Below are 288358 nucleotides of genomic sequence, written 5' to 3' on the forward strand. Positions count from 1 at the left end.
GATTAACGATTAGACAAGCAGGCACATTTCAATTTGTATTACGCATCACAAGCAAAAAAATTGTTACGTCCCATTTCATATAATAGTCCCAGATGTAATGCACTATAAACACTCAACATAGATATCAGGCTTAAAATGATGTACGCCAGACCTGCGTTTTGTCTACAACAGACTCATCAGTGGCGTTCGAATAAAAAAAAATGAGTTTAAAAGGCCAAATGAATCACACCTTTTGTCATGCATTGTAGCTGGGAACAATATATCTCACAACATATATGTTCTTGATTGTAGACCCAAAATAACGAAAAGTTTTGCCAAATACAGATAAGGTAATATGATCCTAGGTTGTACTAGGACGGATCTTGAAAGTTTATTTGAGGTTGAAAGTTAGAATTTACTAATGACAACGATCGTTCCTTTACAAGTTGATCTGATAAAGTATGTTTAATTGATTACATCGCAAGACCTTTTGCCAAGTTTGCCTGTAATATTGTTTACGGCAGAATATAACTTATCTTTGTTCCAGGTGAGCGTAATACATTAACTTGAATCTAATCCGTTTATCGTGATTTAGGTATTAACAGATAATGCACTTCTCTTATTCTCTTGAGTGTCTGGCTAAATCTAAGATGCATTAAGGATGATTTTCAATAACCAAATGTGAAGACAATATAAACATTTCCCTTGCCTCTAGCGTTATATGCAATTTCAACATCGATTGCATGGTTTATACCTCTTTTTTCATTCCTCCTTAAAAGTCTATTTTATTCTCGACAATAACATAATCATCTAGTTTGTTCAATATAGAAGATCATTAATTTACTTGATTACCTCAACAAAGCAGTGTGCGGTAGAAGTGTAGACAAAACAAGACAAAATACATTGCTGAAGTATTGTTATCTGTGATATACAGTTGGTTGATTTTCTTTGTAATTCTCAGGGGGTTCTTTTATATGCACACGTTTGGAGTAACATTTCAGATTTTAATAAGCAAATTACTAATTACAGCAGGAATAATCTGTACTGCATTTTATCACGATTGAAGTAATAAATAAACAGTTTCGCAGAATAAAATATTGAACTAATTAAGAAAAGCATGACAGTATGCAATGATAACACAGTTATCGACGTACTGTATCATATCTTTTGGTATTAAAGTTTATATTGTAAGGAGTTATGTATGAGTGCTATATTCTTTGTATATTTTGTCCCTTTGTAAATAGTTTTGATTGTATACTTTGTTTGGAATATATACCTATGTTAATACAATTTTGACTCTATGGAACCATGAATAAGTGTTATGCTTTGTATAGAATATCCCTGTTAGTACAATCTTGACTCTATGGTACCATGAACAAGTGTCATGCTTTGTATAGAATATCCCTGTTAATACAATCTTAACTCTATGGAACCATGAATAAGTGTCATTCTTGGGCAGAATATCCAAATACAACTTTGATAACTTTGACTATTTTGAAATGATGAAAAGTGTCATGCTATGTACAGAATATCCCCAACTTAAAACTGTTTTTGACTGCATGTAACCATGAATAAGTGTAATATGTATGGAATATCCCCAAGTTAATACAATTATGACTGTTTGGACTTTGGAAGCATGAATAAGTGACATGTGTATGGAATACCCCTGTTAATACAACTTTGACTGTACGGAACCACAAATTAGTGACCTGCATTGTATGGAATATCCCTATGTTAATAAACTTTGACTGTATGGAACCATTAATAAGTGTTCTGCTTTGTATGGAATATCCCTGTTAATTCAACTTTGACTGTATGTAACCATGAATAAGTGTTAATAAACTTTGACTGTATGGAACCATTAATAAGTGTTCTGCTTTGTATGGAATATCCCTGTTAATTCAACTTTGACTGTATGTAACCATGAATAAGTGTCATGCTTTGTGTTGAATATTCCTGTTAATACAAATTTGACTGTAAGCATGAGTGGAATATCCCTATGTTAATACAACTTTGACTGTATGGAACCTTGAATAAGTGTCATGCTTTGAGTGGAATATACCTGTTAATACAACTTTACTGTATGCAGCCATGAATAAGTGTCACACTTTGTGCGGAATATCACTGTTAATACAACTTGACTGTATGAAACCATGAACAAGTGTCATGCTTTGTGTGGAATATCCCTATGTTAATACAACTTTGACTGTATTGAACCATGAATAAGTGTCATGCTTTGAGTGGAATATCCCTACGTTAATACAACTTTGACTGTATTGAACCATGAATAAGTGTCATGCTTTGTGTGGAATATCCCTACGTTAATACAACTTTGACTGTATTGAACCATGAATAAGTGTCATGCTTTGTGTGGAATATCCCTATGTTAATACAACTTTGACTGTATTGAACCATGAATAAGTGTCATGCTTTGTGTGGAATATTCCTGTTAATACAACTTTGACTGTATGGAATATTGAATAAGTTTCATGCTATGTGTGAAATATTCCTGTTAATACAACTTTGACTGTATGTAACCATGAATAAGTGTCATGCTTTGTGTGGAATATCCCTACGTTAATACAACTTTGACTGTACAGAACCATGAATAAGTGTCATGCTTTGTGTGAATATCCTTCTTAATACAACTTTGACTGTATTGAACCATGAATAAGTGTCATGCTTTGTGTGGAATATTCCTGTTAATACAACTTTGACTGTATGGAATATTGAATAAGTTTCATGCTATGTGTGAAATATTCCTGTTAATACAACTTTGACTGTATGTAACCATGAATAAGTGTCATGCTTGGTGTGGAATATTCCTGTTAATACAACTTTGCCTGTATGGAACCATGAACAGGTGGCATGCTTTGTGTAGAATATCTCTATGTTAATACAACATAGACTGTATGTAATCAAGTAGTGTTGGCCTTTGTTTTTTGTTGCGGTTCAGTGTTTCCCTGGGGTTTAGTTTGTAACCAAGATTTGTTTTCCCTTTATGATAATTGATTTATGACTATTGAACAGCAGTCATACTGTTGGCTTTATTTACTACATTACCTTTTTTTTCATATGCCTTTGCAATAATAAAAGGGCAAAACCTTCAGGATATGACCATTGTTTGCATTTATTGTCCCTTTTCACATTTTTTTTACTGAATGAAACTGTGAATTAGTGACATTCTATGCACATATTGTTCCTTTTCATAGATTATTTGCTGTATGATACATTGAATAAATGCAATTCTTTACATGCATTGTCTCTTTTCATTGTTTCCTGTATGAAACCATGAATAAGTGACTTGCTGTGTGTATCAATTATTCCTTTTGTTGATACGGTTTTGACAGTGTGAAATCGTGACTTTAGGCCATGCTTTGTAAAGCAGTGTTGTCCCATTTTTTATAACAGTTTCAACAGTATAGAACAAGGAATAGGTGTCATATATATGTTCTAGTGTCACTGTGCAAGTACAGTTATTAATACAAAGTACAAGTATCAAGGTGTTATACCACCAAATCATAGTTTGTTGAATCCAGTTCAGTACGAAAAAGGTTAAAAAAAATATTCCCTTGACAGTTATAGGAAATAAACCCTGCATTTCATTGCTGAAACAAGAATGTGTCCAAAGTACAAGGATGCCCCACTCGCACTATCATTTTCCATGTTTTATGGACTTTGAAATTGGGTAAATATCTAATTCGGCATTAAAATTAGAAAGATTATACTATAGGGAACATGTGTACTAAGTTTCAAGTTGATTGGACTTCAATTTCATCAAAAACTACCTTGACCAAAAACTTTAACCTGAAGAGGGACAAACGTGGACGGACGGACGGAGCCACAGACCAGAAAACATAATGCCCCTCTACTATCGTAGGTGGGGCATAAAAACCTGTTAGTCATAAACATATATCTTTGGTGTTTTAAAGCATATTCTTTTTTATTTGGTGTTTCATTTTTATGTTTTGGAAACTTGAGGTGAAATGGTTACTAAAGCTTGTAAATAGGGGAAAAAGTGAAATTTTGAATGGTTGACTTTCGGTGATATTCAAGATATGAGAAATTTTGACTGTAGTGCTCGACAGTATAAAACTTGAGTCATGCCAAGAATTTCTTTCATTAAAACTAAGATAAATTCTGTACAATTTTGTTTATTTATTGTGTACAGAATCATTTCTCATAACCATCCAGCACACTTGTGAGAAAGATCATTGACTTATTATATCTAGGCCTTATATCTATTTATATAATATATATTAAAATATGATTCTTAAATACTTCAAGTATAGCCATTTCAAACCATGTGGGAAAAAATATTTTCAAAATTATTTTTTTTGACATCTGTATGTTAGAAATTTTACCATGACCTTATAGACAAGACTGAAATATGATTTCAAGTTATATTTTATTTATTGTTGGTATGCATGGCCTGAAATAAGTCTTAATTTCAGTTTATACAAATAAGTTTTACAAGTAAGAAAAATATTCAAGACAAAATAGTAATGATTCTGGAAGGCCAAATAGAAATGAAGAAAATAAATATCACAAAACAAGTTTCACATATTGTTTAATGAAACATAACAAATATACAAAATACCTTTGAACACCTTCTGTTACTCATAAATAATGCCACAGATACAGTGAACCCATAGATAACTTCAATTTTCTACCTTATACATCATGATATGAACAACTAAATCAAGTAATGTATTCACATTTATAAGAAGATAAGGTAATAGAATTCTAAGCATTTCATAGGTTTCTTGTTAATTACTGGAGTCTTTAGGAAGACTAGAATGCTTGGATATCTAAGTTCACCTTTATATTGATAGCTGCTAACTCTGCTACAAGGTATTTGAACACATAAGGCACTTTGATAAGTTCTATAGAGTTTGTTTGTTTACAGATGGAACACGACCATTTACGTTCCTGTTCAGCCGATACTGCGGCATTAGCTGATGGAGGTCTGTCCATATATGGTGATAAAATACTGCCACATTTTTTGCATACATGAGCCTGTAAAATATATAAATTGTTTATTTAAAAAGTGGTTGAAATAATTGGCTTTTAGACACCTACAAACTAGACTCAGAATTTCTATTTACTAAAGCTAAAGAGATGTTTAAAACACAAGTACTGCTAATTGTTGCAATTTAGCAGTTTTTATCATATTTTTAAACCCCAAATAGTGTGTGTTAACCTCTTTTTATTTTTTAAATAATTCTGCAGAAATACAAACATTTAATGTGAATTATTCATAGTACCTGCAACCATTCAAGTCTCAAAATTTGATAAATCACTTCTGAAACTGAATTTAGTGAAAACATTGATAAAGGTTTTTTCTACACATCATAGCCATATCTGCACAATATTCATAAAATCAGCTGATGTTCTCAAACATGTGAATCTCTATTACAAAATTATCTGTTTGAAGGATTGTAATTTGTTAAATTTCTAGTAGCAATATTTCATAAAATAATATAAAATGGTAATTTTTGAAATCTCAAGAAGAGATTTTATATGAATTTATAGGGTTAAATATACTTACCATGAAATTACATTTATATTATATAGAATATGTTTGCTTTCACAACATGTTCTCATCGCAATTAACTAGGTGATTAAAAATTACATCCATGAGATGTACTCACCTACGTCATAGTTCACCTGTGTAACATACACTAGCTTTAGTTTTAATTTGTCGTTTAATTGAATAATTTCAATTAAGTGAACAAAAAACTGAATTTATTCCAGGGGTGGTGGTGGATTGTGGTAAGTATATTTAACCCTATAAATTCATATAAAATCTCTTCTTGAGATTTCAAAAATTACCATTTTATATGAATTTGGTTAAATATACTTACCATGAAATTACATTTATATTATATAGAATATTTACTGATTAACAAGCAGTATTTCATTTGGTGGAGGATAAATTCTCTCACACACATACAATTTCAACATATAAAAAATTATGTGAAATTTTTTAAAAAGTAACTCCATTAAATTTTGTAAATACGGATATTAGTAAAAACCGAAATTACTGAATTTATTATACAATGAAGCTATGCTGCATAACTATATGTATCAATGGCAAACTTTGCAGATTGTATAAATACAAGTATGCAAAATTAATAGACTTGATGTAGAGTTGTCTCAATGGCACTCACATGTATATATATACCCCATCTTTCTATATCTGATGAATAAATAATCTGCAGGTCAGTATAGAAATAATTATATTAAAGCTCCTTCATTATGAGCTAAATGTGTTGTAATATTTATGCAACAGTAAATAAGCATTTTATTTCTGAATAGGTTGTTCTTGTTGCTTGTACAAATCGACAAGAACTAATCCAACCTTAATTTCATTACTTTCCACTTTGAAACTTAAGTTTATTTGGAAACATTATTACCTTTCTTTAACTTTCCATTGTTTTCTCTATATTAATATAATAACAGATAATATATGATTGCTGTCGTCTTTTGATAACCTGATCAATATCACATCTTTCGAAATAAATTCTTTTCTACTTAATTAAAGAATTATAATCAAGTAAAATATACTTTGTAAATAGGTGTCCTTAACACAATCAAAGTTTATTAAAGACTCAAACCAAAGTTGTTTCATGATTATGCTAAATCTGGATTAATCTTTAAACTTTATTAAAGTTATAGTCCCTGAGAATTTGCTTCTCTGCTAGATATACTACTTTTAATATTTTATAGATTTAGAATAAAATATTTTCATCAAGAGAAGTCTTGTACTATTGTATAATGACAATTCTCTTAACTGACTAAATTTAAAAAATCTGATAAAATTTCTATGAGTGGTAGAACCTTTGAATACAATGTCTACCATTTCAACCATGAACAATATTTTTGTTTTGTATTGGACTACTCAAGTGTAAAAATACAGAAATGGACAAATCAGTGGAAAAGTTTCAGTATACATGTTTCCATTGATATATTGCTTCCACAGAACATTTGGATGTTGAGCTGAATTAAAGCCATGATTGTTGTCCTTATAAGTCCAAAAAGAATGCTAACAGATGATTTTCTCCAGCTATGAAAAATCTGTCTAAAATAAAATGTTTTGATATTTCTAATTAACATTCACAACGGTTAACTTTCTAGAATATCTTGCCATGTACAGTTCCAAATTTAAAGAAACAAAAATTTGACATAATGAACAACTCTTGTATGTTGCTCTTGACAATTGTTTATATTAATTTCAGAAATTATTTCGCTATCAGAAATACTAAAATGCAACTTGTCAAATATAGTTCTATAGTTGTATTTAAAGAAAAACACTTGTTTGGCAATATGGAAAACACTTGTACCAACTTGCAGTATCCTTAAGTGTTCTTAGTTATTTCAGAAATGGTTTCACTATCAAAAATGCTAATTTTATTTCTGTCTTGGTTCACCTCATCTGAATCCTATACATTCTGATATGATTCAATATATATCAACCAAACAGCTTTTGGTAGTATTTTGTGACTTCAACCCATTCATTTGGTTAACTTAGTCACTCAGAAGAATTTTGCATTTGTCCCCAGATTTGGCAAAAACAAAATTAATGTGATTTAAATAATCACATCCAGGGGCGGATGCAGGAATTTTCGAAAGGGGGGGTGCAAAACATATGTCCCGATACAAATGCATTGATCGGCAAAAATAAAGGGGGGGTGCGCACCCCCGGAACCCCCCCCCCTGGATCCGCCACTGCACATCTTTCAAAACAATATTGAATCAAAATTCAAAGTAATTGTTTAAAATAAACACATTTCAATTTTGTGTAGCATATTCTTGCATAAGATACTAACTGTATGCTATATATTTATATTATTCTGGCTGGTAATATGGAAATTGAAAAGTGAATAATTACCATCAATTCCGAGGTTAAAATCACATGCATTCGGAAAAACCTTCCTGCATATAGATAATATACAACTTGACTTTGACCAGACTAGATTTTTGTAACTTTATGCTTATAATGAGCAAAAATAAAAATAAACAGTGACATTTTAATATTTAGGTATAATATTAAGAAAATGTCTCGCATTTGATTTGATATAATCATGGAATTATCATACTATATTTTACTTCCATGTACTATTCTTAGACTATTGAAAGCTATTTGCTAACTATTAATCAGTCTTTTAAATAAATTGCTTTTCCTACATTTTGCTGTAAGATTAACTGCTTCTACACTGGTGCTAAAATTTGAGAACCAATTGAAATGTATATATATTATATGTTTATATTGGTACATCATGTGTTACTCCAAAAAAAAAAACTCTTCTTTTTTTCTGCATCTCGTAAAGACTGACTAAATAAAAGGTTTATATAAAGAGCTGTTTAATAGATAGTTTCAAATCTTGAGAACTACTTCAATTTCCTAGACCATGTCTAGCATTTTAAATAAATCCTGCATCCACAATGCTTTAAATCTTATTTATTTATTTACCAATATTTTACTAATTTTTTTACAAGATCTAAATTAATGATAATCTTGTTTCTATAAATCAGCATATTTGAGTCCTCTATACTTCAGAATTCTGAATCAATATTTAACTCTAGGAAAAACAATGTGTAGCCATTGCATAAACTGTTTGGTTCTACCAATCTCGCATTAAGAATAAAACGGACCCAATGAATGAATCCTTATAGCAGAAACTTGCCCATCTGTTGGCATTGCTTAGAAAACTTAAGATGTAAATTAAGGCATAATTTTCTATCTTTAAAAGAGCATCCAAACTCCTTTTGCTTTCATGATTGGAAGATATATGTATAATTTGACCCATATAGTGAGGGTAAGATAGGCTCTTAAGTCTTACGTTATCACCTCTTTTTTTTTTTTTTTTTTTTTTTTTTTTTGTACTCAAAACAAAACAGAATTAGTACATATTATATTTAATAAATGCATTGGCAATGTACACTCTGAATTATGTAATCAATATATAAGCCATTACCTTGAATGAGTCTTTGTGAAATGCATCATGGCATCCCCTAAATTCTTTATTCAATAGACAATCTAATGTTTACATAAAAACATATTAAGCCTTTGTTTCCTTACTGCCGACAAAAACAAACAATTGGTTATAGCAGTTCATACTTATAATATTCATGTTCTTCTTGTCATAAGTAAACTGACCATGAAATTTAATATAAGTAAAAAGAGTTGTCACAAGCTATCAACTGTATTTAGAACAGTGCTCCATTCTTACTGTCTCCATGTCTGTTAGAGCATTGGAGAATTATTTATCAGTAAAAAAAAATAATTAAATATTTACAGCAATTTGCTGTTCTGGAAAAATATTTCAGGCTTCTAAGAATTACTGTCCTGATTTAAACTGGACATATTTAAAAGAAGTATGTATTGGTATGCTTAAACTACAATCACATTTGTATTGTACTAGATAACAATGTATCATTTTCAGTGTCTTTAATATCTGTCTTGACTATTTCCAGACACTTGTTCAATATATTATCAATATGAGCAAATATGTTAATTGACTAAACTGTTGGTTCATCACAAAAAACAATGTGCAACCAAATATTAGCTATGCTTGTGTTGTTCTAAAATATAATAAAAGTAGACATAATGTTCCCTGGGTGGAAGGATGTCTAGAAAAGTCAGATAGACCTGGACTTAAATTCACTAGTCTGATTCTAATTTATTTTATTTGCAACAATCATCCACGTGCAATTCTATGCTTCATAAATATCAATGTGCAATAAATAAATAGTTATGATTTAATTTTATGTAAGATATCAAATCTGTATTTTATTAGAATGAATGCAACTTACAGATTCTAAATCATGCATGTTGTTCTAGTTCCTATGTTTGCTGTATGAAACATGTCAACATTAATCAAATAGACTTGGGCAAAATCCCTATTCTATTTTAAGTCTATAGTGATCCATTGAGCACGTTTTATTTTCAATAAATATGGTTTATGTTCCCTGAATGGAAGGTTAACCAAATAAACATCATCAGTTGTGGGCAAAATCCCTATTCTGATTGTGATGTATTTATCAACTGTTAAAACAGTATCACTGTTGGTCTACGCTCCCTGTATGGAACGTTTTCCAAATAAAACAATCAGAAATGGGCAGATTCCCTTTTCTGATTGAAATTTATTGAACCAATTGAGGTTCTAGTCACAATAGTGGTATACGCTCCCATACGGACGTTATCCACATTAAAATAATCAGATCTGGTCAAAATACCTATTCTGATTTAATAGTTATGTGTTTACACAGTCTCGTGTACCAGGTGTACACGTAACAGACTGCAAATTGTAAACAATCGAACCAATTGAGGTTCTAGTGACAATAGTGGTATACGCTCCCATACGGACGTTTTCCACATGAAAAACAATCAGATCTGGTCATAATACCTATTCTGATTTTAATATAGTGATGTGTTTACACAGTCTCGTGTACAGACTGCAAATTGTAAACAATCGACTTTATCCAAACTTTACACTCGACCCGTTTCGTAGCATTGCTCTAATGCAGTGAAAAATCCGGTCAGCTGAGCGTGAAAAAAGAAATAAACATCCGTTAAAATATATATCTTTTTAAAAACGTAGCACTCACGTAACATGTCCGATTTTGACAGCTAAATTCTGCCTTTCCTCGGACCCGATTTAATGTTTGAAAATGGCGGCTAAACAAAGGTCATTTTCTATGTCGTCGTATTTCCAGACTTGTAAGCTGTAAAAATGACGAAAACGTGCATATCAGAAACTTGGCAGAAGCGCTGTATTCTGATTCACATTAAATTAATCGTATATCGATATTCCGAAAACAAATAATGTCTTTTATAAAACATAAGGATTTTCAACAGATAAACTGTTAAAAATCCTTGCCGACGAGAAACATGCGTTCTCTTGAACGCAAAAATTAAAACTAAAGCTAGTGTATGTTACACAGGTGAACTATGACGTAGGTGAGTACATCTCATGGATGTAATTTTTAATCACCTAGTTAATTGCGATGAGAACATGTTGTGAAAGCAAACATATTCTATATAATATAAATGTAATTTCATGGTAAGTATATTTAACCAAATTCATATAAAATTGTAAATCATTTAGGTTTTGAAAATGGCTCAACAGTAATAAAAGGTAAGAAATTTGATTGTCTCAGAAAATTGTGTATATTGATAACTGTAAGGAATGTGTTCTGCTGTAAAGTTAATAAATATGACACAACAGTTAAGATAATGAATATTACACTTTTTTCTCAGTCAATTTGTTCAGGTGATATAAGAAGGTTATTTTTAGGTACGTTGTTAAAAATCTCTCCAATAAACTACTTACTAATGATGAATCTGAACAATTGAGAAGTCTGTCCTGTAATAAAAATGCTGAACCATGAGATATCAAAGCATCTCTTTCCATCTCTCCAAATCTTATTCCTCCTCCTCTCTTCCTTCCTTTCACTGGCTGATGAGTCACCTGATCTATTGGACCTGTGGTTCGTACCTATAAAAAGTTAAGGGCATATCCAACAGTTTATTTTTGACGGTGAGAAATTTTTCCCTTGAAGATATTTCATTCTTCAATTGACAGAGAATCAAATTTTCCCCAAAAAAATATTAGTCGTCGATTTCGTTTCTTCAAAAAATACTGCTGAAAATTGAACATTTTTGCAATTTTGGAGTAAAAAACATTTTTTATTTAGAAAAATCAAATATGATTTTTTAATCAACATATACTTTTATAATGGGGCTCAAATTAAAGCAAAATAATTCAAGATGGTCAGAAAAATCTAACTTCACCATTTAAAGCATTAATTCTTACTCAAATAAAGCCAAAACGTTATGATGGACCCAAACAACGGCAAGAAATGAACATTTGAAATGCACATTTTTAATTTATTCAAATATTACAAACGGTGTCGATTTGACCAAAGTAAGATATGTTATTCTTTGAAAAAAATGGAACGTAATAACGTTTTGAAAAATACTTGTCACCGTACTCGTTTTTGAGAAAAATCGAGAAATATGATATTGTTTACTAAATCCCTTCCGTAAGTATCACAAATTGCACCAAAAATGAAGACATTTCGGGAAATAACGTTATATTTCCCCGCTAGTTTTTCAAACGCAGTTGGACGGCAGACAAATGTATTTATACACTGTGACTTTGTTGGATAGTTGTCTCTTTAGCACTCATATCTCATATCGCATCTTCTTATTTATAATGAACTAGTATATGGACGAGATGACAATTCAGTTAGGTTTACAATGAAGTGTTTTTCTTACACTGATTTATATTAAACCGTCTATAATTTAACATATCGAAATTAATAAAGAGCTAGTGAAATTTTGCAACCAAACACTTGTCTAAAAACTCACTGACTCTGTATTATTTATTCATGTTGCAGTTTTGGGCTTTTTATTCTTTATAGGTTTCTAGCTTTAACAAAATTATGTATGTTGACTCTTAGTGTTTTGAATTATATGTGTCGTTTGGTTGCTGTCGTATTAATGTATATACATTTAAAATCTTTTTCAAAACAAAAGGATTGGTTGGACAGGATATAGAAATATTTACATCTCTGGACTTCTCGCGTCCGACAGAATATCTTTGCTATATTTGGTGCGGCCGTTCAGCGGCTTGGATGTATAAATTTACAGTCTCGTTTAGTCGAAATAAAAATGTCGTATATCCTATGCATAGTGTAGTGAGAGTTTCGCGCATCTATACGTTTAAAAACCATCTAAATAAATGGTTCAAGGGATATCCGATTTTTAATAAGATCTCTTAACAACAACAAATGTAAAATAAAAAATGGTAAATTAACGACAGACCTTTATACAAAGCCAACTGATAAACATATATATGTTCACAGCAAATCATGCCATCCAAAAAATGTAAAAAGGGCAATTCCGTATGGTTTAGCATTATGATTGAGAAGAATTTGTGAAAATGAAGATGACTATCAAAAACATAGACAAGAACTAAAATTACAACTGCGAAAAAGAGGCTACAATGGAAAGTTTATTGAAAACCAACTGAAAAGAGCAGACAACTTAAATAGAAAAGAGTTATTACAGAGAAAAAATAAAATTAAAAAAACATCAGAACGCATACCTCTTGTTGTAACCTTTACCGATTTACTACCTGATATTCATGACATTGAGAAAAAAAGAATTAATATTTTACATAACTGTAACTTGATGAAAGAAATATTTCCAGAACCACCACTGGTAGCTTATCAAAGAGATAGAAACTTAGCAGACATAATTGTACATGGAAAACTAAATAAAATCACCAAAAAATGTACCAACTACAGCAGCAACAAAACATGTAAAGAAGAATGTGAAGTTTGCGATATTGAAAGAAATGAAGAAAAAATTATACTCGGAGATAATACATTCAACCTCAAAAAGAACATTCATGGATGTCAACTAGTGAACCTTATTTATGGACTTCACTGTGAAAAATGTAACCACTACGTCTATGTTGGGGAAACAGAAAGATCACTCAACGAAAGAATAAAAGAGCATCTTGCAGATATCAGACATGATAGAGATACAGCTGTAGCAGAACATTTTAACCAAGAAGATCATTGTAAAGAGGACATCACAGTTCAGGTTCTGCAACAAATTTACGATAAATCCGCAAATTACAGGAGATATATTGAGGCACAATGGATGCAAAAACTAAATACAATTAGACCTTTTGGAATTAACGTTAAAAAGGAATGACTTTAATTGATCAAAGCTTATATAATTTAACTTTCATTCATACAAAAGTATTGTGACGTCATGTTATTATGACGTTAAAGTATTATGACGTCATGATGTTTCCAAGGACATTTATCTATAACATCTTTTCAATGATTGAAAACAAAATGTCAGCCATGTAGTTGAGAGGAAAAATAAAGAACTGAAGAAGGCCAATGGCCGAAACGTCTTATAAATTCCACCTAGTTTGGCTGCATACAATGTAACCACTGATGTAGACTACTATATAACTATATATATATATTATTATTGATTATTCAAACAAATAAATTCAAAGAGAAAGATGCGGAAAGAAATTCTAAAATTTTCGTTTAAAAATAAAATATAGATAATATTTTTTCACCAAAACTGGAAACCTGTTTAAGACAATTATTAGTTGAGAACTAATGATTATGCATCACTATATGCAACTATATGCAACCAATAAATTGATTGCTCCCGTGCTCCAGTGGCAAATATATCACGCATATTTACGACGAGCCGAAAGTGGATCTGAATAAATGATTGATACATTATTAAGATAAAGGGTTTGCTAGCGGTAAAACGTATGCCGTACTAGAATAAAGTTGAATAATGATCAACATCTTGAGTTAACCTATCCTATTATGGAACCGCTGGGGTTGGTAATAAGTCAAGACTTACATCAAGACTTACACCGTTTTTTGTTTGTTTGTTAAATTATATTTATTTTCTCGTACATAGGTAAACACTAAAATCGTCAGATATTTTTTACTTGTTTGTCAGTGTATATATTACAATGTTTTCCTATTTCATTTTTTGTACGGTGTCGTTTTTCATTTAACTGAGAGCTTCTGTATATTAGCACCTCAACGCAAAGCTAGATGCTAGATGCAATGATATATGTTAGTTTATGTCGTATTTTATTTTTCTCAAGAGACTAATTTTTTTAATCTTTCTCAAGTCAAATCAAACTTCGAGTTTTCTCTCCTGAATGACAAAATCTCGCATAATTTTGATTAAGAATTAATTACAATTTGTGTTGCATTCTAATGTTGTTCTCTACTGTACTGTATATTGAAGATAATTTTAATAAAACGGAAACTTAAGTGAGTATGGTCTATAATTATAAAGATGAATTCTTTTATAATGGACCAAGAGGACAACATCTTTTAAGATTTTACTTCTATTTCTGTTAATATTCTGTATGAGTTTTCTGCCGATTCTCACCGTTCCCTTTCCTTTGAGGAAAAAAACCGCCCTTGCCAGACGGCCATAGCTAATGGTGATTCCGTTATGACGTCGTTGTAACAACGTTAAATTACGGGAAACAATAGACGACGTTTACGTTTGTTATTACCTCCCCTGAAACCGTTGGATATGCCCTTAAATGTATGTTACTTTATGTACCATAAACCTTGGAAATTTTTTTTGACAAAATGTAAGCATTTACATCTATTGCCTTCAATTAAGGAAAGAAATGAATTAATATATTTTTCGATTCACATACCTTAAAAATATTTTTCAGAGGAATTACTATAAAATGAAGACATTATCTCAGGTCACAGACACATTAAAATATGTTTTTTTAATTACTGTAGGATTTTAGTTAGCCTATTTCATGTTAGTTAAGTTGTCTATAATAAAAACTATGATTATATATGTCTTTTATAGGTTTTGTTTTAAGTTGGATCGCTGTCTCACTGACATCTTTTTCATTCATATACAAAGCTATAGGGCCAACAGTTGACTAATCTGGAATGATAAAGCTTGAACCATAATACAAGCTGCCATAACAACTTTTCAGGATTTACAAAAAACAAACCTGGAATTTATCCGACACCATATGTCTAAGTCTTTGGTAATAGACAATACCAATAAAAATGTCTGCCTCCAGTTCTCTTCCATCTACTCCACTATATAATCTCTCTGTCCCATAGTAATTATAGCCAGCTGCAATCAAAATACATTTTTTTTACAAGATGGATTTATAATTGCTTATAATATAGAAAACAGATTTAAATATTTGGTACAAGTTTTGAAGAAACATAGTGATTACCTGCATTTAACATTTTGCCCATATAATCAATTGGTGGTTGATCTTCTGTGTATTTAAATGGTGTGGCATCATAACAGTGGCCATGTGAGGCAGCAGACTTTCCTGCCATACTCTCTATCATCATACCTATAAAACAGTTGTAAATTACAATGATGTAATGTGCCATATGGCTGATATCAAATGTCTACAGATGACCTTTGTATTTACTTCATCATACAATAGGGAACTCTTTAAAAAGCATCTAAGTGAAGAACACAAGTTTAAACAAAAGTATAAAGTTTGACTCACTTATACAGGTTGCATTCAATTGGCAAATATTCTGAAATTCACTGAAAATATTTCAGTTAAATTACATAATACAATTAAGAACAGGACTGAAAGTACTGTTTTCTACGTAGATAGCAGAAAAAAATGGAAGACAAGTAGCATAATTCAAATTGATTTTTATAATCAGAATAAAAAGTTATGTAAAGTGTACAAATCAATGGTGTTTTAGGAACTCGTAATGGACACAAATCAGCCCAAGGTGACTCACCAATTGTCATTCTAGATGGATAACCATGAGGGTTGAATATGATATCTGGAACCATTCCACTCTCAGTAAAAGGTAGATTTTCTACTGGGTACAACATACTAAAATAAAAAGTTGTATATTTGTACTGCAGGTATATATATTTACTGGGTGCAACACACTGAAACCAATAAATTGTTGATAGTACTGTACTGGTATGTAAAAGATATGTCTCTTCTGATCAATCGATTGAAATATAAAAACTACAAGGTACTGTAGATTCATTTATTTTCCAGGATACCAATTTTCGTTGATATTTGATTTTGTGGTTTTCCACAACCCAGCATATAACCACACAGCAAATTTGTAATTCATTGAACATTAAAGGAGTAGGTCCGGTAAGGACCGATTTTGGCCTCAAATTTCAGGTTCATCTGAGGAAAGATTTTGACCACTTTTTAAACACTTAAGTGTCTATTTTATTTGAATTAATTAGTTTATGTGAAAGATTTTAACAGATTTAGTCATTAAAAACGATCCGATTCAAGCTCAAATATGAAAAATCTACCTAAAATGCCGAAAAATGTCACTTTTCAGATGGTTTTTGGTAAAAATGAAAGTGGCCGCATCCGTGTTCATCCTCAACCTTTATATATGTTATGTATTATCATAAAATACAACTTACATTTCAATATCAAGGATGAACACGAATGCGGCCACTTTCGTTTTACACGAAAACCGTCTAAAATTTAACTAAAATGCTAGAATTATGAGGATTTCAGTAATTTAGCATGACTTAATGGTGCTAGTACCGGATATATGTGCATTGTATTGTCAAAAACAGCCCATATTTATGTAGCAGAAACATTCTACTGTCCAATGAATAACTAAAGGTTTATATTTTAACAATTTTGTAAAACTGCTATATTTTGGGGCCAAAAAGGGGTCTTACTGAACCTACTCCTTTCAGGGTTTCCATGTACCCACGAAATCCACAAAAATTGGTATCCAACAAATAATAAAAAAATACTACATTGTAATTATTTGTCTACTGGGTTAAACTTGCTGAAATAAAAATGAGTATTGTAGTATTGTGTGTCCTAAATATAATTCTACTGTGAAAATATTGCACAAGTATTTATAAATATGTATTGTAGTACTGTATGTAACATAAACTTATTTTTCTAGTTAGAAATGTTGAAATAAGTTTATGGCAGTACTGTATGATAAAAGTATGTCTAATGGATAAAACATGCTAGTAAAAAAGTGGTGATAGGTCTTAGTGTTATAAATTTCTTCACCTGAGATTATCTGTAAAGATATTAATTTTGAATTAAAAACCAAAATCACTTAGTTTGCAGAATAACCAGAAAACAGTACCAATAGTATTCACACTTTTGAGTATTTAGCTGAGCTTCCTCCCAATGACCCTAAATCAGTCTCTGAATAATCTTCTAATGTCATGCCAGTTTAATAATGACCTCAAACATTTAAAGTTGTGATGCAGGAACTTGTTTGAATCTTAGTAATGGTTGGCAAATTTCCATACAAGTGAAAATACCTCTATATACAAAACGTATTAAAATACCTTACTTGACGCTTCCTCTTTTGAAAATTTCAAACATGCCTATAAATTCCTATGTATGATGTAAACCTTACCTATAAATTCCTATGTATGATGTAAACCTTACCTACATATTCCTATGTATGATGTAAACCTTACCTACAAAAATTCCTATGTATGATGTAAACCTTACCTACAAATACCTATGTATGATGTAAACCTTACCTACGAATTCCTATGTATGATGTAAACCTTACCTACAAATACCTATGTATGATGTAAACCTTACCTACATATTCCTATGTATGATGTAAACCTTACCTACAAATTCCTATGTATGATGTAAACCTTACCTACAAATACCTATGTATGATGTAAACCTTACCTACAAATTCCTTTGTTTGATGTAAACCTTACCTACAAATTCCTTTGTTTGATGTAAACCTTACCTACAAATACCTATGTATGATGTAAACCTTACCTACATATTCCTATGTATGATGTAAACCTTACCTACATATTCCTATGTTTGATGTAAACCTTACCTACAAATACCTATGTAAGATGTAAACCTTACCTACAAATACCTATGTATGATGTAAACCTTACCTACAAATACCTATGTATGATGTAAACCTTACCTACAAATTCCTATGAATGATGTAAACCTTACCTACAAATACCTATGTATGATGTAAACCTTACCTACAAATATCTATGTATGATGTAAACCTTACCTACAAATACCTATGTATGATGTAAACCTTACCTACAAATACCTATGTATGATGTAAACCTTACCTACAAATACCTATGTATGATGTAAACCTTACCTACATATTCCTATGTAAGATGTAAACCTTACCTACAAATACCTATGTATGATGTAAACCTTACCTACAAATACCTATGTATGATGTAAACCTTACCTACAAATACCTATGTATGATGTAAACCTTACCTACAAATTCCTATGTAAGATGTAAACCTTACCTACAAATACCTATGTATGATGTACACCTTACCTACATATTCCTATGTTTGATGTACACCTTACCTACATATTCCTATGTATGATGTACACCTTACCTACATATTCCTATGTATGATGTTAACCTTACCTACAAATACCTATGTATGATGTAAAACCTTACCTACAAATACCTATGTATGATGTAAACCTTACCTACAAATTCCTATGTAAGATGTAAACCTATGTAAGATGTAAACCTTACCTACAAATTCCTATGTAAGATGTAAACCTTACCTACAAATACCTATGTATGATGTAAACCTTACCTACAAATACCTATGTATGATGTTAACCTTACCTACAAATATCTATGTATGATGTAAACCTTACCTACATATTCCTATGTAAGATGTAAACCTTACCTACAAATACCTATGTATGATGTAAACCTTACCTACAAATTCCTATGTATGATGGAAACCTTACCTACAAATACCTATGTATGATGTAAACCTTACCTACAAATACCTATGTATGATGTAAACCTTACCTACAAATACCTATGTATGATGTAAACCTTACCTACAAATACCTATGTATGATGTAAACCTTACCTACAAATACCTATGTATGATGTAAACCTTACCTACATATTCCTATGTAAGATGTAAACCTTACCTACAAATACCTATGTATGATGTAAACCTTACCTACAAATACCTATGTATGATGTAAACCTTACCTACAAATTCCTATGTAAGATGTAAACCTTACCTACAAATACCTATGTAAGATGTAAACCTTACCTACAAATACCTATGTATGATGTAAACCTTACCTACAAATACCTATGTAAGATGTAAACCCTACCTACAAATACCTATGTATGATGTAAACCTTACCTACAAATACCTATGTATGATGTAAACCTTACCTACAAATACCTATGTATGATGTAAACCTTACCTACAAATACCTATGTTTGATGTAAACCTTACCTACAAATACCTATGTTTGATGTAAACCTTACCTACATATCCCTATGTTTGATGTAAACCTTACCTACAAATTCCTATGTATGATGTAAACCTTACCTACAAATATCTATGTATGATGTAAACCTTACCTACATATTCCTATGTATGATGTAAACCTTACCTACATATTCCTATGTTTGATGTAAACCTTACCTACAAATTCCTATGTTTGATGTAAACCTTACCTACAAATTCCTATGTATGATGTAAACCTTACCTACAAATTCCTATGTTTGATGTAAACCTTACCTACAAATTCCTATGTATGATGTAAACCTTACCTACATATTCCTATGTTTGATGTAAACCTTACCTACAAATTCCTATGTATGATGTAAACCTTACCTACAAATACCTTTCTGTCCATGTCTACTAGAAAATTTGTCTCCAACAATGGGATTTCTCTATAAAAGAAAGAGTGGCAACATTATCTAAATTGTCAAAAAAGGGTTATAGCACCTATGCCAACTTCAGAAACAAAAAACAGGGTTATATCACCTATGCCAACTTCATAAACAAAATACAGGGTTACAGCAACTATGCCAAATTTATAAACAAAATTCAAAACATGTATAACTTTGAACTACAAAATTGAGAATGAAAATAGGGAATGTGTCATAGAGACAATAACCCCACTAAAGAGCAGAAAACGGCTGGAGGCCACCAATGGGTATTCAACATATTGAGAAAAATCCTCACCCTTCAGCTGGCCCCTAAACAAGAATGTGTACTGGTTCAGTGAAAATGGACGTCACACAGAACAGCAAAACTTTTAAATGAACTAAAATTTTAAAAAAAATACAAGACTAACAAGAGCCAGAGGCTCCTGACTTGGTACAATACATCTTCTATGTGATTTATTCTTTAGTAGAGAGAAGTCTCATTTAAATCTTGCCACATTTCTTAGTTTTATACATCTACAGATTAGCATATGGTCTCCAACATTATACAATTACACATGTACATCATCATGATAAGAATTTAATGATAATTTCTTTTAAAATGTTTTTTATTTCCACCTTACATTATTATAACTTCTACAAAAATGCTCAGTGATGACTACTTTTAAGTACTTACCACAATTCTGAGTACAATACAGACTTTTTCCATGTCCCCTGTTCCTGTGTCATTACCAATTATTTTGATGTGATCAACATAAGCAGGCTCACTTTTACGATACCTTTCTACTCTATATTCTCCAGTCTGCAGATTGTAGAAGCTGGAATCAAAAAATTACATAAACAAACTTAAATTAATTATGTGTTATTTCTTTTCAGAGTAAGTAATACACTAGTCATTTCTCTAATGATTTTTATCTTTCCTTTTCAAACATTTGGAGAAAGTTTTGTTCTTTATATGCGATGTCAACAGACATGGTCTCCTTTTTCTGACATCACAATAGGAAATTCAGAAGAAATCAAGAAAATTAAAGACCATAATTAAATTTTGACCAATTATTTACTGAGAACAGATATTTCACTAGTGATGAGAAATATCTTTCTCACACCGCTTAGGAAATGTAAAAATAGCACAAAAATTAGAGAAATAATGATAAATGTTTTGTTTGTAATAGTCCTTCAAAATATATGTTCCAAAACATATTACTGGTACCTGTAATAAACATCTCCATCCTGTAGATAGGTACCAATAGGAGGTAATCCATCAGGATCCAGTTTTCCTTCTGTTCTTTTGTCACCTGCTTTACTTCCTATGTCAACAACATAAAATTATCATTTTAAGTTTAAAACTTACAATATTATTTGGCAACAAAACAATATCATATCAGAGTTCACAAAATATTGCTTCACATCAGAGAAAACAGTAGTGGATACTTGTCAAATACATCTTATCCCTATTTGTCAGACATGGCTGTTAACAACACACATTCACATACATTTTTGACATTGCAAAAGAAAAATTTCTGAGGCTGCAAAGGAAAAGTAATTGTTGTATGACATCCATATTTCAAGTGTCCCCAAGTCTCGGGTAAAGTGCCACAGATTCTCAAATAGCAATAAGGTCTATTGGATATAAATGGTCATAATGAAATACTGTGCAATGACAATTATGCTACATTTTATAGATCTTTTGATACATAGTTAGCAAGGTAATATCATAAAAAAAACATTACATACTATTTTTAGATATTACAAATTTGATTTATAAAGATGGACCCCATTTATAACTACATAATGGTATAATGTTAAAATAATGATATTCATAATACGTTTCCTACCAAATACTAGCACTGTTCTGTATTTGTCCTGTGCTTTCTTCCTCAGATCAATCAGCTGAAAATAGAGTAAGGTGGTATAGAGTGGTTGATTTCAGATTTTAAATGTTGATGAATAATGGGTTAAATAGTTGAATGCATGCACATTGCAAGGCTAGACAATACATTCTAACAAAGAAGAAAATTTCTCTTTCATCTTAAATAGTTCTCACTACATGTTCTCAAAATGTCAAGACTACAATTTTTATTTACAATGAGAAATAATTATTCTGACTCCTATAAACAACAATGAGAAATTATTATTCTGACTCCTATAAACAATCTCAACAAAATGTAATTATTATTGGTTGATTTGATTTATTCAACTAAAGAAGATGTCATGTGTTTCAATTTCATTTCAGATTAATGTAGAGTCTTCCTTCTTTTGCTAGATATTTGGAATCCTTTGGTCTTATCCCTTTAGTGCCTTTGAAAATTTTGTCTGAAAATCCCTTCTTTTCTTTTCATAATTTTATTACATATAGTTTAAAAAATCCTTGTTATTTTTTCATAGTTTTTGAAAGAAAAAAGGTGTCAATAGAAAAATGTATCTCTTTAATATTCCACATATCTTTTCTTATCTTTACTTTTAGTGGATAAATCCATATTTTAAGAGTTAAATTAAATGCTGTATATAAAATATATGTTTCAAATGATACACCATTTGACAGTGTAAACAGTCTGATACATTACCTCAGACTTATAAATAGATCCATGTGCAAATCCTCTATCAAATGCTGATTTATTCAAAATCATGGCATCTTCCATATCATAACCCTAAAAACAAATGAAAAGCATTGAAAATTTGTTCAATTTCTGATGACACAAATAGTAGTCAGGTCGCAAATGTACGAATGCATTGACAATGATGTAAATAGTTTAAGATACATTTGTAAAACCCTATAAAGCTTACATACTTGTTATTTGACAATAGACTTGAAGTAGCTAGGATTAAGTCTGTTCCAATAAATGGTTAAATAGATAATACATTGTTTGGTGCTTTGTAATAAACATAAAATAACATGGCTTTTTCAAAATGATAATGAATAAAAAATATATCTTGTTTGGAGTTACAATCTGTTTTAAAACAACAATCAATATTACCTACAAAAAATATTTTAAGGATATACTATTAGAACTTTTATGATACCGACACTTTTAAGTATTTTTAAACAGGAAGTTAATTAGCAATTACATGCATTCTGATTATGTAATACATTGTAAAGCATATTCACATGAAGCCTGATACAAATGACAGGGAGCACTTATTTGTAGCTCCCTAGAAAATTGCTACCAAAATTTCATGCACGGCCTATATGTGTTATATACAAAACATAAGTATTCGGTAAACAAGAAGTTTATCCTTGATGAATCTGAAACCAATTTACACCATATAGCATACTGACATGAAGTTTAACAAATTTCAACTGAACAGCTTCCAGTTGTTTAAACTTGTTAGAATTCTTAAAAATTCTTAAAATTCTTAACCACTGAAACCAGACTGTTAAATATGCCAATTTTTGTTAATGCCCAAGTGAAAATCAGATGTTTGTGATCAGAAAGTTAATACACAAACTCAATGTGTATGATATAACTAATACCACAGCATTAGTCAATATATATGCCTATAGCGAACATCAGATGTGTGTATTCAGACAATTAATATACAAACTTACTGTGTATGATATAACTGCTACCACAGCATTAGTTCCCATGGGATAGTTGTCTACATCGTAGTGATCATGCATGCCTGGTCGGACCATTGGTGATTGAGGTGTCTGTATTCTGTATAATTTATTATCAGCTCTGTACTTGTAGGCATGGCATGGTGTTCCCATAGTCTGTTTACCCATCTGTAAGAGGAAAAATAGACAGAACTAGCAATTTCTCTAAATATTTTGAAATACTGTTTATTCAGACAATCTTATTTTGCTAATAAACTAATACAATATTTTTAGTTATAATTAAGAAGCCTGAATGGCTCACCTTGTACCTAAACAAAATAGTGATTTAATCAGAAAATAAATCTGTAAGGCAAAACCATAGCAACATTTACTTAATTTTGGTTCTTAGGAAAATACTCAATAAATGATAAAGAATAAGTTTTGTATAAATTAACAAAATAATTTCAGAAGAGAAAGTTCTTAAAAAACATTGGAACAAATTCTTTTTAAATAAACAGAAAAACATACTTCAAATTTTGAAATACTAAAGATCACAATCATGTAATAAAGCAATATGAGACATGCCAGTTTTCTCACAATAATGTATTTCCCTACAATGGGCATGTACAATGGGCATGTAAAGTATGTTGAGTACTGTACCTGACATTGGTACATGTATCTAGGACTCTGGTTACAGTCTGAGTAAGGTGTTAGACAAGCTAAAGATGATAACATTCTAATTTACCTGACATTGGTACATGTATCTAGGACTCTGGTTACAGTCTGAGTAAGGTGTTAGACAAGAAAAAATGATAACATTCTAATTTACCTGACATTGGTACATGTTCCTAGGACTCTGGTTACAGTCTGAGTAAGGTGTTAGACAAGCCAAAAATGATAACATTCTAATTTACCTGACATTGGTACATGTTCCTAGGACTGGTTACAGTCTGAGTAAGGTGTTAGACAAGCCAAAAATGATAACATTCTAATTTACCTGACATTGGTACATGTTCCTAGGACTCTGGTTACAGTCTGAGTAAGGTGTTAGACAAGCCAAAAATGATAACATTCTAATTTACCTGACATTGGTACATGTTCCTAGGACTCTGGTTACAGTCTGAGTAAGGTGTTAGACAAGCCAAAAATGATAACATTCTAATTTACCTGACATTGGTACATGTTCCTAGGACTCTGGTTACAGTCTGAGTAAGGTGTTAGACAAGCCAAAAATGATAACATTCTAATTTACCTGACATTGGTACATGTTCCTAGGACTCTGGTTACAGTCTGAGTAAGGTGTTAGACAAGCCAAAAATGATAACATTCTAATTTACCTGACATTGGTACATGTTCCTAGGACTCTGGTTACAGTCTGAGTAAGGTGTTAGACAAGCCAAAAATGATAACATTCTAATTTACCTGACATTGGTACATGTTCCTAGGACTCTGGTTACAGTCTGAGTAAGGTGTCAGACAAGCCAAAGATGATAACATTCTAATTTACCTGACATTGGTACATGTTCCTAGGACTCTGGTTACAGTCTGAGTAAGGTGTTAGACAAGCCAAAAATGATAACATTCTAATTTACCTGACATTGGTACATGTTCCTAGGACTCTGGTTACAGTCTGAGTAAGGTGTTAGACAAGCTAAAGATGATAACATTCTAATTTACCTGACATTGGTACATGTTCCTAGGACTCTGGTTACAGTCTGAGTAAGGTGTTAGACAAGCCAAAAATGATAACATTCTAATTTACCTGACATTGGTACATGTTCCTAGGACTCTGGTTACAGTCTGAGTAAGGTGTCAGACAAGCCAAAGATGATAACATTCTAATTTACCTGACATTGGTACATGTTCCTAGGACTCTGGTTACAGTCTGAGTAAGGTGTTAGACAAGCCAAAAATGATAACATTCTAATTTACCTGACATTGGTACATGTTCCTAGGACTCTGGTTACAGTCTGAGTAAGGTGTTAGACAAGCTAAAGATGATAACATTCTAATTTACCTGACATTGGTACATGTTCCTAGGACTCTGGTTACAGTCTGAGTAAGGTGTTAGACAAGCCAAAAATGATAACATTCTAATTTACCTGACATTGGTACATGTTCCTAGGACTCTGGTTACAGTCTGAGTAAGGTGTTAGACAAGCTAAAGATGATAACATTCTAATTTCACTAAATTCTTCATGCGTTGTCACCTGAAAATAGACATTTCCTTGTTAAATTAGATAGCCTTATTCATAAAAAAATTGACAATTATTAATGTAAAATATACATAAACATATAGATATCCATTTAAACTTGTTATCATGGTCAAACCTACCTCAAGAATAGCGTAGCTCTGGTTGCTTCAGAAATTAATTTAAGGAGGCTCGAGGGTACAAAAAAATCAGCAAAAATTTAAACATTTTTTTTTTTCATTAGAAATTTTTCTTATTACACTATCAGTTGTAACTTTATGATATTGTACAAAAATCAACCAAAATATCAATTCTTTTTGGTCCCAGATAACTTTAAAATGTTTATATCGTTGAAAAAGGTCCAAATTATCTCCCTTTGGTGAAATAATGCAATTTTTTGCATTAAAATTGAAATATCTTTTTTAACTTATCGGTGACCTATATTTCTTTTTAAATAAGCTGCACTTAAACTAAACTATTGTAAAATTTAAGCGATTTCTGTAATTTAGTTCTTTTTTTATTTCGATATTACCTTTTTTTTCTCCTATTTGTTCAACAGAAAAAAAGTACATTAACAATAATGCATGCTATTTTTGGAGGCAGATTGTGAGCTCAAATGAACAGTGACCCCATATTTTTATTTTATTTTTCTATTAAGTAAAGGATAAAGTTTGTCTATAGAAAAAAATAGCTAAATCCTATATTTATAAAAAAAAATGATTTATACTCGCAAGCCCCCTTAAATTTTTTCAAAGGATCAAACTTACCCCAGGAATAGCCTCATTCTGATTGATACAGATATCCATATAAACTTGTTCAAATGATCCAATCATCTCTGTTGTATCTAATGCTAGGTTCTTTACTGGTCTCATCATCCTAGCTGGTGTTGTAAACAGATACAGACCTGGATACTGACTAGCAAATTCTGTCTTGGGAATCAGACATATCTCCATCATTGTTGGAACCTGACAAATATATGAACTGATAATAGCCTAGAATTCACAAAAAAGTTGTCACTTATGATTTATCGAAATGATTTTAAAATTAACAAGGGAGATAACTCATATAATTCAATTTACAATTGCTTGTTCTTAAAATTTATCTTTTGTTTTTTATGTGACAATTTTTGTTTATTTACTGAAAGTTTCAATTTTTTTCGTATTCATCATTACTTTTTTCATAAATATTTTCCTTACAAAATATAAGAGAGTGCTTGAAAATATACTGGGTGAATGTATTTTGATCTAAAAAATTGCACAATATAAATTACATTACAGCAAAGTATCAAAACAGTTCAATAAAGTTTTTGTCTATAATCCTATTCTAGATCGTTTATGTATTTTTTGTGATAGTTGCCAAATTGAAGATGAAACACACTTTCTTTTTAATTGTTGTTTTTACTCTGATATCAGACATGAATTATATGCCAAAGCCTGTCTTTTAAATGTTGATTTTGAGTATTTATGCGATATTGAAAAACTTTGTTTTCTTATGTGTACGGAGAATATGGTTCCTCTTTTTGCTAGTCATATGTTTTTATAGACGAAAACATGTAATCTAGAAATTATATATGTTTTTTATTTTTATTTTTTATTTACGAAATACTTTTTAAAGGTAACAAAGCTGTCCTTTTATGTATGTATTAGATGTTTGTATTAATGATAGTGTCTCATAAGTCGTTTTCGGCTGGCATCCTTTTACTTAAATGTTAGGTTCTTATGACTTTATGTGTATATATATATTGATATTGTAATGGATGGTGACACTTTAATAAAATAAATCTTATCTTATCTACAGTAAATTATGAATTTATTTTAACATTCTTATTAATGAGGAACATATTACAGGAGATACATCACAATTAGTAAATAAGATCACTTTAACTTCTGCTTATGACATTCTTCTTCAACAGACACAGAAATAGCACTTATTAATCTTGCACCATTGTTTGTTGTCACAGATTCATAAAAATGTATGCACCTATCAAATTCTAAAATTACAAGCCTTAAATTCTTTAATTGCAAACCTGTTTCAAACCTTTGACTTTCATCACCCTCAATTTCTGTTCTACTTTTTTAGCTATAGATGAATGAAGATATCCCATGTGTCTACCATCCAGTAGAACAGGGAAGCAGTCCTTAAGGTTCCCAGGTGGAGGAGCATCAAATGGTGTCACACCAAGTGATATCAGTAACTTGTATAGATGTGCTGTTGGATACTGTATGTTGACAGCCTGTAAAAATGAATACAAATATTAAGTGATAAATAGGTATGCTTGCCAATGATACAACTTTCCATCCGAGTCACAATCTGTAAAACATGTAAAAGTAAACCATTATATGTCAAAGTACAGTCTTCAACAGGGAGCCTTGTCTCACACCAAACAGCAAGCTATAATCAAAGAGCTGAATAGCTCTGAGGGGAAAGACGGCCCTTGTTTCTATTTAATTTTTTTTTTTTGGAAAGGGGGGGATATCTTTTGATAGTCTTCATATAAAGAATGATAAAAGAGAACAGCTAGAACATGCAGAAAGGTTGACAATATTGAAATCAATTGTTGTTTATGTAATTTCATTTCCTTAGTTTAGGATTCAATTTGGACCAATGGAAAAGATCTGCATCTTCTAAATCTAAACATTTGATTAAAGTTGATAGTTAATTATCTAAAATTCAACTGAATTCTGTCATTTCACAACAACTACAATTTTTTTTGAAATCTTGATTGTTTACCACTGAACTGCAGGCTAGGGCCATTTTCCATTTTTTGTGACAGTACTCTTGGATTTTTATTTTTTTTTCTTAAGAAAGTGTGGACTGAAAAATCTATTCAGTTTTAAATTTCCATTGATAAAGTTCCCAGTTACAACTCTCATCACAGGGAAACAGGTACTAATAAAAAACAATGTGATTGATGTAAACTGTGTGAAGCTTGTTTCCAAATCCTAAATTTGAAATATTTGTAAATTTCATGAATAAATAGGTTGAAACTACAAAGTGCAACATTTTTATTTTTTTTATTTATTTTTTTTACCATTACAATGATTATGTTGGTACACAAAAATTTAGTTTTAATGGAAGACTACTAATCCAATGAAATGTCACATTTTAAGTGTTTAAATACATTAACTTTTATTTTAGTGGATAATTACTCATCAGTTGAGGTGCTCCTGAATTGGAGGAAGATTCTCAAAACAGAATTTTTACAGAAAAAATCAATACAATCGTTTCTCTCCCCTATCTCATGTAACCCCACGATCTTTGTTTACTTTGAAAGTTGCTGACCTACAAATTAAAGTATTGCATGTTGATGTTTGAATCATCTACAGCAAACAATATTATGTTTAGATTTAGCAAATACCAATATGTAATTAGTGCACGATCTCTGGGAATGATTTAAATAACCAGTGAAGGATATCCCTGCTTCTGCATAGTGTGGCATTCCAAGAATGACGTCACTATAAAATACAATGTAGGTTGGATATATTTAGAATATCTCGTCATACTGATTTTTCCGGATTGTAAAAGAAACGTAAATAGTGTAAAGGAGAGCTCAAGACACGATAATTTCGTCAGAAACAGAAGGGAAATGTGTAAAAAAGTGTTTAAAGTCAAACTATTCATTTCTGGGTCTCCTTCTATTCAATCTAAGTAAGATTTGTTGGGGTGTTTTCCACACTATAAAAACAAAATGAATGATGTGAGGGAATGTCACTCTGGTCAACCCCATAGGGGATTGACGGCTGGAAGCTGTCTTTCCCCAAAAAATTACTATTCTCTCAATCTCTATGTGTTAGTTTTATGTTGCTGCAGAAAAGCATGCTAACTAATCATTCTACTTGGAAAATGAAAGCCTCATGTAAAGTTTTAAATTGATACATGTGAATTCAAATAATCAGCTTACAATTTTAGTATAACCTGCAATTCATTGACACTATGACACTTTAATGATATCAGCAATGACAATATTTAGCCAATAATGAGTTTTGCATTAAAAAATTGACTATCTTCTCACAACCATACCGTTATTCTTTATGGAAGGCTTTGAAGACTGCAACTATATAGAAATCCTCAGACCAAATTTAAGGAAGTTCAGAATGAGACTTGTTCTCTGTGTTGCATTATGAAAGTTTCATAAGTCGACAGACAGACACATTAATATACCACACAACACTGACAACTGTTTTGTTGAAAAAACAAAACACAAACAAAATAACAACACATTTACATTCCTTACCTGGCAAAATGCTGTCATATGATTTAAGAGACCACAAGGGGCTCCATCAGGGGTGTGTACAGGACATAAAAAACCTGAAAACAATTTAAAAATCTTGAATATCATCTTTTAATGCAATTTCATATTTGAAGATTGAATTTCTTCTCTAAAACTTATTTCTTTTCATGGTGTTTCAAAAAATGACAGAATAGCTGATAGTTTGATGCAGTTCTTAAATCCTTTTCATTAATATATACCTCCCCTCAATTACTTTATTGTTCATGAGATTTATTATCTAGGAACACTGAACTTCAATTTATAGTTTTATTAGTTGTTTTCAATTAAGTTAAAATCTCAATTCAATATGAGGGATTCTCATTATTGTATCTCTAACATAGTACCGGGTGCCCGATTTTCTTGCTGTGTTGAAGACCCATTGATGGCCTTCAACTGTTTTCTGCTCTTTGGTCGGGTTGTTGTCTCTTTGACACATCCCCCATTTCCCTTCTTAATTTTATACATGTAAAAATTTTTTTTTACCCCAAGCCTCTGGAAGAAATTTTCTGACTGCTGTTGTTCTCATCTCAGCAAAGAAAGCTCCTCTATGAACAGAACGGAAATGTGAAAGATATCTGTAGAAATTCAGTTTGTCTGCCACAACTGCTAACCCAGATGTCTGTCAACATAATACATGTAATGTCTATGTCATTATGGCATATAACTGTGGTGAGAATCATGACTGCTTACCCTGATATTTAACAATTTTAATTATTTGTTTAATCATTGAATCAACCGTATGTAAAAAGGTGAACTGCTTTATTTCTTTTATCTACATTGTGCATTTGGATATTTTATAGGTTGTTAATTATTATTTTCCCTCTCTTTTGTGATAAATTCTTTACAGGAAAAACATTGAGTACCGAAATTATTTTCCTTATTTACTTTTATAAATCATATTTTCTTATCTGTACAACTTTTATTTGTTTCTGTTTCTTTTTTTATTTTACACTGATTGAAACAATGGGGAAAAGTTGAGTCTCCAAATAACAAGCTTGACCCAAGCACATGCTAATGTTTCCAAAAACCAGAATCTCGTCACTAGTTTAATAATGTATGTTAGTAATTTTGTTCATTGAATATTTATGATGGATCTTTGGTGTTTCCATTCCAATAATTCACAATTTGCCTAGATTCAGGAAATATTTGACCGTCTCATGTTGTTTGAAGATAAAATTTTGACCTCGACCACCATATATCTTTTATTGTTTATATGATGTTGCAGGGTTGATATCTAAATGATGTAGCACATCCATAACTTTATATATACCTGCATTAAACCGAGCCCTGACCTTGATATCAGGTTACCAGTTGATAGTAGATATTCTACAGATTTACCAACGTCTGCTGTGTGTCTAAATGCATCTTCCAGTGTTTCTACAAATGTAAATAAACTTTTTGTTTAGGTGGACTCAAGTTTTATTTGAAGGAGATATGTTCTTACAGGAAAATTAGCAAATAAAAGACTATATCTTTTTAAAATAATTTTATATCTACTAAAATTTAACTTCTCCACAAACTATATAAAACAGTTGTATAAATCTTTATGTCTTGATTGACTGTTAAATCTCTAATTTTATGCTGATAGGTTGATGACAATCCTTACATGTAGATATTACCCTACTAGGTACATGTAAATTAAATAACCAGATAAATAATACTTCTGGATATGCAAAGAATTGTATTCTATAAATCGAAATCACTTCATTAATTTAGTGCATTAAAGTGCTTTTCTGGATTCAGATTCATTAATGAACATAAGCAAATGAAATTTCTTATGTATTTACATTTTTTAAATTATTCTAAAAGCTGACCATGAAATACTCCATAAGTACTTACTTCGCAACTTTCTACACCTTATTTGATATGAACAATAAATACTGCCAATATTAACTGTATCTACTAACTGCTGACTAACTTCAACAACTCTAATCTTTTAAATTGAATTGCCTACTGATAACAGTCATGTATATGTACTCACTGCTAGTTAACTTGTAGGTTCCTTCTTTAGTTTTAGCATTCCTTAATATTGTTGCTTTCAATGAAATTAACCATGCCTCTATCTTTTCCTGTTGATAAGTTTTAAACATGTGAATAATTTTCAAACACGTTAAATTTTTGTTTTCAATTTCTATGCACAAAAATCAATAAAAAAAACCAAAAAAGTTATTTTTGATTGTTGATTTTATTTTGATTTACAATGACTTTAATTCTCCTGATCACAAGTTTTATTAATTACAGACACCAAAAGGCGCAATATTGAATAATCACTAAAAAAAATAAGTTGAACAACAATCATTATTATTATTATTATATAAATACTTTTAAAGTGCAAAACATGAGAGAGTCTCTTGAAAAGCAATTCAATATATGACAGCAGTCATCTTATCAAAACATTATAACAATCTACCATGGCCTACCTTAAGAACAGCAAGATAGAGATGGCCACCTAGTAACAATTCCTGATTGGCTGGACTATCTGCACTTTCTGCTGCGCATTCTCCTTTAGAAAAGGCAAATAATTTCCTTATCATGAAACTGAAAAACAACAAAATAGTTTAGAAAGCCTAATATGTAAGGTTGAATTGACTCATGATTGTGTGGTTAAGAGGGAATAGTTTTTGAATGAATGGATATGGTCACATGTACAAAGCTATTTATATCTGAGTTTTAGTCATTGGATATTTACCAGACAACATCAACAGTAAAATTTGAATGATGTAAAGTAAAACTTGGCTTGCTACTATAAGATTTAATATTTGGCTTGCTACATCAAATTTGGCTTGCTATAATAAGATTAAATGTTTGGCTTGCTACGTAAAATTTGGCTTGCTACATCAAAAATTAAATATATTTTGTTACTTATAAGACAAATGACAAAGAATGCCATCTGTCATCAGAACTTACAGTATAATTCATGACAACACATGTTAACTATTATCTTCAGTATATAGTAATATATTTTCTTATACATTCTGCATTTGTTAAAGTCAGTATATAATTGTATGTTACTGGCATAAAAAATAAGAAAATTTTCAGGAAATATTGAATGATTTAAAAAATCCCTGAATGATATAAAAAATCCCAACTAAGCAATAGCTTCTGAAGTAATGTTTTCTACCACACAATGCATATTCTGTAAATTAACATACATAGCAATACTTACATTAAAAGATTGAATTTATCTGTATTATTTTCTAGATGTATACATATGCACTCCCTATAAAGACAAAGGAGAAAGACAATTAAACATCCCATATTCACATACAAAGTATAAACTACATCTGTTGAAAAGTCAAACATGAATGAGTTCATAAGTCTTTGATCAGGATAAAGGAATGGAAACATTGAATCAAGGAATATCCATGATGATCATAACATTAGAAATGAGTTTTGAAAAGTCTCTTCAAGTAACTTAAGAAGACCTTTTTGAAAGTAGCTTAAGCATCATAATGAATTTGAAAACTAATACACTTTTAGGTAGCACAAGTGTACTCCATTGCAGCATTGCTCAATCTAATACAAGAAGAATCTGACCAAATATATAATGTACCTGATTAAAAATTGTCCAACTTCTTCATCACTATACCATTCAGGTAGAGGTAATTTGATTCTGAACTTTGACCCTATATATTGTAGAACTTTAGTCTGAGTAGTAAGATCTTCTGTTAAAGCTTGTCTCAACATAAATACTATACATCTGTGAAAATATGCAAATATATAGAAAGGATATAAACATACAATACATACAGGTCAATATCTTTAGTGGTTTTTACAAAGGCGGTAATGGTAACGTTTTTTCCTGCAGCTCAGTCCATATCGTAAACATGGATATGTATAATAGCTCGTTTCGAAGCTTTGACATTTTCAAATATGTGGTTAAATTTTAGGGCTACGAAGTGAAATTACTTTTCCCGTAAATTAGCATACCCCGATCATCCTTTCGTGGTGCGGCTCCTCCTGGTAAAAAAATCCTTTTTAAACACAATAAGTTCTTTGAAAATTTAATACTTTGAACACATTTAATAGCTCCATAGTTTTTATACATTTATTCTATGTTCCTCTACTTTTCTAATCACTACAAATGGTTGAGCTCAGTCATTTGTAAAAAATAGAAACATGTCCAATATCACTACACAGAGATTTTTTGTTTACACATTGCTTTTGAATTCCTCATTTCGAGGCGCATTAGGCCTAAAAAAAAAAGATATGTGTTTCCGGTAACATCATTTTGAAAAATAGGGTCGGTAGGTCAGAAGTGTGCCATTTGCAATGTTTTTGAAGCACCTGCTGTGCAAATTTCTTGGATTTTAACCTATTTGGAATACCTTTTGACATTAATAAAATGCTTTACTGGCTTTCTATGCAAGTAGAAGCAAGAGAGAAAAAATATTATGTCATCTATCAGAAGCCTGTGTCAAAAACAGGGTCGGTTGATACAATTTTTATTTTTTTTTTTTGAAGATCCAATAAAAAAGTTAGGGTCGGGGCTAAAAAACAGGGTCGGTCGGGTTACCGGAAACATCGATCTTTTTTTTCTCGGCCTTAGGGATATTGACCCATATACAATCACTACATGATATAATCTTTATACATGATGCTTTTATTAGTTGTTATTGGCTTTGAACTAGCTGTCAGTGACTGTTTGTACTCTCAGATCTGTACCTAGTGTCTTTTTTGCTTTGTGGATGTATACATACCCTGGGATGTCAGGTCTGTTTTTTTTGTTAGAAGATTTTCTGCTTAATATTGATCTGACTTGTTTGTTCATATATTGTACTGTTACACCACTGTCCCGGGTTAGGGGGTGGTTGTTGCAAGCAAACTAGTTTAACCCTGCCACATTCTGTCTGTGTCTGTCCTATTTCAGGAGCCTGTAATTCAGTGGTTGTTGTTTGTTGCTGTATGTCATATTTGTTTTTCGTTCATTGTTTTATGCATAAATCAGGTCATTAGTTTACTGGTTTGAATTGTATTATATTTCTTTTTTTCAGTGCCTTTTATAGCTTTCTATGCAATGTAGATTTGCTCACTGGTGAAGGCCATAAGGTGATCTATAGTTGTTAACTTCTATGTCATTTTGGTCCCTAGTGGAAAGTTGTCTCATTAGCAATTGTACCACATCTTTTTATTTTTATACATGTAGCTCTACATCAATTTCAAGATCATCATGCCATTAATCTGTCAGCTGATTATCAACTTACGAATGACATTCATTCAAAATAAAAAATGTAAACAAACTGTAAAATAAATCTTTGCTTATCATATGAAAAAATAAATAAACAAAATGTATGAATTTTTTATGAAAAAATTGCCAATTAAGCACTTACCCTTTATAAAATGAATCATCTTCTTTACCGTTAACTAACTGATCATAAATATACTTGTCTGTAACATTCATTAATCCCTGTAAAATATGTGGTCAGTAACATTAATACAAATTTAAAACATTATTATAACATAATTGGTGAGATAAGATAACTCAGATATAACTAAAAACTGTCAAACATCCATTACATATTTGTCATCTTTATTTTTGTCCATAAGTCAAAAGGAATTCTTTATATCTTCTGTTATTTTTTTTCAGTTTTTCTTTTAAAATAAATGATATACTTCAAATTACCTTTAGTATAAACATGACTGGTACATAGAAAAGTTCCTTTAGATATCCAAAGCCTATAGTCGCTGACCCATTAGACAGGTAGTGAAGCACATTATTCTGAAAGTAGATGATATTAGTGATGTACATTTAATACATTTTTTTGTATACTATATCTATATTTCACTGATACTACATGTATTTGTCCGTTTCTCTTCCTTGTTGTATTAACTAACACTGGAAAATATGAAATCTTGAAAAGACTATCACAATCATACATCAGAAAGTCTGCTGCCATTTCCCATTTAACTCCTTTGGAAAATATCCATAACCATATACTAAGTTAGGGTTAACTAACTTGTTCTGAACAGTTTATGATGTGGTATTATGAGTGTTTTTATGTTTTTGTTAGTGCTTAAGGAATTTTAATTTTCAAATATAATTGTAGAATTAAGTATTTTTGCTTCTTTTCATGTTCAGAAATTGAGATAAAGAGATTAATATATTCCTAGATTTGTATAATTTCAAATACACTAGCTCACAAGGTAACTGTCCTCATTATAAGTTATCTAGATTTATATCATCAGAAAAGCACCCTAGAATACTCCAGTACACACAGAGGGGAAGCCACTGACTTACCATGCCTGTCTGATCTTGTCTGACACATTTGATTTGGACTCCATACTCTGTGTATTGTTTTCCTCTAGATCTCCATGAAGGTCGTATCATACACATAGCCTACAATAAAAAATAGTCAGCTGAATGACACAATTTCAACAATGTTGACTTGTCTGTAGATCTTATTTTATTGAACATTATTGCTACATATTGTTGATCTTTACCTGTCTTAGTTTCTGCAAAAACTTCATAAAATTGCTCATCCAAGGGCAATAACTCATTAAAGGAGCTAGTTGACAATATAGGCAAAAGTTGACTTACTTGTGGATCTTTTTTTTGCTAAACACTTTTGCCATTAAAAACCTGTAAAGTAACAATCAATCTATGCAGTTTTAATTGTTTCATATATCAGCTTTTTAAGTCAAAAGACACCATGGAATTACTTGACCTAAAAATGGAAATGTTCACAATTGCAAAATGACTTACATAATTTCTTCTAGGCATAATCAGCATTCTAATAACCTTCTCCAATCCATTTACTATGAAATAACCTCCCATCTCCTGTAACATATTCATAATAAATTCCATACAAAATAAGAAATATGATGTTTTAATCTATGATTCATTCAATAAATTTTAGAAGGATATGGAAAATTGCTGGTGAAAATAATACTTTCTACTTCCAATTTTCATAGGCCAAATGTCATTGTTATATCTGTGCACAAGGATTAATCTTTACTTCTTAATATGACCATAAATATTGTATTGCCTCATAGGTGCTCAATATTATCATTTTTATCCCTTAGAAAATTTACTATCTTAAAAAATTTCATTAAAACTTTGATTTGACATCTATACTCCATAATTAGCATAAAATGGCTTGATTTGTATCAATCAACTTGAACATAAAAATAGCCTACATGTAGCTACAATTCAGGAATGAAATTTACAGTACCTCTGCCTCCTCTCCATGTTTGACTAGTTCTTTTGGTGATAATCCCTGTAAGTTACATCGTTTTGACTGAAAATAATGAAAATTGTTCATAAAATTTAAATTAAGATTTTCTAATTTTTGTTCCATGTAAACAACAATCAAATCATATATCTGGACTGAAACATGTGGAAACTGTGATATAATCAAAGTGCTTGTAAGCACAGAAGGGTAAAGATTGCATTAATTTATCATTGGAAAGTAAAATTAAATATTGCAGTCATTAAATTGATCCATTACAATTCTGGACAATGGGAGATAACTCCAATTTTTAAAGATGACATTTAACAATGACATCATTTATATTTTTAGGACAGATATTAGATTCCTGCACCTTGCGAAAGTTCTGTAATTTTCTTGACAGGTTTAACATTTTTTTGTGACTTGAATATCTCAGCATATATTTCATTGATAAATTTCTGGAAATGTTCAAGGATAGGATGTATACAATGTTATGATCAATGCACTATATTTTGTGTATCAAAAAGGTAGTGATAATCATTGGCAGATTTAGATATCAAGTGATGCAAGTCAGTTACATAGGGTTTTGATTACATTTCATGCAATATTTACCCAAAAACCTTTCAAATTACATCAATTTAATGAGATTATTTCTGAATAAAAAAATCATTTAAATTTTTAGAATTATCACTTTATGACATAGTTCTATTGAAAAATTGTTTCATTCAATTTAAAATAAAAGCAAGTTTTAAAACACTCACTGAACTTTCTCACCAGCTTTACTTATCTAGATTCATTTTTAAAAGTCTGCAGTATGAAGGTTCTACTACAAGTAACTCATAATCTTAACATCATCAATGATCCATGTAAATGAGGTCAAGGTCAGATTAACCCTGCCAGACAGACATCTACACCTTAGAGTCATACCATGCAGCAAATGTAGTTGAACTATGGGATCTGGGAATCAGACTTAATTAGGAAAGCTACTACTAGGGAGTGTTTATATAAAGTTTTATTAAGACAGTTTACACCTTCTGATGTCTAGTATTTAGCGACTTTTGTCGCAAGCAACAATCAATGATACTTGTGATCAATAAGGAAATACAGGGTGTTTACCAACCTTAACCATAATAGGAATTTCTCCAATAGTTCTTTCGACTGTATCCTGTGGTTTGTTGTTTATTTTCCACACAAATGTTATCTGGAAATTCCCTTTGTATGTCACAAACCTCTGTCGACACTGGAAAGACAAAAAAAAAATATTCTTGATTTTTGTTGTTGGTTTAATTGAGCTGGTGTCAATATTATGTTTTAATGCATATTTTCATTAAAAAATTATCAACAATATTATTGCTTTTTGAGTAACAAATTAGATCTGGTATCCTTTTTCAAATTACTATTCCATTTGTTGCTGTTTGCTTGTTTTACCCTGGCTGATCATGAGTTTCCTATATGCTACTTCATAATCCATAAAAGTGTTTTATATTGAAGTCAACTTTTATCTTTTGTATTTTTATATTTTAACTCTTTCTTAATAAAATGATAACAAAACTATGCCTTACTTCTGCAGGATAAACTTTTAGGTTGACTGATGTCTTGTTACTTTGAGAAACCACTGGCTTGTATACATTAGCATCCTACAATACATAAACAATTCAATTATTTTAAAATGGTAACATCAGTACAGTTCCACCATGGGGCATGTAATTTACTAACCAGAATCCAGTTGTGAAGAAGTTGAGTAAAATGAAGAATTTATGCTAAGTTTTTATTTTGGCTAAATTTCCTATTTAGATGAAATTAGGAAGATACTACCCTGCATTAATTTTATCTTTGAAGAAGATCAAACCAACTGGATCAAACTTAGGAAAATAAAAGTGTTCGACTTAAATATTGCTTGCTTAATTTATGGCCCTAGTAATTACGTTTATTCTCCTTTAAAATAAAACAAACTATACAGTATTTATATTTACGTCAACAGAGTTTTTAGCTCAATTTTGAAACAGTTAAAAGGTCAGTAAACTGAACATTAACAAGTCTCTGGTGTGCTGTTTTTAATTCCATATTACTTTTCTTTTTGAGGATGCTATTTTCATATGTACCCTTTTTATTTTTGATAAAAATTCTGAAGGGGTCAATATCATGATGTCTTTCAAGGTATTTTGCATGGAAAATTTGTCATTTGAAAAAATCTAAATAGTTAAGACCAATTTTAGTAGTTGCAAAAACTGGTGTAAAAAATAAAAATAAATGTGATTATGTGCATACCAATACTGTAAATGATATTCTGTCTCCATCTGGTAAAGCAAACTCCACAGGGTATATCAACTGAAACATAAAAATACATAAAGTCAAATAATTCAAAATGCTCTTTTGTTCTTACATGCTCTACATTCTATGATCACTCTAACCTGGAAAGCATTATATTTGTCAATATCTATACACAGTTCATTAACCTCTTCAAAAAACATTCACATCTTGAAGTTCACTCACTGTGTCAATGTATACCCTGCTTAAAAAAGTGCAACACAATGAACAGCTGTTAAGGAAACCAGCAGACTTTTGGAAGCTAAGACACAAAACCATGCTTTTTTATCATAACAGATGCACATTCAGAACCCAATATCATGTTAAATTTTTAAACAATTGAGTGTCAACATTTATTTCCTAATCTTTCTCATCTTGACATCTTTAATAGTTTTTTTTACCAATTTCTATTTTATTTTGATATTGTATCAAGTTAATTTAAGTATAATTACCTGCACAGCCTTTCCTAATCCCTCCTCTAACATGTAATTAAATGAATCAACATGCGGTCTGGTTAGCTCTTGAAGAGGCTGAAAAACAACAATAATCACTATTTAAGCAAACATTTGTACAGGCAGTGGTATTTAGGGCAAGTTCTGTCTAACAGCTTGTGATAATATTACTGTGTTAACAATTTATAATGATAAGGCCATTGCACATAAACTATGGGTATAAAAACTGGAATGGCCTTAGGATATCAAAGTATGATAATGTTGGATGAATTATCAAGCATGTCAATTGCAAAATTGTTCTTATTCTTGAAGAAGAAGACTTCTTCCAGAAGAATTGGTGTGTTGCTTCATAAAGAAATGAAAAGGTTTAAGGCCTGGCATTCACTAAATATATAAAGTACATGTAATATGCCTTTTGTTTCAGAAAGATAAAAAAAATTTTTTTAATTAGATGGGCATTTTTGTTCTGTTTTTAACATTTTTAAAGATTTTATCTTTCTGAAACACAAAATGCATTTAACTTTTATAGTATATTTACAATGTTAGTCCAAATATATCTGATGTCTTGCAAGGCTATTATAATTTTCCTACTTAGGAAGGCGTCCCAGAAAAAAAATTAAATAACCTTGCAAGAGGTCATAATTATTTGAACTAGTACAATGTATCTGGTGGATAAGGCCTTAAAACTTTTTCAACTACACAGGTTAGTTTTTGAGGTGTAATTACAACCATCTTTTTCCATTTGTAATGACAAACCTGTATATAAACTTTTAAATGGGAAGAAGTCCCCTATTAAAGTAGAAAAACAATAATTTTTTTTTTTTTTTTCTAAATTGGGAAAATTTCCCGAAATTTTCATTTTTACTTATGAACTCAAAATCGTTCAAATATTTTTGTCGCTTTTTTTAATTCCCGCATTTGCGCAGAACACAGAAATCTACTTCCTTCTTCCGGTCTCGTTGTCGTGAGACTTTGAGTAGTCTAGTAAAATATAGGAACTCAAGGAACACAATGCCAATATTTCATTTTTAATAATTCTTTGTCTTTGATATGAATTAACGTTACCTGATGCATTGTGTTTCTTTGTTTACATTGAACATGACGTCATAACTTTAAAAATAACGTCACAAGTAAAATACCTAACAACAGAACCAAAATCGGAAACGTTACAGTATTTCCGTTTCTTTTTTTAACAACTTCGTCCCCATTCACAGGTAATGCCTGCCTCATATTATAGACAATAGACAATATTATAAAAAAAAAATTATGTACTGCCACTGCCGCTGGTGGAAACTAGCTATAAATTTGTCTTATGCTTAAAAAATTGCACAGGTTTATCAGATTTTAGTGAAAATATGTAGGTGTTAACTCAACATTTGTTATCCATTTGTTATTTTGAAACATCAATTGACATAATTGACGTATGAAACGGTTGTTTCTGTGACTAGTGTCAGAACGACAGTAGGGAAAAAAAGGGGGGTCTACAGATCGGATATAAACAAATATATAAGGTTTACCATATGTTGCTTATCATTAGGTCTGCCATAATCTTTATGTGTTAAATTTTTGAAACTTGGTTGTATTCGATCCCCAGTCTCTGTCATTTTGAAAATAAGTTCTTTGATTTTCTTCCCACGTGCATTTGTTGTTGTTGTCTACGTATATATAAGGTTTGAATGTATAGAACATATTTGTGTCTTATTAAACGTTTTGATGACTAAATTAAAAAAATAATAATAGTATTACAAAGTAGGACGTAGTTTGGAATTCCGTATTTTAAAAATATTCGTCAGTTCGTCAGTTACCAAGGAGAATATCATGAACACGCATTATTGATTAATTTATTGTCTTTTACGCCACTCTCGGCACTATTTTTTGTTTTGTGGTGGCCCGAAGAGAATCATAGATACTTGGGCACAGGACATTTTTATTGGCCCTCCCCCTTTTCCTCACAATCCGTCACTTTTTTCAGGAACATATATATATTAACTTAGTTACCCAGCTTTTTTTTGTTTTCTACATTACACGTGTTTATGGCATGTCACCAATTATATAGATCTAGCTTAAAACAAATTATACAAAATACCTTATATTCTTCATAAATTTCGAAAGATATGTGAAAATCTGGGAACAGTATGTCAATCAAAATAAGAATACTAACTCACTGCGAATAAAAAAAAAATATAATTCTAATCAAGAAACCACAGGCACTTGTCTCAAATCCCCACCTATATACCTTAATTTAACACGTGTTATATTAAGGTATATAAAAGGGGGGGGCGGATTCTGAGACAAGTGCCTGCGTCAAGAACCCATAAAAAAAACTTGACTAAAAGAAATATGATATATGTTCCTGTTATTTTTTTATATATCAAAATTGAAGGCCGTCCGGTAATCTATATTTTTGCTTGCTGTGTAACTGTTAATATAAAAATTGAATATAACTTGAGGTACTGAAGCGATTTGAACTGACGGGGAAAAAAATGTTCTTACGGGCACATTAACATTCTTATGCCACAAACCGAAAATTTGCTACATCCAGTGACGGGTTCAGTTTGGAGGGGGGGGGGTCAGGATATTGGAACCACCCTTATTGACGATCAATACTTTTGAATGGGAACATATGGTTGGATCCGTCTTTCACCTGTGCTAACTATTTGGACCCCACATTAAAGATGGCTGGATCCCCCACGGACATAACATGAATGCATTTATATCGAAATTTGCTTTTATATATTACAGCTATCAAAATAAAAAGGAGAGGTCAACAGAGAACCAAGGACACTTCTGTTAATGCCGTAAGCTTGAAAGTGAAGTTTTCTCCATGCATCCAATGATTTGGAAATTAATAAAAGATGGTACATCGAACAGGAAAAAATGCAGCGTAAATATATGTGGTTTATTGAAACTCATTAAATCTTTGCTCAGAATCTTTGCCTTGCTTATTCATTATCATTTCTATAATTTTTATTTAAATCTATTCAGTTAATAGATGTGTTGGAGGAGTCATGTAATTTCATAGCAATATTCTGAATTGAGGATATAGGAATTTTCATTATGGCGAATTTGTTAAAGGTCACTGACATGATAAAGAACGAATTATAAATTCTATAATTCTATTCTTACTGATAAGACAGAACGAAAATTAGACCAAGAACTCGCGGCTGTGACACATTTTAGTGCACGATGACTTTCAGGATTTATATACTATGTTCACTTTTCTGCACTATATGTAAGTATTACCGTGACTTTTATAGTGATTTGTATTATTATATCATGTATGAACCCTAACATTTAGTTTAAAGACTTATCAAATCTCGAAAACATAAATTTATGTTCTTACTTTAATTTATGAATATTGATTATTATTTTCCATGTTTCTTCGTGCTTTTCATTTTTGTAAATGTGTTTTGAAATTTGAGCATGCTGAACATTTCTTGCAATTTGTATATACATGATCCACCTTATATGCATTTCGCTTTCAAAATATTTGATCCTAAAAGTTTTACCATATACATGTACACAAGGTAACAAAATAGACAAATATTAAAAAGAAGGAATTTTAATGTAATTATCAATCTCTAGGAGAAATATTGTATATTATTTAAATTTTCAAATGAGTCAAACTTAATTACATACTAAATAAATTATATATATGCAAATACAGAAAACATAACAAAAACATATCCTTCTATTAGTATGCAGTAACTGCGATTATAAAGGGACCACATATAGACCAGAAGAAACATGGGTGGCCGAAGATAGATGTAATATTTGCACATGTAGATCTGACGGAACAATTTCATGTGAAACAAAACAATGTAGTCCCGGTAAGTCATCACGTAAAAGTCATTTAGTGTAATGAAAAACAAGCAATTCATTTATGGGATCATGGATACGGTGATATTTGAGAATGTACGTTACACAGCCTTCTTGAGATGTACTACATGATAACCATTTATACAATGGTGCGTCCGATTGGACCGTGTGCGGGATGTGTAAATTCGCAGCCTCGTCCGGTCATACTGAATACTTTAATTTCAATGAATGGTGTAGAGAGCAAATCACGCTCTCACCACGCTCTCACCACTCTAAAGAAGCCTCGCAACAACTCTTCTAAGTGGTCTGTAGGTTGCCTATTGTATGGCTAAATTTATGCTCCTGACTTGGGACAGGCACATACAGAATATGGAGGGGTTAAACATGTTGGCTAGGACAGTGGTGTAACAGTACAACACAAGAACAAACTATAAAAATCAGTTGAAAAAGGCTTTCGGTCCTTTTATAGCTGACTATGCGGTATGTGCTTTGCTCATTGTTGAAGGCCACATCCAACTTCTAATGGATTTAGTGTATAGACGCCAATAAAACATGTCAATGCTATATGTGATATGTGCCTACATTCGTTACGAATAGATAAATACATACAGTTATTACAAACATTTGCAGTTTACATGTTATGTACAGTCACAAAGAGAAATTACAAAAAAAAAAACGAAACAAACCAGTTCACATGAGCGGTACAACTTGGTCATGGTTATATGTAGCTGGTCCGCAAAAATTCAAAACATAACATAAGGACCTAAGAGTTACGGTTCCGCAGCTAGGTTATATGAAGTACGTAAAAAGGACTCTGTCATTGTCACAGTGAAATCAACATATATAGGTTTTGAGGTGCATTTCTGTAAACCTATCCAAAAAAAAGGAATGTGAAATTTAATCAAAGTCAGGGCTTGATAAGTACATGTATTGCGCAATTTTAAGGTCTGCAATTTTTCAACCTATGCAAGTCAAAAGTTCCAACATAAGATAAGATATTTTTTTAAACCTGTTCACTGACCCATTATTTGACATCCAAATTATCAACAAGCATTGCATTCATGTATATGTATATGTATAATTCATAATCATATTTATAACATGTTATAAAGATTTTACTGATTATTAGGTCTCAATTGTTTTAAAAGAGGCGCTTTGAGAAGAATCAAAAGTTAGACTTAATTATCAGCGAAACATGCTTATATTAGCATATGTATAATTGGCTATGGAACATGGATTTACTTTCGAGTTTCTTAAATTTATAGTTTTTTTCTCTCTCAGATATACAAGAGAACTAATTCACAGTTTATGAAATATCTTAAAAGATAAAATTGAATCGTTTCAGTAAAGTGTCATGACAATGGTAGAGATTACAATATTGGAGAGAGCTTTCTGTCGTCTGATGGTTGTAATGAGTGCGTCTGCACTGTTAATGGTGCAGCGTGTACAAAGATATCGTGTGGTGGAGCTGGAGTGGTGAACATACGTAATATAATTATAAAATTCATTGTTAAATTACTTTCGATATGCTTTAAACATAATTATGATAATAGGGATAATGTAAAATAATCTCGAAACACTCTAAAAATTATAAGGTTTAAATCCCAGAGAAGTTTATGGTCATTATACATATATTGAATTCGAGGCATATGTAGCTGTTTCGTGGATATCCATTTATTGGGAGCGACCATAGTAAAATGAACATAAAACAGTCCGAATCATTTAACTATTTGTCACTGATGAGTCTTTTGTAGACGAAACGCGCTTCTTGTCTGGTATCTCTGATGAGTTCTTTTTGACTACTGGGATAGAGGCCTTAGTTGTAATTAACGCATTTTGTTTTGTTATGCCTGTATTGAGCTATTTTTTATTTGCTCTTTTGACAAAAGACAAGAACATTCCTGCCGTATTACGTTAAATTTAACTTACTAGAACAGACCCGCGAAATCGCGGGCATATACAGCTTGTGAAATGTTGTAGGATGATTTTTTGTAAAAGATATTATGTATGGAGAATTTCAGAAAAGGTATCAAAAGCCCTCTCCCTTTTTCCAAAGTCCGATATTTGCTTCCTTTCTGTTAAATTTTATTATTTTCGTGTTTCTGGCCTCAGACCACAATTATTCTTCTCCTTTACTACAATCCATTTTTTGGTAAAAGTCAAATTAAATTAAAAATTTCCACCGCTTCAAACATGAAATAAATGTAACTGCTTATATATAGACCATTATTTAATTTAGTCTAATAAAATATGCTTCAATGACAAACCATCAGTGTTTTTTTCTTCTTTTGAGGGCCTTATTAACATGCCAATGGTAGGATATAAATCTTGTATAAATGATTAAGAACGACTAAGGCTAATTTGAGGGGTGGTCGGAGGGGTTCTGATCCCGAAATCCCGAGATGCAGAATTTAAAGAAATTCATATCCCGAAATCCCGAAATCGAAAAATATATTCCCGGATCCCGTAAGGATCAATCCCCAAACCCCGAGCTTAAAAGAACACCCGATCCCGACGTCCCGAAAAAGGTCCTGTCTCCCTCTAATCTCTACCCTACTTTTATTTTTGCCAAATTACTACTTTCACTTTCAACAATAAATGTTTATGCCCCATTTATGGGCATTATGCTTTTTTTTCTGTACATCCGTGCGTTTGTTCGTTCGTTCGTCCCTTCAGGTTAAAGTTTTTGGTCGAGGTAGTTTTTGATGAAGTTATAGTCCATTCAACTCGAAACTTAGTAAATATAGTGCCGATGTGGTATCCGTGTACTATGGACACATTCTTGTTTCCACATGTTTTACTTATTTTAATATATGCAATTGGTATGACCCCTTACATAGTAAACATTTCAAAGAAAACAGTAGATAGAATACAGAGAATCTCTATATATTAAAGTAGTATAATCGTTGTTTATATGTAGATAAACGCGAAAAATAATTGTCCTCTCTAAGGAAGTATAATAGTTGTGGTTCTTGCGATCTAAACACCATGTTATGGAGAACGCTTTGATTGGCTTATTTATTTTTCCTTTTTGTTATCAATCATACGATTGGTTGTACTTGTGCATGTTTCTAACCGGAAGTATCATCTATGACTAAAAGTCAGTCTGATGACGGAATCAATATCCGGACTATTTTGTCGTTTTTCTCCAAAAATAACTCAATCTGAATAATCATAAGAATGGATGACAAATACGACTATGGATGTTACCTATAGAACACAGACGCATGATGATTAATTTATCGTGGAAGGAAGAGAAGCGACACACAAAATGAGGTCTTCTCGTTTAATAGTATATTATCACTGATAAATAAAATGATTTAGATTTAATTAGAAATTGGAAGATGCTGTGTGAATGCCGATGAGTCAAAATGTGTCAAAAGAAAACAATGGTAAAAGTACGGCCTTCAACCTTATTGCCTTTATAAATAATCCACAACTCCGAGTGTTCATTGTCTATGAAAAACTAATTGCTCTTACCTAATTACAGACATTCCACGTTGTTCCTACCATGGTAGAATTTATACAGTAGGTGACTCCTTTATGTCAGTTGACGGATGCAACAGATGTATATGTACAGAGAAACAAGTGGAAATCTGTACAAAAATGTATTGCGCACCTTCAACCCTGGCGCCACTAGAAACAACAAAAGCACCGACGTGTAACTATAATGGAAAAATATATGCATACCTTGCCCAATTTAACAGCAGTGATGGGTGCAATACGTGTACATGTACAGCCAACGAGCAGTTTGCATGTACACAAATGGCGTGTCTACCACCAACTACTCTACGACCTACTACGGCAGTAGAAACAACCCCAGTTTCTACAACAACGCAGACCTCAAGTATCGTAACTCCAGTTTCTACAACGCCCCTGTCTACTTGTACCTATAACGGTCGTATATATAATGCTGGCGACCAATTCAAAGCAGATGATGGCTGTAATAGATGTACATGTGGAGGGAACACGCGAATAATCTGTACTCTGATGGCCTGCCCACCTAAAACTACGAAGATGCAGACTAGTCTAGAATCATCCACACCAGTTAAAACCACTGTGGTTCCAGTAACAAAAAATGCAGTTTCTTCATTACCTACAACATTACCTTCAGTAACTTCACAAACGACAATGAATATAGAAACTACCACCGTACATAAATGTAATTACAATGGACGAGTATATGACTATGGCATGAGCTTTAAAGACGACGATGGGTGCAATATTTGTATTTGTGGTAAAAATGAAATTATTTGCTCATTAATGATATGTCCAAAATCAACCACAAAAATTCCGACCACAGTCCAAGTAAAATCAACGCTTTCACCATCAAATGCTCCTTTGATCCAAGTTACAACCCCCAAAAAGTGCAATTCTAATGGGCGTGATTATGATGTAGGTGTAAGTTTTAAAGCTGATGACGGATGTAATACATGTTCATGTACAGAAATGGGGGTTGTTGTATGCACCTTAATGCTTTGCCCACCTACAACCGTGCAGGCAAATAACATTGAATCAACAGTTGTATCTAATAAGGTCACATGTATTTATAATGGACAGGTTTACAACGTTGGCGAAAGTTTTAAAAATACCGATGGTTGTAATACTTGTCGATGTATCGCTGATGGAGGCATTGCCTGTACAAAAATGCTCTGCATACTAGTATCAACAACTAAACTATCGTCTACTCAACCAACAACGCAAACAATAACAGCAAAAACGCAGTCGACAAGAAAATGCAATTACAACGGGCATATATACAATGTAGGAGATTCTTTTAAGGCAACAGATGGATGTAATACATGTAGATGTACAGGCGAACAAGAAATAGGATGTACAAAAATCTACTGTCCACCAACATCAACACAGCGTGCTATCACAGACGATACAACATCAACAATTGATACCACTAATAACTCTGAACCAATAACGTCAATCAATCATTTGAAAGCAACAATGAATAAATACTAAAATAATTTAAATAAAAACTCGCCACAATTTATTAACGTTTAAGAGTACAAACGCCTACGTTTATATAGGAATGTATCTTATGTTAGCTTACTTGAAGGCCGTACGGTGACCTATAGTTGTTAATGTCTGTGTCATTTTGGTCTCTTGTGGACAGTTGTCTCATTTGCAATCATACCACATCTTCTTTTTTATATTTACTGTTTGTTTGTTTGTTTGTTTAACAGTAACATCCTACCATTGATTAGCTAGGCTGACTTTATGCAATCTAGCCCCACTTTTTAAGCTTTGAAGCATTAAACCTTACAAAAATGCCATATAAAGCAAACTTGAAGACTATAATAATAAGATTGACATCATATTTATTACGTTTGCAGGACGGGTTTTTCTTAAAACTATCGGCATTCCCATGGGAACCAATTGTGCCCATCTTTTTGCCGACTTGTTCCTTTATCATTATGAGGCTGATTTCATACATGAACTTCTTAGGAAAAAAGAAAAGAAGATCGCAATATCCTTTTATTTTACTTTCCGCTATATAGATGATGATCTCTCACTACATAATCCAAAATTTGGTGTCTATGTTGAACGCACCTATTCCATCGAACTAGAGATAAAGGATACACCAGATACAGTTAAGTCTGCCTCATATCTTTACTTATATTTAGAAATTGACAATGATGGCCAACAAAAGAGAGTATTTCAGCTTCCCTATTGTCAACATTCCAGCAGCACCTGCAAACGAATTGTATATCTCCCAATTGATACGATATTCCCGGGCTTGTATTTCCTATCATGACTTCATTTCTTTTTACAAGGAAGCTATTAAACCAAGAGTTCCAAATGGTGAAGTTAAAATCACCCCTTCGTAAATTTAACGGACGCCATCACGAGTTGGTTGACCGTTATTGAATAACCGTTTCACAGATAATATCGAATATGTTTTTAATGTCATAACTACAATCCCGTTCCCTCTTCACGATTGTGACCTACCAAATTAGACTATTTACCGGGTCTGTAATAACATAAGCAATGCGAAGGGTGCCAAATTGGAGCAGGATCTGCTTACCCTTCTGGAGCACCTGATACCCCCCTCCCCTCAACATTTTTTCTTGGTAGGATTCGTGTTGATTAGTCGTTTTCTATGTTGCGTCTTGTGTACTAATATTTGTCTGTTTATCTTTGTTTTTTAGCCACGACGTTGTCAGTTTATTTTCTATCTATGCGTTTGACTGTTCCTCTGGTATCTTTCGTCCCGCTTTTATAGTAGCACAAACAAGTTATGAACGTTTGAGATTCGATAGCATATACATGTATATATATATATATAAGTTACTGCAATAGATAATTCCTATGTTAAAAATTTTGGTTCTAGATTACATCGTTAGCAAACTTACTTTCCTTATAAATGCAAAAAAAAAAACCACTTTTTTAATCCTTATAAAGCTTCAATTACAACTAAGGATATGCCTAAAATGTTCCAACTGATCATATAAATTACGCGAGTGAACAGTTGTCTTCTGTATAAACTTTACTGTTTATGTTTGAGAAACAATTTTTAGAAAGACAAACATACTATAATAGATATAGGAAGATGTGGTGTGAATGCCAATGAGACAACTCTCCATCCAAATAACAATTTATAAAAGTAAACCATTATAGGTCAATGTACGGCCTTCAACACGGAGCCTTGGCTCACACCGAACAAAAAGCTATAAAGGGCCCCAAAATTACTAGTATAAAACCATTCAAACGGGAAAACCAACGGTCTTATCTATATAAAAATATACTATAAACACGTTTAAAAGCATGAAGGATAAGTACAAACAATGTTAACTTTGCCTGACTAAGTGGAAACCATAGGTTATGTACAATTGCATAATCAAATGAAATAAAAATTTAAAATCATATCGCACATATCATTCAAATCATGCCAATACCGAAACAATGTTTACTGGAAGAATTGTACCATCGGCATTCTAATAGGCCACAAACAGCTGGAAATTGGAAGTAGGTCTAGCAGCTGTACAGTACAGGTGGAATTTAAAAAAAAAAAAAACATATGAGAACCAGTCAAATAATTGGAAGATGGATGCAGGTCGAAGAAAAATAATCAGTAACATTGTCAAATATAAACATCGGTAAAACACACTAAAGTCCATAAATATTCCATAAATACTATATAGAAAGAACAAAAAAGATTGTGTATAAGACCAACATAAAAGCGATGGGGAACTCATTGTGCACCAAAAGGACAAACCTATAACACCTGCACTGTTACAATGTTTAAATACAATAATTATTCATATCCGGTGATAAGGAATTGTAAATAAGCGTATTTGTAAATATATCCGGTCTTACCGTTAACATTGCATCACCATATACATTACTCCTGAGTACACGGGAAGTATGTAACAATATGACGGTTTGAAATAAAACATTAAAAAGCACAAAAAACAGCACCGAAAACTAAAGCAAAAACAAAATCCTTAAAACAAAAGAGGCGAAGGCTGTGTAGTTCCATGTGACATTGTTTGTGTTGGAAATGGGAAATTAAATGCACAGATGATTCATATTCCGTAAAACTTTTGAAGATATGACGTCAACTTAAAAATCAAGAAGCACAAGTTTAAAAGGTTCCTTGTAAGCAGCAACTTTCTTACAAAGAATATGATCGGAGACACAGGAATTACCCTCATTAGGAACCATACAAGCCGAATATTTCAAAGTCATTTATTTCAGTTCATACCAGACCAACTTATTCATTTAGAAAATCCTCTTGCCACACACTCAGAAAATCAAATGGTCGTCGCCTTAGGTCTATTGTCACGCTCGTGTGCAAGCCATTATATGCAGAGGTCGATATATTCCATGATCAGAACTTCAAATAGTACGAAATATCAAACATTTGACAACTCTTTTGTTATTTAAGTAATATTGTCCAGTTATTTTTCGCTATTAGAAAATAAGAAAGCTGAGCCATTTTGAAATTAATATTTGTTCAGAATTTACGCTAACGGTGAAGATTCACTACAGAATGAACAATACATTTGATAATTTTGTGTTTCAAGTTTTATAGATCACAAATAAACTGATTGATCATTTAAAAGATAAAATAAATTTGAGAACTTACACACTCAAATCTTTCAGGTTCAAACGATACCAGGTTAAGGATTATCTATATTGGGAGAGTCAACTCCTGCCTAGTATCGCGCTACTAGTATTAAATCAACTTCTTTAAGGTTTATGTACCCTTCTGTAGCCATTTTTGTACGAATTTTTCAAACCTCAATTGTATCAATACTAAAGATATAATAAATAATAGAGATAGGCCATTTAGTACATGTTCCAAGGGGAAACTTGATGTAAAGCATTATATTTTACTGTTTCATTGCATTTGATAGAAAAAGAGGACTTTGTGGCAAATAAATCAAGAATTTTATAGAAAATCCACAGCCTTTAATACAGAGATTTTTGTTATAAAATTTGAAACATAAATTACTCACTTGATTTTCTATGATGTGCTAGTGTTTATTTTTTACAAAAAGTTCTAAGTAACCTGTAAATTCCAAAACACCTCGTGCTGAGTCATTAAAGTCGAGCGCACCCTAAAAGGTGTACTTGATTTTGGCCATATTTATACTTGTCTTATCCAATAACTACATTTATAAACTTGTTTTAAGAAAATCTATGCTAGCACTGCATGCAATAATCCTATATCTATCAGTCATCAAATTGCCAAATATGAGAGTGCAAGGATAAAGGCTGTGGATTTTCTATAAAAATCTTGATTTATTTGCCACAAAGTCCTCTTTTTCTATTAAATGCAATGGAACAGTAAAAAATAATGCTTTGCATCAAGTTTCCCCTTGGAATATGTACAAAATGGCCTATCTCTATTGTTCATTATATCTGTAGTTTTGATACAATTGAAGTTTGAAAAGTTCGTACAAAAATGGCTACAGAAGGGTACATAAACCTTAAATAAATACAGCATCCCTGTTGTTCTTTTTAACAACACCATTGGCAACTAAGAGAACAAAAATACCGAACTCCAAGGAAAATTCATAGACAATTGTTATCCATTCGCTTGATGTGTTTCAACTTTTGATTTTGCCATTTGATTAGGAACTTTCCGTTTTGAATTTTCCTCGGAGTTCAGTATTTTTTTGTGATTTTACTTATTTTTTTCATAACAGAAAGTCCGTTAACAAATGGCAAAATCAAAATCTCACAAACACATCTGCCGAATGTAAAACAGCAATCGTATCCTTGACTTGGTAAAAAGACCCCAAAAAGCATCAATATATCTAACGTTATATTAATACTACATATATCATTAAATACCACGCATTAAATACCACGTGTAGCTTTGATATGTGTACTCAGCGCAAAATATGAAATAGATACGTGATGGGTTGAATACTAGTGTACGAGCTGAGGTGACTGCTTATTACATAATTCAACGACATACACCCTAAATAAAATTATTTTAATTAAAACAGTCTTCTATGTAAGTTTATCTTCCTGTGGAAAACAGTACTCTTTGTACACACTGCCACAACATGTCCACCTGAAACAGATGAAAGATGTTAGCCCAGTGTCAAACAGAAAGTAATCGCCCAGTAGTTGTCGTTGGTTATGTTTGTCAAATTTGTAAAATATTGAACACATAATTGAAAGGTGTTATAGACGACCCATACATATTATATTATTGTTGATGCTACGAATATTTTGTAAATTGCATTTGCCAGAACGAAATCCATCGTAACAAAAGGTGCTAAAAGTTTTTATGGATACTATGGTAAACAATAAGCATTATTTGATAATATGATGTCAATCTTAATTCAAGCAATGTCCGGAAACAAATGCGGCATATTTATGTTTTTCATGACAAGTTTAATTTCCATATTCAAAGTTGACAAAAACTTTTAAAAAGATTATAAACAAAAATGACGTCAGCCATTTTCCCTTAAGGCAACAGCTTCTAAATGTTAGAATGCATGGTCAGTAGTAATAATAGACAGTAACAATAGTTTTTATGAAGTATGAATAAACTCAGGATAATAAATTTTTTCCTATATTGATCCTTTAAATTTTTCGAGCTGCTTAATTTTTTGTTTAATTTTTTTCTTGATTTGCTAGCTTTGGTTGAGTACTTGTTTTGTTTCTTATAACTTAATTGTTTAATAAAATTGAGAATGGAAATGGAGAATGTGTCAAAGAGACAACAACCCGACCATAGAACAAACAACAGCAAAAGTTCACCAACAGGTCTTCAATGCAGCGAGAAATTCCCGCACACGGAGGCGTCCTTCAGCTGGCTCAACTCCAAATTGTACACAAGAAACATAATAATAGACTAACAAAGGCCAGAGGCTCCTGATTTGGGACAGGCGCAAAAATGCGGCGGGGTTAAACATGTTTATGAGATCTTAACCCTCCCCTATATACCTCTAGCCAATGTAGAAAAGTAAACGCATAACAATACGCACATTAAAATTCAGTTCAAGAGAAGTCCGAGTCTAATGTCAGAAGATGTAACCAATGTATACAACGCAACCTTGTTAAAAAGTGTGATTAAATGCTTACGTCATCAACCGGCTTGGTTTTCATTCAATAAACAAAATCTTTCAGTACAAGGAACAGATCCGTCCGCATCACAGGCACATGTGTTACATTTGTCAATGCTTGGAAACGACTCTCCAACTTTATATGCTTTTCCGTGGTATGTGCACTGCCCTCCTGAAATATAATTTTTACACAAATATTTATAGTAATTCATATACTACTATTTAAACGGTAAATATCTTTATAAATATGAATCAAAGGGTAATTGGAGTAAATGTGACCAGAAACCACAAGATAAATTTACCAAAAAGACACACAAAAGGCGACACACCATAGGTTTGATTTGCGATTTATAAATTGTTAAAATGATTATTCAAAAACACCACGCTTTAAATATTCTAATGTTCACAGGAAAACCAACTGAAAGGATCATTTTGATATGAACAGCTCTTTAATTATTCAGTCATTTTCAGTCATTTAGTCAACTTCTAGATTTATTCAGTACGGTAAATGTAGTACTGTTCGTACAATTCGCTTGATGTCGATTGAGAAATGTTCAGTCTCTGTTCAGACTGTTCAAAATTTTCAGCAGTTGTTGTTTACTTGTACACAATATAATACTGAATAGTTTGAACAGCTACTGAACGTACAGAGTTTACTGCAAGCAAATTGTATGCACAGTACTTAATATACCGCAGTGCATATCTGAAAATTTACTGACTAATCAAACGTTATGGATGATTTTAAGACCAAAAATAGCAAGTAATAAAACTAACATGCAACATTAGTAATTAAAGATCTGTTGTTAAAACCCATTCAATTCCCAAAATAACGATAAAAAATAGTTAACGTACTACTAAGGAAAATTATGCCCTGGCATAGGCACTTGAAAAATGTGGTAAGTTTGTATTAAGGTAACAGTAGTTTGTCGATGCTCCAGTATTATATAACAAGAAAGAATACAAATGAAAGTTACAAGAAAAAATCTGAAAGAATCGGACGCAATACAAAGGGCGAAACTGTTTGCGAAGACCGGCTAAGCATTTCATGTTATGCATTCACCACCCGCCATACCTCACTCAGTCAAAGTGTCACAATCGTTAAAATTTAAGATTATACGGGTATTCGTCTATCTAAATATCTAAAACAGAAAAAAAAACCATGTCGTATTGAGACACTATAACATAGTATCGGTCAACCTATTTATGATGGTTACAGTGAAACATATGTTATAACATCAAAAGTCAATTTTCAAGGCCATATTTGAAAATCGAAAAACCTAGTGGAAACGTTGCAGACCCGAGAAAACCGAAATGAATCAGCTATAACCAAATTTGGAAAAGAAATCAGAGATTTGCATGAGGGAAATATATTCCTTAATATGAAAGATTTACAAGATTTGATGCCATTGCTGTCAAATTGTGAATTTTGATTTTAAAAAAAATCATACATATATATGTGAAATGATAATATTTATTTCTCTAATATTCGAATTCTTTTGAAAGAAAATTAAAAACAAAATGACATATAACAACCAGAAGAAAGCTCCGTTTTAGTATTTGTACTAGTTTCCCCTCCCCTTTGTAATGTTTAGACTGAAGCTACGTTCATTGAAGTTCTCCGTAATGTCGTGTACTGCTTTCATTAACAATACATTGTAAATTGTCTCCTTGATTCTTTTTAGTTTAATATATACTACTTGATCTATACGAACCGACTGCACAAGTTTTCTCAGTGCATGTCATTCGGACTATAAGATCTCCAGCATGACATGAACATGAATTGCAACCATCTGAGGCTGTCCAAGTTTCGCCAACATTAAACTGCTTTTCTTCATACCGACAATGGAATCCACGTTGATATACAGATGATCTTTTCCCTAAAAGTAGTAGATCGATAATGAAACAAAATTCACATGGAATGGATAACAATGTTGCATGACATTGAAATGTCACTCAGAAACCAGTGTCAGGAATGTCGATTATTCGATTTGACTAGTGCTAATACAGAAAGCATCCATAATTTAACAAATGTTGAAACTGAACTCTTGCAAAAACGTATTCCAAACCAGGCTTCAAGTTTAGTATGCCAAACTCGCGTTTCGTCTAAACTAATCTCACCAGTAACAATTCAATTCAAACAGTAGAAGGGCGAATTCCCTAACTAAATTGTTGGAAAAATCTTTAAAACCAAAACAGTTCTTAAGTAATTTATGCAAAATATTTAGTAGATAATTAACGCTTTGAAGTCTTGTTCTCTTAAACTATCAATAATTCAGTAACTATCATTAAAATGTCGTTGTAATAGTACTTTAAGAGTTTGTCTTTATTTAGTTTGTAATTTATGTAGACTTTATGTTTGGATTCTACATTTCAAAATATAAGGGGAAACTACATGCAATACATGTGTATAATGTTTATTGATTTGATCAACTATATTTGTTAGAATTGATTTCATCAATACAGTAGTTGATTTATGTTGCAATGATTCTTGAAAATATCTGTCTGATCTTTAGTAGTTTATGATTGTTAATTCCTACCTTGTGTTATATTCGGGGCGACTTGGAGCTTGATGTTTTGTATAGACACATGTACTATCTTAAAGACTGTATGTTGTCAATATGTTTTTGTTTAGAAACGAATGTTTACTCTAACCATGCTAGCCTAATTGTAATTCAAGTACAGTTCATCGGACGGACACAATTTAAAAAGTATTATTTTCATTTACCCAAGTTGATTAAAAGGTGTTGGTCAACGTTGGATAAACATGCCATCTCCGTGCAGGATACGGAACCATCTGAACCGCAAGTACATGTATTACATTTGTCAATGCTTTGAAAGGATTCTCCCATCTTATATGATTGTCCATTGTACGCACAATTTCCAACTAAGATAAGGAAAAAACAAATGAATATGAGGAGATGTATCAATCCAATGTACATGATGAAAGGAACTAGTTAACCCAACGAAAATTAAACGTTAATAATATATATATTATATTGTTTTAATAAAGTGCAGCTTGATATAAGATAATAATACAAATATGAAACATATTTTATGTCAGCCAGCCTTCATAGGCTTATGATGCACTGTACTTCTAAAATTCCCATAGTTATCTGTTATAATTATCAAATATCAATTAAAATGTACAATAAATAAGTAGATAATTTTTTCTCATTAATGTTTGTGTTCTAATATCAGAAATGTTAGTGATAAATTTTGACACTATTTTAACACCGGCACTAAGTAAAAATTTTAATTTATCTATGTCAGACATGTTATCAAAAATACAGTTATATATCTGTTGACAGTCCATAAACATGCGATTTTCTCTGTAACGAATAGGCAGGACAATGTAATAAAAAGTGTTTTTCGTCTTCTACGTTAATCATAATGCAGACTAATTTCAGCCTTCTTTTCCAATGATATGCAAAAAGATATGTTCGTTCTGTGATTCCCTTAACGTTACGTCACAATATGAAATGCAGAGAAACACGAGACAATTTAACGTCATAATTGAATTTCGGCCAATGAAAAACTAGAACCACACGTTGAGTGAATTAAATTAAAAAAAAAACATGTCAGGAAAAGGATAAATTGACTGAGAATTAGAAAAATAAATATATACATTGGGTTTTGCTATTTATTTTCTAGAAAGGGAAATATGATTAGATATGAAAGACAACGCACTGTTGAATGAATTTTGATTTAGTTTTCCTTTTCATTGCAATGTTTATTCTAAAAATGTTTAATTACTAGAAGATCTTCGTGATTTCTATTACTGTGTATTAACATTTAGGTGTCAATCAACTTCTTGATATTTTAAAGCGTAATGTGGTATATCTACAGAGATTGATATTTTCTGGACTGTAAGCGTAATTAGTTATCTATACAAACCGACTGCACAAATTTTCTCAGTACATGTCCTGCGGACTAGAATATTTCCAGCATGACATGTGCATGTATTACACCCATCTTTGGCTGTCCAGCTTTCGCCAACACTAAACTGATTTCCTTCATGATGGCAATGGAATCCAGTTTGATAAACAGATGATCTTTTCCCTAAAGTAGTAAACCGATAAAGGAACATCATCACATGCCATTGATAATATTGTGACATGTTATTGGGCTGTCATCAAGGAAACAATGTGTTTTAGTTTGATATTGTCGACAGGAAAATACGAAAAACGGTTATTTTATTTTATTCGTACCTTATTAAGAAACCGTCTAAAATTTGACAAACATTGAAACTGGACTATTTAAAAATGCATGTAAGATCAGTTTTTGTCTTATAAAGACTCGCAAGTGACAATCTATTTAAAATGTTAGGAATAGTTAACAAGATTGCTGGAAACAATATTGTATGATAATTTCCTTACATAATTTTCGCAAAAATCTTTTTATGCCAACCATGTCTTCGTAAATAAAAGAATTAGAGTTTTGAATCCTTTTTCTCTGAAACTGTCAAAAATTCAGTGTAATTTATGTGTAGTTTTTTTTAGAATAGATTTCATCAGAACTGTTTACTGTACAGACATAACCGGATACTAATTTGTGCATTGAATTGTTTCCTCTCATTTACATGGTATTCTAGTTGTTTTTTTTTAACTATCACGTGTATTGATCGGTAGCATACTATGTATTTTATAATGGACACAACCTATTTTGAAAAAAAGACTTTTTAGTAACCTAGTGCATTCTTTCTGTCATGTCCGCAGACTGAACTTTTGCGTTTTGAATTATGCTGGGGGAAGTTTTATGAACATGTATTTTCAAAAATTTTGGAGATTGCCCCTTTTGTGACCAAGAGTTGCAATAATTCTGTAACAGGTATAACTTGAAACCTTTTTGTACGTTCTTTTTCTCTTATGAAAGTTTCGATTTGTTTTAACGGGGTTCAACCCACCATTTTTTCATAAAATGTCCTGTACCAAGTCAGGAACATGGCATTTGATATTAAATAATTCGTTTGTATGTATATTGGTGTTTGATTTTGGAGCAGTTCAGAGTTTCTGTTGTTCCGTTGTTTTCCTCTTATTGTTGTTATTTTTTCCTCTGTTTTGGTTTATGACCCAGATTTGTTTTCGCTGATCGAATTATAACTATTGAACACCGGAATACTACTGTTGTCTATATTTAGACGCGTATTTATTGGTATTAATATAGATTATTAAAAATGGAATGCGTCGATTTTGGAAAAAAAGAATGTTTATAAACGTTTTAGTAATTGATGCCTATTTTCTGTCTTGGCCATAGATTGAAACTTTGCGCTTTGAACTATAAAAGAGCAAGGCTCATGTGAAGTTTCGTATTTTATAAATAAAATTGAAACAGTCTTTTTTTTTATGTGTTGAAATAATTCAAGATAGCATCTATCAAATCTATCTTTGATTTATTAATCCCAACTGTTAGATTAGAAACGATTTTGTTACTCTCACTAATGGTACATAAGAGAAAACTCTTTGGGCGCATGGAATTTATAATTTATAAAGTATTATTTCATTTACCCAAGTTGATTAAATGTTGTTGGTCAACGTTGAATAAACATGCCATCTCCGTGCAGGATACGGAACCATCTGAACCACAGGTACATGTATTACATTTGTCAATGTTTGGAAAGGACTCTCCCATGTTATATGATTTTCCATTGTACGCACAATTTCCAACTAAGTAAGAATTCAAATATAATGTTAATCTGATGAATGAGAAAAAAGAGATCTATTTAACGGAACGAAATTGAGATAGTTTACTCTCTCTCGTTCTTTTAATGTGTGTGGCTTCTAATTATTAGGCTTGTTAGATTTATAAAAATCAGACAAATATATACCGAAATTCTTTACTCTTATAGTTGATGTGTTACTGCTTATATATTACTATATACTTTGCTACAACGGACGTTCCAAAATTGCTGTACAACAATTAGATTATGTCTGACAAATTGATTGAATTAAAACTTAAATAATATTTTTTTAAATTGTAAAAGTGAGTCTTTAACAGATCAATTTTGTTATATATATGAAAAATACAGCGGCAACAAACTAATTAACTATGATTAGTTTTTAATAAAAGTATTACAATATTGTTGTAACAAGATTAAAGATGCTCCAAAATTAGCATTTAATATAGACAAATATTTATAGTTCGGACAATGCGTTCTCTTTTATCAATTAGCTCCAACAATATCTTAAATAAACTTGTCATAGATACCAGGATTAAAATATTGTTCGCCAGACGCGAGTTTTGTCTACATAAGACTCATCAATGACGCTCGATTAAAAAAAGTCAAAGAGGCCAAATAATTACGAAGTTGAAGAGCATCGAGGTCCAAAAATATCGTAATGTTTTGCTAAACATAACAAAGGTGATCTATTACTAGGCTAGAAAATCCTCAGTATTTTGAAAATAATCAGTGACGCTCGAATATAAAAAGTCAAATAGACAAAATAATTTACACAGTTAAACAGCACTGATGAAAAAAAAAGTGGAAACTACTAGGCTGATGATAGGAAGAGGAAACCTTCACTAGCAGTTGCATCGAATGGTGCACTCTTAACATTTATTTAAGCATTTTTAAAATGTTGGTAAAATTTAAACACTAGAACTACAACGAACATTGATTGATTTTCATTGTCTTCATATAACAAAGAATAGCACATAAATTGAAACGTTATTTACCACGGTCACACATATTTTCTGTACATGCCATTCTAACAACCAGTTTTCCAGAGTGACAAGAGCATGTATTGCATCCATCTGTAGCTGGCCAACTTTCTCCAACATTGAATTGTTTACCGTTATAGATACAATTAAATCCAATCTGGTAAACTGAAGACCTAACATATTCTACAACAATAACAACATTTTAATAAAACAAGTGACAGTATTTCTCAACCCACGTATATATTTTATTTCTCAAAATATTAAATTATGTTAGTTCATGCCAATAGCCTTTGTCTCCATGCTTTCTTGTAAAAGTGCCAGTTGAAAATTAGAATTAGGCTATACTCTTTAGTTTTTGATATCAATCAAGCATTATGTGTTGCTTTTCAAACAAGTTAAAAAAATTCAAAATCTTGATCATTTCTGTTTTTTGTAAGGCTGTTGTACGTCATTTTGCATTGTAGCGCAGTATTAAACAAAAGTTTCTTGTCATTTTGGCAAGCTGTCAGATAGTTACCTGATTAGCATCAATAAAACTTCTTCTTTCATTTTGTATTTTGTATTACATGTCCTGACTGTTTGAATTCTTATGTTATTGATTCAAATACAGTTCATTTACAACTTTAAAAATTATATGAAATATTAACTTGTTTACTCATTACAACGGCTGCCTAACATACAGCAGAAATTGCTGACCCCTCCCGGAGCACTCGAGTCCAACCTGGTTTTTGGTGGTCTAAAATTTTGTATTTGAGGTTTTGTTATTTATTGTTGTTTATCTTTCAAAGTTTTCTTTATTGTCTATTTTATTGGATTGTTTAACTACTTTTGAATCTTCTTTTTATATTAGAATGAATGATTTGCGGAGTAATTATTGGAAAAAATAACAGACCTTATTATGGGAAGAAATGCAACATAAGATACCTACTTGATTGCTGCACAGTTGGGTGAAACACACCACAAAACATTTCAGTACATGACACACCATGGGATGTGCAATGACACGTGTTACAGCCGTCGGTAGAATTAAACGAATCTCCAACATTATAAACTATTCTGTGGTAGTTGCATGTACCTTTAAGTAGAAATATCTTTTGATATAGATAACACCATAGTATATGTATCCGGGAACGACCATTTGGTATTTTCTTGATTGGTGATGGGGCAGGATGTTTTTTGCGAACTGAATATTTTTTTGTGTTGCTACGCACGCCTAATTTGTTTCCACCTTTCAACACAATTAGTTTCTGCATTTTGTGTTGCAGGAATACTCATTTTTATTCCGTTTTAGGCAAGATTACTCAGTTTCAGTTCTTACTTTGGGCATTCAATTTCAAAATCCTCAAGCTGATTTTTACAGTTCGTTCTTATGTTTTACTTTCACATCAATTTAGATGGTAAACAGAAGATTGAGCTCTTGTTATCATGTTTAATGTCGCATCATTCTACATTGGCCTGTCCAAAGTCAGGAGCTTGTAACTTTAATAATAGTCTTTGAATTCTGCTTGGCATATTAGTTTTTCTTTTGTTTATTGTTGCTTTATTATTAATCAAACCGCTGGCTTACTTTAATTTCCTGTGGTTTCTGTTGGATACGTGTTTCATTAATAATCACACATCATCTGATTACTATTTATATAGAAAAGTTTAAATCCGCAAAATACTTTAATTTATATGTAATGAAAAGATATAATTTTATCTTACCAGCTGACGGTTTTATACAAGCCATTTCAGTACATGCCACACCGTGTTCCATACACATACAGGTATTACATCCGTCAGTGGCATCAAAACGTGATCCCAAATGATGTATGATTCCCTGATAGGTGCATGTTGCTGGAGAATATAAGTCGACGATCTATGCGTTTTTTTTAAATTGAATTTGAAATTAATAAGCAAGGTAAAATTAACTAAATAGATTGGTAAAAGTATTACCAGGAACTCTGAGCAGTGATCATAATAGTGTATACTTATTGACTGGTATGAGTGGAATAGTAAGTTCATTGTCCCCGAGGTACAACTATTGTCCTGAGGCGTAGCCGATGGCAATAATTGTATCCGAGGGAACAATAAACTTACTACTCTACGAATATCTAGTCATTAGGTGTTTTATTATATCGAAAAAGACAACAGATAATAAACTGGCGGAGATAAATCAACTATCGTAATATATAAAAAGCAGAAACCCAGTTATATTATTTAACGTTTACTTCATAAATATTCTAAAATGTTAAGACTACATCCTGCTCCGACGTCAACCCTAGATATATAGGTTAAACGAGACGTCGTAACTACCGCGGTGTTTTCAAAATTCTCCAATCCCGTAACTGCATTTAAAATTCCGCCAAATATAATGACGTTTGGGGTCAAATAGTTTCATTGAGATCCAATAGTTGGAAACTATTGATCGGTCCAATAGTTCAACACTTGCAATTTGAAAAATAGTGAAAGTCTTGTGCACTTATTTCATACAGAAAATGATACCTAAGGTATGATAATGGTTACTAGAAAATCTTCATTTATGAGTCTTAATGCCTGATCCGTATTACTTTAACTACAATCATATGTTTGCCATTTATTAAAAATCATCAATCTATCGAATTGCAGTCCTAATTGTAATTGTAACCTAACCTTTATATTTCTTATTTTTGTATTGGATTGTCATTTCATTGAACCACATCCCATATTCCAATGTACTCCCTAATTTAATAATCAAAACTAGTTAACACCTTACGCCATTGTGCACAACGGCTCAGAAATATTGTAAATATAGCAAGTAGCTAATTTCTTAAGCAAGTATCTAATTTCTTAAGCAAGTATCTAATTTGTTAAGCAAGTAGCTAATTTCTGATACAGATTTTTTTTTCAAGGTTTTGATTTCCTTCAAATATTATATATTTTTGGGGTTGCAATAGTAAAAAAATTCTGTTTGTGTATATATATTGAACATAATAGTTATCAAAGGTACCAGGATTATAATTTAGTACGTTAGACGCGCGTTTCGTCTCACAAGACTCATAAGTGACGCTCACATTAAAATATTTATAAAGCCAAACAAGTACAAAGTTGAAGAGCACTGAGGATCCAAAATTCCAAAAAGTTGTGCCAAATACGGCTAAGGTAAACTAAGACTGGGATAAGAAAATCCTTAGTTTTTCGGAAAATTCAAAGTTTTGTCAACAGGAATTTGATAAAAATTGACCACATTATTGATAACCGTGTCAACAAGGAAGTGTTGACTACTGGGCTGGTGATACCCTCGGGAACGAAACGTCCACCAGCAGTGGCATCGACCCAGTAGTATTAATAGTTATCAAAGGTACCAGGATTAAAATTTGGTACACTAGACGCGCGTTTTATCTACAAAAGACTCATCAGTGACGCTCATATCAAAATATTTATAAAGCCAAACAAGTACATAGTTGAAGAGCATTGAGGATCCAAAATTCCAAAAAGTTGTGCCAAATACGGCTAAGATAATCTAAGCCTGGGATAATACTGATTCTACAATTCGCCGTTTCTAATGCATTCTGGGTAATATTTTCAAAAGTGTACACCAAAACGTCGTGATTGGTTAAAATCGTCCTTAACAATGAAAATTCAACAAATGACGTGACGTTTTTTTCATTTTGGGGTACGAACAATGAAATTACCAATAGTCCTTTAGATTCTGAAACTCCAACTCAACATGAATATCATGAAGTAGATGTGCGTCTTTGCTATTGCGGTAAATACTAACTACATACTGGATCATTATACAATATTATGTGCCGATTAATGATTATTGAAAAGTTATGCAATGGAACACACTTAGCTACTCATATGAGTAGGGACACCAACATATCTTGTTTTTGCGGAAGTATTTTACAATTGTTAGCCTGTATTTTAATGTTTGCTATACGGTATGGGTTTTCCTTAATGACGAAGGCATGACACGGACCTGTATTCCTTACATCATCTTCTATTTGTCTTTGGGTGATTGTTGTTTCTTTGGCAATTATACCACACCATCATACTTTTATGCCCCATTTATGGGCATTATGTTTTCTGGTCTGTGCCTCCGTCCGTTCGTCCGTCCGTTCGTCCCGCTTCAGGTTAAAGTTTTTGGTCGAGGTAGTTTTTGATGAAGTTGAAATCCAATCAACTTGAAACTTAGTAAACACAAGTACACACCCGTGATATCGCGGGTCCGTGACTGAATTAAAGTATATAACTATGCCTAAGCCTTATTTTATTAATTGGTATTGCCATCTGATAAAGTCATGTCGATTATAAGATACACAGTTTTCTCTGCTTTCAAATCTTTCTGTTTGAACCCGTCGACCTGGAACTTATCAATTATTGGAAATATTAATTATTTGGAAAACAAAAGGTCCAGGCTATCCAGGAATGGGGTATTTTTTAATCAACAGCATTGTCCTATATTACTTATCTTAGAAAGTCTTGCTGATTGCTGAATAAAGCTACAATAGGGAACAATTTGACAATGATTGAATTTAGTAGTGTCAGCCCTTTGATTATGACCCGTGTATATAACAAAATCCTAAATACACCGTTTGGTGGTGCGCCTGTCAAATGCTGAACGTACAGATAAGGTAATAGCTAACAGGTGAATATACTATCGGTATCGGTATCGGATTAGACCCGGAACTTGTTAATTATTGGCAATATTAATTATGCGGAACACAAAAGGGTCTGGAGTGGTGTAATTTTTAATCTACACCATTGTCCTATATTAGTTATATTTAGAGTTGAATTCTTTGATTTGTCGTTTTTACTCGATGACGGCTAACAAATGGGACCTCGTAATTTTAGTATTGTAGATGTTTCCTATGATATCATCGTTCTAATTTTAATGCCAAATTAGAGATTGTATTCCATTTTCACGGTCCACTGAACATAGAAAATGATAGTGCAGATGGGGCATACGTGTACCTGGGACACATTCTTGTTATAATGAGTCGTTTATTGAAATTTAGTGTGCATTGGAATAAGAGGTTAACATTATTATTACTAACCAGCCACTTGACAATGATGATTTGTACAGTGTACACCAGTATCTGTACAGGAACATAAGTTACACCCGTCACTAGCAGTCCACGTTGCGCCAACATTATAGGTATTTTGGTTTAAATGGCATTCTCGCTTGCCTAATGAAATAGCAAAAGCCTTAACATTTAATGCATAGTCAACCACTGTGATTATTAAGTAAAACAACAACATTGTATGTTATAGGAAATATCTTAGGGAGTGTTTTGAACTTCTATACATTATGCCATAATGAAAATAACACTTTTTTAAATTTCGTACGTCTGTAACGCTTGTGTGAAATTACCTTAATCAGGAACACTCAAACCGAACATTTGAAAACCAACATGATTGATGCATGTCTTGATATACAACAATTTTTGTTACGTTTGCAGGACGTTTATTTATCAACATTAAAACTTCCATCCAATGGAGCCAAATGTGCTTCCCTTTGTGTCAACATATTTTTAAATTCATATGAGGCAGACTTCAGATAGGAGGTTATTAGGGAAAATGAAAAAGAAAAGCTTGTGACTCCAATCATAATTACTCCTGGATAGCGGGTTGCTTACAAGGGAGGTATTAAAATAAGTGGTGGAATTGAAGTCATCCTTTCAAATATTTAAAGAACGTCCTAACACGTTAGTCGCGTGATATTGAAAATCTGTTTCACACATGACGACGTTATGTTCAAGTTGTCGTACAACAATGTCAGCCTCTTTTCCTAAAATATGTCATCACCGAATGAGACTTGACACCGAATATGAACAAGGAATCTTGATCAGAAAATATTTAGCCCATTTATAAATATAAACTAAATGAATAGTTTTGTTTGTTTTGATCACATATCGTTGTCAATATAATTAAATTACATGCGACTGTCATACAGTGTGAGAGGTTTATCTAGCCATAAAACAAGATTTAACCACCATTTTATTTGTAAGAAAATGCATGTACTAAGTCAGGGATGTGACAGTTTTTATCCATTCGTTTGGTATGTTTGAGCTTTTGATTTTGCCATTTGCTTACGGACTGTCTATTTAGAATTTTCCTCAGATTTAGGTATTTTTGTTATTTTACTCTCATTCCAAGTGCATTTTGTACCTGGGTTGGACTTCTTATTTATACTGTATATTTACTGTTATCAGTTGGGCATGGGTTTGCTGTGCAATGGACACCATTCAGGGTACACGAACATGTATTACATCCATCCAATGTAGGCCATGTTGCTCCTATGTCATAGTGATGATGTTGATAGCTACAGTGAGATTTACCTAAGGATAAATTAAAGAAATGCTCTCTCAAGTTTATTTTATCAAGTAACTAGACAATGATAATAATTTGGTAATTGGAAAGACTTGAAAACGGCCCATCTAGGTTCACTCTTAAGTTCAATCGATTAAAAGAAATTGCAACATAAAAAAAAGCTGATTTTCTGCTGCTTAATTTCATCTTTCTCATCATTATCTATTTTCTTGATTCAAGATAAAAAAAAACCCAAAAAAACCAACAGCAACAAAAACAATAAACAAATTACTGAAAACTGAACCAAGACAGAAAAAAATATAAAAATATATAAGGTTTCGTAAACAAATTGTAACACATCTAAATATGACTTACTGAATTAGACTATTTTCCGAGTTTGTAAAAACATGAGCAACACGACGGGTGCCACATGTGGAGTAGGGTCTGCTTACCCTTCCGGAGCGCCCGAGATCACGTCCAGTGGGGTTCGTGTTGCTCAGTCTTTAGTTTTCTATGTTGTTTCTTTTGTACTATTAATTGTCTGTTTGTCTTTTTCATTTTTAGTCATGGCGTTGTCAGTTTATTTTCGATTTTCGATTTATGAGTTTGACTGTTCCTCTGGTATTTTTTGCCCCTCTTTTAAATGATGGAGACGAATTAGTCTTATTATTTGTACTATACTATCCTACTTGCCACGTCTCTATTTTGTGGTTTATTGAGAAATAATCAATATTAATTAAGTTATTTTTTTTACATAACATAGTTGTCCTTGTAAAATTGTGCCGAAATATAATATACAGTAACATACATCTAGACAAAATATGACGGATGCCAGTATTTTTCATTTATTTAGAGAAGTACTGCCTTATGAATTTGGAGGAACTGCACGTCCGTTTTATTATCAGTATTATGATGTGCATTAAAATATTAATGTCTAGCTACTAAAGAGAGAGAGATGTCTTACCGTGAACACAGTACAGAGACACTAAAATTAATACAAATATTTTCAACATATTTCCGAACTCTTTCTACACAGGAACACTAAATGGTATAAGATATGAACTTTCAATGTCTTTATCTGTCACCTGTTGTGACACACGTCTTCATGGTTCATAATTATTTGAAAACAAAGGCTATCTAATTTACAGTTCATCATTTCAATTTTCTGATCATGATTCCTAGTTCATATTCGGTGATAATTCTCATTTTTGACGAATTCATCAATAGAATCAACTCAGTCAAGTTATATATAGAGTTTAAATGATACGGATTTTGGCAATAAGCACTGAACCTTTCCATTACAAAAACTTTTTTTCATTTTACAAAATCCTTTTAGTTTAAGGGAAAAAATGTCACATTTATGCAAGTAAATATCTATAAAAAGCTATGTATCTAACCTTAAACATTTAGTTGAATTTGTTGAATATATATGTTGGGAAGACACAATTTCGCCGTTTTATGATTTTGAGGTGTAAAAACTTCAAAGGATGCTTGAAATGGAAGAAATATGCCGGTAAATTATATTTTTATAACAAATATGATTATTTTTGAAAATGAGACCAAATTTCGGCACTTACTGAAAAGGACCGAAAAACGGACAACGTTATTCAGCCAATTTCCTAAATAAAAAAAAACGATTTCAAAGAAGTATTTAGTTTTAAATAGATGTGTAAAAACGGCAAATATGTGTCCCCCGTTGACAAAACATCAGGAAATTTCAAACACCCTTTAATCCAATTTTTCAGATGATTTTTCTCTAAACAAACGTGTTTCAAGCTAAAAATATTTTGCATTTGAAGTTATCTTCATATAGAAATATCAGTATACTTCAAAAACATAAAGACCTGAACATAAACTGAAGAAAACATGGAAAGATATGGCGAAAATGAGCACCCCACTTTACATCAGGATTAGATTACCTTAGCCGTATTTATTCAAACTTTTAGAAATTGGTCCTCAGTGCTCTTCAACTTCGTGCTTCATTTGGCCTTTTTAACATTTTGTTATTCGAGCGTCACTGATTAGTCCTTTGTAGACGATACGCGCGTCTGGCGCACATATATGATTTCAATTATGGTACCTATGATGAGTTATACTTCTTTACATATTTTTATATTTCCCATTGGTTAGTTCTTCAAACTGATCAGCTGGTGAAAATTATTGATGAATTTTTGTTAACTGTATAAAGAATGTAAATTCAGAGACATAAAAAAATAAAAAAACAAAAATTCTGAACTCTGAGGAAAATTCTAAACGGAAAGTCCCTAATCAAATGGTGAAATTAAATGATAAAACACATCAAACGAATGGACAATAACTGTCATATTCCTTACATAGTACAGGTATTTTCTAAAGGGCAAAATGGTGGATTGAACCTTGTTTTATAGTACTAAACCTTAAAAATGCAACACACATTTTCGGTGTGTATGTTAACCAAATTATGATTGATTCTAACATAATCAGTATATTTTACTGATTTAAGTGCGTGTATGGACTGAAAGAATCGTTTCACTAAAACTCATTTATGGGTTTCAAAATTTATCTTTAACAAATCAGGCCATATGAATTTTGCAGACAGACATACACGAGCGTGCTATAATCAGACAATTTCACGTCAGGAACACGTCATTATGCCCTTACAGCAACAGTACAGACAGACGGGATGTGTTGATTATAGTCCAAGACAATATCAATATGAAGTGACAATGTCTATAACATTTGATTACGCAACGCCATTTGCGAGACGTGTTTACGGCCGCAACTTTTATTGATATTCAAGTCGCTGAATTCAATGGCAGACAGATTCACATCAGGAATGCTTCCCATATTATACGGGTGGGACAGATATAAAATCAAATTCAAAATTAGAAGGTACAAAAGAACCAAAAATATACCCAACAGAATTAATTGACCTTTCTGGCAATCATTTTGGTGTTGGTTGCAGTCAATCATTGCATGCTTTCGACGGGGACATCTATTGACAAGGAAAAAACAGGGTTTCAGTTAATACTTCATAATGTAAACATTTAAACTGACGTATTAAGTTCAATTTTCGAACTGCAAACCTTTTTTATTTAAGAAAAAAAAGTAATGAATGATGATAATATTTTTATACGTTTATTTATAAAAAAAAAAATCCTGCATACTTGAAAATAACACACATGAAAACAAATGAGCATGTATGTCACAACAGTAAACTTAATTTGTAAAAGGGGATGGTAAAATTTTGATTTTTTACCCTTACTGTATATTTACATCTGAAAAAGAACCAACTCCCTCTAAAGTCAACTCCGCATGAGAGAGCTACTGCCTTAATCAAAAGCGAGTTTAAGAAAGGTATATTATAAATCATAGCATGTACTAACTTCAGCAACTCTTTACACAAAATTTAATATGTATGTTATGTAACTGTTAAATGACCAAAACAGATCTTGTTTAAAGCCAAGGCTTGATAAGTTTCTGTTAGGTCAAATTCTCCGAGAAAGGTAAAAAGAGGTATGGCCAATTTCCCCTCAATTCTTTTCATTCGATAAGATAGGTAAATCATGATTTAAATAGCCCGATAGATGCTAATTATAGAGCGCATTTGTTTCTAACCTAAACGATGTAAACGATTACGCGCGTAGTCGTTTAATCCATTTGTTTCTTACAGTTTTTGGTCAACGTTGACATCGTTCACATAAACGATGTACGCGCAAAATAGTCGCGTAGTCGTTGATCGTTTATCGTTGAGACGTGTAAACGATAAATTTGTTTCTGCATCTGTCGTTTAAATAATTACGAGCACGTGTTGTTTTCATAAAGTCCTGGTTATTTATTTCCCGCACTTTTACCTGTTTGTTTACAGTGCGTGAGTGTAATCTATTTCTGTCTGACTACGCGGGGTCGATGAAGTTTATTAAACGATGTATTTGTTTCTAGCAGCTTAACGTTTACTAAACGATAGTCATCGATGACAAAATTTCGGGTTAGAAACAAATGCACTCATAGTACATTAAAATACGTCACATCATCTATTTTCATACCTTGAACAAGTATTCCTACAAAAAACAAGGCCAAGACTATTGATTTTTTTTATCTTGATTTTATCTAATTGTTAACACCCTTTATGCGCATAAGGTACCATACCACGTAACTTGTCAAGAAGTCAAATAATATTGAACAAATTCAAGTGGGATGTTGTTTTTCTCATTCTGAATATATGTATATCTGTATTTGTCCTGGTCTTTTAAGGTTTTATCGTCTATAAGATAAGATAAGATAAGATAATATTTATTTTAACCGGAGAACATCTTACATCAGCTGGCCATAGAACACCTTGTGTTACTAACACATGTTATATGGCCTTTTCTGGCATTTTAACAAATCGGCCTTTCGTTGTGATACAGATGCAACAGTTTCTTGATGTTTTACCTACAATCACGATTTGTAGTGTAATTGATTTGTTCTGTGGTGTTGTCTTATTTTCTGATGACTTAGGTACCGGTGTAGGAACAGTGGTAAAAGCGTCTACACAGTTGGTAAATTGGCAACAAAATTGCTGTTAACTGCATTTGTCACATATACAAATGTAATACCATGTTTAAAAAAAGGTTTCGTAAATTGTTTGCGTTATTTTCAAACTTTTTTACAATTAGTCCAGTCAAACTAAGATTTAGCCCCAAACTAATTGCAACAGAAAATGTTTTAGTTCTAATCTATAGCATTATGCCCTTAATATACACAGAAAAAAGTCCCATAAAATCTAACTTGAGGAAAACTCAAAATCACGTAGTGTAATTGATTTGTTCTGTGGTGTTGTCTTATTTTCTGATGACTTAGGTACCGGTGTAGGGACGGTGGTAAGAAATTCAGTACTAGTATCTACACAGTAATTGGCGACAAAACTGATTGCTGTTGACTGGCATTTGTTACATATTATACCATGTTCAAAAAAAGTTTCGAAAAATTGTTTGTGTTGTTTTGAAACTTGTATACAATGGCCTTATTTTATGTTATGTGTATATTACACACGCAACATTTGGGATTCATTGCTATAGAATCAATTCTCGTGTTATTGTTTATGTACAGACACCAACTTCAGTTTGACGGCAGTTGTTCCTTGCATATATGTTATCAATGTAAACACATGAATAGAAAGTAAGTCAAGAGTATGGACAGTCATAGGAATGCACACAATAAGCGATACAGTATTTTTTTTAATAAAATGATTTATACTATATAGTCAAATGAACCAGAATGACTCTATGAATAAAGCAAACATCCGAAAAAATATGATAGAAACATTAAAATTTAATATAACAACACAAAAAATGCAAAAAGTCTGAGCGAGATTCGAACCCTAGCTTGAAAACAATCTTTCATTTGTAGTTCTATGCTCTACTGATTGAGCCAACGCGATACTTGACCATGATGTTTTTAATAAGAAGCTTTATCGGTACAATTTAGAGATGTTACAATTTTTTCATTAAAAAGTTGTTCTTTATATAATAAGGACACACTAAACAAATTTCATTTTTGAAGGGAAATGTAGCAAAAATTGCCACAGTCACGAAAAACATAACTTTTTTTCAAAATTTTGGTTTGAAATGTCCTTCTTGGGGGATTCCCTGTTTTTTTCACCTAAAAACACCCTAAATTCCGCATCATTGTACTTTCATCCTTTTTGAGGGTTAAATTAAATATTTATCACACATATCATAATATATGTAAATCGAGATATTGACCAAAAAGCTTTTATATTTTTTGTTTTTATAGTAAATTTTATTCTGTTGGCACTTTTTGAAATTGGCCCTTCTGTGAAAAAAAAATCCGGACAAATTGGCCCTACCTCTTTAGTGTTTAGTTTTTTAATTTCAACAGAGAATTAAAGAGAGGTATGAAGTGTATACTTAATAATTAAGTCATGGCTATACTGCTGAAATTTACCCAAAGGAGATTACTTTAAATCAATATAATATCAACAACAATAACTGTCCCTTCGTATATTTAGATATTTCACCAGAAAGATTTGTTTTCAACCGACTAAAAAAAAATAAGCTTGTTCTAAAAGGTTACATATTTTAAAAAAATAAGTAAAATCACAAAAATACCGAACGTCGAGGAAAGTTCATAATCACATGACAAAATCAATAGCTCATACACATCAAACGAATGGATACCAATTGTCATATTCCTATCTTGTTACAGAGCATTTTTCTAATTTTGGGAAGAAATGGTGGATTAAACCTGGTTTTATAGCTAGCTAAACCTTTCACTTGTATGACAGTCGCATTAAATTCAATTATATTAACAACGATGTGTGAACAAAACAAACAGACATAGCAGCTAAAAATGGGGTACAGCAGTCAACACTGTACTAAATCTTTGAATAATGTTTCTACATGTATGAACATTTATTTTGTAATCAGTAAAATAAAAACCATACAAAATGTACTACGATTTGTCGATACCTATAGTTTTGCAATGTGATGTTTATCTATGACTATCAATGACGTCTTTCACTCTATCCATTAGTTGTTGTATTTTTACTGATTGATAGTATAGTTCTTGATACATATATTTCCCCATTAGTTATAGGCTCTCATATCAATACTTAGTGCTTTTTTAGATGTATAATACGTCAGCGTCCACTTTGCGCTTTTTAACAGATGTACTTGTATTTGCATCCATTTTCTTATGTTGTTCTGGTACACAGCTGTCCCAAGTTGGCGGGAGAGTTGACTGCGCACAACCATGTTTAACCCCGCCACTAGTGTAACTCTATATGCCAGTCCGAAGTCAGTAGTCTGTAGTTCCGTGGTTGTCGTTGGTTTATGTCTGTCATATTTTATTTAAAATAAGGCCGTTAGTTTTCTTAATTGAATGGTTTCATATTTTTCATGTCATGTCATGGTCTTTATAGCCGACCATGCGGTAAGGTTTTTTGTCATTGTTGAATGCTGTATGGTTGCCTACAGTGGCGGATCCAGAAATGTTCATAAGTGGGGGCCCACTAACTGACCTAAGAGGGGGCCCGCTCCAGTCACGCTTCAGTGATTCCCTATATAAGCAACCAAATTTTTTCCAAAAAAGGGGGGGCCCGGGCCCCCTGGGCCAACCTCTAAATCCGCCTCTGGCCTATAGTTGCTTACATCATTTTTAACTTTTGTGGATCATACTACATCTCCTTTTGAACGGTATACTACTGTTGCCTTTATCTATTATGATATATATTGTGCATTTTATCTTTTATAATCATGATATCTATATAAATTCTATGGTTGGAGTCAAGATGTGTGATCCATTACATTCATGCACATTTAATATTTGCTGGTCTTTAATTTTTAAATACTTAAAAAAGTGTTATGTAATCTTAATATTCTATGACTCAGAAAACTGTTTTGTTTGAAATACTATATTCCAATATTTGTTTTATTACCATATTAATGTTGACAGCATGCTGTTACCTAAATAAGTTTTAATTTTTTTATTATTATCTTTGCATACCTTTTTACGTCTTCAAATGTCAAGTTAGCATATGAAAGGTATATATTTCACATACATGATATTAAACGAGTTTTTTCATAAACTCCTGCACTTAATGATGTTTATCGGCCATGTTGCTAGAATACGACCTTATCCTCGTTCTGGTAATTATATGAATATTCATGACATCTCATTAAGAATGGAGTATTGCTCGTGAACTCATTACCACTTAATACATACATGTAATAACCTTTCGACACATTACTTAATAATTAAAGCTTCACAATAGGAAATTTTCCTCTTAATTTATATTGGTACAAATTCAATTCAGGCCGTTGGTAGCGAACAATATAAAGAATTTGCAGCTATTAGTTATTTATTGAATTGTAGTGTGATTCCAAATCAGACCTCAATTATGGCAGGCAGTTGGATCGATCCGAATCACATCAATATGTTCCTATCTTGGATGTGCAATCAATTTGCCACTCAACGGCAATTTATCATCACCATACGGATTTAACGATATGCAAAACCCATACCGTAAATTAGTATATAGAAGGCGTCTAATAACAAATCGTGATACAATACAACAGAGAAAACTTGTGACCTAGTAATTTCGAACGTGATTAATTATCAATCTTTATTTTTTAAATTATTCACATTATATTACTAACAGAATTAAAAGGTTCATTAATTGCTGTTATAAAATCCACGTTTGTATACAGAAGATCTTTTTTCCTGAAAGTAATGAAAAATATACGAGTAATGATTAGTATCCCATATTCTAGTAGAGAAGATAACGTTGTTGTATTTTTCTAAATGTAACTCAAGAATATGTTCATTAATACCACACACACATTCTATTCGTAAATACGTTTTGCTATACACTTTTGAACACTTATTGTTCTACATCTTGTCATCATGGGTTGGCATTGTTCAAGATTTTCTGTTTAAGAAATATTTACACTAAATGAGTTGGATGTGGTATTTTGTTTATTGTAACTACTGACACATATTCTCGTGTGTTTTCCTAACAAACTGATAAAATGAATTATATTACTATAGTATTGAACGTTTCGACTTGTAAGCATCAACCTAAAATCAGTCCATTTTAGTATCCAAGTCATCCTCTTGTTCAAAAATAAAAACTGCAATTAATTTTATTCGTAATTTTTTCATTCATTTTAAGAGCCATCAATAATTTATTTTGTTTAAATATACATAAGTCTGTGAGAAAAATCAGGGTGGTGCGATTTTTTTTTTGATGCATATTATGGAATGCTGAATCAATCGAAACAATTTGAAAAATATTGTATATTAATGACGTTAGCTAGATTGGTCTGTTTTTCTTTTTTATTTTCTCAGTGTAATTTGTTTGCCTCCCGACTGTTTTAGTGGCACCAATGAAGAATCGGATGTAGACCTATTGCGCGTCTGGCATTTTACTAGTAAATTTTAAAGCGTGTTTCTATGATGAGTTTGTAAGGAAACTTTTATGATTAAGTTAACTGTTTTGGAATAACTGTGATCACCAATATGTTCATTTAGTCTTTGCTACAATTCCGCCTTTTTGTCCATCAATTTTAACATTATCGATACGACAAGTCAACAGTTTAATTTGTACTTGCTATGAACAAAAAGGGAAGTACCCCAAGTGTGGAAGATATTGCTTATCAATCAGGTGTCGTTTTCATAAAACAATCTTGCGACTAACATTAATTCTAAGTGTATTGAATTGTTCATGAAATACGATCAATCGTAATCGTCAGTTTATTTTTGTTAAACCGACTTCTCGAGTATCGGAATAAATGTGGTTTTATTTTCAGTACTCTGTAATAGACTCTGTGCACAGTTTTTTTTTTTCTGTTTGTCTTTTTTTTCTTTCTCAATTGTATTTAATTTGGTTTTGTCTGTTTTCTAAGATGTATTGATTTTGATTTTCCCTTTAATACCATTTACTTTTCTCTCTCTATTTTCATCTGCTGGTAACCTGGTTTTTGTCCATGTTTCTTTGATTTTGAATTTGAAATTTCCTTTTGGATAAGCACATTTATTTTTTTAACTGTTGAATTTTCTTCAAATTATTCTTTCATCACTGAAATATTTAACTAGCAAGTGCTAAATTTTATTGAAGGCTTACATCTTTATATTAACAAACATTTAAATATGTTTAAACTAATGATTTTAACTCTTACCTTAGATGATTAGATTTGCTAATTAAGGTTTATACAAACATGCCTTCTCCGTACAGCCTACGAAACCATTAGGGCCACACGAACATGTATTACATTTGTCGATGCTGGGGAATGAATCACCGATATTATAATATATTCCATCATATTTACAACCTAAAATAAGAATTTAAAACATAGATAAGACAAATGCGATACATACACATAGTGCATTTTTTGAAAATTGTCCTTGTTAACACTCAAATCTCTGGTACCACTACGAACGCTCATATTTCCTGTAATCAATCGGACGAAATACCAACTAATTCAATTAAATACGAAAAATAGTTCTGCAATCATCACCATGAGCAGTAGCATTATCAGGCCACTTTAAAAGAAAAGTATAGTCACAATCTTGTTTATTAGCTTAATTGTGAATATTCGATGTGAATTCAGCCAAAAAAACACTCCTAAAATTGATATAATTTTTCTTAAGATATAGATACCCTTTTCCTTTAAAGCGTTATTTTGGCAGGATTTGTGTTGCTTAGTCTTTATTTTTCTATGTTGTGTCTTTTGTACAATTATTTGTCTGTTTGTCTTTTTATTTTTTAGCCATGGCGTTGTCAGTTTATTTTGTATCTATGAGTTTGACTGTCCCTCTGATATCTTTTGCCCCTCTGTAACTGCTAAGTAGTGTATTAAAATAAACAATGAAATACAATAACAAGTTAATCAATGAGGTTACCATTTATAGTAAGTGTTGCGTCATAAACCACATATTCTACTGATCACATACGGAATCATCGGGGTCACCACGTGACGGCGTTAAACTAATTAAAACGTCATAATTTATTAGAGGTGCTATAAAGTATGTTGTCAAACGGTTTGTTTTCCGATAAGTAGCAGTTTTACAATGATTCCACATTTTTTACCACTATAAATAGCTGTTGATGAATAAAAGAGAGGCAAACATTACCAGGGGGATATTCAAACTACTAAGTCGGAACTTCGTAAAATTAAACTAAAAAAGTAACACAAAAACTCTTAATCACATCGCGTAGAAGTAGCGGAATATTTACAGTTATTCTTTGGTCGGGTTGTTGTCTCTTTGACATATTCTCCATTTCGATTCTCAGGTTTATATATTATGATGAAACATTAGTTTAAAGAAAACAAACTATAAACAGGTTTCAGGTAATTGATGGAAGGGATTTGTTCTACGTAGGAGGCAAAATCTTTACAGAATTACTTGTTCTTGTTCGAGAGAAATTTATGTGTTACTGAAAAATTATTACACCAGGGTTTTCGATATCACAAACTAGTCAAAACATTTACTAAATTTTATCATCGGTATAAGGACAATCGTAAATATAGCTCAACATGCAGTCTTCTTATACGTTCAGGTATTTCACATCCAATTTTTTATGGAAATATTCTTTATAAAGCACAAAGGTGTCAGTATTCACCTCAAAAACTAACAAAACCTTTGAATAGACTTATTAAGAAGGGATATAGTTACGATACTGTTGTCAGGTCAGTAAAGATTGCATATTTTGGCGTTAATATTGATTCACTTATAGGGTCTTTGCATCGGAACTAAACACATTTATTCAAAAACCAGTTGTTGGCATGACACGGGTTATGTTCTTCTCATATATGTTATGATGGTATGATACTAAACCCCTAACGAGAAGGATTGTGCCTGATGTTCATATGATGAAATCATAATCTTTCAGTCAGTTTAATTGAAGTCTGGAGCTGGCATGTCAGTTAACTGCTAGTAGTCTGTTGTTATTTATGTATTATTGTCATTTTGTTTATTTTCTTTGGTTACATCTTCTGACATCAGACTCGGACTCCCTTGAACTGAATTTTAATGTGCGTATTGTCTAGAGGTATAGGGGGAGGGTTGAGATCTCACAAACATGTTTAACCCCGCCGCATTTTTGCGCCTGTCCCAAGTCAGGAGCCTCTGGCCTTTGTTAGTCTTGTATTCTTTTAATTTTAGTTTCTTGTGTACAATTTGGAAATTAGTATGGCGTTCATTATCACTGAACTAGTATATATTTGTTTAGGGGCCAGTTGAAGGACGCCTCCGGGTGCGGGAATTTCTCGCTACATTGAAGACCTGTTGGTGACCTTCTGCTGTTGGTTTTTTTCTATGGTCGGGTTGTTGTCTCTTTGGCACATTCCCCATTTCCATTCTCAATTTTATTAAATGGAATTATTAAAAAAAATAACGGTATTGTAATCATATCACTAACCACTTTGCTTATCTATTTTATTTTGAATGGTAAAGACGTTGATGTTTTATGACATAAGTCTGTGAATTTATATGCTGACAGTGTACTGATTTTCTCCTAAATGGAGAGATAGGCATATGGTCGTTTAATTGACTTCTCTCATCCGGTTGTAAACCCGTGGGTCTTCTGTTTGCTTTTGCTGAATATATCGATAATGTTTCTATGATATGTACATACATCCGATCTGAATTGATATGACGAAGAACATGCAACCTTAAAGAACAATAAACACAAACGTATTGAGGGATCCGTGTGTTGCTTAGTTAAATGCAACATTTTCATCCATATCCAAAATACTTTCATTCTGCAATAGAAGTTGAATTTTCTAACCGGCATTCAAACCGGTCTTAACACTTTGCACAACGTGGATTAATTTTTCTTGAATATGTGTGATATAATTTTCACTGATCATTTCTCAAATACCAATGTACTGATTATATCCAAAAATAATTTTAATCTTTCTAGTCACATTCAAAATAAACACATATATTTTCTACCAATTGTGACCCAAACAACTCCAAATATGTACGAACACCATTGTTTTGATTTGAGCGATCGACAACTACGGAATCCAAAATATTAACCTATTTTACGAAAGCAGTTTGCGGTGACTTCATTATATAGTTAACGTGTTTCCTGTTTCAGTTATTCTAGATCTCATGATCGCGTGTAAGTATATTCAGTATAAATCAGTTATCTCATGTAAACAATAACTACTATCAAATTTACATTTACAAAAATTGAACCTCGGTTTATTAATTATACATTTTTTTTTATATAAGTGAGAGGTTTGACACATTATTGCATACTTTTCAGCACTCTTTAAATAAGAATGAGATATAAAAATGATCAAGAGAAATAAAAAGATTCGTCTTTTATTTAGCGAAAACTTTCGTGCCCAGTCATTATTACGGATGGTGGTATGTAACTTTCAAATAGGGACTTTCCGTTTTGAATTTTCCTCGGAGCTCAGCATTTTTGTGATTTTATTTTTTTGGGTAAATACAAGTAAATATATCACGAAAAGATATCAATATATTATCTTACCAGACGGATTCAAACAACCAATTTCTGTACATGATATACCGTTTACCTCACAGTAACACGTATTACACCCGTCTTTATCAGGAAAACTCGTTCCAATTTGGTGTATGGTTCCATGGTAATTGCATGTAGCTGTAAAAAATAATTTTACAATTTAAAATTAAATTCCAACTTTTTTCATTTGAATTTGAAATGCATCAACAAGATACCAATCAATAGATGTCTGCACCATGCCAGGAGTATGACAGTATTTGTCCAATCGTTTTGTGTGTTTGAGCTTTTGGTTTTGCTACTTGATTACGGACTTTACAGTCCGTTTCTGTGTGTGTTACATTTTAGTGTTGTGTCGTTGTTCTCCTCTTATATTTAATGCGTTTCCCTCGGTTTTAGTTTGTTACCCCGATTTTGTTTTTTTGTCCATGGATTTATGAGTTTTTAACAGCGGTATACTACTGTTGCCTTTATTTACGTTTTGGGTTTTCCTCGGAGTTCAGTATTTTTGTGATTTTACGTTTTATAATTCATCTGCCTTCAAAAGTTTTAATAAACGTTACTAATAAGAATAAATGCACAAAAGCGTTCCGTATCGACTAAATTTATATCATTTTTAGATCAATTTTCTGCTTGAAGATTCAGCTGTTTTATTTTTATCAACTTGAATGACAGATACACATGATTATTTCACCAAAGAGAAACGATATAGACGATAATCATAAACATGTCATCTTATTACTATAATAGTGTGTAACCCAGATTTCATGTTCTTCTTTGTCGAAATTTATATGAAGAAAGAAATTAGCAATAGAATGGTTAGAAACAATGTAATATTTTACAATTATTTCTCTTTCTAACATCAGCTTATATCTAATTCATTGAAATCAATTTAAAGTTTGTCTGTACAAAAACTGCATATAACTTTGTAACGTGATCGATAGAATGTCGACAGATGTGTCTATCACTGCATATTTTCGTGTTTTGATTCTTTAACAATATCCTTAAAGTACAAGTTTTTATTAACAAAAGTACATTCCTTTAGATCAATGGATTTGTATAAGTCCCATTTCAGACATATTGATCAAATCTTAGAACATTCCTGTAAAGCTTTTAACGCAAGTCCTCATTTATCATTTCCTATTGTTGATATTGAAAAAAGAAAGAACACAAAATTCAAGTAGCTGGAATCTTTTCACCTCTTTATTTTCCTGAGTTATTTTCATCTATTAAACTCTATTGTCTGGGTCTTTTTTCATGGCGTTGTCAGTTTGTCCTTGACTTATAAGTTTGTATCAACCTGCACTGTTCACTGCAGACAAAACCAGTATATTATCTACGACATATATTTTATCTTAACTTTACTTGACAGCTGAATTAAGTTTAACTCCAAATAGTAAACATAGACATTTGTCAAATAACACCTACGTCATTATTGTTGTCAGTCCAGGATATAGTATAATTTGAAATATTAATCTGAGGCCAAAAATTAACAACACATTAAAACATTTCACAAAATTATCCTACATGGCTTTTTTTAACAAGTGATTGTTCATTGTAATTTCTAATCAGAATTTTTATTGACCTTATATGAATATGGCTATTATTGTATGCCACTTTTTGTCATACAGCTATACATTTAACTGTCTTTGTTCTTATACATCTTTTGTTTTCAAATATTTGATTTTAAGAGCGTTCTGTTGGTGGTAAATCAAGAAAGTGCTTCGAAACCTTACATTTAAGAAAAATAATTATTCTTTGCCTTTTTTTTCCTAAAAATTTAAAACAGTTTTATGTTGAATAGAGATCAAAATAGGGATGACTTTTTGTTTTTAACTCATGAGACTGATTGTCAGATGTTTATATCTGTGTTAAACATCGTCATTTTTAAACATGTTTTAAGTTTAAGTATCTTTTTTCTTGAGTAAAATTTTACTTACCGTGCACACAGTTAAGAGACACTAGCATCAAAACAAGTGTTGCTATCATATTTCCAAACTATTTGTGAACTGAACAGGACTCAGTATAGCATATGCGTGTGATGTATTAACCGATTTCCTGTTGCCATCTACGTAATACTAGAAAAAGTAGGGAATTCACCGTTCTAGAGGAAACGCATTATTGATGTGGTATTTTTTTTCGAAAAGACAACTCTCCATATTATAGTATAAATGGCGTGGATTTATAACAAACTGCAGCTCACCTTCAACAACTTGCACCGTAAAATCAACGTTTTACATCCCCTAGACAAAATTACTACAAGAATTAAGCATTTTTATGAGCGAACAACTCTCGCTCACCTGGATACGCGTCATATCGGTACCCCCGCCCCCCCAAAAAAAACCCAACCCAAATGTACTGCTCTATGAGTACCTCGTTCCGTTTGTAGTGTGCAATTTCCTCATTTTTTTCCTTATTTGTGTCTTCTCAATGTGAGATTTGGACATCAGTAAACTAATGTTGTATTTCATTCAAAGTCAATTTCAAATGAGACTTGTGTTATTTGGTGGTATTTCAGTGGTGCACATCCGGTGCAGAACATTTAACAAAACACAGACGTCGTATGATTGTATAAATTTTAATAGAACAAAAATTTTGGCTTAGTAATTTCAAAATTGATTAATCAACAATATTTATTGTTAAATTATCATCATTATTTAATTAATAGAAATACAAGGTTCACGTATTGCTGTAATGAAATCCATTTTGGCAAAGAAAGGATCATCTTTTCCCTGAAAGTAATGAAAAATATACAAGTTATAATTATTATCACATATAACTATAGAGAAGATAAGACTGTTGCATGCTGTCGAAATGTAACTAAAAGATTTATATTCGTTGAATGCGATACAAACGTTACTAAAACGAATTGCTATCAGTTTTTTAATATTTATGGTTGTACATCCTGTATGCGACTGCTGATGGATATTTCGCCACCTCCTTATATCACTTGCAGAGTAGTCTGCACTTCTGTGCTGTCAGGAAATACAACTGTACCTATATTATTGTTACAATTGCTGGTTTGGAATGTTGAATCAATCAAACTACTAAGAGGGACGAAAGATACCAGAGGGACAGTCAAACTCATAAATCGAAAATAAACTGACAACGTCATGGCTGAAAATGAAAAGGACAAACAGACAAACAATAGTACACATGACACAACATAGAAAACTAAAGAATAAACAACACAAACCCCACCAAAAACTAGGGGTGATCTCAGGTGCTCTGGAAGGGTAAGCAGATCCTGCTCCACGTGTTGCTTATGAGATAACAAATCCGGTAAATAGTCTAATTCGGTAGGTCACAATCATGAAAGGGAATGGGATTGTAGTTACGACGTCCGGAACATATCCGATATCATTTGTGAAACGGTTATTCCATAAAGGTCAACCAACTCGTGATGGCGTCCGTAAAATTTACGAAGAGATGATTTCAACTTCACCATTTGGAACTCTTGCTTTAATAGCTTCCTTGTGAGCAACTACCCTCTATCAAGAAAATTATGATAGGAAATGCAAGCACTGGAATATCGTATCAATTGGGAGACATATACACCGTATGCAGGTGCTGCTGGAATGTTGCTACTTAGAAATTGAATGTTCACAATTGGAAAGCTGAAATCATCTCTTTTGCGGTAGGTTTTGTTTTCAATCAACCCTCATTGTCAATTTCTAGATGTAAGTCAATATATGAGGCCGACTTAACTATATTTGTTGTATCCTTTATCTCTAGTTCAATGGAATAGATGCGTTCGACATAGTCACCAAATTTTGAATTATTTAGTGAAAGAAGGTGTTTCTGTCTGTATACGACTTTAGCAAGATTTGCCCTAAATTTTACAATGATCTCCAACATAATTGTGCCTCCTAATTGTTTTGATAGCAGTACCACGGTTGATTCTGTTGTAGACATATCGCGTATTTGGCAAATTACTATTAAAGTATAACCCTCCTTTGGTAATAAAGCCGATACCAAGTTAAAGAATCCTTACAACAATATCATTGAAGGGTTCTTGAGCTATTGCCTATTACAATACACCAAATGTATTATACAACATACCCTTAGTTTGCAGTGGCAGTCAAAATTTACTAGCCCGTCAAATGGTCGACACAAATATCTGTCCAAAATTGTTCCAGTTATTATTGATTTTTTAAAATTTTCTTGAATATTTGTGAAATATTTGTCACAAGAACAATTTACCAATATCATCTAAAAACTTTCATAACCCTTCATATCATATTCAAAATAACAACTAACATTTGTCTACCAGTGGCCCTCAAACAATTCCAAAGATGTACTAAAAACTTTTTTGAACGACCGAAAATTACTGAAACGGTATGTTCAAAATACAGAAACAATTTTCATTTGTGTGCAATGTACAATGACTTAATAATTCATTGCACATTGCACACATCGCAATCTTGAATTGTACAATAGCAGTACATAATCGGTCTTGTTCTTTGCCCAAATTTTGGAGACAGATTTGAAATTTATTGGTTACACTGTTTATTTATATGAAGAAAACTAAGCGATTCATTTCATTATCGAAATTGTTTTGACAAATACCAAATATTTGTGTTTTTAAAATCAATTTTTAAAATAAGCCGTTTAAGGGGAGATTTTTACTGGACATACATGTATAATGAAATTTTATTTTTCTACTTGTAGCAAAAAAACAATTTCAGTGACATCATTTTTTTTTTATTTTCTTATATTATGAAACATATCTTCTCATTTTTTATTTAAAAATTCTATCTCGAAGATTTCTTTTTATGCACAAAAATGTTTTATTTTCATGAATAATCAAAGCAAATTTTGGCAATTTTTAACGACTCATGCCTTGAAAAATAGTGCGGTGACCCATACTTTTTTTTTTTTTTTTTGAAGAAAGCATAGTAAAATCTTTCTGTTGGCAAAGTATGAGAAAATTCTGTCAACTTTTTTCTATACAACTGAACAACCTTATATCGTTATATGGTTAATGCCTTAGCCCGTTTTAGTTATTTCCGATCTCATGATCACTTACGCGAATGCTCAGACAAATGAGTATGAAAAGCTTAACTTCTGTAAACAATAACAACTATCAGATTTTCATTTACTTGAACTGGTCAACAGTTTGTTATTCGAAAATGACACTCTATTGAGAGGTTTTGGGGCGTCTTAACCATGTAAACACATTGTTCATCACTCTTTAAAAAAGAGTGATATATGTATTACGAGAAGGACGATTAGCCTATTAATAAGCGGAACACTTCCGTTCTCAATCATGGTTACAGATAGAGGTTAGTAGCTTTGGGTAAATTTACTTCAATATAACACGTGCGTAAATATATATCAATTAAGCTTACCAGGAGGAGAATTCATACAAGCTTTCTCAGTACATGATACACCGTGTTTCTTACAAAAACAAATATTACATCCGTCAATAGCATCAAAACTCGTTCCCAATTGGTGTACGATTCCATGGTAATTGCATGTAGCTGTAGAAAATAATTTTACGATTTGAATAAATTCAATGAGTTTTCTTAATTTTAACTGAAAATGGACCAACAAGATAACAATCCAATTACATAGTTGTATATAAATGTAACCATATTATGTGAAACCTGGATGGAGTAACTGCAAATATAGAAACCTAACAAAAATTTGATTTACCTACTGTATAATGTAAAACTTGTGCTTGAAATTTTTTTCATGATTCTTTGAAGTGATACTGATACTTTAAAATTTCCTTTTTCTTTTTAAGATCAATTCTATATGACAGTTGTTGTCTATTCGTTTGATGTGTTTGAGCTTTGATTTTGCCATTTCATTCATACTTTCGTTTTTTTAATTTTCCACGGAGTTCAGTATTTTTTTTTCTATTTGTAGATTAAACTGATTCTTTAAATCGAAGTCTGTGTTTTGCATGAATGACATAAAACACATGTTTGTTTCACCAGGTTGAAAAAAACGGTGAATATCAACAGATCATCGAATCAGTTAATCAATGAGCAACTCGGAACTCTTTACCTTTTTTTGTTCAATTTAAATGCAAAAGAAAAATGTAATGGTTAGAAACTGTGCACCTATTTACTGTTATTTATTTTTCTAATATCAGCTTAAATAAACTTTATTCAAAACATTTAAAAAATTGTTTGACCAAATACTATAGTTGTATCTTTATATATTTAGACAATTATGTCTAATAGATATACAATGTTGTAATGGGATCGAATGGATTTCGACAGACGTGTGTGTGTGCTGTATTTCTGATACGTAGTGTAGTCATTTTAGCGATATTTGTTCAACATTGTCATATAGGCGGGAGTTTGGTTAGCTATAAAACCGATTCAACCCACCATATTTTTTACTGAATATGTTCATTACTAAGTCAGGAATATTACAGTTGTTATCAAATTGTTCCTTTCTATGTAAGTTTGGAGCTTGTTTTTTGTTGCACTACAGTGTTCCTGTTGTTCCTTTGTTTTTCTCTTATAGATGTGTTTCCCTCGGTTTAAGTTTTTACTCATATTTGTTTTCTTTCAATCGATTTATGACTTATAAACACCGGTATACTACTGTTGTTTTTATGAATAAATATTTACACAGCATGCATGTATTTAATGGTTTCATTTTTTGAAAATACCGTTTGAGTACAGGTGTATTAGCAAAGGTTAATTTCGTCAGAACAATAGATTGTAAAATTCCCATGTATGGAGAAAGTTTTAAGAAATTTATCATAAAATGTATAACGCAAGTCCTCATATGTGTATTATATACATACTATTTTCATCAATTAACCTTGATCAGAACGTTAGGTAACTTTTCTATGTTGTTTGTCCTTATGTCGTTTTAGATTTCGTTTGGTTCCATGTAGATGACAGTTTGATTTGACATATAAGTTTGGGCGCCCCATAGTATCTCTTTTCCCCTTTTCACTGCAGACAAAACTAGTATATTCTGTACGTTATATATACTTATATTTATTATATCCAACTTCAGAATTTCAACTGCAGATAGTAAATGTATCTATCTATTAGTCAAAAGTCATTAATTTACTTTGTTCAGGATATAGTTTTATTTGAAATAACCTGAGGCCTAGTATCAACAATTCATTACAATATTTCCTCAAATAATCAAACTTGCCATATTTTATTAAATGAGTATTCATTATGATTTTAAATCATTGTCTTTTTGACTTTAGATCGATATGGCTATTATTTGTCATGAACTCGAGTCTTACAGTAAATCTGCACAGTTGACATCCCTAGTTCTTATACATCTTTTCCTTTAAAGCGGGAGGTTTGGCATGCCACAAAAGGTTCAACCCACTATTTCTTCTTAAAATGTCCTGTACCAAAGTCAGAAATATGGCCATTGTTATATTGTAGTTCGTTTCTGTGTGCGTTACATTTTAATGTTGTGTTTCTGTTGTCGTTCTCCTCTTATATTTGATGCGTTTCTCTCAGTTTTAGTTTGTAACCCGGATTTGTTTTTTTTTCTCTGAATCGATTTATGAGTTTCGAACAGCGGTATACTACTGTTGCCTTTATTTAGGCTTTTAAGCAATTCTAATAAAGGTTTCCCCACAAAAACTTTTCTTATGATACAGACTGTCAGGTGTTTATTGTGGAAATTATCGTCTGTGTTTTAACATCTTCATTGATGTTCATTCTGAAACAGAATTTAGTTTTAGTATCTAGTTATTATCAAAGAAATTGTGAACATAAATAACTTACCGTACACACAATTAATGGACACTAACATGAATATAAATATTGCTAACATATTTCCAAAATCTGTGTTAACATACACAGTTTGTGGTATAGAATATAACATTTGATGTTGATGATATATATCAGTCTCCTTATGACATCATCTTTGTCATAATTGAAAACAAAGGGAATTCACCGCTACAGTCTTAAAGTATAATTAACAATTTTTCTTAAAAAAAAAAGATGTTATATAATTTTCTAAATAGATATCTTTCGACATTATAATTCAAATCACGTGCATGTAAACGTACTAATGACATGACAAAGATAAAAACACACACAACAAATTAAGTTATAAAAAGGTCGCCGCATGACAAAATTTTAAATAATACAAACGGAAAAAACAATAAGACTGTCTTAACCAAAACGAACAACAGTGTGCACGCTAAAATGTCTCCTTCTTTACTTACCATTGATATTATGTTGTTAGTTCTAAATATAAAGCTTTATTACAACTATCACATAAACTTAACATGGTCCAGGATGAGGAGATCAAGGTCAGATAAACCAAAAGAGAATTACATGTACACCTTACAAGTATTCAATACACTAAATATAGTTGACCTATTACTTATAGTTGCTAAAAGCATACTTAACCAAGGCAAAAAAAATAAACATTGACCAATGAACCATGAGAAAGTGAGGTCAATGTCAGATGAACCATGCCAGAGAGACATGTACAGGTTATAACAATATATGTATTTAAAATACTTTACGTATTGCTCAAAGTATCTAAGAAACAAACTTAACCATGAAAACTCAACACTGACCAATGAACCACCAAAATAAGGTCAAGGTGGGATGGTACCTGCCAGACAGACATATACAGCTTACAATCTTCCAATGCAACAAATATAGTTGACCTTTTGCTAAGTTTAAGAAAAACAGACCAAAACACAAAAACTTATCACTGAGCAATGAACCGTGAAAATGAGGTCAATGTTAAATAAAACCTCCGAGACTGACAGGTCCATCTTATCAGTAAATGTTTCCATACACCACCACATATAGTATTAGAAAAAAAGACCAAAACTCAAAAAACTTAAGAGAAAATTGATCACTGAACCAGAAAAATAAGGTCACGGTCAGATGACACCAGCCAGTTTGACATGTTAACGGTACAATCATTCCATACACCAAATGCAGTATACCTATTACGTACATACAGTACAAGAAAAACTGACTAAAAACACAAAAACTTACTTATAACCAATGAAAGTTGAAAATGGGGTCAATATATACTAGACCTATTTCTAATTGTTTCTGAGATATAGACTTGACCAGCAACACTTCACATTGTTCACTAATCTATGAAATAAGGTCGAGGTCAAGTGAAAACTGTTTGACAGCCATGAGGACCTTGCAAGGTGCACACATACAAAATAGTTATCTTATTACTCATAATAAGAGAGAAATTAACATTAAAAAAAATCTTTACTTTTTTTCAAGTATAGTCACTGAACCATGAAAATGAGGTCAAGGTCAAAAGAAATGTGACTGTCGGAAATTTCGTAACATAAGGTATCTATATACAAAGTATGAAGCATCCATGTCTCATTTACGTTTACTACACATCTCCTTTTATGTGCATCTGGTGCAGAACATATGGTACCTTTAATGTTATCATTTATAGATGATTTAGTATAAGATTTGGACAATTTCCCTTAAAAAGTTCAGCTTAATTGACAATACCTAATCTGCGAGTATTTTGCCGCCGCCAAATAGTAATCCAATAATCTGTTGAATAAACAAAGCTGCTGGTTCTGAAAAAACTTTTGAAACATTTTGATTTGAAATCGGTAAATGACTACTGCCTCTAATTAGTTGATTTAATCACCTAGCAACTTCAGCGAAACTTTTAAGTTCAGAACCGTGCTTTTGCATTTGGGTAGTCTTACTGTAATTCAAGAATAAAATGTTTTGGTATTCATAAATCTAGTTGCTCTCAAAATCGGAGTTAAATTGCCCTTTTCTCTGAAGACCATAAATGAAGCGTTAGTAAACTTAATCTGGCTAACGTTATCAATAGTTCTATACACCAAACATCAATGACCCAATACTTAAAATATATCATAAAGAGACCAAACCATAGAAACTTCAAGGTAAGTTAACACCTGTAAGTTTGGCATGTACACCTATCAATCATTCCATACACCAAATATAGTAGACCTACTACTTAAAGTATCTGATATATGGACTTGACCATGAAATATTAACCTTTTTCTTAAATACAAGAAATGAGGCAAGTGAAAACTGTCCTACAGGCATGATGAACTTGTAATGTACACACATATAGTTAACTTATTACTCATAATAAAAATAATATGATACATAATAAGTGTTCACTGAACAATGAAAATGAGGTCAAGGATAATGGACATATGGCAGAAGGAAACTTTTTTACACCTGACATTTTTTTTACATAAGGCATCTTTATACATAGTATAAAACATCTAAGTCTTCAAACTTTTGAAATATTAAGGTGGTACCTAACACTACAGGGAGGTAACTCTGTAAAATCAGCAGAATGTTTTAATGACGTTGTGTTGTTAAGGTAATATTGAGCTTCTCAATGATCAAAATAAGTGTTTGTCAAACTGCTATATAACCAGTGTAATTTTTCTGATTAAACGGTTGGTTCAAATTTTTTTAATTCTTTATATTTTTGTCAAAGGGTCAAAGTTAATACTTTGTCAAAATTTTAAGAAAATTAAACAAGCAAAATTAATTTTAGTTAAGGTGTTGGGTACCACCTTAAGCTTTTTATTTATCAGTAAACCGCACCATAGTCGGTCTATCAAATATTCCTCCACCTCTCTTTTCTATTGCAGCTGAGGCAAAAATCAGGTCAACATCTTCTCTTATTACAAAAATGATTCCAATATCCTTGGCAATAATAAAGAAAAGCAAATGTGTAATTTTTCATATATAATTGGAAATATACAAAATCTTTATTCCAATTCCGAAATTTGAGGAAACCAAACATTTCTTACAAAGCACCAGGGAAAGGGAATGACCAGTCAATTTTCATGGGGCTTGGGAGGGAGAGGAGTAGCAAGATTTTGAAAATGCATGTCTAGTCTGATAAGAGCTGAAATGTTTAACTTTGCCAAAGACAAAACAAATAAGCATGTGTAATAACAGACGAAAATGAAGTCAAATCACTAATAAACTGATTGCACCTCCCAGACTATCAAATGGTCCTGCATTGTATAATTGAACTACCAATTTTTTTCCCCATTAGACTGATTGATTGGCTGAAAGTCTGATGGATAACAAATTCATAGCCTGACAGACATAGTAGAAAATTTTTTTCTCCTTCACCTTCATAATAAGGGAACTCGTAAAATACAAAACTCCATTCCAACAGTTTATTTAAAATGATATAAAAAAATAGAATAAATGAATTATAAATTTTCAAAATCATATCACCCATAACATCTGCTAATAAGTGTAATGTACATAATACTTAATGATTAATACTGTGCTGAAATAAAATGGTATCACAGACGTATAATAAAGGCAACAAATTGAAAAAGAGGATAACAAATACTAATAAACAACAACATCTGGTTCAGTAAGATATAACAACTATAAAAGATAAATTTGTATTTGGTCTTTTTGGTCAATAGTTTTATTTATGCATTTGAGATGTTTTGTAAAAATCAGTGCATATCAATATTTTCAAAGGAAAGGGTGTAATCAGGCAACTTTTAAAATATGTATCAAAATATCAAGTAAAATTTGTTCGCAAGACATTCAATTGACAGGTTTTTTTTCCAAATTGAACCAAATGAAGATTATTGAAAGACAATTTTTCATTTCATTTTTCCTGCCCCAAATAAAATAATTTAGACAACAAAATAAAAGAAATTTTCATTAGTTTTAAAATCAGTATTATATGTCACACCTTATAGATTTTTAATGATGTTCTACAAAAAAACAATACCCTGAAGTTTGAAAACACTTCAACTTGTCTGTTCATGGAAGAATATGATTTAAAGTGCTTCATAAGAATCAAAGATTGCCTTTGGTAGCTATTTCTTTTTATCTAATCTGAACTAATCAAGGATTATTTGTAAGAGACCTACCATACATAGTGAAAACAAAATTTCCAGCAGTTTAAGAGGCGAAAATAAAATGGATTCTCGAAATAATTTAATATGATTTAATGCTACAGTGTTTGCCTACCAAATGCATTACTTTTATAAGTATTTCAGAGAAGATGATACTGTGAAAATTTTATAAACAGCTACAAAGGCTATGAGATAGCAAAGGCTTGCATAGCCCTATGGGTCATGTGAGTTAATAATAATCAATGGATGGCATATGAAACAAGAACGTGTCCATAGTACACAGATGCCCCACTTGCACTATCATTTACTATGTTCAGTGGACTGTGAAATTTGTGTCAAAACTCTAATTTGGCATTAAAATTAGATAGATCATATCATAGAAAACATGTGTACTAAGTTTCAACTTCATCAAAAACTATCTTGACAAAAAACTTTAACCTGAAGGGGGCACTAGCATTATCTATGTTCAGTGGACCGTGATATTGGGGTCAAAACTCTAATTTGTCATTAAATTTGAAAGATCATATCATAGGGTACATGTGTAAGTTTCCAGTTGATTGGACTTCAACTTCATCAAAAACTACCTTGACCAAAATCTTTAACCTGAAGTGGGACAGACGGATGGACTGACAAACGTACGGACTAACAAACAGACGAACAAACAGAAGCACAGACCATATAACATAATGCCCCTAATTGGAGCATAAAAAATGAAAAAAGTAAAAATAAGCATTGCACACGTACATGAAAAGTAAAAATCAATTAAACATATAAATAGACAAATGACAGTAAACATGCATTTTCTTTTCAAATGAAGTAGAGTTGCTTTTTAAACAACATTGCACACTTTCAAATCAACCAAAAGCTTTAAATCTATTGTTCTCCTATCACTCAAATCTTGACTCTAAAATTAGTTAATCCCAACCCATCTTTCACACTGCTATTCATATGAGTACAAAATCAAATTTCCTTTTAATAATCAATTTTGTATCTGGTTTTTTCACAAAGCTAACATAAAATGTATCATTGTCAATAAAAGTATCCTAAATGTTAGAACATAAAAAATGTCCAGTTTAAACTAAACAAGCATTGACTGAATTCAAAACATAAGCCGATATATTTCATTTTAAGGAAGCTGCCAGGAGAAGAGCAGTCACAACTTATTTATAAAAATAGGTATTCATTCAAAAACATACACAAACACATTTAGTCTTTCTGAAGCATTTTTAAAACCTGGTCTTTATTAATATTTTGATTTTGGTTTAATATAAAATCTTTAAGTCAGATTATTTATTATCATTGGCTTTTGAAAATTTCTCCTCTTTGTAAAGTTCTCTTCCAGTAGGTCTTGATGATTTTATGTACATGTTGACAAATAACAAAAACAACCTTCAATCATTTAGGTATTCTGTAGAAAAAGTATAACTGGTTGATCATGGATATGTCTAACTAGTGAAACCTTGTAGCTAATTTAACAATTGATGACAGACATTGCAGGTTCGACAAAAATAATTGAGTTACAAAACCTGATTAACATGTATCTAATCCACATATTTACTTTGACCTTTTGACAAAAATATAAAAATTTCAAAAAACTTGAACCACACACTTTATCGGAAAATTTTCATTGGATATATAGCATTTTGACAAACACTATTTTTGATAAATGAGAATCTTAATATTTCCTTATCAATAGAATGTGATTAAAACATCCAGCTAATTTTTACAGTTGTTTCCCTATAGTGTTATGTGCCACCTTAAACTCGACCACTGATGTCTCAAAATTTACACTTCCTATTGTATTTTTCCCCAGTAAATTCTATATTATGACTACTGTCAGACGCAAAAGATGTATAAATTTTTAATCAGCATTATCACAATCTGTCAAATACAGATTTTTTTTCAATTACTTCACTTAAGAAAATAACAGCTCATGTATTATCAGTATATAAAAAATCAATACTGTCTTATTTAAGTGTAGACATTTAAACTTTTGAAATATTATATTTATAATTATTTCATATCAATAGCAATAATTTCAACAAAATTGAAAAGATTATACATCTAGAAATGATAACAAGTTCAATTTTAAAGTTCATATAATTTTTCAAATCTGAATTACCTTTAGTGTGATAATGGTTTTTTTAAACCCTAATATGAAAATTAAATGCATACAGCTGAATGAAGTAATGATGTTTACCCAAACAGGTATTTCATTTTCTTAAAAAAGATTTAACAAATATGATCAGTTTAAGCAAATATTTGTTTATATGCATAACAACTTGTTATTTGAGCACTTATCCAAGATTGTCATTTAACTGCTTTATTGAAGGCTCTCCCTCCAAATCTGTCTTAATTGCTTTAAATTTCTATATCATATCTCTTAAAGTAATGTTGGCAAGAGCACTGCCATCTAAGCTGAATTCATTGCTGCGTACGCGTCTGACGTTCTGCCGACGACGATTGCTTCCGCCTAGTGCCCGCCTCATTGGACGTGGTGGTAAGTTGACCACTCTGTTCACTGCTGGCTGGTCTCTGGGATCGTTGCCCAGGTACAAATCCAAAAGCTGAAGTAGAAAAAGTTATACCAGATTTTTGAAAATATATATGTTGTAATAGATATTTAAATACTTTTATTGTAAAATCCCATGCAGGAAATAACAGAAGTTATTTCAATGCTGCAATTAAGCAAGGTGCTCATGCTATCTTATATATAACTAAACTGTTTGTTCATTCCTGAAATAACATTTTGAAATATAACTGCTTTAATATTCATAGATTATAACTTGGAATTTCAGATATCAGCCCTAGTATCAGATAGCGACTTCTATATGGGACCAAGGGATTTAGCCCAAGGTTAGGATATGAATTGAGGGAAGAAACAACACCAAGCATAAAATGTCTTGATACTAAAATAATTAAAATACAAACAAAAATTGGTAAATTACATAGAAATAAAATAAAACTGACTTCAGTTTAGGACCTTTTGTTATAAAAAAATACCGGTATGTATTTACTGAAACAAAATTAATATTGAAATTAGCAGTACAGCTCGGCTACATTTACTGGTAGTGCAAAAGTTCTACAGTAAATCACATGCATAGTTTTATCAGTAGCAGGAAAATGAAGGCTGGAACCATAAGATAGCTGGTGAAACAAATTTGGATGATTATTGCATATGAATGAATTAGATACCCAAAATGATGTAAGAAAGTGTTCCAGTAAAAACTGAATAATCCTTAACTACATATAAGATTGCATTTGTTTGTCATGATTTGGTATTCTGTAATATATACAAATCACTTTTATGCCAGATAAAATAGCAAGTTAGGCAGAAAACTCTAACTTTGCCAATATAAGTTAACACCTATTTCATTGTTTTTAGAAAAATACTAAATTAACCACAAATATACAAGGAGCAACTTATCTAAGTAATTTCAGAAAAAGTCATCTAAATAAAACTTCTCTTTGTTATTTCACATAAATAATTGTAAGAGAAATGCAAGTAGAAATTTGAAGAACAGTGTGAAATTAGAGAAAAGACTGCTGTTAGTTACAGACATTGTTACAATAGTGCAAGCATGCAGGAATTGAGTATTCTCTCATACCTCATCTTTTTTAGTAGACTGAAATTCCTGAAATCACATTTAATTAATATTCAGAATATTTTATTCAAAGGTGTATTTTTGAATATATAAATACATCTTTATGGTATTTTGATAACTAATTACTTAGCAGTTTAACAATGTTTCTAGAATTTTTTTGCTTAGAGAAATATCTGCCTTTGCTAATGTGTTTTGTAAGTTTATTTGAATTATTAAAAGTTATTTATTTTTGGTTAAAATTGAAGTAATCTAAGTACATTATAAGTAAAATAAGTAAGAATTATATTTATAAACAAAACACTTTGCTAACGCTTGTTATAAAGATATAGACAAATTCAATGAATTAGTCCCTCAAGCAATAGATGTAATTCCTAGTGTTTCGAATATTTCTGACCTTTTTTCTTATGAAATTTTCATTGACATATCACCATGTTTCTGTAAACTTTGTTCAAAACTTTTAAAGACTCAGAAATATTTAAAGCTTGACATACTGTATGGAAGCCTGTTGACATCTATGGTTTTTTTTTGGTTTTTTTTGTTGGGTTGTTGTCTTATATCTCCTTTAAGTCATGTCAATGTGTGGATTAGATGTTCAAGCAATACCCGCCTAGCTGAAACATTGCAAATAAAGTTATTTACCTGTAATCTGTCTGACAATGCTTCACTGTGATGTAGTGGTTCACTCTGAATACCACCCATAGAACCTGGTGTAGATATTTCACTCTCAGCCTGTGACCAGCGTCCATTATCATCTGTAATACAGTGTAGTAGTGAAGGAAGGAAGTCATGTGATGTAAGTATAGGAACACATGTGACATGCAACACTGCACACTGTCAGTCTGACAGGCTAACAAGAAATACAACAAAAATCGAAAATTTTGAATTCATTCTAACTCAACCCTAACCCTTAACTTAGACTTCATTTGTAAAACAGTCTGAATCCAACATTGATTTCATTCAAACATTGTAAAAAAGGTTTTATTTACTTAATTCTTCTTTTAATTATTCCTCCAACTTTTTTTCCAGATAACTGAAATAGCTGAATTCTGATTTAATATATTAAATTAAAAAAGTAACTCTATATTTTCTGCAATAATTAGGTCAACTAATGAGATTTTTCTCAATTAAAACTATATACAATATATCAATTTTACAAAACAGATTAACAATATATAAAACTCATTACTGAAATTTGAAGCAATGCTTTCTTTCTAAGTGTTTTCTGTCTACTGGAGATATAGTTCAAAAACAATTCATGGGCTACATATGAACGGCTTCATTCAGAAATGTAATTCAAACAGGTTTTTTTTAAATATCTATATATATCTTTGTATTCAAAATGCTCTAAGGGATTGGATTCCTGGTGAGGTTTGTATGGGATTTTTTCTTTAAAACTTGCATTTTTTATAAGGCATTTAAAATGATATATGATTTTAAATTAGTATATATTTCTATTTACTGTAAATTCAGAAATTATTGAGAGTTTTTTATTATTGCGAAAATTGCAACAGGGTTGCAAACACAATAATTCTAACTGGCATTTTAAATATATGAATTAAGCAGGATTTTTCCCAAAATCGTAATAATTAAAATCACATTTAAACTGTATATTAACAAAATCGCAATAATAAATGCACACAATAATGTCTGAATTTACAGTATCTATTTTTATAACTATATATTTAATAGATATATTTGCACTTTTCCCCTGTTTACACTCACCTACAGTAACAACAAACAAATGGGCATTCTTTTGAAATAAAACTTTGACTATCAAATTTCATGGATAAACATATGGTGACAATTTTTTTATCTAAGAATGACACATCACTTTTGTTTATTAAAACCTTGTTGTTTAAAAATAATGCCATACAATATATAACATATAAACATATTAAATGCCCTTATCTAGTGGACATCTAGTGAACAAAAGGCATTTACAAAAAAGAAATTTCTAGTAGGTTGATCATGTTAATAGATAATAAAAAGAGAGAAAATTCCAGCAATATGAAAGGTGTACATGTGTTAGTTAAACGGATAGTAGCTACAATTTTCATTAAAATTATTTTTTTAATCTATATGCCGGATTTTGTAAAAAAAATTAATAAGTATGATTAAAACAATAACTGGTTACTTTTCATTTAGCATTTAGAAGCTTTTTAATGTTTAACACCTGAATTTATTTCTTGTCTATAGACAATAATTCAATGTTAAGCCAACCCTTATTCATATAACCTATTATGTTGACCTTAACTCTTCGGTTCCCAATGCGCAATCGCACATAATGGCAGTGTTCCTCGAAGGGAAAATTGTCGAACAGGGGAATGTTATCGTGGAAATGGTACGTCAATTTACAGTTTCTGCGAGAAAGAAACAAAAAAGAGGAGCAGAAAAGTTATTGGAAATCAAAAATAAAAAACGGCGATGAGATTGGTCATTAAAATCACTCAAAACACCTGCAATGCAGGCAAAGTCAAACAGAAGTAGCCGACGGTTTGTGTAATGTTTACATTTCTTAAATATTCCAGATCACATGAAAATAAATTGCAACGCGTTCAATTATTGTGAAAAATTTGTTTATAAATTATGGCATGGTTTGGTCTTACAAATGTAATAACAAGTGTATAAGCTTGCCACTGTTGGAGAATCTTGGGTTGGAATAATATGCCGTTTTTTGTTATATTTTTTATTTACATAATTTGATAAATGGCTTCAAATATGTACGTTTAATATAAAGTAATTATCAAATATGTCAGAAAACAAAAAGCACATGTTCATATTTATCTATAACTTGGTTAGCTCACTCGTTGTGAAGGCAAAGTTCGGGAAGTAAACCTGATGCATAATTAATGAGATGAATAGGCACGCAACACGATATGAATTATCAATTATTAACACTTCTGTAGTTTATGAAAACATTCTAGTGACCTTATTGCTTATTTTTAGTACATATCTTTGATTTTAGCAGCTTTAAAACTTGTTCATAATTTTGTCAAAATCCTATCTACTTTTCCTTTAAATGAGCTTTTCTCTTATAATTTTTTTTAACAAATCGTATTTATCATCATCCGCATTAGTGGGATTGGTGTAGCACAACATTTTTTTTAAAAATGAAGCGGAGCCATAGAAAGAACGGCTTCCATGGGACAAACCTATTTGAGTATTGTTTTGTAATTCCAAATTAGCATTACATGTAGATAAATGCATAACTTTCATCTGTAGGGTCTACATTTGGCAAGTTTAAAGTTCCAATATACTTCTCTTTTAATTAGTTCATCCTTTGTTATTTAAAATAAGAGGATATAAGAAACAAGAATATGTCCATAGTACACAGATGCCCCATTCGCACTATCATTTTCTATGTTCAGTGGACCGTGAAATTGGGAACAAACTCTAATTTGGCATTTAAACTAGAAAGATCATATCATAGGAAACATATGTACTAAGTTTCAAGTTAATTGGACTTCAACTTCATCAAAAACTACCTTGACCAAAAACTTTAACCTGAAGGAGGACAGACAGATGAACAGATACACAAACAGAAAAAAAGAAAACAAATAATGCCCCTCTACTATCATAGTTGGGGCAAAAAAAGATCACCTCATCAAATATATTTATTGTGAGCTATAATTTCTTCATCATTTGAACTCCTGTGGATATTTTATTAACAGGCAATCGTACCACATTTCCTTGTTTTTCTATTACATCTTTTTTGGTAAATTTTAAGATTAATTACTAACTCAACTGATACTGATATTTGACACATATACAAATTCTGAATCAAAACATGCTGTTGCTTAATTAATACACAATTTATCTAAGGCATATTTTGATTTTTTTTCAGGCAGGTGTAGTACAAAAAAAGTTACATTCAACAAAACTGATCAGAACAAAAGAATGGCTAATAGAATTTAATCTATTGTTTTACTCTGTAAATTTTTTATCAAAATAAAATCCTAACTATTCTGTAAGATCTAGATTGGAAAAGACATGTCTAAACGTAATTAAAGACCCTGTTGTTTATCTCAACCGTTTGGAACATTGTTTAAACAATAAGTGGTCAAATTGGTCTCAAATTACTACATTGAGATTAAATGCAGTGTTAAAAATCAAATCAAAGATATTATGTCTGTTCAGTGAAGCATATAAGTATTCTATACATTTAGTAAATCTAGATCAATAAATGTAACTAACAGTGTAAACATATAGCTGTAGTTGTAAAATTTACGAAGACTTGTAGCAATGTTATGTCTGTCCCTCACAGATCTTTTATTCCAATTGAAAACCTACCAGTGTTTGGTTTTTCAGCAGTCAGTATTTAACAAATAATTTACCTCCCTAAGATTAATGTGACTCAATAAGTTAAGTTGAGTTGAGTTAAGTTAAGTGACAGATGTTATTTTACACACAGGCAGTTACAAAGATAACAAAAAACAAAGTCATTCAAATAAAAAAATATGTACTGACAACAGCAAAATACCAACCTGGTCGTCTGGTTTTAGATGGTCTTCTAACAATTTCTGACTGTGCTGAGATATTCCGACGATCACTTGTAGTGTCTGTCATAGCACTATTTCTGGGAGTGATGCGTAATCCCTGTAAACTTCTCTGTGACTGTGATCTTGAATCTGGAGTTGATCGTATAGATGTTAGTTCTATTGAATTTGCTCGACTCTGTATATCATTATCTAAAGGCAATTGAAGTCTTGGCAGTTTTTGAAAGAATTGCTTATTTTGTGAATCATTATAAACTCCCTTTTTAGAATGCGCATTAGCGTCTGAATCTATTCCAGGCACATTTTCAAGATCTGATTCAATTAATGTCGGTAAATCCCTACCAAAAGGTGAACGCATTTCATTGCAACTTCTTATAGAATTACGACTCCTTTGTGGTGTCGATTGTGAACTCCTATTTGAATCAGGTCGATTTTCTTCATTTAACATTGACAAATGACCAAATATTGAAGAATGTTTTAAGTTTTTATGCCCTATGGGCAATTCACTGATAGTTTCAGTCTGCGGAGAATTATCAGTCCCTGATTGGGCTATTATTCCGCCATTTTGAGAATCAGAATTCTGCTGACCTGAATGATAAGATCCTGGCTGGCTACCAAAACTGGACACATGATTTTGTAAAATCTGTCTCTGTGATTGTGTACGGTTCAATAACCGGTTGCCTGGGAGATGATTACTAGATGTTGCCTCTGGTTCATTTTCATTTGTTCTGTAACAAAAATGACCGTGGGGATTTTGTGGTCTTTTTATATTTGTTGTTGTGCCAGTGCAAATAAACAGAAGTGCAGCATTTGTTTATAATACACCAATCTACTACATTTTTTCTTTTGATAGTAATTATATATATATATATATATATATATATATATATATATATATATATATATATATCTCATAATAAGACTTTTTATGAAAACCCAGTATATTAGAATATACATTTCTGTTCAAATTAAGCGTATACAATTTGTTATGTCAATAAATTTTTTTTAAATACAATTGAGACTGTTATAAAAGCATTGTAATTCAACAAAATACATCATAAAAGGTAGTCTGTTGATTTTGTATTATAAAATGTGGAATAATGAATATAATATTTACCTGGGTCCAACAGAACGCCCATCTAATGTAAAATTAGCCCTGATTTGGCTGTTTACATCAGCAGAATTACTACCGTCAGAAAGTCTTTGAGGTTTGACCATTGGTCTACGAGCACCTTTGGAGCTATCTGCTTTGGGTTCATTCTTTCTGTCCTGACGTATGATACCAACTCCTGGCAGTATTAATGATAGATCTTCGTGATTGCTGGCCCCTTCTTCCTCTTTCTTAGTTCTTAGTGATCTGTACAAATTGTTAAACAATGATTTACATTCAAAACTTAATGATTTACAACATGAGTTACAATGAAGTATTGTTGCTACATGAGGCATCAGATATTATGTCCCTACTCATACCGGACATTGCTGTGTATTTATATAATCGGCACAGCCAGACAGACTTCTCATTTCAGCAAGTGTTTTACTGCTAGATCAAAGTAAGTCAAGGTGACCATATTTCTATACTCTGCTTGACCTTGGGATGAATTGCAATTAAAGATTGAGTCGATCCAAAGAATCGAGTGCACAGCTTTTTTTATGTTTACAAGATTGTATTTCACATATTTTTGGTACCCATACAATATTAAAAAAATACTTTTCATGATCTTGTTATCATAACTACAAAGATAAGTGTGTACTTACTTCGTCTTTCTATCTTCAGCCTCGGCTTGAGCAGTGACTGGATCCCAAACCACCTGGCCATCAGCAGGACAAGTAGCATGAGAATGTAATAACCAGTTGTCGATACAATCCTTGTGAAACTGCAAAGTTAACATTGTATAAACTTAAGCAAAACTTTATTTCAGTATTTCAAATCAATTCTCCAGTTGGTCTTTCTTACAGGAAAAAGTTATATTATAGTAGTTTATTATCAAAATTAGATTCAACGTCTGTTAGATTTTCTTCATTTCTCTTTGTATAGAAAACATGCAAAACATTTATAACTGAATCAAAGGCAATCAATAGAACATATCAAATTTCTTTATAAATATATGAAATTTTTAAGAGAGCCATTTATATTTTCAGAGAGATAATGACATTTCTTATATCAAACAAAAATCTAGTCAATCTTTATTGATCTTTATTGATTCTTATGACCCTGATTACAATAATAATCTTAAAATTTAACATCAGGTCAAGTCAAAAGGTAATCAGCAAGTGGTGCAAAAACAAACAAAATATGTATCTCAGAAATGATTTACCTTGTGCTTGCATCTAGGCAACTTTCTTATAAACTGGCCTACTTCATAACCACGAAGACAAATTCTACATTGCATCCCTGGCTGTAGTAAGTTAGAACTATCTCTCACTTTCTCCAAAGGAAAGGAATTTATTACTTCTTCAGGGATATCACTACCTATATTGTTACTGTAAAAAAAAATAACATGTTTATTTTTAAAAAGAAAAACTTATACATGTTTGTACTTTCTTCATTTGCTGAATACTGCTACATATGTTCCTCATGTCTAAATTGATTATGATTATATTGTTGTTTAAATCAAAAAGTTTAACATGTTGTAAAATTTCTTGTAAATAGCTGAAACACAATTCACTACTAAATTACAGGTATTGTTTGTTTTAATATAAAATCTTAATTGTAAGTTTATTAAAATAAAAGATAATGATTTTGTACTTTTCAAGTTGCATCAGTAATTCAAAATCTTCTTCTGTGATATCCCTATTGACTAGCTGGTCTGCTACCGCCTGTGGTAGCATGGCTCCATAGGTTCTCTGTGCTGGTCTCCATCGCTGATTCCTTTTCTGTCAAAAATTAAACAAATCATTATAAACATATTATTTTCAGCACAATGCAATGTCTGTAATAACACAAACCCACTATAAACACAAGGTAGCAGTGATTATACAAACCATTACAACTGTACAGTATATCTGAAACACAATGTAATCTCTGTGATTACACAAACCATTACAAATGTATATCTGTAAACACAATGTAATCTCTGTGATTACACAAAATATAACAAATGTATATCTGTAAACACAAAGTATTCTCAATGATTACACAAGAGTGCACACACTGAAATGTCTCGCCTTCTTTACTAATCATTGATATTATGTTGATAGTCCTAAATATAAAGCTTTATTACAACTGTCACATAAACTTAACATAAACCAAGAAAAACTAAACATTGGCCTTTGAACCATGAAAATGAGGTCAAGTTCAGATGAACCATGCCCGGCAGGCATGTACAGCTAACAATTCTTCCATACAACAAATAGTTGACCTATTACTTATAGTTTAAGAAAAACAGACCAAAACACAAACACTTAACACTGAGCAATGAACCATGAAAATGAAGTCAAGGTCAAATAAAACCTGCACAAATGACATATAGATTGTAAAATGTTTCCATACACTAAATATAGTTAATCTATTGCATATAGTATTAGAAAAAAAGACTGAAACTCAAAAAACTTAACTTTGACCACTGAACCATAAAAATGAGGTCAAGGTCAGATGACACCTGCCAGCTAGACATGTATACCTTACAATCATTCCATACACCAAATATAGTAGACCTATTGCATACAGTATAAGAAAAACAGACCAAAACACAAAAACTAAACTATAACCACTGAACCATGAAAATGAGGTCAAGGTCAGATGACACCTGCCAGTTGTACATGTACACCTATACAGTCCTTCCATACACCGAATATACTAGACCTATTGCTTATAGTATCTTAAATATGGACTTGACCACCAAAACTTAACCTTGTTCACTGATCCATGAAATGAGGTCGAGGTCAAGTGAAAACTGTCTGACAGACATGAGGACCTTACAAGGTACGTACATACGAAATATAGTTATCCTTTTACTTATAATAAGAGAGAATTTAACTTTACAAAAAATCTTAACTTTTTTTTTCAAGTAGTCATTGAACCATGAAAATGAGGTCAAGGACATTGGACATGTGACTGACGGAAACTTCGCAACATGAGGCATCTATATACAAAGTATGAAGCATCCAAGTCTTTTACCCTCTAAAATGTAAGGCTTTTAAGAAGTTAGCTAATGCTGCCGCCGTAGCCGCTGGATCACTATCCCTATGTCTAGCTTTCTGCAACTAAAGTCGCAGGCTCGACAATAAAACCATAACAAAACTTTATACTGTTAACACAATGTCATCTGCAATTTGCATAATTTGTTTTTGTTATTTTGTTGAAATACAAGACAAAACTCTTATTGGAGTAAACAACTAGAATGCCACAATATAAACCACCTACCTCCCTAAGGTTACTGAAACAAAAGGTGTTTAAATTTAGCCAAACATTGAAATCGTTTCTTTTTTCTCATTGCCTGTTGGGTTGTTGTCCCCTTGAGGTACTCTTCTCATATCCTTTAATATTCATGGTATTAAACTGACAGATTATAACTATGGTACATTGTGAAGTACATTAAATTTTCAATTTTAAGGTCCATCTATTCAACTAAACAAGTTTCAAAATGTTTTGTTTTATTCTCACTGGAGAAGCAGTTTAAGATTGGGTCAAGGTCATTGAGATCTTTTTTTCAGTTCCAATAAACTGTTACTTACATGTCTATAATCAAAAGGATGTTGTGTATGTATCTGTGTATTGAAGCAAGTCTGACAAAGATTGTATTCAGTACATATACTACATCTGAAAAAACATAAATGCAAATTTTCATTTGATAATTAAGTAACATTATTTCAAGTGAAAGCCATAATCTACATCCTGATATATTAAAAATGAGTAAATTCATATTAGTCCAGATATGACTGAACATGTGTTTTAAACTGTATGCATAACAACTTTAATATTAGTAAATCTAAGACGCAAATTTTAAGTATTGAAACAATGCCATTCTTAAAATAATTGCATTTGTATAAGCGTCTGTATTTCATTAATTGTTTGATCGACTAAAACACTTTATCAAATACATTTTTAAATATATGTATATATTAATCAACTTAAATTCCATTATTTTTTTTAATAGTGAATCAATGAGATAATTATCTAGATACATCTCAGGGATCTCCATGGATGAAAATTGAACGATGGAGGAACTTTCACCATCACAAACCGTGTCTACGCCGTACAGTGTAGCGTGAACGAAAGTATTTCATCCCTCCATATAAGGAATGGTGAACATGCTAATTCATTGCTTATTTAAATTATATTTATTTGAGTTTTCATTATAGAAGTATCCATATTTTCATTAATTAATTGCTGTTTGTAACCATTCAATTGCCAAGCCTTCTTGCTTCCCTCTTAGTCGAGAATGACCAAAAGCTGTCATGAAGATCCCCATGTAGTTTTCTTGCTAATTTTGGTGATTGTTATGGGGGTTAAAAATCATGTGGAGCTTCTTTTTCACGGACACTGTTAAATTCAGAAGTCATGAACCCCTAGCCTGTATGACTGATTTGCAGCAACAACAAAACGAATCGTAATTGTACGGGTTATGTAAAAGGTTGAAGAAATATGTTAAGTAAACGTTGACAAATGAAAAGGTTTTAATGACTTTATCTAGCAAATGGATGCTATGCAACATGCATCTTTTGAGTCTGATGATAAACCAGAAATGCGGATGTATCAATTTGAATGTAAACTACGAAATGAATTCAGAATTTTGATACGGTATTTCTTCACATTTCATATTTAAGTGTTTACTTTTTAACTTTAAAGTAATTCTATATTTTCGTTACAGCAGTACTCTAGTGATTTGCGATGAAATAATATTAATGTGTTACGTCTTATTTTGTACTTCCTAAAAAAGGTGGATGCTGATTGCGTAAGTCAAAATAAAAGCACAAAGCATGTGTTTGACTTGTTTTACTATTTTCTTTGTAACTGGATTATTAATTTATTTATTTTATCTAAAATTATCATAAGAATATGCTGAAACTTATTTGAATAATTCGATAAATGAATCGTGTATATTCAGATAGTATTCTCCTGTCTGGTTTGTTGATCTACCTGTACAAGCTCGGGTACAAGTGATTAGCGATCTTAATCCGGATATCCCTCAGGCGTAAGAACTGTATTGGATTATAATATATAAAAGCCTAAAGGCTATGCAATTACATGCATTTGATTATAATTGCTATTAAAAATGGCGTCGGGCTATTAAAATTGATAACAGTTTTGAACGATGGCGGAAGACAATTTAACGATGGCACGGGTCATTTGGCATCTTTAATCAGGCCATGGAGATCCCTGCATCTATATTTCTTCCCTAAAAGAATACAACCTACCTGTAACATTTTCCTTCTATTGGTGATGCACGACAACTTTGACAACTAGTACCAAGATGTCTGTCCATGCGACCACCTTGTTGGACTCCCATGGCGTTACGAACTTCTTGCTTCAGTAATTCTAATGGACCAAAATCTTCACGACAAAATGGACACTTAATAATAGAATCTCCAGTGGTCTTCTGATGTTCTGCATATACCTTCATACATTTTATGTGTATACTGTTTCCACATCCAAACCTATGAAAATGTAGAAAATAAAATTTAGAGATAAACACAAGATTACTGCTTTTAAAATAGATATATTATAGTTTATAGAAATTTTCAGAAAAAAAGACATTTAGCTTAAATTTATATTTTAGAATTGTCATCTGCAAAATTAAAGATTGAACTATGATATAAAACCACAATCTGGGAATTGTATCAGAAGGAATTAACTGGGTTTCTCTATTCTGAAGTGTTTCAGAAACAAAATCATAGAAGATCAGATATTTGACACCTGATTAACTCCATTTTGCTTCATAGACCGATTATTAGACAAAAGGCATATTAAGGAAGTGTAATTTACACTATGTAGATTTGCATGCTGGGTGATGCATGTACAAATGCATAGCAGGAGATACCTACTCTGTAGACGGTAAGACCAGTGGTCTCCCTCTTTTTATAGTAAATACTATTGGTTAGTTTCGTTTTCAAATTTGATTTGTATGTTCTTAATGGTTTGAACATCTGTAAAGTATAAAGCTACAGCTACCTTAGCTTTCATTTATGTTTTAAAGAAGATGTTTCTTATTAACCTCAACAAGTTTTCAGGCATAACAATTCCATGAATACCTTCATCATACATGTATATTATATGCTAGGAATTAAAAGGGTTATATATAATAAGATTAGGCACATGTGTATGCTATATATAATATCAGCACATACTTGCAGTATGTTACAGGAATATGTTTATTGAGAAGTTCATCTTGACAGATTGGACAACAATCATCATCAGTGATGTCTTTCTGTCTGATGGTAGGTCGGCTATCAGTGGCTGTGGCGGCAGAGGTTCCTGATGTGGACCAACGTCTTACTGGTGGTTTAGGAGGCTGTTTATTGGCATGTCCATGTAGAACCTCATTTAGTTCTCTGTCTACAAGGCCCAGTTGCCATGATACTGGAAATAAATAACATTAATAAACATAATTGTTTTGCCTGGCATACATGTACAAATGCAGTATCAAACTTAGATTGACATGTTGCTACCAAAAACTTAGGTTCCAATAAATAAAATAAATGACCATACAGGAATTGATCAAAATATCAGTTTCTTATCTTTGATCTTTAATTTTCATCATTCTAAAGTAAAGTAATTCAATGAGATTTAAAAAAAAAAAGTCATACTTGGATTATTCTGAGTCACTCTAAATTTCTTTAAGATAAGCCAGCACAAATGTCTGCATAAATCTCTATCCTTCTGAAATTGAGTACAGGTGCATTTGTGGGGATCTCCCAAGTATGCCTGGAAAAAAAACAATGTACAATTTGTATAGTTAGTTTAAAATTAGTAAAATGTACATATTAATAAATGCAGCAAAATAATGGTTTTAATTTAACATGTGCTTTGTATTGCTTGATTGCAGTCTTCATGCTGAGTGGCAGCCCAGGCAGCCTAGGCTTGTAAAATTGCTCTTGGGCCTGTAAAAATCATATCTACAGGCTAACAGAATCTAACTAAAGAAAAAAAAAAATTAGGCTGCGGGCCTGTGGATTTAACAGTTCATCGTAAAGACTGTTGATTTTCTAATAAAATAGATTATTTTCGAGGACAGTATTTGAATAACCACTGATTTTAAGTGGTGTTATCTGAGTATTGAATTGTAAATTGTGAAAATAATAACATCTCCATGCCATCTCAGACTCAGTTACTATTCAGTTTACGATTAAAAAAATACTCGCACCTTAACTGGTTTTGTTTCTCCCTCTTCCTTTAATAAAAATCCAGTAGGGCCTGTTTCTCTTAAGATGTAGATGGTTGCATTGAGGGCTTGACATTGTCTCCAGAATACCAATTCATTGCAAGTCTTCCTCCATGCCACACTCCTAGACATTCTATATAAATATAAGAATATATATGTTAATGCCACACTCCTAGACATTCTATATAAATATAAGAATATATATGTTAATGCCACACTCCTAGACATTCTATATAATATAAGAATATATGTTAATTTATTCATTCATTGCAAGTCTTCCTCCAGGCCACGCCCCTAGACATTTTATATAAATATAAGAATATATGCTTTTGAACTTGAAATCAGTTTTGTCGTAATAAACATTTTGTATAAGTTTCATTGGATAGAGGGAAACCAATATCGAGACGTAAGTATAGAGGGATAAGGGTAAACTGTTATGCCCTATTGCGATACAACAGAGGCATAAAAACAACTTGAATAGGTGTACATGCATACAAACTTTGGTTTTGTAAACTTTAAGTTATACAAGAGTGCACACGCTGAAATGTCTCGCCTTCTATACTAATCATTGATATTATGTTGATAGTCCTAGGTATAAAGCTAAGCTTTATTACAACTGTCACATAAACTTAACATTAACCAAGATAACTAAAAAAAGACCAATGAACCTTGAAAATGAGGTCAAGGTCAGATGAAACATGCCAGGCAGACATGTACAGCTAACAATGCTTCTATACAACATATATAGTTGACCCATTACTTATAGTTTAAGAAAAATAGACCAAAACACAAAAACTTAACACTGTGCAATGAACCGTGAAAATGAGGTCACGGTCAAATAAAACTTGCACGACTGACATAAAGATCATAAAATATTTCCATACACCAAATATAGTTGACCTATGGCATATAGTATTAGATAAAAAGACCAAAACTCAAAAACTTAACTTTTTTTTTTGACCACTGAACCATGAAAATGAGGTCAGGGTCACATGACATCTGCCCGCTAGACATGTACACCTTACAATCATTCCATACAACAAATATAGTAGACCTATTGCATATAGTATGAGAAAAACAGACCAAAACACAAAAAATTTAACTATAACCACTGAACCATGAAAATGAGGTCAAGGTCAGATGACACCTGCCAGTTGGACATGTACACCTTACAGTCCTTCCATACACCGAATATACTAGCCCTATTGCTTATAGTATCTGAGATATGGACTTGACTACCAAAACTTAACCTTGTTCACTGATCCATGAAATGAGGTCAAGGTCAAGTGAAAACTGTCTGACAGACATGAGGACCTTGCAAGGTACGCACATATCATATATAGTTATCCTATCACTTATAATAAGAGAGAATTCAACATTACAAAAAATTTGAACTTTTTTTTCAAGTGGTCACTGAACCATGAAAATGAGGTCAAGGACATTGGACATGTGACTGACGGAAACTTTGTAACATGAAGCATCTATATACAAAGTATGAAGCATCCAGGTCTTCCACCTTCTAAAATATAAAGCTTTTAAGAAGTGAGCTAACGCTGCCGCCGCCGTAGCCGCCGTAGCCGCCGCCGGATCACTATCCCTATGTCGAGCTTTCTGCAACAAAAGTTGCAGGCTCGACAAAAAACTAATTTGATTGATGCTTGACTTGCCAAATTGAACAATTTTTTCACAACAAGATAGATATTGGACACCATAGAGAAAAGGGGATTTCCTGTCTGACGACAAGTTGAAGTTTTGCAGTTCTGAGGTCAAATGTCGCAGATTCACAAAGGTTAAAGCATTCCCATACAGCGATACCTTTAACTTTAAAGGGGTTCTTTAATAATCTATGGCTTCTACTGACCCCATGAGTTTCTAGTTTAGGCACGGGTCCATTGTCAAGATTGAGGCCCCTCATATATTGTGCACAATAAAAAAGTGATTGTTTTTTTACAGGTAAAAATTTCAAGCGGCAGGGTCAGCCGGGAATAGCGATAAGGTGTATTACACATGCTGATTTATCCATATTAGAACTGATTTTCCCATATCATTTAATACACCTTATCGCTAATCCCGGCTGACCCGGCCGCTTGAACTTTTGACGCATACAACAATCACTTTTCCATTGTGGCGTCAGATATTTTGTTTTATGACGTCAAAATTTTACGGGAACCTGTGTGATATCCAGTAATGGCGGACAAATAGCGATAAGGTGTATAATAATTTGTATATTAAAAAATTATTATAGAAATTTACTACTTTAAAAAAAAATCATGTTAGGGTTAGGTTTTAGGGTTAGGGCTTGTGTTAGGTTTAGGTATGGGTTAGGATAAAGTTTGGGGTTAAGAAAAGTTCAGTATAGCTCTTTATGGGTTAGGACCCTTAAACTAAAGTAAAAGAAGGCCAAAAACTTAATTAAGCTTTTTCCAAGGAATAGTGAAAAAATCCCAGTACTGTAATTTAAACTTACATTCTATTCTATGTACTCGAATAGCTTATGAATCTACGTTTTGTTGGGTTGCTGGACGGGCAAATTCAAACCCTTTTTGTACCGTCATCCCTACGGACATACCAATATGATCGCCATATTGTTTACAGCCTCGAGTTGAAATAACTAAGAGGGAAATCGTACTCGACAGTCAATTGCTTACCGCAATCACTTACAACACTGAACCATTTGTATAACAGCTAAATACCCAAAATAAAAATACTAAAATAAAAATATTTCACAGAGACATAACACCTTATTTTCTAGATTGCACCACATTGTACTTTGTATTGCAACGTATCGCAATGCAGTTTCATTGCATCAATTGTGTCATATTACCAATATTCCAATATGATCTCCAATTATTTTATTCATAGATTTTTCGCCCATATTTAAAAAAATTTTTTTTTTAGCATTCTGGGACTTTTATGTTAATACAGTATGTCCAAGGCTTATTGCTTCTGTTATTTTCACTGAAATTTTCTCTATGATAATTTTCGACATATTTGCCAATTAAGGCTTCAGTGCTACTGATGAATATAATTTTTCATGGCCACTATCAAAAAATCTTATTGAAAAGGGTTCATGGTTTTTTGCATAGCTTTAATCCTGATGTCACAGTAACTTGATGATCAAGGATTTCAACAAATTGTACAATACATTGATATCCCTATATATATATACAGTATAGTATTAGTAACTGAATAAAGTAAATGCATGTTCTACTGATGAATAAAGCTTGAAAACAAAGATTTTAACAAAACTCTGCGGGAAAATGTATTTTTAAAACTCCAAATATTTCTGAGTTTAATGATGAAAATTTATTGAAAATTGGTACAAAAAAAGTTTCAAAGAATTTAAAAAAAAAATATATACCAAAAAATAACTGGGACTATAATTACACTAATAGTCCCAGAAAATAATAAGGGGCAATATTGCCTGCAGAAAGAATTACTTAAATCTATGATATGTTGGAACATCATGGTATTGAATCTGAACAGGCAACTTTAAATTAGGAAGAAAACTCTTATTGATATTGTAATTTTCATTTCATTAGTGTAAATGGCTGGTTTTTGGTTAAAACAGTCGAGAGACTTCCATATTAATGATGCTGTCACAGTGTGTCTGTTGTTAATATATAAAAAGAGATTCCGTTTTCACACAATTGGATAATAGACTAGTATCTTTAAAGATTCACATATTTAGTGGGTCTGGTTCAGAAACTATAAATGGTTTTATGTGATATATGTTTATAAAAAAATGATTTTCATCAATACAAAAGTTTTTTCTCTCTCTTGCTTCAATTTTTACTCACTCGGTCTTTCTCGCTACGCCTACAGTATTGTCGTAACCGTGGATAGTGTGGTCGACGAAGTCCAGATTGCATGCATTCTTAAATTGATGTTTTAATAATAGTTCGGCCACTCTTTGTCGAATATTTATGTGAATTCTTGTATTAGTTATTAGCTATAATAACAACATGATTTACAAGTATCGTGTTATAGTAGACGGAAAATCTCGACTGTAACACTTAACCTAAGCAGGAACATATATATATATTGTTAGATATTCTCAGTGTTCCCAGACTTAAGTAACAACTCGCTTGAGATTGGTTTTCATTCCGTTGTTGTGTATGATATAGATATTAGAAGATGTGTAATGAATCCCAAATGAGACAACTTACTAGATATATAGATTGGCTTCCAAGTGTTTTTTAAACCCGATTGTCATACGTAATAAACGGATTTGGGTTTTTTGTCTACTTTATTTTACTGTGTGACAGTCTAACACTTTTAACGGATTTACTAGTAGTCGAAAGAACATTCCATATTAAATCAAATTAATATAGTTTTTATCATTCTCATCATGTAAATATTTTTCGTCGTTATAGCATACTAAATGTTTTCGGTAATAAAATGTACAGTCATTAAATAACACTGTTGAAAATGGGTAAACGTAACCTACTTATTGTACGTTCTATATTTTTCTATTTAATGAAATTAAATTTTGGTTAAACAATTATTTCATTACACATGTATTTTCTTCCGTTGAAATCATTTATGTCATTTATGATATCCAAAACCATATTAGAATCAACAAAAATAGACACAAAGGCAAAATTAGATTAAAATTTTGGAGAAAAAAAATAGATGGAAATCAGACTAAATCAAGTTAATGCAGAAAATACTACTCTCAGAATACTTACTGTTAATTAACATAGCCTCCGTAAATGTAATGTAAAGAAACTAATAATATTTATTTCTATTGTTTTAAAGACTGTTTTGGAAACCAAACCGGATATGCGTTGTTAGATTTGGTAGTGTCGAATTTCATCGAACTTGTTTAAAATAAAGCGTAGTCTTTCGGGCATATATGTTCTGCTTTGTACAAATTCAAAAGTAGAAAATAGATAATAATTTTATAAGTACGTGTGCATTACTCGTGAATTCATTCCGGCTTATAGTGTTTTAAATAGGTTCGCTGTTACATGTATAATTATGTAGTTACATGTACAGTAATTGCAGTTTAGGGAACCGGAAAAAAGGTTACTATTAATGCTTAAATAAAAAAAAAAGGTTTCATTTATATAGAACTATTTCAATAAAAATTAAAAAAAAAAAAAAAAAAAAAAAAAAAAAAAAAAAAAAAAAAAAAACCAGTAAAATAACAATTGTTGAAATCGTTTTCTTCTTTTTCTCTCTCCTAATAATCTTGAATCATGCCTGACAGGCAGATAGGAACAGACAGATGGTAAATCTGATGGTGTTTTTTTAAAATTAATACAAAGAAATTAATACAAAATAAACCCCAAAAAAACCCGCTTGGTTGCACGTCAACTTGAAATGTTTCAATATCATTCAGATAGTTACGATTTCCGAGAGTTCATCCACTTTGATTGGTTATGTTAATTGTATTGTGCCAGAAATATTGAAAATGATCATACTTCAGTTCCAAAATATTTAACAACTGTATATCTGTATCTGTATTGGTACGTGTAAAATCCCATATATACTTTTTTTACACGGTGGAGAAGAGCGCCGTTGGTATGGGCGGTGTTCCTGTAAAGCGGTATTAAATGCCTATACAGAATCAGCATGCAATACCTTATATGGCAGCTGGTTCCACTTGATGATTGTTTCCACAAAGAATATTGAGTGTTTATATCGTGACTTATTACTGTCTGGCACTTTTGTGTGGTTTATTACGTCTCGTTCAATTATATTGTTTGTTTCACAATAAGCTTTGGTTGTTCTTCTTGGTCTTGCTGGAGTGACAAAAATTTCTGTTCGCAAAGCCGGAACCAGACCCTCAACCACCTTGTATATCAGGATCAGACGGAGGCTGTGTCTTCTTTCCTCTAGCGTCTCCATTTCTAGATATCTAGATATCAAGTATGTATTTCGGATAAAAGGAATTTAAAAAGAAAAAAAAAACAAGTTTACGAAATGATAACTTAAATCTACGAAACATGTCGATGCTTGAGGCAGTCGTTTTGAGATTTAATTTGTCTGTAAATTATACTGTCATCTGCGAAAGGTCTGAATTTGCTACGTTTGATGTATTCTGGAAGGTCATGTATGAAGATAAGGAAAAGTATAGGTCCTCAGTGGCGGATCAAGAAATTTTCATAAGTGGGGGCCCACTGACTGACCTTAGAGGGGGCCCGCTCCAGTCACGCTTTAGTGATTCCCTATATAAGCAACCAAATTTTTTCCCAAAAGGGGGGGGGGGGCGGGCCACCTCCACCCCCCCTAAATCCGCCTCTGGTCCTTATACTGTATCCTGTGGCACACCTGATGTGACTGGTATTTTTGAAGATGACATGTTTTCTAAAAGTACTATTTGAGTTCTGTTTGAAAGAAAGGATTCGACCCAGTTTATGATTTGATCTGATATGATAAAGTATTTCATTTTATATTGTAATCTTTTGTGTCACTGTGGTACCTTGTCAAAAGCTTTGGCGAAATCAATGATTATGAGATCTGTTTGTATGTTCTTGTAATTATTTTGTGATAATTCATGAATCAGTGAGGTAATTTGAGACTCACATCATTGTTTTGCCCTTAATCCAGTTTGTTATTCATACAATGTGTTATTGGTTTCGAGATGTTGCATCATGCTGCTTGCAAAGATATGTTTAAGTAATTTGCAAGTAATGCTTGTTAAGGATAAAGGTCTGTAGTTACCTAGGTTATGTTTATCCCCTGTTTTTGAATACAGGTGGGACATATGCGTGGTTCAGTCCAGTCAGATGGTTACGTGGCTTTGTCTGTTATTAATGATTTGGTGAATATTAATGTGAGGATGTATTTCATGTCTTAATGTTTTGTTTAAGTATTTTGCCTGCGATAGTATCAGGACCAGTAGCTTTATTAGGTTGTTTTTTTTTTAGTTTTTTTTTAAGTTTATAAACACCATCCCGGTATAGATATTGTTATGGTTGTCATTTTGGGATGAATACTAGGACCGGGCTTTATCTGGAATGTCAGTATTTGCTTCAGATGTAAAAGATAACTGAAATTGTTTGTTCAGTATGTTCGCTTTCTCATATGGATTTGCATGCAACGTACCTTCACTTCTAAGAGGAGCTACGCCGATATTTTCATTTTTCTGGCTTTTAATATAAGAATATAGCTTTTTGGTGTAATTTTGAAGCATGGTAAGTCTGGTTCCTTTATTTCGATATCAAAGATAATATTTTTCTATATATATATATATATTGACAGTAAGAGTTTCTCATTTCTTTTTGGGGCTTTGTTTTAATTTCATAGACCTTTAAGCGTCTGTCTCGAGTCAGAAGTCTATAAACCCATGTTTAGGTGATTGATGAATTGTTTTGTTATAAATAAGGTTTCATGCCAGATACATCCACTTCATTTGAACTAAATTTTGTATATAATTGTCTCATTGGCAATCATACCTCATCTCCTTATTTTGATATTTTATGTTTTGAAAATTTAAATGTTGAGCGTTTCACGAATGATTTGGCTCGTTTCATCAGTTATGGTGCGTTATCGTGTTACACTGCTTTTTTTGACAGGTTCTAAATAATATCTCAGATGGTTCCCAGGCAGTAAGATCTAGTGGAACTTATGTTCAAATAATTGGGTATAAGACAATTCGGCCTAAGACAAGTCGGCCAAAGTAAACTCGGACCGTCTATACAGTGAACTCGGATTGCCTATAAAATCAAATCAGAGCCAGACAGACTTCAATGCCAAAGTCTTTTAAAAGTAAAGTTGTGACTATATAATTGAGTGAATTTTTTGAGGTGGGGTGGGGTGGGGTAGAACTGATTGGCATAGATGGGGCACCGCTGAAATCATGCTTCAGTGATTCCCTAAAATAATTAACTATTTTTTTTCCACAAAGAGGGTGGGGGCAGAGCACACTGCCCCTCCCCCTAAATCCGCCTCTGATGAAAAATACAACTCTGACTGTGTATGGAGACAAGGTGGCCTTTAGACAATTTAATATCATAACCTTTTTTGTGTAGACATGCATCTGTCCATAGTTAGAGATCAGAATAATTAAATTAACTTTCTGATTGTTAATCTTATTATGACTTTATGTTATATACAATGAGACTGTGATTACTATAACTATTTGTTATGGTAATCTCAAAATGATATTTTGATCAACAATTTTTTTATTTTTTTATTTTATTCAAAATATAGAATCACCATGGATGTAGAAATTAAATTTTACATGTACATTCATGTACATTAAACCAATTACTTTGGGCTCAATACTTCATTTGCAAATGCAGCAAGGTACAATGTATGTGAAATTATAACATTTAACTATTTAAAGAGAACAAACACTATGTTTATACATGTATATATACTTTGTCTGAGTTGACATTATTTTGTTTTTTGATTTTTGGAAGAAGAATTTATGTAAAGTTATATTCCCCAAATAACAGTAGAAAAACCATAAAAAAAATAAAAATAATTTTCATCTACTAATGAACTAGAAATCGTAAACTTTTTATTTCCCAAGTAACTTTATTTATTTTCTTGCATTTGTGTAACACAATTGTGTTTCATATCATTAATTATCAAGGAGTATTAATTAGGAAATTTATTAAAAAGGAATTAAATAATTCAATAACAATCATGTACACTTTGGACACTTTTAAATAACGATCTGTTCAAATATTATAGACATACCATGTATACCCTGCAGCCAATAAATGACCATGTCTACTGTGAAATAACATGTATCCTTCAGGGTTTGACAATTAACCATAGACTAGAATTATTTAACATCCAGACGAATACGTAACCGGCCATTAGCTATGGGCCAATGTTTATGGACAACTGGACTATATAAGATCCAGCTTTGGACTTGAAGGAGGACGGATTGGTACAAGATATTGGTACCGGAGATTCCGCTAAGGTCCCCCCCCTTTCGAGGGTAGGCTGGAACTTATGCGCTTAATATCCGAAATACTCTAACAGGAACGAACAGTTATACTATACGATCACGTGCCCGTGTGAGATATTGACCATTCGAACAATTTAACTTTAAAGACAGTTTGTGAACATTCGAACATTTGAACTTTAGAATCATTCTTGAATTTGTAATTACGTAATAAAATATATTTATCCTATTAATGACTTCGTCACATAAGTCACGATTTGATGCCGTTTGACCACGATCGACTTGGATTGTCTAAAATAACGCGAAGGAATACAAAAGGTAAGAACTCAGTTACTTTCATTTTTCTTAATGGAAAATCAAGATATTTCTATGTCAGTACAAAAAGAAGAAAAGGCTTTTTCAAGGGATATTACACATATTAAGTAAAGTTTTTAATTTTAAAGGGATTGAGGCTGTACTTTTAAAAGGCTTAAAATCTGATGTTTTTTTTTCACGAAATGTGGTTGGCACGATTTTTGTTATTAGGTATTTTTAGGTACTATATATATATAGGTCAATTTAAAAATTATGAATACACATTTTTTTGTTCATAAGAATGAAAGGTTATTTTTGTTTGTGTTATTTTTTATGCTGTAGGTGTTGTTTACGAGATAGGATAGATTAAACATATGATTCTTCAAAATAAATCGTTTTTGTTTTGTGAAGTTTAGAGAAGCTAGTTTTTCGTTTAAAGTAAATATGTAAAAAGATAAAATGTCTGATACATTAGCATTTTTTTTTTTTTTTTTCGTATTTAATGGTGGTTTTTGGTCATATTATGGGTTGTTTTTTTTGAAGATACACTCAATTATTCTAGAAAACATATGTTTTACGTAAAATTAGTAGAGCACCGGTGTAAATTAAGGTTGATTTAGAACCTTTGGTAGATGAAGTTAAGGGTACATTGAGGATACATTGTTTGCGTATTCTAGCCATTTGATGATTAATGGGTTTATGCAGTTGGGTAGTGTGTATGCACATTTGTTAAGAGAAAACAAATAGTCTATAATTTTAGATTCCAACCCCTTCTTCGGATGATTAACATAAGTGATGTTAAGTTATTAAATGGTGCAAGTTGTTTATGGTGTTAGATTACGCCATATTTACATATTGTTAATAGATTAAGAGAAGTATCTTCATAAAGTAGCACATTAAAGAAAAACATGGATATGTTTGCCCTTAGGGATTTACTAGTATTGTTGTAGTAGACTGATATTTGTAAAGAAAAAATAAGAGACATATGAACTTCAGAACTTAATGACAACATTTTAGTGAAATAGATAATTGATATAAAAGGAAAACTAGCATTCAAGTAAAATTGAAATTCAAAAGTAAACAATGATGAGGATTATAATCATGAAATAAAAATAAGGAAATAATTAATTAAGGAGTTGAAAAAAAAAAGAATCTTAACGATGTGTTTTGTTCATTAATAGGCATAGATTTTTGTTAATTGTTTTAGTTTTTAAGATGTTAGTTAAGTTTTAAAATCAGATTTCAACTTATACCCTAACACTGAGCCGTATTGAAATGTATAAATCGGATAGGCAGTAGGTTTGAAATTTTAAAAAAAATTAATTTTTTTATATTAGATATATAAAAAAGGAAGGAATCATTATGATGAGGAAACTATATACTAATTTTGGAAAAATGTAATAGATTACAGAGAACAACATTTTTTTTTCGCAACAAGTTGTTGTTGTTGTCAAATATGGAATATAGTCAGTAACCAATTGCGCAAGATATAGTTATAATTTTTATCAATGGAATCTTAATTTTATTTTTAAGAGTGATGAGAATAAATATGTGATCATATGTGGTCTGTATTTTATGTTTAGCCTTAAGATTAATTAATGAGGAACTAAATTTAAATAAGTAAAAACTATTACAATTGGTAACAAAGTAACACATATAATTTTAGTAATTTTTTTTATTAGTATCATGTAGGTGTAGGGGTTATATAAAATGATCGAATTGATTTTTGTTTATTGTAAATTTTTAATGATTTATTTTACGTCTAATGTAAATATTATGTAGGATTTGTAAACTTGTAGAAGTTGTTTACGACAGATTCCCCCTTTTATTTAGTTTTTGTTCTAACAGATAATTCGATAAAAAAAAAGAAGATATTGATTTATATGTAGGAATTGTTTTACAAAATATTGCTAGGCTTGGACAATCCTGAGAACTCAAGGCGAGTGAACAAATTATCAATAATCTGATAGATGATAAATAAAAAAAAGAAACAAGGGGAAGTAAACAAGTTTTAGTTTGTCCAATTTGAGATAAATTTATCAGCAGGGTTTAGGTGCGATCTTCATTGGAATAGCCATATTTTTGTACTGTTAATTAATTAAGAATATATCTTGGTTAGCCAAAAAGAATGTTGTGAGTTCTGGTTCTAATGCCACGAACAATTTGGTAAAAACAAATGGTGTCTTCGCAATTGGTTGGAATATATGTTACTGACAACAGAGAGATGTCTTCCTCCGTGCCATTGGTCAAGGACAAAACTTAACCCAATGACGATGTTATTAACAGCCTCTTTAGAAGGACGAACCAACCAGCTAGATGCGTTAACTACTACGTAATGAAGATGATGATGACCGACACTTGTACAAAGATTTGCGTCCTTTCCCGCAGTTGATGAACATTATACTATGATGGTGACGGAAATAAAACATGAACTATGTATACCGAAATATTGAACTTATGATTCGAATGAACTATGTGTAACTATATTCCACTATTGGACTTGATGAATGTAATGAACTTATTATATCCTGATATTGAACTTATAGAACTTTATAAACTTTAGATGTGTGGTGATGGTTACCGGAAACCTTACAATGAACTATTAGGATAATCTACAGGAAGAAAAACTACCGTATTTTATTGAACTTTCGTTCTATTTTGGATGGAAGGCATAATATGTAACACAATTGTGTTTCATATCATTAATTATTATTATTATTACTGGAGTATTAATTAGGAAATTCATTAAAAAGGAATTGATTACAGCATAACCGAACATTCAATGAAATGTACTCTTTGGACACTAAATAACGATCTGTACGAATATTATAAACATATAACCTGCAGCCAATAAATGACCATGTATACTGTGAAATAACATGTATCCTGCGGGTTAATTGTATAGGTTGACAATTAACCACAGACTAGAATTATTCAACACCCAGACTAATACGTAACCGGCCATCAGCTATGGGCCGATGTTTATGGACCACTGATACAACTGCTTAATTAGCCAATCAGAATAACGTATTGTAATGAAACATACATCTAATGTAATTATATATAAATGTATATCTTAAATAATTATATAATGAATAAATAAACATATCTTGTTTTTATTAGGTAGATTTTCTCAAAATTGTCGAAGTTGTATACAAGATTTATTTATTTTTATTTATTTTGTTTTTGTTTTAACCAGATAACTTGATAGTTTTTTTTTATTTTTACAAAGAAAGTGTTTTATCAAATTTAGCTAAGCTTGAATAATCAAGAGAACTAAAGGAGATTTACCAGACGATTGATAATAATAAAAAAAAGAAACAAAGGGGAAGTTGACAATTTTTAGTTTTCTAAATTGAAATAAGTTTTAATTTATCAGTGGGGTTAAGGTGCGATCTTCATTGGAATAGCCGTATTTGTGTACTGTTAATTAATTAAGAATATATCTTGGTTAGCCAAAAAGAATGTTGTGAGTTCTGATTCTAATGCCACGAACAATTTGGTAAAAACAAATGGTGTCTTCGCAATTGGTTGGAATAGATGTTACCAAGGAATTGTATATTTAAATATACAATTCCTTGATGTTACTGACAACAGAGAGATGTCTTCCTCCGTGCCATTGGTCAAGGACAAAACTTAACCGAATGTCGATGATAACAGCCTCTTAAGAAGGACGAACCAAATAGCTAGATGCGTCAAATACTACGTAATGGAGATGATGATGACGACACTTGTACAAAGATGTGCGCCCTTTCCAGCAGTTGATGAACTTTATACTTTGATGGTGACGGAAATAAAACATGAACTATGTATATCGAACTATTTAACTGGTGATTCAAATGAACTATGTGTAAATATATCCAGCTATTGGACTTGGTGAATGTAATGAACTTATTATAAACTTTAGATGTGTGGTGATGGTTACCGGAAACTTTGCAATGAACTATCACAATAACCTACAGGAAGAAAAACTACCGTATTTTATTGAACTTTCGTTTTATTTAGGAGGAAAGGAAAATGTAACACAATTGTGTTTCATATCATTAATTATCAAGGAGTATTAATTAGGAAATTTATTAAAAAGGAATTAAATAATTCAATAACAATCATGTACACTTTGGACACTTTTAAATAACGATCTGTTCAAATATTATAGACATACCATGTATACCCTGCAGCCAATAAATGACCATGTCTACTGTGAAATAACATGTATCCTTCAGGGTTTGACAATTAACCATAGACTAGAATTATTTAACATCCAGACGAATACGTAACCGGCCATTAGCTATGGGCCAATGTTTATGGACAACTGGACTATATAAGATCCAGCTTTGGACTTGAAGGAGGACGGATTGGTACAAGATATTGGTACCGGAGATTCCGCTAAGGTCCCCCCCTTTCGAGGGTAGGCTGGAACTTATGCGCTTAATATCCGAAATACTCTTAACAGGAACGAACAGTTATACTATACGATCACGTGCCCGTGTGAGATATTGACCATTCGAACAATTTAACTTTAAAGACAGTTTGTGAACATTCGAACATTTGAACTTTAGAATCATTCTTGAATTTGTAATTACGTAATAAAATATATTTATCCTATTAATGACTTCGTCACATTTGCACCAAAATTGCTTTCATCCTTTCTTGTTTATCTCAACACTTTGAGTAAGATACTGTATATCAGTCTAGTAAAATATATGAAGGAGCATGTACAATAACAATTTTCTGTGAAAGTTGCACATGTATGAAAAGAGGTGACATCCCATTAGTCCGACAACCATTATTCCGACAGCCCATTACTCCGACAGCCCAATACTCCGACAGCCCACTATTCCGACAACCCATTACTCCGACAGCCCATTACTCCGACAATGCATCTGTCTTGTGTGTATTGGTAATTTGTCTTTAAAATGACAAACTCTGTTCTCTTGAATATTTGGGGTTGTCCGTTTTGATTCCTATTATTCTTTCCATGCGGGATAGTTGTCTCATTATATTGGAGTTGATACATATGCTAATTGCAACTGCTAAGTCCTTACATTCGACCCTCTTTCGTTTTACGTGTCTGGGTAATTATTTGTTTATATTTCGTCGTTTGTGTGTCAACTGTCAGTCTGTGCTGTTCTAGTTCGCCTGATGTTTTTTTTTTTTATGAATACGGTATCATGTTCGGGAATGTGAATCCACGGAATACGGAGATAACTACAAGTCACTTCCAATAGCGATAGATCAGACATAGTCTGAGAGATGACACTCAATATATAATATTTGTAGGGATACTAATTTTATATCCCAAGCTTATTTTAAAATCTAGAAAATTATGCCTTCTTTATAATGGTTGGGGGAGGTACAGGACTTATGATTACAACAAAACTTATTACGAAAAACAAATATGACGGACATGAACATTTCGGCAACTTCTATTTAAATATTCATGAGAAAAAGTGATATCGGGTCAGGGACTTTATATATGACAAAGAAACAAACAGTCAACGCAATTTGACTGCTTTTAAAAATAGAACGAGTGCAGTATAAAAGCCAATAACAACTAGTAAAAAATCTAAGACAATGTGTGAAATTCTTGTCACGCTTGTGTCTTTGTCAAATTATCTAATTGTAAAAACTTAGTACATTATGTGTTTTGTGACATACTTGACACTTATTTTTCATTTAAAGATTGTTTCAAGGAGAAAGATATTAAGATATCATTGATTTTAAGAAAGGTAGTTCATATGTTAATTAAGAATCGGTGCTCACCCATTACATTAGGAATAGAAAATGCCAGATACTAAAAAAATCGCATTGTACAGCTGATAAAGTTGAGGATGAGCGTCATTTTTCAATCGAAGGCTCCCTTCAAAATAATTTGAGGGAGGAACTCTTTCAGCATTTTTCTAGCACTTGTCAGAACTTTAAAAAGTTAAGATAAACATGATTGATCTTCGATGTTAACACAAGAAAACTTAACTTCTATGGGGAAAATGATGATTTTATTGTTAGTTCATTTGAATTATGTAGTACAGATCAGTACAGGTCTTGATACTGACTGTTGTTTCATATCAATGTGTTAGTTCTTTTTTTCCTATTTTGTTTTGGCTCATATTGTGACTGAGGCTTAAGGTGGAATAAAGATAACTAGTATATATTAGTATTGTAATGTCTTAATGTTGACCCAATCATTATACCGCCGCTTCGAAAAAGTGGGGAGTATACTGTGTTACCTCTGTCTGACCGTCCGTCCATCCGCCAGTTCGTCCGTCCGCCCCGTGAATATTTTCGTTGCATCTTTTTCATGAAAAACATTACAAGGATTTCTGAAATTTGGTGTCTGGGTTTATTGTAGTCGGGTTTATCGGGTGATGCATGTTTACCGAACACTTTTTACATGAGAGCTAAGTTGAACATTTTCGTCATATTTTGTTCAGAAACTACAATACAATGATTTCTGAAATTTGGTTTCAAGGGTTTATATAAGTCTGTTATAATACTGTTTGATGCTTTTTTAGATTCACATCTCAACAATTTCCTGTTTACCGAAATATTTGGGCGGGGTATCACCAGTAGCTCGCACCATCACTGGTTGGTCTTGATTTATATGCTCTTTATAGACCCTGTTATTTAGAAAATGAAATATTCTTTTCTGTTCTATTCTATATACAGATTTCGAATTGAATATATAGAAAGTATTCGAACTACCTTAGTCTTATGTAATATATACGGAGTTATTTCTTAAAATATGCTATTACATAAACGTAATAATACAGACAGACAAAAAAATATTTTACCCTGATACCCTGATACTTGACTTGATAAGTGTCGGACTTATGGGTTGTCGGAGTATTGGGCTGTCGGAGCAATGGGTTGTCGGACTGTTGGGTTGTCGGACTTATGGGTTGTCGGACCAATGGGCTGTCGGACTAATGGGCTGTCGGAATAATGGCGTGTAACCTGAAAAGAAACGTAACCTGATGATAGTGTTTCTTTGTTTACATTGACTTTAATTTCACAACTAAAATTCCTAACAACAGGACCAACATCAGAAACATTTCCATATTTTCTTTTCTTTTTAAAACAGATACAATGTACATAATAACTCATACAGACTTAGCCTAGTCCCCTTTCATGGATAACACCTGCCTCAAACATGTATTAAATATATTATTGTAATCAAATCAAAATTGAAAAACATGCCATTGTCTTTTTGAAATGAAAAAAGTGACCTTCTTACATGTATATGTACAATGTATGTGTAACAGTGTATACCGTTTAAAGTATTTTATAACATATTTCACAAGTTTCTATGACATTTGTGACAATCTGTAAAGTTTCTATGACATTTGTGACAATTTGTAAAGTTTCTATGACATTTGTGACAATTTGTAAAGTTTCTATGACATTTGTGACAATTGTTAAATTTCTATAACATTTGTGACAATTTGTGAAGTTTCCATGACATTTGTGACAATTTGTTAAATTTCTATGACATTTGTGATAATTTGTTAAATTTCTATGATATTTGTGACAATTTGTAAAGTTTCTATGACATTTGTGATAATTTCTCAAATTTCTATGACATTTGTGACAATTTGTTAAATTTCTATGACATTTGTGACAATATGTTAAATTTCTCTGAAATTTGTGACAATTTGTAAAGTTTCTATGACATTTGTGACAATTCCTTAAATTTCTTTGACATTTGTGACAATTTGTAAAGTTTCTTTGACATTTGTGACAATTTGTAAAGTTTCAATGACATTCGTGATAAATTGTATAGTTTCTATGACATTTGTGACAATTTGTAAAGTTTCTATGACATTTGTGACAGTTTGTAAAGTCCTTCAGCAAACTTTTTGGCATCCTCTACTCCTTCACAACATTTCTGCCATGATATTGGAATAGATTCAACTCCATAGCAAGCCCCTGCTATAGCACCTGCCATTGTTGCTACAGTATCTGAATCTCCCCCTAATGATATAGCATAGACAATGGTCTTTTCAAATGAATTTCTGTCCTTTAAATCTGAAAAGTCTTTCTGTGAACGGAGGAATGAATACACTGCTGCAGGAACAGATTCAAATGCTGAGATATCAGCTCCTAATTCAGTGTGTACTGTCAGTTGAGTTGGTTGTTCTTCTTGTTTTAAATACGTCTTGATTAATTCTAATTTTTCAACATATGTTTTAAGTTTTTGCTCTGACTTGTCTTCCTTTTGAGGTCCTTCCGATGATTGATTTGTCTCTTTTGGTTCCTCTTCTACCATTTTCATCAGTGTTATAAGAGCATCTACCATTTCATCAGGTGAAAATGAGCTTGAACTGTTTAATGCCATGTCTACAGCATAACTCTGGAGAACAGCACCAAGAATTGCCTGGTTATTACTGTGTGTTATACTTGTAATTTGTGTAACTAGATCCTTTGACTTTTCTGGGTCATTATCTTTGAATGTAAATAATGCTGCTGGAGCTATTCTCATGGCACCACCATTTCCATAAGACCCTGAACCACCAAATTGTTTCTTTGCTGGTCCAAAAACATCCTTATAATCTAATTCTTTCAGTTGTGAAAAAACATTGATAACATTTCCACCATAACCCCTGTCTGGTTCATCGAAGTAATTCTCAGAAAATCTTTCAGCCATGTCACTTGCATCAAATCCCTCATTAATCACTAAAGACTTCGCTACTGATCTTGCCATTGCAGTGTCATCTGTAAACTCGTATATTCTGTGATTATCTTCTTCTTTACTGACCGTTTCCAAATTTTCTATCGCTCCAATCACTTTGTTAGGGTTAATTGTTTTGGCCCACAAACTTTCAAAAATTGCTCCAATACAGTCACCAACAACAGCTCCTACAAGCGTTCCTTGAAATTTTGAGAGGGTGGTAGACATAATTATTCAGAATTTCCAGTATTATAACATTCCGTCTTGTTTTGTTTACCTAACTTCCGGATAAACAATATAGACGGTCCGAGGTGAATTCAAAGAAGGGACGAGTTGTTGTGTTGAGTTAATCCTTATTTCCGGAACTAACTAATTAGTCTGGTTCACGGTACGTCAAATAGTTTTTTGACAAGCCAAACAAGTACCAGTATAAATCTTGGCTATTTTTTGTGGGTGCCTAAGTTTCGTAGATTATTATCATAATGTCAGAGGCCTTAGAAGCACAGTTAGATATTCTACAAAATGAAAATGCTTTCTTGAAGAAATATTTCGCTTTACGACAGAAATGCGAACAAATACAACAGGTAAAACTAAAAGATAATAAAAAAAAATATCAAGAAAATCAAGAAATCAGATTTTTTTTAAGTCGTCTTTTACAGAATTTCCATTATTAGTATAAAATTATACCGACTATCGTGTTTGGTATTTTCTCAAAAAAGTCAATACTTTAGATAAACCAAAAAAATGATGATTGGCTTTGGTAGGCTACACATACATGTACATGTAGATGTATCCCCTCTGGTTTTATAATTTAATGTTGATACCTCGAATGACTGAATAACACTGTTACATGTAACATGAGGCAGGCATTACCTGTTAATGGGGACAAAGTCTTTATGAATTATTTTTTTAATTCAAACATGTTAATAAAAGAATCGGAAATACAATGTACCGTAATGTTTCCGATATTGGTTCTGTTGTTACGGATTTAGTTGTGATGTTATTTAAGTTATGACGTCATATTCAATGTAAACAAAGAAACGCTGTCATTAGGTCACGTTTTTTTCATATCAAACAATTATTAAAAAATGAATTGGTATTGAGTTCCTTCCTTATATTTTAGTAAACTGATATATATATATATATATTATTTATTCAAAGTCTCATGCCAACAAGACCGGAAAAGGAAGTAGATTTCTGCGCAGATGCAGGGATTTAAAAAAGTCTGAAAAAAAAGTTAACGATTTTGAGTTCATTAGCAAATGAAAATCTCGGGAAATTTTCACCGAATTTTTTCAATTTTTTTTTTTTTTTTTTTTCTACTGTAATTGGGGACTTTGTCCCCATAATATCTGAATAACACTTGTTATGACCGAATAACACTTGAAATTTTAGTATTCGCACAAATTAGTGACTTTTTTTAACATTGGTTATTAAATATTAGTATATTTTAAAGATTTTTATAAAGACCCCATTATGGTAGAAAAATCAATGAAATAAAAAAAAAAAAAAAAATCCAGAAATTTTCATTCTCTTGATGAACTCTAAATTGTTAACTTTTATTCAGACTTTTTTAAATTCCCGCATTTGCGCAGAAATTCCTTCTTCCGGTCATGTTGTCATGAGACTTTGATTAAAATATATATTTATCAGTCTAGTAAAATATAAGAAGGAACACAATACCAATTTCATTTTTAATAATTCTTTGATATGAAAAAAATACCTGATGATAGTGTTTCTTTGTTAAATTGAACATGTTGAATATGACGTCAGAACTTAAATAACGTCACAACTGAAATCTAGACTGGTATCCTGCTATATATAATCACCTTGTTCATGTTGTTCTGTGAAATATGTAATATGCACATTTATCTAGACAGGTGAACAAGTCTAAACTAAAATCCCTAATAATAGAACCAAAATCGGAACATTACAGTATTTCCGTTTCTTTTTTAACAGATTTTGAAGTTTAAATATGTTTGAATTAAAAAAAATAATTCATACAGACTTCGTCCCCTTTCACAGGTAATGCCTGCCTCATATTAACTTAAAAATGATATATAATTAACAGGTAAGTTCATAAAGATCGTTATAAATATAGCCAACATGGCGACCAAGGATAACCCATATATACCATGTGACATGGTCGCCATGTTGGATGTACACACTTATTGACACTATATTTAAAACGATCTTAATGAACTTATCTAATTGCTGTAAATCATTTTAAGTTATCAAATACAATTATATTATAATATTATTTAATAATCAATGTTTGAAAGACACCAATATGTGCTAATATTAAAATTTCAAGTGTAATTCGGATAAAAACAGTGTTATTCGGTCATCCATTTATAACATCATACATAACACTTAATTTTCATTTTAACCTATATATGAAGACTGGAAAATTTTCAGGTGCAACAGTAGAAGTAGCAATTGATAAATCTTGAGTTCTGAATGGATATATAACTATCAAATGCATCCAGTTTTAGACATATGGAATTTTATCAGATTACTTTAAATTGTGTATACACTATACACTCAAACTTTATTTTTTGTTGTTTTTGCTATTTTAATATTTTTGTTGGCCATTTTTGTTTCTGTTTTGAATTATATTAGAAAAAAAATTCACTCAAGTTTTTTATGCCCCATTTATGGGCATTATGTTTTCTAGTCTGTGCCTCTGTTTGAAAATTATATATTAAGAAATGATGATTGTCTTGAGATGTGTAGCTGTTTATTTTTTAAAAATTACTGTTAATTAATATTAATTTTAACTATGACTGTATGTCATTTTATATTTTAATATTTTATGATGTACTTAAATGAGTAGTTATAGTTGCCAACTCCATTACTTATTTGAATTTTGAATTGAGATTATTTCTGGAATAAGGAAATGGGAGAGGTTAAAAAAAAATAGGGGGAGGGGTAAGATTATTCTCATTTCAGATTTTAGAAATCAAATAATTTTTCTTCAAATATTTTTTTTGAGGGGAGTAATATTCAACAGCATAGTGTATTGCTCAAACGCAAAAAAAAGTTTTTTTTAAGTTTATTATACTACTCCACATTCATTCTGTGTCAGAAACCTTTGCTGTGTCAACTATTCTTAAATCACAATCCAAATTCAGAGCTGTATGAAGCTTGAATGTTGTGTCCATACTTGCCCCAACTGTTCAGGGTTCAACCTCTGCGGTTGTATAAAGGCAAGCTGCGCCCTGTACATTTGTACATAAATTTGCCCTAATAACAATAATATAGAGACTGTATTTGCATTTATACACATACAATGAATCTACAGACTTCAAAACAGTTTTTATGATTGTTTTAGGTGGCATGGGCAAATATATATATACATTGTATAGGAATAAATGGTTTTTGGAGAATCACTGCGACATACATTGAACATAATTAAAACAAAATATTAAAATACCATGTAGTATATATATGTACATGTATAATACATCATACAAGACTGTCATGTCTGTGAGGAGCAAAACAAATTGTTCATTGATCAGATATTTAGAATATTTAGTTAACACAGCAACTTGCATGACTTGTGTCTGGTATCAAATACAGCCAACCTAGGGTTTGTATATTTTTAATGTTAGTTACATTGTTGCTGTCTGTTAAAACATGGCACTATTATTGACAAATATACCAGTATTAAAATACTGTGTTCATAAAATTGAGAAAGGAAATGGGGAATGTGTCAAAGCGACGACAACCCGACCATAGAGCAGACAACAGCCGAAAGCCACCAATGGGTCTATAATGTAGCGAGAAACTCCCACAACCGTAGGCATCCTTCAGCTGGCCCCTTAAAAAATATGTATACTAGTACAGTGATAATGGACGTCATACTAAACTCTGAATTATACACAAGAAACTAAAATTAAAAATCATACAAGGCTAACAAAGGCCAGAGGCTCCTGACTTGGGACAGGCGCAAAATTGCAGCGGGGTTAAACATGTTTACGAGATCTCAACCCTCCCCTTATACCTCTAGCCAATGTAGAAAAGTAAAGGCATAACAATATGCACAATAAAATTTAGTTCAAGAGAAGTCCGAGTCCGATGTCGGAAGATGTAACAAAAGAAAATAAATAATTTGACAATGATACATAAATAACAGCAGACTACTAGCATTTAACTGACATGCCTGCTCCAGACCTCAATTAAACTGATTGAAAGATTATGTCTTCATCATATGAATATCAAGCACAATCCCTCCTGTTAGAAGTTTAGTATCATACTATCATAAAATATATGAGAAGAACATAACCCGTGTCATGCCAACAACTGTTTTTTTAAATAAATGTGTTTAGTTCCGATGCAAAGACCCTATAAGTGAATCAATATTAAAGCCAAAATATACATGTACATACAAATACTTTCAAGTTAGACTGAAAAGAAATTAAGAAAAATATTTCCTCTTTTCTAGGCAAATGAAAAAGTTGTCAATAGAATCCAGCATGTAAAGAAAATGATAAAGAGGTACAAACGTGAAAGGAGGTAGGTTGGACAAAAAGAAATGATTTATGTTCACAGTTTCACATGTTGCATTTGCCATAGATTTACCCTTGAATTGCTCATTTGGGTACTTTGGCTTCCTCTACCAATAAAAACAGACCACCACAAAAGAGTATAAAAGTGTTGAAAGTGGCATTAAACATCAATTAATCAACCAATCAATGTTTTTCCATTTATGAAATTTGTATATTTAGATTTAGTTGAGATATATATATCTTTATTACCAAAGTCTATATAAACTAAAGGTACACATTTGAATTACATCAACGTCAATATACCCAGTGAAATTAATTTATGCAGCTTTTGAATAAGTAAAAAAAAATATTTATACATAACATACACCTTGTATATAAAATTTTATAGTTTTGTTTTCATTCCTCATGTTTCTTGAAGACTCAAACAAACATGACAACAAGCTTTGCTGCACAATTGTAGAGCTATGAATAACCAGTATAAGTAAAAACATTTAACTAGAAGATGTTTTTTGCATGAAATTTAATATATTAACATGAAATTATATAACAATATTCTATCATTATGAACATAGCTAATTGCTGTAATTCAAACAATCAACAAAAACAGCTTAACCAGCCAATCAAAACACTGACATGTATAATCACATGTAGTAAACAAAATCATGTGTTAAGCAACATTAAAGTAATTTATTTTTGTGCAATTTGAAAGCTATTTTGGCTAGAAGTTCTCAGTGTTTACAAATATACATACACATGTAGAACTGTAGGTCAGAAGTGTTCTCATTTATTGGTGTAGTGAGTTGTATAATGTTGAAGTTTTAATTATTTATATTAGTATGATAAAACATGTATGTAAAAGTAATATATTTTGTAGGTATTTAGCCAACAGATTAGATGATTATGGAGATAATTATAGAGATGTACAAGTACCAGTTATGTGGGAGGTAGGAGAAATGAAGAGACATGTTTGAAATCTGTTTGAATTATTAACCATGAAAGAATACACTGAATACTCCCACAAACTTTTCAGTCAGTATTAAACATTAAAAGGTGTGGCATGATTTCCAATAAGACAACTCTCCACCAATAAGACAACTCTCCACCAGAGGCAAAATGACATAGAAGGTAATCAACTATAAGTCACTGTACAGCCTTCAAAAATCTTTACCACATAGCTAAGTTATAGGCTTCTGACTTTTGACAGCCACATACAGAATTTTGACTGCCACTCCAACCATCCTCCTATCTGGAACAGTGGTGAAACATTTGCACAAAATAAGAACAAAGTATCAAAATCAGTTTAAAAGGTCTTGTGCTCATCAAACATTTCAAATGTCAAAAACAACTAACAAGTACATGAAAAACACAAAGAACAGATCTAATAGAAGTCACAGTCACCTAAAGCTACTTCAAAGGCAATTACAATTAATTAGAAAATCTAAGACTACAATATCGTTTAGAGTACACATCAAACTTGCAATGATTTGAGTGTAAAGACGTCATTAACGAGGCTTGTATAGGGTATATTGGGATACGGGATATTTGCCATTTTAATTTTAGGGATATGGGATATTTGTCCTAAAAGTAAATGGGATATGGGATATTGATGCATTTATAAGGATATTGAATTTTTAACATGGAAAAAAATAAGTGGAATTTAAGTTAAGTACAGAAATATTTATGTCTAACTTAATAAAATTGCCCCAAAAAGTTTAATATTAAAGGTCATTTTAGTGTTTTGTTGATTTTTATTGAGTTTATGGTCGTTTTATTTAAAAGTCATCCAAACCCAAGCGAAAAGTATTGATCTATTTTCGATTTTTATATGCTCATATGTACTGATAATTTTAAAAGTATTTGTTTTGCTTTCCATACTTCGCTCCTTATTGTTAATTTTCCTTTTTTGGATGATGATGTTCCTTTGACACTATCTTACGATGTTTGTATATCACAACTCCTCCGCTACATGCCCGTGTCTGTTGTAACGTTTTGGATTTTAATGAACGAAATCTATGTATTACTGGTAAATTATTGAGTCAGGGATTTCGTTACCACAAATCACTTAAAATCTTTACTAAATTCTAGATTTGGTTTTGAAGTTTGGTTCTACCTGTAGAAAACTTATTTCAAACGGAATAGCACATCCTCATTTTTACGGAGATGTTGTTTAACGTGCCATTGGATGCTGGATGTGTAATGATTGATAATTTAGTCTCAGATGCAATACTTTTTATTAGCTGTAATTGGTTTTGAACTAGCTGTCAGTAACTGCGAGTACTCTCAGATCTGTACTTAGTGTCTTTTTGTTGATGGGATGTACAAGTACTCGGTCACGTCCACTCTCTGTTTTTGTTAGATGTATTTCTATTGTATCCATCTGATGAGTTAAGTCTTTTTCAACTGATTTGTATAGTTCGTTCTTACAATGTATGTTGTACTGTTACACCACTGTCCCAGGTTAAGGGGAGGGTTGGGATCCCGCTAACATGTTTAACCTCGCCACATTCTGTATGTATGTGTCTGTCCAAAGTCAGGAGTCTTTAATTCAGTGGTTGTCGTTTGTTGCTGTATTACATATTTATTTTTTTCGTTTTTTTTATACATAAATTATGCCGTTAGTTTTCTCGTTTGAATTGTTCTACATTTGTCATTTCAGGACTTTTTATAGCTAACTATGCAGTATGAGCTTTGCTCATTGTTGAAGGTCGTACGGTGACCTATAGTTGTTAATTTCTGTGTCACATGGTCTCTTGTGAAGAGTTGTCTCATTGGCAATCATACCACATCTTTTTTTATATTATATACTCATATGCATTGATAATTTTCTTGAAATAATCATAGATTTTTGTTAGATGTATCCATCTGATGAGTTAAGCCTTATTGTTGTCAATGTTTTTATTTATTTTGATGCTTTATATGATTACAGGATATTTTCTAGTGTTTTACCTCTTATTTTTTACGTGGCGAGGATCTTCAGAGGTCTCCACGTTTCACAGATTGCTCTGATGTGCAACGGCTGTTTTGCCATATCAAAAAGTAGATATTTTGCCGTATAAACTATGTTAATAACGAATAATTACTAAATAATCAATGTAAATTAATATATTTTCTTTCTATTACTGGTGTTATGAGGAAGGAAATTAAAAAAAAGTAACAAAAATATTGGGATCTATGTAATTCATAAAGTTCAAGATCACAGAGTCAAATGTTGTGTTATTTCTTTGCAAATCAAGGCTGTGCAAATTTTGCCTGCTGTAAAAATATTGCAACAGCTAGGTGTAATGTAGGTACATTTTATACATTAGCAGAAAGCTTCCTTGTGTTCAATTTTGAGTTATTGAACTTGCATGCTGAATATCCACTTTTTGATATGGACGTGCTCTGACGTCCCACAGTCTCAGCTTGTCTGGCAAAACAGCCGTTGGATGTCAGAACAATCTCGGACAAGAGACAGGGTTGAGTCCTTCTGTTCTTTCCAACATAGGTTAACGTGTAGGATGAAGTTTCTTATCAATGAAAGAAGAATGCTATCAAAATGAAATTTTACAGTCATATGCATCACGGTTTGAACAATTAAAAAAAAAGTCTGAAATTAGACCCCTTAAACTAAATTTATCGTTTAAGATCACATAAAAAGAGATTGTAGTTACGTTCGTTATACAAGGTTCTAAGATGGAACACTTCACCTTTTGGACACATATATTCTTATTTAACACTGAAAGTATGCACTGTAAATTTCCTTTAACACAGTTTGTTTTCCCAGTCAAAATGGTTGACGTTGTGATGATGAGGAAAAAAATGGGCTTGGGAATGAATTTATAATGTTTTTTTGGGATATTTCAAAATAGTTTTAGGGATATGGGATATTTGTAAAAAATATTTATTGGGATATTAGGGGTATATATTATAGGGATACGGGATATTGGGATAAAAACTTATTGGGATATGGGATATTGATACCCCCCCTAAACAAGCCTCATTAACAGTCAGAGAAAAACATGATTGTTTGCCATTCAAAAATATAGGCATGAACAGAGTGTAGGTCTGTAAATGTACATATGTGTGAAATTATAATTAGTTGGGTTTTAATTTAGGGCTATTCCATTAAAATGTATGTAGGAGGGTAGGAAGGGAATTTCTAAATATCCTTACAAACAAGAATTATTTTTAGATAATTTTGCATTTATAATGGTAATACATGCATAACAGAACCAGGACCCACATTAAATAATTAAACTTCCTTTCCCACTTATATTTTAATGGAGTAGACGTTATTGATTATTAACAAAATCAGTCTTGCCCAGAAACCTTTTATACAGCTGCAATTTTTGTGGTCATGTAATGGTATAGCAGTAGTTAGGTGATATTTACCATTATCCTTGTCCAGCATTTCAGTAGACAAAGTGTTATCTGTGTGACAGTTAATTTACATTAAGGAAAGTTTGGAATGCATAGTTATTGTTTCAACATACACTAAATCTTGTTTAAAATCAGTTTCTGTAGTATTTTACAAAAAAATAAAAAATATTGTGAATAACCTGATATTGATAATGTTTCTTTGATAGGAGGACAAATTATTAGGTGCAACAGAGCCATGTTCCTCTTTTGAAGATGTAGAAAAGGAAATCTCCTCCCCAATGAGCAGCACTGATAGAACAGTATCTGAGATCTTGTCTAATATCAATCCTCTACTAAAGGCTCATGGGATAGATCATATAACCCCTGGTTCAAAGGCAAAGAAATCAAAAGCAGACACTAATGCTCCAAAGAAGCCTGCCAATGCATTTTTGTTGTTCTGTACCCAACAGAGGTCGTCAGTTCAGGAAGAATATTACAAGGTATTCTTTATATATGGATAATTGAATACAAAATATTTGATTAACAGAACACTAGAGATTCTAGGCAAACCATTTGGCACCTCTGGGTTTCCCCCCATACTTTTAAAATGCAGATCGGGAGAAACAAAAAAAAAAGAAGTTTTTTAAATTTCATAGTGATGATAAATCGTGTTCAACTTATTTGAATATACATGATCATATATCAATTCCTATTTATATGAAACCGTGTTTGTCCAAAATTAACTGTAAAAAAAATGAACCAGTTGAGTTTTCACTTTGCTATTGTATCCTCTAGTTGGTTCAAGATGTAGTCCAAAGTTTTAATTTGATTGAACTATCAAAGACTGCAGTTTTTAAAGGAATCAGAATTTTAAAACCAAAAGTAATCCTAATTATAGGGGGCTGATTTGCCTTCTTTAAGCTGTGGAACCAAAACCACCAAAACAATTTAGACCAATTTTCAAGCAAATATAGATATAAGAAGATGTGGTATGAGTGCCAATGAGATAACTTTCCATCCAAGTCCCATTGCGAAAGAAGTAAATCATTATTGATCAAAACGGCCTTCAACACAGAGCTTTGGCTCACACCGAAAAGCAAGCTATAAAGGTAACCAAAATAACTAGTGATAAACAATTCAAACAGGAAATCCAACCATCTATATAAAAACTAGAAACACTTATCAACCACATCAACAAACAACAACCACTGAACAACAGGTTCTTGACTAAGGACAGGTGCAAATAAACACAGCATATTTATACATGTTTGGTATCTGATCATAGCTTAAATAAAACTTGGTACGTCCAAGATTAAGTGTTTCTGAAATATTTTTTACTATCTTGACTATACAGTTTGCAGATAAATTGAAGTTTCAAGCAAAAATAAATGCCAACAAGCACATCTTCAATTTGTAAATAGGTTGTTATACATTTAATTGTTTGTACATCAGTGACAAATACCAAGTTTACCTATTATAATTATACACAGCCTACCTCTAAATCATACTCAAGTGATGTGGAAAAAAATATGTTGGTGCAGGATCCTGTCAGATATGATAAGTGGTATTAATTACATTTAAATAAAGTCATCTTTTAAAGTTATTACTATTGCAAATTTTCTTTCACTTGGTATCACCACAAGATTGTGAATTGTGGTATTTTTTTCTAGTATTTTTGTTCTGATGAATAAACATGTATCTGCACAAAATCTGTACATACATCTTATTCTCATATTTAAAATGACAGGTTTATGTGAAACTGTAAATAGAAAAAAATACTTTTGTCTTTAAATATTCCAGGGGAGAATAGGTAGCAAATCTGGCTGCTTGATTCTCTAGCTACCGTTTTAGAACACATATTCAATAGTATGATGAACTGTGAAGTTCTATATGGCATGTATGGACAGCCTGCAATACTTAATTAACTTTCAATTCTGAGTAAAAGGCTGAAGATACAAAAAAAATATGAAGCTTAATTAAGCATCCCTGATTGCAATAAATGATTGATTGATTGTTGATTGCTAAGCATCCAGTGAAATTGCACTAAATTTAAGCTTGTGATAAAGGATGGGTGCAATTGTTTTTTTTTGAAAATCAATGACAATGGATGTTTTAGTGTTAGAATTGAAAAAGTTGGTTACTTCTTTATGTTATGATATGGACTGATAAAAAGTACATTTACTATCTTATAAACAAATAAAAACTTTTATTTGTATCACAGGATAAACATGAAGAAATCTCTAATCATGAAATGACAAAACGATTAGCACAGAAATGGAATGGCTTAACTCCAGAGCAGAAAAAGGTATTTAAATCTAAAATAAAATTTAGAATGGTAAGGCCAATTAAAATTAATTGATAGATTTTCATCCCCGCCCGCCCCTCTAAAATCGTCCCGCCCCGATTTTTTTTATTTTGAAAAATTTACGATTTGCGGATTTGTTCATCTCCGTTTCCAGTAACCGTCAAAAATTTTGTTTCCTTCCAAACTTCCTGTTTCAAATTTCGGTTTTCGTATTACTTCGAGTAATTAAATAAGATTCTGCAGCTCTATGATGACAAAATCGTTTACCGAGAATAGAGGTTGATTTCAAGAAGGGCATGAAATAATCGGGTTACAAGTAATACGCTGTGTCCAAGATGGCAAATTGCGGCATGACACACATTTCTGTGATTTAGAAAACTATTGATTTTTGTATTGATAAAATGACTTTGTGGAAGGAATTTTGGACTGTGAATTATACCGAAAGAGCACGAATCGTGGAACACTTTCGTAGAAATGAATAAATGATATGACGCAAGCACGAACTTGTTAGATTTATTACAGTATAATTGAGTTCAAAAAGTCGGCAAACATACTTTAATCGGAGAGCACGAATTTCATTACAAAATTGCTTGTCTCCACCGGGACTTGAACCCGGGACCTCTGTGTTACAAGGCAGCGCGCTAACCGACTGAGCTAAAGAAGTACTTCCTTAGCTCAACCGCTTACGGCTGACTAAGTGTTTACTAAGTTTTTCTAGGGGAAGCAATCCCGTCACACTACTTAGATTTACCCATGTCTTTTTTGTTGACAGACAGCACACACAGCTTCTGTCCCAATATCCTCAATAGACCCACTAAACATCTTCTCCTTTTTGGTTAAGTTCATGTTTTACATATTAATTATATTTGCATCTATAAGAAGAATCAAAACGGTTTCATTTTATTCTGAACTCGTAATTCTTTAGTTGCATATTTGTTTCATTTTATGGAGACAAAAAAATGGTCGCTTAAAAAGACACTAAATTTGGTGAAGGTAGTCCAACTAAAGAGAGCATTCTTCTTTTATGTTTTTGCTGTTTAGGTTTCTAAAGCAGCAATTACATGTAGAACAGTGGTTGCCAATAAGAGATTTTCATTCATGTTAAGCTTTGAAATATTGTGTACGATTCCTTATATATATGTATATACATAATATAAGCTTATTATTACACTTGCATATTTGAAGAACACGTCACAAGAGGGTTTCATAAGAAATAAAAATTAAAAAATAAAATCCTCCCACCCGCCCCATTTTTTTCAAAAATTTGGATGAAAATCTACTAATTAATTTTAGTTGGCCTAATGGGGAATGTGTCAAGAGACAACAACCCAACCAAAGAGTGGAAAACAGCCAAAGGCCACCAATGGGCCTTCAATACAGTGACAAAATTATAGATATCATTACTCCTAATAAAGGGAGAGACATAATTCAATTACATAACATATTGCAAAAAATGTACTAAAAAACTGCACTAGTAACATTTGAGTGATATCTTACACTGTACAGATCAGACTAATCCACAAATTTTTTTGTTTAAAGTTATAATTGTGTAATTATATTAAGATAAATTGCTTTCTAAACCTTGTGATCATCGTTTTGCTATAATTTAAATGTAAAAAAAATTGTATGGGTTTTATATACGTTATTAAAAGTTATTTACAAGGACATTCAGACAGTTAAGTGATTATAGTGATTTATGTCAAAATATTTTCAGGTGTATTATGACATGTATGAGCATGAGAAAGAACGATATGACAAAGAAGTCAAAGAATACCATGAAAGGGAATCTAAAAGTCAAGGAAACGTAACACAAGAAGTACAAAGTATGATGGGAAAAGAAGCTCAAAGTGCTGTAGATGCTTTAATGATGGATACTTAACAAACTACCAACAGTTTTAATTTATTAGAAAACTTGGACAATTGACATCAGAAAGCAAATATTTCACCATATATTAATAGTTTCTAGTTTTATGTGTTCATATTTGGCTGGCACCAAGTGCATCCATCCACAGTTTATTATTAATGATCTTTAGGCATGATTTCTGCATATTTTGCTGATTGTTTGCTTTGAGCATAATTTTTTGTTTTGTACCTACCAGGTCTATTCTTCCTTTATAGCTTGATTCTGACTTTTCTGCTGATTATGATCTTGTTTATTTTATAAAAGTTTCTGAATGATACATATACATTTCTGAAGAAGTTATTGCTTGCTTGCAGTTGACATACCGTTGAGTTTCGAAGAACTGTAGACTTTGAAAATGCAATTACAATCTTTCTTTTTTTTTGTAAACATTTTTGATGAACACAGAAACTAAATTTTGTAGGTTATTGGTGATGTGATCTATGTTTTGGACAGGATATAGATTACATTTAAATCAGAAACAATTTTACAAGCCACTGAGTTGTTTAAGAATGATCCTCTGTTAGATTTATTTTGTATAGATATGTAATGCAATACTTATTCTCAATTGTCCTTTTTTTTCATGCAAAAATACATTAGTGTCATTTGGCGAATGAATTCAAAATGATATAGCAACAATTGTTATTTTGTACAACATCAATAATACTCGTATATAATCTGTATTTATTTCAAATAGTTGTTAGATTGAAAAGCCTTAGTTTCCTTATTCTAACACTAGAATTAGCTGTCGGGAAATTAGTTATGTAATGTTTGTTTTTCGTATTTTTGTATTGAATAGTTTGGAATATATCAGGAATGTTAGTGTAATAAATAATTAATAATAATATATTTTCTTTTTTTCATTGACATGAATTTAAAGATATTTTGTAAATAACAAAGAGACAACAACTCTAAAACACAAACCAGACAATACATTTGATTTTAGTTCAACAGTAGACATGATTGATTGTTGGTTGATAAACGCCCAGTGGCAAATGTGTGATGCATATTCAGAACGACTAAAACATGAAGAATATCACCAAATAAACAGATTCTGGGGTTGAGCTTGGTACATCTAAGTATTGATAAAATGATACTCAACTTAAGTTTTGTCTCACCTCAGGTAAGTTCAGAGGACATCCTAAGGTGTGTTATTTCCATAGAAAGTATCAACAAGGCTAAAAGTTTGTAATTTGGTCATTTTAATGATACCCTTAATGGAAGGTCAGTTGTATGAGCATTTCCACATCTCATTTGCCATTGAGATAATCTGCCCCTTCCCCTCCAGTCAGAATAAAGATAAGAAAAATTGACTTTGAAATGATCAAAAATTGTGAGTTGGTAAGCTTAAGGGAAAACAGCAACAGAGTAATTGCCCTTAAATGATGGTTATTGTTGGTTTTTTTTTGTCATTTTGCTCATTATCTGGAAAATCTTGATAAAAAACTTCACAAGAAAAAATTATCTCGAGGCATGATCAAAATCTATGATGTACTCCTTTAAAATGACAAATACATATATTAATTTTTGAGTTGTTTATATTAACCAAAACTAATGTAGAAAAAGAAAAATTATAAGCAGGATGACAAAATCTACAAATATATAAAAATAACCATCATTGTCAATGAAACAACTGTCCACCAGGAATTAAAAGACAAGACTGTGTCTGTTTCAAATTCTTTGACAACAAAAGTTTAATATGAAGTTTAAGGTTTTTGTCCAGCCTGCGACTAATGTCACATAAGTTTCATACTTTATTTATAGATGCCTTATACTGTGAAGTTTGCATGTCTTATATCTATTGCCCTTGCCCTAATTTTCATTATTCAGTGAAAACTTGAATAAAAAAAATTTGAAATGTTAATTTCTATCTTATGTGTTACAGGATAAATATATTTGGTATGCTTACCCTGCAAGGTCCTCATGTCTGTCAGACAGTTTTCACTTTACCTCAACCTTATTTCATTGGTCAGTGAACTAAGTAAATTTTCTTATGTTTTGGTCTGTTTTTTTCTAATATTATATGCAATAAATCACCTATATTTCATGTATTGAATTATTTTAGGATGTACATGTCAGTCTGACAGGTTTTACTTTACCTTGACCTCATTTTCAATGTTCATTGCTCAATGGTTAGGTTTTATACGCCCTTCACAATTTTGACGGGACATATTATGGTATACAAATGTTGTCTGTAATGTTGTCGTAAACATGTCGCACTGTAACTTGAGAACGACTTATCCAAATTTCATGAAACTTAATATAGTTGTTTCTTATAACGGTCAAACGATCTGTAACCTTTTTGGTGAAAATGAGATTAAAACTTTTTGAGTAACGGGACTTTGTAACTAAAAAAGGTGTGTTTTTTTTTCACATGTCTGTATGTCAGAAACTATTTATGATCATAACATAAAAATTCTCACACAAGACGATGGTCGTATGATCATGCGCTCAAGGCGCAGCTTTGGTGAATGAAATGATTGTGTAGGTATCATCTGACCTTGTCCTCATCTTCATGTTTTATTTGTTAATTTTAATTTTTTATTCTTAATACATACATACTATAAGCAATGGTTCATCAAAATTTGATGCATTCAATTATTTTAAGGTGTATGTCTGTCTGGCAGGGTCCATCTGACCTTGACCTCATTTTTAGGGTTCATTGTTTAATGTTATTTTGCTTGTTGATTAAGTTTGTTTCTTTGATACTATAAGCAATAGGTAAACTATTTTTGATGCATGAAATGATTTTGAGGTACCACATCTGTCTAGAAGGGTTCATCTGACCTTGTGCACATGGTCAATATAAAGTTTTCATGCTTTAGACTGTTTCTTGTATTGTATAAGTAATAGGTCAACTATATTCGTTGTATGGAACGATTGTACGGTTACTGTGTATTTCTTGCTTAGTTATCAGCTATTGATTTCATTTTCTTGGATCGTGTCTATGACGTCTATGTGATACTTGTAATATAAGTTATCTATGTTCATACCTGTAGATATGGATATTTTACCCCAGTACACCATGAGGCGTAGCCGAAGGGTGTACAGTGTACTGAAGGGTGTTAAAATATCCATATCTACGGATATGAACGTAGATAACGAATTTATCCCTGGTCTTAGTCTGAATTGGGCGAGTTTTATAGAAATTCGGGTACAAAGTGTAACGTGAAAACAACGTTTTTTTCATTATCTAAAAATGTTTTATTGAAATTTGGAAATTTTACATATTTTTTACAGGGTGTAGGGTACTACCATTGGTAGAACCCTACAGGTAGTCAAATATAAGACGTTTTTAATACGGAGACAGAGAAACTGGATTGAGTCAAATTTGGCTCTCAATGTTGTGAGAGTTACGTCATAGATGGTGTGACGTCAACGTGGGTCATTTGCATAGCTAGGTCAGTAGTCCCATTCCTTGAAAATGTGGCAGTCAAGTGATGCATTTAATGAAATGAGTGTAAATGATCGGCATAATAGGACAAAATTGTTAATGAATTAAATATTTAACTACAAACATCATGGATAATCTACAGAATTCAATATTTCACAAGGAGCAATCATGGAACTAAGGAAAACTTGCGTGAAATTCCCCGGGATAATGGTTAGCAACATCCGGGGATATGGGTTAGCAACACCCAGGGGCTATGGGTTTTGTAATGACATGCGTTAACCAATCAAAATCCTAGATATATACTAAGCCGAGGATAAAACTTTATATTTAGGACTATTAACATAAAATCAATGGTTATTAAAGCAGGTGAAACAATTCAGCATGTGGACTCTTGTTGTAGCAATTACAATAAATGAATAATTGTATGATTTGGATATCTACAAATGGTGGAACTACATTGGTAACCAAAACCTTTAGACCATTTCACTGTAATCTATACATAGATATAAAAAGATGTGGTATGAGTGCCAATAAAACAACTCTCTATCCAAGTCACAATTTATAAAAGTAAACCATTATAGGTCTAAGTACTGTCTTCCACATAGAGCCTTGGCTCACACCGAACAGCAAGCTATTAACGGCACCAAAATGACTACCGGTTAGTGTAAAACAATTTAAACAGGAAAAACAACAGTCTAATCTATGTAAAAAACAAGAAATGAGAAACACTTATGAACCACAGCAATAAACAAAAACCACTGAACATCAGGTGCATGATAGGATACACCTACATGGGATTCTAGGGTTTTAAGAAAATGGAAAAGAAAAAAAACACCATGTCATCACTCGGATCTATAGTTTTTATGACATTAATTAAAGACGATTAGTCTATGCTATATATTTCATAGTTTATTTCATAATATAATATATCATTTGGTTAAATAGATAAACCCATCCCAATTTATCTATATAAACAAATGAAAATATATTTTTTTTACATAATCTGTACAGTATATATTACAGAACAAACTTCTTCATAGAGTTACTAAAAAGGATGGAATGACATTTAAAAAGTGATAAAATAATTATATAAAATGGAAACTTGCAAATCCTAACAAATGTGGTTGTTTTCTTCTATATCTTATGTCTATCTTTGCATTTTTACTTTTGTAATGCTTATTTTTTGTATACATGCATATTGTCTTTTCTTCAGATTGACTTGGTTTTAAATATTGTATAACTGATGTAAAACTTTTGAAGCACTGATATCTATCAACATTTAGGAAATTTTCTTATTATCTTAACATGATGTTTAGTTTATTAAGCATTGTTAGTTTCCAATGTATATAACATTGTGTCTTTCAATTGTTTCAATGTCTCTTTCTAGTTGTTTCATTTCAGCTTCCATTCTTTCTTTCCTGTTTTTCTTTGGAGCGGTATCAGTAACAACTGACAGGCCCTGGTACTGGTCATGAATTTCCTCCCAGTTTGTTTTAAGACCTTGTAAAATTGCCTGTCGTTCGTCTCCTGATAGAGATCGCATTGCTCCTCGTCTGAAATGTTCTGCTATATATGCATCATATTCTTCCTGAGCTCTTTTCATCTCATCCTTCCTCTTTTCTAAATATTTTGGTGTTTCACCATAATCCTGCAATCAAATAAAATATGTTGTGTAAATATTTAACAGAACAATTACTTCTAAATTTCTCCAAAGATCTACATAACAAGGAATTTTAAAATATCTAGTACATGTATATAAGTGTCAACAATTTACATCACAAGAGTAAATTAAAAAATTTGTCACAGAACCTACTTGAAGAAGTTTTCTTTAATATTTAATGTCTTTTTTTAGTCAAAGTAACTTAATCATCAGTTTTAAAAGAATCAAAATTTGATTACTTAAAAAAAATGTTTACTGTTATAGATATAAAAAGGTTTAGCACACAATGTGTGAAAAAACAATGAGTTTCAGGTGATAAATGTTACCTTTCTATGAACATAAACTGGTTCCAGTCCTGATGGCTCCAGCAAGTTTTTGTGTCCTCCCCTTGTGTCAACATATACTTTTTGTGGCATTCTAGGTACAGAAGTGATGTTTTGGACAGCATTATTAGTGATGAAATTCTTTGATGTTTTGAGACCCATTAAAGGTTGCTCTTTAGTTGTAGGTACAGGTGGTCTTTTTCTTTCCTCGTCTGGATATTTAAAAGTTCTCCCTGTAAACAAAATGGGAAACACATAAGACAAAGTAATATAAATGGACAGAATTTTTTTGTAGAACAGTTTTTCATACATGTACATTTGAAATACAATAAGAACTTCAACTGAATCTGATTATATAAAGAATCTATACTATTAAACGAGAAGACCTCATTTTTGGTGTCGCTTCTCTTCTTTCCACAATAAATTAATCAACACGCCTCTGTGTCCTATAGGTACAGTGCATAGTCGCATTTGTCATCCATTCATATGATTATTCAGATTGAGTTATTTTAGGAGAAAAACGAGAAAAAGGGCATCCGGGTATTGTCCCGTCATTGTACGAAATTTTAAGTCAGATTAGACTTCCGGTTTGCGTTTTTCTGTATTATTTGAACATACATATACTACGAATAAAGTGTATTTTCAGGATTTTATCTGCTATCATTTTCAAGTTTACTATCCACGGCAGTCACAGAGTTTATTAAATAGAGAGGGTCTGTATACTATATCAATGATCACCATGGATCGATTAGTAAACTTAGAATTGAAAGTAAATACGCGTTATTTATATAGTAATGAATGTTCATAATATACAGATAAGCGATAAAATTTTTCATGTGAACTTTTGATACAAAAAAAAAGAAGATGTGGTATGATTGCCATGTTGAGACAACTCTCCACAAGAGACCAAAATGACACAGAAATTAACAATTATAGGTTACCGTACGGCCTTCAACAAAGAGCAAAGCCCATACCGCATACTCAGCTTCAAAAGGCCCCGAAATGACAATGTAAAACAATGCAAACGAGAAAACTAGCGGCCTTATTTATGTACAAAAAATCGAACGAAAAACAAATATGTAACACATAAACAAACGACAACCACTGAATTACAGGCTCCTTACTTAAATAAATGTTCATAACATACTAAATGTATGTTCATATTGAAATTGATAGAAAACCAAAAATTGGGAACTTTGGAAATAAAGGTGGAGGGTAAAAAAACATTTTCCTGTCCCCAATAACCTATGACTTATGATACTTTTGCTGAAATTCTCCAGTCATTCTGTATTTAACAAAATTCTTCCAACAACACTTTACATACTGATACTTTATTTTAAACTACGCTCTGAATGCCCGCGATTTCGCGGGTGTGTTCTAGTTGAATATTTATACAAAAACTTTATGAAATAGATCAGATCTATAAATATACTGATTAACTCAAAAATTGAAGTTTTTGTGGGTTTTTATTTCTTTAAAAAAAAAATTTGGACATTAAAACAAGACTTATTACCATTTACATTGAAATGGAAATGTTCACATAAATTTCAATAACATTTTATTTATAAATAAAATTCTTCTGAGGTATTTTCCAAGGTTTACAAATTTAACTACTACATGTATCTACTTGGTCCTATTTTAAGAAGTGGTATTTAATATATAGCTGTCATCCCTAATTTGTTTGCAATTGACATCATATTTGTCAAGGTATTGAGTGAGCTTGATTTGAGACCTTGTACATGTAGAAAGTTTGTCTTTCATTATGATGGACATTAAAATGAAACACACCTTCAAAATTTTATAATTTTTTTGGGGAAGTAATTAACATTTATTTATGCTTTCATGTCAGTTTTTTGTCCCATGTTCCACAACTGATATAAAATGTTATAACCAAATGGTTACCCGACTAAAGAAATTATGACTTACTGTCTGGAAGGACAGGTTCTTTTTCATGTTTCTTCATAAAACTTTCTGGTTGTCTAACAGGAACTTTGGCTTGGCCCATTGTCTTGTGATCATCTTTAAGTTTGACATAATCACCCTTTGCATCATCTCTGAACTTTGAAACATGTCTTAAAAAATAATAATACAAGAATTATTAAAATATTTGTATACATCCATAAATTAGAAATGATATTTTTTTCAATTATTATAAAAAGTGAAAGATTTTCCTTTTTTTGTTATTCATGTTATTGCTGCATATATATATATATACATATCTTTCATATTTCTTAATTTTTTCAAAAGACTCATGCATGCAGTTGTTTGGTTTAAAGTCATATGAAACTTCAGATTTGGCTTAGTAAATTTACTATTACTTTTTAAAGTAAACTTTCTTGTAACAGAAAATCATTTGCATTATCAAATAATGACCTATAGTTGTTAATTTCTCTTGCAGAGAGTTGTCTGATTGGCAATTGTACATTTTACCTCATCTTCCTCTTTTAAAATTAATATCCTATCTGTTTATTATTCATGGTTTTGTACACAAATCAGACTTAGTTTTCATGTTTGATTTACATTTGCCATTTTGTGGCCATTTTAGCTGACAAAGTAAGGGTTTTGATCAATGTTGATGGACGAACAGTCATGACCTGTAGTTGTTAATGAAGGCAGAACAGTTTCTGTTTTTTTTTATCCTTAATACTTTGACTGGGACTCTTTTAAGAGTTAGGGGTAAACTAGTCAACAAGGTATTTTTCATTTATCTTGGTTAAAAAATGTCATGAAACAGTCTTGTCTTCTTCTTCTTCTTTAGGTACAGAAAGGTTCAAAGCCATCAACATTTTGAAGATTACTTTCGGGTGAATTGGGATGATGACATTACAATGTATAATATTGTCATTCTTTTTAAATTAAGGATCCTGATGAATTATATGCTATAAGTATTAAAGTATTCAAAAAATATAAGATGTTTGGAATTAATCTTTTACAATGTAGCTTGATTAGTTATCTGTTTTTGTCTTTTTAGAGTTTTAAAGCAATTTGAATGAGAGACAATTATATCCCAGCACTTTCTTCAGACAAGCTTAATAACGGGATACTGTTAAAGCAGGGCGCTGCCAAGTCTCACACAGTTAGCGTGAAACTCACACATGGTTATGTTTTTTTGGCGGCATTTTCCTTTGATCTATTGTTTTTTCTTTTTGATCTTTTCAATTTTGGCCAAATCTCACGCATTTGCTTCATGAAAAGTTGGCTTATGTTCTTGTGGCATCTTTTCTCAAGTCAAGTGTGAATTTCAAATATAAATATAAGATGCAGGGATCTCCATGGATGAAAATTGAACGATGGAGGAACTTTCACCATTACAAACCGTGTCTAAGCTGTACAGTGTAGCGCGATCGGAAGTATTTTATCCCTCCATACAAGGAATGGTGAACATGCTAATTCATTGCTTATTTAAATTATATTTATTTGAATTTTCATTATAGAATTAGAAGTATCAATATTTTCATTTATTGCCGTTTTTAACCATTCAAATGCCAAGTCTTCATGGACCCCCCTTAGTCGAGAATGACCAAAAGCTGTCATGAAGGTCCCTATGTAGATTTCTTGTATTTTTGGTTATTGTTATGGGGGTTAAAAATCATATGATGTGGAGCTTATTTTTCATGGACACTGTCAAATTCAGAACCCATTACCGGTATGACTGATTTGCAGCAACAACAAAACGATTAGTACGGGTTATGTAAAAGGTTAAAGAGATTTGTAAAGCAAACGTTGACAAATGAAAAGGTTTTTAATGACTTTATCTGGCAAATTGATGCTGTGTAATAAACATGCATCTTTCGAGTCTGAATAGAAACCGGAAACGCGGATGTATCAATTTGATTGTAATATACGAAATGAATTCGGAATTACGATACGATATTTCTTTACAGGAAATATTTAAGTTTTTACTTTTAAACTTTTAAAGTAATTCTAAATTATCGTTACAGCAGTACTCGAGTTATTTGCGATGAAATAATATTTACTGTTTTGCGTCTTATTTTGTACTTCTTGAAAAGGGGGGATGCTGATTGCGTAAGTCAAAATAAAGCACGTGTTCGACTTGTTAAACTGTTTTCTTTGTAACTGGATTATTAATTTATTTATTTAATCTAAATTATCATAATCATTTGCTGAAACTTAGTTGATTAATTCGACTAATGGATCGTCTATCCTCAGATAGTATTCTCTTGTCTGGTTTGTTGATCTACCTGTACAAGCTCAGGTACTTGGAAGTGATTAGCGATTTTAATCCGGATATCCCTCAGGCGTTAGAACTGTATTGGATTATAACATAAAAAGCCTAAGGGTTATGCAATTACATGCATTTGATTATAATTGATAAAAAAAAATGGCGTCGGGCTACAAAAAACGATGAAGTTTTGAACGATGCCGGAATACAATTTAACGATGGCGCGAGTCATTTGACGATGGCGCAAGACATTTGAACGATGGCGGGGCGCCATCGTTAAACAGGCCATGGAGAACCCTGAGATGTGGTATGATTGTCAATGAGAAAACTCTCCACCAGAGACTAAATGACATACAAGTTTACAAATATAAGTTACTGTTTAACCATCAACAATGAGCAAAATCAATACTGCACAGTATGCTGTAAAAACTAAAAGGGGTCCAGTTTATGATAAAATATAATTTATAAAGAAACAATTTTTTAAAATGCAAAAGACCAAGCAAAATATCCTATGTTGATAGACATGTGTTTATAAATTTTATACTAACGTTCTTCAGTTCTAATATTTCTTTCTATTTCTAATTTATTTGCAAGACAATCTTAATTATTTGATCATTACCTTGGTGCTTTCTCTCTTTTTATCTCTGCTTCAGGGATCAACCCATAAATTGTTGGTTCATCGTCTCTTGTATACATCTTTATATCTCTGATGTTGTCCTATGCACTGTACAAACAATAAGAAAATTTCAGATAAATAAACTGAGGCCGTTTCCAGGAAGTACGTCATCAAAGGCCGATAACTCCAATTATAATATTATGTCCCCTGAAAATTATTTCCCGCCAATACTTCAAACGTAAACATTGACCAGATTAGACTGTATTTTAACATGAGTAAATCAAAAGAAGCACAAGGTTGTTAATAACAAAATAACAATAATATGTTCATTTATTTATGTAGGAACAAACTTTACCTGTAAACCCGGTTTTTAAAATGACAACACAAAAAAGAAATGCACGAAACAATGTCAATGAAACGAAAATAAATATTTATTATTTTATGACTAACCAAAACATGCGAAAGATTTATTTAAATGAAACCAAGTACAAATCCTTGACAAAAAAATGTTTTCAGCCTGTCAATTTATTATGAAACTTTCAAAAAAGTATGTAGCAATACACATTCTCGATTACAAAATTATTGAACACAAAACCAACAATATGGGTGCAAATGTGTTTTTGGACAACATACACCCAATTCATAGCAATTTGATACCTGTCACTGGCTATATATCACATTCATAATTTATGATTACCTACATTATATGTTTCTGCCTCTAACTTCTGAGATTAACCCTTGCAAGCCATGCTGAAATAATAGGCTGGGGAGGGGGGACCATTTGATAATTTTGAAAAAGGGGTTGGGGTGGAAATGAATATATGGCCTAGCAAGCTTTAATAGGGGATGACTATTTAATAATAAAGACAAAATGGACTAATTTGAAAGTATCCCCGTACCACCTATAACTTGGAGGTTAAATGAAAAGTCAAAAATAAATCTGTTTTATATTTTACATGTAAATATTTATTTTGTTGGCCAATTAAGTGTCTTGAGTTTACCTTTCAGGTTGGTGCTTTTTAAATTTATCTTTTTGATAATCTTGTTTTTTTTAACACATACATGACATGACATATGTCATTATGTAAAAAGGTTAATTAAACATTACATTTTGATATTTTACTTCAAACACATGATACAACCATCAAAGTCTTGACACATAATTCTGTCAATATTAATTAAATTAACCTTTTATTGTCAACGAATTGGAGATGAGCCTAATTTATCTAATGCATTATGAATCATATTGACAAGTGGTAACAGCTATATACATGTATGTAAAAATAATCAAAAACACACAAAAAAACAGACTAATACAAAAAATCAAAGAAGATGTTATTAATAAGTACTCTAGTCACCAAAATGGACTTTGCCCAAGTTATTTAAACACATGCAGATTTATAAAATAAGCAGCGTACCCAACTGATCCAAGTGGTTTAAGAATTATATTTGTATTCTCCTGTTTGGATTCCTATGATAATCCCAAATGAAATAAATTTCCTTTGCAAAAGAAAAATACTTTATATAATCAAAAAGAAACTACAAAATTTTATACATTGTACAAATGTTGTACATGTACATCTAGAGTTTAAAAAAAAATGTATTGCATGTATTGAAAGGATTTAAAACTAGAAATGTTAAAAACAATATGTTTTAAACTGCAAATGTATGTTATTTTTCAGGGAGTATCCTAATTCATGATCTGTTACATCAATCTAGAACAAAAGAGTCTTGTTCTAGAGTAAATGATATTTAATCCCTTGCCTGGCATGTTTGTACATGTCATATTTAACTTGCTTTATTTATGATTAATTAATGTATTTTTATAAAGGACTTACAAATTGAATTACATATCAAATGAGATTTTTACAAAGATGAATAATTGTAATTGAAGGAGTATTAATTAATTGTAGAATACATTTATGTCACTACTTAAACTGAAATGAATTTTTGTTCATTTGATGTCACCAGTCTTCCCAGTGTTAATGGTGTAATTTATGAACTATAGAATTGTACATGACGGCACAATTTTATTGTATGGTATTATTAGACTAAAAGAAAGAAAAAAACATTTGAAGAAAGAAAATGTTTGATTTTCAAAACATTCAGAAATATGTATAATTCTCTATAAAAAAAGGATTTGTGGTATGGTTGTCAATGAGACAAGCTTAGATCCATCATAGTCAAATGAATGAATAAGGTGGATGTAAGCAATTTATTACAGGCAATCCTACAGCCATCCACGATGAGAAAAACCCATACAGTATGATTGGTTATAAAAGGCACAAATGTGTAAAATATGAAACAATTCTGTTGAGAAAATTACTGGCCTAATTTATAACAAAAGATTTTATGAAAAACGAATATGACAGAAATGAACCAACAACAAACAACCACTGAACTACAGGCTCAGGTATCTATACCGTTAATGCCCCTTTAATACCAAATAAAAATATATGTGTGGTAAAAGTTACCGTTCAGATTCTAGACTAAACCCCAACCCTTAAAATATTTTTTTGCATTTAAAAAAATAATTACTGTCATTCTGAGGTAGAGTTGTCCATGTGATGATAAAGTTACTTGTTAAAAGAATAGATGAGAATTAATAGTACTGTCATGTATAGAATGATGGTTGTGTGTTCTTGACATTTTGGTTATTTTTTGTTTAAGTGATATCATTCCAGTGACACGGTATCCATTTAAGAAACTACGGGCTTCAGAATGCTGGTATTGCTCATGTTATTATGCCTTGTTGCCTTTCACATTTGTATTTCTTTTTTCTCTGGTGGCAGACTGTTTGGTATTTAACCATAATTCTTTATCAGCACTACCAATAGTATTGACCAACACATGAATTGTTATGTATGAATTTCTCTTATTTCATGATCATTTATAGTACCCAGTACCTCATCTGAATGTATTCAACTTTTGTACTAAAAGATACAATTAGCAGAAATCCTTCAGACTATCTGGTTTTTTTTTAATTTTGTTTTTTTTTATAATTATAAAACTGAAATTTTCACTGTATGTGTAAAGCAAAATTATATCCGGGTGAAATTTGATCCGAAGGAAAAAATGTCACAGTAGTTATTGTTATTTTTTTTTATCCGGAGGGAAATATTTCCCTGGAATATTTTTTCCTTTGCTGTGAAATTCTATCTGGGTAGTTAACTTATTGAATAGTTATTAGAAAAAACTTATCCTTTAAAAATGCTATGAAATAATAATAGTGTATTTGAAATAAAGCGAAATTTTTAAAAGAAAAATGTATTATAATGGGAAATAATTTCACAAATTATCCTTGAAAAAATTTCCTGAAATATTCAAGTCAATATCATCCTTTTAAAAAGAAAATTTTAATGAAACAGGGAAGAAAACCAGACGTAATTTCAAAGATCGTAATTGTGAAAATAATATCATGATTAAATAAGGTTAGTGAAATACACGTAAAAGTGAGTTGTTTTCAGATCTCAGTACAAATATAAATTTAAAAGTAAGGTAGAAATATAGTTGCATTACTACTGTTAACAGTAATTATAGAAGAATTTGATTATGATGATATTTTTAACTATATAAATAGTTTCGTCTAGGGACAGAGATGTAGTTGTTGATTATATGGAAATCAGATAAATCATAGCATAACATTATATTGGAACAAAAGCATGTTTAACAGCTGGATAGTTTTTACCTGTGAAATGTTATCTGTCTTATTAAATCAAGTTGTAAGTCATCTTTTTATATAAATGAATATATAAAAAATAAGATTTAAGGAAAAATTTCACTATAAAATAGATTCAGAAATATTTTTATTAATATCTTATAAATTGCTCATAATTACCTCCCTTTGATAAATTATGCAAATTTGGTCTACCTTTGTGAAACATTTTATAATTATAGTCCGGTATATATTGATTGTGAGTAACTTACATAGTAGTTAATGGGACCCTATTTCATACGGTTCTGTGAAAGATAGTACGGCAAATATATACCGGTACATACTATCCGCATAACACAGATAGATATTCACTCCTCTGGAAAAAATCAACCTGTGAAATACCATGCCTGGAAAAAAATTACCAGGACAAATTATCCTCAGGATAAAATATCACAGAGGAAGAAATAAACCGTTACATATACATGTATCCTCAAAACAATTATCAGTACAAGTGACCTAAACTTCAACATGTTGAACGCTGCCACTATAAAGTAGAAGTAGAAGTGAACTAATTTGAATACAGTCTAATGTAATGACAATAACTATGTTTTGTATTTACAGCTTCCAAGGCAGTGTTTGATTACTTGAATAAACAGAACAGACCTTACAGTGCCATTGATATTTGTAATAATTTACATAAAGAACATGGTAAAACAGTAAGTTCAATACAGTTTGTGGGTAACTGGGCTTGTAAGACTAATAGCTGGAAGCAATTAATATCATATGATACAGTAGATTACTCTGTATATATATCTGAGTTTGGTTTTTTTTAGTCTCTGCGAAATAAGAAGTAAAGACTGTCAAATTTTATGTTATATTAAATCATGTATATAGATATAGGAAGATGTGGTGTGAGTGCCAATGAGACAACTCTCCATCCAAATAACAATATATAAAAGTAAGCCATTATAAGTCAATGTACGGCCTTCAACACGGAGCCTTGGCTCACACCAAACAAAAAGCTATAAAGGGCCCCAAAATTACTAGTGAAAAACCATTCAAACTGGAAAACCAACGTTCTAATCTATAAAAAAAAACCGAGAAACGAGAAACACGTATAAATTACATTAACAAATGACAACTACTGTACATCAGATTCCTGACTTAGGACAGGTGCAAATATTTGCAGCGGGATTAAACATTTTAATGGTACCAAACCTTCTCCCTTTTTCTGAAACAATAGCATAACATCACAACATAGAAAACCACACAATAAAATATCAATTGGAAGGCTTAACTCAATCAAAAACCGTAAATTAACACACTAGCACAAAGTGGGAGCTGGCTATATTAATGCATTTAATTTATCCCTCTATTTGTCAACTACTCTTTTCAGTCAGATTTTTCTATATAATCTGATCTGTCAGAAATCTAATGTCCTGTTTGCCCATACTTTTGATTTTTTTCTGTGTTTTTGAAGTTTTAATTTTTTCATCATATACATATCAAATACATTTATTCATTACTGAATAATTTAATTTTGGATGTAACACGTCTTCTAATTGGCTGACGTCATTTTGTTTATCAGCTCAGTCATAATTTTGTTATGTGATCGTGACGTCATCAACGTTTTTCATGATTTACTCCAGTTTAAAATGGAATTAAGAATTAAATTATAAGAAATGACTGTAATATTTGTTCTGCCTATTCGGAATAGGCTACATGGGTTATTCAGTGTGCACCACATTTTTATGTTATTTCTTCACAGACTGAAAAAATATTACAGTCATTTCTTAAATATAATGATCGACCCCATATTTGATAATCAGCTCAACTGAGTTGTAACATGTTAGAGATTTTTGTATCTGTCAGACAGCTACTACTTGTTTTTGAGTTGGGGTTTGCTTAGCATGATAATATATGCATTCTTCTCATTGTCTTATATTTTAAAACATTTTACCTAGTAGACAAGCATTTTCACTCCTTTTTCAGGCCATAGTTAAAGCGTGTGAAGTTCTGACAGAAGATGGTAAAATTAAGGAAAAAATCAATGGAAAACAGAAATGTTATTTTGCAGACCAGGTGAGGTTATCAAAGCTTTATTGGTGTGTTGACTTTGTCAAAAACTGTCTGAAAAAAATCAGTTAACATGTATACACAAAGATTGGATAATGAAAGTTTTAACTTATTAGATGATAAAAAAAATATAACCAAATCATGCTGTATCAGCATGAAGCACAAAAACATTTAACAAAAAAACAAAAGACAGAAAGTGCAGATCTAAGAATATTCAGTCACTGATAGAAAAAGGTCAGTGTATGACCTTTGACAATGATCAAAACTATAAAACAGTCCCAACATAATAAATGTGAAACAATTCAAAGGAGAAAACCATGTACAATTAACAAATAACACATGTTTTCACTTTCTGAAAAATCAAGCAGTACACTTCCAACAGACCTAAAGATGTCATTAACAATCAAAGAAAAGTATGACCTTTATATGCAATGCCATAAACAAGATTTCAAAATTGTTTATATGGGTTGCAAAAGTTGTATTGGTTATAGAATTGTAAAACAATCATTCATATTTTTCTGTGCAGATAAGGTTAAGACATTAAAAATATTACCTTTCACTTAAGAGGAGTTAAATAATTTTATGGTTGACATTTTAATATTTTGATTTTGTGATCTTTGTGACATAGTCACAGTTTCCAGATGTGGATGACAATGAGATAAAAGAAATGGATTTTGAAATTGTCAAATTATCTGAACTTGTACAGAGTAAACAAGAAGAAAATAAGAAACTTGAGACAGGTAAGAACAATTGATTTATTCTTAAAGATTTAAAGCTATGAATCAATTTTATCAAAAAAGCACAATTAAAAGAAGTGTTAAAACAATTTTGATGCTCACATGTAACAGAAAACATCAGTAAACTAACATTTCATACATGAAGCAACCCAGTTATAATTTGTTATTTGTAAAATGTAAAATTTTATTTTTAAAAATTCCAATAATCAGATTAATCTGAAATGCAGTACCAATTTGTTGTGAAACAGGGACTTTTAAAATATTCAAAATAAAATATTATAGGGTGGGGATAATGAGCTTGATCACTAATAGTTTTTTCATTTTGTTACCATTTAAAGATAACATGGATAAGTTGCTAGAGTAAGCAATACATTGTACAATCAATACACTTTTGAATATATGATAAAATGTTCATCTACTTGACAGAGCTAAGAAGTTTGAATAGTTCTATATCTACAGAAGATGCAGAGAAAGAAGTGAATTCCCTTAATGAAGATGTAAGATATTTGTACTTAAGTAGATCAATATTAGTTATGTTTTAAGCTTGCAAAGAAAACATTTGAAATATAAAAAAAGATGAAAGTTTGAAAACTGCATGCAGACAAAAGTCGGTCCATAAGGGAAAACAGTGTAGAACACCATATGAGTGGTGTTGGGTGTTGGCTAAGTTTGACATGGGATGGTGGCTTTGATGCAAAGATAAAACAGTTTTCTAGATTTGTTATAGAACCCAACCCTTTATTTCATGAAGTTAATAACCAAATATCAATCTTCCGGAATTAAAAGCAGACATACTCAATTTTCTTTTTCTTCAAACACTTCTCATATTTTTATTGAAATGAATTCATGTTATATTATAAGAGATTTTGTAAGTTTCCCAGTTAAAATTTCTCTTCTTTATTGGCTTTAAAGTTACTTTTGCCTTGAAATGGAATGTGTTGTATGAAAGGTCAGTTTCAAAATATCATAAGAATAAGGCATTTATTAGAAATCAGATAGTCACATCAGAGTTAAGGCCATGTAAGATAAGTTTTGTTTTTCTCAGAAAATGACCTAAAAAGTGGTGAGGGTGGAATGAAATTTATTTTATGTATTTATTATTTTGTTAATATTCACAGTATTTTTTATATGCAATGTTAGTATTTATATCAAAGGACGATACAGTTTCACAGAGGCAGATTTAGGGGGCCCAGGGGACTGGAACCTCCCCTTTTCTGGGAAAAATTTGGTTGATTATATAGTGATTCACTGAAGCATGACCAGAGCCGCCCCCTCTTAAGCAGTCAGTGGGCCCTACTTATGAAAATTCCTGGATCCCCTACTGTTTCAATCCGCTTTTAAAAATAAATGACAAATATAGAAATTGTGTCGTTGTATTTATTGCAGTGTAGAAAGTGTAAAGAAAAGTTATCTAGCCTCAAAGGAGGAGCTGTACAGATATCTCCTGCAGAAAAAGACAGGGTAATACATAATAAGATTATTCAACTCATCAGAATTATTAAAAAACAAATTGGCACCAACCACCATAAAGAGTGCAAATACAGACCGGGTAATACATAAAAAGATTATTCAAATCATCAGAATTATTAAAAAAAACAAATTGGCACCAACCACCATAAAGAGTGCAAATATAGACAGGGTAATACATAATAAGATTATTCAAATCATCAGAATTATTAAAAAACAAATTGGCACCAACCACCATAAAGAGTGCAAATACAGACAGGGTAATACATAATAAGATTATTCAAATCATCAGAATTATTAAAAAACAAATTGGCACCAACCATCATAAAGAGTGCAAATATAGACAGGGTAATACATAATAAGATTATTCAAATCATCAGAATTATTAAAAAACAAATTGGCACCAACCACCATAAAGAGTGCAAACACAGACAGGGTAATACATAATAAGATTATTCAAATCATCAGAATTATTAAAAAACAAATTGGCACCAACCACCATAAAGAGTGCAAATACAGACAGGGTAATACATAAAAAGATTATTCAAATCATCAGAATTATTCAAAAACAAATTGGCACCAACCACCATAAAGAGTGCAAATACAGACAGGGTAATACATAATAAGATTATTCAAATCATCAGAATTATTAAAAAACAAATTGGCACCAACCACCATAAAGAGTGCAAATATAGACAGGGTAATACATAATAAGATTATTCAAATCATCAGAATTATTAAAAAACAAATTGGCACCAACCACCATAAAGAGTGCAAATACAATGAAACCAACAGGATTCATTGCTGAACTTGACACTAAATATTGTCATGTTATAAACTCATAGTATGAAGTTTGGTCGAGTTCATATGACCTTGACCTTATTTTCTTGGTTTGTTGATTCATTGGTCATTTTAAGCTTTCATCATGTATCCTCCAAAATAAACCAATAATAAAGACAACAACACATTACATATATTATACAAAAGTTTAACAAGCAATGCCAATAAAACAGCACCATAGAACTTTTAATTTCTGATGTATATATTGAATGAAAAAAATCTTTTTACATTGTAGATATATAAAATGAGAGAGAAGTTTGTTAAAGAATGGAGGAAGAGGAAAAGAATGGTAAAATAACTTTATTTGTGCCAAAAAATTACAGTAAAATATTGTTCCTATTGTAAATCTTTTTACAGAGTAAATTTTTGTCATTTGATCACATACATTTGCAATCACCCATTAACCTGTACAAAATTTTTCTTTCATGATAATATGCAAACAATCCTTTACCTTAGCACTGATCCACTGACTAGAATGATCCAATTGCGATTATAGAATTTGGAATATTTGAAATTGTTTTTGTTAACCTTGGCATATTCTCTATTGTTCACTGCCTTGTCTTTAAGATGGGGAAACAATTTCTGAGCAATTTATAAACATAAACAAATTAGAGTATGTAGTTTCTTCATCCTAGTCCTGACCCAACCCCTTATAAAATGAATATGACTTTTAATAAATTTAGTGTACTTGAACACTTTAACTTTGTTACTTGGAATTTTGAAAACAATATAACTTTTAATGATTTAGCTTACTTGAACACTTTTACTTTGTAACTTGGAATATGGACAACATTGTTTTCAATCTTGACTTTCTTTAACAGACAAATGATGTATTAGGTGCAATCCTGGAAGGATATCCCAAAACAAAGAAACAGTTATATGTAAGTATTAAAAACCTGAAAGGGGGGGGGGGGGGGGGGGGGCAATAGATACAAACAACAACCTGCAAAAAATTGCAAAGAAAACAACAGATTGACCTATGCATATCCTACCAAAAACTAGGGGTCAACTCATGTGCTTAGGAAGTGTACAACATTTTTACTCCACTAGTGGCACCTCCTTTGATGATTTCATGAACCAATAGGAAATAATAGTGGCTAAGACAAGTGGAATATATTTGTGTTTATGTTCAATAACTGTCAACCAATCATGTGTGTGTCTCTAAAACTTTAGAAGAGATCACTGAAAAATTCATCGGCATGATTCCTTTGATTAATTATTTCCCATGAATTCTGCAACCTTCTACTAAAAATCATGATAGGAATATTGTATCAACTTGGTCATACATATACCACTTGTTGCTACAAAATTGAATTGAAGAGTTGTATTTACTTGTATTTTTACAACTGTTTTATAGTAACTAGTCCTCATGTCATTTTTATGACAGGAAAAGTTCGTCTGTGATAGGGAAAACATCAACTAAAAAAGTCTTAATCTTGATTTTTTTTGTGAATTATGTCAATTCTACATTTGATGTCTGTTTACCAGCCTGTAACCCGAATTCATGACTAAAAAATATGACTTTTTTGAAAGCGATGTTATAGATCTTGCATGCTGCAGTAAAAAATATATATTACAATTGTGACAACCCTTAAAAGTTGAAATTTTATAACTTTTATGTATATATTAGCATATGGTAGAATCCTAAAATTAAGATATATGTTATGCTTAATTTTTAAAACTTTTTTAGGAGGATGTTGGAATAGAAACGGATGAAGATTTACATGTGACAGTGCCAGAAATTTGATATTATTTTAACTTCTTTTATTGTTAAATTATTAAAAAAGATTCCTTGACAGAATTGAGTGCAAAGGAGCGGGTATTACAAGACCTCTATATGGCCCTAAATATTTAGTACCATTATTTCAGAAGGATGCATGAACTTGTGAGAAAATGAAATGTAAAAAATTGAAAAGATTTTTTTTATAAAACATGAACATTTACATCATAAACCTAGGCCAAATAGAGATTTTGATGCAGATTGACAAAATCTGACTTCAAACCACAAATAAGCAAAGAAAAGAGTTTGGAGTAGAGTTTAATTGATTGATTGTTGGGTTTAACAACACTTTAAGCACTCTTGTCTTTTTCATTGCTACCAATTTTATTTGTTTTTAGCTCACGTGGCCCGAAGGGCCAAAGTGAGCTTATGCCAACACTTGGCGTCCGTCGTCGTCTGTCGTCATAAACTATTTCAAGAATCTTCTCCTCTGAAACTACTAGGCCAAATACTTCCAAACTTTAACTGAATGTTCCTTAGGATATCTAGTTTATAAATTGTATCCGAAGTTTTGATCTATCAACAAACATGGTCGCCATTGCTAAAAATAGAACATAGGGGTCAAATGCAGTTTTTGGCTTATATCTCAAAAACGAAAGCATTTAGAGCAAATCTGACAGGGTAAAAATGTTCATTAGGTCAAGATCTATCAGCCCTGAAATTTTCAGATGAATCAAACAACCCAATGTTGGGTTGCTGCCACTTAATTGGTAATTTTAAGGAAATTTTGCAGTTTTTGGTCATTACCTTGAATATTATTATAGATAAAGATAAACTGTAAACAGCAAAAATGATCAGCAAAGTAAGATCTACAAATAAGTTAATATGACCAAAATTGTCAATTGACCCCTTAAGGGGTTATTGTCCTTTAATGACAATTTTTCACAATTTGTTCATCATATTTGCTAACTTTAAAAAATCTTCTCCTCTTAAACTACTCAACCAAATTCAACCAAACTTCAATTGAATGATCAGTAGGGTGTATAAAATAAAGTTTGTGTTTTATTTTCTATTTCATCAAAAAACATGGCCGTCATGGCTAAAAATAGAACACAGGGTAAAATGCAGTTTTTGGCTTATATCTCAAAAACTCCAGCATTTAGAGCAAATAAGACAAGATGTTAAAGTATTTATTAGGTCAAGGTCTACCTGTCCTGAAATTTTCAGCCGAATTTGGTAACTGGTTTTTCAGGTATAATGCCCCTGAATTGATGATTTTAAAGAAATTTTGCAGTGTTTGGTTATTATCTTGAATATTATTATAGATACAGATAAACTGTTAATAGCAATTGTATTGTGAATCATCAGATTGACCTAGACTGTATCTTGATCAAGTGTAGGGCGAACTCATGCCCATTTCTTTCCAGAGGTTCCTAAGAGGCTTTAAAAGGTATTTCCAGGATAGTACATGGCCTTTGTTACTCTGTTTAATTTACAACAAACATTAATTTATTAATTTAGTTAATTAATAAGGCATTGTTTACCAGGTGAGCGATTCAGGCTCTTGAGAGCCTCTTGTTATTTAATCGATGATGTTTCAAACTGCCTGCCTTATTGGACCCTGTCAATGTTTTGATTATTATATATTGTGGTGAAGGCCATTAAATTATAACTTAAAAATTAAGGTTTAAGACTGCTTCAAGGTTACTCCTTTCATAGATTTAAAAACAACTATTGCAAATAAATAGGAAAACAAGCAGGTGTTTTCGTCTCGCCTTGACAGAGTCAAATAGCAAATAGGTATGCTGTTTTCGGCGACAGCAGTTTGTCCTTTACAATGTATTAGTTATTTATTAGGACTAGTTTATGGTGAACCACAAGTGGTAGGTCAATCATATTTGCTATGCAGCTGTATTAGCATTGGCACATCTGATTTCAATGGAAATTATTTTACCCTGTCCCCTCACTCACGGTCTATTGACTTTAAAACTTTTGCTTATTTTAGTTTTACATGTAATAGTTTCTGATTTGGTTAGGTTATGGTGAACAACTAGTGGTAGGTCCATTATATTTAGTATGCAGTTGTATTAGCATTGGCATATCTCATTAACATGGAGAATATTTGGTCCCACCCCCCTTAGTCATAGTCTATCGACTTAGTCTTTTGCTTACTTTACATGTATTAGTTTGTGATAAGATCAGTTTAAGATGAACTGCTAATGTTAAGTTCATTGACTTTGAAACTTTTAGTCTTCAAGTTAATGGTTGTGTTTAGATTTGCTTAAATGAAATGACTTATAAGAAGTCAACCGTATTTTGTATGCAGTTGTATTAGCTTTGGCACATTTATATGACGATTGTTTAGCCATGTACCTCAGTCATGGTTAATGAAAAATACAATGATTATTTCTACAGTATATTATGAAATTTCTTTTGTAAATCAAATTTTCCATGGATGAATATGGCATACAATTTTATTTACCCTTATATACTTCATCTTATGGTTAATGAAAAATACAATGATTATTTCTACAGTATATTATGAAATTTCTTTTGTAAATCAAATTTTCCATGGATGAATATGGCATACAATTTTATTTACCCTTATATACTTCATCTTACTTACAGGACTTTAGAAATTTGTAATTTTTATAAAAATAAGAAAATGTGGTATGATTTCCAATGAGACAACTATCAACCAAAGTTCTTTGTTTCTTGTTAACTTTGTGTTCTGTCTGATTTTGAAAGATTGGAACATCAAAATATGAATTGGAGTATTAAGAGTTATTGCATAATCTTTTGGTTTTACTTAGTTTATTTATAATTTCTTTGGTCATTGTGTCCTGCGGAAAATTCAGAAACATTGGATTACCATTTTGGAGTTATTGCCCCTGAAAAGAAAAGTTTAATTAATTTCCCTAATAAGTTTAAAGGCGAGCAGAGAACAAATCAATCATGTGGATTTAGTCAACAGCGCAATGTCTTTCTCCAAATTCACTGTATTTCCTTCAACACATTTTGGAGTTACTGACCCTGAAATGTCAATTGTTTGTCTCGCCTGTGACGAGTGGCAGATTGAAAAAACATAGATTACAATCCAAATTATTTGTATTAAGCTCGTATTTGTGTGTAGAAGCCATGGATGTCTTAGACCTTATAAATAGATTCCTGTGTTACAAAATTTTTGTCTAACGTGTGCATTGTCCTCAAGCCTGCGAATTTAGTTGCAGAAAGCTAGACAGGGCGGCGACGGCATTAGCTAACTTCTTAAAAGCTTTATATTTTAGAAGGTGGAAGACCTGAATGCTTCATACTTTGTATATGGATGCCTCATGTTACAAAGTTTCTGTCAGTCACATGTCCAATGTCCTTGACCTCATTTTCATTGTTCAGTGATTACTTTGATTTTTTGTAATGTTAAATTCTCTCTTATTATAAGTAATAGGATTACTATATTTGGTATGAGCGTACCTTACGAGGTCCTCATACCTGTCATTTCATGGATCAGTGAACAAGGTTAAGTTTTGGTGGTCAAGTCCATATCTCAGATACTATAAGCAATAGGTTTAGTCTATTCGGTGTATGGAAGGTCTGACCTTGACCTCATTTTCATGGTTTTGTGTTTTGGTATGTTTTTCTTATACTGTATGCAATAGGTCTACTATATTTGGTGTGTTGAATGATTGTAAGGTGTACATGTCCAGCTGGCAGGTGTCATCTGACATTGGCTTCATTTTCATGGTTCATTGCTCAGTGTTAAGTTTTTGTGTTTTGGAATGTTTTTCTTAAATCAAGCATTTTAAGACATTTTGATATGAGCGTCACTGATGAGTCTTATGTAGACGAAACGCGTGTCTGGCGTACTAAATTATAATCCTGGTACCGTTGATAACTATTTACAGCACTGGGTCGATGCCACTGCTGGTGGACGCGTCGTCCACGAGGGTATCACCAGCCCAGTAGTCAACACTTCGGTGTTGACATGAATATCATTAATGTGGTCATTTTTATAAATTTCCTGTTTACAAAACTTTGATTTTTTTTCGAAAAACTGAGGATTTTCTTATCCCAGACAAAGATTACCGTAGCCGTATTTGGCACAACTTTTTGGAATTTTGGATCCTCAATGCTCTTCAACTTTGTACTTGTTTGGCTTTACAAATATTTTGATATGAGAGTCACTGATGAGTCGTATGTAGACGAAACGCGCGTCTGGCGTACTAAATTGTAATCCTGGTACCTTTGATAACTATTAAGTTTATGTGACAGTTGTAATAAAGATTTATATTTAGGACTATCAACATAATATCTAGGATTAGTAAAGAAGGAGAGACATTTCAGCGTGTGGACTCTTGTGAATAAAAGGTTTAGTTTTTGTCAAGCATTCTTACTAAATAAGAGTATTAAGATAACTATATTTGGTAAATAAGTTCCTTGCAAGGCCTAGATGTCCTTCCCACCTTGATCTGATTTCATTGATCAGAAGTCTTAAGATGAGGTTGCATGATTGAGTCCGTTTCTTCGATATATAAGACAAGAGGTGAAATATGTGTGGTGTATGGATGATGGTACGGTGTACATGTAAGTTTGACAAGGTTAGTCTCGAATTGACCTAGTTTTCATGATACTTTAGTCTAAAAAGTTATTGAGTTTTTGTTTGTATTGTAGATACATCAACCAAATCAACCAATAATATATTTTGCATATGGTATGATTATAAGGTGTACATATATGTATGTGGGTATCTACTATCCTTGGCCTCATGTTTATGTTTCATTGATGATTGTTAGGTTTATGTAGTTTGATAAATAAAGGCAACAGTAGTATACCGCTGTTTGAAATCGATAGAGAAAAAAAACAAAATCCGGGTTACAAACTAAAACTGAAGGAAACGTATCAAATATAAGAGAACTACGACACAACATTTAAATGTAACACACACAGAAACGAACTATAATAAACTCATCATAGATATCAGGACTAAATTTTATATATACGCCAGACGTCTACAAGAGACTCATCAGTGACGCTCGAATCCAAAAAAGTTAAAAAGGCCAAATAAACTACGAAGTTGAAGAGCATTGAGGACCAAAAACTAAGGATTTTCTTATCCCAGGCATAGAATACCTTAGCCGTATTTGGTACAATTTTTGGAATTTCGGATCCTCAATTCTCTTCAACTTTGTACTTGTTTGGCTTTATAACTATTTTGATATGAGCGTCACTGATGAGTCGTATGTAGACGAAACTATTAAGTTTATGTGACAGTTGTAATAAAGCTTTATATTTAGGACTATCAACATAATATCTAGGATTAGTAAAGAAGGCGAGACATTTCAGCGTGTGCACTCTTGTGAATAAAATGTTTAGATTTTTGTCAAGCAGTTCTTACTTAATATGAGTATTAAGATAAGAGTATTAATGATTTAACAATGGCCATTTTCCTGACTTGGTACAGGCATTTTAAGAATAAAATTGTGGGTTGAACCTGGTTTTGTGGCATGCCAAATCTCCAACTTTAATGAGAATGTTAATTATAACATTAAAATGACAGAACTACAATATAAAAAAATGGGAGAAACAAACGAATAATAGCCAACAAAAGGTACCAAGCGCACCACGTCAACCTAGCGACGCGCAGATGAAAAAAGTTAGAAAGCCAAAACAAGCAGAAAGTTGAAGATTACCAAAAGTTCCAAAAAGTTGCGACCAATACGGCCAGAGGTATCCACCTGAGACAGGAACATTTTTATTATTTAGAATAATTCATACTTTTGCAAACAGTAAATTTTATAAAATCACTATATAATAGATATACATGATTAAACTGAAGTGGTGACTATCTACAGAATAAAAACGGATACATTACAAAAATACACAGCCGTGTTAGCCAAAGCCAGTACAACGCACAAAATACAAAGTGACGTCACATTTGAATTTCTAAGACGAGTTTCCCAAATTAAGAAAGAATTTGAATGAAATTTAAGATGATTAGATTTGTATGACTTATCTAACATATATTAATAACAGTGAAAATTACAATACTAATTAATATCAAATACGCTTTGTCATACTGTAAGCAATATTTCAACTATTATTGGTGTATGGAATGATTGAAATATGCATGGTTAGTCAATGGTTAGTTATCGTAATTCAGTCTTTCCTATATATCAAAAGCAACAGGTCAACTATATTTGGTGCATTGAATGATTGTAGTGTTCATATTTATGTTTGACATGTATTAAATGACATTGACCTCGTTTTCATGGTTCATTAGTCATGTTAAGGTTTTATGGTTTGGTCTGTTTCTTGGATACCAGAAGCAATAGGACTGTATCTAAACAAAAATGGAAAACTGGAATAATCTCTGGTGAAGTTTAGTTATCAACCGAACCTCATTGTCAAATTCCGGATGCATGTTAAGATATAAAAGTGGGACGAAAGATACCAGAGGGACAGTCAAACTCATAGATCGAAAATAAACTCAAAACGCCAAAGCTAAAAACGAAAAAGACAAACAGACAAATAAAAGTACACAAGACACAACATAGAAAACTATCGACTAAGCAACACAAACACAACCAAAAACTTTGGGTGATCTCAAATGCTCCGGAAGAGTAAGCAGATCCTGCTCAACATGTGGCACCCGTCGTGTTGCTCATGTTATTACAAACCCGGTAAATAGTCTAATTCTGTAGGTCACATTCGTGAAAAGGAAACGGAATTTTAATTACGTCATAAAGGACATATCGAATATCATCTGTGAAATGTATATTCCATAACGGTAAACTAACTGGTGATGGCGTCCGTAAAATATACGAATGGGTGATATCAACTTCACCATCTGGAACTCTTGGTTTAATAGCTTCCTTGTGAGGAGCAACCCTCTATCAAGGGAATCATGATAGGTAAAACAAGCCAGGAAAAATCGTATTAACTGGAAGATATATACTCCTTATGTTGATACAGAGACATAGAAAGTTCACAATTGGAAAGCTGGAATCATCTCTTTTGTCGTAAAGTTTTGTTTTTAACCGACCCTCATTGGCAATGTCTAGCTGTAAAAATATGAGCCAGACTTAATTGTATCTGCTGTATCCTTTATCTCAAGTTCGATGGTATAGTTGCGTTCAACATATTCACAAGATTTTGTATTATTTAGTGAGAACACATCATCTATAAAGTGGGAAGTAAAGTTAAATGAAATTGCTAACTTCTTTTCCTTCTTCTGACTAAATTCCTGTATGAAGTCAGCATCATACGAATAAAGGAACAAGTTGACAAGAAGAGGGGCACACTTGGTTCCCATGAGAATACTGATAGTTTGTTGAATTTCACGTCCACCAAACGTAAACAATATGTTGTCAATGAAGAAATCAACAATCTTGTTATTTCAGTTTCAAAAATTATTTGTTTGAATTCGAGTTTGTTGGATTCCCACTTCTGGTTGTTTTAAATTTGTTTATTCTAGTTCTCAAACAATTCCTACACTTCTTTCAATATTTTTCCAAACTGTTCGAGACCTTAACGTTAGCATAGACGCAATCTATGAAACCCTTGTCTTTTCATTTTAGCTCCTGACGTTTTTTTGTTTTCACGTTGTAAAAAGAATGGATAAATCATCTTGGAAATTGTGACCTATCTAGTGGTTCATTTAAATCGTGATAGCGAGTTTAATGTTTCTTAACTTAAACTGTAGAAACTGGGTTCTTTTGACAGTATTGCTTAAATTATTTTCTTGTCTGAATTCAATTTGTATAACAGTGCAACATTTATCGGAAGTTTTAAAAAACTTAAACTGTAAGACACAGTTGAACAAAAATGCTTGAAATACTGTGTTGCCTTTCACCAATATTGATAGAGATGACAATTAATAAATTTGTTTAACAAAGTCATTTATTAAAAAAAAGATGGCGATGTATCTTACGAGCTCACAATATAACAATTGCTGCTTTAACTATATTTGTGCAGAAATAAACATCAAAATACATAATTTTAAACAAAATGCTTATATCAAATGCAAAATGTGTACCAATGGTCTTAACGGTTGAAATCTTCTCTTGTCAGACCTCGTTGTCTGCTTCTTACTTGACCTATTATATTTGCACAATCACTTCTTCCGCACGTGCGCAGTGATGATATCAGGAAATCTACCATAGTTGCACGTCCTGTTTTCCCACGCCATTCACAAAGTGTCTGAAAGTTTGTTCTGACGATATCACCGTCCATCTGATCTTTGAATTTGTCTATTAAATCCTCACTGACACCTAGCTGATGAGATAATTTTCTGACGTCACGTTCAGAAAGCTCTCTTGAAAGCTCCATCAGACTGTTGTGTGCAAGAACACATTTAGCAGCTGAAACAAATAAATTGAGAATATACTAATACATAGCATAATATTTAAAGAATAAACATGAATATTTACGTAATGTGTGTAGCATGTTTGCCTCCGAATATTGTTGTTTTAATTTTTTAAAACTTTGTTCTTTGCACTATCTCTAGTTACGGAATACTACATAAGCTGCCAGTCTCCCAAAAAGAGTGTTTAGTGTAGTATAACCATTAATGATCAAAGACAAAGTGAGATAATATGACATATATCTTTTAACTACTGTTCAGCTACCATCTTTATGTTGTTTGTTTCCCCCCCCCCCCCCAAAAAAAAAAAAAAATGATATCTTTATTGCACTTTTCATTGCTGTTTTGACAAACATCTTTATGTTACGAAAACATGAGTACTGATTGTATTAAACTATTATCGACTTTATCATCACTTATCCACATATGTATTGATCCAAATATTCAAATAAGGATTTGTTGATATAAATGTTAACTACTACAGATTACAATTAGAAAAAAAAACACCACTGGGTCGATGCCACTCCTGGTGGACGTTTCGTCCTCGAGGGTATCACCAGCCCAGTAGTCAACACTTCGGTGCTGACATGCATATCAAAAATGTGGTCATTTTTATAAATTTCCTATTTACAAAACTTTGAATTATAATTATAATTAGAGACATATTTTAAACAATACTATTGTCATTTCGGTGACTTTTATAGCTAACTATGCGGTTTGGGCTTTGCTCATTTTTGACGGCCGTACGGTGACCTATAGTTTTAATTTCTGTGTCTTTTTGGTCTCTTGACGAGAGTTGTCTCATTGGCAATCATACCACATCTTCTTTTTTATATTAGTGAATGTAGATGGTACCACTTCTAGAGATTTTGTGTAAAGCCTCTATACGAATCTGAAAAAAAGCATTGCCTTGTTTAATGCCAAATTATCAACAGGATGTAGAACCATCAGTGTCTTTTACTTTATGACAATAACCAGTAAAGACAATTTTCTAAGATATTTCTCTAACTTGATTACTTGTCAAGATTGAACTAGATTGTACTAGATTGGAAACCTTCAAGAATAAACATATAACAATCTTAACCTAAATGTATTCAAATCATATAATGTTTTTATACCCTCTTCCTTTAGTTTCAATTCATCCCTTGCATTGTTGTTTTCATTTAGTTTTATCATGGGTCTTGATGCAATATCATCTGTAAAAAATGCAAAGATGTAAATAAATGGTAAGTCAAAACTAAGTAAAAAATTAAAACATTAATGCTGATAGACACCGATTTTCACTTAATATTGCACTGGATTAAAATAAATAAAGCATGAGCCCTTACTTCAGTATATCGTTTTTATCGCTTTGATCTTTTTCCTACTGAAATTGGTTTCAGTTATAAAACCTGTGCAAAATTGAGCTATTTAGAGATTTATAAAATCCAGAATGGAAATGGGGAATGTGTCAAAGAGACAATAACCCGACCATAGAGCAGACAACAGCCGATGGCCACTTATGGATCTTCAATGCAGCGAGAAACTCCCGCATCCTTAAGCGTCCTTCAGCTGGCCCCTGAACAAATATGTATACTAGTTCAGTGATAATAGACGTCATACTAAACTCCGAATTATACACAAGAAACTAAAATCAAAAATTATCAGCATGGTTAAGTAGTATATAAGCAACTCAATCCACTGTATGTCAGATTCCTTATTCCTTGTAAGTTATATACATTTTACGCACTTTAGGGTTGTCTGATTGAAATTTGTAGTTCCAGTTTTTTCCAGTGAAGTACGCTTAAACGATGGAGTGTATGATCGTTTCATGAAGCATCAATCAAGGACTACATTAGTCCAAAATGAGATAAATAATTCCAGGATCAATTTTAAACAAATAAACAAATATGGACGGACAGGGATAAGATTATTATAGCAGAGTTTATTAATCTGCATAAAGTATTTTTTTCAAAACGAGAAATCATTAACAATACATAATTGATTTGGTAGCATCTTCGTTGAATAGTTGTCCGTTGAAATGTCTAAATGTACCTACCAGAAGACAATTCAGAGAGGTCTCTTACTGGTATTGCAACAACGTGAATTGGTGTATCTGATCCATCTTCGCTCAGTTTGAATGTTGCGAATGGCTCCTTCTCCTGGTCACGCTTAACTTCAATTGGAATCGTAACGTGGTTATCAGCACATTTTAAATATGTCATTTTAAAATTTTGACCGTTCCCATTAGAAAGTGTCAATTTAATTTGACCCTCAATTGCAAGGTCAAATGTCTGATTTTGTTTTACAGCCAAATCTTTAGATCTGCTGTTCTTTACTTCTATAAATCCCAGTTGCAATTTCATTTCAATATCTTCTTGAAGCATATTCTTTTCTACGAAGTCCAACCAAAACATTGCACCGCCCTTCGACATATCACGTGACGAATCGTCGATGTATGTCATAAGATTACACATTTGCACTTTTCCAGACATAACTAAGAATTCTTTTTTTAAAGAATCTCTCATGTTTAGGAATATTTTCTTTACTCTGGCTACTGCAATACTGAAACAAATTGAAATGCATTGAAAATGGGACCAATGCTTGAATATTTAAACTAGAAATTAAGATTTTACTATCATCAGTTATTCTAAAGAACATATGACAGGTCTTATTAATATACCAGAAAATATGACTAGAAAACAAATGTATTACGTTTTTGTTTTTATTCACTTAAATGAGGGTTCACAAGCAAAAATTAAAATCTTTGTAGGTACCAAAATAAGGATATTTCTACCAGCTTATAAAACTTTGTAATTTCGAGGATACTCCTATAGTCCATGGTTTGGGTTAACGTAATGTTTCTTATCTGTTCTGAACCGACTGAACAAAGAAATAAGATTTCTGCTGTAGGATATTGATGACAATTTGTTTTAATTTGCAAGTGTCTTCGTTTTTGTTTTTTCGTCAGTAAAATTGAAAATAAATTGTGCCTATATATTTTTTAATCTCGACTTTTGGTCATGTTAATTTACCGCATAGAAAGAAGGAGGTTATAAATAATCTGATCTCTCAATCAATAATAATCATAATCTAAACCTTTAATATCACCTATACCAAGTTAAATAAGATAAAACACGAAAAACCAAGTGACGCAGAATACAGTAGTGCAGATGTGCCTATTCCATGTGCAGTAATATGCTTTTATAATACCAAACCTTGCCTTCACAAAAACAGAAAAAACAAGACTTGAAATACTTAACACAATGTGAATAAAATACTGATCATATCTTCACACTTAGCTCACAAAGAAAACAGACAGATGTCAGACAATCCATCATTGTAAGCAAAGCATGGACACATGATTTGTATTTCAATCAGATTTTAATTACCAACAAGTTGATCGCTCCCTAAAACAAATATGAAATGAGAGGATACATAAGTTTTTAATCTAAAAATGAGAACTATTAATAGCCACGTTTCCATATACATTAATGGATTGTGGTAGTAAGTCACGCAATCAAAAAAATGATGACACTGCTACGATCAAATAACTCCTGATGGTGAACGAATAATCTGTGAAAGGATAATTTTAGTCGGGTCTCTTCATAACCTATAACTGTGCTTAAAGCTTGTTTCTTGGGTTCAGGAATATACCATACTTAGTCAGTGAAATTATCATAATGAAAACAAATACTAGCATATGTTATCAATTGAATTGAGAGGATTAAACGTCTTAGTCTGAGACAGATGGTATATTTACCTTTTGCATTCAAGAACGGCATGCCAACAATGGGAAAATTGAAATAATCGCTTTTCTATTGCAATCTCCTTGATTCAAAATTTGAAATTATTAAAGAAAACGAAGGAAATTTTATTGTAGTAGCATGGCGTGCATTTTTTCATTTTTCATTATATTGGAAAACAATTATTGAATTCATGAACAATATTTAACATAATTGTAAGATCAACGCTTCCAGTCCCAAACTATAAATAAGAGCTTTATATCAGTCCAAGTTCATAACCGAATACATATTATTATCAGGTAATATGCAATTGAAATTAAATCTTTATCAAATAATATACATCCTTGTACATGTAGTTTGTCTCCAAAAGACTGAATATAACCATTTTCCATTATGATTTCTTATTTTATTCTCACCTCCAAAGTCCTTTACATTCTACTTTAAAGTTCGTTCCATCTTTTGTGATACGACATTGTGATTTATCCAGGACTTGTACTTGTGTGTCGTTGTATCGAATAACGACAAGCTGGCTGTCTTTCTCTGTGTTAGGGTTGTCTTCCATACGAACAGTGACTACCATGTTCTTTTTCACTTCTACTTCTTCGTCGGTTCTGATTTCAACAGCATCAGATAAGCAGATTATGCCCATTATAGAATCCAAACATTTCTCCCTATATGATGTCACTTCCTTTGAGTCATGTTGAACAACCTAATTCAAATATCGTAAGAATTTACACTACATATACCGATGCTCTTTTACAGAGGCTATTATACTGATGAGAACAAATATGTAAGAAACATACGATATCTTTTTAGTTTTTATCTTTTTGGCACAATTTTACAAAATATAAACTATATTAAATATATATTTATATATGTAGGAGTCGGAGGGATGATGGGGACGCTGAAATGAGATGGTCCTTTCGCCGTAAATAAGAATTGTTTATGGTTAGTAAATTTGCATATACATTGTATTATTGTCCATGGAATATTAATGACCTTTCGGTATCGCTGATTTGTTTGTGTATGATTGAAATAAAATAATCGTTAAAAAATAAGCATCCTACAATAAACCTGTTTACCATGTGATATTGTATAGTGTTTGGTAATCCTCTTTAGGCACCCAGCTAATAGTATAGTTTCATCTATACCTTCTATGTACATGTCTTTAACCGGAGCTTGCACATTTGAAATATGAGAATGTATGACAGGATTTTCAGTTTCATAGTATATGAGAGATTGTTCTTCTGCATATTCGATGATTTACTTCAGAATTGAAGGCTTCTTTTTGTAACTTTATTGGGTTGTAAAAGCGTTGACCGAAGTTCATTTTGTATCAAGCGCGGAAGCGCTTCATTCTAAAAATGTGCCCACGATCAACGCTATGAAGTTACAAAAAGAAGCATTCAATACTTATAAGTACAGTTTTTAGCAAGGATCATGAAAACACGATTTTTATCCAGTTTTTATTTAATTTACCTGTGCACTTTATTATGGGACCTCGTGTCATCATGAATGATAAAATTCATTGTTTAATGAAGTTGATTAAGGAATAACGCGAGATTCCAGTTAGCCAATCAGAATAACGTACTATAATGAAATATACATATAATGTAATTATTTAAATGAAAACCCCCAAATTGACATTTTTTTACATGTGAACATGAAAAGACATAAAAAAAACCACATAGTTTATGTATTCCATTTAAATTCAGCGTCACCACCAACGAACTTCGGCGTAGCTGTCAACAATACCAACATCGGGACCTCGGTTATATTTAAAATGCACTTCAGCGTCAAACCATTGCATTTCAGCATGACCATCGCGGTTCAGTCATTAATATATGAAGACGACTCAAGTAAAACAATTGTCTACAATAATATTGAAACATTTATCATATCATTTTCACTTACTTTAATATGAGCCTTTACGGGTGAATCGACGATGTCTGGAAGGAATTTGACTTGAATTTCTTCATTATCTGCATTAGTATATGTAGATCCCTGAGGCAGAATTTCATGTGACTCTGATGGATTGTCAATGTAAGCTATAAATGCGTCCATACTAGATACTTTGAATGATAAATGAGTCTTAGCCTCTGAAACTTCCTGAAAGGAAAAAAACCAATGTGTTATTAATTTATGTTAACGATTTCCCCAAAAACAAAGGTCAGGCGTTTTCTTTCTTTCTGTTATACTGTTTTTAATGTTTTATATCCTGGTAGATATTATGTTTTAATCTGATTCTGATAAAAAGACTGTCGTTGAGATCTATAAAAAAATGCATACATTTAAGGTCCAAATAGGGAACCTCGTGTTTAGCTGATTTTTGTTGATGAATGTTTAATATGAGACATATAATACAATTGTGTTTATATAACATGGCATTATATGTCTCTGGTTTATATAATTCGTTTCATTCACAATTTCAAATTAACAAATAAGACAAAATGTGTACCTGTTGGACATTCTCCATATCGTTCCAACTGCCACCATTGTTGACCTTAACCTGAATTTGTCTCTCTGCAGAATTAGCAACAGGAAGAACGATGAAATCTATTTCGATATCGCTGCTTGTTTTAAGTGGTCCGTTACGAACAATATAAATATCAGAAACAAGTGTCTGATCTTCCGTCAAAGGGAGATCTTTTATCCAATCATTTCTATCTTTCATATCACATGATCCTACTGTACAGTCAGCGATTTCCCGATATTGCTCTGGTCTATAGAAAAGTGAGACATCACTTCCATTTGGATCTTCCTGACAAATGCTCACCCTGAACAAAAGGATATACTTATCACACAAAGTCATATACTTTATATTTTACATAAGGCAATACGTTACAGCTAATTTTGAGCGGTCTTGGATGTTTAGATTCAAGAAAAAGTTGTCTGATCTGTAATTTTACTGTTTGTATCCTATTTCCGATTTTCCAATTTCTACTTAGTGAGGATTCGGGTTGTGTTTGATGCATGCATATCAATAGACACATACTATGGCTACACATCCGATCTCGCTCCTTTTGTTTATTATTTGACTTTTTTACCTAGATTTGTATCTTTTAGAGCGATTTTTGAGATTTGAACATCAGTTTTCTACTGTTATCTTTATGGTCCTTTCAATGCTATTGAAGCCGTGATTATTGGTTGCTTTGCGTGTGCATGTTTTAAAATCAGCAACCATGAAACAACCGTTGTATTCATGACTTGAAACAAGCATTTATTTTATAAAATGGATTATTAAACCTGGCTATACAGCTAGCATAGCATTTCAATTGTTCAACAGTTGAGCGACCCGAAAACAGATGTTATTATTAATTGTGAAAACGAAAGGGATACAACAGCCAAAGTTGTGTACACATGCATGCATTATAGATATAAAAAGTGCAACAACAAAAAATGTGTGCATGTATATGGTTCTATCTTTCACACTTCAAACAAGCATTTTTCAACCAATAAGCTAGCTATATAATTCATTTGAAAATCATCGTATCATGAGGTAAATAGTGATATACAATTTTACATATATATAACAAAGTTAATCTGAACAATCGTGTACATATACATTATTTGATTTTATATTCAAGAAAAATACTTACTTTCCACTTCCAAGAAATTCTTTTGTAAAAATCTCATACTCTTTTTCTAGTGTTTTTAGAAGATCTTCTATAGATGGTTGGCTATATAAAATACAATAAATATCAAAAGTATTTAAAAAATAGAAATGCTGTGTACTCTTGCTTCAAACTAAACTTGCATCGCACACACATATCATAAGGAAGTCTGTTATTAGGAATATATCGTTGGACACCTATTTAAATGTTGCTTAAGTTTGAATAAAATGTTTATTTCAGTTATATGGAAAAATAATAATGTTGTCACTCATGGTAAATAGCAGTTGACTTTTGACAATTATTGAAACGTTTTATAACATTCAAAAATAAAACTTGTGAATCGAAACAAAAGTAGTAGCCCTATGAGAAAATGGATGTCTCTCAAACCGCTTAGATTGTCTGTAGCATACTCACCTTGGTTCAACTTTTTCTTCATCAGTTTTTTCTACACTTTGATCTTCTTTAGCTTTGTTCTTGTCTTTGCTTTTGCTTGTTTGTTTGTTTTTATTATCGTTCTCCTCTTTATTCTGGGAATCATCCTCCTGTTTGCTGTCAATGTCATCTGAAGGTCTAAATGAACAAAGATAAAATTTACTTTACTGATAAGAAGCATTTAATACATGTTGTACTATATTTAAACATGATCTGTACACATTGTACTTTATGTTATAAATTCTTCTGTATACATTGTATTTTATGTAAATATATGAGATGTTCATATTGTACTTTGTGATATACATACCTCATGTTCATGATGTACTTTATGTAAATATATGATATGTTTCCATCTTACGGTGTTTATATATCTCAACTTGTACGATTCGCTCGTGTATGTAACAACGTATAAGATTTTATCGAGAGAAATTTATGTACTACTGAAAAATTATTACACCAGGGTTTTCGATATCACAAACTAGTAAAAAATTTACTAAATTGTATCATCGGTACAAGGACATCATTCGTAAATATAACTCAACATGCAGACTTCTTTTACGTTTAGGTATTTCACATCCAATCTTTTATGGTAATATTCTTTACAAAGCACAAAAATGTCATTATTCACCTCAAAAGCTTACAAAACCTATAAACAGACTTATTTAGAAGAGATATAGTTACGATACTGTTGACAGGTCATTAAAGATTGCATATTTTGGCTTTAATATTGATTCACTTATAGAATCTGTGCATTGGAATTAAACACATATGATGAAGACATAATCTTTCAATCAGTTTAATTGAGGACTGGGGCTGGTATGACAGTAACTGCTAGTGGTCTGTTGTCCTTTTGTTTATTTCCTTTTGTTACCTCTAATGACATCGGACTCAGACTTCTCTTGAACTGAATTTTACTGCGCGTATTGTTATGCGTTTACTTTTCTACATTGGCTAGAGGTATAAGAGAAGGTTGAGATCTAAAAAAAAAAAAAATGTTTAACCCGACCGTATTTTTGCGCCTGTCCCAAGTCAGGAGCCTCTGGCCTTTATTAGTCTTGTATGATTTTTAATTTTAGTTTCTTGTGTATAATTTGGAGTTAAGTATGACGTCCATTATCACTGAACTAGTATGTATATTTGTTTAGGGGCCAGTTGAAGGACGCCTCCGAGTGCGGGAGTTTCTCGCTGCATTGAAGACCTATTGGTGACCTGCTGTTGTTGTCTGTTCTATGGTCGGGTTGTTGTCTCTTTGACACATTCCCCATTTCCATTCTCAATTTTACACTGTACTAAATGTTAGTGTAAACATATAATCTGTATACATTGAATTTTATATTAACATAACTATACCAAAAAAAACTGTATCTGCATCGTATAACATGAGTTAATATATGTACCTGACATATACTAAATATCTTTACTTCCGATAATTTTTTTAGATGGGTTTGAAATTCATTTTCTTCAGATAAATTCACAAAATACGTTAGATAAAACACACATTTCTTGAAAGCGAACCTGATGACAATTATTTCAAGGGGGTCAGGGAAAATTGGTGAGACCTTGTTTCATTCATTTTCGTGAACAATAAAATTGAGAATGGATATGGGGAATGTGCCAAAGAGACAACAACCCGACCATAGAAAAAAACAGCAACAGAAGGTCATCAACAGGTCTTCAATGAAGCGAGAAACCCCCGCACCCGGAGGCGTCCTTCAGCTGGCCCCTAAACAAATATATACTAGTTCAGTGATAATGAACGCCATACTAATTTCCAAATTGTACACAAGAAACTAAAATTAAAATAATACAAGACTAACAAAGGCCAGAGGCTCCTGACTTGGGACAAGCGCAAAAATGCGGCGGGGTTAAACATGTTTGTGAGATCTCAACCCTCCCCCTATACCTCTAGCCAATGTAGAAAAGTAAACGCATAACAATACGCACATTAAAATTCAGTTCAAGAGAAGTCCGAGTCTGATGTCAGAAGATGTAACCAAAAAAAATAAACAAAATGACAATAATACATAAATAACAACAGACTACTAGCAGTTAACTGACATGCCAGCTCCAGACTTCAATTAAACTGACTGAAAGATTATGATTTCATCATATGAACATCAGGCACAATCCTTCCCGTTAGGGGTTTAGTATCATACCATCATAAGATATATGAGAACATAACCCGTGTCATGCCAACAACTGGTTTTTGAATAAATGTGTTTAGTTCCGATGCAAAGACCCTATAAGTGAATCAATATTAACGCCAAAATGTGCAATCTTTAATGACCTGACAACAGTATAAAAAAAAAGTTATTTATACCTTCATCTCTTTGTATCCAATATTTTTGTCCATTTATAACAGCAAACTTTAGAAAAATAATAACACAGCCTTATTAAAAAAACCGCTTTTGATAAAACCCTCGGGGTTGCAGTCAATTTTTGATATATAAAAAAAGGTCCAACAGAAAACCATGGTAAAAAACATAAAGGAATTTTATAACACTAATTAGTAAGACATAATTGCACCTTCATATAAGAGTAAACAGATAAATATGTTCCTGTTATTGTCATGAATGGTTATAAGTTTGGATTGGTTTTAAAGTTCAAATATATACTTTTAAGTACAGAATACAATGTGGTTATTATCCATACTCTACTTATTATGTGATATGTATATTATTTCTATTTACTCCAGTTTATAAGTTTGGATTGGTTTTAAAGTTCAAATATATACTTTTAAGTACAGAATACAATGTGGTTATTATCCATAATCTGCTTATTATGTGATATGTATATTATTTCTATTTACTCCAGTTTATGTTGTTTCAGTAGTTGTCGTAGTAAAGGAAACAGGGATTCCAATGATTTGGAATATTTCTTCAGATCATCCTCCACGTCCTCAGAACTGAAAACACATACAAAAGTTTAAATAAAACAAAAATCTAAAAACGAAGATTACCAAGTAGTTGTATATCAGTTAGTTTATTAATGTCAACTTAATAGTGAACTTTATAACCATAAATTAAAAAAAAAACAATTTGCTGTTAACTTCATTTGAGGAAAACATTTTGTTTAAAATCTGTAGTTAGATTTAAAACGATAAATAGGCTATACATGTGTACTTACTTTCCAACAAGAATTGGCTTCAATACATTCACCGAGATGTAATTGAGTCCATACAAAGACCATGTGATCATATTTAAAATAGCATCCTCTGCGGAATGATCTTCTCTAAAAATATATGAAATAGATAATAGGAATATATACACAATGATCCGAAGATATTTAACACACTGTGTTATGCTCTTCAACTTTGATTTGGCCTTCCTAACTGCTTTGATTAGAAGGCCAATATTGACTCTTATGTAGGCGAAACGCACGTCTGGCGTAACAAATCATAAACATGGCATCTTTAGAAGTTTTACGCTTATTACGAAAACATATTTCTCGTCAATGCTTGAGACAAGCGACTCTTTAATCAAGAAATATGTGATCTAGATAAATTATAAAAGAAATACTGAAATATTCATGACTTATTATTTTCACTTGTTAGATATTTGTGATAATAACCGATCAGATTGGAAGTCGTAAAATATCAATATATGAAGAACAATAAATCAATGTTCTTCAACTTCGTACTTTATTATGCCTTTTTATGTTTTTTGTAGACGAAAAGCGCGTCTGGCGTACAAAATATAATCCTGGTATCTTTAATGTGTTTATATAACATATAACGTAACGGCAGCAAAATCCGGCAGTGCTGTGGTCGTTTTTTTTATTTTTGTTCTTCATTTGTGCTTATGTGCTTTGTCTATATGTCATTTTGTTTTTCTTTGATAACATTTTTTTTATAGTGATTAAAGTATGACACAATGTTGACTTCTGTATCCCTGTTTGACTAGTATTATGCCTGTTTGTTTCGATCACGCATTGTTTTCAATATAATGGAATTTAAGCAACTGGTATAGAAGCTGCAAAACCAAGTTTAATCCACAAGTCTCTACACACAAATGCCTCTATCATATCATAAAATGACAGTTGTTTGCCATTTGCTTTATGTGTTTTTGATTTTACCATTTGATAAAGGACTTTTTTTTAATATTCAATGGAGTTCGGTATTTTTCTTATTTTACTTTTGTTCACTAGTATTTGATTTCAGATCCAGCAATAATTTTCGTGTGCAGTGAAATCATTATCATACATTTATATCAGAGACGGATTAGAGAGGTTGAGGGCTGCATCTATGGTTTATGCATAGCCGTTTTACAAGTCCCAATTTAAACATTGATTTTGTTTCCCCATCCACATTTGTGTTTCTCCACCACTGGTTTCGGTTACGTAGCTTGTGTTAAGTCAGTCTTCTAGGGTATTTTTCATCTAGAAGCTTGTTATCGGAATATTTGCCTTTTCTTATGTCCTTCTTTTTTGGTTGCGTGGTGGAATTCCCCATGTTTATTTTCAGTATTTTCTCCTGGTTCCATAAGTTATTTTAACCTTGTATGTCAGTATTTTACTTTAGTTTGTGTTATAATGAGTTTAATGTCTGAACGCCTTCTATCAACTTACTCCATACAGGACGCACACTTCACAATTTTTACTAAAGAATCACAGGCACTTGTTAGATGTTCAATCACTGTAAATACTGTGCTTTTCGTACTGTCTTTAATGCTGATTAAATACAAAAATAAATAATATTTAATTACACACATGGACCAATGAGAATTATAAAATATATTATTCAAGTTAGGTAAGTCTCGAACCCAAGATTTTCGTGTGCCATCAACTTCTGCTAGTCAGATTATTCGATCACTAATCTAGTTTGCAAATTTCAATATCGATAAATTTGGATTGCTTCTTTAAATAAAGACGAAATAAGTTACACGTTAATCACTATTGCATAATGCTGAAATGTCAACTTTATCATTTAAAATTATATTATGTAATAATCTTTACATTTTCATCCAAATGCCAGTGAAACTACAGGTTATAGGAATGAGAAATTAATTTGAATGCCATTAAGTGTTTAAATTTGCTATAACTAAATTTCAATAAGGTCTTATAAAGGATAATCAAATGGAAAATGTCTCCCACTTTTTTTAATATGCATTTCTTTGAATAAATCTATTTGGAATTGAAATATGTGTACCAACTAGCGAAAACTGTGAACGTCATATATAAACATTATATTGCTTGAATATTTCTTAGCAGTAATTGTAAACACCAAATTTTGCAGAAAAAAATGTTTCTCTATGCAGTGTGGTCGTTATTTGAAAAGTGGGGAATTTGTCTCATTTGTAATCATAACGCTACGAATTTATGCTGTTCGGCGGAAGATTATTTGTGGCATAGGTATATTTACTGCTGAAAAAGCACTTTTATAATTTACAGAAAGATAAGATGTTTAAAAACATTGTGAATACATTAAAATTAAGAGATCGAAACTGCATCTAAAAAACGACTTCTCACTAACTTAGTTTTTGAAACGTACTTATCTGGAATAGGATGTTGAACAAGATCACAGCTGAGGACAACTTGTTTAACACAGGACGTAGAACAAACTGTCAGTGATTTAGCCAGATCATCATGGTCATCTGTGGAGTTCCAATTACTATAAATGAACCAGAAGAAACAGTTCACTTTATTTCATTCAAAATTATTTTTATTTTTCACATTAGTACACGCTTTTCCCCGTCTTTAAGTTTAGTAAAATTAAAACGTCAAATGATTTGTATGAGGATTTCGGATCCTTTTGTTATCATTTTGCATACATGTACTAGTATGATATGTTCAGCAGAAGAATCAATTAAAACGGGAAAATTCTAACATGAATAATGATAAAAAGTAATTATTCATCTCTTAATGGATTTTTCCTATACATCCTGTTGGTAATGAAGTATGTCATACTTATGTTCCTTTACTTCATTCGGACAATTGTTTTCACAATACTGTCAATTAATTATTTATAAACCCATTACAAATTCCTCATCAAATATACATATTTAAAGATTTGTCAATCAGCCAATTTGTTGTGTCCCGGCAACGGTCCACATAAAAAAGGTTCTGAGAAGATGTCAATCGTTTATTATTTATAATGCACAATCAATGGATGTAATACTCGTTAATTCTCATGATTCCCATTATAACAAAATATCAACTTATCTACTTATTCTTAAACGAAGTTGGTGAAAAGAACTAGAGTATATGTATAAACTATAAAACTTAACTTACTCTATCAGTAAGGCCACCATCAAGTCTGCAGAAATAAGTGAGCAACTTCCCCAAAGCTCTAACAGTGCTGGTATGTCTTTTTCATAAAACCTTGAAGAATATTGAAATAAAGAATGTAAAAAATTTCCTAATTACTAAACCTAATGATTTTTTTTACAGAGTCGAATTGTAATTTTAAATAAGTTTAAATTCAAATCTTTAATAATTTCTTCATTTTTTCCAACTTGGGAAAAAGGTGTTGGTACTTTTTGATTAACTTGGACAGAATAAAAACCAAAAATAATTCAACAAGAATTTGGTTCTGCAAACAGCAACTTGTATTTTGATCATCTATAAAAAAAAAAAAAAAAAAAAAAAAAAAAAAAACTAAGCCGTTTACACATCATATTATATGCGACCTATATAACATACCTTTGCGATAATTCCTCGTCGCTAAATATTTCGGATTCTACTTCACCATAAGCCAGTCGGATCGTATACAGCAATCTGGAAAATTCGTCATAGACAAGTCCGAACTTGAATGCATCGTCTTGTTCAAGTCTGAAGTGAAAATTATAAAACTATTTTAAAAATAAAAGAAAAACGAGATAAGACAACACTTGGTTATATATTGTTTTCAGACGAAAAGTACAGACCACAATTTTTGGCAAGTCATATGTACAATCTGTAGCCAAAAACCATGATGTTCATCCTTAACTTTCATGACAACAACTTACTCATACTAACAAAAAGCACTATATCTTTCCTTTCCTTTTTAACCATGATGTTGTCATTTTAATGTTAGACTTATGAGTTTGAATGTGCCTATTGTATCTTTCGTCTCTCTTTTACTTAGATCTATAATATCAAGCTATAACCTATTTGGTAAAAACTCAGAGGAAAATTCAAAACGGAAAGTCCCTAATCAAATGGCAAAATTAAATGATAAAACAAATCAAACGAATGGACAACAATTTCCATTATGAAATAATTTTTTCCCAACATTGACAACAACTAATTCAAACATACTTCGTAAGATAACACTGTTTCCCTTTTAACTTCATACATATTCTAATGGCAGTTGTTATTGTTGAATCTTCGACTCGCCTCCATTTGTCTCTGAAAAATAAATGTTTTTTTTTCTTTCTCAGATGCACTAAATTGTACATTTCTAAACGAAATAAAGTGATTGAGGGTCACAATACAAATGGTAAGTAAGTTATTATCAACAATCATTTAAACTACTAAACAAATTGATGGAGTACATAATTGAAAATTCTATTATTTATTGGCATCTTACGTTGTGTCAATATTCTATTGGCACCAAATGAGAGAGAGAGAGAGAGAGAGAGAGAGAGAGAGAGAGAGAGAGAGAGAGAGAGAGAGAGAGAGAGAGAGGCAAAGGAAAAAGAGAAATGTACGTACTGTATATTTGATATATCGCTAACATTCATCCAACATTTCTTTATGTCCTCTGACATGTGAATCAGAACATCATTCTCATCCATTTGTCTGTAACAATAAAATATTAAAAATAGTATATTAAAGGTAGAAACATATAGCATACAGAAAATACAGCACATGAGTACTGTCAACACCGGGGAAAAACAAAGCGACATAGTAACATACATTTCTCATGTAAAATAGATACGGTCAAACCAAACAAATCACTATAACGTCTACATTAACTCTTGCCTTGAAAAGGAAAAAATGAAACTTAAAGTTTAATTCAAATCTAATTTTCAATTGCTGTCCTAACTTGTGAATGAAGTTGTTAAGAATTGAACTTAGAGTGACATTATAATAGGCTTACCCTTTCGCCTGTCTTGTCCTTTTCTGTTTTCTGAAATGATGATAGCAAACCTTGTAGCATACATATATTCCAAAAAGTCAGGAACATTGATCAATTCATGTGGAATAATTGTTTTACATAATACAATTTTATTATATATACTTTGTAAATAGATAAAATCTAAGAGACGAAGTTGCTCACACAACATGATATGAAACGATTTTTAAAATCAGTATTACAAAAGCAAATAGAATTTAAACCAAGACAAATATTTGGTGAGTTCTGCAAATTAATAGTATGCGAAATGACAGTTATTATTTACAATAAATAAAGACCCCTCTGCATATACTGTTTGTTTAAACTGTTATACCAGAATGTCTTATCTAGAGGTATAAAAATAAGAAATAACCTACACATTATATTTAATATTTTATTTTCTCTAACAATGAATGGATAGTAATTATTTTGCACTTTTTTTAAAAATAAATATGGCACAGAAAAAGTGATTGCAAGAAAACTGTTTACTATTGAAGATAAAAATACCGATCATATAAAAAATGAGATGCGGTACCGAAAATACAGAACAAAATTTATATTTTTCAGCAACGAGTATACGATATAAAAACACAGACGAGTGAGTTTAATGTACATTGTACGAGATTATATATATATATATATAGGAACATCAATCATTACTATTTGTACTTTCAAACTTTGATAATGTTTTTTGTTACTAGGATAGTATTTTTCACCTTATAATATTAAAATACAATGTAATAGATCTTAATTTATGAAAGTTTGATTACAATATTATGAGGGTGAGTTACGATATCAAAATACGAAGATGTGCTATATTTATTTAGGTTCCTACAATGAAATAGAATGACGATGGTGGTAGTAACAGTAACTATTGGTCACTGTATGTGAACATCTAAAATTTTCAGAAAACTACGATTTATATAGTTCCTGCAAAAAGCCTAATATTTTTTTTTATTTGGAAAAAAATTATATACGTTTTACTATTTTTCTATCATCAAATGATTTGTTTACATTCTAGAATATTATATTGTCTCCAAAATTAGGAACTAACATTTTTTTCAGAAAAGGGTATATCTTTAAATAATATACTGTAATACATAATAAAGATAACTGGACTTTAAACTATTCAATAGACAACACCACCCACAAACAATTGACTATTTATGTATGTTTACACTACTACTCTAGTCTAACCGCGGTGATCTCTTCATTTATGAAACATACAACGATCATGTCATAATTCATCCCCAAATAGGCGAAACCGTTTGAACTGCAACTGTTATTGAAATATAATGCAATAGAATATGTACTGTAGATGTATAGTGAAATTAAAGTCACCTCTACTAAATTTTATTAAGCATGATAGAGATAGACAAAAACATCGTATAGATATTGACGGTAAATAAACAAGTTCAGAGTTTCAGTATTTGTTTTGTTTGAATAAACAATATTTCAAACCAATAGATATATACAACTGTACCATTAAGTACTTATGAAAACATAATATAAACTCGACAAATCTAAAGCTTCTTAGTAGAAATTAAAAGAAAAGTTACCAAATAGATTTTACTAAAACTAGATCTGGCTCCTATGCTTACGACTCTCTTATTCTATTTTCAAGTTCTCTTTGTTTTTATTCTTTTACACCAGCTTGGTTACGTGAAGTAACGGTTTCTATGTAGCACTTCACAGTGCTGATGTGATGTATGGACTGTTTAAAGTCACAAAGTATAAACAAAAACACCGAACAAGAAAGTGAAGTCCATATATATTTAGGCATCAAAAGTATACCGATGTTCAAAACTCATAAAATATGACAAAATTAAACGTTAGACTATATAAACCTACATAACTTATGGAAACAACTGACATATTTCTGACTTGGTACCTGCAGTTTACAATGAAAATGATGGGCTAAACCTAAACATCCTAATAATTAAAAACTAAAAAATAATTAAAATCTTACGTGAATATATTGCTATATATCTTATTATGCATTAACTTTGAAGTATACATTTTGGTTGAAAAGTAAATAATATGGTAAATAACGAAGACTGCAGCAAAATATTTGTAAACGAAAGATGACACCACAGTAAATCTTTCAGAAAACTGTCATAGAAATGGCCAAATTATGTACAAATTCACGTTTTAATACAATTCTCCTACATATATGATGTCACAAATACATCACTAATGACAGAATTGGTGAAAATTTCTTTCAACTGAAACAATTGGGCATACTAACATATGATTTCAAGACAGTTGCATAATATTATATTATCACAATTATTTTTTTTCAGAAATAAAGGCCAAAATTATGAGTGTGTACAAGCTATGACAATTGAGCATACTTTCATTATATTGACAACGGTTTTTGTGAAAGTAGAAGGATTCGAAAAATAGATTAAGGTGTGAAAATGTAAATAAACTCATCATAGATACCAGGATTGAAATTTTGTATTTGCGCCAGACGCGCGTTTCGTCTCCAAAAGACTCATCAGTGATGCTCAAATAATAAAAAAAGGTTAAGAAGGCCAAATAAATTTTTTCAATAAAATATCACGTAAAATAAGAATAGGCCATGGAGCACTTTTTACATAAAACATCGGTTAAGGGGTACCGAATAGTACAATTCTTAACATGACACATGATTTTAGTCCTATTTGGGAGAGTCTGTGCTTCCCCAACTTCAGTTTAATGTGTAGTGCTTTGTGGACTATTTTATATATGTATGAAGGCTGGATAAATGAGTAAGCCTAACGTTTATTTTCAGCATGGTACTGCTTTGCAAGAAAAGTGAACATTTTTTAATGTATAGCATCTACGACAAAAAACAATGAATAAAACATCAGGAAACTAACACTAAAAACATATCATAGTATGTAAATTGGCAAGTATAAAACAAGTTCATCAGTCGAAGCATAATTCCAATATATTCTATGTTTTGTAATGATAAAGAATTACCACACAACAATAACTCACAAGCTTTGGTTATAAAATAAAGATGTTATCTAATGTATAAACAGTTGGAAACTATTGAAGTCTTACAAGAAAATCAATGTCAAAACTTAATATAAATATTGAGGTAAACATCCATCATATGTCTTGTTAATAAAATTGGCCTATAGAAATTGCTCAAGTTAAACTCCCTGTATCGTTAAGAACGGATGAGAGGTGTTGTTATTAAGAAGAAAAAAAACTTAAATCGATTTTGAGATTACTAAATAATAACTTTAACGATATAGGCAAAAGAATTAAATGACATAGATACAATAGTAATACAGTTATCGAGAAATTTGCTTGTGATGAACTGGTATAGAAGTAAAAATTCGCAATATATCTCTAGTAGTTATAATAGAAAATGCAATTCAATAGCTGTCCTTATCTACCAGAGGAAACATTCATGTAAAGTTTCATAATTGATCATATTTTTAACCGTTTTTTTAAAACCAAAGACCTAGATTTTGGTAATGCTCTTTCTTTTTTATGTTTTTAAAAGACCTATATTTCACTGATTTTGCCAGAAAGATAAGATGACATGCTTGACGAGTCAGGAGACATCTGTATTGAGAAATAAATATTTTCTCAAATCATAAAGTAAAAAGGAAGAAAAGAATAGACTAAAGTTTAAAAATTAGATAACATTGCTCAAATAACTCCCGAAAGACTTTTTCTATATTTCATATTTAAAACGCTCAAACACCAACATTACAGTGACTATTTCATGACATCTGTAAATGTTCCTTGAGATGACTTAAGGCATCGCCAAGAATATCATCGACATTTCAGTTTAATCTGTAGGCAGCCACTTTTGAGTTGCTGTTTGGTTTCTTACGTGAAACGCTGTATTCAGCTTGCCACAGGCAAATATCTCGACAAACCAAATGCCGGTTGTGATATAGAGATAAAGGTAATGTTATTGAGTGCTATGAAGTAGGTTACGACACTGCGGATAATATGGTCTCAAATAGGAATTATTTCACTCTATATTATACAGAAAGAGACCCCCTTAAGGAATCAATGTATTCATTCTTTGAAAAATTGAATAAACGTAATGATGTAAACATGCAAGCATGTCGATGCTAGGTATTTCAGTTAGCGTGTTGTTGAGATTACATAATGTTGAATTAAATTATACTTGATACCATTAAAGTAAATATTTTCACATCAATAGTTTTGTCAAAATGATAGCATATTTTATATAAAGTTCAATTTCCTTAATGACGAGGATCGGATTTCTTTGTTATGAAAAACTTATCGGATACAGATGAACATAGACTGCATGTCTTCATAGTACCCCTCTTTTTTTAGTTTAAGAATTTAAATATCTTAATCATTTATAAACAATCTTAAATGGTCACACTAGCAGCTCAACGGGTTAGATTTAAGAAATAAATAATAAGATATTTTTATTTGAGAATTTTATTTTTGTGAAAATAGAGGATTGTGTAACCAGTGTGTCCATCAGAATGAAAACTAGCATTGCCATCCGTAATTTGGTCCGTTAAGGGTAGCAGTTTCGATATTGTTGAGGAAGTGCTTGTTGTACTTTATGGAACTATTGCTGAAAAATTTCTCTCTGAACTTAATCATGCAATAATTAATAAAATATTCAGACAGAAGTACTTGTTCAAATAGCTCTATTGAATGTGATACAAGTATTTATGTGCAAATTTTGTATTCTTTAATTTTAATTGCATTGATTATGTATAAATAACAATTACATTGATCTTCACCTAAAGTATTGTCTGTCGGCATGGTAAATTAGGAGCATAGATTTAAAATCAATAGTTACATCCAATCACGTTTTATTTAAGAATTGAATGCTTCTTTTTGTAAATTTATTGGGGTGTAAAAGCGTTGACCGAAGTACATTTTGTATGAGCTTCATTCTAAAAATGTGCGCACGGTCAACGCTTTTACAACCCTATAAAGTTACAAAAAGAAGCATTCAATACTTATAATTACATTTTTTAGCTATGATCATGAAAACACGAATTTTATATATTTTTTTTATTTAATTCACCTGTGCACTTTATTGTTGGACCACGTGTTATCATGAATGAAAAGTTGTATTGAGCAATGCAACTGCTTACGGAATAACACGTGAATTGCAGTCAGCCAATCAGAATAAAGTATTATAATGAAACATACATCTAATGTAATTATTTGAGGATGCGACAGTTAAAATATTTTCATAAGATTAAAAACCGGAGTAAAAACAGTCCAGAGTTTACTTGTTTGCATGCTCTTGTGAAAAATTATCCGCTAAAAATGCTACATAATCATTCAGTCCTGCAATTGGTGATTCTGCATTGACAAGATTTCTAAAGGATATTTGACGTAACAACTGGCGAACGCAAGCCCAGAAGAGAATATCATGCTCTTTTACTAACGTTGAAGGGCCATAACATATGAGCCTGCTGTACTTGCTACCGGTATTTGAAAGCGTACACAAGTAAATGAACATATAAATCAATATTTCAGATTGAACAAAACTTGGAGCAAGAGGCATTCGATATGATAAGTAATTTGAAAAAACAACAACATTTATTTCCATATTTAAGTTTTTAATAATGGTAATTTTCTGGTATGATTATGTAAAGGACAGCCTACACGCAGACACTACTAATTGTAATCACAAGAAGACATCACCTCTTGAACATAAAATTATATGGTAGTTAATTTAGTTTTTAATTGCTTGTTTCTAGCAAAACGACCAGTGACAAATAGTTCATGCGTATTCCAATTGTAAATACAATAAATGAAAAAAAACAAGCGAGCCAACACTTTGCAACTTCGTACTCTTAGAGATTTTTGGCAATGATTCTTTGAAATGCAAAGAGTGTTGCTACCAGCGAACACAGTGGAACGGACATACGTGATTACGTATTCATACAATCCGAAAAGTAAATCAGACGCCCTCAATATGTGTTATTGTATGACTTGGGTAGACCAGGGTTATATCATTTTTTTTATAACCCGTCAACCCTTGGGTACCTGTTAAATACTGTGGCATTATGTTGATATAAATAGATTTCTAGTTGATAGTGGTGATAAAGTATAAAACCATACACACGTGGATCAACACATATGGCTGATTTCATATCTTTAAGGATAAAAATGGTAACATTGGTGTAACACTAGCAATATGTGCGATACTGAGTAACCTGTCTCCCACCAAATATGTTCGGTGGATAGTTTGCATACTAGTATTCAAATCATACCACATCTTCTTACTTTTTTTTTTTTTAAAATCTGATAGTTAACGGTCTATGAGAACATGATTTATGTATTAGTTATGGCATGTATGGCAGTGAATTATCTTTCAGTAAATGCCAGTCCTTTTATGTCGGTACTTTTATTTAAAAAAGATAATTTTAAGACTTATTCTTGCACTTGCTTCTAATTTTGAAAAAGTTTAAAGTTTAAGAAAACGTTTTGTTAAAAAAAAAGATTTTGTTATCAAATATAAAAATTATAGAAAACGTAAATATAGTATGTATTACCTGTAATATTTTGTACTTTTTGTTTTCCCCATTTTCGGTGCAAATCATAAATTTCCAATACAGAATAATTAAACAATGATCACCTAAGCTACGTTAATTACAATCAATAACACTATTGTGCATTAAATTCACATTCAGTTCATTATAGGCATTTATAAACACATTTCAATACACAAATTCAGTTTCAAAACCATTGGAGCCTGACTGTATCGAGGTGGTATCCAGTATGCAAGACACTCTATTAAAACTCATGCAAAATCAATTTTAGTGTTTTGACTACATATTGAACGTTACAGATAGATTAAATGTGTATTGGGTGTAATAAACTTCACTCTGATCGTTGAATTATTAAAAGTCAATAATAATATTATTACCCTTATCATTTCAAATTTCTATTTGACACCTATACTAATATTTGGTGATTATAACTTTAAACTGATTTAATCTGTCAGTGTTGGCAAACTATTTGTAAACATATCTCAGCATATTGTGTGGTACTGTAAACCTCCTTTATTTTTTAAATTTATTTCTGCAATATAGGATTATATTAATAAAATTATATGTTTATGACCAAGATTTTGAGTTTATGAGATGTGAATCGTGGTGTAATTCTTTTTGTAAATGGGTTTGTTATAACATAGACCGCGGGTTTTCTCGTTTGACTTTTGATTTTTCAAGTCGGGGGGCTTTTATAGACGAATGTACACTATATAAAGTTCATTTTAACTCTGATATATATAGTTTTCGCAATGCCATTCATTCCACATCTCTTCATTTCATATTCTGTAAAGCAACTTCATTACTGTTCAGGATACATACTAAGAAATATGTGATACCGTCCGGATGAACAATCTTTTTCTAACTCAACTTTAAATTAGTAATCCTCTTTCCACGATACTTACAAGGACATTGTTACATAAAAAAAACATGTAAAATATACTAGATTTTACGCTTTTTGATTTAGTGTATAAGTATTTAAATCGGTTCCTTTGAATAGTGAAGTCATGGTATTTGTTTAAGGTTAAAATCGATGAAGGTATTAAATTAGATTTCCTCGTTAACTACTTTACAATTTAAATGGGTTAAATTTGGACGATTTTAAATCATAAGCTAACTTCTAATCTTAAATATACATTATTTTCCAATTATCATTCGATGTACTGTAACTAGTTTAAGCATATTATTGTTGATTATTACTTCGTCTGGTAATAGTTTTATGGTAAACATCCGTTTACTTATTACCAGTCTGAGCCAATACACCAAGATTTGTCTGGACATTGCACAAGATTGTGTCTATCTGTGCTATTTATGATGTGATTGAATGAAATCTTCTTTCAATTACAGACCAATATTAGAGTAAAGGATAGTAGGATTTGATATCAGTAGGTTTAATACTTTGAGCTAGTTTTCGTTAGGTTTAACAGTGTATTATTTTTTTTTTATTGTACATATTGACCTTTCCATAAATTAATATTAACAAATCGTGGTATTAGCATTGTGAACAATACAAATAATTTTCCAGAAATCAATTCAAAGAATAATTAACAGGGAAAAAACTTTGCTGATCATACACTTTTCCTTATGATCATCTGACTTTAGCTCGCCAATAGGATTTTTTTTCTAAATATACATTAGTCAAGCACGAAGTCCAATATCACCGTGTAGAACGCCACATGCAGGGTGTAGGCTATGTTTGACACGGGTGGCAATTTCGAAGCGAAAAAAAACTATCAAAGTAAGTTCAAGTATCAAAATTTCTTTTTTTTTTTAGAATTCTTAGTACCATAAATTGTATTGCACGGAAGAAACTGAAACCTAATCTATTTCCTGCAAGCAACTTTCTAAGCAGTCGTTTTGAGTGCTTTGTTTTCTCAAACATCTCTCACTAGTTTTCCGTGTTGCAGATTTTGAAGCTTCATATGCAAATTTCTGGATAAAAAACTACTTTAGACGACTTCCCCGTATCATTTATATATAATTGAATTCATATCTTGGAATTTAACTATATGCCAGCTTCTTGCTTAAAATAAGTTGGTTTTAATACTAGTTTTTCATCAAAATATAAAGTGTCGCTCGGGGTGTAAGATTTTGCGTCTCAAGGGGTAGAGGCTAATGATAAAAAAAGAAAAGATTTACATCTAAATCGGTCTTTATCTAATACTTTTTAATTAAAAGACATCTACTATATCATGATAACACATTACAAACCAAAGGTACTTCATTTTGCCTGTTTTTTAGTCTTATAAAACATGTGCTTTTGATTTCATAAAAAGTAAACAATGACTCAAAATATTTTTTTTTAAAGCTGTTTTTTTTTCCTTTTCAGTTACTAGTTATAACCATTATCAGAAAAGGTCATGGCTGTTGCTGAATGCACGTAACATGGAGGAAAATCACAGAGCAAACCTCTATATAAAAGTTTCTTGAAGCCACCAACATCAAACTCCATCAAAGTTCATCACCAGGTTCCTCTCAATAGCACTCGTACACACCGCATAAAACACTCACTCCCAAATGAATTCGATTTCTCTATCCAATGACACACTCACCGGAATCTTTATCATCAAATGATACAGCTTCAAAGATACCTGACACCACTATTCTTAACGATTTCAAAACAGCGATTCAAAATCTTAAAAAAATTAATTCTGGATGCTGATTTTCTAACTTTTTTCCAAATGGTATATAATAATATCTTTTGGCTTCAAACTGCAAATCAATTCCTGAGTATTGGATATCGGCCATTCTGCTCGCACGAAAATTTTTGTTATGTGTCCAAAACGTTTTGGTCCACCCACAAACTATAAAAAAAAATACCGTGAAAAAGTTTGTAGCCAGTTTTCCAAAACCTCTTTGTTATTTCCACGATATCACATTTCCGATGTTATTCTTTTTGACATAAATCTGACCGTCTCCAGGAAAGGAAGAAGAAACATATTGTCTTAAGGAAATTTATTTTCTTTTGGCAATTGGATAAAAGATAAAAAAAAATCAGCTGCCAGATTAAGTTGTTCAAGATTTTGTATCGCTGTTTCGAAATCACTAAGAATAGAAGTGTCATCGTCTTCAGGTATCTTTGAAGCTGTATTGTCATTTGATGATAAAGATGCCGGTAAGTGTTTCATTGGAGAGAGAAATCGAAATCATTTTTGAGTGAGTGTTTTTTGCGGCGTATACGAGTGCTATTGAGAGGAACATGGTGATTAACTTTGATGGAGTTTGACTGTTGGTGGCTTCAAGGAAATCTTATATTGAGGTCTGCTCTGTGATTTTCCTCCATGTTTCGTGCATTGAGCCACAGTCATGACTTTTCTGACCATGATAATAACTAGTAACTGAAAAGGAAAAGAAATTTTCGCTTTGAAACAAAATATTTTGAGTCATTTTTTACTTTTTATGAAACAAAAAGCAGATGTATTATAAGACTAAAAAACAGGCAAAATGAAGTACCTTTGGTTTGTAATGTGTTATCATGATATAGTAGATGTCTTTTAATTAAAAAGTATCAGATAAAAACAGATTTATATGCAAATCTTTTCCTTTTTTATCATAAGCCTCTACCCCTTGAGACGCAAAATCTGACTCCCCGAGCGACACTTTATATTTTGATGAAAAAATAGAATTAAAATCAATTAATTTTAAGTAAGAAGCTGGTATTTAGTTTAATTTCAAAATAGAAATTCAATTCTATATGAATGATACGGGGGAAGTCGTCTAAAGTAGTTTTTTCTCCAGAAATTTGCATATGAAGCCTCAAAATCTGCAACACGGAAAACTAGGGAGATGTGTTTGAGAAAACAGAGCACTCAAAACGACTGCTTAGAAAGTTGCTTGCAGGAAATAGATTATGTTTTAGTTTCTTCCGTGCAATACATTATAAGGTACTTTGAATTCTAAAAAAAAGAAATTTTGATACTTTACCTTACTTTGATAGTTTTTTCTTCGTTTCGAAATTGCCACCCCGTGTCAAACATAGCCGATACCCCGTATGTGGCGTTCTACAAGGTGAATTTGGTTAGTTGAAATAATACAATAAGAAAGTTCAGGATTCACTAAAAAGAAAATGAATATACAACGCAATCTGGTTAGGGTAAAATTCAATTTAAATGTTGGATAATGTTAAATCATTCAAAAGAGTATAATTTATTACATAGATTGTGATCTCAATACCCACGAAGGCGTTTCATATATATATTTTACTGATCTTAAATTCAATTTAAAAATTTACAGTTCATTAAACAGAAGAAAATCGAAATATTACGTCAACGAACTAACATCTTATATAACACCTGTTTATAAACAGTATAATAGTTCAAGAAACAATAGTCTTGCGAGGTTGTTCAAATTTTAAATATTTAATGACTCAGTTTGTCACTGGGAGTAGTATTTGTCATTCAATATAAGTCCCCATTGATTTTTTTATGACTTGTTCATTGCTAAATAAACTAATCATAGATACCAGGATTCAAAGAGTGTTCGCCAGAAACGCGTTTCGTCTACAAAAGACTCGAATCATCAGTGTTGCTCGAACCAAAAAAAGTTTAAAAGGCCACTTAACAGTCATTCCCAAAAAATAGGTACAATTCGAATGTAGACACTGTTAAAAAATAAATTTCAACTGACCAGAGAGAGAGTATTGTTTTCTTCTGTGTCTATATCTAGTCTGTCATTTTTTAAATTTTTACTTACACCATTTTAGTTGTTTTCTAGTTTTAGCATTTTTTGTAAGACAAGGTAAGTATGAACGTATCGGAGGTTAGTATTGTATAAAGTCATCTTAAAAATTGCATTAGAGAAAAACACAAGATTTAAATCCAGGCTCATGTAAAATGGATTACATTTACCACCATAGCAAACTGATTTATACGTATTATTCTGTATATATTGAAAGCAAATACCAATTTTAAGGTCTGAATTAATATAGTGTTTAAAAAATAATTCAAATAAGTAGTTTTCACAACTTATTTAGTAATAAATTTAAACTAATGAAATGTTATGCTGTATAATATTTTAGTTTCATAATACAGCTTTCCAGGAAAAACCCTATTATTTATGTTTTGAATCACTTGTATGTATTTTTTATGCTTGTATTAGTCCACACCCCCATCTTTGTTACGGAGGTTGATATCAAACCAGTATCTGAATGCTGATACATAGTAACACTTAACTCTTTAATGCTAGCTTTTCTAAACAATTTATTGACATTACAAACTAAAAAACTGTTTTCTATCAAGTTATATGTTTCTTTTAGTCAAATGGACTTGTTCTTGTCAAAATCTCCGTAACGATTCATGAACTTTCACTCAAAAATATGTTTTACCTAAACCGAATACTGTTCAACTTAATTTTATTAGCTCTATACAGATAATGTCATCTTCCTTCACACCATAATGTATGTATTATACTCAACTATGAAGTTTTGGAGTCAAAATAGTTTCATTTCGAAAATTTCTATCCTCCGTAACGACATTTAAAACCTCCATAACGGACAATTCCAGTTCTTACCAACAGCAAACATATAAATGAATGTAAATATTGGAATTAAATGACAAACAAGACAACAGAATTAAACATTTTTCTTAGTAAATCGTTATCTAAAAAGAGTAAAGTCCTGTTAGAGAAAAAAAAAAACTTTTTTTCCTTAAATTTCTATCCTCCGTAACGTAAATCAATGATGTCGTCTATGATTGACACCACCTTTTGATTTTTATTAGTGATAATTGATGAACTGATTTGGTATCTATAACAATGTACAAGAATTTCAATTGGTATGATCGTGTTTACATGCATCTTTAGATTTTTTTTATTTGCATAACCTCCGTTACATTGATGAGTCCTAAATAATCTTGAAAATGTTTGCCATAAACCGCTGTTAAAGTTATGATTGTCGTCGTAATTACACAAGTTGTGTTGTAGACTATTTCAAATCTAAGAAAATGGCTGATATAACGTTAATTAAACGTTATAATGTTGCTCACATAATAGGGAAAAAACAAGTTAACATACCTTTCTCAAAACAACATTTTTTTTCTCAAAATCTGTATTTTGTTTGTCTGTTTCCTTTATAATAAATGATGTCTGCTACAAAAATGACTTTCGGCAGTGTCGGCAGCCGCTGATACTGATAAAAAAGTCTGACAACTTAACTATAAATAACTGCGTCACGGAGGTTATTTAAACGGAGGTTAGTTTTATTTACATTATACATGGAAATATGTAACAATATTGTTGAGTTGCTTTCTCAAAACTGATTATTGAGAAGCTTTATGGGTGCTTTCAATGAAATAATCATCATTTTGATTTGTTCTTGGTTAGTGCGTTCCAAAATACGCGTTACGTAGGTTGGATTCTTATATGCGACAATCGAAAAAAAGAGAAAGAGAAGATTTTTTTTAATTTTTCGTTTCATTGCAATAAAAGTTACAGGCAAGATTTTAAAATTTGATGTATCAACTTTGTTTAAAGTCACTTTGGGCATGATTTCCAATCATATAAATATGTTTTGACTGTACCTAAAGATACGTTACGGTAGGTTATACGTTTATCGGCGACATTGGTTTAATGGGTAAATCAAAGTGTATATTATAACTTTTGATTCTAAAATATTTTTGTGGATAAAAATCAATTTATAGTGTCAAATAAAAAAGCAAATATAATCATGATTTAGATTAAATAAAGTATTTTAATTCACACCGATATTTGGAGTTTTTCTTGGCGACATTCGGAATTCGTGTGATTTCCGTATATTGAATAGAAAATCACACAAATATATTTACGATATACATCACAAAAGAATATAATTTTATTTTAGTATACATATTAATCACTTAGAACACGAAAAAGATTATCTGTAACATATGTTAAGCTTGCATTTTGTGGTTATTTGCCGGCGACACTGAAATTTTGTAATTGTACCCATTTTTTGGGAATGACTGTTAAGCGGTACGAAGTTAAAAAAAACAGTTGGGACCCAAAATTCCGAAAGCTATTGACAAAAACAGATATGGTAGTATATTTTTGAGGTAGATCATCCGTGGTATTTACAAAAATCAAGTCTTGTTATAACAGTTGACCATATCAATTATTATTATTCATAACACGGGATCGCTGATTACTGTGATGGTGATATTCTCGGCAAGGGAACCACCACTAGCAGTTGCATCGCATGAACTAGTGGTTTTTAATAAACTCACTATAGACACCAGAATAAAATGTTATACGCCAGATGTGCGTCTCGTCTCTAAAAGATTATTCAGTGAGGATCGAATCAAATAAGTTTAAAAGGCCTAATAAAGAACAAAGTTGAAGAACATTGAGGACCCCTAATTCTGAATGCTTTTTCCAAATACAGCTGAGGTAGTCTTTTCCTTGGGTAGAAAGTCCTGAGTATTTCGAAATAATCATATAGTTTGTAAACAGTTAATTTATGATCAATTGTAATTCATGTCAACACAGATGTGTTGACTTCTGATATGGTTATATTCTCGGGTAGAAAATTTCCACATGCAGTATCGTTGATCCAGTGGTCGTAAGAAAACTCATCATAGGGATACCAGGATTTACCATTTGAACGCGCCTTTCGTCTACAAAGGACAATCAGGGCATGAGGATCGAATCGAACAAGTTTAAAGTCCAAATAAGGTACGATGTTGAAGAGCATTGACGACTTCAAACTGAAAATCTAAATCCTTAGTATTTCGAAAAAATAAAAGTTTTGTTAACAGTGAATTTGTAATTATGACCATATCAATGATAATCTATGTCGGAAGTGCTAACTACTGGGCATGTGATAACCTTTGAGAGGATATCTCCACCAGTAGTGGCACCAACCCAGTGGTTGTAAATAAACTCATCATAGATACAAGACATATACCATGGGCGAAAATAAAAGTACACTCCTCGTTAATAATGTTTTTTGGGGTCTGTTTCTCAGTGATTTAACGTGAAATGGATTAAAATCAGTTACGTCGGGAACAAAATTAATAAAAATGAATATTGAAAACATAAAAGTTAGGGTATCAACGCTAGATTATCAATATTATTTATATTTCCCAATAACGAATTAGAAAGAACAAAATCAAACCTGGTCTCTGTAAAAAATTCTAAACAGACTAATAGGCTGCTTATTCACTCTTCAGTTCTAGAAGGAAATCAAGGGCAATAATACATGTATGTCAACCAATTGAAATGTACACTTTGTTTTCAATGGCAGTCCAACATTTCGGACGTTTATCACTGTCGACCAAGTTTGCTGAGCTGACAGCCTATAAGCCGCTAATGCCAGAAGATGTGTTTTCAAGATAGATCGACTTGTGAAATAGAAGAAGGGATCATATATTATAACGTTTCACGTAGTTTAATCTACATTGAGTGCATTTGCTTTCTGCGTCCTATATAAACAGTATTAACCATGTACTCCGTGGTATTCCCTTGTACTGGAATTGATTTGATTTTTTCAAACACAATCAGTTCTTGATGACTTCAATCCATCGCCAATGGTACTTTCATTATATCCATTTAACTATATACGTGTATAAGATTGGAATATATTTGAAAAAAGATTATGTTGTTATTCTGATATTTGGTAATAATATTAAGATTTCATATTATTTTATACCACTGTATACACATGAAATAAAACAAAATAGTAAAAACATCCACTCACCTTCTGGTAACTAAGAACTTTCTCCAAATAGATGAAAACGTCAGAGAAAAACTAAGACCATGGATTAAGCTTTCGGTTATAAAATAATGTTTTGATTTTTTGCCGTTAAGTGACGAGCGATTAAAATTATTAAATGGATTTGAAGGTTTCGCTTTAGTATTTAAATGTGTATTCCATTTCTTTTCTTCAAGCCTTTTGTTTGCACATAGACTAATTTTAAAGAAGGTCACAGATTTTAATGCTTGTTAAATATATAGTTCAAGCATGAAAATGAAGTTTAAAAAGTTGTCAAACAAATTATTTTAGTTTATGTATACAACAAGGCAAGGACGTATAACTAACATACGTCCTTGAACAAGGTGACCGTTTATGATTTTTTTTTTCTCCAAGATTTGGATAGAACCAGAAGTTCTGATTAGAACATATAGTATTCGAATGATTAACGGTGGGAAAATATGACAAATCGTATTAAATATGTTTCGCAGTTCAGTAAGAAATCAAATTAAACATCTACTTGGATATTAGCATAGATAAATAAGAAAGCAAATCTTTATATAAAAATGTTAATCTCATCTTTGTTCTACTTTATATCTACATGAACACATACACATTTTTTTTTAATTGTGCAATAGTATTACCACCCCCCACCCTCCCTCCAAAAAAAAGAAAAGAAGTAAAATCACAAAAATACTGAACTCCAAGGAAAATTCAAAACGGAAAGTTCTTAATAAAATGGCAAAATCAAATGATAAAACACATCAAACGAATGCACAAAAACTGTCATTTATTTTTATTTTGACAGTTTTTTAACCTTCGTTTATATTTGAGAAACGGGCAAAATTATCCATCCCGTGATAATTTTGTAGATGTATAATTATCTACTATATTTAATTTTAAAATTCACACTGAATCATATAAAAATGGGTTTAATGTCTGTGTCATTTTGTTCTCTTGTGGACAGTTGTCTCATTGGCAATCATACCACCGTGATCTTCTTTTTTTTTTTTTTATATTAAACTGACCCAGATTCAAGATTCCGATGAGAGGAGAAATTATATTGCATCCAGGCTCAACATCACATCAATAAAAATCGAAATGTTGATGTTTTGTTTTATTTCTTCACATTTTGTAGACTTTTTGTAACGTTTCTGTAATTTCACTAGTTGTTTTAACACACACTTAATTGGTTGGTATGATTAGAATGAAATTCAAAACAGTGTGGCTGTGGCCATTGATTGACACATTAAATTCATCCATTGACTGGGACAATTTACGTGAACGTTTGTCTGTAACGACCACTGTTCACGACGTACAAGTCTACGATAGACATTTAAACTGTGGGGTCACCAAAGGTTTCTGATTATTTTTTTCGAATTACTTTATTAAGGTGTTGAGAACCTTTGGTGACCCCATAGTTTAAGTGTCTTTAAAAAGTACATAGTGAGCAGTGGTCGTTACATACAAACGTTCACCTAAATTGTCCCAGTCAATGGATGAATTTAATGTGTCAATCAATGGCCACAGCCACACTGTTTAGAATTTCATTCTAATAACGTGACATGAGTTAAACTATGTTGAAAGACGTGCATAATTGAAAATTATATAAAAAAAACGTTTAGTCTCTATGAAAACCCATTAAATTCCTCTGCATTTTTTTTCAAAATGGATTCAATTTGGGTACTCGGTTCAATTTTGGTTCACCGAGGCTGATTCATTTTATCTTATTTGATAAGCTGTTCCATATTCAAGATCCAGTCAACATAACTTCTTTTTCCCCAAAAAATTGTAATGGCTATGGAAGATGCAACAGTTTCTCCTCAGCTGAACGTAAAATCTTGAATTCGTTTTCCCAAATGTATCAATTTAAACTGAGAAAAATACAGTAGAGGGTGTCAAAAGTTCAGCCTCAACCCTATGCGTATTGGTTTAGATTTTGTTTTAAGTCCTTATTGATAAAAGCCTATATGAAGCTCATACATCTGTTCATAAGCTTTCAATTTTGTTTGATTTATAAAGTGTCCTTTTCACATTACACTCGCAGATTTCTTAAATAATCAACATGTAACTAACGGAATTAGAATTGCAAGATGATTCACAAAAGGAAAACCTCTAACATGTCTGCACAGCCTAGACAAATCCGGTGTCTCTTAAATAAAATCTGACGAGAATAAAATCGCAAATCATGAACATTTAGGAATAATTAATCTATGATCAATTTTAGTCGTATCATTGTTTGGGAAAAGAACCTCCGTATCATACTTGGTAATCGCATAGTACCGTACCGTACTGGCCTTGTGATGTCGTAAGAGATCAGATCCGACGCTCACATGCCAAAAACAGTTTATACTGTATATTTAACGAAAGCATGACAACTATACTATGGCATACACAGAGGGTCAAATAAGATATAGAGTCTTTCAAATCAACCTCCTGCAAGTATCCAACAACTAATCTTAATAATTGAATAAATTTCTTCTAATAGAGAGAAAGAAAACCACTAATTTACCGCTACCATAAAAATAGTTTTGTTTTAAACAATCAAAAACTTTTTAATATACTGCAAAAATTACCATCGGGAAATGACATTAACTAAAGATGATTTGAACAGAAATAATTGCTGTTTTTTATATTTGTTTCATAAAGGTAACTCTTTACTGAAATAAACAACACAGGAAACTATTTTTTGTTCATTTTCTCTTTTTATGGTGATGTTTTTTCCCCTTTTTTTTTCTCTATCTTATTGTGTGTTTATTTCTCCATTCGTTCGCTTATACCGCTGTCAATAAAAAGTAAAATCACGAAAATAATAAACGACGAGGTAAATTCAAAACAGAAAGTCCTTAATCAAATGGAAAAATCAAATGATAAAACACATCAAACGAATGGACAACATCTGTCATATTCCTGACTTGGTACAGGTTGAAAATGGTGGATTGAAACCGGTTTTATAGCGCTAAACCTCTCACTTTTATGACAGTCGCATTACATTATATTTACAACGATGCGTGAACAAAACAGGCATACTAGGTAAAATTGTCAAAATAGGATTACAGCAGTCATCACGGTGTCACAATCTCAATCAGAACAAAAACAAACAAATATTTAACAAAGAAGCATAGTGACGTCTTGGATTTCAATGAACGTAATCTATGAATAACCAATAAATCATAATCAGTTAGGAAGTTAAAAGTCAGGATTTCGATACCAAATATTATTCAAAACCTTTTCTAATTTTATTTCGTATTTACAAAAACTTGGTCCTGAAATTTGACAGTACTTTAGGAATATTATTACAAAAAAGGATATCAAATTATAATTCTAGAGTAGTTTCGTACATAATGCATGTATATTATATTAAAAGATACGATCCGTGTAAAATAAATAGTATTTTGATACTGTACAATGTTACGCTTTTCTGTACCAAGTCAGAAATATGACAGTTGTTATCCATTCGTTTCATGTGTTTGAGCTTTTGATTTAGCCATTTGATTAGGACTTATATCAAAAATTGACTATGCGGGTCGGTTGAAAACAAAACCTTATGACAATAGAGATGATTTCAGCTTCCAAAGTGTGACCTTTTCACTCTAAACCTAATGGTGAAGCTGAAATCATCACTTCGGAAATTTTACGGACGCCATCACGAGTTGGTTGACCGTTAAGGAATATCCGTTATACAGATGATATCGGATATGTTCCTTATGTCGTAACTACAATCCCGTTTCCTTTTCACGAATGTGACCTACCGACTTATGCTATTTACCGGCTTTGTTATAACATGAGCAACATGACTGGTGCCACATGTGGAGCAGGATCTGCTTACCCTTCCGAATAACCTGAAATTACCCCTAGTTTTTGGTGGGGTTAATGTTGCTGTTGCACCGTATTTGTGACATATTTACCTATTGTGTCTGTTTTGTTGGTTGGTTAAAACATTTTCCCTTTTTTGAATATTGGCCATAAGTTTGTTGCTTTCCATGATGTTGGTACTAATCCTGTGTCGTAAATAAAGGCAACAGTAGTATACCGCTGTTTAAAAGTCATAAATCGATTGAAAGAAAACAAATCTGGGTTACAAACTAAAACTGAGGGAAGCACATCAACTATAAGAGGAAAACTACAGAACACTGAAGTGCAACAAAATCAAACGACAATGCAACATACATAGAAATGAACTATAAGATAACAACTGCCATATTCCGGACTTAGTACAGGACATTTTAAGAAAAATGGTGGGATGAACATGGTTGTATGGCTAGTAAGACCTTCTAAAGAGCATTTGTACACAAAGACTGTTTCGTCTACCATTCCTTTTTATAACGTGTTATATTATTCTTTTATTTGTCTTTTTGCATATAACTTTTACTGTGTAGTCTGTTTTTGGTAGTATCCATTTGACGTGGCTCTGTACTTGTGCATCCCGTCATTGCGTTATTGATAATTTTTGATAATGTTTGTATTGTTATATTTCATTATTGCTAATATGCTAAGTCTATATGCCTTTTGTGTTTTTTTGCATATGCCGTGGCTCCATGCTTATACATCCCGTCATTGTCGTATTGTGTCAATGTTTGGTTCCATATTTGTTTGTTATATAGTGATTAAGATAATAACAAATTTGTTGATTGCTGTACCCCTATTTTTGACACTTTTACCTATTGTGTCTGTCTATTTTGTATACACATCGCTGTCAATGCGACTGTAACACAAGTGAGTGGTTTAGCTAGCTATAAAACCATTTTTTACTTAAGAAAATGCCTGTACCAAGTCAGGAATATGACATTATTTTTTTTGTCTATTTATTTGATGTATTTGAGCTTTTTAAAATTTATTCATTTGATTAGGAACTTTCCGATTTGAATTTTTCTCTCGGAGTTTAGTATTTTGGTGATTTTACTTTTTTATATTTCTTCTAGTGTGTTGGAATCATCAGGTGGTGTATTTCTATGGACGTTATATTCTAGTGATGTTACAAGTATGTTGAATTTGTCATTTACACCTAAGATCACCCCCAGTTTTTGGTGGAGTTCGTGTTAGTCTTTAGTTATCTATGTTGTGTCTTCTGTACTATTTTTTGTCTGTTTGTCTTTTTCTTTTAAGCCATGGCGTTGTCAGATTATTTTTAATCTATGAGTTTGACTGTACCCCTGTATGGTATCTTTCATCTTTTACAGAGGAATTGTTACTTTAAAGTTATTTGCAGTGAATAGAATATTGTGTAGGCAGTCTTTCACATTTTGCCATATGTATTTAGCCATTTTGTTAGGCAACGGGAAGGTTTTTCTTTGCTTCTGTTGTAAAAGAGGAGTGAAAAGTACCAGAAAGACATTCAAACTCATATCTCGAAAATAAACACACAAAGCCGTAAAAACGTAGAAAACTAAAGACTGAGTAACACGAACCCCACCAAAAAACTGGGGGTGATCTCAGGTGCTCTGCAAGGTTAAGCATATCTTGCCCCGCATATGAAACCCTTCGCGTTGCTCATGTTATTAAAAACCCGGTAAAAAGGTATGGGATTGTAGCTACAACATAATAACATAGCTGCTATCATCTGTGAAACGGATATTGCTCTCTCAAGTTCCTTATAAGTTCCTGTACGAAGTCAGGTTGTATAGACAAAGGGAACAAGTCGGCAAGAGAGGGGCACACGGTTTGTTCCCATACTGTTGTAGTTTAGCTGGATACTGTCACTTCAGTATTTACAATGTCGTGGGCAAGACAAGTCATGTCAACTACATGGGTGTTTGTAATAGTTAGGTCTTAGGTGTTTCGTCCCCTAGTAGGTTAATCAACAATATAGTTGAGTTAGCCCATGGACATCAAACTATATAGGTATATAAATCTCATCCACATAGATTGAAATCTCTTTAAATCAGTTGGGGCCCACTGAGGCTGCTTAAGAGGGTCCTGTTCTAGTCATGCGTCAGTGATTCTCTAAACACGTATAGTCAAACATTTTTTTTCTCATAAAAGGGGGGGGGGGCGTTATAATTGAAAGTCTAATCCCAAATCTAAAAAAAAGGTTTCGGTCGTTTTTCTAATTTTCCACAAAATGAAAGAATTGACAAAAAATGCTCCTCTGGCTGTGTTGAAGATGAAATCTATTTTTTTAACTTTATGTGATCTCCCGAGTGACTTTGTTTGCCATAAATTACCTAACTTTACTTTACTAAACAATCAGCAAAATTTTATTCAAGTCAATTAGGTTCTTAATGCTGTTGGAAAATTGATTCAAGTCAATATGAGTTAGATGTATAAATTTCTCATATGAATATATTATATATTAGAAACCCGGCAAGGGTTTTATTTTTTACAGCCCTAATTGTATCGTAATTGTGTATGTAAATTCTATGTTTCTATACTTACTTATAGTTACTTATAGTTGATTTCCAGTACAGGATCCCTCAAGGTTCCTCTTCACCAGACTCGTAATTTAATGTGTTTCTTATACTATTTTGACCGTGACTTCCGGATATTTCTGCTCTATAGTCATTATAGTATAATTCTTCGTCTGACCAATATTTGTCTAGTCGATTTTTGAATGAATTTATCGATGGTGACTTTGTTATTTTATCTGGTAGTTTGTTCCAGGTTTTAGCAATTCTAACAGAGAAAGAGTGTTTACGGATATTAGATTGGAATCTTTGATGAACTACTTTATTACTGTTGGTCCTACTACTACATCTTTGTTGAGAATCTTCTGCCTTTCTTAAAAATGAGCTAACTTCTTTGTCGTAGTGTCCGTTCATTGTTTTGAAGGTTTCGATCATGTCTCCTCTTATTCTCCTATAGGATAATGTAGGTAAGCCTAGTTTTTTTAGTCTCTCTGGGTAGCTCATGTCTTTTAGCCCTGGTAGTTGTTTTGTTACCCTTCTTTGAACACCTTCTATTTTGTCTATATCTTTCTTTTTGTATGGGGACCAGACTGAGCTGGCATAGTCTAGGTGTGTTCTAACCATGGTTTTGTATAGTGGCATGAATGTCTCTATTCCCAGGTATTTAAATGTTCTTCTAAGAACTGCGAATATGGAGTTTGCTTTGTTCACTTTTTCACTAATGTGGTTTTCGAATGTGAGTTCTGCATCAATGAGGACTCCAATATCTTTTTCCTCTTTAACTTGTGCTATAGGATGATTTAGTAGGTTATAGATTGGTGGATGGTCAGTGCTATTAGATTTCTTACTTATTTTCATATATTTACATTTTTCTGGGTGAAATTTTAGTAGCCATTTGTCACTCCAGGATTCCATCTTATTAAGATCTTCTTGTAAAATTTGTCTGTCATTTTGTGTTTTAATTATTCTGAAGATCTTAGTGTCATCTGCAAATAGGTATGCATCAGAATCTACTTGGTCTGGGAGATCATTTATATATAAAACAAATAGTAATGGTCCTAATACTGATCCTTGGGGTATCCCAGATGTAACGTTAGCCCAGTCTGACTCTTCACCATTCACTACGACCTTTTGTTTCCTATCTTCTAAAAAGCTCGTTATCCACCCTACTATATCTTCATGGACAACTAGATTTTTGATTTTGGCTATTAATCTTTTATGTGGTACCTTATCAAAGGCCTTCATAAAGTCTGTATAAATGCAGTCTATGTCTAATCCTTGATCTAGTGCCTCTGTCCATTTATCAATCACTTCTAATAATTGGAGACCAGTTGACCTTCCTGCAATAAATCCATATTGCTTTTTAGAGAATAGGTTGTTCTTTTTCATATGCTCTATTATAAATTCACGTAATATTTTCTCCATTATTTTACATACTACTGATGTCAAACTGACTGGTCTATAGTTTTTGGCTAGTGACTTATTACCCTTTTTAAATATTGCACTTATCATAGCATTCTTCCAATCGTTAGGTACGGTCTTACTTTCAAGTGATTGATTATAAATGATACATAAAGGTTTTGCCAATGATTCAGCGATCTCTTTTAACAGTCTGGGGTGTAGTTTATCCATCCCTGGAGATTTGTCTATTTTTAATGCATTTAAATGTCTCAGCACTACTTCTTCCTTAATTTTTTGATATGGCATATCATTAGTTACTAATACAGGCGTTGGTGATGGTACCTTGCCATCAGGTTCCTTTATGAAGACACTGGAAAAGTATTCTACTAGTAATTTGGCCTTTTTGCTGTTATCTTCCGTTTTATCTGATTTTGTGTCTTCTGGATCCAAATGTAAGTCCCCAATTCCTTCTTTGGTTTTTGTTTTTGACTTGATATAGCTCCAGATAGCTTTAGGGTTTTCTTTAGCTTTTTCTGATAGATTTTTCTCATATTCCCTCTTCAACTTATTTACCCTACTTTTTACTTGATTCCTTATCTTATTGTATTCCTTCCTCACTTCTGGGACGTTATTATGGGTAATCTTTTTTGACAGGATGTTTTTCCTTTTAATTTTATCTATGGTGTTTTTGTCCATTGGGAAATTATTTTTCCCTCTACCGATTTGTTTCCTTTCTTTTGTTGGTATATACTTTTTGTCCATATCTTGAATTATACTTAAAACTGATTTCCAGTTTTCATTTATATCATTTTCTTTCTGTAGTAATTCTGGCCATTTAATTTTATTTAATTCTTCTTTTATTTTTATGTAGTTTCCTTTACTGAATAATTTAATTAATTTAGGTTTGCTTTTAATATTTGTGTAGCAATTGAAGTCAAATTTCATGGTACAGTGATCACTTTTTCCTAGTGGACTTTGGTATTCTAAATTTGAGACCATATTCTCCTCATTGGTTAAAATCAGGTCCAGGGTATGTGGTGTATTGGTGCCTCTCCATCTTGTTGGTCTTGTAACATGTTGAAATAAGAAATTTTCTTGTAGATTTTCTAAAAGTCTGTATTCATTACTTTCTGTACTATCACCTGGTGAATTCCAACTATCCCAGTTTATTTCTGGATAATTATAATCTCCCATTATTAAGATATGCGAGTAGCCTTTATTACACGCTTCAGTAGTAAGTAAAATTAATTGTTTAGTGTACTCTTGTGATCTATTTGATGGTGACCTGTATATCAAGCCTAATAATAGCTGGTCTGACTGATTTAAATTAATCTTAATAAATAAGTCTTCTTGGAATTCTGTATTCATCTGGACCTGTGATGCGTCCAGTTGTTTATCTATGTACAATAAAAGACCTCTGCCTGTGTCGACGTCTAGGTTTTTACCAAACATGCAAACATGTTGTAGTCAGATACCTCGGCTAAAGAATATTCTGAGATTCCTGGTTTATAACGATTATTTTTTGGTTTAACCTCTGTGATACCAATTATTTTTGGTTTGTCGTTTCGTATTCGTACTATTAGTTCAGGCAGCTTGTAAAATAACTGATCTGCATTTGTGTATATACAGCTCAATTTGGGTAAAACTGTAAAATTATCTGTTTTTACATTTTTAAAAACCTTTTTACCATTAAAATTATTTACATCCTCTTTTCCTCTTTTTCCTTTTAGGAGTCTAGCTTCTTTAATCTGACAACCTTCCTTGCCCAAGGTGGGCCCCTTAATACTCTGAAGTGGTAGTCCCCCGAAATCTCTTCCTCCGTTTGTTTTTTTTTGCTTGGTCCCATAATCTTTTCTCTTGCTCTCTTTCTGTTTGGGTTAGGTCGTTACTAACTCCCACTTTTGCATATTTGGGATTTGTTTTTATGTAGTGTATATTTCTGAATAAGGTGATCTTAGGCTCTGCACTTGGTAATTTTACTAGGATTGGTCTATTTAGTTTTTCTTTGTTAAATTTCTCAAGTCTTTTAATTGTCTTCAAGTTTTCCTTATCCAATTGTATTTTGCAGTCTTTAAATAGCTCATTTAGTCTTTCTTTGTCAGTGTTTTCTCTTACTTCTTTGCTCTCTTCGTCTATTTCCGGAATCCCAAAGATGATCAAGTTATTTTCTCTGGACTTTCTCTCATTAATTTCTTCGAGGACATTTGTAACAGTCTCATTCCTTGTTATATTTTTCGCTGCTTTATCTATCTCGTTGTTAGTGGAGTCACTATCTCCTTTATTATCTGGCTTTTGTATCTTGCTTATTTCTTCTGTTATTATGGCTTTCACTTTATCCTCGTCACAACCTTCTTCTGTGATTGGTGCCTCTATTTTGCTCACTTCCTCTTTTACCATCATTTTTACCATCTCTTCATTGCAGCTCTTAATTTCCTCACAAACAATCTGCTTGACTTTGTCCTCGTCACATTTATTTTCAACTGTTTTTTCGAGTGCTAAGCAATGTTCTTTTTCCTTATGCTTGTATTCTCTATATGCCCCTTGTATATTTTAAGGGTAGATAAATTCATGCAAAACCAGGGAAGACAAGTTTTATAGAAGTGTTCAGTTTCACGTCGGTTGAAAAAAAATACCCAGTGCAACAAACGGTTTTTCAACTACCATCTGGCTGAACATAAAAAAGGAGGGGTATATTGATAATTTTATCTAATCTTGTTATGATCTAATATATATTTAGAAATAGGCTAACATGAATTTATTTTTCCTTTTTTTGAAAAAATACCGCCAAATCGCCTCCCTTATTTTGTTGAAAAACTGGTACTTAAACTCACATGCTATTCATCGTTGACTTTTAACGAGGAACCAGAAAAAGCTGGATGACCTGACAGGTGAAAGATCGAAAAGGTAAACAAAACCACGAACAGCTGAGTGAGGTTACAAGGCTCAAGACGGGTGACATTTTACACAAGAAGTTGGATGTAGTTTTGATGGAACAGACAAAGAATAATATAGATCTAGTATGAAGTTGTGACAGAGTTGCATGATTGATTTTTTGGTTAAATCTTGATATTTTCTGATTTTATGTTATTCATCTACATTCTACGTTGATCTGTCAAACTTGACCAATACTCAACGCTTCCGGTGGGCCCAAGAAAAAGAGTAACTTTGTAAGATAACCAAAGAATATACAAGCGAGTATAAAGTATAAAAAAATAATAATAAAGCAATGTATAAAAAAAGGGGGGTGGGGTCCCATTTGCTTTTTGTTCATCGTTCATCGTTGATAGGATATGATAGATATTTCTTCACATAATTTTCCATTTTTTTTGTGGAAAAAACAGTCTGCTCATTGTGATCAGGTCTATTTACCTGAATAGAGCTGATCTATTTAAGTAATCCTCAAAAAGTTGATGGTATTCCGTAACTAAAGAAGATTTTATTGTTATTTAAAGATAAGATAAGATAAGATAATATAACTTTATTAGCACTAACACATTGACAATAAATGGTTATGGCAACAAATTAAAGACAAACTACAATAACATATATACAATGAACAGATGAAGGAGTGGCAGTGGATAATTATGAGAGAAATATAAAAAGAGAAGCATATACATATTACAGAAATCAAGTACCTTTTAATAATGAGTTTCTCTGAGACACCAACAAGCATTGAATTTCATTCAAATAGTTGACAACAATTTTTAATATTGTTTGGGAATTACTATTTAGAATTGATATAAGCAAGTTATATGATAAATAACTATTTATAGCAATATGTATATAACCACAACCATACCTTGGTGTTCACATGATATTTTCCAGCTCTAGATAAAAATATCAGACCCACCAATAAGGAACTACCCTGAACACATATATTTGTTTCAAACAAACTAGAAATGTGAAAATACTATGTGTTGTTAAATACAACATTTGAATATTTTGCTTCTTTTTAGGTGGATTAGAATTATGCTTTGGACTGTAATTGCTGGTGGTGGTGGCATCATTCTCCTGTGGCAGTTTATCAAGCCACAACCAAAACCAATAGATGGTGTTTACAGACAACCAGGTAATAATTACCTTAGGGAAAGATACTTCTGTACTGACAATACTGAAGTTAACCAATTATCAACAAAAAAAAAAGGATTTCAAGATGGTTGTTTGGTTTGAGAATCTTCTGTTAGGGTTTGTCTTGCTGGTGTGTACTTTACAAATGGGACACATTTCCTTTTTCTCATTTCATTTGCCCTTTCCTCTTTTATCATAAAAGACTTTTTGTCTCTTAGTCTACACTGTCTGTGAATGAAATCAACATATTTGTTTGCTCATAAATATCAGGAAAAACTAGTGTTTGTTCATTTAATACACAGGCCTAGAATAAATTCATTTTCAAGTTCATCTTGCCAAACTCCTGCCTCATACATACAGTATGATGAAACTCTGGATAAACTACATGTATGCAGACCATTTTTGTAGCTTCATTTTCATTAAGGGCATACGATACAGTTACAGGGGAAGTAATGACGTTGCTAACGTAAATTGTTATTTTCGCGACGTTAAACAGTGACTTATCGGGAAAATCTGATTTAACTTGAAAACAAGTTCATGGACCCCTCTATTTTAAAATGACGCTTGGTTTAATTACGTAAGAAGATTATGTGTACCAATTTTCATGAAAACATAAATAGTGCAATTTTTTTTTAATTTGATTAATATACAGCAATAAATGACGGGTTTTTCCTATATTCATGAACATTTGATAAATTTGAGTTATTTGTAAAAAAAAATGTACAAATTGATGCAATATTTATATAGCACATAAATTGCAAATAATTTAACAAAAAACAGATTGTGTTTATCTTTTAAAACAAAAAAGTTATGTATTTCTATCGAAAGGAAATATACGTCCACAAATCCGTATTTTCAGGAAATATCTGTAATTTGAACCTCAATTTACTCAAAAAGTAGCACATGAAGGTATATTTTTTTATTACATATTTGATTTAATCAGGTAAAAAATAGCCTACATGCAAATTATCATCAAAATTTAAATACGGGATCAAAACTGTATCGTATGCCCTTAACAAGAAGAATCACAACTGAAAATATTGTGCTTAATGTTTTTTTTTGTTCATTTGCTGGTGCTGTTGTAGAGATTGATCCTTATTAAACATTTAAAACATATCCACTAATATGTATGTATTCTTTCCCTATGTCATATACTAAGAACCTTAATTATACATTTCATAGATTAAATTTATATAGCTATGGTTTATTTTCAGGGAAATGGTATCATGTGAAAAAGTTTATATTTAAGCTGCTTTTAAAACGAAATCAACAGAAGAACAAGAAAAAGAAAGCAGTTGATGTGGAGAGTTACAGTAGTCGTGGTTACGGAATGGGAATAAATGATATTCATGTGTTAGAAAAAGTTCAGGATTTAGAAAAAGATCCATATGTAAGATATTTTTAAAAAGCTCAGTATTTTAATATACAGATATGTATGTTCAGTTGTATACCGTAAATGTATAATTATTGTATTGAAAATACTACAATGTTGTATATGAAGTGCTCAGCAAAATAACACAAAATTACTTAATTTCTGTACAGAAGTTATTTTTTATTTTGGAATAGGTATGATTAACTTAATTGGCAGGTATGGATCATTAAGCCATAACAGTCGTGGCCATGCAAACCAAATTTTTTATTAATGAAACTATTAAAAATCATTTGTTGACAGAACATTTCTTGAATTTGGTACCTGATAAATAACAAGAAACCCACAGTATTTATTGGTCCTACAGTACAAGAAAGGAAATACAAATCAACCATTGCCTTGATACTACCTTCCAAGTTATGTTAACAACCATTGCCTTGATACTACCTTCCAAGTTATGTTAACAACCATTGCCTTGATACTACCTTCCAAATTATGTTAACAACCATTGCCTTGATACTACCTTCCAAATTATGTTAACAACCATTGCCTTGATACTACCTTCCAAATTATGTTAACAACCATTGCCTTGATACTACCTTCCAAATTATGTTAACAACCATTGCCTTGATACTACCTTCCAAATTATGTTAACAACCATTGCCTTGATACTACCTTCCAAATTATGTTAACAACCATTGCCTTGATACTACCTTCCAAATTATGTTAACAACCATTGCCTTGATACTACCTTCCAAGTTATGTTAACAACCATTGCCTTGATACTACCTTCCAAATTATGTTAACAACCATTGCCTTGATACTACCTTCCAAATTATGTTAACAACCATTGCCTTGATACTACCTTCCAAATTATGTTAACAACCATTGCCTTGATACTACCTTCCAAGTTATGTTAACAACCATTGCCTTGATACTACCTTCCAAATTATGTTAACAACCATTGCCTTGATACTACCTTCCAAATTATGTTAACAACCATTGCCTTGATACTACCTTCCAAATTATGTTAACAACCATTGCCTTGATACTACCTTCCAAGTTATGTTAACAACCATTGCCTTGATACTACCTTCCAAGTTATGTTAACAACCATTGCCTTGATACTACCTTCCAAATTATGTTAACAACCATTGCCTTGATACTACCTTCCAAGTTATGTTAACAACCATTGCCTTGATACTACCTTCCAAATTATGTTAACAACCATTGCCTTGATACTACCTTCCAAATTATGTTAACAACCATTGCCTTGATACTACCTTCCAAATTATGTTAACAACCATTGCCTTGATACTACCTTCCAAGTTATGTTAACAACCATTGCCTTGATACTACCTTCCAAGTTATGTTAACAACCATTGCCTTGATACTACCTTCCAAATTATGTTAACAACCATTGCCTTGATACTACCTTCCAAATTATGTTAACAACCATTGCCTTGATACTACCTTCCAAATTATGTTAACAACCATTGCCTTGATACTACCTTCCAAATTATGTTAACAACCATTGCCTTGATACTACCTTCCAAGTTATGTTAACAACCATTGCCTTGATACTACCTTCCAAGTTATGTTAACAACCATTGCCTTGATACTACTTTTGAAGTTATGTTAACAGTTGTATTATGCATTGATTTTAAAACTCGCAGAATATGAAATAGATAAGTGTTTTATAGGCAATAGATGCTGTTTACTATGGTGGCTTCAGTAAAGAAGGAACAAGATTAGCATTACGTATGGGTAGGAGACATAATCGTCAGTCCGAGGTTTGGTTAGTTATGGAGATTCCTGGGATAGGTCGGCTGCAGCATCCTTTACATCCTGACACCCTGGTCAGTAATGTCAGTAACAATAAATATACAGCTGGTGGGATCAACATAGAAATCATTGAACCAATGAAGAAATGGAAAATATCTTATAATGGTCAACTAAGGTATACACAATTTGTAATGGGCAGTGTGTCTCCCATACACCGTAAAATGTCCTTTGTAAGCATGTTTAGAACAAACAAATTGCTGTTTATCCCATTGCCGTGACTGAAATATTAATAGGTGATAAGGCTACAGAATTGAAACCTGTGTTTTTATAAAATTTATATAAAATAAAAGCAAGTGATCAGCACATTTTAAGCAGGAATTGCTTCTGGTCTTCATGCAAAATGTAAAGGAACCCTGAATTCATTTTGTATATTAAAAAAAAAACTGCATCCAATTTCTTATTGTAAATTTGATTGCCACCTTGACCTCAACTAAAATCTCAAGATTAATTAAAAATAACATGTTTATAAAATTCAAATTATAGTTGTTTACATTTCCCTAGATTCATCATAATTTTTACATGGTGTTTGTTATTTGAAATCAAAACTATTTAAAAAGTTGTTCATCTGACAGACAAAATAACATTTATTACATATATTTTAGGTTTGATGGTACAGAAAGATTAGTTCATGTACAAATGTCACTAATGTAAGTAATTTCTTGAGTGACAACATATTTTATAACTTTTACGAAATACGAAAATACGAAATATTTTATTAAAGAAAGCTCAATTATGACATACTCATTAATAGCATAGATACAACAAAGAATAACATTTAAACAATCTTAACTAAAATTAATATAACACGTATAGAAAACAAACTAGCAGAAATCAAGATATTTATATAGTCCACACAATTTCTCTATACATTACAAACAGGGTCCAACATCTTTTATCCCTTAATGTTAGCTTGATTCTAAAACTGTTTTCTTATTATTGTGCAGTCAGTGATAATAAATAATTAAATGTTTGTCATTAAATGTTTTTATTTCAACATGAATAATTTGAGAATGGTAATGACTAAAAGTCCTTAGAGTTGATAAATTGTTGCTTAATAATATTTCATCACTCTTTCTGTCCTACAATTTAATTCACCAAAAAATGCTCATTAAGAAAGTTTCTAAAAATAGTGATTTAAAAGTTTTTAATGAAAATTTCATCTTAACCATACAGGAAATTAATTACATCTATACTGAAGGGGTTTTTATTCGCAGTCACAAATATGCATAATTGCAAGCTTTTTGAAACAGATATTTATGTTCCAGACCGTATGAGTATTTGGACCGTACGCGTATGGTCTGGACCGTATGCGTACTTTTTCGAAATACTTATACGGTCGGACCGTACGCGTACGGTCTGACTAATATCAAGGAGTTGGTCAATTGTACTAGATACAAATACATATAACAGATCAACATAAATTAACTCTCAAATAAGTAGAAAAAAAATCAATTGTTATTTAAATAAAAACTTTATATTTTAACTATTTAAAAAATTCATGCTAATTAAATCTGTAAATCTCTAGTTTTTAGCATGTAGATCAGTAATACATAATACACTAATTGAATTATGACAATTAGCCTCACTGAAATTGAATGTGTATAATGTGGGAGGACAGTTGCTTTAGAATATTTAGCAACTTTTCAAAAAAATGCTAATCGAAAGGAACATGCATTAACTTAAAAAATGTAAATATGAAAAATGTACTTTTGGTAGCGAGTGTCACTTTTGGCGAGAGTTTCAAAATAGGATTCATATATACAATTAAACAAATATCTAATTTAAATTGTTAGGTAGTTCATTTTATCCATCTTATTGTAATAATAACAATTTGTAAAACTAAAAATAAAGATTGTGATAAATGTTTGTATAGATGTAACTCATATGATCCAATAGCATGTATGGTCAGCTCATACTGGACCATACGCGTATACTCATACGGTCCGACCGTACGCGTATGGTCGGACCGTACGGGTACGGTCCAAATACTCATATGGTCTGGAACATACACAAAACAAATTCCAGCATGCAATGTAAGTAGTAAAGTCAAGAGATTATGTTATTCCCCAAATTACTTTTTAGATGGCAAACAGTGACTGATCCCTTCAGTTTTGATACAGATATGAACCAGTCAGCTTTAGCCGATGCTGTCTCAAGGGAATTATGGACCAAACAGTTCTGGGATGCTTTAAGAAGGTGTGCTGTACTGTTTAAAGAAGTTGTCAAATTTATAATTTCTTTTTGTAAATAGGAACTGCATAAGTGTTAGTGAAATCACAAGTCCAGTTGAATATAAATCTTGACTAAATGAAAATTATGGTTCAATGAAGAGAACAGGGAACATAAAACCTTAGTTTTAGCCTTTAAGCATATCAAAAATTTAATTGCCCAAAATAGAATTAGTTATGGTAGAATTATTGATGTTGTCAGATATTTACTAGTATCTTATTTTCTTCCTATGCATGAACTATTTGACACTGGACATAAGCAAACAATATTGTATCATATTTACTTCAGTAAACATCAGACACATTATGAACTGTGGGGAGAGCTGCATGGTAAAGTGAAGGTTGATGGGTTTGATGAGAAATTTGTCACATTAAAATCAATCAGGGATCATTCATTTGGTAAGTCGAATTAAACAAATACAATGTTGTGCAATGGGCAATACTTAAATTAAATAAAGCAAGAGAGTTAAGGGATGTCTACCTTTCCAAAAGTGATTGTCACATCTATATCCATTTGTTCTAGAATTACCACAATACAGATCTATATATAAGATCAAGAGGATATGTATTTTGACAAGACTTTATTCATTTATGATTTGACATGCAAATGTTAGCTCTAGCTGATCTATCATCAATTTTATCAACTTAGTTGAAATGATTTTTTTCTGCTTACAATCATATAAATTAGTGTTGTCAACGATTAACCGGTTAACCGGTTAACCGGTCGAACGACCAAATACCGAATACCAAAAGCGCTAACCGGTTAACCAGACTTATTTTCAATTTTGATAGATTTGATATAAATTTGTATTGAAATCAATAAATAGTTATGTTTTATTTAAAAAATGTGTTTACATGTAATTAATTTGACAGATCAATTGCCCAGTATATTGATTGCTATAGTTAATCCTTAAAACATAAAACTGGTTAGAGCTCAGGCAGGATCTTAAAGAAACATAATAAGTATACATGTTTTTTTAACCTTAACTTTGAATCAGTGATGCGATTAAATTTGACTAATTACAATGTACCTCATTGTTTCGTTTTTGATCTAATATTGTGTAAACCTACATCTAAATGGGCACCCTCAGTAGTGCTAGGCTTAGTCTTATTTTAAACGAAATACTAACTCAAAAATTGTAAAATGCAAACAAATGTGAATGTACTCAATGTATACGTGATAGTACGGGTAACGCACTTAAAGAAACAAGTAAACAAAGTTAAGAAACATGTCGTACGGTGACCTATAGTTGTTCATTTCTGTGTCATTTTGGTCTCTTGTGGAGAATTGTCTCATTGGCAATCATACCACATCTTCTTTTTTTTTTAATAATTAATCATTTCAAATTGAAACACTCCACATTATTTTCGGAGACAACAAGAGAAAAGGAAAGAATAATCGGTTTCAGATATATTCAATTCTACGAGATCAAGAAGTTTATTTTTTATTTTTCAATCTGAAGTTGGTACAATCGCTATATAGTTGATACGGTGTATTCGATTATTAGAAGTCAAACTTCGCCATGCAGGAATCCTCACAAACAAGCCTTATAATGCCATAGGACAAACTTCAATTCCATAAGCGTAAATTTATGACTTGGATGAAAGGTTGTCAAATTGACTCTCATACCTCATCTTATATATGGGTAGGGTACTATTGATAAAGCTTTCAAACACCAACTTAAACTACTGGTTAACCGGTTAATCGGTCGAAAGTTTATCCGAGTAACCGGTTAGGAAAAAGTGTACAATTTGACAACACTACTATAAATGAATTTTACCATTTTATTTATATTTATTGTATACATTTGTTTGGATGTACCATTTAATTTGGCTTTAATCAAGAATTCTTAACAGAGATATAAATATATGCTAGTTTCTTAACAAATGTATACTGTTTCCAGGCATAAGAGATTGGAGAACGTTTTACAGATATTCCATCCATTTCATATATCTTGAGGTTAGTTTTATGGTTATTTTAGACCCTACCACACATTTGGATTTGGCAAATATATTTCACCATGGCTATAATTCTCTGGAGGGATTATGTTGTATATTTAAAATAAAATAAGGAGATGTGGTATAAAAAACAATTAAACAACTTTCAAACAAAGTCCAAATGACTTTGATGTCGGTATATATATGTCACTGAACATGTACAAGCTGCACCAATGAGCAAAACCCATACGTTATTATATAGTCAGCTATAAAAGGCCCTAACATGACAAAATTTGAAATAAATCTAAAACGACAACAACTAACAACAATAACTGAATTGCATGCATTTTTACTTGAGTTAGACACATTTGGAAAGTGGTTGGGTTACACATATCATGTTTGTGCGGCTCAACCCTTTCATAACCTGGGACAGTGGTGTAACAGTATATTGCAAGAACATACTGTAAAATCAGCTACAAATGGCTTGACTCATCATATTTCCTTAAAGCATAAAAGCAAGTAACATATAAAATACAAAAGGCACAAAGTACTGATCTATTAGTACTAGCTAATCACAACAAGTAGATAAATCATCCTTTCTCAGACATATGTGTCAATTCAGCCTTTTATAGTTCTACATTGCAATCATTGCATATACAAAAAACTATAATAAAAAATTTCCTGGCAGTCATCTACGATATTGTTGTCTTTGTGAAGCATTATTTACAACAAATTAGTTCAATTTTGATTGGATTAAATAACATGCACCACTTGATAGAATATCACTGCCTTTGATGAGTAATTATAACATTCATTTCATGAACTAAGCTATTTAAAAAAAAACATTATAACGCAAATCCAGTATTGAAAATATATATAGTTAATGTTGAATTCACCAATGAAATTCTATTGTTGATAAAATTAAAAGAAAGGTAAAAAGAATGTCTAATAAATTTCAAAATAATGATAAAACGGAATTTAATTTCTTTGTTAGAATGGTACAATGATACAGGTTGGAGTTGTCAGTCAACCAGCAGCTTTATCACAGTATGTATGTCAATAACAAGTTGAAATTAACATTCAAATTCGAAGAAGTTTTTTCAGTACAAAAAATATGGTATTTCAGTGTTAACAGTTTTCTTTGTAACCTGATTACTATCTGAAAAAAGAGGCCAATGAAACATACTATCTGAAAAAAGAGGCCAATGAAACAAAGGGATATTCCAACTCATAAGTCAAAAACAAACTTTGCCGTTTCAAAAAAGATAAAAGACAAACAACTGTACACAAAACACAATGAAGAAAACTAAAGACTGAGCAACAGGAATCCCACAAAAACAGGAGATGATTTCAGGTGCTCCGGAGGGGTATGCAGATCCTGCTCAACATATTGAAGTTTCCTTTTGTAAATAACAAATTCAGAATGTATTGCATTCAGAGCACCTTTTTAGATAATTTTTTGTTCGGAAAATTCGAAGACAAAAATAAACCAAATTTGATTTTGATAAGCAGTTTTACCTGATAAGAATGATCAGTGTGTTAAATTTTTTAGAACCTGAAGTAGTTACCCACTTTTACCCCTCAGTATACTAATTTTTAGAATTGTTGATATATGAATTTCAGACTTTCAATTGGTTCTATTTTCAGTGTAAAGATAGGATATTTAGTCCATTCCAATGGTGCATTTCATTCAGTGTCTGACATTGACCTTAAGCTATGGGAGGTAGCTCCTCCAGAGGGACCAAAAAATAATTATACTTTCAACTTTTATGCAAGTAAGTATTTTCTGTATTTGATTAAAACAAAGTTGTCTTTGGTCAAATTGTAATGAAAATATATAGAATATTCAGCAAATTTGTTTTAAGTGTGATTATTAAACACATTTACAGCTGTATTATGATTCCATTTATACTATGCAGTAATATTGATTGATTGATTGATTGATTGCTTAATGTCCAGTGGCAAATATGTCAAGAATGTTGAGGGTGAAAATAATTTGACAGTAAATACAACAGGTAAGTTCTGTATAATTGGTCTACCAGGATTAAAGACAGGGATTTTAAATGTAACTGGAAATAGAGGACACAGTTGGCATAGTGCCACCTACAGTCCCCTGAATGAGTTGTTGCAAGATTTCTATAATCTGTGAATAGTATGGCACTGGATTGGATTAAACATCCTATTCAGACCAAACATTGCTGCAAATCTTGTGTAAGCATTATGAATTATTTATAAGTAAACAACATTTCTTCATGAAAAACTAAATGAAATAATTGCAATATAGAATTTAAAAAGTATATTTCCCATGTTTTTTTTTCATAATTAGAAAATTTCTTGTAATTTCAAACTGAAGTTCTATGCGAGTCCTGCTTCACTCAATGTTGTACCACTTGTAGCTAACCTGTAACTATGACATATACAAGTCTAGGAAACCACACGTAATGTTATTTGCATGATAATTACCAATTAATTACGAGACATTAAACAAAAATTATAACTAAGGATAGCCTGGACATAAATAGTATACAATCAATTAAGATTTTATACAAAAGGGGGGGGGGGGGATCAAAATAAAATGTAACTTTTGAATTTCAGCAAGCTACACTATACAGCACTTAACACTTATTTTCACCTTTTCCTTGCTTATATCATTTTCAAAGGTTGAAGGACATTTGGCTACAGTGCAATTATCTGGTTGAATATTATATTTTACAGATGGAAAGAAATACACCACAGAAGTATTTGGAGAATGGACACCTATATGGTATCACCACGAGGACAGAGGAAGTAAAGTCTATGAGAAGTTTTGTAAATATAAAATTAATGGCATAGATGGATATGGTTTAGCTGAATTTCATTATAGGTAAGTTTTCTATATTCTTCCAGTTTTGTTTATGTTATATATGACCTTCACTTTTGAGATGTCAAAGTTCATTGATGATAAAGACAAGACCTACAGTATTGATTTGAAAAAAATACCATAACAGTACATGTATATGTTTTGATGCCCCACTTATTATGCATTCTTTTTTTCGGTCTGTTTGTCTGTTTGTTAGTTCCACTTCAGGTTAAAGTTTTTCATGTTTAAGTTTTTGGTCAAGGTAGTTTTTGATGAAGTTGATGTTCAATTAACTTGGAACTTAGAACACAGGTTTCATATAATATGACCTTTCTAATTTTAAAGCCAAATTAGAGTTTCTACCCAATTTTATGGTCCACTGAATGCTGAAAATGATAGTGTGAGTAGGGCATCTTTGTACTATGGACACATTCTTGTTTTGAATGTGATCTGGTTAGGATCTCTTCCAGCATCTCAAGATAATGATAATTCGAGCTTGTAATAAAACTCCATAAAAGAAAGCATCAAAGAAAATGTATTGCCATATACAACTCTGGATTTCAGTCAAAATATTCTTTGCAGAAATCCAGATGGAACTCCATACTCCCCAATAGAATCTGTGCCAATGTTAGATGAACCTACTGAAGAAGAGATCAGAAATAATGTGACAGACTTGACCTTGACCTTTCAGGAGAAAGGCTGTTGTAGTAGTAAATTAGTTGGTGGAAAAGGAGCACAACTTGGTCTTCTTACATCTATACAGAACAAGGTAAAATCAAACTAAAATAGACTTGAACCAGCAGAAAGATAAAATATAATCATGGTTTTGATGCTACAAAATAAATGTATGAATGACAAGGAACATTATTTATATTCTGGAATTGTTACTATGTTGTCTTATTGTCATTTACTAATAAATGCCTTATTGTTGATATTCTTCAAACTGGAAGTTGGCTTTCTGTTTATATATAGCATACTATTTTAAATGATTTTAAATCAGTTTTCATGTTAAAAAAAATAATAGTTAGCTGTAATTGTAGTAAAGGTATTCTTTTTGATTGATTGTAGGTGAATGTAGTAGTACCAAAAGGTTTTTGTGTTACGCTAGCAGCATTTAACAAGCAACTTCAGGTGAGAGCAAACTGAAATTAAACAGTAAATTTAATGTATTTATGTCTATGCTTGGAGAATGATTTCCTTTATTTACAAATATCAGAAACATTTTCCTTTTAAAACAAGCAAATATATGCAAAATTAAAAACCAATTGTTCAGAGAACAATTGAAGGTCTTTCCACATCAAAGAAATTTTGAAAAGAAGCTAGTTTCTTTAGACTGATACGATAAATAAATGGTTTTAATATGCTTTAAAGTGAACTAAAGGAGATGATGTGCAACTTCCGGTTAAGTAAATGTTGCTTCGGGTCTTATTTTATAGCTTCTTTCACACTGATTCCAAAAATATATAGTTTCATATGCTTTTGTCTGTAAACCTGGATATTCTTGACCACTTCCGGTTTACAGAAAGTCACTTCTAGTCTTAAATGTATTTAAATTAAAAAAATATATCAATTCTGAGTACTTTTATATGAAAAAAGTGCAAAAAACCTACTTCTGGTTTTCTCAAGGTCACTTCCTGTTTTCATTTTTCAAGGTCATATGTCACCTAATCTTTAGTTCTTTATAATGAACTTAGTTGAAGTTATAATCAAATAACATTATATTAAGACATTTCAGGAGCATTAACTCTTATAAGATGCCATTAGAATGTATCAAACCAAATGTAACATATCTTCATTACAATAAAGCAAACATTTTGCACTTGTTCTTTTATATGTATCTTTCAAATTGTCAGAGAAAATGCAAAAACAAGCAAAAGCCACAATTGAGAACTTGACCTTGACCTTTGACCTTGACCTCATTTTCTGATTTAGGACCTAGGAGCCTCAAATAAAAACATTCCAGGGTTATACAGTTAATGGTTGATGAGTTGAAAACACATACCGACAAATTTATTGTCTAAAGGTTGATAACTCCTATAATATATCATTGAATCACTTCGATCCAAATTAGCCAAATATTCCTGAGGATGTAACGAACAATTTGTAAAAAAAATTTTGTCGCTCTCTTTTTTTGTTACGTAGGAGATACAAACAGATGATAAACAGTGAATAGGGAGATAACTCTTACAAAGAAAATGATTCGGCTTAGCAGGGTGAAATTTAAAAGCGCATTAACTATACGATACAATATGAGAAATATCTAAGCGACATATTGCGAAACAAACATTTATCGTGAGAACATTGGCGGAAAAAATAGTAAAAAAATAATTGTAATAATTAAAAACCAATTGTTCAGAGAACAATTGAAAGTCTTTCCACATCAAAGTTATTGAAAAGAAGCTAGTTCCGGTTTACTCAAAGTTAAAATTGGCACGCAATTATAAGTTTCTTCATACTGATGAGATAAATAAATAGTTTCTATATACTTTTGAGTGAAATAAGGGATATTATATGCTTCTTCTGGTGAAGTAAATGTCTCTTCGGTCTCATATGATAGCTTCTTTCACACTTATTCCAAAAAAATAACGTTTTTTATTCTTTTGCTTGTAAACCAGGAGATAATTGGCCACTTTCGGTTTATGAAAAGTCACTTCTAGTCTTTTTTGATAAGTTAATGTATTTAAATTACAAAATACATGGATTCCGAGTACTATTTCCATGTAAAAAGTGCAAAAATGGCTACTTCCGGTTTTCTGAAGGTCACTTCCGGTTGTCATTTTTCAAGGTCATATGTCAACTAACCTTTTGTTAAAGGTCAAATTGCTATATAATGAACCAAGTTGAAGTAATAATCAATAAAACTAATAATAAGACATTTCAGGGGCACTAACTCCTATAAGATGCCATTAGATTGTTTCAAACCAAATGTAACATATCTTTATTACAATTCAGCAAACATTTTGCACTTATACTTTTATATATATCTTAAAAGTGTTGGAGAAAATGCAAAAACAAGTAAAAGTCAAAATTGAGAACTTGACCTTGACCTTTGACCTTGACCTCATTTTCTTAGTAAGGACCTAGGGGCCTCAAATAAAAACATTCCAGTGGTATACCGTTATATATGCCCACATTTAATAAACAGTGAATAGGGAGATTACTCTTACAAAGAAAATTGTACGGCTAAGAATGGATGAAAATAAAAAGCGCATAAACTGTATGATACTATAAAACAAGTATCTTAGCGACAAATTGCGAAACAAAAATTTTACGCGATAACAAAATTTGGCAGAAGAAAATTAATAAAATAATAATAATAATAATCAGAACATATACAATAAAAGTGGAAAGACTTAATAATCAGAACAAATACAGTAAGTCTTTCCACAGAAAATTAATCTTCATTTTCTCAGTATAAAAATATGAAAATATTTTCTGTCAAACAACACCTGCAAGTTAAAATCTGTAACAGAAACCATAATCTTTTACAATAATGGTAATGACAAGGAAGATGATTGATTAAGTTCTCCAAACAATTCAACTTTATCTGTTTTAATTTTTGGAAAGTTTGGTATAGCTTGCTATAGCAATAAACTTTCATTAGGCATCGACCTCTAACCGGAAGTGACAGACTATCTTACTTTTGTGTCCTTCTTCTAGATAATGTAGTACTGGTGTTTGAAAACTATTAATAGAAAGATGCTTTTGAAATTTTAAGATTTCCTATTTTGATAGCATACAGATTGAATTAAAATATACTGAATTTTCATCAATAAATCAAATAATTCAACTTCATTTTGAAAATGGCGAACAAACAATACTTATTTACTACGAGGATCTTCGCTTCGCAGAAAGTAAAATCGGTTCACACACGAGTTATGCTTTTATCGGTATTCTCCAGACATGCGTCAGATCCATATATGTGTGCCTCCAGACGGGAGTACTATAATCCCGGTTTCAAAGGTTTCTTACCTTCCTCCGGTTGAAGAGAAAATTAATACCGTGTTTAAAATATTTATTTTTTATGAATGAACATTTTTCGACGCTTACTACAATTTTTACAAATGTTTATTCAATACGTAAAATCCCGAGAGTATCGAAAGTAACATGGTGTCTTATCTAATCTCGGCCCACAACAATCTCGGACTATAATAAACTTGGCCTTCTACATATTCAGCATTAGAAAATCGGACTAGTATAACAAAATTTGTAATTATACTACTTGCTATTAAGACTCATAAACAAAGTTTTTGCTCAGTTCTTATTATTTTTCTTCTTGGGGTCTATTTAGGTGTATTTTGAGGGGACCAACAGAAGGGAGTAATTTTCTATAGAATTCTTAGGGATTTTTTTTTATAAATTTTCAAATGACTATAACTTGAAAACAGTGAGTGACAGACACACATGGTTTTTAGTAATGACCACAGGACCATAAAACAAATCAAATTAGATTTAGGTTGAGTCCATGGGTCACCCAACCCATCCCCTCATGTTAGACAACTTACAAACAGTCAAGATCCCAACCCCTAAACCATATATATTCTTATACGGTACAATAAAACAAATCAAAGGAAATAAAAGGCGAGTCCCATGGGGTCACCCAACCCCCTTGTTGGTTGAGAACTTGTAAACCTTTGAGGTCCCCACCCATAATATTTTTGTATGTGGCAACAAAACAAATCAAATGCAATAAAGTGGAAGTCCTTTTGGGTGACCCCGTCAGCCCCACCCCCTCATGTTTGAGAACTTGGACACGGTTGAGATCCCCACCCCTAAACCCTATATATGTTTGTATGGCGCAACAAAACAAATCAAATGAAATAAAGTGGGAGTCCCTTTGGGTCAGCCCCATCCCCTCTTATTTGAGAACTTGGAAATGTTCAAGATCCTAACCCCTTAACCATATATATTCTTGTACTGGACAATAAAACAAATCAAATGAAATAGAAGGCGAGTTCCCAGGGGTCACTCCCACCCCCTTGTTGTTTGAGAACTTGTAAACGGTTGAGATCCCCACCCATAAACCATATATATTTTTGTATGGGACAATAAAATAAATCAGATGAAATATAGAAGAAGTCCACAGGGGTGACCCCACCCCCCTTCTTTTTGAAAACTTGTAAACGGTTGAGATCCCCACCCCTAAACCATATATATTCTTTTATGGGGCAACACAACAAATCAAATGAAATATAGTGGGAGTCCCTCTGGGTCATCCCCACCCCCTCATGTTTGAGAACTTTTAAACGATTGAGATCCCCATCCCTTAACCATATATATTCTTGTATTGAACAATAAAATGAATAAATTGAAATATAAGGAGAGTCCCTCAGTGTCATCCCACCCCATCCTATTTGGAGAACTTGTTAACAGTCAAGATCCACCCCCTTCTTTTCGAAAACTGAAAACTGTCGAAATCCCCACACTGAAACTACATATATTCTTGTACGGAATAATAAAACAAATCAGATGAAATAAAAGGCTAGTCCCTTAGGGTAACTCTTACCCCTACCTCCTGCCTGTTTGAGAACTTGTAAACTGTCTAGATCCCCACCCCTAAATCATGAATAATACTGTACATGATTTCAAGAAGATTTGAATGACATTCAGGTGTAATACCTAGACGTCACTTGTGCATATCACTTTACTAAACCAGACAAATTTGTATTGGACTTTGCCCAATGTCAGGCGACCGTGGGAATGACTAATTTTGTGAGCTTTGTTTGGGAGACTTCATAGCAGCATCCTGTTACAATTATTTCAAAGATAAAGTTTTTTTTTGTTTTTTTTAAAGTTAACCACGCAATCTACACACATTTACAATCTATTTGAAATATTACAATCTACCGTTGCAAACTCACACAGGTGCTATCCAGCACTTTGATTATATCACAAAGCTAAACATGTAATAAAAACAAATTGGTCGGAAAATGTAGACACTACAGAATTCTGTTTAAAAACTAAACTAAAATGAAGTATTGTTTCAAATATTTCACATTTAAGAGCATACGATTTGCATTTTTAGTGATTTTTACAGACCAACAGCCTGGTGGGACATCCTTATTTATATTTGTTTATGCTTCTTGTTTGGTATAAATTTTTGAACAAAAACTATTGAATTAAATTCCATGTGTGAATCATTTCGTTAGAGTCTCTATTAAAGAACTCTTTTTGAAAAGGACATATAAGGGATGATCCTTAATAGATAGCCTCTATTTATACCATTGTATTACTTGATTTATTTCACTTGACTGGGCGGGATTAACCGGTTCGCTTATTAAAGACCAGTCCATCTATAGACAGGCGTTTTGGGATAAACTCATCAGTGAAGTGTCCAGTTATTCGTCTCATATCATATACTCAGTTCATTTGTATATCCGTTCGGTGACACTGATAGGTGATTAGAAATCAATAATAATTATAACGGCAATCAACCTTATCGCACACATCTTCAAATAGACTGTCCTAATGCAAATTTAAACATAAGCTCTGCCAGATCAGTTGAAATAACATTGGCAATAAATTCATCAAACTTCAGCTTATATGAAGCTCAATGTGGAATGAAAATTAATTCTTTTATGTTCACGGCTTGATATCTAATTTACTTGTTACAGAAAAGTAAATGCCTTTGTTTTTAGATTAACCAAGATATAAGCAAATCAGTGGACAAAATCATTGCTATTTTAAGGTAAGTAAAATATCATGTTAACCAGTAGTCTAGTACCATTGTATTTATTTATCCATCATCATCATTTACCAAGTTTTCAACTTGTATTTGAATACATTATATACTATAAAGGAGTTAATACAAGTAATTTGTATATTGAAATTAACACAATCAATGCAAATAATTAGGTATCAACATTCAAATGTTATCAATACCAGTAACAGTTGTGGTTGCTCAGGCTTTTTCAGAGCCTAACAGAAAACCACCATGATGATATTGATATAGGTCAAGGATGGAGGACATTTTCAAACCCAAACAGAAAAACATTTGTGTTTATCATGTAATAAAGTTTATAGGATCTGGCCTTTTCTATATCACATACTTCCATCCTTAAAAGACACACGAGAAAGCCCTACAGCTGATTCAATTTTTGAATTTGGAAAAGGTGTTTATTTGTCAGCAAACTGCATGCATGGATTTTTGTATGTGTATTTTCCCAGTACCTTTTCCATCTTATAGATTTTTTTCTATGGAGAATTTTAAAGTGTTGCTGGCAGATCTTTCATAGTCTCTGTTAAATTCAAACACAGCATGTCTATATTTGATCATTTACATTGTAGAGACTTTTGTCTATTATTTAAATCTATATTGACCTCTAGATGTTTTTTCAGAATGTTTTGGGCCATTGGGTTATTCTCTCCGTTTAATTTAACACACATCTCCTTTGCATCATTTTTACAACTACAAATCTATTGCTGGATCCCAATTTTATGCATTTTTCTCATATGTTGGTTGACCTTGAAAATAAATATTCAGCAAAATACTAATTTGATAGTCTTGTATACCATATCTACATTGGAAAAACTATGGAATAAAATATATAAGAATAGAATACAAACTACTTTATACTTAGGGATGGTTGCCATGACAACTTAAAGAGTGCATGTTCAGATACAGTAGAAATGATAGCCACCACAGCAATGTGTTCTGATGTTACCTCTGCAATTACACAAATGTTGAAAACAGTGTTTGTGGATGCTGACAAAACATATTTTGCCATCAGATCCTCTGCTTCAGGTAATAGTACTGTGGATTTATTATTATTTTTTTAATATCAATTTTTTGAGGATTTCGTGGTAATCTATGAACCACGAATTTAAATTTCCAAAAAATTACAAATGTTATATAGAAATGTATGGAGACTTTGGCAAAACCACAAAATCAAATACTTTTCCTCAATCTACGAAAGTTGGTACCCATGAAAATAAATAAATCCACTGTATATAGATATATCATAAACTAATTTGTTTAGATAACGTCCAATAATAAACTAATTTGTTTAGATAACGTCCAATTAAAATACTGGTTTAGATAACGTCCAATTAAAATACTGGTTTAGATAACGTCCAATTAAAATACTGTGGATTCGTTTATTTTTGTGGATACCAATTTTCATGGATTGAGGAAAACTTGCATATTTGTTAATATTTGATTTTGGGGTTTTCCAAAAGTCTGCAATCAATTATACAGCATATTTACAACAGTTAAATTCATAGTTTTCCTGTACTATTTTAAGTGCAGTAGATTAAACATTTAAAAATGTTTAAAATAATGTCCCGATTACATTGTACTATAGTGTAAAGCTTGTCATATGATTGTAGGAGAGGATGGGACAGAGGCTTCATCTGCAGGTCAAATGGAAACTTATCTAGGGGTCAGAGGAGAGAAAGAGGTGAGTACAATGTTAAACAAGACAGTTATAAACATCATAGTGTTAAATGAGAGAAATAGGAAAATACACTTCATCTGCACATGAAAATGTATGTTTGTAAGAGATAGAAAGAAATTATAATTATGATCAAACTTATCTTGGTGTTAAATTAGAAAAGGATATATATATTGGGTATCATCTGCAGTACAAGTAGAATCTGATCATGGTGTTAGAGGTTTTTCCTTACTGGATATCACAAAATGTTTTAGAAATTTTAAAATACCCGGTAGGAGAAAATGTCCGATGTCTCTGTGCAAAACTCCAAAAGCAACATTTTTTTCATCAATAGGTAAAGTGATGCAAAGCATTGTTTAAAGGTAACAAAATCTTGAATCAATGACCTCAGAATCACAAATAGCCATACAGTCAATACAAACTATTGACCCCATCATAATATGATTCAGGCTTTTTTGTCTTGGCATGATACAGATTAAGTTAGGTATAAAGTAATATTCAGTGTCCTTTTTACAGGTAATTGATGCAGTGAGGAAATGCTGGGCTTCAGGGTTTACTTATCAAGCAGTGCAGTATAGAAGGTATGCATGTTGGAAAAAAAAAACTTATCAAAAATATTTCTTTAGTTGAAAGAAATTAGCACCTTAAAAAGAAATGTAGGGATATTTAAAAACAATTTATGCATTTAAAGTCGAATTCTTTCCTCTGTTGTAAAGAACAAAAAAGTTTATAAATTTAACTGTTTGTTTTCTTATACATTTACTAAACTATTACTTTTACAGAATGAATGGGCAACACATCAAAGTGTGTGTAGGTGTGGTTATACAAGAAATGGTCAAATCAGAAGTGTCTGGTGTTTTGTTCACCAACCATCCTGTTACAGGCTCAGCCAATCAGATTACTTTGAATGCATCATATGGATTAGGAGAGGTGAGATTGTTATGAAATATGCATCCAAGGAAAATTCTTTTGTTCAACAATTCTTTCTTGATTGATGGTGTGAACTCTGTGATATAGAAATTGGACTCAGTTTCTCCCAACTGAGGGCAACAACAATCTCCTGCAAGGTCTTTTGACGGATGACCAGGATGTATCAAATACACAAAACATGTTAACAAAGTTCCAGCCTCCTAGCATTATTTGTTAAAAAGTGACTTTATTGGGTAATGGTGCTGAAGCTGAATTGTTATAACCCTTCTCAACTTTCAGTATATTTCCTGTGGCATTCAAAACTCTCATTTTTTTATTAATCATTTACCATGACCCCCATTTGAGATTAATCACCTTAATATGATTCCTTTTTTAGCTCACCTGGCCCGAAGGGCCAAGTGAGCTTTTCTCATCACTTGGCCAAATTTAACCAAACTTGGTCACAATCATCATTGGGGTATCTAGTTTAAAAAATGTGTTCTGTGACCCAGCCAACCAACCAAGATGGCCGCCATGGCTAAAAATAGAACATTGGGGTAAAATGCAGTTTTTGGCTTATAACTCAAAAACCAAAGCATTTAGAGCAAATCTGACATTGGGTGAAATTGTTTATCAGGTCAAGATCTGTCTGCCCTGAAATTTTCAGATGAATCAGACAACCCGTTGTTGGGTTGCTGCACCTAAAATGGTAATTTTAAGGAAATTTTACTGTTTTTGGTTATTATCTTGAATATTATTATAGATAGAGATAAACTGTAAACAGCAATAATGTTCAGTAAAGTAAGATTTACAAATAAGTCAACGTGACCGAAATGATCAGTTGACCCCTTTAGGAGTTATTGCCCTTTATAGTCAATTTTTAACCATTTTTTGTAAATCTTAGTAATCTTTTACAAAAATCTTCTCCTCTGAAACTACTGGCCCAAATAAATCCACACTTGGCCACAATCATCTTTGGGGTATCTAGTTTAAAAAATATGTCCGGTGACCCGACCATCTAACCAAGACGGCCGCCATGGCTAAAAATAGAACATAGGGGTAAAATGCAGTTTTTGGCTTATAACTCAAAAACCAAAGCATTTAGAGCAAATCTGACAAGGGTAAAATTGTTTATCAGGTCAAGATCTATCTGCCCTGAAATTTTCAGATGAATCGGACAACCCGTTGTTGGGTTGCTGCCCCTAAATTGGTAATTTTAAAGAAATTTTACTGTTTTTATACGCCCGTCGTCTTTTAGACGGGACGTATTATGGTATACCATTGTCCGTCCGTCTGTCCGTCCGTCGTCCACACTTCGGACAATAACTCAAAATCTTTCACCAATTTCCATGAAACTTAAGTGAATTGTTTATATCTATTGACGTAAGCTCCCTTTTGTTTTTTTTTAATTTCAGATTTTAAGTTTTGGATTTATGGGGCTTTATTCATAAAAAAGGGGGGATTTTCAACACTTCGGACAATAACTCAAAAAGGCTTTCACCAATGTCCATGAAACTTTGGTGAATTGTTTATATCTATTGATGTAAGCTCCCTTTCAATTTTTATAAATTTCAGATTTTAAGTTTTGGATTTATGGGGCTTTATTCATAAAAAAAGGGGGATTTTCAACACTTCGGACAATAACTCAAAAAGGCTTTCATCAATGTCCATGAAACTTTGGTGAATTGTTTATATCTATTGATGTAAGCTCCCTTTCAATTTTTATAAATTTCAGATTTTAAGTTTTGGATTTATGGGGCTTTATTCATAAAAAAAGGGGGATTTTCAACACTTCGGACAATAACTCAAAAAGGCTTTCACCAATGTCCATGAAACTTTGGTGAATTGTTTAATCTATTGATGTAAGCTCCCTTTCAATTTTTATAAATTTCAGATTTTAAGTTTTGGATTTATGGGGCTTTATTCATAAAAAAAAAGGGGGATTTTCAACACTTCGGACAATAACTCAAAAAGGCTTTCACCAATGTCCATGAAACTTTGGTGAATTGTTTAATCTATTGATGTAAGCTCCCTTTCAATTTTTATAAATTTCAGATTTTACATTTCCGTGTTATGAATTTTTGTGCTTAAAAACGGGGGGATTTTCCAATTTTGATACAATAACTAACACTTTCACAAAATTTTATGCAACTTTGATAAATTGTTTATATCTATTGACATAAGCTCCCTTTCCATTTTTATAAATTTTAGATTTTACGTTTTCTTAAGTAATGAATTTTTATACTTAAAAAAGGGGGATTTTATGAAACTTTGGTGAATATATTAATGTAACATCCCTTTTGATATGTATATATATTTCTAGTTGATCATATAAATTCATTTAAAGCATAAAAGACAAGTTAAAAGAGCAACGGGCGTATCATGCGCTAAAGCGCAGCCCTTTATTGGTTATTATCTTGAATATTATTATAGATAGAGATAAACTGTTAACAGCAATAATGTTCAGCTAAGTTAGATTTACAAATAAGTCAACATGACCGAAATGGTCAGTTGACCCCTTTAGGAGTTATTGCCCTTTATAGTCAATTTTTAACCATTTTTCGTAAATCTTTGTAATCTTTTACAAAAATCTTCTCCTCTGAAACTACTTTGCCAAATTAATCCAAACTTGGCCACAATCATCTTTGGGGTATCTAGTTTAAAAAATGTGTCCGGTGACCCGGCCATCCAACCAAGATGGCCGCCATGGCTAAAAATAGAACATAGGGGTAAAATGCAGTTTTTGGCTTATAACTGAAAAACCAAAGCATTTAGAGCAAATCAGACATGGGTAAAATTGTTTATCAGGTCAAAATGTATCTGCCCTGAAATTTTCAGATGAATCGGACAACCCGTTGTTGGGTTGCTGCCCCTAAATTGGTAATTTTAAGGAAATTTTACTGTTTTTGGTTATTATCTTGAATATTATTATAGATAGAGATAAACTTTAAACAGCAATAATGTACAGCAAAGTAAGATTTACAAATAAGTCAACATGACTGAAATGGTCAATTGACCCCTAAGGAGTTATTGTCCTTTATAGTCAATTTTTAACAATTTTTATAAAATTTGTAAATCTTTACTAACATTTTCCACTGAAACTACTGGGTCAAGTTCATTATAGATAGAGATAAATGTAAGCAGCAAGAATGTTCAGTAAAGTAAGACGTACAAACACATCACCATCACCAAAACACAATTTTGTCATGAATCCATCTGCTTCCTTTGTTTAATATTCACATAGACCAAGGTGAGCGACACAGGCTCTTTAGAGCCTCTAGTTTTATCTGCTGGAGCAATGGACACCAAGAACCAAACAATCAATTGAATTATATTTTTTTAGCTCACCTGGCCCAAAGGGCCAAGTGAGCTTTTCTCATCACTTTGCGTCCGGCGTCCGTCGTCCGGCGTCCGTCGTCCGTCGTCCGTCGTCCGTCGTCGTCCGGCGTTAGCTTTTACAAAAATCTTCTCCTCTGAAACTACTGGGCCAAATCAAACCAAACTTGGCCACAATCATCATTGGGGTATCTAGTTTAAAAAATGTGTGGCGTGACCCGGTCAACCAACCAAGATGGCCGCCACGGCTAAAAATAGAACATAGGGGTAAAATGCAGTTTTTGGCTTATAACTCAAAAACCAAAGCATTTAGAGCAAATCTGACATGGGGTAAAAATGTTTATCAGGTCAAGATCTATCTGCCCTGAAATTTTCAGATGAATCGGTCAATCGGTTGTTGGGTTGCTGCCCCTGAATTGGTAATTTTGAGGAAATTTTGCTGTTTTTGGTTATTATCTTGAATATTATTATAGATAGAGATAAACTGTAAACAGCAATAATGTTCAGCAAAGTAAGATCTACAAATAAGTCAACATGACCAAAATGGTCAGTTGACCCGTTTAGGAGTTATTGCCCTTTATAGTCAATTTTTAACCATTTTTCGTTAATTAAAGTAATCTTTTACAAAAATCTTCTCCTCTGAAACTACTGGGCCAAATTAATCCAAACTTGGCCACAATCATCTTTGGGGTATCTAGTTTAAAAAATGTGTGGCATGACCTGGTCAACCAACCAAGATGGCCGCCACGGCTAAAAATAGAACATAGGGGTAAAATGCAGTTTTTGGCTTATAACTCAAAAACCAAAGCATTTTGTGGAAATCTGACATGGGATTAAAATGTTTATCAGGTCAAGATCTATCTGCCCTGAAATTTTCAGATGAATCTGTCAATCGGTTGTTGGGTTGCTGCCCCTGAATTGGTAATTTTGAGGAAATTTTGCTGTTTTTGGTTATTATCTTGAATATTATTATAGATAGAGATAAACTGTAAACAGCAATAATGTTCAGCAAGGTAAGATCTACAAATAAGTCAATATGACCAAAATGGTCAGTTGACCCCTTTAGGAGTTATTGCCCTTTATAGTCAATTTTTAACCATTTTTCATAAATTAAAGTAATCTTTTACAAAAATCTTCTCCTCTGAAACTACTGGGCCAAATTAATCCAAACTTGGCCACAATCATCTTTTGGGTATCTAGTTTAGAAAATGTGTGGCGTGACCTGGTCAACCAACCAAGATGGCCGCCACGGCTAAAAATAGAACATAGGGGTAAAATGCAGTTTTTGGCTTATAACTCAAAAACCAAAGCATTTTGAGGAAATCTGACATGGGGATAAAAATGTTTATCAGGTCAAGATCTATCTGCCCTGAAATTTTCAGATGAATCGGTCAATCGGTTGTTGGGTTGATGCCCCTGAGTTGGTAATTTTGAGGAAATTTTGCTGTTTTTGGTTATTATCTTGAATATTATTATAGATAGAGATAAATTGTAAACAGCAATAATGTTCAGCAAAGTAAGATCTACAAATAAGTCAACATGACCAAAATGGTCAGTTGACCCCTTTAGGAGTTATTGCCCTTTATAGTCAATCTTTAACCATTTTTCATAAATCTAAGTAATCTTTTACAAAATCTCCACTGAAACTACTAGGCCACAATCATCTTTGGGGTATCTAGTTTGAAAAATGTGTCCGATGACCTGGCCATTCAACCAAGATGGCCGCCACGGCTAAAAATAGAACATAGGGGTAAAATGCAGTTTTTGGCTTATAACTATGAAACCAAAGCATCTAGAGCAAATCTGACAAGAAGTTAAATTGTTAATCAAGTCAATATCTATCTGCCCTGAATTTTTCAGATGAATTGGACAACTGGTTGTTGGGTTGCTGCCCTCAAATTGGTAATTTTTAAAGAAATTTTGCCGTTTTTGGTTATCTTGAATACTATTATAGATAGCGATAAACTGTAAACAGCAATAATGTTCAGCAAAGTAAGATCTACAAATAAGTCAACATGACCTAAATGGTCAATTGACCCCTTAAGGAGTTATTGCCCTTTATAGTCAATTTTTAACAATTTTCATTAATTTGGTAAATTTATGTAAATTTTTACCAAATATAGTTCTCTGTTACTAATGGGCAAAGTTCATTATAGATATAATTGTAAGAAGCAAAATCGTTCAGTAAAGTAAGAACTTCAAACACATCACCATCACCAAAATACAATTTTGTCATGAATCCATTTGTGTCCTTTGTTTAATATGCACATAGACCAAGGTGAGCGACACAGGCTCTTTAGAGCCTCTAGTTTTCATTCAAGTTTGTAGACATTTTCTTCTTTTTGAATAATGTTTATTTCTTTATTTCTTTTTTTTCTAGTCAGTTGTATCAGGAAAGACAACTCCTGACAGTATTTTTGTAAATAGATCCTGGGACAATCAGTTAAACATTGCTGAGAAATCATTGGGGGAAAAGCAAGTAGCTATGTCTATCAAAGGTATTAAAATTAAAATGCTAAGTGTATGTTCAAACTTGTGAAGTTTATATTTTAATTACTTTGGAATTCAAAATAAAAAAAGTTCATTACCCTATCCCCAGGTTAGGCCGCAACCATTTGATTTTCTGGGGGGGGTATGGTTTTTTTTTCTGTACAAACTTTTTTTTTCGCCTGCGGCGAAAAACAATCTATTTTTTTCGCGACAAGTCGAAAACAATTTTTTTCTTTCAATTTTAGCATTACATATAGTGGCAGCTGAGGGTGTAACAAACAATTTTTTTTTTTCAGAATTCAAAACAAATTATTTTTTTCTCCAAAAACTGGAAACAAACTTTTTTTTCCAAAAAAAACCATAGCCCCCCCCAGAAAATCAAATGGTTGCTGCCTTAAGTCTGTACTACATGGTTTATTTCAATGTCAATTTTGAAGGTTCAAAGCACTTGAAAAAAATTACTACTGTAGATTCAGAAATTATTGCGATTTTGTCATTTTAGACTTAAATGTGATTTTAATTTTTATGATTTTGAGAAAAATCCTGGTAAATTTATATGAAATATAACGCAATAATAAAAACCTTGCAATAATTTCTGAATTTACAGTATTCACAACTTCTGTTTTGGTTCTTCATGGTTTTCATTTTATGGTATTTGCAGGTTTGATATCAAACCTCTTTTATCTCACCTGGCCAGAAGCATGAAGAAGTTTACCACAAAAACAACTTTCGTTTGCAGTAATGGACTATATAAAAGGACTAGAAGAGGAAAATGTTCCATAAGTCCCAGATGACTGGTTCATTCCAATATGATATAACTATGTGTCAGACAGTAATAGTGTGGATAATGGTTTTATTAGAAAGTTTTATGTAATATTTCAGTTGGTGGAGGAGTGATAGAAGAAAAGATAGATAGAAAGGATACATGTTGCATGACAGATGAACAAATACTACAACTGTGCCATAAAGCTATACAGGTAATGTTGTACCAGTAAAATATTTCTTAAGTATGCTACAGCTGAATCCACTTTTCTATCCTTATCAGATTCTTATCAAGCATTTTTGTCATTATATTATGTAAGTTATCAGATTGTTTTATCTTTAATTACAGACTCTGTACAAAGGAATCTTATTTTAAGTATACAGTTCTAAAATATATAATACAGGTCACACTTTGTAAACTACTCTCGGATAGAAATTTGTTGTACTGTCAAGTAAATCAACTAAAAGAAGTTAAACTACAATTGCTGCAGTTTTTTTGCGAAAAGAAAATGCTTTTAGTTTTCTATTTAGACAAATTGTCAGTTACTTTTCTTTCAAATTTCACAGATTGTAAGTATGATTCTACTTCTTTTAGCTGCTCTTCTTTGATTGAGAACCACTATGTCCTGATAAAGAGTAGATAACCTGCCGAAAAAATGAAATACTTGTAAAGTTAACAGTCTATTAAGATTTTTATGCCCCACCTACGATAGTAGAGGGGCATTATGTTTTCTGGTCTGTGCATCCGTTTGTTCGTTCGCTGTTCGTTTGTTCATCTGTGCGTCCATTCGTCCCGCTTCAGGTTAAAGTTTTTGGTCAAGGTAGTTTTTGATGAAGTTGAAGTCCAATCAACTTGAAACTTAGTATACATGTTCTCTATGATATGATCTTTCTAATTTTAATGCCAAATTAAAGTATTGACACCAATTTCACGGTCCACGGAACATGTAAAATGATAGTGCGAGAGGGGCATCCGTGTACTATGGACACAGCCTTGTTTATAAATGTAATAATTGATATATTTTTTTAATTTTTTTACAGATTGAGAACTATTTTGGTAGTCCTAGAGATATAGAATGGGCAATGTTTGGTGGAAATTACTATTTGCTGCAGGTACACATCATTTCAACCACATTAATTGAATTTTCATAAAAAATATTGGTTGTTTTTGCGTCTCAATGTTGTAAAGGATCTTTTTGATAGACGCTTTTTGTTTTTTTTAAATTGAACATAATGGCATCATGGATCATAATATACATTTCAATTTTGACTGATGACTTCTCTTGCTTAAGGTGGTACCTAACACTACAGGGAGATAACTCTGTAAAATCAACTAAACGTTTTAATTATGTTGTGTTGTTAAGAGAATATTAAGCTTCTCAATGATCAAAATAAGTGTTTGTCAAACTGCTATATAACCTGTGTAATTTTTCTGATAAAACGGTTGGTTCAATTTTTTTAAAATTTTTATATTTTTGTCAAATGGTCAAAGTAAAAACTTTGTCAAAATTTTAAGAAAATTAAACGAGCCAAATTATTTTTAGTTAAAGTGTTTGGTACCATCTTTTAAAAGAGGCCAACTCACTTACTCAGGCTGAGTTGTCAAGCCAGTCAAACTATTTAACCACTTTTCTGTCGACATTGAGGTCAGGATTTTGAATCCAGTATGCTGCAGGTCAAACCAAATCCCCTTAACTTCACTGGAAGATTGAATATATATACATGTAATGAAGTTTGCACCTGCTATTATGGAATTGTTTAAGTAATTTTTCTCCTTTTTTAAGACTTTGAAACTTTTAGCAATATTTAGTCAAAAGTATTGCAACCAATCCATTTGAGACTTTGACCTTTTTCTTGCCCTTTCTTTGAATAAATGTGGAGTTTGGAAAACTCCTGTTCCAACTTTCTTGTTTTTCTTGCTGTGAGATGGACTATTTAGTTCAGTATGAGTATTGAAAATGATTAATTATCACAATATTAATTCTATCACAGAAAACATCATTGTTGTCAATTCCTTGTCTTGCCAAAAACAAATGTCATTTGAGACTAAATAGTTATTACCTTTTATATAAGGAAGGTGTATTAACACTTTTGGCTTCCTGGTTAGGACTGTTATAGTCACTTATATATAAACTGTTTGTGTTTGTATTATATGGACAAATGTCATTCTCTTTTCAGTATTTGTCTTATTTTATACAAATTTGTAAACAAGAAAACAACAATAGAAATATTTATTTTTTATTTGAATTTCTCAAAGTTCCATTAATCTTAATTTTTACATAATTTAAACATTACCGGTAACTAAGTATATAATGTCACAAGTCACAAGTCACTACATGCATAGTTTTATTTTTACATCAGAATAGAATATATATAGGAAGATGTGGTATGAGTGCCAATGAGACAACTCTCCATCCAAGTAACAATTTATAAAAGTAAACCATCATAGGTCAAGGTACAGCCTTCAACACAGATCTTTGGCTCACACCGAACAGCAAGCTATAAAGGGCCCAAAAAATTAATAGTGTGAAACCATTCAAATAGGAAATCCAAGGGTCTAATCTATATAAAAATGAGAAACAAGAAACACATATGAACTAAATAAAGAGACAACAACTACTGTACATCGGATTCCTGACTTAGGACAGGTGCAAACATAGAAGTTTGAATAGAAAATTTAAATATTATGTGACAGTTATAGTATGAACTAAATTACATTTTGTCCTAATGACATTTATTGTTTTAACAAATTTTTAAGGCTAGACCTATTACTGCCATGGACCACGAGACACATGAAGATATGTTACATGAGTTTGATGATCCTTTGGTAACGGGGAGGGAATTTCTCACAACTGGAAATATTGGGTATTGTTTGTTTATGGAAATATATTGCTTGAATACTATATGCAATAGGTCAACTATATGATTAGCATATTTGGTGTATTGAATGATTGTAAGGTGTACATTTATTTCTAGTTTGGTTCATCTGACCTTGACCTCATTTTCTTGGATCATGGTTAGCTTAAGGATGTACTTAGGTGAGGTTAGGTAAAAATTAAGATATTAAGAAATTAAAATTGATACTATAAGCTGGTAGAGCATCAATTAAGGATAGAGATAAGCTAAAAATATTGATAGGTCATGGACCTCCTTTTCGAGATATTTGAGATTTAAAATATGGTGGGAAAAGGCTGACTCAGACTTTTACCTTATATTTGCATTGGTATTATTCGGGTCTTAAAACAAAAGAAAGAAAATCAAGAATCTTCTAAAATTTTGGTAAATGACCTTCCATGAGCTATCAAGTCTTATATGAAAAAATAAATGGGTGTTATGGGGCAAAATATTTAACATTATATGGTATGGAAAAACACCAAGGAGTCCGAACATTTGACACAAATTCCAAAACCTCACCTAAGTACATCCTTAAGTGATAGAAGTAGTAAAGCTTAATATTGAGAACTTGCAACATAAAATGAATGATCAGTAAAGAAGGCAAAGTGCCTAACTTTTCAGTGTGTGCACTGATGTTTGTTTTTATGCCCCATTTATGGGCATTATAATTTCTGGTCTGTGCCTCTGTCTGTTTGTTCGTCTGGCTGTTCATCCATCCGGCCGTCCTTCCTTCTGTTTATCAGTCTGTCCCATTTCAGGTTAAAGTTTTAGTTAAAGTTTTTGGTCGAGGTAGTTTTTGATGAAGTTGAATTCCGATCAACTTAAAACTTAGTAAACATGTTCCCTATGATATGATCTTTTGTATTTTAATGCCAAATTAGAGATTTTATCCCATTTTCACGGTCCACTGAACATAGAAAATGATTGTGAGGATGGGGCATCCATGTGCCTGGGACACATTCTTGTTAGTTTGTATTTTGAAAGCTATAGGGGCTAGGTTAAAGTTTAAACTGCAAAAATGATCATGCACATTTTTTTTATCTGCTTTGACAATTTTCACAACCAACCTATTTGGAGTTATGAACCCTGAAATGTGAAATTGTTTTTTGCTGATTTGGCTTATTTGTGTATCTTATCTATAGAAGCTATGATTAAATTGTAAATGGCAAAAAATATCAGCAATCGCAAAAAGTAGCTACAGCATATGCATTTAAACGTCCTAATTAGCAAATTTGCGATTATTTTTCACAATATCAGCAATACATGTGAGCCTCTTGTTTATTAAGTAGTAGTAATGAAATAACACCAATATGATGGACAATTGTCATGATAAAGTAACAGTTAGACTCTGAGGTTGAGTTTTAATTGGAATACCAACCTCTTTACTGGCAGTTTTAATTGACTAGATTACTTCATCTTTGAATTTTATAATAGAGTGGACACTTTATTATACTACTCAATACACAATTTTTGATTTTGAAGGTTTATGTTAGATATTTGAAGAATAAAAATGATAAATTTTATCATTAGCCTGTTACTTTTGATTTTTACCACCTAAAAATTATTGTGAAAATTATATCTCAAAGTTGAATGGTTCTGAAATGACAAAAAAATCCATATTATTGAAAAATGCAAATCATATCTGATAGTCTAATTTAAAGCTTTGTTGGGGCCTTTGAACAGACATATTCCACTGGCGGATTCCGAATTTTTCATAAGTGGGGCCCAATGACTGCCTAAGAGGGTGCCTGCTCCAGTAATTTTTCATTGATTCCCTATATAATCCACCATGGGCCCCCTCTAAGTCCGCCTCTGTATTCAAATATTGTCAACTAGTAAATTTTATGGTGGACTGATTATATTTAGTTTTTGTCTTTTATATAACCTAGATTAGAGAAAATAATTGTATTTTACAGAGAGATGATGCCAGGGGCAGTAACTCCACTCACCAACTCAATATTTAAACCAGCTATTAACATTGCATTATTGGTAAGTTTAGTGTCGTAAATGTGTATTAGAACTAAATGAACTAAATCTCTGTGCGTTTCAGTATACATGCATCACATGTCCTATGTTATAGTAAAATAAATATAATGCCGCAATATTTTTATATTATATTTTTGGTGAACAAAAAATAGCTTTGACCTGAACCAGCTCATGGTTGCTTATTTCAAAATAATATATAATGCCCTGGACCAAATGTTGGTTTTAAAAAGGTCTGTTTCTTTGTTCATGAAGTATAGACACTGACATTATAAATTCAGTGCTGCTTCAGTGGAAGAAAAAACATATTTTGAGAGGCTAATCTTTAATTTTGAATTTGGTACATCAAATAAATGTTACTTTCCAAGTGTCTTCAATTAAATTTGTATGCAAACTGTGCTCAACTTTGATTTATTCAATGAATTTCTTTTCTTGTGTCTGTTTAGAGGTATGCTGAGATCATGGCTGAGGGTCCGCATCTTTATCATCCTGACAACATTGTACTATCATGTTGTGGAACCATGTTTATCAATATGACTGTAAGTTTACAAGTATATAATTTTAGTTTGGATGTAACACATCTTCTACTTGGCTGAAAGTGTTTTGCTCAGCTCACAGACATAATTTTGACATGTGACCGTGACATCATCAACGTTTTTTTCAGGAATTACTCCGGTTTAAAATGGAATTAAGAATTAAATTATAAGAAATGACTGTAATATTTTTTCTGTCTATTTGAAATAACATAAAAAATGATTTGTAAAGTACAGCCACAGATACAGTCGACTCTCGTTGTCTCGAAGTCAGCCGGACCAGAGAAATATTTCGAGATACACGTAGTTCGACTCAAACGAAAACCGGAAGTTTGACAGAACAAGGGACACAACTCTTGCTTAGCTTGGTAAAGCTAAAATAAATCCGGATGAATATGGGAAGGGGATCGATACTCTGGTATCAGATCCATGTATTTGTATGTTATGGTCTTTCATTATTATAATAACATTATTTTTACTTATTCAATTGTTTCAGTTACAATTTTTTTCTTATGGTTTTTATCCGAGAGAGTAATTTCCAATCGATAGTTTCATTATTCAGGTCCTTTATAGTTGACAAAATTGTTTATTCTCGGATACAAGAGACTTTAGAAAATTTATATTCCTCTTCATTTTGTTTTATCTCACTCTTTCTTTTCAAAAGAAAATACAACAAGATTAAAGACGCCGATTGAGTAGTTTTTAGGTGATCATCAACGGAAGTCATAATCCTTACTTTATACACACCCAAGCTCATTAGTGTAAATCACAATTAATTATTTTGTAAACATTTTAAATACTTTTTCATGAACATTAACAATGTATCACTAATTATTTATAACAAGAATGTGTCCAAAGTACACGGATGCCCCACTCCCACTATCATTTTCCATGTTCAATGGACCGTGAAATTGGATAAAAAATATAATTAGGCATTAAAATTAGAAAGATAATATCATAGGGAACATTTGTACTAAGTTTCAAGTTGATTGGACTTCAACTTCATCAAAAACTACCTTGACCAAAAACTTTAACCTGAAACATGCACTTTCATTTTCTATGTTCAGTGGACCGTGAAATTGGGGTCAAAAGTTTAATTTGGCTTTAAAATTAGAAAGATCATATCATAAGGAACATGTGTACTAAGTTTCAAGTTGATTGGACTTCAACTTCATCAAAAACTACCTTGACCAAAAACTTTAACCTGAAGCGGGACAGACGGACGAACGAACAGACGAACGAACGAACGAACAGACGGACGGACGAACGAACGAACGGACGCACAGACCAGAAAACATAATGCCCCTCTACTATCGTAGGTGGGGCATAAAAATTCTATAAAAGATAATCTTAGGTAAACACTCGTGGAAATAGCATGTCATAAATCAATACAGTGGTCAGTGACTGGAAATTTAATTACACATGTATTGTCAGATTAACTCTTCAATCCATTTAAATGCCGGAGGTTATTTTTTGAAATATGTGTATTAGTTCGAGATAAATAATGAATTTTGAATGCTTTTGTTAACCTTGGGATTGTAAATTTAGTTTGACTCAACCGAAATTTCTACTCATCCAATTTCGACTCATCAGGAGTCGAATTACGTACATTTATATGGAACAAAGTTCGGGACTATGTGAAAACTTCGACTCATCCGAAATTTCGAGTCAACCGAGTTCGAGACAACGAGAGTTAACTGTATTATAATGAAGAATCACATGATTTGATATCAGCTGGTTAAGGGCATACGATACAGTTTTGAACCTGTATTTACAAGTTGATGAAAATTTGCATATAGGCTATTTTTTACCTGATTAAATCAAATATGTCATAAAAAATATACCTTCATGTGCTACTTTTTGAGTAAAATGAGGTCGAAATTTTGTATATTTGCTCAAAATTCAGATTTGTGTCCATATTTTCTTTTTCGAAAGAACGACGTAACTTTTTTGCTTTAAAAGATAAACACAAATTGTTTTTTGTTAAATAATCGGTAATTTCTGTATTTTATAACTATCATTAAAAATTATGCAATTTTTATTCCGAAATAACTCTATATTTATCAAATGTTCATGAATAGAGGAAAAAACGTCATTTTTTGCTGAATGTTTATTAAAATTAAAAAAATTGCGCTATTTACAGTTTTATAAAATTTGGGTCACATAATCTCCTTGCAAAATGAAACAAATTGCTATTTTAAAAAATAGGGGTCCATGCACTCGTTTTCAAATTAAATCAGTTTGAATGATAAAAATCAGTCGAAAAATGCATCTTTTCCCGATATGTCATAGTTTGACGTCGCAAAAATAACATTTTACGTTAGCAACGTCATTACCTTCCCTGTAACTGTATCGTATGCCCTTAAGTACTTTTAGCTGGCTTTCAGTTACTGCTTACATTTTTTGATACACTATTATTTATTATTGTTTTGTTTGTATTACGTTTCTTATCTTGTTTTATAGTTAATGTCTTCCTGTACTGATATTCATGGTTAATTTCTTATGTACCTTTTGTAAGTCTAATTGATAAGATTAAAACCGGTAAAGGATGGAAATAAAAAAAAGTTTAAACTTGCACATGTTGTTGATATTTCTGTCCCTTATCAGAAACCTCTTCCATAAGTGTCCTATGTTATATTGTTGTTTGTTTTTTTTATGCCCCACCTACGATAGTAGAGGGGCAGTATGTTTTCTGGTCTGTGCCTCCGTTCAGGCAGTTGTTGGCATGACACGGGTTATGTTCTTCTCATATATTTTATGATAGTATGATACTTAACCCCTAACGGGAGGGATTGTACCTGATATTCATATGATGAAGACATAATCTTTCAATCAGTTTAATTGAGGTCTGGAGCTGGCATGTCAGTTAACTGCTAGTAGTCTGTTGTTATTTATGTATTATTGTCATTTTATTTATTTTCTTTTGTTACATCTTTTGACATCAGACTCGGACTTCTCTTGAACTGAATTTTAATGTGCGTATTGTTATTCTTTTACTTTTCTACATTGGCTAGAGGTATAGGGGGAGGGTTGAGATCTCATAAACATGTTTAACCCCGCCGCAATTTTGCGCCTGTCCCAAGTCAGGAGCCTCTGGCCTTTGTTAGTCTTGTATGATTTTAATTTTTAGTTTCTTGTGTATAATTCGGAGTTTAGTATGACGTCCATTATCACTGTACTATTATGCATATTTTAGGGGCCAGCTGAAGGACACCTACGGGTGCGGGAATTCTCGCTACATTGAAGACCCATTGGTTGCCTTCGGCTGTTGTTTGCTCTATGGTCGGGTGGTTGTCGCTTTGACATATTCACCATTTCCTTTCTCAATTTTATTTGATGAAGTTAAAGTTACATCAACTTGAAACTTAGTACACATGTTCCCTGTGATATGATCTTTCTAATTATAATTCCAAATTATAATTTTGACCCTAATTTCACGGTCCACTGAACATAGAAAATGATAGTGCGAGTGGGGCATCGGTGTACTTTGGACACATTCTTGTTATTTAGAGATTTGGTGTTAACTGATTATTTTTATGCCCCACCTACGATAGTAGAGGGGCATTATGTTTTCTGGTCTGTGCGTCTGTCCGTCTGTCTGTTCGTCCGTCCGTCTGTTCGTTCGTCCGTCCGTCTGTCCCGCTTCAGGTTAAAGTTTTTGGTCAAGGTAGTTTTTGATGAAGTTGAAGTCCAATCAACTTGAAACTTAGTATACATGTGCCCTATGATATGATCTTTCTAATTTAAATGCCAAATTAGAGTTTTGACCCCAATTTTACGGTTCACTGAACATAGAAAATGATAGTGCAAATTTCAGGTTAAAGTTTTTGGTCAAGGTAGTTTTTGATAAAGTAGAAGTCCAATCAACTTGAAACTTAGTATACATGTTCCCTTTGATAAGATCATTCTAATTTTAATGCCAAATTAGAGAATTTATTCCAATTTCACAGTCCTTTAAACATAGAAAATGATAGTGCGAGTGGGGCATCCATGTACTGTGGACACATTCTTGTTGGTAATTAAATTCTGTGCAATTTGTTGTCATCTGTTTTAGGTGCAGTAGTGTTTAATGGCTTGACATATTAGATAGACATAAATTGAAGAATGTGTGTTGACCTTTAGACGTCTTTATGTTATTGTTAATGTTGGGTTGCTGTGCCATTAAGAGATCTTAAAAACCAAGAAATCTAATCCAAGTCTCACTCAGAAAGATTTTAGATTTACGTAGATCTTTTACCGATTTCACACAGTGAATAACGAACCTTTTCATGACTGCATGTGAAATAAAAATGGCATAACATGTTGCATGAAAATAATCCTTTATCACCTCCTTTACAGATGATAGAAACAATGGCCATTAACAACTTTATTGGTAAGAAGGATGCAGCTGAGTTAAATCTGATTGGTCAGTCATTGGATAGCCTGTCATATCAGGAGGTGGTAGACTATTGTGGTGGTGTACCCTCTTTATGGAGGAGACTGAAAACATTTATATCTTCTTTCTCAGTGAGTATAAAGTGAATTGATAGAAACACCAAATGTAGCAAAAGATATTGTACTTCTAAACTTCTTTTACATTTTACTTAAGCAAATGTGTTTATAGAAATTTCAAGAAATTATTATGCCCCACCTACGATAGTAGAGGGGCATTATGTTTTCTGGTCTGTGGCTCCGTTCGTCTGTGCGTCCGTCTGTGCGTCCGTTTGTGCGTCCGTCTGTGTGTCCGTCCGTTCAGGTAAAAGTTTTTGGTCAAGGTAGTTTTTGATGAAGCTGAAGTCAAATCAACTTGAAACTTAGTACACTTGTTGCTTATGATATGATCTTTCTAATTTTAAAGCCAAATTAGACTTTTGACCCCAATTTCACGGTCCATTGAACATAGAAAATGAAAGTGGGAGTTTCAGGTTAAAGTTTTTGGTCAAGGTAGTTTTTGGTGAAGCTGAAGTCCAATCAACTTGCAACTTAGTAAACTTGTTGCTTATGATATAATCTTTTTAATTTTGAAGCCAAATTAGACTTTTGACCCCAATTTCACGGTCCACTAAACATAGAAAATGAAAGTGGGAGTTTCAGGTTAAAGTTTTTGGTCAAGGTAGTTTTTGATAAAATTGAAGTCCAATCAACTTGAAACTTAGTACATATGTTCCCTATAGTATAATCTTTCTAATTTTAATACCAAATTAGATTATTACCCAATTTCACGGTCCATGGAACATGGAAAAGGATAGTGCGAGTGGGGCATCCGTGTACTTTGGACACATTCTTGTTTTTTGTATGTGTTAAAATATATATAGTCTTAAAATAAAAAACACAAAAAATCACATCATAAATCGAACATTGTTTCTGTTAGCGCTTTCACCGCATCTCCTACGGTTCATCAGACAGAATTGTTATCTATCGTTAATAGTAACGACTTGTGACGTTACCTAATAGCAATTTATCAAAATACAAGGACTTTTTATTTATCAAAATATATATATATATAATGAACTTGATCAATTAGCACAAATTTAAGAATTAGAATTGATAAAAATAACAATTAAAACCTTGTCATAAACTTTGTCAATGGTAGTCTAGATGAGTTAAACATTAGGGCTGGTCTTTTATTCTTTTCATGGCGTACCTGTTGAAAAAGAAAATATGGAAAATAAACATTGTAGTTGCCCTTACTCACACACAGTTTTCATCTGAGTTTTAAGGAAATTTATTTCAAAATTTAAGATCATCAATATCTCAGACAAATTAAAAAATCAGAGTTTTAATGGTACTTTTGTAGGAGTTATGCCCTTTTGAAAAATGAATAGTATGGAAGATCAATTGTTAAACACTCTCCAGTCTTCATAATAAAATGAGTTTTAACTAAAAGGTTTGCATCATTAATTTCTTGCATGTTATGAGTTAATTAAATCATAATTGATTGATAATTTTAAAGGGGTGTTTGGAGTGTTATGCCCCTTTTAAAATGTAATTGATTTTGAAAATCAACATTGTTTTGTCCGATTTGATGAAATTTATGTCAAGACAATATAACAGATACAATAGCATTCTTTGTATTATTTTATTTTATCAGAAATATAATGAGAGGACAGCTGTATGCGAATCCTGGTATGAGAAGGTTAAGACTTATAAGATAGGTGAAGGTCAGACTACATGTGCTGGATTCTATACAGACTTGGACAGTAGGATCAAAGATTATTATGAGGTATACATAATAATTGAACTGTTAGTTCTACACAGTTCCATTAACGTTTGAAATGGATAAAATACAGATGTCATTTTGCAGTTTCTTGATTTAAGAATAATATTTGAATGAATCCTCAGCTGACTGTCTTTTGTCAAATAATACATGGCGTGTAACTTTTATTTACAATAATAAAATTGAAAAACCCTTTCCCTTTCATGTAAGATGTATGGTAGTATAATTCCAGCTTGTATAATAAATGTACATATAAACCAATTTACTTCTTAAGTTAAACCGATGGAACTACAATACTGTTTATCCTGCTTACTCCAATTTCCTAAAGTTTTTGTACTAACCAACCTAATAAATATACCTTCAAATTTTCTAAGTGGGATGTATTACCATTCCTTTATAATAAATGGAACTAATTTTCTTAAGCTTGAACCATATCTTATGTTCTGGTGTCATAATATATCGGTTTGAGGGCTTTCAACGATATTGTAAAATGAGTTCACTTAATCATAACTCACAAAAAATCTTCAAAAATGATTATGAAGAATGAAATTGATTGTAGATATGGGAGACATCTATGATTAAAAGTGGTCAGTCAGGAACCTGGGCAGCTGTTGTAGTAGGAATATTATTACAAGGCAAAACAGGTAAGAATTTTAGAGTGGCAAAGGTGAAACTTAGTCATGATGTTTCAGTCGTCAATAATTATAAAAAGTTAGTGATTTTGTCAGTTTAATGAATTGCTAATGATATTAACAGTCCATGCTATTTGGTTGGCATTTTTATTTGTGTTAGGACATCTCATTTCTTATTTGATTAGTTGGTCCTGTTACCTTAGTGATGGTTCATTGAATGAAACTTTTTCATAGTTTACAAAGTGTGGCCATATTAATTTCAATTTCATATTTTGCTATATGTATTACACACACTTGACATATTTCTGTGTCAGCAGTTAAAATATATGACATTAACCAAATCCTTTATTTACCTTTCTGGAGTCGGTTTCACAAAATATTTTACGACTAAGATTTATCGTAAGTATACTTAATTGTTCATGACTTACGATCAATATTCTTAATCATAAGTTTTTTAGGAAAACCAACTCCAGATTAATTGGTGGATATTTAATTTTTGCAAATTATAAAGTTTTGTATGAAAAAAAAAGATTTATTTTGAATTTCACTATTTAGGTAATCTTACAAATGTTACTTACAAGGAAAAAGCTGAAGACCATAGGAAATTCTTGATTTTGATTGGTCAGTTCAGTTTTTATACGACCGCAAAAATTTAAATTTTTCGTCGTATATTGCTATCACGTTGGCGTCGTCGTCGTCTTGCGTTGTCTTGCGTCGTCGTCGTCCGAATACTTTTAGTTTCGCACTCTAACTTTAGTAAAAGTGAATAGAAATCTATGAAATTTTAACACAAGGTTTATAACCACAAAAGGAAGGTTGGGATTGATTTTGGGAGTTTTGGTCCCGAAATTTTAGGAATTAGGGGCCAAAAAGGGCCCAAATAAGCATTTTCTTGGTTTTCGCACTATAACTTTAGTTTAAGTAAATAGAAATCTATGAAATTTTGACACAAGGTTTATGACCATTAAAGGAAGGTTGGGATTGATTTTGGGAGTTTTAGTTTAAACAGTTTAGGAATTGGGGGCCAAAAAAGGGCCAAAATAAGCATTATTCTTGGTTTTCGCACAATAACTTTAGTATAAGTAAATAGAAATCAATGAAATTTAAACACAAGGTTTATGACCACAAAAGGAAGGTTGGGATTGATTTTGGGAGTTAAGGTCTGAACTATTTAGGAATTAGGGGCCAAAAAGGGGCCCAAGTAAGCATTATTCTTGGTTTTCGCACCATAACTTTAGTATAAGTAAATAGAAATCTTTGAAATTTAAACACAAGGTTTATGACCAAAAAAGGAAGGTTGGGTTTGATTTTGGGAGTTTTGGTCACAACAGTTTAGGAATAAGGGGCCCAAAGGGTCCAAAATTGAACTTTGTTTGATTTCATCAAAAATTGAATAATTGGGGTTCTTTGATATGCCGGATCTAACTGTGTATGTAGATTCTTAATTTTTGGTCCCGTTTTCCAATTGGTCTACATTAAGGCCAAAGGGTCCAAAATTAAACTTAGTTTGATTTTAACAAAAATTGAATCCTTGGGGTTCTTTGATATGCTGAATCTAAAAATGTACTTAGATTTTTGATTATTGGCCCAGTTTTCAAGTTGGTCCAAATCGGGGTCCAAATTAAACTTTGTTTGATTTCATCAAAAATTGAATAATTGGGGTTCTTTGATATGCCAAATCTAACTGTGTATGTAGATTCTTAATTTTTAGTCCCGTTTTCAAATTGGTCTACATTAAATACCAAAGGGTCCAAAATTAAACTAAGTTTGATTTTAACAAAAATTGAATTCTTTGGCTTTTTTGATATGCTGAATTTAATCATGTACTTAGATTTTTGATTATGGGCCCAGTTTTCAAGTTGGTTCAAATCAGGATCCAAAATAATTATATTAAGTATTGTGCAATAGCAAGAAATTTTCAATTGCACAGTATTCAGCAATAGCAAGAAATCTTCAATTGCACAGTATTGTGCAATAGCAAGAAATTTTCAATTGCACAGTATTGCACAATAGCAAGAAATCTTCAATTGCACAGTATTGTGCAATAGCAAATATTTTCAATTGCACAGTATTGCACAATAGCAAGAAATATCTAATTGCACAATATTGTGCAATAGCAAGAAATTTTCAATTGATTGGAGTTATCTTTCTTTGTCCAGAATAGTAGTTGAATCAACTTAAATCATTGTTTTATACAATACACAATGTATATTCACTTTTACTACCAACTGATAAATAAAAACAATCTTTACCATTCAGTGATAACAAGCACTTTTTGTTACATTTTAATATTTTATGATGTATTTAAATGGGTAGTTATTGTTGCAAACTCCATTAGAAATTTGAATTGAGATCAGTTTTGAAAAAAGGGAAAGGGGGATGTGAAAAAAAATGGTGGAGGGGGGGGGGGGGGGGGGAGGTTAAATTTTTCTCATTTCAGATTTCATAAATAAAAAGAAAATTTCTTCAAACATTTTTTTGAGAGGATTAATATTCAACAGCATAGTGATTGCTCAAAGGCAAAAAAAATATTTTAAGTTCATTAGACCACATTCATTCTGTGTCAGAAACCTATGCTGTGTCAACTATTTAATCACAATCCAAATTTAGAGCTGAATCCAGCTTGAATGTTGTGTCCATACTTGCCCCAACCTTTCAGGGTTCAACCTCTGCGGTTGTATAAAGGTGCGCCCTGCGGAGCATCTGGTTCAAACTGCAATGTTTATAACAAAGTTTCAAAGGGAACTTCTGTTAGGGGGAACAAATAAATGTCGACAGTGTCACATATTTATAATAGAATACACATTGTTTATAACAAAGTTTCCAAGGGAACTTCTATTTAGACAGAACAAACATATGTTGACAGTGTCACATATTTGTAATAGAATACAAATTGTTTATAACAAAGTTTCCAAGGGAACTTCTATTAGACAGAACAAACATATGTTGACAGTGTCACATATTTGTAATAGAATAACAAATTTTTTAGGGGAACTTCTGTTAGGCAGAACAAACATATGCTGACAGTGTCACATATTTGTAATAGAATACACATTGTTTATAACAAATTTTTCTGGGGAACTTCTGTTAAGCAGAACTAATATATGTTGACAGTTTCACATATTTATTTATAGAATACACAACAGAAGTTTGTGCTGATGTGGCATTATTATTGTCTAAATGTGATGAAGTATACAGTGCAGAAGTCCCTATTGCTATACAGGTTAGTTTTATATTTCTATTGGTAAAAAGTTTAATATTTCTATTGGTACAAAGTTTTATATTTCTATTGATAAAAAGTTTTATATTTCTATTGATAAAAAGTTTTATATTTCTATTGATAAAAAGTTTTATATTTCTATTGATAAAAAGTACATCTTTGTGTAATTGTATTGTCCTAAAGACATAACCATTCATCTCTTGAAAGTGTTTAGAGGAGACTTATCTCATTACACTTCTTTGTGGGTATATTTTGCTTGACAGTCTTTTTTTAGGCATTATTTATTAGTACAAATTCATTAAATTATTTGATTACTTAGACAACATTAAACACAATGATATAAAATGCTATACATGTTTGATCAATATGTAATTCTTGCCTTATCCTGTCATAGCCAGTGTAAAGCATTGATATGAAGAGGCAAACAGTTTATCTTTTTTGTACTATTTATAGAATTTAGCCAAAGAAATAGATAAAGCAGGATGTAGTGAAAAGTTTCTGTCAAGTAACTCACAGGTAAGACATTATTTTACTTATTCAAACTTTGATTATTTCTACTTCCTGTTTTTACAATTAATTCAATTTTAGATGCCCCCGCTGAAGCAGAGGGGGCATTAAGTTTTAACCTTGTTTGTCTGTACATTCGTACATCCCAAAGTTGGTTTACGTTCTCTAACTATAGTTTGCCTCTACCAAATATTATTAAACTTATACACAACGCTTATTACTAGGCAACACAGATCAAGTTTGAATTTTGGTGGAGTAACTGTTCTAGAGTTATGATGCTCCTATATAAAAGGAAAAATTGCAGAATTTTTTATTCTGTTCTCTAACTTAAGTTTGCCTTATTCAAATGTTATGAAATTTATACAATACTTATTACTACAAAACTTTTATATTATAACTTAATATGATATGCAAGCGGGGGCATCATCTGTGTCCTATCGACAGATTCCCCATTTATTTTATACATAATTTGAAGTGTCAGATGATTGTATTATGTGTATGGTGTATGTTGCACAGGTCCATATGGCAGGGTTTCAACTGGCCTTGACCTCTTTCATAGATCATTGATTTTGTTAAAATTATTTAATACTTGTAGTTAAACCTTTATCTTAAAGACTTTCAATGTAAATTCAGTCATGATCTATAAAAAAGGGAGACATTTCTGTTATGAGTTCTCAAATTCTGCCAATACCTGGGAGAGTGGCACTAAGAGACATCATTTGATACATACTGAAAATTTCAGTTGAAATCTAGTTTTCACCAAACATAAAAAAAAAAAAAATAACAAAAAGAGAAAAAACGAACCAAAATAACAATTCTTAAATAAAAGTTGGTTCAAAGTTAATTCCAGCTAATGAATAAACAATTTTTACTTCATTAGTTATATTTCAGAATTAATTTAAGACTTTGTGAATGAAAAACCTTGATTTGATATATTTTAGTTAATTAGAAATTGATGTTGTTTCTATACTCTTTGACTACTTTTAAATGCAGCTCTAACTATACTTATATTTTTTCCTATGATATTCCAGGAATGTGTTGACTTGATAAAAAGTGGTGTTTACCCCGGTGTTAAATCCTCATTTGATACCTTTATGGAACATCATGGCCACAGATATGTTAAAGAGGCAAGTACACACATTTACTGATCCACACATGCTAATTTATATCCTGCTGTTGTATTGATCTGTTCAACTATCAATATTTAACCGAATAAGCAGTCTTTTACATTGAATATTTTAAATGCTGAAATTCATGATAGGTGTATTTTGATAACCTCTTTGAAATATTTTGAACTTTATAACTTATTATTAAATCAATGTAAATATGTTATTATTTAAAAAAAAAAAGCTTTTAAAAAATCTTGTGCCATCTGATTTGAATGAACATACCAGTATGTTGAAGCTTCTAGATACAAAGAAATAAAAAAATTCAACGTCATGTTCAAATATTTTGATGCTTTGATTACTGAATCATTCCTTAGCATTTTTATTACCCCATTTTCACAGTCCACTGAATATAGAAAATGATAGTGCAGATGGGGCATCCGTGTACTATGGACACATTCTTGTTTTGTTCTGTTTTAGAATATATTCTATGTTTGATTTATTACAGGCCGAGTTTTATGAAAGGTCATGGCGATCACAACCTGAAAAGCTTGTGAAGTCACTTAAGGTAACGTGTACTTTTATGTGGAGAATAAATGTCACAGAAAATGACCAGAACCAATATAATAAAAACTTGTCACAGAAATTGACCAGAACTAATATAATAAAAACTTGTCACAGAAAGTGACCAGAACTAATATAATAAATATCTGTCACAGAAAGTGACCAGCACCAATATAATAAATACCTGTCACAGAAAGTGACCAGAACCAATATAATGAATAACTGTCAGAACCAATATAATAAATACCTGTCACAGAAAGTGACCAGCACCAATATAATAAATACCTGTCACAACCCTTTTATAGGATAAGTAATTACAATTCTCTTAAGTTTGTGATTGGACATTCTAATCGATATAAAAATAAGAAAGATGTGGTATGAATTGCAATGAGACACCATTTATGAAAAACTAAAATATAGAAATATAAGCTGAAAGTAATCCTTAATGATTGAAAATGAAGTCTGGATTTGTTTTCCATACAGGTTATGAATGAAATATTTGCAACTCTTTATAAAAAAGGTAGTGTATATATAGGTGTCATACCACCAATTACTCCCTCAAATTTAGAACGTATGTGAAAGTAGGCCTATTCGGACAAAAAATAATGCATTTGATGTCATTGTTTACTTAAACTAACCAACAAATTGGCAGAAATGAAACTTTTCGTGAAAGAGAAATATATTAAGACCATTTTGAGCTAAAACTTATTTGTTTATGAGTTTGCATTCAAAATTGAGGATTAATGCACTCCATGGTATACTAATTTAAAATTTTCAGAAAACCAGGGTTTTTTTTTAGTGGTACCTCTATTCAGAAGACCTTTTCTTTTTTTTATGATTTTAAACATCTGTTGAAAATTGGCATGTAGAAAGCTGATACATGTACAATTCAGGATATACCTGGTTTCTATGAAGTTAAACTTAACGTAAAATATTTAGAAAGCTGTGAAAATTCTAAAATTTGATTGAACAGATAGGGACTTTTAATTGGTGGTATGACACCTATAATGGTACAAGTACTGAACAGGTTTTGATATTTATTGCATTCCCCCATTCATTGATGTCAATGAAGATCTTAGTACCTGATAAACTGCTTTGACCTCTTCACATTTTGCACCTGAACCAAATTATTTTGAAGATGTTATTATCTAACTTTTATTTGGTATCTGTTTTATTAATAAATAGAGTTTTTTTTCTGGTCATTATGGCATCAAATATTTCTATAGTTTTTTTTATACATTTTTCAAACAAATTAAAAATATATATGGTGTTTATTTTTCATTTTAGGTTGTATTGAAGAACAAACTTTACAGCCAGAAACCCAGAAAGACATTAAGCTGTGATGAAGCTATAGCACAAATGAAAACCCCATTACCTTGGATGGCTAAGTAAGGGTTTATACCAAGAAATAAATTACAAAGTAACCCATGTTATCCGACAAACTTGGGACCATGAAAATGTGTGGAGAATACTCAGGTGTCAGATTAGGCAGTTTACACTGTAATCCCAACTGAAAAATAAGTGTAATTTCACTTTTATTTTGGAAACACACAATATAGCCATACATGATTCTATTCACCAGAGTATTTAGAAATTGATTTTAAGTCAAAGGTCGATCATTGTTATAAGCTTTTCATGCAAAATTTCCATTATTTTCCATTTCTTTCTTTTAAAATGACCGCAATTTTTTGTTTGTTTCATATAATGATATGATGTTGTTGTTGCTGTCCGCAGCACATTTGGTTTTCAGACAATAACTTTAGTTTAAGTAAATGGATCTTTATGAAATTTTACAATACAGTTCAATACCATAAAAGGATGGTTGGGATTGATTTTGGGGGTTATGATACCAACAGTTAAGAAGTTAGGTATTTTTGTAGTTTCCGGACAATAACTTATGTGTAAGTGTATGGATCTTTTTGGAATTGTACCCTAAGGTTCCATATTTCATAGGGAAGGCTTGGATAAAATTTTGGGGTAATTGCCCCAAACATGCAGGAATTAGGGGCAAAAAATGGGTTAAAAAAAAGCATTTTTTTGAGTTTACAGACAATGACTTGTGTTTAAGTGTATGGATCTCTCTTAGATTGTACAACAAGGTTCCATACTACAAAGGGAAGACTGGGACTGAGTTATGGGGTAATTGCTTTAAAAGGAGGGGGGTTACAAAAAGTTGGGGAGGATTTTTGGTGGAAGAAGACTTGAAGTCTTCTGAAGACCTATGGTGCATACTTTAAAATCATTGAGCCTCTGTATGCCGCATTCGTTTCTGTGTATTACAATTTCATAACAACTTCTGATTCCTGACACCGATTTGTACACATGATTAAGCATCTGCATCATTTAATTTGTAAATTAGGATTGAAAAACAATTACTATCGTAAATATGTACCCTTTTATTTATGTAAATTGTTAGATTTCATCTCAATTCTACATAAATGTTATTTGTTTATTTATAACCGGATGTTTTTAAAGTAGATATTTGTAGTACGCATGCGTTAATTTGGTATCGGGACAACTCGCCCTGTTTACATGTTCGCCCTTGGTCTGTTCATCCTGAGTTCTTTCGCCCATATAGCACGTTCGTCCTGTGTTCATTCTCTTTGCTCTTAACAAGGACATTTTATAATACGTCGTTGCATTTATTAAAAAATGATAATATTAAGGGTATTGTTAAAAAACTCCAAAATCCGATTTAGTGAAAATCATCTGTTCCTTATTTTATTCCCAAGGTGTTCAGGCAATCAAATTCTGTGTTTCTCCTAATCAATTAATAAGCCAATCAAAAACGTTTTCTCTGAAGATTATTCTTACATGCTAGATTTTGAACTTGTGTTGTTTTCATCTAGTCAGTGAAAATGTTGAACATGGCATGTGAATTTTCATCTGCAAGCAGATTCTTTCACAGCTTAAGGATAAAAGCATGGCTAATTGACAAAATTCAATGATGCAGTACTACCATAAAGATAATAAAAAGTTGTTTTTTTTTTACTAATTTATTGACATAATACTTGTTGTAACATATTTTATTTTTTTATTCAATTGAATCATTTAAAAGACAATGTACTATTTTTTTCACAAAGACCAACAAACAGGTTGGGACACCCCCCTCCCCCATTATGAATGCTGTCCCTTAAATGAGGGACTGTTCCTAAAACAAGGGTTAGTAGGGATGCTTTTATGGTAATTCAAGTTACCTTTTATTCACCTTCTTTCACCTCAGAGCTATCAGCTCTTTGATTTTTATAGATATTCATATTTATTTATTTTTTCTGAATTTTGGAAAAGAAGAAATCTTCAATTGCACAGTATTGAGCACTAGATTTTTAAGATCTTAGACAATTTATTTTGTGTCAGAAACCTTTATTATGTCGAGAATTTGATTACAATCCACCTGTTCAGGGTTTGACTTCTGCAGTAGTATCAGGCTGCCTGAAGCATTTTAATGACAAATAACTAAGTATAACATAAATTCTCTTGCCTATCCAAAAATATGTCTTTTTCAAGCTATGGATGCAGAACTTCCTAAGAAGTTTTTGGTTCTCCATTGTTGATTAAAATCAGTCTATTTAATTATTGCTTTGTTTCCATAGTAAAACTTAATGTGTTTAATCTTATTTTTCTTTTGTAGAAAAATACTCAGATCATTTGTTTTACCAAAAGCAAGAAAAGCAGTTGGTCAAAGAGAATGGGGCAAGGTAAAATCTTGGCTTTTTGTTCTTGCTGAAAACTTTTTAATTCATACAAACCATATAAACCAAAAGCAAGTTCTTTTATAGAAGCTAAACCATTTGTTGTATCATTATTATATTATAAATAAGCAGTGAAAAATGATTGTTTTAACAATAAATAATATTACAGTTACAGAAATGGCATGCATATTGATTCAAATATGTTTCTTATGGTCAGCATTGAAAATGTACCTCCTTGAAGAACTATTTTGCTGTGTGGGGCAGTTATCAGGAAATCACTCAAACAATAGATACACTTATAAAAAGAATAGTTAGATAAATCACATGATTAACTTTTTTGATTGAACATATCACCACATCTGGCAGGCAAAAATTAAGTAAAACATCACAAGAACTTTCCTTTGTATGAGTTTCTTGCAATTCACATATCTAATTGAATTACATTTCAACTCAGTTTTAAGGCTGTGTAAGGCTAGATCCATGGGTAATAGACTATCAAGACTTGTGTCAACAACACTTAAAAGTTTTCAGATTTATTATATTATAGCCCCCACTTTCAAAGTTCAGATTCCTGGTGAAGTTGCCATAATATAGAGCACAACTTTGTTTTATAATTCTAATGTATTTTATATAGCTCTATAATTATGAAATATAAATAAAAGGATTTTCTTTCTTTCTTTTTTAAGTCTTTAAGTATTAAAGTCGCAGATAAGTTTAAAGAAGCTTATTGGACATTAGCTGAGATGATGGTAAAAGAAGTAAGTTGTGTACCTTTATTATGAAGAGTATTTTAGGTTGTGATAGGGGGTAGCTGAGAAATAGTACATAACAAAAAAAATCCAAGTGCAGCAGGTGTATCCTATTTATTTTTACAGTTTTAAAGGTAACAATTATAAGATATCCTCCCACCTTGCTATTTAGATTTAACTTTTTTACGACCCCAAAAATTTTTTGGGATCTTATATGGTATGATGTCGTCGTCTGTGTCGTCCAAAGACACATTGGTTTCGGAAAACAACTTTAGTTTATGTAAATAGATCTTTATGAATTTTTTTCTGAAGGTTCAATACTACAAAAGAAAGGTTGGGATCAATTTTGGGGATGATGGTACCAACCGTTTAGGAATTAGGGGCCCAAAAAGGGCCTAAAACCAACATTTTTCTAGTTTCAGGATAATAACTTGTGTACAAGTATTTTAAATGCTCTGAAATTATACCACAATTTTTAAAACCACAAGTAGAAGGTTTGGATTCATTTTAGGTGTTATGGGGCCATAATTTAGGAATTAAGGGCTAAAAAGGGTCCAAAACAAGCATTTTTCTAGTTTCCAGACAATAACTTGTGTGTAATTGTATGGATCTCTCTGAAATTGTACCACAATGTACCATATAACAAAAGGGAGGCTTGGATTAAGTTTTGGGTTAATTGCCCAAATATGTAGGAATAAGGGGCCAAAAAAGGGCCAAAAAGAAGCATGTTTCTAGTTTCCAAGCAATCACGACAATAGCTTGTGGTTAAGTGTATGGATCTCTCTGAAATTGTACTACAAGGTTCAATACTACAAAGGAAAGCATTGGATTGAGTTTAAGGGTTATTGCTCGAAGGGCGGTTTCAATAAGTTGGGGGGGGGGGGGGGTATTTTTTGTTTTCTATTTTTTAAGGAATTCCTTTTTTTTCAAAATTTTTCAAATTTCGAATTTTGAAAAGTTTCAAGAAGAAATCTTCAATTGCACAGTATTGTGCAATAGATCTGTTAGATCTTTGCCCACATTTATTTTGTGACAAAAACCTATATTATGTCAAAAATTGATCACAATCCAAATTCAGACAGTGTCAAGCTTGAATATTGTGACTAAATTTGTCCCAACTGTTCAGGGCTCGACCACTGGGGTCCTATAAAGCTGCACCCTGCGGAGCACCTGATTGTGTTACAGGGTTGCTGTCTCAGATCATTCAATTCATTCAAACTTTTTCTAAGTGTATCTTGTAATATCCAATTTGAATCATTCTTGACCTGGAGATAGTTCAAACATCTATGGTCATGAGAACCAGGCTTGAAATTTCTATAGCCTTCAAATAGTATATTTTCTGAATAATTTTGTGACTTTAGTTTCAGGAAGATTTACTCGTTCATAGACTGTCATGATTAACATAGATGTGGTAGGATTGCCAATGAGACAAATAATAACCGTTAGAGATCAATGGGTGATGAGATGCATAATACTAGGTCACAGCACAGCCTTTAACTATGATCAGAACCCATGTGTATAGTAAGCAATAAAAGCCCCAGCATAAAAAAATGTAAAAGAATTCAAAGAGAAAACCAATGACTTCATTTGTGCATGAAATAAAAAAAAAATAATGCATATCATAAGTTGTAATAGAAACAGCCATAACATTAAATATTTTATTTTGTGTTTTCATTTTAGGGAAGACTTCCAGAGAAGGAGTTATTGTTCTTTTTGACTCATACGGAAATTGGGAAACTAATAGAAACCAGATCTCCTAAACTCATTTATAAGTAAGTATGTAAAGTAAGGTAACTTGCATGACAGCTTAAACCAACTACCTTCTCCTTACTGTAATGAAATTTTGCTGTTTTGGTTATTATCTTGAATATTATTATAGATAGAGATAAACTGTAAACAGCAATAATGTTCAGCAAAGAAGTAAGATTTACAAATAAGTCAACATGACCGAAATGGTCAATTAACCCCTTAAGGAGTTATTGTCCTTTATAGTCAATTTTTAACAATTTTCATGAAATTTGTAAATTTTTATTAACATTTTCCACTGAAACTACTGGGCCAAGTTCATTATAGATAGGGATAATTGTAAGCAGCAAGACTGTTTAGTAAAGTAAGGTGTACAAACACATCGCCATCACTAAAACACAATTTTGTCATGAATCCATCTGCTTCCTGTGTTTAATATTCACATAGACCAAGTCGAGCGACACAGGCTCTTTAGAGCCTCTAGTTATCTGTCTTATTCCTTTCTTTATTATTTAGATAGTATGTGAAAATCAGAAATTTCCTTTATATAACATTAAACCAAACATTTGTGTAGTGACCTTGGAGCAAAGCTGATATTGCTTCAGTTCATAAAGCTGACGTCCTTGCAATCTAAAGTTATATTACTGATACTTGTGTTATTATTACAGATCTATAAGGAGAAAAAAGTTGTTTCCCACACAGATGGAGCTCAGGTTTCTCAAAATGAATGTAGGAAAACCTGTTCCTGTAAGTACTGAACATTAATTAAATAATAGGAAATTCATTGAAATATTGAAAATATTTTATCATAATAATACCGTAAATTCAGAAATTATTGCGACATTTTTTATTATTGCAAAAAATGCAGGTTTATAATTGCAATAATTTAAACCTACATTTTGAAATATGTATTTAACAGGATTTTGCTCAATATCGCAAATATTGAAGGCACATTTTAGGCTAAATTGACAAAATTGCAATAATAAATGCACGAAATAATATCTAAATTTACAGTAGATACATGCATATTTTTGTACATTCCTACAAATTTTAAGGATGTACTTAGGTGAGGGTTTGTGAAATTAAAAAAATCAAGAATTTAAAATTGATACTATAAGTCAAAAGAACATTGGTTAAGAATCAAAATAAGCCAAAAAATATTGATAGGTCATGAACCTCCTTTTCGAGATATTTGATATTTGAAATATGGTGGGAAAAGGCTGACTCGGACTTTTACCTTATATTTGTATTGGTGTTATTTGGGTCTCAAATCAAAAGAAATAAAATCGACAATCTGCTATAATTTTGGGAAATGACCTTTTATGAGCTATTGAATCTTGTATGAAAAAATAAATGGGTGTTAGGGGGCAAAATATTTTACCTTGTATTGTATGGAAAAACACCAAGAAGTCCAAATATTTGACACAAATGCCAAAACCTCACCTAAGTACATCCTTAAGGCAAATTATAATAAATATACACATCTTTTATTATAACAATTGTTAGATGCATTAACCTTCAGATCTAGACCATCCATGGTTTCAATCTTTCCTCCCTAAAACTATAAATAAATAAATCGTAAAACAGGTTCTGTTGCCATGACATAGGTATACAGTCAGCATCATGCCATGACATAGGTATACAGTCAACATCATGCCATGACATAGGTATACAGTCAGCATCATGCCATGACATTTATATACAGTCAGCATCACATGACATAGGTATACAGTCAGCATCATGCCATGACATATATATACAGTCAGCATCATGACATGACATTTATATACAGTCAGCATCACATGACATAGGTATACAGTCAGCATCATGCCATAACATAGGTATACAGTCAGCATCATGCCATGATACTCTATTACATTATAAAACGAATGTTTTATGTTTTATATAGACTGAAGTCCAATACTGTTCAAGTCTCTCTAAGAATTTTTAGACTTTAAGATGCAATGCTTATATGCAAATCACTGTTGAAATTCTTTGCTTGTTTCTGAATCCATTTTGTGACTTATATAAAATGAAAATATAGAAGTATATAAAATGTACTTCTATATTTCATGATAAAATATTGTTTACACAAAACTCCTTTATTCTTAATATTTTAGCAAGACATGTTTTCTTATCTTTGTACTATTTGTAGATTCAAACTCAGGTAAAGTTAAATTGTAGATTTACCTTCCCATTCCTTCACACAGTTGTTTATTAAAGGTGTAGAAAATGAAAAAATCAAAGATATAAAAGCTAATCATAGTTTTGGTTATTTCATTTTTTACCACCTTCATGGGTTCTAATCACAATTTCCTATATACATATTTCTGTGCAGTTCCTTACTTTAATTAGCATGAATTGGCATGGCTGTAGTTTAGTAATCCCTTATGACTTTAAGTGCAGGCATTAAAAAGACTTTTTACTTTTTATTCTAGACTCCCAATACTTATGAATTGACAAAGAGGATTTATGTTTTGGAGTGTTGACACATTCCCATTTATTATTATAAAGGAAAAATTGAATGAAAAATTAAAAAAAAAATTAGTAATTGTATAAGCCTTTGCCAAACCTATTATGATATCAACCTGTCACTCTGTCAGTCTATTCATCTTTCTGTGTTATAAGATCATGTTTGTTTTGAGTTTTCTTGAATATTTATTTTACTTTAGATAAAAGAAAGTAATTATCCTTTGATTTTTAAGATTTATGCATATGGTCTTGAGCAATCCTTAGTTCTAAATTTGTAAATAAAAGGATTGGCATTTTTTCTGTAATAATGAACTAAGTTGGTAAAAATTATTTTTCATCTGCTTCATCTCAATACATACTTTTTCTTCCTTGGAAAAGAAGCTGTCAAATGTCTTTAAGATCTATAAAAATACTTATATGAATGAAACAGTGAATGACTCCTTATAGAATGTAATTGCTCTTAAATGATAGTAATTATGAAAACCATTAGTGGTAAGCCATAGGTTTAGACTGCAAACATATTGAGCATGATTCGACCATAGACATTTTAACATTATGTTCGTTATAAAATATCTGACTGAAATATTTACTGTTTTGAATTTGTTTTATATGATTCCTATGCCTAAACAAGCTTAATTTAGGTCAAATCAAGAAATATATGTCAGCTTTTACCAAAACCTTTTTGTTTTTTTCTTGCTCAATTCTGGTGTAAAAATAAAATTTTCACACAATTTTGCGTCAATTATAACATAATTATGAACCCAATAGTAATAAGGGGCCAAATAATACCCTGAAATTCTGTACCTACTCCTGTATATAACTATTTTAGTGTTAAGGTAGATGGGGTGTCTAAATTATAATCCATAGAATTTTTTAATAATTTGCCAAAATCTAGTTTATATCAAGCTTTAAAAAAAAAAATTAAAAAAAAAAATGGGTCACTGGGCTTATTTTCACGCTACACAGTGTTCAAAATTGACAGATTTTGTATAGATTATGCATGGAAAACCCAATTTTCTGCAATAAAGCGTAAACTACACGATAGAATTTTGAGATAACATATGAGAAGATAGCTTAAATAGTATGCTTTCAGTTAAGAAAAAGAAAAAATGGGTTCACCGGACCTGTTTTCTTGCTACATAATAAAGTAGGTAAATTCCTAACACATTCTATTGTAAAAGTTCCTTAATCTGAATTTACCCTTGCATTTGAGTTGCCTCCCCTTATGTGGCAAAGTTGGAAAAAAATATTTAAATTAAAGGTTAACTGTGTTTTGTAAAATACAACCATAAATATGATAAAACATGTCATTTTCTATATTGAAATGAAAGTTCTTGCACATGAATTACCTACTACTCTCAAAATTTGCACATTCTATTAAAGATCTAGACCTTGTTTTCTGGTATTTTCAAATCCAAGATGGAGGAAGACACCCAATCTACCTTAAGATTTCTTGTATTAAGACAGTCTTTGATAATTTCAGATAAAAAAGGAAGATCTATCTGCTCAAAGAACAGCAACATTTTCTCTTAAAGGTGATGTATTGTGAATGTTAAAATTTTTTATAGGGAATATCATTCTTTTATTATTTGAATTAAAACAAATACTAACTTTTTCCATAGTACTTGCATATAGGAATAGGAAGATTTGGTATCATTGCCAACGAGACAATTTTTATGAAATTCAGTTTAGGTCTGACACTTTAGTTCACAGCCTATAAAACTGACTGCCATGAAGTTTTACTAAATGTAGAAATAGCATTTAAGGAAAAATTTTATAAGAAATGAGTCCTCGAGAAAAGTCAAAATGGAGACTACTTCTACCTATAAATACTGAGAAATGTTTGATAATTAAACTTGGTGGATATTTTTTTCAATATGTTATAATGAAATAATGGTATTTAGATGGCTTATTTTGCTGTACCTCTCATTGTGAAAGACATTGAAGGGACATCAACATTTCTATCTCTGTGTCATAGAAACATTCTTTTATTTATTTATTTTTTATTTTTTTTTTTAACTTTTTCTTGTGTAGATTGTCTAGATTTTATATTGAATATGAACATTTTTATTTTAAATTACAAATAATATTTCAAATAATTATTTCTATGTAGGTATGCCTGTATGTCATGGTGTAATCACTGGTGTGTGTAGAGTTGTGAAAAGTCTTCCTGAAGCTGACGACATCCAGGTATAGTCAGGCTACTACTAAATACTGTAAATTCAGAAATCATTGCGTGCATTTATTATTGTGATTTTGTCATTTTAGACTTAAATGCGATTCTAATTTTTACGATTTTGAGAAAAATCCTGTTTAGTTTATATAAAATATTTCAAAATGCAAGTTCAAATTAATGTGTTTACAACTCGCCGCATTTTTCGCAATAATAAAAACCTGTCAATAATTTGTGAATTTACAGTAGTCTAATTCCAATATTATAATGGGAAACACTATGAGGATTGTTACAATATTATAATGGGAAACACTATGAGGATTGTTACAATATTATAATGGGAAACACTATGAGGATTTTTACATAGAGAACAATACATGACAAAATACGTATCATATGTCGTATCATCACGAGATAAAGGGCCTTGGGCAGATATTGGTCGAGGGTGATACGGCATGTGATACGGATTTTGCCATGTATTATACGCTTTATCATATATTTCAACAGAAGAGTTATATTATATGAACTTTTCTGATCCATAGCACTGGGTTACCTTCAGTTCTACTTTTGTCTTGTTTCAAAGGCCTTAAAAGAACTGCTCAATTACATTTCCGAAGCATCTGGGTTACCTTACAATTTGCGTGCTGTTGTTTTAAAAATATTTTGTTTATTATTGTATTTATTTGTGTGTTTTGTATTTTTTATAGTTGCATTTAGTGTGCCAAAAAATATGAAAACCTGACGTTCGTGACGTCGCATACAATATGAAAACTTGACGTTCGTGACGTCACATACCAAACAATGATGTCATTCAAAAAATTGACCTATTTTGAGGAAATTTTTTCTTAAGCAAAAAAAAAAAACAAAACTGACTTTATGTAAAAAAAAAAAAAAAAAAAAAAAAAAGTAGGGGGTGTGATAAAGGGTATGCAATAAAGGGTAGGGGTGTGATAAAGGGTGCGCATCAAAGTATTTATCAAATATGCAAAACTACTGTATTTACTACTAAACATATGATAAAATATTATAATGGGAAACACTATGAGGATTGTTACAATATTATAATGGGAACACTATGAGGATTGTTACAATATTATAATGGGAAACACTATGAGGATTGTTACAATATTATAATGGGAACACTATGAGGATTGTTACAATATTATAATGGGAACACTATGAGGATTGTTACAATATTATAATGGGAAACACTATGAGGATTGTTACAATATAATAATGGGAACACTATGAGGATTGTTACAATAGAAACACTATGAGGATTGTTACAATATTATAATGGGAAACACTATGAGGATTGTTACAATATTATAATGGGAACACTATGAGGATTGTTACAATAGAAACACTATGAGGATTGTTACAATATTATAATGGGAAACACTATGAGGATTGTTACAATATTATAATGGGAAACACTATGAGGATTGTTACAATAGAAACACTATGAGGATTGTTACAATATTCAATAATACCACATCTCCTTCTTTTGTTACAGGAAACACTTTGTTAGGTATGGTTATTCACCATTAAATTTGACACTTTGCCATATTGTGACCGTGTTGGAATTTAACCATCAGAAATAACTTTTATTATTATACTTCACGTTAAAATGCCATATTTTGATCGCCGCGGTCGACAATGTTTTCTCAGGGTAACAATCTGCTCTATCACCCTGTCAGCTATGTGTTATGTATATATTGTCTAATGCATATGCCATAAATCTTTGAATTTCTTTTTAATTATAAAGTGCATTCAATTTACTTTAGCTTTAAAGTCATCTAAAATGAATTTTGGAATTATGCTACATCTAAAACATGTCCTGAATTTTGCTCCATCTAAATTTATTCCTTGAAACTATGCATCTTTAAGACTCTCTGGACTTATGGAGTTTCTACGCTTTTTGAAAAACGTTTAAGATATGTTTGCCTTGTTAATGATGACAAACTATCTTTTATAAAATCAGATTAGCAAAAGCTATGGGGTAAAGTTTTAATCATCATAATCAATTTTCAGACTTTTTGCTTTACAGGCTGGTGATATACTGATAGTGTTATATACAGACATTGGTTGGTCCCCATATTTCCCACTTATCTCAGGACTGGTAACAGAAATTGGTGGACTTGTGTCACATGGTTAGTTTTCTGTAAAAAAAAACAAATGACACGATGTTAATACCAGCTGTTAAGTGAAATAACTTCTATTAATGAAAGGGATACATATGTTTAATTCTAGTAAAGTAGTTATAACCTAACCTTGCATTATGATCAATTGCTATAGAAGATACACATTTATATATTAAAATTAAAATTAAGGATTCACAGTTGGTATTGCTAGTTAAATATGTAATCCCAGGTAATAACTACATTTCAATGTAATTATCTACTTCTAGGAGCAGTTGTAGCCCGCGAATTTGGTTTACCATGCATAGTAAATGTACCTAATGCAACTAATATGTTCCAATCAGGTAATTCTATACAGTTATTTATTTTATTTAATCTAGTTTTATTGTGACTGTACAATTAATAAGTCAAATAACAAAATTTTGTGATTGATTTTGAAATCAATATTTGATTTCATGTCATAGCTTTAAATATGTAAATCATTGTTTTACATGTAGTTTGAATTGTTGCTAAACCCTTTTGAGAATTGAAAACCAATCAATACAATTTGTTTGTATTTTAATGGGTGTTTTAGAGTCTCTCATAACTCTTTTTAGAGTGGCTTATTTATAAATTGATCTGTTAATATTATATTGTGTTTTATATCAAATGTTTTAAAGAGTTGAGACTCTAATAAATTATTTGTTGGTGTTGTTGTTGTTTTTGTTGTAATTTTTTTTAAACACTGAACCCTTTCAAAATAACAAAACTGACTTAATTCAAAAGGAACATTTAGAACTATACAAATAATCAGGAATTTATATAAAAAAAAAAATCAAAATTTGATGTGGTTATATTTTTACCTAAATTAAAATATAAATCAACCTGGTTTGTGATACAGTATCCCGATGATAGTTATATATAAATCTGTGATCGTCTTTTTTTTAGGAGATGATGTTCGTTTGGATGGTCAAGCTGGAACAATTGAAAGACTTGAAAACTAAACAAATACGTGAATTTATAGGTGCTAGAACAGACTGCACACAATTAAACTACTGCAATTACATTTTTTTTTTAATGATTTATATAGTGAGAACTTGCAATCAACAAATATGTATGTCTGTGCATAACTTTGTATAATTATTATTTGAAAGTTATGTTTCACAAATATTTCAGGAAGCATCTGCAACTTTTTTAAAATCATTATATTTTTTTTTTAAGAAATGCAACTGTTTTGTTATTATGGTTTATTCCTTGAATGCCAACATCCTTTGATCTACCGACAATTTACCTGTAAAATTATGTTGGCGTTCGAGGAATAGGTGCAAGTAGCTATCACAACAAAAGTGCATGCTTATCAAAACAATCATACTAATTAAACATGATAGGTAAATTACAGGTAGCTCAATCCAATTCATATTTGTCAAGTTGTTGAAAGTCATTTTTTGCTGTTACTGCTCGAACAGTATGGATTTTCTTAAAATAAATAGAGTCTTTCAACTTTGATGTGGCTTTTTTTCTATATTTTCATAGTTGTGTGTGCTGTAATATCCTCCCATATTAATTGATAGTTTTTTTTTTTTATTTTGTAGCTCGTATTGGATTACATTGTGTTATTTTGTTCAGTTGTTCAGGATAATTGTTGGTTATTATAGTAAATCTTTTTTTTGTAAGTGATTCATAAGATATTGCTTAGTCACATCTATCAGAATTATTGTTACCCTTTGTAACGGATTATCTTGAAACTGTGTTGTGGAAGATATTTTTTTTCATAGCATACAAAGAAGAGAAATAAATCTATTTTGAATCATATATTATTTATTTGTGCACAGTGCACACAGAAAACAATACAAATAACATAAGCAAACATTTAGCAAATTGACAAAGAGCACTACATATTTGATCTGATAACAATTGTTGAATAGTTTAAACAAGCACTTTTCACATTTATAGTCTATTACAAGTGTAAAAGATACGATGCTGAGTCTGCAAACTGTACAGTTGTCATCTCTCTGTTGGCGTGTCGCTGTTTCAGGTTACCGAGACTGGTCTCAATTTCTCTGTATTTTCTTTTTCTGTTAATTCGTTTACCACCGGCGGCGTACTGCAGCATTTGACATCTTGAAGCAGCTTCTTGGCGTTGTAACAGCTCGATCAACTTGTAGATATTTGGGTGTGGAGTCTGGACGATTTTCTTGATCTTTGAGTGCCACCCCTCTAAGTTGTTGGTTGTTCTGGGTCCTACAGTGTTGTAATGGTTCCACAGGTGACGGTTGCCTTCTACCCAGTACTCGGTCACGTAGTCTGTAAATCTTGCGGTATTGATGTCAGTATCTATATTCTCTAAGTCTTGGAGAGACTGAAACCAGACGTCCTCCACCTCATCAGTTGGTACCATTGGAAGAACTGCTGCTCGTCTCACCAGTCTGTGGATGTCCTCGTTGTTCGAATATGGGACTTGCAGGCCACACTCTTGAGTTTTGCGCCAGATACACTTGGTGTAGTGGAAAAAACAACCTTTCTTGGTGATGCCAGGAAACACTGTAGATGCTGCATTGTGTGCTGCTGTCTCGTAGTCTAGTACTATAGTCTCTGGTTGAAGTTGCAGTTGGTTGTTTTGACAGTAATCTTTGAGTAGTTGGAAGAAACGGTTGTAGGTTACCTGGTCTTTCCCTGGTAGTAAAGCAAAGACGAGTGGATACATAGCCCCATCTACAAAGCTGTGTAGGGAGTATAACTGGTAAAAAGTAGAAGGACAACTGTAAAAGGTGCCATCACCATACAGAGTAGAAGCTGCTGTCAAGTGGCTCAAGTTGAAGTGGGTGCTGAATATCAAGATACGGTCTTGGTCTCCATCATCAATGAGTAGGAAGTTATCACCAGTTGTCGTCTCTCTCCATTTACCCTCTAAGTTGATCTCCTGTCTTGAATTTGGTAGTTGAGGTATCGTCTTACTGCGCTGGGGATAGAGTGATGTCTTGCATGTTGTAAAGGTGGGCATACTCTGGACTAGTCTTTCAGAGTCGTTGTCCCAGTCTCTGTTGCGTAGTTTGACTAATTCGTCTTCATATATTGTTGGTACTGGAGTGCTTTCAACAAGACATCTTTCTTTCATTCTTTTGAGTACTTGATCAACATTGAGTTGAACTGGATCTGAAGGATGATTATGTAGATCTCTGATGGCAACTGGTATTCTGTTGAGTGTGTTAATGGTAGCTGTGCAGTCAGACTTTACACATCTCCAGTAGCATCTGTCTCCCCGTTTAGTCTTTACTCTGTACTTTTAGTTATTGTAGACCAAGTTTTCTTTGCCAAGACGATTCTCAACAAACTGTATATTTAACTGTGCATTAGCCATAATTAAAAAATGAATGACCTGAATTGCCTATCCTCCCCTTTTATGTGCACATTATTGGCTTGGACATGTGCTCACTCGGTGTCAGCTTGGGCTGTGCTCATACTCGCACAGTTTCCAGCTTGGAAGTCATCAAATTTTTTTAATTATTTTTTATGATTTTTTAATTTTATTAATTGTTTAATTGAAAATTTCATTCGGTTCACATTAACTAATAAAACGTTAAAATGATGTGAAATTAAACAAATCTCTAATATACCTTTTTTAGTTTGAAGTAATTGTATCTAACTAAAATTTCTTCAGTATTTCTTATATATCTTTTGTTAATAAAAACATTTCCATTCGCATGATTATCTTTCTTTAACAAAAAAAAGTAATAATTTTTTTAGAATTTATTTGATTACTTTAAAATTCATAATAATTTTAACCAAAATTCTACTATTTTTTTTATCAAATGTTGCAATTTTATCAGGTTCACTAATTATTTTTAACAGTTAAATAAATTATAAAAACATTTGAATAGTTATAAAAACACCTATTGTTATTATATAAACATCTATTGAAATATTTTTGTTGGCATTCAAGGAATAGGTAACATATAAAATGTTGGCATTCGAGGAAGACACCGTTATTATCTGCCATGACAATTGTTAGATAATAGTTTATAACAGAAGATATAAATGGAAATTTTGATATAGCAAGATTCATTTTTGTATTTTGTAAAATCAATTATAAAAGTGCCATATGATAAATATGTAAAAGGTACTCAAAAAGGAGGTATTATTATTTTGTTGTATATTTTAGAATATTTGATGCTTTGTTACATTTACATTTTGTACAAAACCATATTAAATGAAACGTTAGCAGTAAATGTCACTACTTGATCAACTTAAACAGATATAACTGTGAGAATGGATTCTTTTTAATGATTTACAAGTTCAGGTAAGAACAAAAATAGACAGAATTTAAGAATACATGTATATATAAAAAAAAAATGTCATGATTTTGAATTTTAAACCATTCATAAAGATCCTAGTTTACTTCTGATTGGGTGTCATAGTGGGCAGTAATGAAATCACGTTTTCATCTTTTTGTGAGAAGTTACTGGACAAGTTAGATAACTCAGATAAGGCAACAGCAGTATAGCGGCTTACAAACATAATCAATTCTGAGAAAACAAATCCAGGTTACAAACTAAAACCCAGGAAAAGACATCAACTATAAATGGAAATCAAAGCCTTAGGAATAACAGGAACATTGCAACAAAACAATGCCAACATACATTTTTTTCTTAAATAATTGTGGGTTTAAAAAGTTTTTTAAATATCACATTTTGTTTTAATTGGCAATAACACAAGACAATAGGAAATACATTGATTTGTTTGATGTTTTCATATATGGCTGTCACTTGACTCCAACATCTTTTGAAACTCTAGAAAATGATTGCTAAGACATATTTTAATTGAATGTGATTTAGTGGCATTGATGCCACCTACGTTCCTGTTTAGCCTTTGCAAAAGAGTATATGAACAAATAGATATAAAAAAAAACACTTTCTCTCTTATTGGAGACACATGTTGTTCAATGTTTAATGTAAAATTTACTTTGTTATCCAGGAGGAGTTGCTTTTCATTTGTGAATTACTTTAAAGAACCAATATATCATTAATGTAAACTAAGCATAAGTATAGTGTGTCATTTATTGTTATAACTAGATTCTGGATGTACAAGTTTTGCTTAATTGAAGTATATTATATAGGTTGTATTTATAAATGTTTACATAATTTATATACATGATTACTAACTTGTGATATTTATTGATGTATTTTTACTGATTTATTTGATAAAGCCACTTTTATTAAAAAAGCTAACTATTTTTTTTTGTTATACCAGTACTTGTGTATGGAATGTAGCAGAATGCAAGACATAGGGATGGTTATCTGACTGCATTCTCATGGCAAAAGCTTTTGAATAAGCTTTATAATTCTGAAGGTTGATGAGGTGTCTGGCATATATTTAAAAACAGAAGTTTTTTGGTTGGATGTGGCATATACCTATTGTTATAGAGCTTATATTCATGGTTTAATGACTTGATAACAAAATTTTTTTGCATCAACTGATTGATTTCATTATGAGTGATAGGACAACTATATTTGGTGTATAGTTTCATTATACGACCGCAAAAATTTTAATTTTTCGTCGTATATTGCTATCACGTTGGCGTCGTCGTCTTACGTCGTCGTCGTCTTACGTCGTCTTGCGTCGTCGTCGTCGTCCGAATACTTTTAGTTTTCGCACTCTAACTTTAGTAAAAAAAAATAGAAATTGATGAAATTTTGACACAAGGTTTATGACCACAAAAGGAAGGTTGGGATTGATTTTGGGAGTTTTGGTCCCAACATTTTAGGAATTAGGGGCCAAAAAGGGCCCAAATAAGCATTTTCTTGGTTTTCGCACTATAACTTTAGTTTAAGTGAATAGAAATCTATGAAATTTTGACACAAGGTTTATGACCACAAAAGGAAGGTTGGGATTGATTTTGGGAGTTTTAGTTTAAACAGTTTAGGAATTAGGGGCCAAAAAAGGGCCCAAATAAGCATTATTCTTGGTTTTCGCACAATAACTTTAGTATAAGTAAATAGAAATAAGTGAAATTTAAACACAAGGTTTATGACCACAAAAGGAAAATTGGGATTGATTTTGGGAGTTGAGGTCCTAACAGTTTAGGAATTAGGGGCCAAAAAGGGGCCCAAATAAGCATTATTCTTGGTTTTCGCACCATAACTTAAGTATAAGTAAATAGAAATCTATGAAATTTAAACACAAGGTTTATGACCATAAAAGAAAGGTTGGGTTTGATTTTGGGAGTTTTGGTCCCAACAGTTTAGGAATAAGGGGCCCAAAGGGTCCAAAATTGAACTTTGTTTGATTTCATCAAAAATTGAATAATTGGGGTTCTTTGATATGCCGAATCTAACTGTGTATGTAGATTCTTAATTTTTGGTCCCGTTTTCAAATTGGTTATTATTAAATGCGGTTCCTTCAACCAACATACGTAATGAATCTCAAGACTTTACACTGTTTTTTTTTTTAAATTTCATATAATGAAAGTTTGTTGCCTATAATTAAAATAATAACTAACAGTGTTTCGGGATTTTTTGCTTATACTATTAAAGCATGGGTCCCTTTTCAAAAGTCTCCCAACTATTTCCTTGATTTAGCAAGGTATTCTTTGATATTTTTGTTACGTTTATACGCTATGATAGGCACTTGGGTGAAGATTTCACTACATTGTTTGTCTTTTTGCAGTTTGCTCCAATGTTTTCTTATAACCTTACTAAGGTTTTTTACCATTGGATTATATTTAGTAATGAGAGTGAGTGGGACATTCTTTGTCCTATCGGCCTTTAATAAGGTTGATTTTCTGCTTGTGGTATTTTTAACGTTTCTAATAACATTCTCTGTTTTATTTTTACAGTATCCTCTTTCAACTAACTTATCTTGTAAGTTAGTTAAATGTCTATCTAACTCATTGGTGTCACTGTTATTTCTAATATGACGTATAGATTCACACACTGTAATACTTGTGAATGTGTGTTTCGGATGTGCACTAATGATTGGTAAATATTGATACGTTTCAGTTTTTTTAATATGTGATTTAACATCAAGGATGTTATTATTATGGAATCTTTCACCTTTGTACACTTCGGTATCTAAATAGGTCATACTAGAATTAGACACCTCAAATGTGAATTTAAGTAGAGGGTCAATTTTGTTCGCTATGTTTAAGAAATCTTCAACCTGTTTTAATGTGCCTGTGAAGACCATAAAACCGTCATCCCTGTATTGACAGTGTAATTTGATGTTTTCTCTCCATTGGAACTTATCTAAAATATTAATTAATAGTACAGACAGATGTAAATCTGTGCATGTAGGAGAAAATATACCACCCATAGGCGCTACTATAATTTGTTTGTATAATTGTCCATTGAATTCAAATTCATTGTTTCTTAGTATTAATTTAACAAATGCCGTTAAATCTTTTTTGTTGGGAATTTTTAAAGTATATTCTTGTGTGTCAATTGACTCTAATGCATTGATAACAGTTTCTTCTAAGTTATCAATGTTCATATTTGTGTACATAGACGTTACATCATAGGCAATAAGAATGCAATCTTTCCTGACCTCATGTGACTCTATTCTATTAATAAAGTCTTTTGTATCTTGAATGTAAAAGTTATGCCTCTTCAGTAATGGTTTTAAGATTAGATCCAGTAATCTTTCAATGCGTCTCGTGGGAGAGTTACACTTATTGATGATTGGTCGGTAAGGAATGTTTATGTTTCCAACTATTTGACCAGTTCGAAATGCCTCATTAATTATTTCTAGATTAATTTTATGAATTTTTGGAAGAAGGTACATGTGTCTGTGTTTTGATTCGTTATTATTCTTCAAGAAATTATAAGTTTGTGAATCTATTTCTTTTTTCCTATATAGATCTTCAACAATATTCTTTATAGATTTGACAACAACGTTAGTAGTTGGTTCATTTATTTTCAAGTAATGATTACCGTTAAGGTGACTTGTTCCTGCTTTGATGTAATCGATCTTATTAACGACTACTGTTGTGTTATTTTTATCGGCTTTAGATATATAAATGTTGTCATTATGTTTTAGTTCTGTTAGAGCTTTACGTTCAAGTTTTGACAAATTGTCTCTAAATTGTTTAACCTCCAGTTTTGATATATCTAGTTTTGTGTCAATTAAGTAATTTTCTAGGGCAATATTTCCCCTGGGTGGTATATGTCCAGATTGCAAATATAATGGATGAATATGTTTCTTGTTGTTTTTTCCAGAGTAATGGAATTTACATCTCATTTTTCTAGCTAGCTCATTAAAATCCATTAATATTTGTTTTCGTAGATAATTATGTTTTGGATTAGGAATAAATTTCATTCCCTTTCCTAATAGGAGGAGTTCATTTTTCGTCAATGACTTTGTTGACAAGTTCAGAACGAATTTTCTATAAGACTCAGCTCGAGTCGCTTTTTTGTTTTTTATTTGGGACCTCAATTTGTCCCGTTTTCTGCATTTTTTCTTTTTATCAGATTTTTTATACGATCTGTTCGCCATGTTTTCACCAAGAAAATGAGAACATGTCGGGCAGAAAGGATAAGGGAGGAGTTACCTGTAATTGACATGCGCAAAATATTACACCTTACCAATAGAAAAAAAGAGAAACACACAGAGTAGTAATATAATGATTTAATAGATCCAAGACAGTGCAACAATAATATCCCATAGCGAAAAAAATATATGCACACGACAGAGATATTAAAGTCTGGAAATAAAATTCATTAAAGTTTTCACTAGAACTAAGTAAAATGTACTGTATCACTCACGTATACCACTGCTGGTGGACGTTTCGTCCCCGAGGGTATCACCAGCCCAGTAGTCAACACTTCGGTGTTGACATGAATATCAATAATGTGGTCATTTTTATAAATTTCCTGTTTACAAAACTTTGAATTTTCGAAAAACTAAGGATTTTTTTATCCCAGGCATAGATTACCTTAGCCGTATTTGGCACAATTTTTTGGAATTTTTGATCCTCAATGCTCTTCAACTTTTTACTTGTTTGGCTTTATAAATATTTTGATAAGAGCGTCACTGATGAGTCTTGTGTAGACGAAACGCGCGTCTGGCGTACTAAATTATAATCCTGGTACCTTTGATAACTATTAACACCACTGGGTCGATGCCACTGCTGGTGGACGTTTCGTCCCCGAGGGTATCACCAGCCCAGTAGTCAACACTTCGGTGTTGACATGAATATCAATAATGTGGTCATTTTTATAAATTTCCTGTTTACAAAACTTTGAATTTTCGAAAAACTAAGGATTTTTTTTATCCCAGGCATAGATTACCTTAGCCGTATTTGGCACAATTTTTTGGAATTTTTGATCCTCAATGCTCTTCAACTTTTTACTTGTTTGGCTTTATAAATATTTTGATAAGAGCGTCACTGATGAGTCTTGTGTAGACGAAACGCGCGTCTGGCGTACTAAATTATAATCCTGGTACCTTTGATAACTATTAACACCACTGGGTCGATGCCACTGCTGGTGGACGTTTCGTCCCCGAGGGTATCACCAGCCCAGTAGTCAACACTTCGGTGTTGACATGAATATCAATAATGTGGTCATTTTTATAAATTTCCTGTTTACAAAACTTTGAATTTTCGAAAAACTAAGGATTTTTTTATCCCAGGCATAGATTACCTTAGCCGTATTTGGCACAATTTTTTGGAATTTTTGATCCTCAATGCTCTTCAACTTTTTACTTGTTTGGCTTTATAAATATTTTGATAAGAGCGTCACTGATGAGTCTTGTGTAGACGAAACGCGCGTCTGGCGTACTAAATTATAATCCTGGTACCTTTGATAACTATTAACACCACTGGGTCGATGCCACTGCTGGTGGACGTTTCGTCCCCGAGGGTATCACCAGCCCAGTAGTCAACACTTCGGTGTTGACATGAATATCAATAATGTGGTCATTTTTATAAATTTCCTGTTTACAAAACTTTGAATTTTCGAAAAACTAAGGATTTTTTTTATCCCAGGCATAGATTACCTTAGCCGTATTTGGCACAATTTTTTGGAATTTTTGATCCTCAATGCTCTTCAACTTTTTACTTGTTTGGCTTTATAAATATTTTGATAAGAGCGTCACTGATGAGTCTTGTGTAGACGAAACGCGCGTCTGGCGTACTAAATTATAATCCTGGTACCTTTGATAACTATTAACACCACTGGGTCGATGCCACTGCTGGTGGACGTTTCGTCCCCGAGGGTATCACCAGCCCAGTAGTCAACACTTCGGTGTTGACATGAATATCAATAATGTGGTCATTTTTATAAATTTCCTGTTTACAAAACTTTGAATTTTCGAAAAACTAAGGATTTTTTTATCCCAGGCATAGATTACCTTAGCCGTATTTGGCACAATTTTTTGGAATTTTTGATCCTCAATGCTCTTCAACTTTTTACTTGTTTGGCTTTATAAATATTTTGATAAGAGCGTCACTGATGAGTCTTGTGTAGACGAAACGCGCGTCTGGCGTACTAAATTATAATCCTGGTACCTTTGATAACTATTAACACCACTGGGTCGATGCCACTGCTGGTGGACGTTTCGTCCCCGAGGGTATCACCAGCCCAGTAGTCAACACTTCGGTGTTGACATGAATATCAATAATGTGGTCATTTTTATAAATTTCCTGTTTATAAAACTTTGAATTTTCGAAAAACTAAGGATTTTTTTATCCCAGGCATAGATTACCTTAGCCGTATTTGGCACAATTTTTTGGAATTTTTGATCCTCAATGCTCTTCAACTTTTTACTTGTTTGGCTTTATAAATATTTTGATAAGAGCGTCACTGATGAGTCTTGTGTAGACGAAACGCGCGTCTGGCGTACTAAATTATAATCCTGGTACCTTTGATAACTATTAACACCACTGGGTCGATGCCACTGCTGGTGGACGTTTCGTCCCCGAGGGTATCACCAGCCCAGTAGTCAACACTTCGGTGTTGACATGAATATCAATAATGTGGTCATTTTTATAAATTTCCTGTTTACAAAACTTTGAATTTTCGAAAAACTAAGGATTTTTTTATCCCAGGCATAGATTATCTTAGCCGTATTTGGCACAATTTTTTGGAATTTTTGATCCTCAATGCTCTTCAACTTTTTACTTGTTTGGCTTTATAAATATTTTGATAAGAGCGTCACTGATGAGTCTTGTGTAGACGAAACGCGCGTCTGGCGTACTAAATTATAATCCTGGTACCTTTGATAACTATCGAAAGACTAATCCTGCTATTACTAATCAAAGGAAAAGAATATAACCTTAAAGTTGGTATACTAGTCGCACTTTCGGAAACAGTTTAGAACTTTCTTTTAAATTTGTCCTTGGGTTTGTAAGCACCCTGGGCTGGCTTTCTATTGATTGTCTCTTTGTAACGACGGAGTTTTTCTTTGTATTCCTCAATCAGTTCTTCCACAATTTAAAGAACTCTCTCCGCTCTGTGTACCGTCCAGCTTTCATGAATTCTTCATCTAACTCCTGCATCCTTAAGTCTAGCTCCTTAGAGACTTCTAAGATGTTTTTAGCTATCATCTCAGAAAGTTTGCATAATGTTACTCTTCGTAACTCTGTGTTCATGGTGCGTATCTCGTCTTTTACTGCTTCCTTTGTTGGATGTTCCATCATTCTAGGGGTGAACGAAAGTTCAATCCTCATGTATGGTGGTTGTTCTCGGGCCCCTTTGGCTAAATTTAGTCCTTCCTGAATAGTATTGAGGTTGTACTTAACATTACTCAGCCTTCTTAGTTCTTCCACTGTCCTGGCAATGGTTGGACTTTGTTCAATAGGTTTGGTATCACTGGTTGACTCACTAAAGCTTGGTCGAACCATTTCTTCTTGTGCACTTTGTATGTCTTCATTGTAGTCATTAGATTTGTTTGTAGTATCCATTGTTTTAGAGAGTTTCAATTTTAGCATATACTTCTTCGAATTCATGAGACGTTTTTAACTGTTCTCACACTGAGCCACATATAAATATCTGTGTGTGGTGGTCTGTTTTACTTAAACTGTCAAAGACAGTGTTTATTGTTTCTGGTATTTCAATTTTGAACTTTTTATTGTGTTTAAGCCATCAAGAAGGACATAATCTGTCAACGGTGGCATTTGTCTTGGGTACGTATGGATCTCTGTGAGAAAATCACTTTGATACACTCGGGAAGGACTCCGGTGTGGCTTCGCCACATGTTATAAATTATTATTAAATGCGGTTCCTTCAACCAACATACGTAATGAATCTCAAGACTTTACACCGTTTTTTTTTAAATTTCATATAATGAAAGTTTGTTGCCTATAATTAAAATAATAACTAACAGTGTTTCGGGATTTTTTGCTTATACTATTAAAGCATGGGTCCCTTTTCAAAAGTCTCCCAACTATTTCCTTGATTTAGCAAGGTATTCTTTGATATTTTTGTTACGTTTATACGCTATGATAGGCACTTGGGTGAAGATTTCACTACATTGTTTGTCTTTTCGCAGTTTGCTCCAATGTTTTCTTATAACCTTACTAAGGTTTTTTACCATTGGATTATATTTAGTAATGAGAGTGAGTGGGACATTCTTTGTCCTATCGGCCTTTAATAAGGTTGATTTTCTGCTTGTGGTATTTTTAACGTTTCTAATACCATTCTCTGTTTAATTTTTACAGTATCCTCTTTCAACTAACTTATCTTGTAAGTTAGTTAAATGCCTATCTAACTCATTGGTGTCACTATTATTTCTAATATGACGTATAGATTCACACACTGTAATACTTGTGAATGTGTGTTTCGGATGTGCACTAGTGATTGGTAAATATTGATACGTTTCAGTTTTTTTAATATGTGATTTAACATCAAGGATGTTATTATTATGGAATCTTTCACCTTTGTACTCTTCGGTATCTAAATAGGTCATACTAGAACTAGACACCTCAAATGTGAATTTAAGTAGAGGGTCAATTTTGTTCGCTATGTTAAAGAAATCTTCAACCTGTTTTAATGTGCCTGTGAAGACCATAAAACCGTCATCCCTGTATTGACAGTGTAATTTGATGTTTTCTCTCCATTGGAACTTATCTAAAATATTAATTAATAGTACAGACAGATGTAAATCTGTGCATGTAGGAGAAAATATACCACCCATAGGCGCTCCTATAATTTGTTTGTATAATTGTCCATTGAATTCAAATTCATTGTTTCTTAGTATTAATTTAACAAATGCCGTTAAATCTTTTTTGTTGGGAATTTTTAAAGTATATTAAGTAGATTCTTAATTTTTGGTCCCGTTTTCAAATTGGTCTACATTAAGGTCCAAAGGGTCCAAAATTAAACTTTGTTTGATTTTGACAAAAATTGAATCCTTGGGGTTCTTTGATATGCCGAATCTAAAAATGTACTTAGATTTTTGATTATTGGCCCAGTTTTCAAGTTGGTCCAAATCGGGGTCCAAATTAAACTTTGTTTGATTTCATCAAAAATTGAATAATTGGGGTTCTTTGATATGCCGATTCTAACTGTGTATGTAGATTCTTAATTTTTGGTCTCGTTTTCAAATTGGTCAACATAAAGGTCCAAAGGGTCCAAAATTAAACTTAGCTTGATTTTAACAAAAATTGAATTCTTGGGCTTCTTTGATATGCTGAATCTAAACATGTACTTAGATTTTTGATTATGGGCCCAGTTTTCAAGTTGGTCCAAATCAGGATCCAAAATTATTATATTAAGTATAGTGCAATAGCAAGAAATTTTCAATTGCAGAGTATTCAGCAATAGCAAGAAATCTTCAATTGCACAGTATTGTGCAATAGCAAAAAATTTTCAATTACACAGTATTGAGCAATAGCAAGAAATCTTCAATTGCACAGTATTGTGCAATAGCAAATATTTTCAATTGCACAGTATTGCGCAATAGCAAGAAATATCTAATTGCACAATATTGTGCAATAGCAAGAAATTTTCAATTGATTGGAGTTATTTTTCTTTGTCCAGAATAGTAGTTGAATCAACTTAAATCATTGTTTTATACAATATACAATGTATATTCACTTTTACTACCAACTGATAAATTAAAACAATCTTTACCATTCAGTGATAACAAGCACTTTTTTTACATTTTAATATTTTATGATGTATTTAAATGAGTAGTTATTGCTATTTCTTCAGTTTTTTTGAGAGGATTAATATTCAACAGCATAGTGAATTGCTCAAAGGCAAAACAAACATTTTAAGTTCATTAGACCACATTTATTCTGTGTCAGAAACCTATGCTGTGTCAACTATTTATTCACAGTCCAAATTTAGAGCTGAATCCAGCTTGAAAGTTGTATCCATACTTGCCCCAACCGTTCAGGGTTCAACCTCTGCGGTCGTATAAAGCTGCGCCCTGCGGAGCATCTGGTTATAGTATATATTAACTGTAGTTTATGGTTCAATAATTAACATTAAGTTTCAATGATTTGTCAATTTATCTTGAAATAGTATAAGCAATTGGTCAACTACAGTTGGTGTATAGAATGATTTCTTGTGGTTAATGTTAATCTGATGGGGCTCAATTGACCTGCCCTCATATTCAAGAGTTTATGATAAATTTGACTAAGTGTTAATAATAAGATCAGTTTCTCAGCTAGTTTTTATTATAATAGGTAACTGTATTTTGTTGTCTCATTTTCGAGATTAAAGGAGATTGTGTTTTGAACCTTTTGATAGTTTGGATGCAATCCCAATTCAACTAATAAAATCAACCTGTCAGTGTTGATTTTTCTTTTGATTTTAAAATTTGTTGTAGATGAGTAAAAGTATAAAGGCTGCTGGAATTTGATATTTTACAACTTTATATGTGTTTTTATTTTACATTTCTATAAACCGACTAAAATCTAATATGATGGAGTGAACGATTAACGAGTGCTCTGTAAAAGAAAGTCTTGTCAGGAACGCACTATTAATCTGCAAAAAAGATATGATTTCAAGCACACTTAAGGAATATATTCGAGGAAATCAAATCTGCTGCAAGATGTGGATGTAGCACTCAAAATGTGAATGGATCATGTAAGATGTGGATGTAGCACTCAAAATGTGAATGGATCATGTAAGATGTGGATGTAGCACTCAAAATGTGAATGGATCATGTAAGATGTGGATGTAGCACTCAAAATGTGAGTGGATCATGTAAGATGTGGATGTAGCACTTAAAATGTGAATGGATCATGTAAGATGTGGATGTAGCACTCAAAATGTGAATGGATCATGTAAAGATGAACAAAATAAAAGAAATGTGTTGTTGGCCTTGAAATTCACATTGACTGGAGTCTAGCTACATAGTTATTTAAAGTGATATGTCTATTACATGTTGTCAATAGATTGATTGTTCCGTGTATATATCCTTCTGGCAGGGTTCATATGACAAAGGGAAAAATAATACAACAAAAATACTGAACTCGAAGGAAAATTTAAATCCGATGGTCCTTTATCAAATGACAAAATCAAAAGCTCAAAAACATCAAATGAATTAAAAACAACTGTCATATTTCTGACTTAGTACAAGTTTTTGCTTAGGTAGAGAATAGTGGATTAAACCTGATTTTATAGCTAGCTAAAGCTCTTACTTTTATAACAGTCGCATAAAATTCCATTATATTGACAATGTGTGAAAAAACTGCAGACATAATAGGTCAAAATGTCAAAAATAGGGACACAGCAGTCATCAGTTTGTTATAATCTTAATCTCTATAAAACTAACAAATATGTCAACAACAAAAAATACAAAATGGCATATAGATCAAGCACATACACACAAATGAAAGACAATGATACAAACAATGACCTCAGCACAACAACACATTAGCGAGATGCTTAAGTACCGAGCCACGCCAAAAGTATATTTTACCAAAAATGGACATCAGTAAAGTCAGTAAAAGCTAACAATTTACAAAGACAAACAAAGACACTATTACACGTTATTAAGATGATCAGTAACAACTTTAGTACTATGAATCTATATTTCAAGACCATCATGTACTATTTGTGAAGTTGATACGGAATATTTATCAAGATATTGGTATCTTCCGATGGACTTTTGTGGAAAAAGGACGAGACATTCTTGACATAACCCTGGTTTATCAATTTACTGCTCAGACACTGGTGACGTTTTACAATGTCTGAGTAGCAGCTGCCAGCTCTTGAATACTGAATAAGTTGGGAAATGTATATCCCATATGCAGGTGATGTAGTTATATTGTTGTTGGAAATTGACTTTAAAATATAATGGTCGTGTTTGTCATAGATCCTGGTGTTGACGGTACTGACATGATCGCTTTTGACAAATTTGATCTGAAGGACAAATGACAATAAGAATTACGTTTCTGACTTAAGGCAGGCACATAATCCTAGGGGTTCTCGACATAGAAAAGTGGTAACAGATTATGATGTTGTAGTTTTAAAAACGTTACCGTTAATTATTATATATTTTTTTTTACCAAAATCCCTGCCAAACATCAAATATCATGGGATGTTTTTTATATTGGAAGAAACAACACCTCGCACAAAAGCAGGTGCTGAGGTTGACATTATTTTCATCATTTATTAATGAACGTAAAGGTTTTGGAATTCGATCAGCTTCACAATTATTGTAGTCATAGTTACTACTTTATATGATGTAAAGAACGAATGTAAGGTATGCATATGTGTGTGACAAAATTAATTTGATATTAATTTCTGGGGTTCTTTGATCAATATAAAGTATTCATAATTAATTTGTTTTCTGAACATTCTGTGTAACTGTGTGATCTTTATAAAATTTATATAATAGTTCGTCAATTATTTGAAACTAAGTTATCAGAGTGCCTCCAATTACTCTGTCTTTATTCTTTTTTTTTTACTCCAAAAACGGAGTCTAGCAATCAGAAAGTGCATTTGATTTTTTTTTATTTCAAATTTTCATATTTCAAGAAGATAGCTGTGAGAGACTATTTAATGTAAGATTTTATATGGAAAAGTTTGTAGTTTACTTTAATAATACATTTGGAGGCCAGTATTTTTAAAAAAAAAATTTGTCATTATTGATTTCTGTGTTAAAGCTTTCTTCACACGTTTGTTGTGAATTAGAATAAACATGTTCTTTAATCAATAAAAAGGGGAATAAACATCTTTTGCAAACAACTTATAGATCGGAATATGTTAGTCTAATAACCAAATCAAAATGAGTAACTGTATTCAGTTGGAAAACAACAAAATCCGGCACCGTGGTAGAGTCCATTACGTGGATTCCAGTTTCGAAGGTATTTTTAAAGCTTTTTATGTCAGTTCAGGAAAAAATATAGAATTCAGCAGTTTGGCTTCATGTTTAATGTCGTTTACTATTTTCAAACGATTTAAAACTTTTAACGTACTCCGATTCTTTTTCAACCTCTGTAAGCTGAGACTGAGGTGTGAAATCTTAATGAAAAAGTTTGAATCACCTGAATGTTTATAATTGTCATTTTCTAATAGTAATGCTGTTAATATAATGTCTTTTGGTCTAATATTTACTTGTAGCACAATTTCCATGTCGTACCTGCCACAAACTTGATATACTAGCACTATTGTTTAAATGTGGAAGAAGAAATCAAAATGTTTTTCAGGCAGGTCAATGTCATATTTGTCCTGTTTTCTATATCTACCTCAGTTTCAAGAACTTATAGTCTAAACAGATAGTCAATTAACATGGTTTGGTCTGTTCTTCGCTGATTAACACACAGGTTGCTGGAATTCCCTTCAGTTAGATTAAGTTCATACTAGTTTACAGATTGCAATTTAATTATTGGTCTATTTATTTTTCTCGCCCCCTGGTCGATGCTGACAAAATAGAAATAATGGTTGTTACTTCATATCAGTAGTAATATCAGTTCTTGCAAGTATATGAAATGAGGCAACAGCTGTTTATCGATGTTAAAATCTCGTTATTTAGAAAGATAAACACATCGAGGTAACTAACAAAAAACGAGGGAATTGCATGCACTCAAAAAGGAGCGATACTGATTTAATGACACAGTAAGCGTTTTCCAACTATTCATGCATCACCCACCGTTCGCATTCACAATCGAAAAGTCACAATCGAGAATAGGAATAGGAAACAATAAATTAAGAGGAACTTATCACTGTTCATTAACAAAATAGTTAGAATATTGTCTTTATATTCAATTATATCCTGTTTACAATGTTGTATATGATTGTATATTTTACCTCTTGTTACACATGTATATGTGTTTGAGTGTTTCTAAAAGTATATAAATTATTGTTATCTGTGTTATTATCATTGTTGTTGTTGGTAAAACTACAGATGTTACTGTTGAGAAATAGAAAGTTGAAAACATCACATTTTTATAGCTATAGATTCTAGTGTGAAGTCGTCCATCTAAGTCAATATAAAAGTCAAGATCAAGATATGAAACAGACAATTTTACTATTTGTTGTTCAAATATTACAGCATTTGGATGATATCTTTTGAGGTGTGTTTGTTTTTAGGATCAGTGTGGTTCTCTAGAAAGTAAGGTTTGTTGACATTTAGTTCTATAAAAAGCAAAATCACAAAAATAATGAACTCCGAGGAAAATTCAAAACGGAAATTACCTACTCAAATGGCAAAATCAAATGATAAAACAAATATAACGAATGGATAACAAATGTCATATTCCTGACTTGGTGCAGTCATTTTCAAATCTAGAATATGATGGATTGACCTGGTTTTATAAATTGCATTATATTTACAACGATCCGTAAATAAAACAGACATAATAGGTAAAATTGTCAAAATAGGGGTACAGCAGTCATCACCGTGTCACAATCTCAATTTGAACAAAATCAAACAAATATTCAACGAAAAAGCACAAAGTATCTATCAAATTAAACAACCACATTAATTGTTAACTGATATATGTTGATTTTAAATCAACCAATAAAGGATTTGAATATTTGAAGTCCTGTTACTGAATGGCAAGGTTCACACCAACTCTAGTGTAGAGTCGCGTGTTTGACGTCAGAATGTAAACGTCACACAGGAAGAGATATAAAATAATTTAATCGTTCGAAGTATTTTCAAAATTATAATAGTACAATAACATAATGGCATTATAATAGAACAATAAAATAATTGCAGGACGTTTACAAGAACAGAGCCACGTCATACGTACCAAAGAAACACAAAAAATCACACGTACAAAACACACCAGCAAAAATGAAAGATAATACAAACAACACATTGACGGGATGTTTAAGTACCGAGCAACGGCAGAATTTTATTTTATTATCAAACACTATGCGCCTGTAACCTGTAATATTCAAGGTGACTATCGCAGACCAGAATTTAACTGTTTTGCACTCTTTACCAGATAGAATTTGACTTCATCGACAGCAACCCATTTTCGATTTGAACTTGCATTAGCAGCAAGAGCGTGACGTTTGTTGAGCAGGAACTGCTTACACTTGAGTTCACCACGGGCTTGTTGTGGATTTGACCAATTTTATCTTTCTCGGAAATGTACATTTTTTTTATCGTTTTCCCTTTTTTGGTCATGGTGTTGTTATTGCACTCATGTTTAGTTTTGTGTCCGCCTTGTTATCGTTGCTCTATCTTTTAATTCTTGCTAAACTTAAAATGAAACATGTGAGTATTAAACCATTTTGAAAGTGTCTTGAAACTGGCAAGAACTTACGAATTAAGTTTTATTGAAATTGTATGTTATTGAATTAGAAATCTGTTGAATTAAGATGTTTACTTGCATTGCATAGCTCTTATTTCTTGTCCAGTTTTGGCTTATTTCTTTTTGTCATTTTTGTTATATAAGCTCTTCAAATATTGTTTTAGATTTTGGATTGTAAAATATTTAGGGTTCGAGCATTACTGAAGAGACCGAAATCGTCTGAAATACGCATCTGGTGTGGTAAAATTTGAACCGTTAAAGGAGACGTGACAGAATTTTTTTTTTTTTTTTTTTTTTTTTAATTAATTAATAAATATTGGTCAAATAACATATTGTAATAATTTTTTCTTGTCAAAACCTCATTTAACGGCCTTTTAATGGTCAAAGAATCCAGCGCTTGTCGTAATCTTTGATTTTTAATGAGATACCGGTCACTTGATCGTGATGACGTCAGTGGATACAATCTGAGTAAATGTCTCAAAAAGGACGAAGTCGATCATATTCCTGTAAAATTAAACAATGGACGGTGTTGACAGCAGTTTTCAAGGCAATTCTTAAACTTTAGATATTCAACCGTATCAGTTT

General features: G+C 31.8%; 11 protein-coding genes and 1 long non-coding RNA gene across 24 annotated transcripts; 4 read left to right on the plus strand and 8 right to left on the minus strand.

The window, feature by feature from the left end:
- Positions 1-4532: 4532 nt before the first annotated feature.
- Positions 4533-41845, minus strand: LOC143065140 (DNA-directed RNA polymerase I subunit RPA2-like). The gene is made up of 31 exons (XM_076238515.1): positions 41699-41845; positions 40182-40259; positions 39691-39750; positions 38985-39059; positions 38543-38662; positions 37426-37491; positions 36957-37031; positions 36492-36590; positions 35877-35972; positions 35584-35660; positions 33807-33953; positions 33420-33473; positions 32674-32791; positions 32235-32322; positions 31524-31630; positions 30737-30872; positions 30218-30291; positions 28010-28216; positions 26751-26948; positions 25894-26001; positions 23804-23980; positions 22821-22904; positions 22092-22146; positions 21467-21563; positions 20933-21074; positions 20201-20259; positions 16306-16403; positions 15771-15896; positions 15537-15664; positions 11319-11483; positions 4533-4998 (listed from the first exon to the last, which is right to left on the minus strand). The coding sequence occupies exons 1-31, from the start codon at positions 41783-41785 to the stop codon at positions 4774-4776; spliced, it is 3426 nt and encodes a 1141-aa protein (XP_076094630.1). The 5' UTR covers positions 41786-41845; the 3' UTR covers positions 4533-4773.
- A 1421-nt stretch (positions 41846-43266) lies between these two features.
- Positions 43267-49002, plus strand: LOC143065141 (kielin/chordin-like protein). Its single transcript, XM_076238516.1, has 4 exons — positions 43267-43413; positions 43880-44011; positions 45346-45486; positions 47491-49002. Exons 1-4 carry the CDS (start codon positions 43368-43370, stop codon positions 48969-48971), a joined length of 1800 nt encoding a protein of 599 aa, XP_076094631.1. The 5' UTR covers positions 43267-43367; the 3' UTR covers positions 48972-49002.
- Positions 49003-53443: 4441 nt separating this feature from the next.
- On the minus strand, positions 53444-82541 carry LOC143062585 (uncharacterized). The gene is made up of 15 exons (XM_076234248.1): positions 82391-82541; positions 80463-80591; positions 77168-77286; positions 68436-68499; positions 67366-67500; positions 66217-66348; positions 62903-63034; positions 62127-62273; positions 61214-61381; positions 60046-60204; positions 58436-58600; positions 57267-57425; positions 56254-56418; positions 54561-54713; positions 53444-53541 (listed from the first exon to the last, which is right to left on the minus strand). The coding sequence occupies exons 1-14, from the start codon at positions 82437-82439 to the stop codon at positions 54565-54567; spliced, it is 1872 nt and encodes a 623-aa protein (XP_076090363.1). The 5' UTR covers positions 82440-82541; the 3' UTR covers positions 53444-53541; positions 54561-54564.
- LOC143065144 (uncharacterized) lies at positions 75565-77165 on the minus strand. Its single transcript, XR_012975407.1, has 2 exons — positions 77134-77165; positions 75565-75676 (listed from the first exon to the last, which is right to left on the minus strand). It is a non-coding gene; the product is annotated as an uncharacterized LOC143065144 (long non-coding RNA).
- A 528-nt stretch (positions 82542-83069) lies between the features above and the next one.
- Positions 83070-111331, minus strand: LOC143065143 (E3 ubiquitin-protein ligase ZSWIM2-like). 6 transcript variants are annotated; one of them, XM_076238522.1, is made up of 17 exons: positions 111176-111331; positions 108691-108841; positions 108134-108251; positions 107675-107906; positions 106745-106984; positions 105062-105146; positions 103134-103261; positions 102703-102868; positions 102143-102261; positions 101505-101744; positions 100976-101115; positions 100376-100519; positions 96531-96643; positions 95895-95921; positions 88175-94853; positions 85802-85933; positions 83070-83182 (listed from the first exon to the last, which is right to left on the minus strand). In XM_076238522.1, exons 2-15 carry the CDS (start codon positions 108838-108840, stop codon positions 94656-94658), a joined length of 2100 nt encoding a protein of 699 aa, XP_076094637.1. In that variant the 5' UTR covers position 108841; positions 111176-111331; the 3' UTR covers positions 83070-83182; positions 85802-85933; positions 88175-94655. The 6 variants fall into 6 exon arrangements, with proteins under 6 accessions (XP_076094637.1, XP_076094632.1, XP_076094633.1 ...); XM_076238517.1 differs by having other exon boundaries at positions 100376-101115; XM_076238518.1 differs by lacking the exon at positions 95895-95921 and having other exon boundaries at positions 100376-101115.
- A 4502-nt stretch (positions 111332-115833) lies between these two features.
- LOC143065139 (uncharacterized) lies at positions 115834-140441 on the plus strand. Of its 2 annotated transcripts, none has more exons than XM_076238514.1 (6): positions 115834-115853; positions 130990-131060; positions 131928-131997; positions 135619-135891; positions 137613-137696; positions 139411-140441. In XM_076238514.1, exons 1-6 carry the CDS (start codon positions 115851-115853, stop codon positions 139573-139575), a joined length of 666 nt encoding a protein of 221 aa, XP_076094629.1. In that variant the 5' UTR covers positions 115834-115850; the 3' UTR covers positions 139576-140441. The 2 variants fall into 2 exon arrangements, with proteins under 2 accessions (XP_076094629.1, XP_076094628.1); XM_076238513.1 differs by lacking the exon at positions 115834-115853 and adding an exon at positions 126953-127126.
- On the minus strand, positions 124858-126875 carry LOC143065138 (ADP-ribosylhydrolase ARH3-like). The gene has a single exon (XM_076238512.1). It carries the CDS (start codon positions 126768-126770, stop codon positions 125688-125690), a length of 1083 nt encoding a protein of 360 aa, XP_076094627.1. The 5' UTR covers positions 126771-126875; the 3' UTR covers positions 124858-125687.
- A 3443-nt stretch (positions 140442-143884) lies between the features above and the next one.
- On the minus strand, positions 143885-149937 carry LOC143065145 (enkurin-like). Its single transcript, XM_076238523.1, has 4 exons — positions 149776-149937; positions 146900-147045; positions 144977-145206; positions 143885-144638 (listed from the first exon to the last, which is right to left on the minus strand). The coding sequence occupies exons 1-4, from the start codon at positions 149850-149852 to the stop codon at positions 144321-144323; spliced, it is 771 nt and encodes a 256-aa protein (XP_076094638.1). The 5' UTR covers positions 149853-149937; the 3' UTR covers positions 143885-144320.
- Positions 149938-149951: 14 nt separating this feature from the next.
- Positions 149952-161947, plus strand: LOC143065146 (homologous-pairing protein 2 homolog). The gene is made up of 9 exons (XM_076238524.1): positions 149952-150068; positions 154049-154143; positions 155420-155509; positions 156132-156243; positions 156667-156737; positions 157627-157701; positions 158783-158836; positions 159369-159428; positions 160238-161947. The coding sequence occupies exons 1-9, from the start codon at positions 150044-150046 to the stop codon at positions 160292-160294; spliced, it is 639 nt and encodes a 212-aa protein (XP_076094639.1). The 5' UTR covers positions 149952-150043; the 3' UTR covers positions 160295-161947.
- Positions 161948-168145: 6198 nt separating this feature from the next.
- LOC143065148 (uncharacterized) lies at positions 168146-199806 on the minus strand. Of its 3 annotated transcripts, none has more exons than XM_076238526.1 (18): positions 199613-199806; positions 184421-184450; positions 184033-184119; positions 183637-183726; positions 183040-183168; positions 182629-182718; positions 181889-182008; positions 180967-181068; positions 179527-179631; positions 179210-179305; positions 176380-176535; positions 175951-176031; positions 174810-175128; positions 174266-174460; positions 172768-173060; positions 170665-171170; positions 169745-169822; positions 168146-168624 (listed from the first exon to the last, which is right to left on the minus strand). In XM_076238526.1, exons 3-18 carry the CDS (start codon positions 184113-184115, stop codon positions 168308-168310), a joined length of 2760 nt encoding a protein of 919 aa, XP_076094641.1. In that variant the 5' UTR covers positions 184116-184119; positions 184421-184450; positions 199613-199806; the 3' UTR covers positions 168146-168307. The 3 variants fall into 3 exon arrangements, with proteins under 3 accessions (XP_076094641.1, XP_076094642.1, XP_076094640.1); XM_076238527.1 differs by lacking the exon at positions 199613-199806 and adding an exon at positions 199031-199223; XM_076238525.1 differs by lacking the exon at positions 199613-199806 and adding an exon at positions 190948-191152.
- A 10347-nt stretch (positions 199807-210153) lies between these two features.
- Positions 210154-273346, plus strand: LOC143065149 (rifampicin phosphotransferase-like). 5 transcript variants are annotated; one of them, XM_076238531.1, is made up of 41 exons: positions 210154-210255; positions 211308-211420; positions 212634-212809; positions 214492-214748; positions 215236-215280; positions 216716-216829; positions 217151-217260; positions 218766-218821; positions 219794-219846; positions 220447-220574; positions 221515-221662; positions 222221-222407; positions 222707-222769; positions 228277-228326; positions 229219-229382; positions 229967-230037; positions 230548-230612; positions 230814-230961; positions 236657-236774; positions 237649-237743; positions 238570-238641; positions 240287-240393; positions 242340-242412; positions 242853-242945; positions 247278-247445; positions 249010-249141; positions 249695-249779; positions 252902-252990; positions 253441-253503; positions 254526-254621; positions 255109-255168; positions 256452-256552; positions 258796-258862; positions 259543-259614; positions 261286-261377; positions 262020-262098; positions 265307-265358; positions 265937-266013; positions 268047-268149; positions 268407-268481; positions 269065-273346. In XM_076238531.1, exons 2-41 carry the CDS (start codon positions 211321-211323, stop codon positions 269118-269120), a joined length of 3960 nt encoding a protein of 1319 aa, XP_076094646.1. In that variant the 5' UTR covers positions 210154-210255; positions 211308-211320; the 3' UTR covers positions 269121-273346. The 5 variants fall into 5 exon arrangements, with proteins under 5 accessions (XP_076094646.1, XP_076094647.1, XP_076094648.1 ...); XM_076238529.1 differs by having other exon boundaries at positions 210218-210368; XM_076238530.1 differs by lacking the exon at positions 210154-210255 and adding an exon at positions 210435-210518.
- Positions 269939-271676, minus strand: LOC143065150 (uncharacterized). Its single transcript, XM_076238535.1, has one exon. It carries the CDS (start codon positions 271229-271231, stop codon positions 270074-270076), a length of 1158 nt encoding a protein of 385 aa, XP_076094650.1. The 5' UTR covers positions 271232-271676; the 3' UTR covers positions 269939-270073.
- Positions 273347-288358: the final 15012 nt, after the last annotated feature.

The sequence above is a fragment of the Mytilus galloprovincialis genome, chromosome 2 (genome assembly GCF_965363235.1).
Source record: "Mytilus galloprovincialis chromosome 2, xbMytGall1.hap1.1, whole genome shotgun sequence".
Classification (NCBI taxonomy): domain Eukaryota; kingdom Metazoa; phylum Mollusca; class Bivalvia; order Mytilida; family Mytilidae; genus Mytilus; species Mytilus galloprovincialis.

Excerpts from the sequence above, each read along its gene's own strand:
- LOC143065140 (XM_076238515.1), bottom strand. The coding sequence starts at position 41,785 with ATGACAGAGACTGGGGATCGAATACAACCAAGTTTCAAAAATTTAACA. Across the intron at positions 35,973-36,491 it reads GACAAGATCAGACAGGCATG|AATAATGTGCTTCACTACCT; the intron begins GTAAGTCAGTGG and ends ATCTACTTTCAG. Across the intron at positions 15,665-15,770 it reads GGGCAAAATGTTAAATGCAG|CTGGCTATAATTACTATGGG; the intron begins GTAATCACTATG and ends TTTTGATTGCAG.
- LOC143065141 (XM_076238516.1), top strand. The coding sequence starts at position 43,368 with ATGACTTTCAGGATTTATATACTATGTTCACTTTTCTGCACTATAT. Across the intron at positions 44,012-45,345 it reads AACAAAACAATGTAGTCCCG|TAAAGTGTCATGACAATGGT; the intron begins GTAAGTCATCAC and ends GAATCGTTTCAG. Across the intron at positions 45,487-47,490 it reads AGCTGGAGTGGTGAACATAC|ACATTCCACGTTGTTCCTAC; the intron begins GTAATATAATTA and ends ACCTAATTACAG.
- LOC143062585 (XM_076234248.1), bottom strand. The coding sequence starts at position 82,439 with ATGATAGCAACACTTGTTTTGATGCTAGTGTCTCTTAACTGTGTGCAC. Across the intron at positions 66,349-67,365 it reads CCCATGCCCAACTGATAACA|GCAAGCGAGAATGCCATTTA; the intron begins GTAAATATACAG and ends CTATTTCATTAG. Across the intron at positions 63,035-66,216 it reads TCATCATTGTCAAGTGGCTG|CAACATGCACCTATCAGGGA; the intron begins GTTAGTAATAAT and ends TATATTCTCCAG.
- LOC143065143 (XM_076238517.1), bottom strand. The coding sequence starts at position 108,840 with ATGTCTAGGAGTGTGGCATGGAGGAAGACTTGCAATGAATTGGTATTC. Across the intron at positions 101,745-102,142 it reads GCTGAAGATAGAAAGACGAA|ATCACTAAGAACTAAGAAAG; the intron begins GTAAGTACACAC and ends CAATTTGTACAG. Across the intron at positions 95,922-96,530 it reads CATTGTCAGACAGATTACAG|GAATTTCAGTCTACTAAAAA; the intron begins GTAAATAACTTT and ends ATGTGATTTCAG.
- LOC143065138 (XM_076238512.1), bottom strand. The coding sequence starts at position 126,770 with ATGTCTACCACCCTCTCAAAATTTCAAGGAACGCTTGTAGGAGCTGTT.
- LOC143065139 (XM_076238513.1), top strand. The coding sequence starts at position 127,025 with ATGTCAGAGGCCTTAGAAGCACAGTTAGATATTCTACAAAATGAAAAT. Across the intron at positions 135,892-137,612 it reads TTCAGGAAGAATATTACAAG|GATAAACATGAAGAAATCTC; the intron begins GTATTCTTTATA and ends TTTGTATCACAG. Across the intron at positions 137,697-139,410 it reads TAACTCCAGAGCAGAAAAAG|GTGTATTATGACATGTATGA; the intron begins GTATTTAAATCT and ends AAATATTTTCAG.
- LOC143065145 (XM_076238523.1), bottom strand. The coding sequence starts at position 149,852 with ATGTATACAAGAGACGATGAACCAACAATTTATGGGTTGATCCCTGAA. Across the intron at positions 147,046-149,775 it reads AAAAGAGAGAAAGCACCAAG|ACATGTTTCAAAGTTCAGAG; the intron begins GTAATGATCAAA and ends TTATTTTTTAAG. Across the intron at positions 144,639-144,976 it reads CAGTTTATGTTCATAGAAAG|GATTATGGTGAAACACCAAA; the intron begins GTAACATTTATC and ends ATTTGATTGCAG.
- LOC143065146 (XM_076238524.1), top strand. The coding sequence starts at position 150,044 with ATGAGTAAATCAAAAGAAGCACAAG. Across the intron at positions 154,144-155,419 it reads ATAAAGAACATGGTAAAACA|GCCATAGTTAAAGCGTGTGA; the intron begins GTAAGTTCAATA and ends CTCCTTTTTCAG. Across the intron at positions 155,510-156,131 it reads AATGTTATTTTGCAGACCAG|TCACAGTTTCCAGATGTGGA; the intron begins GTGAGGTTATCA and ends TTTGTGACATAG.
- LOC143065148 (XM_076238525.1), bottom strand. The coding sequence starts at position 190,979 with ATGGGGAAAACAAAAAGTACAAAATATTACAG. Across the intron at positions 184,451-190,947 it reads AAAAGTACAAAATATTACAG|AAAACAGAAAAGGACAAGAC; the intron begins GTAATACATACT and ends TCATCATTTCAG. Across the intron at positions 168,625-169,744 it reads ATTGAAACTAAAGGAAGAGG|CTGCTAAATGTGTTCTTGCA; the intron begins GTATAAAAACAT and ends TATTTGTTTCAG.
- LOC143065149 (XM_076238531.1), top strand. The coding sequence starts at position 211,321 with ATGCTTTGGACTGTAATTGCTGGTGGTGGTGGCATCATTCTCCTGTGG. Across the intron at positions 256,553-258,795 it reads CCATTACCTTGGATGGCTAA|AAAAATACTCAGATCATTTG; the intron begins GTAAGGGTTTAT and ends TTTCTTTTGTAG. Across the intron at positions 258,863-259,542 it reads GTCAAAGAGAATGGGGCAAG|TCTTTAAGTATTAAAGTCGC; the intron begins GTAAAATCTTGG and ends TTCTTTTTTAAG.
- LOC143065150 (XM_076238535.1), bottom strand. The coding sequence starts at position 271,231 with ATGAAAGAAAGATGTCTTGTTGAAAGCACTCCAGTACCAACAATATAT.